General features: G+C 39.5%; 1 protein-coding gene across 2 annotated transcripts; it reads left to right on the forward strand.

Moving 5' to 3' along the window:
• The first annotated feature begins 58098 nt into the window (after nt 1–58098).
• Nucleotides 58099–243391, forward strand: Coq9 (ubiquinone biosynthesis protein COQ9, mitochondrial). Of its 2 annotated transcripts, XM_067139489.2 has the most exons (7): nt 58099–58421; nt 114453–114626; nt 171696–171846; nt 186309–186498; nt 205142–205351; nt 205436–205516; nt 243291–243391. In XM_067139489.2, the coding sequence occupies exons 1-6, from the start codon at nt 58379–58381 to the stop codon at nt 205472–205474; spliced, it is 807 nt and encodes a 268-aa protein (XP_066995590.2). In that variant the 5' UTR covers nt 58099–58378; the 3' UTR covers nt 205475–205516; nt 243291–243391. The 2 variants fall into 2 exon arrangements, with proteins under 2 accessions (XP_066995590.2, XP_066995589.2); XM_067139488.2 differs by lacking the exon at nt 243291–243391 and having other exon boundaries at nt 58101–58421; nt 205436–205623.
• Nucleotides 243392–249494: the final 6103 nt, after the last annotated feature.

A 249494-nucleotide genomic window follows, 5' to 3' on the forward strand; every position in this document is an offset into this window, starting at 1 on the left:
CATTCATATAATTCTCTTTTGCTTCCTTCTTCACTCTATTCAGTTCCCGCATTAGCTGTTTTCTAGTCTCTCCATTCTCCCTACCCTCTTTGATTTTCCTGTTTACTATTGTACTTTTTTTAAGTTTCTTATTTTCCTTGTGTCCCAGGTGGGACACGATTTTAGCCTTTCTCCCTGAACATTTTCGGCTTAGGAGATTCTCTTTTCGAAATTTGTATCACCTGGGAATTTTTTCCAAACTCTGTTTAATTTTATTTCTTGTGCGACTTATGTCGCTATGTTTAATTGCGTCTTCTCCGCCCGCAGGGTTGTGCTCCATCGTCCATATACGATGTATTCTGCTCTTATCCTTGTTATTTACGGTGTTGGACCGGTTCTGAAGCGAGTCTGTCGCCCGCGGCTCGTCCGCTGTCCGGCCGAGTTCGGCTTCGCGTAGCTTATTGGTGTGCGGCCAGTTCATTGTCGTCCATCACGGATGTTGGATGTGTTTTGCGTTGGCTCATTGCTAGAGCATTGAGATACCACAACATGCCTGGGTAACTCACAAGGTATGAGGGCTGTATGCGCTCAAGGTTGTATATGATTCTTCTGGGAGTGGACGTCCGCAACTTTCGTAATCATTTCATTCATTTGGAATGTTGTGAGTAGAAGATCCCGGCTGACGCCATGCGTTAGCTTACGTGCAAGGATCGAAAGTAAGTTATGTTTTTCAAGATTATTTTAAGTTCTTTTCTCCTGTACTTGGATTGCCTCGCCTCAAAACCTGACTAAATTTTGTGGATATTATTCCGTCCTACGAATAACTATTCTGACTGATCTCCTTCGGAATGAACTTGGAAATGTTATTAAGTGAAAAGTACTCGGCTTACTGATAGCACCTATTCAAACTCCGTACCGCAGGAAGAACTCTATCAAAACCTGTTTATCTCTCTGCATTTTTCTAAGAGAAATAACTTCATTGAAAATCTCAATTTTTTTTGATCATGTAAAAGATACGTTGTTAATAAGAAATGACATTGTTTGACTAACGCGTAGTCGTCTGCTGTAATAATTGAGACCACGCGATTTTCTCGGGAAACCCCAATCTTCTTATTCTTTTAATTTCCATTCTTTAGTTCTCCTTTTGTATGCTATATATATTTAATATAATTATGGTTTCGCTCTTGTCTGTTTCTATGGCAACCATTGCCCTTGGTGATGAGTTGTTGGATGATGTTGATGATTATTACTTAAAAAAGAGAGAGTGATGTGATAATTTGGCAGTGACCTGAAGTTTGTGGTGTTGCTCTTTCCCTTTCGTTTATTATTTTCTCTGGAGTGCTCCCGCTCTGTATTAATGATTTATGTAATTGTCTTGATTTGCCCGTGGTTTTTGCGTTGATGTGTTTAAGCCCTATATCTTTGGGGTTTGATGATTAATTTGCGCTAGTTGCCCCCAAATTGGTGGTACCTGATATCTTTGGTGAAGCGCGGTGAAATTTGGGTCATGTTGGTGACTTGTATAATCTAACCATTGTGTTTCTTTTGAGTTTGAACTAGTACTTGTTCAACTTTCTTTTACTTTTCCTGGTGCCCCTCGAGTTCTGTTTTCTTCGAGAGAATCCGTGACATCTCCTTTCTTTAAGTCTGATAAAAAAATTGAAGGGCAAGAATCCTGTAATATTTTGAAATTATGTGCTGGAAAAACTGTTCATTTTAGGGGCTTCTGCCAGGAGGATAATTTTTCTCATTAATTGTTTTATTCTTTAATGTTAATGTTAGTTTTTAACTTAGAGAGCGTCTCTATTCTCAGTGGAGAATGTTTTGACAGAATCCATTATTATATTGAATTAATTTCTACCTTTAAATTTTAACTTGTCATAAAAGGTTATAAGTTATAAGGAAGAAGAAAAAGGTATACTCTCAAATAATTGTAAAGTTCTTGCAAATGAATTATTAATTAAATTTTAATTGCTTGGGGAAAGAAATGTTGGTGTTTTTCTTTCAAAATTTTATTCATTTCATATCGTGCCTATGCTTAATTTCGGATCCTACTATTCTCTGTGTTATGGGCCGTCGGATAACTTGCTGGTGAGTATTTACTGTCAATTGTGATGGTTAATTATTTTTGTGTTTCTGGTCACATTTGTACTTTGCTTACTCGTACCAGTGATCGCCGGTACGGCTGGTATACCTTGTATAATAAACAGGGTCTGAGGTCATTTTACCCTTATTGACAGGTATAAATCTCTTCCATCTTTCCCAAATGATTCCTTTAAATTTAGCCCCAAGTGAATCCACATTACTCCCTTCACTTATACAACAACTGAATTGTGATTTAAAGTAAGTCCCAAATTCATCAACCTTAGTTTTTCTATATAATTTCTTGTCTTGTGTGACCCTCTTATTAAGCATTTTGGTATGAGTCCTACATCAATTATTACAGCCTTGTGGTCACCCAATCCTTCAGTTACCTCAGTTTTATCAAAAATTTCCCATGGTTTAACATAGAATACATCTAGCAAGTTATTGAGACGAGTCTGTTCTTGTACTACTTGTGTAAATCTTCCCCCCAAAATTAACTCATTTGCCAGTTTCTGTTCATGGGCTTCACATGCAACTCCATTCCATTTAACTTCAGGCAAGTTTAGATCTCGCCCAATTATTACCGTATCATTATTATTGTTTTTACGAGTAGAATATATTATTTTCTCAAATATTTCCATGTCTCTTTCCTCTCTTCCAGGCCTATATGTTCCTATAATTCCCACCCCCTTCATATTATCACAAACTAATTTTATCCCTAATATTTCATCCCTTTCATCAGTAAACAATTCATGTGAACATTAAGTTTCCTTCACCAGAATAAACACCCCCCTCCCATTTTATCTCCTTGGTCTCTACGATTGTATACTCTTCTGGAAATACTTCTCTATTACCCACCCCTTCTCTCAACCACGATTCCACTCCTATCACCACATCAGTCTCATAAGATTCCATCAATGTACCGAATTTTAGTTGTTTATTTACTACACTGACAGTTTACCAAGAGCAAACTCAGACCCCTTACACCCTAAAACTTGACTGTTGCAGTTAGGTAACATTAGACTCATGAGTTGAGAACTTCCCTGGAACCCAGATCCTTGTACATAGATCTTGATATAAGAATCTCGGTTTCTGGTAAGTTTCTCTGTATGTGCCAGTTTTGTGGTATGAGTTTTCTTAAGTGCAGATTAGTTTACAAATCTCTGTTGATAATTGTAGCAATTTGTCTACAGAGAGTTGCTTTTCCATTACCATTCAGATGTAACCCATGTCTAGTGAACATTTGCCTGCCAAGACCTAAAGTATCTACTACATAGACATTTCTAAAACTCTTACATAATCTCTTGATTTTTATATTTACATCATGTACAGCTTTGTTCACACACGAGTCCTCTAAAAGGTCATAGCTGGGTGGCACATTAACTACAAATACTTTTGAGTCAGGTACTTTCGAAATCTTACCTCTGAGGGTCGTAATTAGTTCCTCACCTTCATTTGCAGCAATGTCATTTGTACCACTCACAATCACCACATAATTGTCCTTATCTAACACAGGATCAACCCTTGAAAGGATGTCTTCAGTTTTGGCACCTGGTTTTATTAGTCCTAAAACTTCAGTTTCGGTATTCTGCAGCTCATCCTTGATGCATTCTGCCGTACCCCACCCTTGACTGTCTGCGTGGAGATGAATTTTTGCGATCTAGACTTTCGGTTGGTTTTCTTCATCTGTAGGTTGCCTCCACTGGATTTAAAATTATTTGGAAAACTTGATGTGTCTTCTTCTGGAACTTGTTGCAGTGACTGAAATCTATTTTGGCACTGCAAAGAGATTTTCCCAGTTTCAAGTTGTACGTAGGTTTTCCCATATGTTTAACATTAGGCCTAAAATGGCTACGCGTCATTTCCGTCCACGGCGATCTTTCTTCTCCACTGTCTTTATCTTCCAGTTTCTTTATTCTGTCCTTTAAACTTTCATTTTCAAGTTTCAGAGCACATAAGTCTTCTTGTAGCACTCCTAAAATCTTAATTATAATTTCGTAAGTATCTCTTTCTCGTTGTTCTGCCTCACTATCAGTTGTTTACACTCGGGACACAGCCACAAACTTTCTTCGATATCAGTCCTATTTACAAAATTTGCACAACGAAAATGGTACCATTCATCACACTTACGACACAGAATCCCACTTTTAACTACCCTTCTGCATTTGCCACATTTTTCACTGCATCTTAAACCATTATCCACTACGGATATCACAGACTCTACACAGTATTCGCCATCTTGGGAACACTTCCTGGACTCGTATGTTTTCTGGGTGGGAACCACCTTTCCGAGATTGGCAAAATGGTACATAACAGTTGAATATTTCCGGGAAAGGATCGGAAGATTCAGTTCTACAAAAAATATACCTTGTACAAACGGAAAGAAAAAAGTACACCTTAAAATCACTTTTCAAATAGCTATAAACATAAAATGATTAATTAATTTCACAGTCCTATACAAAATATATCTTGTACGAACGGGAGTTACCAGATACGTTTACTCATTGTACGAAATGACTCAGCTTTTCTCACACATTCGTGCAAAAATAACACAGTGCTACACCTACACTGACAGCGAAGATTGTGCGTCTACTACTGCCCTCTTATGGCGACTTGAAGAAATATTGGTTTTCGCACGTTCCTGTGTTAAACTAGTGGCATAGAGCAGGCAGTATAAGAGGATCGAGACGGCGGTGGTTTAAAGGCACGTCCCACACCGTCATTATACATAGCTGAAACACAGTTGTGTGCTAGTGTTCGAGCAGAGCTGTGAGCTCGGTCGCCCAATTAGTGTGCTGTGTGTTACTCGTGTTTGCTTTTGGTAGAACTCTTCACATCCCTTGTGGGCATGGAACATTTACGATGGCTGCCTCCAGTGGGGGAGGTAGTCTAGTGTTGGGAGAGAGTTTAGTTGTTGGTCAAGAAGAAGGTCCCATGCATGTCGAATCTTCTGGACGCCAGACCTCCCAAACGGTCTTGACTGATCCAGCCTTGTCTCAAAGACCTAGCAATCCTAGTGACTATTTACTCGCCCGAGAGGAACGGGAATATTATTCCCATTCACACCGAGGCCCCTATATAGAGTATATTGAATAATTCGATAAAAATTTAGTTCAACTTTATCCCATGGCCCTGGGACGATATTTTTATGACAAGGATATTTTTGTGAAATCTATTTCCCGCAAAGGACGCAATCGGTTACAAATAGTGTTTAACAATGTTGAAAAAGCAAACACATTTTTAGGTCATCCACTGCTAGGCTCCTTACAACTCAAGACTTATATACCTTCTTCCAATGTCTTGCACGTCGGCATTATACGTGATATTGACAAAAATCTACCTGAGGATGACATTCGGCAGTATCTCACGTCACGAGTCCCGGTTAAAGCGGTTCAACGCCTCAAACGGAATCTAGTTATCAATGATGTTATTGAATATGTTCCCACAGGGTCTATCAAAGTTAGATTTCGCGCACAACAGTTGCCTCCACATGTGTCCCTTTTTCAGGTTTATCTCAATGTTGATCCTTTTATTTCTTCGCCCGTAATATGCAGCAAATGCCTTCGCTATGGCCATACCCAGAAGCAATGTCGCGCAAAGACTGCTCGTTGCGGAAAGTATGCAATGAACCATACAACCGACCAGTGTACATAACAGCATTCCAAATGTGTTTATTTTAAAGGTAGTCATCCAACCGGTGCATTAGTCTGCCCTGAACATAAATATCAGCAGAAAATCAGAAAGGTTACGATCGAGCGAGTTGGCCATGCGGTTAGGGGCGCGCGGCTGTGAGCTTGCATCCGGGAGATAGTGGGTTCAATTCCCACTGTCGTCACCCCTGAAGATGGTTTTCCGTTTTTTCCCAATTTTCACACCAGGCAAGTGCTGTGGCTGAACCTTAATTAAGGCCACGGCCGCTTCCTTCCAACTCCTAGACCTTTGCTATCCCATCGTCACCATAAGACCTATCTGTGTCGATGCGAAGTAAAGCCACTGGCAAAATAAGATGATGAGTGTTGAATATATTTGTTTCCAAGAGGCCAAGGCGAAAATCTCCGTACCTCAACATCCCCAGGATTTCCCACCCCTTACAGAAGATCACATCTCTTCCGCTCGTACTCAAGTATATCCCTGAAAACGAACATTTACGCTGGTGGTGCAGAAACCAGTGGAAACCATTCAGGGACCGGGTTTTGACCGCGCCGGCTATATGGCCTTGGTGCGTCCAGACAGTGTTCCTTCGGGACGAGCCGTTGTGTCGTCTCCGACTCCAGATTTGCAAACACCTTCCACTTCTACAGCTCCTCCCCTAAATAATCCGGGTCCTAGTAACCCGACCCTCCAACATTAGCAGCACCTTCAGATGCAACGGAATCACTTACACCATGAAATACAACTAATTTTCTTTTTGCTATTACAGAATGTGGAAGGAGAATCGCCCATCTTCCCGGTGATCCATCCATTGCAGGACAGAATCACACATACACTTACTCTTTAAGATTCGCGCTTGCAATGGAACGCTAGGAATATCCTATATAAAAACATGAATTGCAATTACTCATACAAGAAACTCGTGCTAATATCCTTGCCATCCAAGAAACATGGCTTTCTGCTGATACGTCTTTTCACTTACCCGGTTTTAACGTGGAACGCCTTGATACTAATGGTAGTGAGGGAATTGCGATCTTTACTCATATGCATATTCCATATCACATTTTTCCTTTGCAGTATCATATTTCTAACACCTTAGCTCTCGGCATTGTTTTTCGCAATCTTCACTTAATTAACCTTTATTGTCCGCCCGATCACAGCCTTCCGATGGTCTCAATTTTTTTCACAGTTTGCTTCGTTGGACTATGCTCTTCTCTCGATGACATTAATTGCCACCATACAGCATGGGGTAGCGATAAAGATACTGCTAAATGCACAAACTTATTATACGCGTCCCAATCACATCACTTTATCATTTTAAATGACGGGCCCCCAACGCGCCTTTCTCCTCCTTGTACCCCACCTAGTGTAGTAGACTTATCCCTCTGTCGATATCATATTACTCCCAATATTGTCTGGCAAACTCTTTATGATACTCATTCCAGTGATCACTTTCTCATTCTCGTTCCTATGGCTTCAGTAAATCCTATTTGTTATCTCATTCACCTTCCCAGCTCAGCAATATTATGTCATTCCGCAACTTTGACAAGCAAACATATTGTATGTTCTTTCATGCCCAGCTCCCTAAGTACCCATCACCCACACTAGATTATTCCAATCTCCTTCGCATACTCTCTGAGTATGTCCATAACTTCCACCACTACAAATTAATCTCTCCCCTATGCCCACGGCCTTACCAGCAAATAAATGGTGGGATGCTGAAGTCACGGACTGAAAATGCGGCGTAAATTTGTATTTAAACAGTTTCGCAAGAATATGACGCTGGCGAATTATTTAACACTGAAACGTCAAAATGTTTGTATCAAACGAGTATTTCATACCAAAAGACGGGATTATTGGAAATCTTTTTTCTCCTCCCTATCTCATGGCATATCTTCGTCCACCCTCTGGAATGCTATTCGTGCCCTCGCGCGTGCTAACGCCTCTCATCCTTCCCGTTCAGTTATTATGCCTGATGTACTTTCATTTCTACACTCCATAACACCAGGTTTTACGGTTCCTCGTCCCTCTTATTCCTTTCGTCCTTTATCCTCTCAATATTCTTCTTTATTACAGCCAATCCAACTTCCGGAGCTACAGTCCTTCTTAGAATCCGTCAACAGTTCTTCTCCTAGGCCAGATAGTATTACCTATACGATGATCCGTCTCTTAACCACTTCAGTCCATCTTGTGTTACTTTCCTTTTTCAATACCATATTACTCACTGCGAATATCCCGGCGCAGTGGAACATCTTTCATTTAGATAATATTCCTTTGAGAGAGGAATACATTAAATGCAGAAATTCAGTAACATTCCTAAAAAGAAAACCTAAGACAAATTATTATTCGGAAGAATTAAACGTGTATGATAAAAATCCTAAGAAAACGTGGGACATTTTGAATTAAATTATATATTTAAAGAAGCACAGCTCAGAACTTGCAAAACTCTGTCAATTGGGAATGTGGTAATTAATGATAAACAAGAAATTGCTAACGAATTCAATAAGTATTTTACATGCATAGCCGATAATCTTGCATCTCAGATAACCACACATGATATCATAGATCTGAACAGTAACCGCCAGCTTGAATCCCTTTTTTATATCCAACAGATAACACGGAAGTCAAATGTATAATTAAGAAATTAAAAACTAAAAAGAAGTTGTGGAGTAGATGGGATTACAGCTACTATGATCAAAGGTTTTGATGAACAGTAGTAACGCAGGGGACTATAGACCTATATATATACTACCTATCATTTCCAAATATTAGAAAACGTAATAAAGGTAAGACTAATGGCTTTTCTTAACAAACACAGATTTTTTATCGATCCCAGTACGGCTTCAGAGAGAATTCCAGCAAAGAACTCGCAGATACTGATCTTGTGTCGATGCTTCAGGAAAGCGTTGACGGTAACCAGATTGCGGCCGGATTGTTTATTGATCTCGCTAAAACTGTCGACACGGTAAATCACGAAATTCTGTTATCTAAATTAGAAGATGCTGGAATTCGTGGTGTTGCATTAGAGTGGTTCCGCAGCTACGTTAGCGGAAGAAAGCAATTTGTTTCCGTCAATGGTTATCAGAGCACGGACAAGGAGGTGAATTGTGGGGTTCCACAAGGATATATCTTGGGCCTTACTTTTTTCTGATATACATAAATGATATAAATATTCTGAATTTAAAGTGTAAAGTTATGCTTTACGCATATGACATAAATGTAATCTCCACTGGTGACAAAGTGGACTCGGTGATCAATAATATGCAAGAAGACATCATCGCAATGAACAAGTGGCTCAGTATCAATAAATTAACTATGAATGTCAATAAAACTAAATATATGATTATAACTAAGCCGAGAATAAAATTACTAATCATTCAAAGATATATATTAACAACACGGAAATAGGTGAGTTCGATCACTTTAAATATCTGGTTCTAATAATAGATAAACATTTAAGCTGGGTAGACCATGTTGATTGCATTGCAAAAAAGATAGCTCCAGTATCTGGGCGTTTGAGAAGATTAAGATATATTGTCCGTAGGAAAGTTCTACTAACAGTATATTGTTCACTCATCCACAGTCACATACAATACCTTCATGAACTTATGATAATACAAAACAGAGCAATCTAAAATATCTATAATCTTCCTTTTGACACACCCACTGGAGTTCTATACGCTAATAGTAAAATTATGCCCTTATCTGTGTGCACTGCTTTTAGATCATCAATATTAATTCACAAAATTAAACTAAACAGTGTCCTGCACGATAGTAACTACACCCTGAATTCAGACATTCATAATTATTACATTCGACAAACAGGTGACATAGCTCTCTTTCAAATACACTCATATAAGTATGGCAACTGTAGCTTTAAGTTCTCAGCCATTCAATCATATAATCATCCTCCAAGAGACCAATCTGTCATCTTTCAAAATTAAATTAAAGAAAGTGCTATGGAATCAGTACCTAAGTAAGTAGATACCTTTCTTGATAAGACTTTGTGTAATGGTAACGTAAAGGAAATATTTAGAGTAACGTTCATTATAACTAATGTATATATTTATTTGCAGCCAATGTATATGTATCCCATTAATTTTAGACGCTAAACAAATGTATTGTACAATTCCTGTATATTGGCCTTTGGCTCGTTGGAATTAATTAATAAAGTAATATATATATATATATATATATATATATATATATATATATATATATATATATATACTTAAACCCGGAATAGATCTCACTTCTTCAGCGAACTAGCGTGGCATTGTTTTAAGTTCTTCTCAAAATACTCTTAAAAAGATTGGTGTAGGTTCTGCAGAAAAATAATCTTATTCCCGAAAACCAATATGCAATTTTAAAGGGCGCAGCACACAAAATCCTCTTAATATTTTGTTGCTTGATCTACTACTAGCAAGACACAGAATGCATAGCACTATTACGTTTTTCCTCGACATTATAGCTGTCTACGATACCGTCGCCTTAAGCTTATAATGGATATGTATCCTTCGGTTTTTATATTCTTACTAGAAAAATAATATATCTGCCGTATTCTTATTATAACATCCACCTATTCATCGATTCCTGGTCGACAATGTTCATACGGTGTTCCTCAGTGGAATATAGTAAGCGGAGTTTCTATTTGCCCTTTTTATGGGTGACTGCGGGCGTGTTATTATTATGAGAGCGACAGTATTAGCTTATGCTTATGATTATGCTTTCTATGTTTCCCAAGAAAATGTTGATGAATGTAGGAGGATAATGGTACTCGTAGTACGTTACGTAGTTACATGGTTACACGAGCATGGTTTCACGCTTTCTACCTCTAAATGTGCCGCGATGTTATTTACACATACCCGTACACATATTAGATCTCATTTAATCATTGACGGATTTTCAGTGCCCTTTGTTGCTCAACATACTTACTTTGGTGTTATCTTAGATAATAAAATTAACGTGGCCTCCACATGTTTTGATGCTTAAACGTAAAACTGACAACTTTATTGAAATCTTACGAACGATCACACGTCGAAGCTGGGGAGCTGATCCCGCTGCAGCTCTGCTTTTATGTCGTGCCACTATGCGATCAATATTGTAATTCTGTGCATTCTTTACCGACATCGCTTCTCCTTCTACCCTGGCCAACTTAAATGTAATTCAATATCATGCATTGCGAGTGTGTATACGTGCGATTCAAGCTACCCCTACTAATGCCTTATACATAGAAGCAGGTGAATATCCGTTATGGATTCGTCGGCAGTCCCTTGCCTCTAAGTACTTACTTAAACATTTTGCCGTTACACAGTCGCCTCTCATTCCTAAGTACGTCTTTTACATACGTATTATTCTACCTGTCTTCCTCGTGGGAATCGCGTCCCTGCTTTGTACACTGTTTATAAGTCCTTTTTCCTGCGGGAAGTTGAATTATTCCGTCTGCTATGCTTCCTATGTATTTGATCTCTTCTGAAAGTCTGTGTTTTCGACCTTCCATCATTATTTATTCTTCTGCTTTCTTTCATGACTAACTAAAAAAACATTCTCCTAATATTCTGAAATTTAAACTTATTCGTCTCTTACCCTCGAATAGTGAAGTCAGTATCTATACTGATGGATCAAAATCTGTTCAAGGCAATGGAGCCGCTATATTTATTCCTCACCATTATACACTTCTTGAGTTTCCTCTTCCCCCTGCTTGTTCGGCCTTCACTGCCGAATTATTTGCTATTCGGCAGGCTCTCTTTCTTATTAAGTCTAATTCCTATATCAAGGCAACTATTTACACTGACGCTCAACATGTGCTTCACGCATTATGCTCTCCTTTAACTTCTAATAATTGGTATTTATATAACGGAAACGATTTAATATATACCCTAGACCAATCCAGTGTTTATATTTCATCAGTGTGGATTCCTGGCCACGCTGAAATTACTGGCAATGAGACAGCTGATTCTGCCACTAAAAGTGCATTCCAGTATCAGTCATGGCAATCCGACTGGAACATTTTGTCACGTAGCAAGGGTCATTTCTATTTTCAGCTTCAACCAATTATTCCTCCTAAACTTTGGTTCTTTTATGGCACGTACTCCTGACGACACATCACAACTATCATCCGCTTACGTTTCAATCATGCTCTAACCCCTCAATACAAAACTCGTTTTCATCTCACTCTCCCCACTCACTGCGTCTGTGGTTTGCTTGACGGTGCTAGTAATCACCTCTTCTTTCAATGTCCGGCTTATGACGTACCCTGACGGCATTTTTATCTTGTTTAGTTCAGATGGCTATACCTTTGCCTACAGTACACCTTTGTTATTATTGTTACCGTGGTTTGGTGGATTAGCAGAGGTGAAAGAAGGTGCGGGGGTGAACAGGTCTCAAAATATGAAATTAAAGTTAAGGTAAAATTTAACAAGGTTATATTTTCTTTTCAAGATTAAGAAATCACAAGTAGAACAGGTACTCAGTAGCCGAAACACAATTCGAAAATGTACAATTACAGTGATTACAGGATTTGGGCTCCGAGAGCCAGACACATAATTCTTGAGCAATGAGCCCAACTTCACTTATATTCAAGGTTCAACAAAGGGGCAGAAAACCCCAATCAGGCCTAGGAGCACTTGCTCCTCTTTACACGGAAAAGCCTCCTCGAGGCATACAGCAACTCAATTTTCAAGAAAGAGCAACTCGCTCTCAAAATTTAAGCCTATCAAAGGCCACACCAAACTCCACTTTCAAGTTGTCCTCCAAGGACGTGAAAACAGGGGTAAAAATACCCAACCTACTGAGGCCTATTAAGTAAAGAAACAGGTCAATTACATGGCCTCTAAAATACCAACTTGAGAGGAGGCGTTCTTGCACTCCTAATACACTTTATATAAAACCTACTTGGCACTAGGCCGTTGCTGCAAGGGCTAATCCCATACTAGAGAGGTGACTTATAGAAGAAGACAATTTACATTACATTAAGGAAGAAACGGTTGAGAAAATAAGTTCACCTCACGCAATATGAGTGGGAGCTCGAGAGGGTTAAGCACTCTCTATCCCAATATGTAGATTAAAAGATAGAATTGATACTAAGTGTCTTTACATTTTAGGGGAAAAGTTACATGGTAGAAAGGCTTCGGACCTGCCCCGAGAGTTAAACTGCTGAGCTAGCAAGAAAAGAAGTTATTAAACGGCCATTACCTGGTGGCTGAACTGCTGCCCGAAGAAAGAGGCGCTTCCCGCCCCCTGCTACGTACTTTACACACTGATAGATGTTACTGAAGTGGCGCAGAGACCCTAAAATCAGCAGTTTATAAACGCTCGGGGAAAGTTCGAGACGTTTCATGAATGAGAAGCCACACCCCCACCTCACTTTATTGGCTAGGGTTAAGCAACATATCCAAGTTGAAGAAGATACACCTGATTGGTCATAAATTAATTAAAGAAATTCGGGATTGGCTAAATTCAAACCTGGCGGAACGAAAGGATTAACATTGCCAACACAAACAATGACTGAAGGAAATTTAACAAAGAGCAAACTTATACATACTAAATTTCTTCAAAAAAAAAGGTCCTTCACTTCGCACTAGGGTGCACAATAGTAGTTCTTAAGTAGTGCCATCTAGAAGAGAATGTTCACACTTCTTGCTACAGAGAAAACAAAAATGAATCGAAACTGACACAGTTCAGAACTTCAAAATTTTACAAGTAGTGACATCTTCTGAGAAACTTGAAAATTAACACAGTAGATAAAGTTCAGACTTCCTCCAGTAGAGGAGTTTCAACTGGCGCAAGGTTTGAATTAACGGCGTGGAGGTGTACCGCCCGGTACAATTATCGTCACTAACTCCTGTCCTCATCGAGCGATTAAACAAGTTTATTGATGATGCTCACATTGTATTATTATCACCCATATAGTTTTTGTGTAATATTTTCCATTGCAGAACGTCTTGAATAATTTTTGGTGGGATACAGTTTCTCTTACCATCGTTATACGCGAGTCTCCTATGTTTCGAGTGCTAATGCGACTGAGTGTTTTTGTTTTTGGTGTATTACGACTGATTCCCCCTCAGTGTTTCTAGCGACTGTTAGATGTAAAAGTGTCGGTCTCAATAAGTTGTTTAGTGACTGGACGATAATTCCCTGAGTCTAACCATATGTTCAGAAAGAGGAAGAAGTTATAAAGTTAACCGGAAGATGTTGCCGCAATCGCATCTATTTTGTCCCCACCGCTTCGTGTCTTGCACAGTCTAACAATCGCCGTCTCGATCTTCGTATACTGCCTGCTCTATGTGAGGCTTTTTGCGACTAGGCTGCGACAAAATTTCTCCGCTAGATGGCAGGCATAGACGCAAAATATTCCAAACTTATTCTAATGACGACAGCCTACAAAACACTATGCAGTATCGTCATATGTTCACTGAAACTCGTAAATTACATCAGTAATATTAAATATCGGGAATATTACCTGTATGAAGTCTCAGTTGGCCTCTTCATGCACAATTTAAAAATGTTCCTGGACGAAGGCTTGGAGTGGTACCGTACTTTTTGTGTTCTTGCCAACGCAATTCAGTTAATAGAGGTCTTACGAATTTGGTCAGGAAAATATCACTAAAAGTTTGCTGATGTTCTTTGACCTCACACTGTAACAAATCACATTCTGAAAGGGAAAACGTCGCAAGTCCTCGTATTACGCTCGTACCTTTGAAGGACTTCGACAATAGGGCACAGCAGCTTAAACGAACTCCTGCTGATATCGTACTTCATCAGACCAACAAAACAAGGTTTTGGGTATCGAACCCTCCTCTGGCCTGATGCATATTCAGTTCCATTTAGCGGTGTCGAAGCTCTAGGCAGTGAGATGTTGCTGACACAAATGTCACACTCCATCCTATCTTCAACAACACGAAACAATAAACCGCAAATTATGACTTGATTTCCTGTTTCTAGATCGATTGGGACATTGTCGTCTGGATATTTGAGGTTGTTCAAAATGTCTAAACATGAAGACGTTTGTTTTGTGATTGTACTTCACAATTCTTATCATAAGGGAATCCACTACCCTCCATTGCTTTAATCACATACTGAAAAAAGTCGCAGCCTGCTTCCAATCTTTTGACTGGTTCCGGAATGGAATGAATGAAGCCCCCATCCAGCGGCGAGGTTAGGAATTATGCCGGCTGCCTAAGGCTGTCGCACTCCTCTGGGGCGATGATTAATGAATGACAGATGAAATGATATTCAAGAATGTTGCTGGAATATAACATGACAGGGAAAACAGGAGTACCCGGAAAAAACCTGTCCCGCCTCCGCTTTGCCCAGCACAAATCTCACATGAATTGGCCGGTATTTGAACCACGGAACCCAGTGGTGAGAGGCCGGCGCGCTGCCACTTGAGCCACGGAGGCTCCACCACCTTCTGAAGTAAGGTGTAAAGGCACAGATGACCGGCGAATTGGCTGTGCGTTTAGGGGGCGCAGTTGTGAGATTTTATCCGGGGAGATAGTAGGTTCCAATCCCACTGTCGGCAGCCCTGAAGATGGTTTACCGTGGTTTCTCATTTTCACACAAGGCAAATGCTGGGGCGGTACATTATTTAAGGCCACGGTCGCTTCCTTCCTACTCCTAGCACCTTCCTATCCAATTGTCGCCACAAGACCTGTCTGTGCCGGTGCGACGTAAAGCCTCTAGCAAAAAAAGGCACAGATGCGAGAGTAATCTGAGGATATCCAATTACTTCCTTTATTAGGTCCTTGTCTAGATAAAGCCGACAGCCTCTTTCCTCTTAATCCCCTTCTAGGCGGTATTTCATGGAGTCGTATCTATTCTGGCTGCGAATCACCTTTCCGAGATTGGCAAAATGGTACGCAACAGTTGAATATTTCCAGATAAGTTTCGGAAGATTCATATATACAAAAATATACATTGCACAAACGGAAAGAAACAAGTACACCTTAAAATCACTTTAGAAATTTCTGTAAGCGTAACATGATTAATTAATTTCACAGTTCTATACAAAATATCTCTTGTACAAACGGAAGTGAGCAGACACGTTTACCCATTTTACGAAATAACTCAGCTTTTCACACACATTTGTGCACCAATAACACAGTGCTACACCTACACTGACAGCGAAGATTGTGCGTCTACTACTGCACTCTTACGGCGACTTGAAGAAATATTGGTATTCGCGCCTTCCTGTGTTAAACGAGAGGCATAGAGCAGGCAGTATAAGAGGATCGAGATGGCGGTGGGTCTATCATAGCACATAGACTCTGGTGGTCATTCGGTGTTCGGCTGATGTGCAGTGCACGCATCTCTACCCCGTCACTGGTGCAGCGGCTTTTGGCTTCTCACGTCTGTAGATAAGTAGAGTGTTTTGTGTTTGTGTTTGTACCTTACTAATTCTTCCCTTATAGTTGTTTCGGCGATTGCATAGTGTAATCACCTTTCAGTGAACTATGTCTATAGACAGTGGAGGCGGTCCTTTAGGGAGACCTCCCGATTTTTGGCAATGATTGCATGAGTGAGGACTTACGAATGGACGGTCATAACACTGATTCTCAAAGAGAGCCTTCTCAAGATACAGTACGTGACACGGATCAAAGTCAACAAGTTCCTGTATCTGAATACTCTATAACTCATCTTGGCCCCTACATAGTATACGTAGAATCGATCGAATCTCACAATAAAATAGGACATATCCACCCTATGATCTGGGTCGGATGTTCAATGAGCGGCAAATTGGTGAAGTAAAGGTCATCCATACAAAGGGTAGAAACAGGATCCAGATTACTTTCCTGTCTAGTAAGGCTGCAAACGTTTTTTTTTTCTCATCCTATTCTTAAAGAAAAAATTATAAGCGTTTGTTCCGTCCTCGAATATTCATCGAGAAGCGGTAGTACGGGCATAGATATTTCTCCTTCCCAATCGGAGATTCTAACATATTATAATCTGCGTATCCTGTTGTGAAAGTACAACGTTTCAATAGACGATCCTCGAAAGATGGCAAAAATTGAATGTATTCCTACAGGTACTGTGAAGGTCATATTTGAAAATCAAAATCTTCCGAAAAGTGTTTCCATTTTAGGGTCATTTTAGAGGTTCAGGCATTTATATTTTCTCCCTTATTATGTAAACGCTGTCAGCGGTATGGCCATACCGCTACAAATTTTCGTTCAAGGGTAGTTAGGTGTGGTAAATGTTCACTCAATCACACTGCCGAAGACTGCACTCAACAACGATTCAATGCGCTAATTGTGCAGAAAATTATCCTGCGGGGGCAGACCGATGTGAAATTCACAAACAACAAAGATAAATCAAAAAATTATGAGTGTTGAAAAAATCATATTTAGAAGTAACAAATTATTTTGCCCCATTAGAGTCCAAATCCAATCAATTGATGACGCCTCAACACTTCCCTTCTTTACCAACTAGAAATTCACAACAATCTGAAGAAACCTTCCCTCGAAAGCGGAAATATACTATGTTGGTTAGTAATCCTCCCCGCCCACCCATTAAACCAGGTTAATACAGGACAGCGTACCTTAATTTGTTAAGTAATTCGAAGGTAGTTACAGAAAATTCTCCATTAGTGAGATTGATAATTCCTAATACTAACGAGGCTGCATCTACCTCATGGAGGTCCAGTCAACAGTGTCAACTTTCTGATCAGGGTGCACATATTTCAGCATCCACGTCCTCTGCGGCGGCCATAATTTGTAATCCAAGTGTTAATTCTTATGACAAATGTCGAATAGTTTCTAAGAATTTGAAGTCTTAATGGACTACATGGGACAAAACGTCCAATGGAAACATCTTTTAAAGTCTTTACATGAAGAGGATTTTCTTCTATTGGGACATTCCACTAGTTCCAAGTAAAACATACGATTATTGCAATGGAACTCTCGGAGTATTCTAAATAAGAAACATGAAATAGTGAGTCTGTTAATTTCTTTTGATCCTGAGTTAATTTTATTGAGCGAAACTTGGTTGAAATATCATTTTCATTTTCATATGAAAGGTTTTTCGGCGATACGGCATGATGCACCCATCTCTGGAGGAACATGCATTTTAATCAAACAAGAAATATATTTTCAGGAAATTCCAATAAATTATATTATAAAGGGAACTCAAGCCATCGCAATTCATATTAAAGATTGGTATGTAGCTTCAATATACTGCCCGCTGTGGATGAAATGCACTTATACTCAATGGGACATAATTTTTCACAATTTTCACAAAAAACACGCTCATAGCTGGCGAATTTAATGCCACATCTTCTATGGTGGAGCATATCTAGTTGCCCAAAAGGAAGGAATATCGACAAAATCGCCATAAAACAGAAACTGGTTATCCTCAACGACTACTCTCCTACTCGACTAACAGCCAACATTAATAAAAGTGCTGTAGACCTAACTATACGTACAGATGATTTAGCACATAAAACATTTATGATACAAATCAAAGTGACCAATTCCCAATAATAATTTACATAGGCCCACAAATTTACAGGACTGTCTCTCACTATACTATATCCCGTAATCTCCGTTCTTTTGATCCTGAATTATTCACAACCTTTATCGCAGATAAAATACGCTCTACACTTCCAAATACACATATTCTTGACTATGATCTACTATTACAATTTATTCATTCCTATTTAGATACTTTTGCCTGCTGCCATTTCTTGATGGATACTGTACTTTTGTATCCATCTCTTGGCACAAGCCAGAGTAAAGTGTAGCTTCCACCGAAATCCCAGTCTCATCCATGGTTGTGAAAATATGGAAGCTGCTGGGGTATGGGTGGTGCTGAGTAGTGACATTCAGAGCACGACTAGTACATCTGAGTGTTATGAAAGTTGTTCCTCATAGGGTCAGTCGTGCTGTAATAGCACTTTCTGACCCAGTGAGAAAAGCAATGGCAAACTCCCTCACTCCTCGTCTTGCCTAGTATGCCTCATTTTGGTGCTGCCATTGGTTTTTGCGGTTTCCTTATAACCGCATAATCTTTGGTGGTGCTATTTGAGGATGCAATCAGCCTCGGGGCTGATGACCTATCAGACAGATTTAGATACCTATCATCCCATCGAACACAAGCAGATTTTGAAAAAGCAGCACAATTCCATTCGCTGGTGGGATTCCGAATGCGCTTCCTCAGTCCGTCGAAGACAAGCTCCCTTAAAAGCATATCGAAAATATGGCACATACGATCATTATATTCAGTATAAGTCGCTTCTATACAGTATATTTTTAATGAAAAAAGACGATCAGCGTGGAAGGCTTTTTTCACATCTCTCAATACACAAACTCCTATCAACGATATATGGGCGGCCATCAAACATCTAAGCAATGCTCACACAAATCTTGTCTATCTATCGGACCCTAACAGAATTGACCAATTTTATCACCAACCGACACCGGATTACGTGAAACGTTCCTACGAATATAGTTTCATACATTCCTCCGTAAAATTCCTTAGTCTACTACAAAATGTCCCCCTAAATTAACTCGATATGGCACTCGATCATCGAAAATATTCTTTCCCGGGCTTCGATTCTATAACATATAAAATGTTGAAGTATCTACTGTCCCACGCTAGTAAATAAATTTAACGACATACTCGATAGCCAAACAATTCATATCGATTGGAATGATTTTAAAATCATACCAACATTAAAAAAGGTAAACATCCTCAAGACGAACACGGGTGGAGAGGGATCGCGTTGAGATCCTGCCTACGTAAAACTTTCCAACGAATTCTCTTGCACCGTCTCCTATGGTGTTTAGAATATCATAAAATTCTTGAAGTCTATCAATTTGGTTTTTAAAAAGACAGAAGTACGACAGACGCCCTTAACATATTCTCTACTGGCTTATTACTCGCTCGAAGTCGAGGTGACGTTTTGACAGCGCAGTTTCTCGATATAAAAGGAGCATAAGGTAATTTGGACATCGGAGTACTTCTCGCCAAATTAGATAAGTGGCAATTTCCTATCCCATTTATTAATATCATTAGACAATTATTAACTAATCGTCACATTATTGTAAAGAACGGACAGATTCTCAATTCTGGGTACACTTCCAAAATCCTTCCACTAGGTGATATTTTGAGCCCGATCTTTTATCTCTTACATACCTTTGAATTAGACCAGGTGATCACTCAACACGCTAGAATCATACAATACGCTGACGATATCGTTATTTATTCCATTAAAAAATCGGTAATATAATCCCATACTACCATTGAAAATACATTAACGATCCTCCATAGATGGCTTCTACATCATAGTTTAGAAATAGAATATCAAAAATCCTCTGCAATAATTTTACGAGGAAACGAAATCATGATCATACGCCAATAAACTCTGGCCCCCCATGAGATCAGTATAAAAAATTCGACCAAATATCTAGGAAAACTGATAAAAATACTCTGGAAAGAACATATCGAATATATTCCTTCCAAATTACAAAACTAAATATAATATTATTAAATCTCTCACTAAACCACAAGGAGATCTGATCCATATGTCCTTCTTACGGTATATATACAGAAATATAATCCGGTCAGTATTCGAATATGGTTGCCACTTTCTGATATAGCATCCACTAGCCACCTAGGCAAACGTGATACTTTTCAGTATAAAATACACCGATTAATCATGGGGACTATGCCTTCCTCTCCAACGAATGCACTTTTATCTGAAGCATCGGAACCGCCATTAAAGTATCGACGACGACTACTCGCAAGCAAATATATTCTAAACAAATAAATGACGCCACCCAATTCTCCCGAAATTACAGCCGTTAGAAGAATATTATCAAAACCGGCATGTTAATGAAGAACATCAACAGGCTCTATTATGGGCATTTTACCAATACGGTCATTCTCGCACTAGTATCGTACAAACATTCACACACCCGAAATACTCCATAACTTTTCGAGCTAGTACATTTAAACCCGAAATTCTTCACACTATCTTCGAGATTGTCCTTCAATACTAAGAACAAATAGTCACATCACGAACAGTGTATTTCACTTCGCTTTAAGGAATCACGAGCAGCATATTACTTTCTACACGAATTGTTCAAATCATCTATCTGAAACTGGTGTATGCGATGCATTTTACTCGCCACAACTGGCTGTGGAAAAAAATATTATTGACAGTAATATATGCCCATGTGCACAGGCACTTGGCAGTATAAATCACATATTCTTCCAACGTCAGACATATGAACATCAAAGACGCGAGTTCCTATCTAACCTTATCAACGCGGGCTACGAACTGCCATTAAATGTGTCGTGTTTGGTGTACCATCCGACAGTTTGCATTGCAGAATTAATCACCAATGTTTTAATTGCATGTAATATTCACTTGTAACGCTATCTTGTCAGTTCAGGTTGTACATTAACATCCCAATCTTTATTTGTGGTCTGGTCTAGTTCGTTTGTAGTAAACCGTCGGGACGGATCACACCAACGTGAAGATTTAAAACCTTATGTCCATATGTGTTTGTGTTCTGTCCTGATCAGATACATTAAATAAATTTTCATCATTACCCGCTGTGAAAGAGCTCTACTAAACAGACACCCATTCCCTTCTGTTGTGCACCTATTTTTTTAAGTTGGCACCTCTCATAGACTATACTTAACCCGTTTTATTACGAAGTCCAATAACGTTGAAGGCAGTGAAAGTAACGACAACAGTCTCGTTCGCTCCGTCGTGTTGAGTGGTTGTTTTGTGTGCGAGGCTCCGTATACTGTGTTTTCTAGAACTTGCTTTTCTTCTCGTCTACTCACTGTGTGCGTAGTGTCGTGCCGTAATGAATAATGACAGTGGTGGTGATGAGGAGGCTGATCCTGCCACAAATAGCAATGTTGGTCACGAAAAAATAGTGAACATGGACTTAAATTCGACCAATAGCTCCACTCACAATTCTTCCTTGTCCAATCCACCCTTAAGTGACTCTAATTCTGCAATTCCTTCTAACTCTACTAACAAGGTTGACTGTTATACACACTCCTTCAATCATCCAGGCCCGTATATTGTCTTCGTTTCCTCCAAAGGAAGTAATAATATTGGAAACTTACATCCAAAGTCCGTTGGTCGCCTGCTTTACGAAAGTGAATTGATGCAACCTAAAGGTCGCAACAGGATCAGGTAACATTTCACTCTGCTTCTCACGCCAGTGCCTTTTTACAGATCACATTTCTCGTCACTCATAAACTGCAGGCCTTTATACCGCACTCGAACATATTTAGAGTCGGTATTATACGGGCTGTTGATAAAGAATTATCAAAAGTTAATATACTTACTCTCCTCAAGAGCGATATTAAAGCACAATCTGTTCACAGATAAAGTAGAAAGACCATTCGGGATGGCCAAGTAGTTTACGTGCCTACCGGCTCGGTAAAAATAGTCTTCTATTCTAAGAACCTACCCAAATATGTCTCCATATATCAGGTTTTATTAGAAGTTACTCCTTTTATTTACTACCCTATAATTTGTTCAAAATGTCAATGATATGATCATACGCTTCGGAATTGTCTATCTTCTACATTTCGTTGTCGTAACTGTGCCCTCAATCATGCCACATCAGACTGCTTTGCAAATGTAAGACAGTGTTTACATTGCAATAAGGATCATTCAACGGGTTCCGCAGATTGTCCTGTTCATAAGAGACAGGTGGAAATTAGGAAGCTCATGTGTATTGATAACGTATCTTTCTATGAAGCCTCTTCCAGATTATATCCAACAAACTCTTCTCAATATAACAACATACAACGCTTTCCTCCTCTTCCCCCTCAAACTTCTCCACCGATTCCAGAAACTCCCCGCAAACGAAAATTCACAGAAGTCATATTGAAAAACTTGCCTCCAAAACAATCTCCCGACTATGATAGAGCCGGCTATCTTCAGATTATACAACCTACTTCTTTACCCCGTATAATGAAGACTCCGTCTTCTCAATACTCAATACCTCCTTCTCAGCCTGTTCCCTCCACATCGAGGCAGGAAATACCTCTGCAACCTGCACAACAACCCACTCAAACAGTCAACCCAAGATTACAAAGAGATCACGTACATCATTCTATTAATAATTTACTAATGCAACTCACTCAACTTGTTGGACACCAACCCACTATATTACCTGTGCTTGGTCAATTACGAGAAAGTCTGCATTTTAGGTTTTATAATGGTAGTGCGAATACTATAATGGAATGCTAGAAGTGTTCTCAACAAACAACATGAACTTAAAATGTTGTTGTATGAAACATCTCCCAAAATAGCAGCCCTTCAAGAAACTTGGTTCTCTCCAAATACTAAATTCTCTTTTCCGGTTTTTTGTATATTGAACGGCACGATGGAAATGGGTATGATGGAGTAGCTATTATGATACATAACTCGATATCTAACATCTGTTACAACTTCAGTATCACATACCCAACACCTATGTCCTAGGAATTTTTTTCTCATAACACATATGTTATCAATTTATATTGTTCACGGGATACCTACATCTCCTATGCTCATTGGATTAAATTCCTTCACCAATTCCCATCTGATAGTCAGGTCCTTATTCTAGGTGATCTGAATATACATCATACCCTGCGGGGATCCATTGTGGACTCATCAAGTAGGGCTCAGTTATTAAATGCTACTCATCAATATGATCTTGTAATTCTTATTGGTGGTTCCCCCACTCGGCTCATTCCACCAGGTTCTTCGCCTAGTGCGGCAGATATATCCCTATGTAGCTATAATCTAGCCTCAATAACCATATGGACAATACAAGGAGATACACACCAAAATGGACATTTTCCTATGTCTGACTCGTTGGCTGAACGGTCAGCGTACTGGCCTTCGGTTCAGAGGGTCCCGGGTTCGATTCACGAACAGGTCGGGGATTTTAACCTTAATTGGTTAATTCCAATGGCACGGGGGCTGGGTGTATGTGTTGTCCTCATCATCATTTCATCCTCATCACGATGCGCAGGTCACCTACGGGTGTCAAATAGAAAGATCTGCCCCTGGCGAGCCGAACCCGTCCTGGGATATCCTGGCCCGAAAAGCCATACGACATTTCATTTTTTCATTGTCCTATCATAATTACAATGGGAATTGGACAAATTACATATAAAACTCCTACCCAACCCTTCTCTAGTCCTATTCGATCTTTACAACATATTGATGCTTCATGTTTTAAGTCATATATGCTACAGCATCTGGAGAACTGGCCAGATAATGAACTAACTTATTATTTTATTTTACAAATGATATTCCAGTATCTTGATTATCACCACCCTTTAAAAACACCATCAAATACACCGTCTTTTCAGCCCAATAGATTACGATGGTGGGATTCTGAATGCCACAAGCTAGTACTAAAACGAAAGAGACTATTTCGAATATATCCAAAAACATTAACTCCCGCTAACTATTTTCACCTTAAGCGTCACATTACTTATGTAAGACAAATATTCCATCATAAAAGGCGTCAAGCTTGGAAACAATTTATATCCTCATTTAATAAACATCTTACAGCATCACGCCTATGGAATGCGGTACGAGCTCTTACCAGAGTTTCTAATCATATCCCACGCCCTACTATAGCGCCTAATATTCTCAATGACCTTCTCACTGACTTAACTCCGGATTATGTGGCCCCAAATTTCACCCCGGCCTGCTATTCCTCTTCCCAAAAAACTTCAGTCCTTATACGTCCCATAACTCTCCACGAGCGAACATCAACTCTTCAATGCTGTAAAACATCCACTCCAGGTCCCGACTACATCTCTTACAATATGTTAAAAGAATTACCTTTCAAGGCCCTACGAGCAGTCTTACAATTCTTTAATACTATATTAAGCACCTCATCTCCACACAAAGAATGGAATAAATTTTTTTAAGTGCCTGTGCCCAAACTTCGTCTTCCTCTGACAAATGCGAACAACATCAGGCGTATTGTCCTAGCATCTTGTACCCGTAAGACCTTCCTCAAAATAATGATATAACGGTTAGTCTGGTTGTTAGAGTACTATTCACTCATGCCAAAATACCAATACGCATATTGTAAAGGCAGGAGCTCGAAAGATGCAATTAATATGCTTATCATAGATATCTTATTAGCAAAAAATCGTACACAACATACCGTCGCTGTATTCCTTGACTTTCGAGGAGCCTTTGAATCTGTACTCCTTCATCTGTTATGGGACATATTATCTAGGAGAGGTATCCCAACTCCGTTTATCACTCTTCTACGTCATCTGCTTACCTATCCTCAAACCGCCATTAAGTGCACAATTTAACCGTCAATCTGCATTTGGACTACCACAGGGGGATATTTTTAGTGGCCCCCTCTTTGCCTTATATTTATCAGTCCTAGAACCTCCAGTCACACAATCTGCGAGAATATTAATGTACTCAGAAGATATAGACATCTATACCTCCGATAAATATGTTGACATTGCTCGGAAATGCATCACAGAAATCACGATCAAAGTACAAGCTAGAGCAGGGTGCGGATCGAGTAATACCGATGAGTAATCCGGTTGTAGCGGTAGAGCGCACCACCAGTCCCATCCGCTTACAACTTCATGTGCTCGCGGAGGACCAGAGCACAATGTAGCGCACGACACGTGCTTGACAAGCGGAGACCACGACGTTCGGAACACGGATTATCTTCAAACTTTGTACACTTTTAGTAGTCCATTAGGAAAAGGTAATGTTCAAATAGTAAGACGCACTACTCAGGCATTTTCGAGAAAATAGCAAGAGAATTTTCGCGTCGAATATGTACCGGTTCGGTGCGGTCACGAGCACGAGACGGGAACGGTCGAGGGATTAGCGTTCAAGCTCCGTAATCACTGGATCGAGTCCCGCTCATCGCTTTTTTTGTTTTTCAACACTGGTCATGACCGCCTCTGTGGTGTAGTGCTTAGCGCGATTAGCTGCCACCCCCGGAGGCCCGGGTTCGATTACGGTCTCTGCCACGAAATTTGAAAATGGTACGAGGGCTGAAACAGGGTCCACTCAGCTTCTGTAGGTCAATTGAGTAGAGGTGGATTCAATTCCCACCTCAGCCATCCTGGACGTGGTTTTCCATGGTTTCCCACTTCTCCTCCAGGCATATGCCGGGATGGTACGTAACTTAAGGCCACGGCCGCTTCCTTCCCTCTTCCTTGTCTATTCCTTCCAGTCTTCCCATCCCCACCAAGGCCACTGTTCAGCATAGCAAGGGCCGTCTGGGCACCGACCCAATGTCTCACGCTCCAGGACACTGCCCTTGATGCGGTAGAAATGGGATCCCTCGCTGAGTCCGAGGGAAAAAACCAACCCTGGAGGGAAAGCAGATTAAGAAAGAAAGGAATAGGGAACACTGGTCATATTCTTTCATATATATTTCAGGACAGAGCGTCCAGGTGCAAAGCAGTTCCGGGTACCTTACCCGATTTCACTGTCCGGTATGAGGGATTTCGCAAATCACGACAGTTATACATTTTCAGAAAAACTTTATGCATTTGGTCGTTTACATGCTGATTATTATAAATAATATATATTTGTCTGTAGTCCGCCTCTGTGGTGAAGTAGTTAGTGTTATTAGCTGCCACTCCCGGAGGCCCGGGTTCGATTCTCGGCTTTACCACGAAATTTGAAAAGTGGTACGAGGGCTGGAACGGGCTCAACTCAGCTTCCGGAGGTCAACTGAGTAGAGGGGTGTTCGATTCCCCCCTCAGCCATTCTCGAAGTGGTTTTCCGTGGCTTCCCAGTCCTCCTCCGGGCAAATGCCAGGGTGTAAGCCTCTACCCACGTAAGGACACGGCCGCTTTCTTCTCTCTTCCTTGTCTGTTCCTTCCAATCTTACCATCCCTCCACAAAGCTCCGGTTCTGCATGGCAGGTGAGGCCGCCTGGGCAAGGTACTGGTCATTCTTCTCAGTTGTATCCCCAACCCAATGCCTCGCGCTCCAGGACACTGCCCTTGAGGCGGTAGAGGTGGATCCCTCGCTGAGTCCGAGGGATAAACCGACACTGGGGGGTAAACAGATTAAGAAAGAAGAACTAAACTTATTTTGTAATGATAGTAATCATTAGTAAAGAGCCAAATAACATTGAATATCCAATAAAAGTTCATGCAAATACACCTTATTCATTATATTACAGTTGAGTTGTAATATATATGAAAGAATACGACCAGTGTTGAAAAACAAAAGGACAAGCAAGACTCGATCCAGCGAACCTGCGATCACACAGCTTGAACGCTAACCACTCGACCACCGCCGTTTCGTGCTTATGATCGCAATGCACCGGTACATATTCGACGCGAAAACTTCTCTGCGAATTTTTCGAGAACACCTTAGTAATACACCTTACTACTTGCACATTATCTTGTCCTAATGGACTACTAATTGTGTACAAAGTTTGAAGATACTCCGTGATCCGAACGTCGTGGCCTCCCCTTGTAGGGGTATTGCACCTGTATTCAGACTGTGCTACTTAATTTGCGTCTATATTTCCCCCGCTTGTTGTCTTTTGTAGATAATGCAATGTATATTAGATAATAATAGTGGTATTAGTTTGATATTTAATCCCATTTTTACATGGTATTCATGTTCTAGAATATTTAAGGAATTGAATAAATGTTTACAGAAATTCGTACCACAAATGCCACGAAAACCGGCTGATGCATGGCAGTTCTTTGAAATGACTGATGATAAAAATCAGCAAAATGCAAATTTTGTGGCCGTATTTACGCGACGTGTGGTGGCGTATCAAATTTGTGGGATCATTTCAAGAGGCATCACAAGGATGAAATGAGCAGGTAGGCTTCTGCAGGAGAAAACAACATTGCGGTATTCAGCAAAACTGTTACATTGTGAGAAAAGGGCATTGAATTTACGTTGCCACACCAATATCGTATTTAAACGTGCCACCAGATTACATTCGCTCGGTAGTTCACTCGGTACAACCAGGTGATGACGTCACAACACCTGCTCCGCTCCGCACCGCTCCATCCCCACCACCAAGTACAGCACTGGCTATCTACTCACGGCTTACCCATATCTCCTTCTAAATGTTCCGCTCTAATTTTTACTAACAAACGCATCTTTAATACAGAACCCCTAACATTAGATACTTATGAAATACCTATTCGCGCTCAGCATATATATTACGTATTATCATTGATAACAAATTAAAGTTTTCTCAACATTTGACACGCCTACGTCATAGTACTGCAGCGCATATAAAACTACTAAAAATATCACACGGCGTTCGTGGGGATCTGATCCCTCCACAGCTAAAATTTTATATTGCGCTACAATGCGAGCTCGTTTTTATTATTGTGCAATATAATCGACCTCGCACCCCCCATCTGCACTTAAATTCCTCAATACAATACATCATGAGCTCCGCATTTGTTTTGGCGCCTTGCCAACCACAACCACTAATGCTCTCTTAGTAGAAAGGGGAGAACCTCCCCTGAAGATCCGCCGGCAATTCCTTGCCTCTAAGTATATTCTAAAAAGACGTATAGTTGTCTCAAATAACCTATTACCCAAACTCCAACTACTTGCTGCTTTGCTAACCTCACCTCCGACGTGAAATAGCAGAGCCCCCTCACTACTCTGGGCTTATGAGTACGTCTCCCTATTTAAATCTGATATACTCCCTAGTCCAGAGCTTCCACATTACTCCGTATCTTATGACGTACTTCAATACACTCCTACAATTATCATATATCGAGCTTCCACATTTGCCATGCTCCTTTATCGACTTACAAATTTTCCATCACTATCCAAACAATTCCGTATCTCATACTCCAATGCCGGTAATAACTTTTTATATACGCTTCCAAGAATGCTTGTGGCGTTGGTGCTGCCTTCTATCACGAACAAACCCAACAAGCGGATTTGTATCATTTAGCTACACGCTTTTCTATTTTTTCGGCTGAATTGCGTGCCATAAGACAAACATTACTGTGTATAAAACATTCCTCTATACATTCTGCCAACATATTTTCAGATTCACTACCCGTATTACAATCCTTAAGATCCAACAAATTTACCATCAACTGGTACGTCGATAATGTCATAAACATCTTATATGACTTAAACCAATTAGGTGTGCATATTACGATTTCATCTAATAGAGCATCACCTCTGTGCTTGTGGTTCATCAGATGCTGACAACAATCATCTCATCTTCCAATGCCCTTTTTACAACTACTCCTGCCGCCGCCTTTATTCGAGCTTACTCAATTTAAATCTCCCTCTACCAACGTGAGTAGGGGAGCAAAAAGAGTTCTACACCCACCACCACCACACGCTCTTGGGAGGCCTCCGCCACATTGACTGCGCTTCGGCCGCCACCGCAACCACACGCTCTCGGGAGAGGCCTCCACCACATTGACTGCACTGGCTAAGACTGCATGCTTAACCTCACATACGCCATCTTGGAGGGGCACAACCTAACATGTTACGCGTAAGAGAGCAAGCCTAACATCATGGAGGGCCTAATCTTAGTTTTACGGGTAGGTGCCCTTCTTGACGCATAAGAAAGAGCGAGCTTAACCTCACATCCGCTATCTTGAAGGGGCTTAACCTTACTTTTCCTGCGCAAGACAGCAAGCTTAACCCCTTGGAGGGGCCTAATCTCAGTTTTACGGCCAGGTGACCTTTTCGAAACCTATTGCACAAGATGGCGGCTGCTCTTAGGAGACGGGGACGGCTTAAGGGCGCTTGCGCAAGATCTGTGCTATACATAGACCTTTGGCACGCGGTGGCGGGAAATTTGAAAAATTCCATGTGCTTTTTTCACATCTGTCATCCGCCATCTTGCATCGCTAACTCAGTGCTGCCATCTTAACGGCACTAAGCCTCAAAGACAACGAATCGCTAACCTCAATGCTGCCATCTCAACGGCACTAAACCTCAAGAACAACAACAACAACAACAACAACAACAACAACAACGCATCGCTAACCTCAGTGTTGCCATCTTGACCGAGCTAAACCTCATACCTTTAGCATGTGGTGGCGGGCAATTTGAGAAATTCCACGTGAACAATGCCACGTGCTTCTTTTGACAGCTGTCAACGGCCATCTTTAAACCAACCCACGTGCTTTTCTGACAGCGGCCATCCTGCATCGCTAACCTCAGTGCTGCTATCTTGACGGCACTAAACCTCACCCGCCACCACGTACCTAAGGTAGTAGCTAAAGATGGCTGCACAATGCTCTGTTGAATAAAGATGGCCGCAGACAGCTGTCAAAATGCACATGGCTTTGTTTACAAACAAGAGCACGTGGAATTTCAAATTGCCCTCCACTGCATGCATAAGGATCTTCATAAGAGAAGGCGCTATCTTGTGCAGTAGAATCTTGCTAACTTTCTTCATAAGAGCCCATGAATTGCCGCCATCTTGCCCAAGCGTCCCTAGGGCGTCTCATAAGAGCCTATGTATAGCAGCCATCTTGCAAAATCGCCCTCAAGCCTTGTCTTAAGAAGCCATGTATAGCAGTCATCTTGTACAATTAGATAGCCGCCATCTTGTGCAAGCGCCCCTAGGGCGTCTCATAAGGGCCTATGTAGTGGAGCCATCTTGCGCAAGCCCCCTTAAACCGTCTCATAAGGAGCTGTGTATAGCCCCATCTTGCGGCCGCCATCTTATGCAATCGTCCGTAGGGCGTCTCATAAGGGCATAAGCCATCTTGCGGAAGCGCCCCTATGACGTCTCATAAGGAGCTGTGTATAGCCGCATCTTGTGCAATTGGCTTCGGGAAGGGCACCTTGCAGTAAAAACTAAGAATAACCCCCTTCAAAATTGCGGATGTGAATATAAGCTTGCTCTCTTAGGCGTCGCGAAGGGCAACTAGCTGTTAAAGTGTGGTTACGCACCTCAAGATGTATATGTATTTATTTATGAACAAACAAGCTTCCAGCCCAAATACATGTTCACAAAGCAATAAGACTATTGAAAATAATATTAATAATTATATTAATAATGTAATAATAGTAATAATAATAATAATAAAGATGCTAATAAAATAATAATGATAATATTAATAATATTAATAATAATGATGATATTTAAAAATGTATAATAATAATAATAATAATAATAATAATAATAATAATAATAATAATAAAAATAATAAATAACAAAAATGATAATAATTAGCTGTAGCAGTCACCGACTCAAGGTTCCAGCAAACTCATCACGTGTCGTTATGCTCTCAGCAAGTTTCGTCACCTTCATTGTTCCCTGACCTACTCCCGATCAATACCAAAAATTCGACAGTCAGCAATTACAATCCAACCAGCCATAACACAAACAAAAAGTCCCTACCTTTATGAAATCACATATCATTTACCCAACTCCACCCACTTAACTATGTCCTCAACACCAATACTCTCCTTCCCAATAAATTGTATCATACTAACTCCATCCATTGCATAACATCCGATTATTAAACACGCTTCCCATAGACATACATCACTATTCCAAACACATACCATCTTGTCCACCATCTAACTCACCCTCTTTCATTCTGCTCTCACAGGACTTTTTTACCGCACATAAATACCTGTTCAACTAGCCCCCGCTATCCCACTGCTTAATAATCCATCTTAAAACAGATTGCTCATCCCCTCTTCCCAATAGTTTCCGATGTTCGGCACTCAGTAATCTATGTCTTATCTTACTCATTCCTACACAGTCCCTTAATAAGTGAAAATCGTCATTCACTGCCCCGCAAATATACACACAGTCTTGTCCCTCCCTTCCAGCCATCTGTTATTCCTATGAAATCCCATAAACCACCACATCATCCCATACCTTTTTGACCTGTCAACGTACGGTATCTAATATTTATCCCTGCTACCGCCTCTATTTTAATAAAAACATTAAACGAATTTCTCAGTCTGCTTTCCCCCAATAATTTCTGCCTATGAATGTCTCTAATCCTCCTCACAAGCATCCTCGTCCCTCTAACTTCTGTCTTCGTCCAAATCTCCCCCCATAGATGCCCTAATCCTATCATCTCCAAATAATCCTTAATTTTCTCTAGCCATCCGCCCTTATACATGCTCTTACGTTGCTGTTCATACGCTGCCTGTAAAACCCTCTCCCCTTCCTGTCTTTTTAAAATCATCCAGTATCTTACTATTCTTTTCACACCCTCGGATTCCAAATCCTCCCAACATATTAACTCCGCCCCTGCATTTGCTGTGCACCCCGGCAGACCCATCACTATCTTACCAAAACTACTAATGATACGTCTTAATTCCCCTTTTTTCTCATCCAACTCCCAAACCTGCGCCATACAATACCCTCCCGAAAATCACCGATCTTAACAAAAGCCTCGAGGCTTTATAACTAATACTCGGGTATTTAGCTATCAAGTTTCTGACTGAGGCAAGGGCAGCTAATCCTCTGTTTTTCACCCTACTAATCTGATCGTTCCAAGTTCCTTTACTGTTAATAATAACTCATAAATATTCCAAATTCCTTACTTGTTCCAACCTTTCTCCCTGCAGAACCCACTTCCATTCTATCTTTCTTCCTATGTTTACCTGGGCTACTAATATTTTAGATTTATTCCCATTAATCCTCAATCCCCATTTCCTCGCAAAGAGCGACACTGCATTTAACGCTCTCTGCATCCCTCCAGAAGTTAGAGTCATCAATATCACGTCATCAGCAAATATCAATCCCGGTACCTCCAGGCCATTAGGTACCGGCACTGCCCAATTGCTTGCCCCGTGCCCCTCTAAAATATCGTTAATAAATAAAATAAACAATATTGGCGATAACTTGCACACTTGCTTTAAATCCATCTTGGACTCAAATCAAATCAAATCAAAATCTCTTTATTTGCAAATGAGGTGTCTACCTCGGTGGCAAATGGTACACTAAAATACATTATTGTCAATCACTAAAGTTTAAATTAACAAGAGAAGAATTTTCTTTCTAGAATACAATAATATAAAATTTATGCTAATAAATTTTTTCTATTAAACAAACAGATCATCCTTAATAAATTTATATTGTTTACAAAATTCTACTTATAATATCTCCTATACTTACACACATAGTCAACTCATATACAGTATATGGAAGTACTTCAAAAAATACCATGCAACTGGTATAAGATTAAAATTTTCATTGCATGTATTTACTTTTTTACCCGTTTTGGGACCTAAGTAGCATAACGACTTGCTGCGTCTTAACCAGAGCCCCCTTTTGCCACCACTTTTCAGAGTTCCTGAAGGGCCTTCACAGCTACCGTAGCGGTCCCAGGGCCCTCGAAGTCCCCACTGTACTTCACCCCTACAGGCAGTCCCCTACTTTGGCTGTCCAAACTCCATGGACCAGGGGATGGAATTAATTTAATCACACACATTTTTTATTTACAATAGCCTGCACTGGTCGAATGCCCTCTAACATTTCATTTATTCTCCCTGTTGCTGTTAATTCTCTTCTTGAATACCTGTACAGATTTTGGAAAAGGATCAAACACTACCCCTGGTAAACTGTTCCACTCCTTCACGCCCTTTCCAATGAATGAAAATTTACCCCCAGTCGCTTCTGCTAAAATTCCTTCTAATTTTATACTTGTGGTCAGTTCTGCCAATATAATTATTTTCCAACTGAAGCCTCTCACGGATTTCTCCCCATGCTTCTTCTCCTGTATAGGCTCTATATAATCCTATAAGTCTAGTTTTCTCCCTTCTCTTACTTAAAGTTTCCCACCCAAGTTCCTCTAACATTTCTGATACACTACTGTTTCTCCTGAAATCCCCTGTTAAAAATCTTGCTGCTTTCAGCTGCACACTATCTATTTCTTTTATTAGGTACTCTTGGTGAGGATCCCAAACACAGTTTGCATATTCCAGTAATGGACGAACCATACTTAAGTAACTCTTTTTCTTTTAATTCTTTGCTGCATCCTTTAAGTAGCCTCATTATGACATGTAACGATCTGTATGTTTTCCCAACAATGTCATCAACATGACCCTTCCAGTGCAAATTACTTTCAAATCTCACACCTAAGTATTTGCACTTGCCATCTTTTGGGATAACTACCTCATCCAAAGTATATTCAAATTCAGTTTTAAAGCTCCTGTTTGTAAATGTTCTAACAGTTGATTTGCCTCCATTAACCTTCCAATTATTTTCTTCAACCCACTGTTGGATACTTTCAAGTTCCCTTTGTAATTCAGAACATCCTCAATGTTATTTATTACCCTATAAACAATTATATCATCTGCATACAATCTTATTTTTGATGTTATATCATTCCCTAAATCATTTGTGTATATTAAGAAAAGTAACGGACCGATTATACTACCCTGTGCGATTCCCATCCAAACTTTCTCTTCCTGTGATATATTATTTCCTACTTTGACTTCCTGAACCCTTGCATTTAGAAATGTTCTTATCCAACGTATAACCCTTTCGTCCAATCCTATTCCCTCCAATTTCTTTAATAATATTCTATGTTCCACTCTATCAAAGGCTTTGGAAAGATCTATGGCTATGCAATCTAACTGACTTCCTGAATCCAACTGATCTGATATATCCTGCTGATACCACACCAGTTGTGCCTCGCAAGAAAATTTCTTTCTAAATCCATACTGGCTCCTCATGAACCAATTTTTATCATCACATATCCCTCTGATGTACTTTGCTATTAAACTCTCCAGTATTTTACAAACTATACTGGTCAGGCTGATTGGTCTGTAGTTCTCTGGTTTCCTTTTATCACCCTTTCCTTTATAAATTGGTATTATTATAGATTCCTTCCATTCCTTTGGTATTACACTATTATTTATTACATAGTCAAACATAACTTTTAAATGAGGCACTACGTACCACCCCATTGTCTTTAATACCTCCCTAGTAATTTGATCACTTCCTGCTGCTTTTCCTTGCTGAAGCAGTTGGATTTCTCTGAAAAAATCTTCATTTGTGAATGAGAAGCTTCTTGTTTCCCTATGTGTCTCTCCCTCTCTATCTTCGGTTATGGTTTCCAACTCCTGACAATTTTCTACTGACTCTCTTAATTCCCTACTAAATATATTTGCTTTCTCAGTATCTGTTGAATAGTGTTCACCCCCTTTAGATCTCCCCCAATTATTACCATATTATTATTATTGTTTTTATGAGTATAATCTATTATTTTCTCAAATATTTCCTTGTCTCTTTCCTCTCTTCCAGGCCTATATATTGCTATAATTCCCACCTCCCTCATATTATCACAAACTAATTTTATCCCTAACATTTCATCCCTTTCATCGGTAAACCATTCATGTGAACAATAAGTTTCCTTCACCAGAATAAACACCCCCCACCCTTTTTATCTCCTCGGTCTCTACGATAGTATACTCTTCTGGAAATATTTCTCTATTACCCACCCCTTCTCTCAACCATGATTCTACTCCTATCACCACACCAGTCTCATAAGATTCCATCAATGTACTGAATTTTAGTTGTTTATTTACTACACTGACAGTTTACCAAGAGCAAACTCAGACCCCTTACACCCTAAAACTTGACTGTTGCAGTTAGGTAACATTAGACTAATGAGTTGAGAATCTCCCTGGAACCCAGATCCTTGTACATAGATCTTGATTTAAGAATCTCGGTTTCTGGTAAATTTCTCTGTATGTGCCAGTTTTGTGGTATGAGTTTTCTTAAGTGCAGATTAGTTTACAAATCTCTGTTGATAATTGTAGCAATTTGTCTACAGAGAGTTCCTTTTCCATTACCATTCAGTTGTAACCCATGTCTAGTGAACATTTGCCTGCCAAGTCCTAAAGTATCTACTACATAGACATTTCTAAAACTCTTACATAATCTCTTGATTTTATATTTACATCATGTACAGCTTTGTTCACACACGAGTCCTCTAAAAGGTCATAGCTGGGTGGCACATTAACTACAATTACTTTTGAGTCAGGTACTTTCGAAATCTTACCTCTGAGGGTCGTAATTAGTTCCTCACCTTCATTTGCAGCAATGTCATTTGTACCACTCGCAATCACCACGTAGTTGTCCTTTTCTAACACAGGATCACAACTTGAAAGGACATCTTCAGTTTTGGCACCTGGTTTTATTAGTCCTAAAACCTCAGTTTCTGGATTATGCAGCTCATCCTTGATGCCTTCTGCCATCCCCCGCCCTTGACTGTCAGCGTAGATATGAATTTTTGGCGATCTTGACTTTCGGCTGGTTTTCTTCTTCTGTAGGTTACCTCCACTGGATTTAAAATTATTCGGAAAACTTGATGCGTCTTCTTCTGGAACTTGTTGCAATGACTGAAATCTATTTTGGCACTGCAAAGAGTTTTTTCCCGGTTTTAAGTTGTACGTAGTTTCTCCCATATGTTTAACATTAGGCCTAAAATGGCTACGCGTCACTTCCGTCCACGGCGATCTTTCTTCTCCACTGTCTTTATCTTCCAGTTTCTTTATTCTGTCCTTTAAGCTTTCATTTTCAAGTTTCAGAGCACATGAGTCTTATTGTAGCACTCCTAAAATCTTAAGCATAGATTCGTAAGTCTCTCTTTCTCGTTGTTCTGCCTCACTATAAGTTTGTTTACACTCGGGACACAGCCAGACACTTTCTTCAATATCAGACCTATTTACAATATTTGCACAACGAAAATGGTACCATTCATCACACTTACGACACAGAATCCCATTTTTAACTACTCTTCTGCATTTGCCACATTTTTCACTGCATCTTACACCATTATCCACCACGGATATCACAGACTCACACACAGTAGTCGCCATCTTGAAATGACCCTAGGGGTCTACTCAGTCTCTCGTCTCCCAATTTTACACAAAACCGGACATCCCTATGTATTCCCTCCACTGCCCTCAACATCTTTTCCGAAACCCCCAGCCTGCCTAATTTCTCTAATAGAGCCTCTCTATTCACCTTAACAAACGCTTTTTCAAAATCTATTGCTGCCACATAAACTGTACTTCTAGCGAGGCTCTTATCCTTTTCTAAAACAGTCTTTACTATCATTATATTATCCACTGTTCTTTTCTTTTTTCTAAATCTCCCTTGGAAATCTGTCAATATTTCATTTTCTTCAGCCCACTCGCTTAATCTTTTCGCCAACACCCCAGTGTATAATTTACTTAAGGAGTCTAACAGAGATATTCCTCTATAATTGTTCAAACTGTTCCTACTACACTTACCCTTGTATATTGGACTTTTATTTATTCATTTATTTATTTATTTATTTATTTATTTGATTGATAAATAGGGTTCCAGAGAGCAAGAGCTCTGTCAAAAGGAACAATACATAGATAATCACAACAATGGCGGATTAACGCATAAGGTCTAAAAGTGAAAGAGTAATAATAGTGGTTTTACATATACTTTAAGTATCACAATTTACCTAATGGATAGGATTATATTAAGTGGATTATCATCAGAGTAACAATACAGGAGAAACAACTTTTTGACTTTTAAGATTTGGAAATGAAAATTGCTATTTCCCATTCCTTCGCGTACTTACCTCCCTCATAGATCTTATTGAATAGTTTAACTATGCCCTCTATCATTGTCTCATTTTTGCTAATTTCTTTCCAAAATTTATTATTTATCCCAATACATCCCCCGGCCGACTTTCCCCTAACTCTGCTTATCACACTCAAGATTTCTTCCCTTGTAATTTCCTTGTCCAGTTCATAAATTGCCACTCTCCCATTCCTCCAAGTTACTTCTTCCCCCGTCCCTCTCCATCTTTCTTCCCCCTTCTCCACTAGTAAATCACCAAAGTACCTCACCCATTGAACTTCCTCAATGCTCGTTCTCTCTATATTCCTTCCACCCTTAATTATTCTATTAATCTTTTCCCATTTTGTTAGTCTTACAATCCTTATTTATAGCTTCAATTTGTTCCTCTAACCACGCCTTTTTTACCTCACAATTTTTCTTTTTATACTCCTTCCTCAATTTGCAGAAGATCTCCCTTTCTGTGCTTCCACCTTTCTTTCTGTACTCTCCTAACGCACCCAGCACCCTCCTCCGCACTCCTTCACACTCTCTATTAAACCATTCTTCACCCTCTTACTTCTCTTTCTACATTCTGCCTTCTACGCTATCATCTTTATTGGATGTAGCAGCAATTCCAAGGCTTTATCAATATTATTCTCCTCTATCGCATCTTCTCACCCATGTTTCAGAAGTTGTACTTCTTCTTTTGCTACCCTATTCCAATCCCGCCCCACTTTATCTGACCATTTATACTTATTATATCCATTCCCTTGTTTATCCTTCGTCTCAGCTTCCTTCCTTATACACTTCTCTTCCCCCCTTTTCAACATAACCCACACTGGGAAATGGTGTGATTCAATCCAGTCTCCTATTTCTATTCTTACAATATCCTCCATCACTCCTTCCGAGCTTAAAACCATATCTATAACACTGCATCCCTTCTCAGTAACCTATGTCAATTTCCCCGTACTGTCACCCTCCATCCATCCATCCGTCCATCCATCCATCCATCCATCCATCCATCCATCCATCCATCCATCCATCCATCCATCCATCCATCCATCCATCCATCCATCCATCCATCCATCCATTCAGAATATACAAATTCCCCGCAGCGCACATCTCTAAGAGCTTCTCCCCTTGACTGTTTATAATTTTATCCTCACTCCTTCTACTTTTCAACATACACATTCCATCCTCCCTAATATATACTGGGCTCTGTTCCCCTATTCTCGCGTTCCAATCTCCGAATAACAGCATATCTTCTTTTTCTACAAACTTTCCTCTTATCCTACTAATATCCACCAATAACTCTTCAAAAAATACTTATTTGCATATGCTGAACTACTAGGATGGCAATAAACGAACGCTAGATTTATTTTCTTCCTCCTTCCTTCCACCCTTCCCATATTCAATCTCAACCATATAGTTTCTTTGATATCTGTCTCTATATCCTCTACCATTTCACTAATTTCTTCCCTAATTAATACTGTCATCCCTCCTGGTGCGCGTCCCTTAATCCTCTCCTTTCTTCTATATTTATATTTTATCACAAACCCCTTCCATGAGATCTCTCTCCCTGTTTCCAGCCACGTCTCCAAGAGTGCCACAACATCGAAACTTTCTAATACTTCCCGGACTTTCTTATTTCCTAATTTGTTCATTAGTCCCTCAATATTCACACATCCTATTTTCCAATATAGTTTTAACTTTCCCTCCCTCTCTTCTAAGTCTCCCCCTCTATTCTTGCTCCTTGTAGTTATCGTCCTCTCATCCCTTGTCTCCATTCCTCCTTTTTTAGCCAACCTATACCGATCTATGCCCTCCGTATCCTCCATCCCTTTACGTACTTTTCCCCAGAGGTCTTTTAAACTCCTACTTCTTCCTTTACTCATAATTGCTCTACCTTCCTGTCGATCAGTCTTCTCGTGTCCTTTCTTGCTCACTGAACCACTACACTCTGCTCTCACCGTGTCTTGCTGCTCACCCTCACTCACCCCTCCACTATTTTGATCTTCTGTATCCACACTACACTGCCCGTTCTCTTCTGAGATGTTCTCCTCTCCTTCCACGTCTCCCCTCTTCTTTGTTACTTCTTTCTTCCTTCCACCTTACCTTGTCATCTCTTCTCCCTCGGAAATAACGCATTCGTCCATCTCCTTTAGCTTCGTCACTGAGTGCTCCCATCGTCCGTTTGTCACCATCAACTTCTGACCTCTTATTCGTGCTTTTATCCCCTGATTTCTCGCTCTCCATAGGTGTCTGTTCAAGATCTTCATATTTTCTCTTCCTTCCTTTCCCATGTCTCTTTTCACCCTTACTTTCTGTCCCTGTAAATTATTACTATTACTTAACACAATTTCTGCAATTAGGGTAGAGAAACATTTTACCCTAATTGGCCTCCGTCCTTTAGTTTTTCCAACTCTCTCTATATCGTCTATGTCTACTTCACTGAAGTTTACCTTCATTCTATCCCGTATGACTTCTACCACCTTGGGTATCAGGTCAATCTTGCCCTCCCTCTCACCTTCCTCCACACCATATATAAATATGGCTTTCTTCAATCTCTCCTGCCTGTACCCCTCCGCTTCTCTCTTCATCTTCATCACCTCCTCTTCCAGGTGTTTCACTTTCCCTCTTAATAACTCGATTTCCTTCTCATTATTGTCCACTCTCCTGCTCGATTCCTCCGTCTTCGTTTCTAGCCATTTCTTCATGTTCCCTAACTCCTTTCTCTGCTCCTCCATCACGTCATTTATTTCCTGCACCTTATCCCATTGACACTTTTCCTGTATTACCTCACTCACTACCACCTTGAGTGCTGCCAAGTCCTCCATGCTAAATTTTCCACTGGTATTTGGGCCTGGGTTTAATCCACCCCCCAATAACCAGTAGCACCGCTATCACTGACACTACCAGCACCGCTTCACTCATTTTTTACTCCTTCTTTTCTTAACACCCGTCCATTCTTGGTCTCTTTCTTCTGCTTCGCCTGCCATTTCCCAATCGCGGCCCGGTACTGCTAAATACCGACCATGTTCGCAGCACGCACTTCACCAAGCGACCTTGCTCCTCGGCTGCTCAAGCTAGACTGGCCCCACAAGATGGCGACTGTAAGGTTAGGCTTGCGCACTCATGCAAAATCCGCAAATCGACATTGCTCTCCTACTATACTAGGATTCAATTATCTTTCATAGGATCCTGCATTGCTACACTACCAGACCTCCGGTGCTGACTCAGCAAAAAATGTTGACTCATTTCCCACTGCTACCCTCAGTAGATAGCAGGTAATGAGCGCGCACAAGATGATCTAAGCATTCTCTAGGTATAAATGCGAGTGTAAGACAATGCATCCTTCCTTGCCTCGTAAGACGCACGCGTGCCCTGCCCCCCATGGCAATCTTTTTTGTAGAAGAGATATCGCTACGGCGGTAGACCTCTAGGGAGACAGTACTCCCCCGAAGTCATTACAGCATAACCATTTACTTAGGTTAGCCTAAGATAAGAGCCGTGGAATTTCAAATTTCGCGCGCCCACGTGCCTAAGGTAGCATCCATGAGTATTTTGCCCCGTCAAGATAGCAGCACTGAGGTTAGCGATGCAAGATGGCTGATGACAGCTGTAAAAAAGCACGTGAAATTTTTCAAATTGCCCGCACCACCTGCGTAAGGATGAGGTTTAGTACCGTAAAGATGGCAGGTCTGAGATTAGCGATGCAAGATGGCCGCTGTCAGGAAAGCACGTGGCTTTGTTTACAAACAAGAGCATGTGACTTGGTTTAAAGATGGCCGTTGACAACTGTCAAAAGATGCACATGGCATTGTTCACATGGAATTTTTCAAATTGCCCGCCACCTCATGCTAAAGGTATGAGGTTTAGCCCCGTCAAGATGGCAGCACTGAGGTTAGCGATGCGTTGTTGCTGTTGTTGTGCATCCGGCCGTAAAACTGCGATTATGCCCCTCCATGAGATTAGGCTTGCTGTCTTGCGCGTAAAAGTATGGTTAAGCCCCTTCAAGATATCGGATGTGAGGTTAAGCTCACTCTCTTATGCGTCAGGAAGGGCATCTTCCCGTAAAACTGAGGTCACGCCCCTCCATGAGGTTAGGCTTGCTCTCTTACGCGTAAAAAGTTAGGTTAAGCCCCTCCAAGATGGCGGATGTGAGGTCAAGCATGCAGTCTTAGCCAGCGCAGTCAATGCGGCGGAGGCCTCTACCGAGAGCGTGTGGTGGCCGAAGCGCAGTCAATGTGGCGCAGGCCTCCCAAGAGCGTGTGGTTGCGGGGGTGTAGAACTCACTTTGCTCCCCTACTAACGTGTGTTGCGTGTCTTGTAAACAACCCTTCTCCTACGACAATCAGCATAATAAATCTCTTTTTAGAAGACTCTAATATAAACTTATAATCTCTTATTTGATACCTTCTGTAGCATCATATCATTGCTTCAAAATATACTTAACTACACGTTATGTATACGAACTATTTATTATATATATTATGACTTGCTTCTATAATACTGCGGCTCTTCCCCACTAGTGCATAGAAGTAGTATAATAGGACAGTTCGGCGGCCCCCTCCTCCCAGAGGCCTCCTCCTCCCTCATCCTCCTCCTCCCGCGGGAAATTTGAATTTTGGCGGGAAATTTAATTTTGGCGCGAGATTTGAATTTGTAAACAAAGCCACGTGCTTTTTGACAGCGTTCATCGGCAACAACGCATCGCTAACCTCACTGCTGCCATCTTGACGGGCCTAAACCTCAGTGGTACCAACTTAACATAACTAGCGCGAGATTTGAATTTGTAAACAAATCCACGTGCTTTTTGACAGACAACAACGCATCGCTAACCTCACTGCTGCCATCTTGACGGGCCAAAACCTCAGTAGTACCAACTTGACCTAACTAGTGCGAGATTTGGATTTGTAAACAAATCCACGTGTTTTTTGACATCTACGTGCTTTTTGATAGACAACAACGCATCGCTAACCTCAGTGCAGCCATCTTGACGGGCCAAAATCTCACTAGTACCAACTTAACCTAACTAGCGCGAGATTTGAATTTGTAAACAAAGCCACGTGCTTTTTGACAACCACGTGCTTTTGACAGCTATCATCGACAACAACGCATCACTAACTTCAGCGTTACCATCTTGACGGGCCTAAACCTTAGTGGTACCAACTTAACCTACTTAGCGCGAGATTTGAATCGGTAAACAAATCCACGTGCTTTCTGACAGCTGACATCCGCCATCTTTTATCAGCAGAGCACAGTGCTGCCCTCTTTACACAATTACCTTTAAAATGTGGTGGTGGATAATTTGAAAAATGCTTTTTGATAGCAGCCATCTTTAATCGACAGAGCACCGTGCTGCACTCTGGTGACAGGCAATTCCACGTGACAGCAGCCATCTTTAATCAAGAGAGCACAGGGCTGCGCTCTATGTGGTGGCGGCATTTGAAAAATTTCACATGCTCTTGTTTGGAAACAAAGCCACGTGCTTTTTTGACAGCTACCATCCGCCATCTTTAATCAAGGGAGCATCGTGCATCACGCTATAGTTGAAATGTGGTGCCGGCAATTTGAAAAATTCCACGTGCACTTATTTGGAAACAATGCTACATACTTATTTGACAGCTACCATCCGCCATGTTAAATCAAGAGAGCACCGTGCTGCACCCTCTAGTTGAAATGTGGTGGCGGCAATTCAAAAAATTCTACGTGCTCTTGTTTGGAAACATTGCTACATGCTCATTTGACAGCTGTCATCCGCCATCTTTAATCCATAGAGCACAGTGCTGTCCTCTTTAGCTGAAATGTGGTGGCGGATAATTTGAAAAATGCTTTTTGACAGCAGCCGCCTTTGAGCACCGAGCTGCCCTCTTTAGCCAGATACCTTTCAAATGTGGTGACAGGCAATTTCACGTGACAGCAGCCATCTTTAATCAAGAGAGCACTGTGCTGCCCTCTTTGTGGTGGCGGCAAATTCCACGTGCTCTTGTTTGGAAACAAACTCACGTGCTTTTTCTGACAGCTGTCATCCGCCATCTTGCATCACAAACCTCAGTGCTGCACTTTTTAGGTAGATACCTTTGAAATGTGGTGGCGGCAATTTGAAAAATTCTATGTGCTCTTGTTTGGAAACAAAGCTACGTGCTTTTTTGACAGCTGTCATCCGCCATCTTTAATCAATAGAGCACTGTGCTGCTATCATGCGCGCAATTTCGTCAGCTGTCATCCGCCATCTTTAATCTACAGAACACCGTGCTGCCCTCTTTATGACATGTAGTAGCGGGCAATTTGAAAAGTTCTTTTAGCTGTCATCCACCGTCTTTAATCAAGAGAGCACCGTGCTGCTATCTTTAGCTAGATACCTTTGAAATGTGGTGGCGGCAAATTGAAAAATTCCACGTGCTCTTGTTTAGTAAACAAACTCACGCGCTTTTTGTCAGCTGTCATCTGCCATCTTACATCGCAAACCTCAGTGCTACACTCTTTAGGTACATACCTTTGAAATATGGTGGCGGATAATTTAAAAAGAAAAATTCTACAGCAGCCATCTCTCGACGCTAATTGCACAAGATGGTAGCTATACATGACTCCTTAAATGTGCTTATGCAAGATGGCCGCTATACATAGGTTCTTATGAGACGCCCTTGGGATGCTTGCGCAAGATGGCGGTTACACAAGGCTCCTTATGAGACGTCCTAGGGATGCTTGAGCAAGATGGCGGTTGCTCTTATGAGGCGGCTTAAGGGTCCTTGCACAAGATGGCTAGAGACGTCCTAAGGATGCTTGCGCAAGATGGCGGCTATACACGACTCCTTATGAAACGCCTTAAGGGTGCTTGCGCAAGATGGCTGCTGCTATTATGAAGAAAGCTAGCTTAGAGGCTAACGTGTCATGCTAGTTCGATTCATTAAATTTGGGGCTTAAATATAAAATGTTAAATATCTCGAAAACGGTGCATCGTAGAGCAAAACGGACAAACTTTTTCTGCCCGATACCTCGGTTCGCAGTGTGAGGAACATGATAGCATAAGAAAAACATAGTCTAATTATGAGATCGACGGTTCGATTTTTACTTAGGTCCTTCGGCATTGGCAGCTATCTAATTCTACAAGATGGCGGCTATACATAGCTTCTTATGAGACAGCTTAAGAGCGCTTGCACAAGATGGCTGCTGCTGTTATGAGACGCCCTAGGGGTGCATGCGCAAGGTAGCAGCGACAAGACGGTGACTATACACAGCTCCTTATGGTACGGCCTAGAGGTGCTCCCACAAGATGGTGGCTGCTCTGATGAAGAAAGCTAGCTTTACATCGTGCAGGTATCTTTACAGCACTAAACCTCATACCTTTGAAATGTGGTGGCGGGTAATTTGAAAAATTCTACGTGCTTTTTCTTAACAGCAGCTATCTTTAAACAATAGCGGCTATACATAAGCTGTTAAGGCCTCCTCTTATGTCAAGACATAGCTCTATCGAACAAGTTTAAACCTGCAATGGGATAGCTAGAGTAAGCACGTGCTGCAGTAATGACGTCATTATGCATGTTTAGACTTGCAAAACACAAAAGAAACATAACAAGACTAGAATCGAGCACTGCACTCTATGCCGTTAACTTTATCATGTGATCGGAACATTGATTGAAGTGTTTAGAACACTAAATAAGTGATCAAGACTAAAATAGAACACTGTACTCGATACAGCATGTGTTTAGAACATGTCAGGGGATACCTTTGTTCTAAGAAGATTAAATTACCGCACTTTCCTTGTAGGGCTAATAGGCTGAAGGGCTAATGGGCAAAAGGGCAAAAGGGCTAAAGGGCTAAAGGTCTAAAGGGCTAATGGGCAAAGGGCTAAAGGGCTAATGGGCTAATGAGCTAGGGTGCCTCTCCTCTCTTTATCCGGGCTTGAGACCGGCTCTACAACTAGAGGCGGAGTTAACACCCTATGGAAGGGAGAATGTTGGGAAATAATCTATACGAATATAGCTACTCGATCGACTATATACTACAGATGGATGACTTAGGTGAGGGTAAGCGCTTACTTAATAATACCTACACGTCGTAATTCATGCTCTATTTCAAAAATATCCTCTTTGTACTGTGTGTAACCAGCATCATGATAGGCTCTTTGCTGTTGTAAACGTTTTACGAGTACGTTGAGGTCTTTACAGTATCTTATACCTACATAGGGAAACAGAGGCTCGTTGTGAACTTTGAGTCTATATGCAGATAGTTGATGTGTGGGGACTTGTTTTGATGTAATACGTGCTTCAGCAGTAGCGTTTCTAGGTACAAACTTAACTTGTTTCGATAGCGATGAAGCGTTGAAATTTCCTTCTTCTTTACCTTGTATCTCTTCTTGAGATGTTTGCACTGCGACAGAACGTGTAGTAGGCTTAGGAAATGAAGTAAAATCATCAAGCTGTAATGGCAATGAAACATTAAGATTTTCTTCTTCTTCTACTTTCCCTTTACTACTGTTTTGATCAACATCATTATCCTTATTATCATAATCATGATCTTGCATCTCTTTACCTTGGAGTTTGTGATTAGTAACAGAACTTGTAACAGGCCTAGACAACAAGGAAGTATTAAAAATATTCCGCAGAGGTGTACTTTTTAAACATAAATCAGTTTTCGCTTGAATATGCTTGAGCTCTTTGTATTTTGTTCCCGATGAAACTACATTACACGCGGCTACATGACGTTGAGCGTTGTATGCGTTCTTGAACTCTCTTCTACAATGTTTGCATTGAAAAATTGTCCTACATGATATCTCATGACGTCTCTTGTGATAGCTTCGAGAAAATGCTTTTCCACACTCTTCACAAATATACCTAGAAATAAGTTTTTCAATGACGGACTTTTATCTTCTGCTAACAGATTCTTCTTTAAATCTACTTGACACTTGTTACTCTGTACTTCGATGATGCGAACAGCTTAGCGATTAACAGTAAACTAACACAAAAGCGTATAACCAAGGTAGCAACAGTAAGGTTTAAGCCCATCAAGATGGCAAGAGTGAGGTTAGCAATGTTCTGTTGTTGGATTTTAAATTCCGCACTATAACATGCGTAAGGTGGCAGCCTTAAGGTTTACCGCCGTCAAGATGGCAGCAGTGAGGTTAGCGACGCTGTAATGTCCTTTAAAGTGAGGTTATGGTCCGTCAAGACGACAGCTGTCAAAAAAGCACGTGGCTTTGTTTACTAAACAAGAGCACGGGGCTGTGACGTCACTGTCACGCAATCAATCCTTAGCTCTACGTCGTTAAGAGCAGCATTAGGATTAGCTATGTTTAGAAATCTTGGGAACAGAGCAGCAGTATGAATTGCCATGTTTCAAAGCGTGTACATATCACCTATCGATTTTACATGCATCGACCATCGTACTAAACTTCTTCAGCTAGATCGTGCTGATATCTTAGCATAACCTAGACGTATGAAGTTACAGTACAAAGAATAGCCATGTTTCAAAGCGTGTACATATTACCTATCGATTTCGCATGCATCGACTCTCGTACAAAACTTCTTCCGCTGGATTGTGCTGCTTCTTAGCATAACCTATACGCATGACCTTAAAGTACAAAGAATAGCCATGTTTCAAAGCGTGTACACATTACCTATCGATTTTGCATGCAACAAATATCGTACTAAACTTCTTCCGCTAGATTGTGCTGGTATCTTAGTATAACATATACACATGAACTTAAAGTACAAAGAATAGCCATGTTTCAAAGCGTGTACACATTACTTATTGATTTTGCCTGCATCGAATCTCGTACCAAATTTCTTCCGCTAGATTGTGCTTCTATCGTAGCATAACCTATACCCATAAAATTAAAGTACAATGAATAGGCATGTTTCAAAGCGTGTACACATTACCTATCGATTTTGCATGCATCGACTCTCGTACTAAACTTCCTCCGCTAGATTGTGCTCCTACCTTAGCATAACCTATACGCATGACCTTAAAGTACAAAGAATAGCCATGTTTCAAAGCGTGTACACATTACCTATCGATTTTGCATGCACAAAATATCGTACTAAACTTCTTCCGCTAGATTGTGCTGCTATCTTAGCATAACCTATGCGCATGAACTTAAAGTACAAAGAATATCCATGTTTCAAAGCGTGTACACATCACCTATCAATGATGCATGCATCGACTCTCGTACTAAACCTCTTACCGAGCTCGAATGCTGCAGTCGCTTAATTGCGGCCACTATCCAGTATTCGGGAGATAGTAGGTTCGAACCCCACTATCGGCAGCCCTGAAAACGGTTTTCCGTGGTTTCCCCTTTTCACACCAGGCAAATGCTGGGGGTGCGGCTTAATTAAGGCCACGGCCGATTCCTTCCCACTCCTAGACCTATCCTGTCCCATCGTCGCCATAAGACCTATCTGAGTCGGTGCGAAGTAAAGCAACTAGCAAAAAAAACTAAACTTCTTCAGCTTGATTGTGCTGCTATCTCAGCATAACTAATACGCATGAACTTAAAGTACAAAGAATAGCCATGTTTCAAAGCGTGTACACATTACCTAATGATTTTGCATGAAACGACTATCATACTAAACTATTTCCACTAGATTGTGCTAAAACCGTGTAAGTGTGCTGCTAACTTAGCATAACCTATCGATTTTACATGCATCGACTATCGTACTAGGCTTCTTCCGCTAGAGCATGCAGCAATCGCTTTTGTGTATCCCTAACCCATGTGTACGAACTTAAAGCACAAAGAAGAGCTATGTTCCAAAGCGTGTACACATCACCTATCGATAATGTATGCATCGACTATCGTACTAAACTTCTTCTGCTAGAGCGTGCGACTATCGCTTGTGTGTGCACGAACTTGATGCATAAAGAATAGCAATGTATAAAAATCTTGTAAAGATAGCAGCAGCATTAAGTATAGCTATGTTTAAATGCGTGTACACATCATGTATCTATGATGCACGCAGTACTAAACTTATTCCACTAGAGTGTACAAAGTTCGCATGTGTTTGTGCTGCTATCTTAGCATAGCCTATGTGCATGAACTTAAAGTACAAAGAATAGCGATGTTTAAAAATCTTGTGAACATAGCAGCGGTAAGAATAGCAAGGTTTGATAATGCATGCATCTTCTACTAGAGCTTGTGAACATCGCTTATACCTACTGCTATCTTAACATAACCTATGTACACGAACTTAAAGTATAAAGAATGGTTATCTGTAAAAAATCTTGTGAACAAAGCAGAGTGTCAATTACGTAGGTGTAGACATTGAAATTTGCATGCTGACGCTGCATACCACGTGACCGTGACGTCACAGCCCCGTGCTCTTGTTTAGTAAACAGAGCCACGTGCTTTTTTGACAGCTGTCGTCTTGACGGACCATAACCTCACTTTAAAGGACATTACAGCGTCGCTAACCTCACTGCTGCCATCTTGACGGCGGTAAACATGAAGGCTGCCACCTTATGCATGTTATAGTGCGGAATTTAAAATCCAACAACAGAACATTGCTAACCTCACTCTTGCCATCTTGATGGGCTTAAACCTTACTGTTGCTACCTTGGTTATACGCTTTTGTGTTAGTTTACTGTTAATCGCTAAGCTGTTCGCATCATCGAAGTACAGAGTAACAAGTGTCAAGTAGATTTAAAGAAGAATCTGTTTGCAGAAGATAAAAGTCCGTCATGGAAAAACATATTTCTAGGTATATTTGTGAAGAGTGTGGAAAAGCATTTTCTCGAAGCTATCACAAGAGACGTCATGAGATATCATGTAGGACAATTTTTCAATGCAAACATTGTAGAAGAGAATTCAAGAACGCATACAATGCTCAACGTCATGAAGCCGCGTGTAATGTAGTTTCATTGGGAACAAAATACAAAGAGCTCAACCATATTCAAGCGAACACTGATTTATGTTTAAAAAGTACACCTCTGCGAGAGATTTTTAATTCTTCCTTGTTGTCTAAGTCTGTTACAAGTTCTGTTACTAATCGCAAACTTCAAGGTAAAGAGATGGAGGATCATGATTATGATAATAAGGATAATGATGTTGATCAAAACAGTAGTAAAGGGAAAGTAGAAGAAGAAGAAAATCTTAATGTTTCATTGCCATTACAGCTTGATGATTTTACTTCATTTCCTAAGCCTACTACACGTTCTGTCGCAGTGCAAACATCTCAAGAAGAGATGCAAGGTAAAGAAGAAGGAAATTTCAACGCTTCATCGCTATCGAAACAAGTTTGTACCTAGAAACGCTACTGCTGAAGCACGTATTACATCAAAACAAGTCCCTACACATCAACTATCTGCATATAGACTCAAAGTTCACAACAAGCCTCTGTTACCCTATGTAGGTATAAGATACTGTAAAGACCTCAACGTACTCGTAAAACGTTTACAACAGCTAAGAGCCTATCATGATGCTGGTTACACACAGTACAAAGAGGATATTTTTGAAATAGAGCATGAATTACGACGTGTAGGTATTATTAAGTAAGCGCTTACCCTCACCTAAGTCATCCATCTGTAGTATATTGTCGATCGAGTAGCTATATTCGTATAGATTATTTCCCAACATTCTCCCTTCCATAGGGTGTTAACTCCGCCTCTAGTTGTAGAGCCGGTCTCAAGCCCGGATAAAGAGAGGAGAGGCACCCTAGCTCTTTAGCCCATTAGCCCTTTAGCCCTTTGCCCATTAGCCCTTTTGTCCATTAGCCCTTCAGCCTATTAGCCCTACAAGGAAAGTGCGGTAATCTAATCTTCTTAGAACAAAGGTATCCCCTGACATGTTCTAAACACATGCTGTATCGAGTACAGTGTTCTATTTTAGTCTTGATCACTTGTTTAGTGTTCTAAACACTTCAATCAATGTTCCGATCACATGATAAAGTTAACGGCATAGAGTGCAGTGTTCGATTCTAGTCTTGTTATGTTTCTTTTGTGTTTTGCAAGTCTAAACATGCATAATGACGTCATTACTGCAGCACGTGCTTACTCTAGCTATCCCATTGCAGGTTTAAACTTGTTCGATAGAGCTATGTCTTGACATAAGAGGAGGCCTTAACAGCTTATGTATAGCCGCTATTGTTTAAAGATAGCTGCTGTTAAGAAAAAGCACGTAGAATTTTTCAAATTACCCGCCACCACATTTCAAAGGTATGAGGTTTAGTGCTGTAAAGATACCTGCACGATGCAAAGCTAGCTTTCTTCATCAGAGCAGCCACCATCTAGTGTGAGCACCTCTAGGCCGTATCATAAGGAGCTGTGTATAGTCACCGTCTTGTCACTGCTACCTTGCGCAGGCACCCCTATGGCGTCTCATAACAGCAGCAGCCATCTTGCGCAAGCGCTCTTAAGCTGTCTCATAAGAAGCTATGTATAGCCGCCATCTTGTAGAATTAGATAGCTGCCAATGCCGAAGGGCCTAAGTAGGAATCGAACCGTCGATTTCACCATTAGACAATGTTTTTCTTATGCTATCATGTTCCTCACACTGCGAACCGAGGTATTGGGCAGAAAAAGTTCGTCCGTTTTGCTCTACGATGCGCCGTTTTCGAGATATTTAACATTTTATATTTAAGCCCCAAATTTAATGAATCGAACTAGCATGACACGTTAGCCTCTAAGCTAGCTTTCTTCATAAGAGCAGCAGCCATCTTGCGCAAGCACCCTTAAGGCGTCTCATAAGGAGTCGTGTATAGCCGCCATCTTGCGCAAGCATCCTTAGGACGTCTCTAGCCATCTTGTGCAAGGACCCTTAAGCCGCCTCATAAGAGCAACCGCCATCTTGCTCAAGCATCCCTAGGACGTCTCATAAGGAGCCTTGTGTAACCGCCATCTTGCGCAAGCATCCCAAGGGCGTCTCATAAGAACCTATGTATAGCGGCCATCTTGCATAAGCACCTTTAAGGAGTCATGTATAGCTACCATCTTGTGCAATTAGCGTCGAGAGATGGCTGCTGTAGAATTTTTCTTTTTAAATTATCCGCCACCATATTTCAAAGGTATGTACCTAAAGAGTATAGCACTGAGGTTTGCGATGTAAGATGGCGGATGACAGCTGTCAAAAAGCGCGTGAGTTTGTTTACTAAACAAGAGCACGTGGAATTTTTCAATTTGCCGCCACCACATTTCAAAGGTATCTAGCTAAAGATAGCAGCACGGTGCTCTCCTGATTAAAGATGGCGGATGACAGCTAAAAGAACTTTTCAAATTGCCCGCTACTACATGTCATAAAGAGGGCAGCACGGTGCTCTGTAGATTAAAGATGGCGGATGACAGCTGACGAAATTGCGCGCATGATAGCAGCACAGTGCTCTATTGATTAAAGATGGCGGATGACAGCTGTCAAAAAAGCACGTAGCTTTGTTTCCAAACAAGAACACATAGAATTTTTCAAATTGCCGCCACCACATTTCAAAGGTATCTACCTAAAAAGTGCAGCACTGAGGTTTGTGATGCAAGATGGCGGATGACAGCTGTCAGAAAAAGCACGTGAGTTTGTTTCCAAACAAGAGCACGTGGAATTTGCCGCCACCACAAAGAGGGCAGCACGGTGCTCTCTTGATTAAAGATGGCTGCTGTCACGTGGAATTGCCTGTCACCACATTTGAAAGGTATCTGGCTAAAGAGGGCAGCTCGGTGCTCAAAGATGGCTGCTGTCAAAAAGCATTTTTCAAATTATCCGCCACCACATTTCAGCTAAAGACAGCACTGTGCTCTATGGATTAAAGATGGCGGATGACAGCTGTCAAATAAGCATGTAGCAATGATTCCAAACAAGAGCACGTGGAATTTTTTGAATTGCCGCCACCACATTTCAACTAGAGCGTGCAGCACGATGCTCCCTTGATTAAAGATGGCGGATGGTAGCATTCAAAAAAGCACGTGGCTTTGTTTCCAAACTAGAGCGTGTGAAATTTTTCAAATTCCGCCACCACATAGAGCGCAGCCCTGTGCTCTCTTGATTAAAGATGGCTGCTGTCACGTGGAATTGCCTGTCACCAGAGTGCAGCACGGTGCTCTGTCGATTAAAGATGGCTGCTACCAAAAAGCATTTTTCAAATTATCCGCCACCACATTTCAATGGTAATTGGGTAAAGAGGGCAGCACTGTGCTCTGTTGATAAAAGGTGGCGGATGTCAGCTGTCAGAAAGCACGTGGATTTGTTTACCGATTCAAATCTCGCGCTAAGTACGTTAAGTTGGTACCACTAAGGTTTAGGCCCGTCAAGATGGTAACGCTGAAGTTAGTGATGCGTTGTTGTCGATGATAGCTGTCAAAAAGCACGTGGTTGTCAAAAAGCACGTGGTCGTCAAAAAGCACGTGGCTTTGTTTACAAATTCAAATCTCGCTCTAGTTAGGTTAAGTTGGTACTAGTGAGATTTAGGCCCGTCAAGATGGCTGCACTGAGGTTAGCGATGCGTTGTTGTCTGTCAAAAAGCACGTAGCTGTCAAAAAAACACGTGGATTTGTTTACAAATTCAAATCTCGCGCTAGTTAGGTTAAGTTGGTACTACTGAGGTTTTGGCCCGTCAAGATGGCAGCAGTGAGGTTAGCGATGCGTTGTTGTCTGTCAAAAAGCACGTGGATTTGTTTACAAATTCAAATCTCGCGCTAGTTATGTTAAGTTGGTACCACTGAGGTTTAGGCCCGTCAAGATGGCAGCTGTGAGGTTAGCGATGCGTTGTTGTCGATGACAGCTGTCAAAAAGCACGTGGCTTTGTTTACAAATTCAAATCTCGCGCCAAAATTAAATTTCCCGCCAAAATTCAAATTTCCCGCGGTAGGAGGAGGGAGTAGGAGGCCGTCGAATCCGCCTATTATACTACTCATAGCTACTGTCAATTGTCACCTTTTTATGAGGTTATGTCCATTGCTTCGGTTATCCACAAACTCTTCAAGTCTCTATGTCTCATACATCGGTCGATACTCCTGTGTCTTCCCTCGGTGTAGTATTCCCCCTTCCCATAAAGTTTTACTCTTCACTAGTTCCACCTCACTTAATATTCTACATCTTAAAGCCGGTCTCCTCTGATTAACATTTAACAACAACATGTTAAATGTTAAAAGTTTTAAATGTTAACTGGTGACGCCACCAACAAGTTAAATGTTAAATGTTGAATACTGTTTCATTGAACATTTTATCCACAGTTAATATATATGTTAAACTTGACTTTCTTTTTCTGTATACAGGTAGTGCATGATATCAATTTGTGGTAATACACTTAGGCGGTGTCTAGTATTTTCAAACAAGGACAATGGACTCAGATGAAGAGGATTACCGGGCGAGTTGGCTGTGGTTTTAGGGGCACGCGGCTGTTAGCTTGCATCCGGGAGATAGTGGGTTCGGATCCCACTGTCGGCAGCCCTGAAGATGGTTTTCCGTGATTTACCATTTTCACACCACGCAAATGCTGGGTCTGTACCTTAATTAAGCCCACGGACGCTTCCATCCTAATCCTAGGCCTTTCATATCCCATCGTCAGCATAAGACCTATCTGTGTCGGTGCGACGTAAAGCCACTAGCAAAAAGAAAAAAATGAAGAGGATTTGACCGTTCTTATTGCCACTGTTGCTTCTTGTTATGATTTAGAAATGCACTTTTATTAGGAGCATTTCCTCCCCTCATCCTGCCCATTGCCTCAAAAGCAAACCACTTTGAAATATAAACTTCGTCCGGTCCCGCCCCCGACTCTTCTGAAATTTTTACAATTCTCGACTGTACTGAGAGCTATTTTTTCGATGCACTCGCGGGAACAATTATAGATAATTTCGAATTCTTGGAAACTGTCGGCTTTCTTCGCTTTGTCTCTGTATTCCTTTGATGAGACATCCCACAAACAAGGCACATCTATTATATCATTAATTAAGTCCGGAGAAAACTCCCTGCTCCACTCCATTTCTGACTATAAATTTTAGTACCGGTATAGTGCAGAAATAACTGCATAGGTGCACGTACTGTATTTGTAGCTTATAACAAAGAGAATGAGCATTGCGGAGTGTGTAACTATAATCCTACTTCACGATAAGTACGTCGTTTGCGTTGTTTAGGCTATCTGTTGGACTGGAAACAGCACGGCAGTTGCCGAATCTTTGCCAACATCTCACGAACAACGAATTGTCTTGACATGCTTTCCACTTGGAGCGGAAAACACGCCAACATGTTAAATGTGTTAACAGTTTAACATGAGTTAACATGCAAAGTCAATTGGAAGACACAATCAAATTATACATGTCAATTGTAACATGTTAAATTTAACATGTTGGTGTTAAATGTTAATCAGTGGAGATCGGCCTTTAAAATGTTGATCAAGTCTTGTTGTCTCTTAACAAGTCGCTGAGGACGATCATTCTGGCGTGAAGGTTAGCACGTTGTGTCCTCGTGCGTTTCCTATGTATATAGCGAATAAGATAAGTAGTTTCTCACACTAAATTTTTTTATATGTTATGCTCTAACAGTGACCTATTCCCTTGTGTTTGAAAAAGTAGTTGAACACTTCTACTCTCTGCTTCCTTCCTACAGCAAGTGTTGTGAATAAAGCAATGTCGAAAACATAATCTGCGTATCGCTGTGTATCTGGGTTGTGCGAGTGTTACATTGTTCAATTTTTACAAGTATTTTATTGTTGGAAGTGCGCACAAATGTGCAGAGTACAACAAAAGAAATACCGGTATATAAATATTATTTCTGTTAATTCTAGTACTAACGAGACTGTATGTTCTTGGCTTCCATCATCATTTCTGCAAAAACAAGGTATACCGCAATCCGATGAAGACTTGCATACGCCAACTGTGTTAAAAAAGGTGGATCGTTACCACGTCGAACTGTGTACAAAGCAAACAAAGACCATTAGTGAATTTTTACAAGTATTGGAACTGGGTGACATAACAAGCCCATTAACTCTTGGAAGATAAGAAGTCCAACAACTAACCACGGACGTTGCTTACGAGATATACAAGGCCGGGATATAGCTACTAATTTGTCGCTGTAAAGGCGGCCCGACCGTGTTCACGGTTTGGCCGCTAGATGTCAGGTTTCCGTTCTGTTCTTGCCATACTTTAACGTTGTGATATGAGGAGTAATTGTGATGCTGTGTTGATTTTGTGCAATTTATTGTGAATATTGTTTCTGTCGGTGAATGTCTGTGAGGTTCAGGAGAAGGTGCATTGTTGTGTACCTCTGTGTATTTCGGATGACACTAAAAAATGAAAAATGACGTTCCATAGTTTCCCCTCCGAGTGCGGTTTAAGCAGCGGGGTGACACTTCATAGGGAGCGTCCGAAGCAGTTCTGAGATGGGCCAATCGATCTCCGCCAACTAATGAAAACTAAAATTCTCTTTTAGAGGGTTAATTTAGAAGGCAGAGGTTGGCATTACACATTCAGTTGCGTGGTACAGCAAATTCAAAACACAACACCGTTATCGTTGCGCGCGAAGGGACCTTGGTCGTACGGTATGTAATAGTGCTTGTTAGACGAAAATTTGTTGAGATTCTTTCGCATTGGACGAGATTTTTGATCCAGTTTTTTGAGAGTATGGTGTGAAATTATAATTATGCGCGTTCTTAGTGTGAAGAAATAGTATTATGATCACGAACGTACTTCACATTGAACTACCTAGCTGTTGCGAGTAAACGTCTGTGTGTTTGTGCTTCTTACCTGCTGTTTGGAATAAATAAATTCAAAATATAAACTATGTGCATTATGCTGTGTTTTACTTTCATCCTTTCCTTCTCGTGTTTTCCATTCCCATAAATAAAAGTCGTGGGAAGGGTTCAACGAACGAACGAAAGAATGAGGTTATGTTAGATCGTGATTTAGGCAAGTATGGGCGTTTTGGAGTTTTATATGAATTGCATTAACATCTTCAGTAATCAATGTTGCATTTGTCACTTAATAGATGTAAATTTACATTAAAATGCGAACGGTGAAACAACGATACAAGCTAGCGTTATAACAGTATTGCCAACATACAAATAGGGTAATTGCAATTTACTTTTCAAGTAAAAGACACGAGAGAAGCTTTAGATACAACTTTCCTACCGAAATACAATCATTATCTCTATCACAATTAAAATTTTAACAAAGTAACAACTATCATCATCGTGTTTACTACGAGGTACTATCGTGGAATTTATTTCCTTATGTTGGCAGCGAGAAAGTGGCCACTGTAGCTTCCATGACCTGTTTTCTCAGTCAACTTCATTATACAGGAGTGACGGATCTATTTCTCTTATATGATCCTTGGGTTTAAGGGAGAAATGGAGGTGAACTATTTCTAGGGAAGGTGATATATTAGGATCTCTTTAGGTACATAGCAATTCTTCTCATAAAACTGATTTCAGTGTAAGCACATCAATCAAACTTCCGTTTTCATTGTGTATCCTGTTCACCAACAGAAACATGTCAAACGCAGGATGCGTCCGGCTCTCAAAAATGATGTATTGCCATCAAAATTTAGTAAAAGTTCCTATTCAGATAACGATGAACATACCATATCTTCATACGTCAGCCAGAAACGAAAAAGGAGTACAAGTCTCGTTTCTACTCGTGTATCAAGGAAAGTCTACGAGTATCTCTGTTAAATCTAACAAATATATGGATGAAAAAATCAAATACCGTACCAGATTGCAGAAAACAATCTGTAAATTGAGAAGTAGGATAAGAGTAATAAAATCAGAAAGAAAATTTTACGATATCTGAACTTGACCAAAAAGCAAACCAAATTGAAAAGAATGCTAAAATTGGTCATTTAGGAGCTTTATTCCTGTTAGAACGAATTTAATTTTCTTCTTCTTTCTTCATCCGTTTACCCTCCAGGGTCGGTTTTTCCCTCGTACTCAGCGACGGATCCCACCTCTACCGCCTCAAGGGCAGTGCCCTGGAGCGCCAGACTTTGGTTCAGGGGATACAACTGGAGAGGATGACCAGTACCTCGCCCAGGCAGCCTCACCTGCTATCCTGAACAGGGGCCTTGTGGAGGGATGAGAAGTTTGGAAAGGGCAGGCAGGGAAGAGGGTAGAAAGCGGCCGTGGCCTTAAGTTAGGTACTATCTCGGCATTTGGCTGGAGGAGAAGTGGGAAACCACGGAAAACCGCTTCGAGGATGGCTGAGGTGGGATTCGAACCCACCTCTCTCAGTTGACCTCCCGAGGCTGAGTGGACCCCGTTCCAGTCCTCGTACCACTTTTCAAATTTCCGGCGGTGACAGCTAATCACACTAACCACTACACCACAGAGGCGGACACAAATTTAATTTTAAGGGAAGAAAAAGAGAGAAATACGGTGAAACGACGCTAAATATTTGCGTCCTCTGTCATAGGAAAGCACTTACTAGTTACAGATTTCTGTGATCCTTGCACAGCCTAACTCTAACGTATCAGAAGACGCTAACAAATTACATAGGATTTTTTAATGGCGAAACGGGCATAATATCGCTCACCAAACAGCGGCTTCAATACGAATGTCAAAGCATCAGATGTGCGGAGGATACTCTGAGGCACAATTAAAGGAATCAGTAATAAGTGACAAACTCGCTGTCAGATTTCTCTGCTTCTCTCGTGAATTACTTTTTTCGTTGAAACTTATTGTAAGAAATACGTTGTAGAAAATAAGTCAAGCAATTGCTCTTGGTCTATCTTTTATCACATATCTGTTTGCTGCCTTCTGAAATTACTAGTTTTAAGAATGTTTATAGTTTTTCATATTCAAACGTGTTGCAATGTGCGGGCGAGACAGATCAGTAAAGAGAACTCTAGTGGCGGTAGTCGGAAGTATTTTGCGGACAAGTCTAGTTTGCTGTATTTCCCGGTCTTATGTATCTCGTAGGCAATGCCAAGGAGCAGAAGGAGAAGAAGACTCTGGTTGTGTTACCATAGTAACCGTAGTTAGTTTACTATATTGCTACGTGATTTTTGTTTCCGTTTCGCCAGTTGAGCTCGATTGGGTATATATAAACCTGAAGTCCCGCCTATTGAAATATAATTGCCACTTTCTTGGATTTTTTTGGAGTATTTGTGTAATAATATAGTTCGGTGCGTTTCCAAATTAACTGTTTAAAATAAGCAGCTGATTGCATTCAGATTCTGTTGAAAAATTCATGGTTATATTGGTTAGGAGTATTAGTGTGTGGAAGTTTTCAAATTGACTACTATGAGGGGCCTAGCTCGTGCATCTTACTGTACTGTTATACAAGGTAAGAAATTAACACGAGAAAATAGTAATCGAGTTAGATTTAAAGTTTGGTTGTTTTGAATGAAACATACATACTGCTTTCGATTTGGAGTAACAAATTGCCGTCTGGCCCCAACTTGGCAGGTTCGATCCTGGCTCAGTCCGGTGGTATTTGAAGGTGCTCAAATACGTCAGCCTCGTGTCGGTAGATTTACTGACACGTAAAAGAACTCCTGCGGGACAAAATTCACCTCGGCGTCTCCGAAAACCGTAAAAGGGTAGTTAGTGGGACGTAAAGCAAATAGCATTATTATCATTAACAAATTGCCGTATAATGATACAGGCATACGAGGTACAGTAACCTTAACTTAATTAGGCCCAGACTTTGGACACACTGCCTTCTTAGTCTGTATCAGTTATCAATCAATCAATCAATCAATACTGATCTGCATTTAGGGCAGTCGCCCAGGTGGCAGATACCCTATCTGTTGCTTTCCTAGCCTTTTCCGAAATGATTTCAAAGAAATTGGAAATTTATTGAACATCTCCCTCGGTAAGTTATTCCAACCCTAACTCCCCTTCCTATAAATGAATATTTGCCCCAGTTTGTCCTCTTGAATTCCAACTTTATCTTCATATTGTGATCTTTCCTACTTTTATAGGCGCCATTCAAACCTATTCGTCTACTAATGTCATTCCACGCCATCTCTCCGCTGACAGCTCGGAACATACCACTTAGTCGAGCAGCTCTTCTTCTTTCTCTCAATTCTTCCCAACCCAAACATTGCAACATCTCCCTTGGTAAGTTATTCCAATCCCTAACTCCCCTTCCTATAAATGAATATTTGCCCCAGTTTGTCCTCTTGAATTCCAACTTTATCTTCATATTGTGATCTTTCCTACTTTTATAGACGCCATTCAAACCTATTCGTCTACTAATGTCATTCCACGCCATCTCTCCGCTGACAGCTCGGAACATACCACTTAGTCGAGCAGCTCTTCTTCTTTCTCTCAATTCTTCCCAACCCAAACATTGCAAAATTTTTGTAACGCTACTCTTTTGTCGGAAATCACCCAGAACAAATCAAACTGCTTTTCTTTGGATTTTTTCCAGTTCTTGAATCAGGTAATCCTGGTGAGGGTCCCATGCACTGGAACCATACTCTAGTTGGGGTCTTACCAGAGACTTATATGCACTCTCCTTTACATCCTTACTACAACCCCTAAACACCCTCATAACCATGTGCAGAGATCGGTACCCTTTATTTACAATCCCATTTATGTGATTACCCCAGTGAAGATCTTTCCTTATATTAACACCTAGATACTTACAATGATCCCCAAAAGGAACTTTCACCCCATCAACGCAGTAATTAAAACTGAGAGGACTTTTCCTATTTGTGAAACTCACAACCTGACTTTTAGCCCCGTTTATCAACATACCATTGCCTGCTGTCCATCTCACAATATTTTCGAGGTCACGTTGCAGTTGCTCACAATCTTGTAACTTATTTATCACTCTATAGAGAATAACATCATCCCTAAAAAGCCTTACCTCCGATTCCACTCCTTTACTCATATCATATCATATATCATATCTTCCTGTGAGTTTATGAAACCGGCAGAGGTCTCTGTTTTTTAAAGAGGATTTCAGTTTGGACAGTTTCCTTCTGCCCTTATTTCCGTGGTGGGTTAAATTGAGTCAAAATAATTGAGTGTCTGTATCATTCTGCTTTTTCATTGTTTCAGACATAAAGAGTTTGAGGTTTCATAAATTACTGCCACATGATGCTTCCTTGGGTAGGGTGTTATTATCCCGTGCCTATCGAAAAATATCAAATCAAATCAAAATTTCTTTATTTGCAAATGAGGTGTCTACCTCGGTGGCAAATGGTACACTAAAATATATTATTGTCAAACACTAAATTTTAAATTAACAAGACACGAAGAAAATTTTCCTAGAATGCAATATTATACAATTTACGCTAATAATTTGTTCTATTAAACACACACATCATCCTTAATAAAATTTATATTGTTTACAAAATTCTACTTATAATATCTTACAAACATAGTCAACTCATATACAGTACGGTATGTGAAATTACTTCTAATAATAGTATACAACTGGTATAAGATTAAAATTAACATTGAATTTATTTACATATTTATATTTTACCCATTTTGGAACCAAAGTAGCATAACGACCTGCTGCGTCTTAACCAAAGCCCCTTTTGCCACCACTTTTCAGAGTTCGTGAAGGGCCTTCACAGCTACCGTAGCGGTCCCAGGGCCCTCGAGGTCCCCACTGTACTTCACCGCTACAGGCAGTCCCCTACTTGGGCTGTCCAAACTCCATAGACCAGGGGATGGAATTAATTTAATCACACACATTTTTTTATTTACAATATCCTGCATTGGTCGAATGCCCTCTAACATTTCATTTATTTTTTCTGTTGTTGTTTATTCTCTTCTTGAATATCTGTACAGATTTTGGAAAAGGATCAAACACTACCCCTGGTAAACTGTTCCACTCCTTCACGCCCTTCCCAATGAATGAAAATTTACCCCAATCGCTTCTGCTAAAATTCCTTCTAATTTTGTACTTGTGGTCAGTTCTACCAATATAATTATTTTCCAACTGAAGCCTCTCACGGATATCTCTCCATGCTTCTTCTCCTGTATAGGCTCTATATAATCCTATAAGTCTAGTTTTCTCCCTTCTCTTACTTAAAGTTTCCCAACCAAGTTCCTTTAACATTTCTGATACACTACTCTTTCTCCTGAAATCCCCTGTTACAAACCTTGCTGCTTTCCTCTGCACACCATCTAGTTCTTTTATTAGGTATTCTTGGTGAGGATCCCAAACACTGTTTGCATATTCCAATAATGCACGAACCATACTCAAGTAACTTTTTTCTTTTAATTCTTTGTTGCATCCTTTAAGTAGCCTCATTATGACATGTAACGATCTGTATGCTTTCCCAACAATGTCATCAACATGACCCTTCCAGTGCAAATTACTTTCAAATCTCACACCTAAGTACTTGCACTTGCCATCTTTTGGGATAACTACCTCATCCAAAGTATATTCAAATTCAGTTTTGAAGCTCCTGTTTGTAAATGTTGTAACAGTTGATTTGCCTCCATTAATCTTCATATTATTTTCTTCAACCCATTCTTGGATACTCTCAAGGTCCCTTTGTAATTCTGAGCAATCCTCAATGTTATTTATTTCCCTATAAACAATTATGTCATCTGCATACAATCTTATTTTCGATGTTATATTGTTCCCTAAATCATTTGCGTATATTAAGAAAAGTAACGGACCGATTATACTACCCTGTGCAATTCCCTTCCAAACTTTCTCTTCCTGTGATATATTATTTCCTACTTTGACTTTCTGAACCTTTGAATTTAGAAATGTTCTTATCCAACGTATAACCCTTACGTCCAATCCTATTCCCTCCAATTTCTTTAATAATATTCCATGTTCCACTCTATCAAAGGCTTTGGAAAGATCTATGGCTATGCAATCTAACTGGCCTCCTGAATCCAACTGATCTGATATGTCCTGCTGAAATCCCACCAGTTGTGCCTCGCAAGAAAATTTCTTTCTAAATCCATACTGGCTCCTCATGAACCAATTTTTATCATCACATATCCCTCTGATGTACTTTGCTATTAAACTCTCCAGTATTTTACAAACTATACTGGTCAGGCTGATTGGTCTGTAGTTCTCTGGTTTCCTTTTATCACCCTTTCCTTTATAAATTGGTATTATTATAGATTCCTTCCATTCCTTTGGTATTACACTATTATTTATGACATAGTCAATGAGAAATTTTAAATAAGGCACTATATATATACGGTACGGCGGGGATGGCGGAAGGGGCATACCCGTAGCGTCTGTACTCCAGAGGAGCGGCTACGAAAGGCGTCTGTCTCCATGTTAGGGGCGGCCTAATTTTGAACCTGGCAGTAGGTATAAAATGCCTTTGGGTGTGGCGAGCCCATCATAACAATAGCCTATATGGACAAAGCAAATATGGTGCCTCGGAAAAGGTTAGGGCGTCCCCTGCTAAAAGCGACGCGCAGCTCTTCAGGTGCTGGGGGAACTGTGAAAAATGGGCAACCAGCACCAAACTACATCAAAATTGCAACAGTTAATGTACTGACACTGACGGGAAAGACAGAAGAACTGGTTGACTTCATGATAGAAAAAGATATAGCCATACTTGGACTGTGCGAGACCAAGAAGAGGGGTACAGGGGAGATCCCTCTGAGAGAAGGATACAGGCTGTATTACAGCGGAGGACCTGAAGCAAAAAATGGAGTGGCCATCATACTTAGAAGAGAAATCCAAGAATATCTGGAATATACAAAGTACGTCAGCGATAGGATGATGATAATGAGACTCCAGTTTGAAAATAGCGTGAAAGATCTATTTCAGTTGTATGCCCCACAAACTGGTTGCATAGATGAACATCTAGAGGACTTCTTAGAGGAAGTGGAGAGACAGATAGAAGATAAGGAAGTGCTATTGATGGGAGATCTAAATGCACAAGTTGGAATGGAAAGACAAGGAAAGGAAGATGTTGTAGGGCCCTTTGGATATGGAAATTTAAATCCAGAAGGTGAGTTGTTGGTGGATTTTTGCATGAGGAATCAAATGATTGTTGGAAACACCTGGTTTAGGAAGAAGAACAGTCAGAAGATTACAAGGTATGGCTGGGGAGACAGACGGACAAAGACCATGATTGATTATGTAATCATAGAGAAAGAACACCGGAAGAACCTTGTAGATGTAACAGCCATGCCTGAAGAAGCCTTTGGTGGAGATCATAGAGTTGTGATAGGAAAATTGAAAGTTGGAAAGATTGAAAAACCCCAATTAAGAAGAGAGAAAAGAATTAAAGTATGGAAGTTGAAGGAGAAAAGCATACAAGAAGAATTTCAAAGGGAAATAATACCCTTGGTACCCAGGACAGAGGTGGGGAATGTTGAAGATGAATGGAAAAGATTTAAGGAAGCACTGGTTGGATGTGCAGTAAAGGTGTGTGGTAGAACATCAGGAAATGTGAAAGACAAAGAAACACACTGGTGGAATGATAGGGTAAAGATTAAAGTGAAGGAAAAGAAAATGGCATGGAAAGCATGGAAAACATCTAAGACTGAAGAAAGTAGAAGAAAATATGTGGAGGCAAAGAATTTGGCCAAGAAAGTAGTGGAGGAAGAAAAGAGGAAAAGCTGGGCCTTATTCACACAGACATTGAGAGATGATACGCAGGGCAGCAAGAAATTACTGTATGGTATCTTAAGAAACAAAAAGAGAGATCAAGTAAACACCAGATTTGTGAAGGATGAAGGTGGCATAATTTTAACAAAGCCAGAAGAAATAAGAAATAGATGGAGAGAGTATTTTCAGAAGCTGCTGAACATAAGAACGGATGATAGTCATTCAATGGACGACCAGGAAAGGCAATTATCCTTCAATTACCTCAGTTTTATCAACAATTTCCCATGGTTTAACCAAGAATACATCTAGTAAGTTATTGAGACGAGTCGGTTCTTGTACTACTTGTGTAAATCCTCCCTCCCAAATTAACTTATTTGCCAGCTTCTGTTCATGGGCTTCACTTGCAGCTCCATTCCATTCAACTTCAGGCAAGTTTAGATCTCCCCCAATTATTACCATATCATTATTATTGTTTTTATGAGTATAATCTATTATTTTCTCAAATATTTCCATGTCTCTTTCCTCTCTTCCAGGCCTGTATGTTCCTATAATTCCCACCTCCTTCATATTATGACAAACTAATTTTATCCCTAATATTTCATCCCTTTCATCGGTAAACCATTCATGTGAACAATAAGTTTCCTTCACCAGAATAAACACCCCCCTCCCTTTTTATCTCCTTGGTCTCTACGATAGACTTTGTACCCTTCTGGAAATACTTCTCTATTACCCACCCCTTCTCTCAACCACGATTCCACTCCTATCACCACATCAGTCTCATAAGATTCCATCAATGTACCAAATTTTAATTGTTTATTTACTACACTCTGACAGTTTACCAAGAGCAATCTCAGACCTCCTTGGCCTGCTGAGTTCAAGATGGATCTCAGCTCAATCCGGTGGTATTTGAAGGTGATCAAATCAAATCAAATCAAATCAAAATCAAAATCTCTTTATTTGCAAATGAGGTGTCTACCTCGGTGGCAAATACATGAGCCTCGTATCAGTAGATTTACTGGCAGGTAAAAGAACTCACACTGGACCAAATTTTGGCACCTTGGTCTCTCCTAAAACCATACCTACAAGTAGTTAGTGAGATGTATACCAATAACATTATGATTATTATTACAGAAATTAAGAAGTAGAGTCTTTTAAATTTGGCCCCATATTGCATGTAGAAGCGATAGAACCACTACTGGGTACCCACCACTGTCCTAAATAGGGTCTAGTATCTTTACATTCATAGTAAAACATCACAAAACCGAGTGTGTTTCCAAAGTAGCTAGGAGAAGGAACGCTGCTATTTGCTGAAATTATTCAATAAGGTATCACTCCCATAATTCATTACAAATACACTGAGCGGCACAAAAAATGCAACTCCTGATAAATGATGTGTAATTATCTATTTAATCAAAGTGAAGCAATTCAACCAATTTTTTAAGACGGGGTATGTTATTGGCGTTGCTTTGCGAGCAACCAATGTTGATTGTTTATTGTACTAACCTTAATTGTTTTTTCCCCGTGCAACCTCTAAACCACATTGTTGGTAGTGACCCAATAATGTTTTCCTGTTTTTTGTAGCGCTTGTTGTTGTACCTTTAATTGTTCCCCTTTCAATCGCACCTACTTGCAGGATCTTTCTGTGATTATTTTAATCAGCTTTCCGGAGTAAACATACCATTAAGCACAGAACAAGCTGTGAAAGCTGTTGCTTTGTTAGAGGATGGTTGCAGCATGCATTACATTACAGAAGTGTTTACACCTTCCGCAATTTCCAGAATCATACAAAGGTACAGGGAAACTGGAGGCTTTGCAAGGAAACCAGAATCAGGCCCAAGAAGAGCAGTATTGGAGAGAGATGACTGCTTCTTACAACTTCAATTTTTCCGCAGCTGTCACACCGCTCTTGAAGCAGGAAATCGACTCCACGAAGTTCGAGGTGTCAGTGTTAAGGAGAGAACCATTTGAAGAAGACTGGAAGAAGCCAATGTTAAGTCCAAAAGACCTGCTACCGATCCAGAACTCACCAGAGATCATCGCACAGCTTAACTACGTTTCACAAGGGAACATCTTTGCCGGACAGTACAACAATGGATTCAAGTGTTGTTCACCGATGAGTCGTGATTTGACCTCCGATCACCTGACAGAAGAGAGAGTCTGGAGAAGTCCAGGGGAAAGGTATTCCCCTTACACATTCTCATTCAGGACGCCTTTTCAGGGTAGTTCTGTGATGGTGTGGGCAGGAATCAATACAGCTGCAAGGACGGATTTGGCCTTCATGGAGAATGGGAGCCTTACTGCACGTCGGTATGTGCAGGAAATCCTTCTGGAGTATGTTGTGCCCTTCGCTCCATTTATTGGTGATGATTTTAAACTAATGCACGACAATGCATGCCCACATGTTGCGAGAATTGTGCACGAGTTCTTGGATGAACAATATTTAAAAATTAAGAGGGTTCCTCGTATTCAATACAAAGATATTTATTAATGTGAAAGAATCACATATCGTTCAAATGAGGTACTAGTTTCGGCACCAGATATGTGCCATCATCAGCCACAAAATCAAATCGGGCAAACACAATAAAACCCTAAAACAACTTTATACACACTATAACATCTGCATGGATGAATATGAAATATGACTTTAAAACAACTTTAAAAACACACTATAACATTTGCACAGATGAATATAAAATAAAATATGGTAGATGAAGTTGCATTCCATTTTAAAATTAATAAATATCTTTGTATTGAATAGGAGGAACCCTCTTAATTTTTAAATATTGTAATCCCACTTCAATACGGATCATGAAATTTCTAAATATTAATAATTAATTCTTGGATGAAACAGGGATTCGTGCTATGGCTTGGTCTGCTCGAAGCCCTGATTTGAATTCTGTTGAGCACGATTGGGACCAGAGCCCATCAGTACTATCCAGAGACCCTACAGGACCTACGGAATGCCATCCTGGATGAATGTGAGATGATTCGCCAACAGGACATTACCGCATTAATCAGGAGCATGCCTGAAAGGTTGAATGCCGTCATTGGTGCAAGAGGTGGCAATACACGCTTATGAAGATGTGAACAGAGATCTCCAAGGTGTGTGAAGGGTATAACATCAAAAGAGAAGTGCATTACTTTTATGTTCTTGTTCTTCATCTGTTTACACTCCAGGGTCGGTTTTTCCATCGGACTCAGCGAGGGATCCCACCCTTACATCAAGAGCAGTGTCTTGGAGCTTCAGACTCTGGGATACAACTGGGGAGGATGACCAGTACCTAGCCCAGGCGGCCTCACCTGCTATGTTGAACAGGGGCCTTGCGGGGGGGATGGGAAGTTTGGAAGGGATAGACAAGGAAGAGGGAAGGAAGCGGCCGGGGCCTTAAGTTAGGTACCATCCCGGCATTTGCCTGGAGGAGAAGTGGGAAACCACGGAAAACCACTTCCAGGATGGCTGAGGTGGGAATCGAACCCCCCTCTACTCATTTGACCTCCCGAGGCTGAGTGGACCCTGTTCCAGCCCTCGTACCACTTTTCAGATTTCGTGGCAGAGTCTGGAATTGAAACTGGGCCTCCGGGGGTGGCAGCTAATCACACTAACCACTACATCACAGAGGCGGGCGTACTTTTATGAGCTTACTCAATATTTCCTTAAAATTTGCATCTCTGGCTTAATTTGTTTATAATTGTCTTTTATTTTCGTTGTTAGATACTTAAATGGGACCGTACCACAATATTCTATCATAAGATAGTGGATTAGTGTCATAAAAGTGTCATAAATTTAAAATAAATTTCAGTTTTGAAAGAAATTGAAGTGTTGCATTTTTCGTGCCACTTAGTGTACTTACCTAGACAGATGTCATAGATTTTCATCTCGCAACCTATGTTTACATTAACAGTTCATAACATTGTCTAGTGAAGTCGGTAAGCCACTATGAAAAACTGTTCCCATTGCAGTGCTCCCTTGCAGAGCTCGTTTTCTACCATTCTGAAATTCTACCTTACCTGTTGGTTTGGTGTTGATTAATGCTTCATAAACCTATACCTTCTTTTGGAAATGCTCTGTAGAATACTGCAAAACTCGGCAAGATCTAATCCAGTACTTCTAGATATGACAGATGCCAATCAAGGACATTATTTTACATTATGTTTAAGATATTCTGACCATTGAGTATGCAGGATCAGCAACAAGCACCATGTCAGAAGTTTGACTCATTTGAGTAAGGGTTTATGGTGAGCCAGCACAAGTGCAGTTGGTCAGATTGCCAGATAGCTCGTCATATGGACTATGAACTCAGCACTGAATCACGATGTATTCCCAGAGGCACCACTGAAGGCTGTGCAGTAGGTAGGCACGGTTAGAGCACCACACCATTAGGTTATTTGTGCCAACAGACCTCAGCACAACATTGTCGCTGATCAGGCAATCTGCGGGAGCATTGTCACAGAGGACCATCAGTAGGAGTTTGAATTAAAGTGAAATAAAATTGCAGCAGACTCTGCACTCTTTGCCATAGATACCTGTCCATTGTCAAGTAAATCTATGGTGGAGAGAATATAGGTAACCAAGAAAGTCAGGAATGTCATTGCTTTACCTGGCCTTCTCAGATGAGTCATATTTCACTCTAGACTGCAACAATGTACCCAAAGAGACATGATATTCCAGAGGTCACATAACCTTCCGACATATAATATAGAACAATCTAGAGGAGGGTGGTCATTGGTTCTAAATCTAAAACTTGCTGGTTGTGCACGATTCACTGACAGCCCATCAATATGCAACACAATATCATTCAGCACCTTCTTCTGCCATTTCTCTAGCATATATTCCAATCAATCACTACTGATCTGCTTTTGGGGCAGTCGCCCAGGTGGCAGATTCCCTGTCTGTTGTTTTCCTAGCCTTTTCTTAAATGACTGGAAAGAAATTGGAAATTTATTGAATATCTCCCTTGCAATCCCTAATTCCCCTTCCTATAAATGAATATTTGCCCCTATTTGTCCTCCTGAATTCCAACTTTATCTTCATATTGTGATCTTTCCTGCTTTTAAAGACACCACTCAAACTTATTCATCTACTGATATCATTTCATGCCATCTCTCCACTGACAGCTCGAAACATACCATACCATACATTTCAGGTTCCCTATGGGAATCAACATCTTTATCACATACCACTTAGTTGAGCAGCTCGTCTCCTTTCTCCCAAGTCTTCCCAGCCCAAACTTTACAACATTTTTGTAACGCTACTCTTTTGTGGGATTCACCCAGAACAAATCGAGCTGCTTTTCTTTGGATTTTTTCCAGTTCTTGAATCAAGTAATCCTGGTGAGGGTCCCATACACTAGTTGGGGTCTTACCAGAGACTTATATGCCCTCTCCTTTACATTCTTACTACAACTCCTAAATACCCTCATAACCATGTGCAGAGATTGGTACCCTTTAATTTACAATCATATTTATGCGATTACTCCAATGAAGATCTTTCCATATATTAACACCTAGGTACTTATACAATGATCCCCAAAAGGAACTTTCACGCTATAAATGCAATGATTAAAACTAAGAGGACTTTTCCTATTTGTGAAACTCACAACCTGACTTTTAACCCCGTTTGTCATACCGTTGCCTGCTGTCCATCTCACATTGAATGACAGTGCTTGACTGCGTACCATAGCCATGTTTCAACAGGTTCTACAAGATACTGATGCCGTTCCTTGTCCTACAAAATCGCTAGACATTTCATCAGTAGTGCATGCATGGGACTAGCTGCGTTGTCACCCATGACAACCCTTACTGATCTTTGTACACATTTAAAGTAGGAATGTGCCTCTGGATGTCATATGGCATCTGCACAACATTTTGCATCATGTAGGCAAGGTTATAGCTCCTGTCACCACATCATTAGGCATTGTGTGCCAACAGACCTTAGCGCAACAATGTCACTGATCAGGCAGTCTGCGAGAACAATGTTGCAGAGGACCATCGGTAGGAGGTTGAATGAAAGTGAAATACAGTTGCAGATTGCTATCGACACCTATCCATGTGCATCATGGCATTACCTCCGCCTGGATCCTAGAGTGGGTCACACCATGGATGAACACTGCGAACTGAAATAATCCAGTTATGTTATCCCCCTTATGCTTTTTATTGGCAGTATTCGGGAGATAGTGGGTTTGAACCCCACTGTCGGCAGCCCTGAAGATAGTTTTCCATGGTTTCCCATTTTCACACCAGGCAAAGGCCGGGGCTGTACCTTAATTAAGGCCACAGCCACTTCCTTCCCAGTCCTAGCCCTTTCCTGCCCCATCGTCGCCATAAGACGTATCTGTGTCGGTGCGACGTAAAGCCAATAGCAAAAGTAGCGTTACATTGGGGTATAAGTTAATTTGCTGATCACTACTTGTTTACAGTGTATTTTTCCTGCAAATATGAATTTCATAACTTTCCATGTCTCGAATACGATGTTTCATCTCTTATTTCTAGTAGAGGGACAGTGCTAGCAAGCATTAATAAATATACCTATTACTCTTTTGTTGAAAATTTATATAAGACTGGAGTTAATACCCTCCAAGAAAAAGATGAGGTAGTTTTACCTGCTTAATAAGTCAGATAAACTTACTGCATCCTTAATATGTGCTGACAAGAGAGAAAGGATAATTTAAATCTCTGCTCATTGTACTGGTAAAACGTTCTGGCATTGAGCCATAATTCAGTGAGATAAGAGAAAGAATGGACACACAGTCATCACAGTGGATATGGACGGATTGATAAATTAACTCCACAGTCATTAAGCAGCAGGTATATATGAAATTAAGTCTAAAATGGCACACTACAAGATATTAAGTATATGCCAGTGTGGATTTAGACCTCCATGGTGCTTGTGAAGCAGTGTCGTATGACCTCCGTCTCCAAGTAGGCGAAAGGAGAAGTTGTAAGAAGATTGGTTACAAGTGTGGTTTGTAAATTTTCAACTGTTTTATTCTTGATTTACTTGCAATTAGAACATCATGCCTAAATAGCAAGGTTTGCTGTTTATTCATATTATTTTTAACTGGCAAATAAATGAACATCTCTTTCTTTCGGGGTAAACGATACTGCAGTTTTTGACCGTATATTAGTTGCCAGGATCAAAATTTCAGTATATGCCAATTAATTCAGGAATGCTACTGGAGGATTTGATGTCATCTTCTATAAGTCAATTCTTCATGTAAGAATCTTGAGATATTTTGGTCAACAATTTTGGTTTTAGCTCTAAAGAAGATATATGGGGAACCAAAGCAAAGCATGTTGACAGTTCTGAGGGATTGTGGAATCTTAGCAAGTTTTTTTCAATTTGCTTTACGTCGCACCGACATTCATAGGTCATAAGGTGACAATGGTATAGGAAAGTGCTAGGAGTTGGAAGGAAGCAGCCATGGCCTTAATTATGGTGCAGCCCCTGCATTTGCCTGGTGTGGAAATAGGAAACGACAGAAAATCATCTTCAGAGGTGCCGACAGTGGGATTACATTTTTTTGCTTTACGTCGCACCTACACAGATAGGTCTTACGGCGACAGTGGGATAGGAAAAAGCTAGGAGAAGGGAGGAAGTGGCTGTGGTCCCAATTAAGGTACAACTCCAGCATTTGCATGATGTCAAAATGGGAAACCACGAAAACAATCTTCAGCGCTGCCAACAGTAGGGTTCAAATCCACTAACTCCTGAATGCAACTTACAACTGCACGACCCTAACCACATGGCCAACTTGTTCGGTTAAAGTGGAATTTGGACCCACTATCTCCCAAAATGCAAGCTGATAGCTACGTGACCCAAACTGCACAGCCACTTGCTCGGTAAAAAATTATTTTTGACAATCTGGGGTATTAATGTTGATTAGACTGTAGTCAGAGATGATGGTGGTCTAGTGGGGCACCATCATGGCCTGGTTGAATTAGAGTCTTGGCAGTTCTTCACAGGGTGAATTCCTTGTCAGCAGTTGGATATATACCAGGTGAAACAGCTACACCTTTTTTAATTTTTAGCAACCTTGTATGATAGTTATATCTTACGCAATATCATACAGTAATTTTATTTTTACATAGCCTGATATAGATGTAGGCTTCCTCGTACAATGCAAAACTTGTACAAGAAGCAGTAAAAGAGACCTATCTTAAAAAAAAAAAAATCCTTTTAATTTGGTGTGCAATCCACTTCTGTTATCATTTTTATGATATGATACTCTACTGTACAAACTATATCCCTATAGCTGTTGCCAGAGAACTGTGTATCTGATTGGTTCAAGAGGCCATTGCCTTTTGAGAGAAAGGGGTAGACATGTTATTTTTGAAGAAGATAATAATAATAATAATGTTATGTGTTTTACGTCCCACTAACTAATTTTGACGGTGTTCGGAGATGCTGAGGTGCTGGAAGTTTGTCCTGCAGGAGTTCTTTACGTGCCATTAAATCTACCGGCACGAGGCTGATGTATTTGATCAACTTCAGATACCACCGGACTGAGCCAGAATCAAATCTGCCAAGTTGGGGTCAGAAGGCCAGCGCCACTCAGCTAGCTGCAATTTTACAGAAGCTGATCTGTCTATTACTGCACCATTCACATTGAAACCCTGATCAAGTAGATTATTTTATACTAGCTTCAGTAAATGCAGCACATCTGAAAAAAAATATATATGTATGTATATATATATATATATATATTTTTTTTTTTCTTCACTCTCAGTGACTTGTCACTAGGATGATGTATAAAACACTGCTTATTACATCCAGTGTTCAGTCCTGAATAAATTTTCATATTCCCACCTCCCATGTCACAAGTTATGGCAATGATAGTGAAACCAATACTGTAAAATTCTATCAGAATTTCACGCAAAATTTCTTCTGTCATCATCCGATCAAATTTGTAATAGATGGGTTGTTTCCACACTTTAACTAAGCCTCTAGCTATGACGGTTTGACAAGTCTTGTGTGGGCTTGCCCTTTTGTTGCAGTTTCTTATCAATGCAAATTTAATTCGATATATACATTTCATCAAATACGAGAACAGTTAAACGCTCCTGATGGCATAATTCACAGGCTTGGTTTTCATTAAAACAAGCACATTACGTAGCATACCCTGTTTTACACTGAAAAATGCTGTCCAGTGTTGAAGGAGCCTGAAGTGGGTAATGATTGGTTATTAGGAAATGGTATGCCTTAGGACTAACACTTCGCAATGATATCACAGTTCCACGAACCTGCTACGCTGGCGTAGCAGGGGGAGAGGTGATACTCCCAGGTGGCGGATAGGGGGGTCCTAACCGGCTTGCCGGTGGACTTGAGGGAAATAAAATACCTCTCGCGGACCAAACACACTACCCCCTGCGGGTGGGGGACGCACATATAGAATACAGCCGCGGTACCCCTGCCTGTCCTAAGAGGCGACTAAAAGGGGCGACCTAGGCACAGACATGGAATGCGGTTTGGTAAAATGTGTTGGACCTCCTGTGGGTGGGAGAGGTTGAATACATCCACCGGTAATGCCTGCCTGTCGCAGAAGGCAAATTAAAGGGTCGTGTGGCAATGGTCCCCTCTTTTTTATTATTTTTCCGAGGGTCAGATGTAGACCATTTCCAAATTTTGATGTGCGTGCTGCCCGGAGATGGGCCTCTTACGTGTGCGATTACGCCCAAAAGCCCGCAATTGCCCACCCAGGAACATTGCGGGTGGGAGCGCCATGTACCTTGGCAGTAGTATTCTCCTGACAACACAGGTCCCCTCACAGCCGAATGCCAGAAGGACATATTATTAATTATTTTTAATTTTTTCTATATTTAGTGCTCTGTACACGCTATGGGATACATGCTATTGCAGGTGACTGGAGGAAGGGAGTCCTAGTGCTCATTGCCTCAGTCATCCCGTATTAGGCATCGTCCAACATCGGACCCCAGGCAGTACCTGCTATGACCAGGTGGGTATTGCCTTGCCTGCTTGGTTCGGCTACAGAGACCCCTGATCAGAGCGGGTGGCATTTGGGGAGGAAGTTTTCGGGCATGGCTTCCAAACGAAGTCGCCCCTCTCAAGGTGGTCCCCCACCTAAGTCTTTAACTTTTGCTTCCCTGAGAGGTTCAACTCCCTGGGAACATGCGCAGCGTGAAGGAATGGGATCCAGCTTCCCTAGGTTTCTGGCCGCTACCAGAACCAATGGGCATGATTTTAAGCTGGTAAAGTCGATCCTGTTTAGCAGGCACATTGAAGGCGTCTACGGCAAACTTGAGGACCTCAAGAAAATGCGCAACGCTAGTTTGCTTATGAAGACTCGTACAGCACTGCAAGCTGATCAGTTGCTTAAGTGCGACTACTTTGGCGAAATCCCTGTCAAAGTGGAGGAGCATAAGTCCTTGAATCTGGTTCGCGGAGTCATCTTTCACCGCGACCTTATTTTGAGCACTGACGACGAGTTGATGGAAGACATGAAGAACCGTCGCGTGACACACATCTGGCGCATTACGGGCAAGGTCAACGGTGAAGATGTTGCCACAGGTGTCTTCATTGTCTCTTTCAAGTTGTCAGTGTTACCAGAGAAAGTCAAGGTAATAACTTATCGTTGCGATGTGAGGCCGTACATCCTGCCTCCTATGCGATGCTATCAATGCCAGCGATTCGGACATATGGTATCTCGTTGTTCGAATCAGTCTGTATGTGGTACATGTGGACGAGTAGCTCACGGCGCGGAGTCCACAACTCCGTAAAAGTGCACTAACTGCTCCGGTTTTCATTCTCCTGAGTGAGAAGAAGATCCAGGAGATCAAGACCCTGGATGGTCTTTCCTACCAGGAAGCGCGCCATAAGTTTAATTCTACGAATACACCTGCCCATACACTTGACTATAGCATGATAGCTCAGAGTCTTCCAGGTTCGTCATTTACAACATCGTCACCTGTGCTGATCGCTGTGCCCAAGGCGACTGTTGCTGCTCCCAGCAACGTCGCAAAGATAAAAGCTCAAAGGGGGGGACCACCCCACCTTCGACCAACCAGAAGTCTGTGCCGGCTGGGAATTGCAAGAGAAAGCAAGAGCACAGCAAGAGGGGAAGGCTAAGTCTCCCCTCCCTAAGAGGTCGGCGAATGCCGTGCCCAAGCCGGCGGAGGCGGCATCGTCGACCAGGGCCGGGAAACCACCTCCCAGCCCGTCTAAACCAGAAAAAAATAAGGCGGCGAAGAAGAGCGCCCTTGCTGAGTGCTCTCGCACTTTCCCTGCGAAGGAGAAGTCATGCCCCCCATCTGGGGGGTATGAGTCTGCGCCAGGACGTACTCCTGCTCCCAAACCTGCGCGCTCTCCTCGTAGGGGACCTGCTCGCCCCCGAAAAATGTCGAAGTTCTGGGCGGCATCCCCCCCGTCTGTTGATGACGGGATGGATGTCGCGCTGTCCCCTACATCTACAGATGTAGATGTTGATAGTCTTTAGGCTTGCGAGCATTTTGTCGCTCATAACCTAACACTCCTTTTATAGTCCACACTATGGCACTGTTACAGTGGAATTGTTACGGTTATGACAGGCATCTTGCTGAGTTACGTCAGCTCATTAGTGAGTATGCAGCAAGTATAGTCTGCATTCAGAAGACCAACTTCAGACCTGATCATCATACGGTGTTGAGAACTTTCAGACTATACTCGACAGAACGATACTATACTCACCGGGCTTCCGGTGGTGTTGGCATTTTTGTACGTTCTGATACCTACAGCGAAGAGGTTCCATTAAGAACCCCGCTTGAGGCTGTAGCTGTTCGCGTTCCACTACCTGTCATAGCAACAGTGTGTAATGTTTATTTTCCACCAGGCCAGCATCTTAACATAAATGACGTCGCTGATCTTATAGATCAGCTTCCACCTCCCTTCCTCTTATTGGGAGATTTTAACGCCCATCACCCCATATGGGGCTCTGAGACGCTTTGCCCCTAGGGAAGAGAGCTGGAAACATTAGTAACAGAGCTGGATTTATGTATTTTGAACACAGGGGAACCAACTCACTTTAGTGTACGTTACGAGACATATTCTTGCATAGACATAAGTCAATGCAGCCGAACGTTGGTTCCACTGTTTCGGTGGAATACACACGATGATCTCTGTGACAGTGACCATTTCCCCATCATCCGTACTTTGTTGAAACATAAATCCGTTGAGGCTCCCCTTCGATGGATTCTTAAACATGCTGATTGGCCAAAGTACACATCACTAGCTGTCTTTAATGACGATATCAGGCGGACCGTCGGCGTGGAAATAACTTACGTCACCCAAGTTATTCTTGCTGCTGCTGAGGAGTCCATTCCGTTCTTCTCGGGGACTCCTCACCGAAAACTCGTTCCTTGGTGGAACGATGAAATAGCAGCAGCCATCAAAGACCGCCGTCGAGCTCATAAGTGTTATCGTAGACAGCCTACTCGGGCCAACTTGGTAACATTTAAGAAACTCCACGCTAAGGCGCGAGTTCTTATTTGACAAAGTAAGAAGGCTTCATGGGAGAGATATATGTCATCTATGACATCACATACTCCATCATCTCAAGTGTGGACGAAGCTTTGACGGATTTTGGGTATCCAAGGATCATCTGCTGTACCGGGAATTTCCATTGCAGGCAGTGTCGCCACTGACCCTCTCGCGATTGCTAACCATCTCGCTAGTCATTTCGCGGATGTCTCTGGCTCCGGGAATTACCATCCTGATTTCCTCCCTCTGAAGCGGGAGGCAGAAAGTCAACACCTTAGTTTTGCCACCCAAGCTTCAGAGGACTACAACGTGCCCTTTACGGAGTGGGAACTCCGCAGTGCCTTAGCGCTTTGCAAGGACATGTCTCCTGGACCGTACAACATCCATAATCAGGTGTTGAAACACCTTAGTGATGATAGTCTACTATATCTCCTTCGTGTGTTCAACCGAATCCGGATAGAGGGCGATTTTCCGTCTCAGTGGCGAGAGGGCATAGTCATTCCTGTCCTCAAGCCTGACAAAGATCCTAAGTATGCAGGAAGTTACCGACCGATTTGTCTTACAAACTGCCTGTGTAAGCTATTTGAGAGGATGGTAAATCGCCGACTCGTGTGGTGTCTGGAGAAACAAGGACTTTTGTCCGAGTACCAATGTGGTTTTCGAGCCGCTTGCTCGACTACTGACCACTTGGTACGCCTGGAGAGCTCTATCCAGGATGCGTTTCTCCACAAACAGTACTTGGTAGCTGTTTTCTTTGACTTGGAGAAGGGCTACGACACCACATGGCGATATGGCATCCTTTCAGTCCTGCATCAGTGGAGATTCCGAGGTAACTTGCTGGCATTTATTGCGAATTTTTTGACCCTCCATCTATTCCGTGTCCGATTAGGGAGGACCTATTCGCAATACCACGTTCAAGAAAATGAAGTCCCACAGGGATCGGTCCTTAGTGTCACTCTGTTCACGATTGCCATAAACGGTATTGTCGCTGCTGATGGCCCAGTAGTAATACCGTCCCTATATGTGGACGATTTTGCTCTGCACTATAGCTCGTGCAGTATGGCAGTCGCAGAGCGACAGTTACAGCAAGCTATTAGGAGGGTGGAGCAGTGGACCTTAGAACATGTCTTTCGGTTTTCTGCCGCAAAGACCTCTGTTGTCCACTTTTGTCATCAACATACTCTTCACCCCCATCCTGAGCTTTATTCAGGAAATGTAGTTCTTCCAGTTGTTGACACTTACCGATTACTTGGGCTCCTTTTTGACAGTAAATTATCGTGGGAGCCACACGTGCGGCAGTTAAAAGTGCAATGCACTAAGAAGCTTAATATCATGTAGTTTCTTAGCAGCACTTCTTGGGGGGCTGACCGCACGGTGCTCCTCCGATTCTATAGGGCACATATATTATCTCGACTAGACTACGGTAGTGCAGCATATGGCTCAGCAAGACCAAGCGTTCTTGCGAAGCTAAAGAAGCATCCACCACGGTGGGGTTAGGTTGGCGACGGGAGCTTTTCGCACAAGCCCCGTTGCCAGCCTCCTCGCCGAGTCTTGTGTGCCGCATTTACACCTGAGGCGCCAGCAACTCTTATTTACGTATGCTGCAAATTTGCGACAGATGCCACTTCATCCAAGCTATCCTTGCATGTTCAACAATGGCAACCGTTTGCTGTACGCTGCTTGCCCTCGAGCGACGCGGCCAGTTGGGATACGCTTGGATAGCAGTTACGAATTGTTTGACGTACCTTCGGTTCGTTGCCTTGACAGACAACCAAGTGGGGTACCTCCGTGGGTAGTACGACAACCTGAAATAATCCTGGATTTGCACACTGGCCCGAAAGGAAACACGGACCCCTCGATTTATCGGAGGTTCTTCCTGTCCGTTGTTGGCCGCTATCCAGGTTCAGTCGTCGTCTACACGGATGGTTCAAGAACAGATACGAAGGTGGGTTGTGCGTTCGTTGTCGACAATGAGAGGTTTCTTTTTGCTCTCCCGGAAACCTGTAGTGTGTACACAGCAGAGCTCTATGCTATATGTGAAGCTCTGCGGTATGCACTGTCCAATGGACGCCAACACTTTCTTCTGTGTACTGACTCCTTGAGCTCGCTACGGTCTATTGATACTTGTTTCACTCGACACCCTCTGGTGCAGCGGGTCCAGGACCTGCTGGCCGGGTGTTCGGATTCCGGCACCAGAATCACTTTTATGTGGCTCCCAAGCCACATGGGCATAGAGGGCAATGAATTAGCAGATAAGGCTGCCAAGGAGGCAGTTACACTGCCCCCGTTGCCTTTCAAGGTTCCAGCAAGTGATATTCGCTCTCAGCTGAGACATCTGTTTATGTCCCATTGGGAGATGTAGTGGCAGGCCACTCCTCATGCAAATAAGCTGAGAACGATAAAAGGTACAACAAAGGTATGGCAGACTTCCCTTCGGGCTTCACGGAGGGAAGCTGTGGTAATATGTCGTCTTCGGATCGGCCACGGTATCCTGACTCACTCCCATCTATTGAAAGGAGAACCCCCTCCAGTGTGTACTTGCGGCGATCATCTTATCGTGGTACACATCCTTACAGAGTGTTTGGACCTGGTCAATCTTCGCCGTAGTCTTAACCTCCCGAGTACCATCTCCCTTATCCTGCATGATAACAAGCAGTCAGCAGACCTCGTCATCCGCTTTATGAGGGATAGTGGTCTGTTTTATCGTGTGTAATGTTGTGTTTTGTGCTAGTGTATTTGTGTCAATTGCGCTTTCATCCTATTGACTTCATTTTAGTTTGTGTTGCGCATTTTAATGTGTTATTTTAACGTCTAACGTAAATTATGTATATACATTTGTACTACCAGGAAATGCCTTATTCCTTTGTCTCCTATATTTTCTCTTATTTTATTAGAAAAGAAGGCATTGCGAATTAGATCCACTCCTATTTTAATCCATACTCATTTTCTCATCACCTTTTTTTTTTTTTTACTCTTGTCAGTGGATACATTTTAAAATTTTATATATCATTTATCATGTCGTCCATCTTGTTCCATTAGGGGCCGATGACCTTCGATGTTAGGCCCCATAAAACAACAAGCATCATCATCATCGATATCACAGTTACTATATGGTTTTTCTATTTACAATCACTACTGATCTGCATTTAGGGCAGTCGCCCACATGGCAGATTACCTTTCTGTTGTTTTCCTAGCCTTTCCTTAAATGATTGCAAATAAAATGGAAATTTATTGAACATCTCTCTTGGTAAGTTATTCCAATCCCTAACTCCCCTTCCTACAAATGAATATTTGTCCCAATTTGTCCTCTTGAATTACAATTTCATCTTCATATTGTGATCTATCCTACTTTTAAAGACACTATTAAAACTTATTCATCTACTAATGTCATATATGTCAAAAACATATCAGATGTAAGGCTTCTCAGGTGTTTGCTCTATTAACCAGCGTTTCGGCTTAGCACCGACACCAGACCCACCAGAACGGGATGTGTCAGACCCTACCCACTGACGCTGGGGTGTATGCAGGTGAACTTATCAGAAGCCCTTACAAGAGGCACAGTCTGACAACTGCATATGGGAGATAAATCTCCACAATGGAATTATTGTCCGCCTAGCAATTCCGAATGGAAAATTTCCCATGGAGGGAATTAGATATTTTTCATCAATAGAGCATGTCAAATATGTCAAATATTGGTGAAAATATCTAATTCCCTCCATGGGAATTTAGAATTTTCCATACTAATGTCATTCCACGCCATCCCTCCACTGACAGCTCAGAACATACCATTTAGTCGGGCAGCTCGTCTTCTTTCTCCCAAGTCTTCCTAGCCCAGCCCAAACTTTGCAACATTTTTGTAACGCTACTCTTTTGTTGGAAATCATCCAGAACAAATCGAGCTGCTTTTCTTTGGGTTTTTTCCAGTTCTTGAATCAAGTAATCCTGGTGAGGGTCCCATATACTAGAACCATACTCTAATTGTGGTCTTACTAGAGACTTATATGCCCTCTCCTTTACATCCTTACTACAACCCCTAAATACCCCCATAACCATGTGCAGAGATCTATACCATTTATTTACAATCCCATTTATGTGATTACCCCAATGAAGATCTTTCCTTATATCAAAACCTAGGTACTTACAACGATCCCCAAAAGGAACTTTCACCCCATCAATGCAGTAATTAAAACTCAGTTTCCAATTTGTGAAACTCACAACCTTACTTTTAACCCCGTTTATCATCATACCATTGCCTATTGTCCATCTCACAACATTATTGAGGTCATTTTGCAGTTTCTCACAATCTTGTAACTTATTTATTACTCTATACAGAATGATATCATCTGCAAAAAGCCTTATTTCTGATTTCACTTCTTTACTCATATCATTTACATATATAAGAAAACATAAATGTCCAATAATACTGCCTTAATTATTACAGGGACAGATAAAGCTTTGTCTACTCTAATTCTCTGAGATCTCTTTTCTAGAAATATGCCACCCATTCGGTCACTGTTTTGACTAGTCCAATTGCACTCTTTGTTGCCAGTAGTCTCCCATGATCTACCCTATCAAATGCCTTAGATAGGTCATTCACAGTAGAGTCCATTTAACCTCCTGAATTGAAAATATCTGTTATATCTTGCTGGAATCCTACAAGTTGAGCTTCAGTAGACTAACATTTCCTAAACCCGAACTGCCTCCTATCGAACCAGTTATTAATTTCGCAAACAGAAACGTATCATTACCGGATCTCTAAATACAGCCTGGAGTATATATTAACATATCACCTGAATCAGGACGTTGAAAATTTATTTTCATATATAAGAGGAATGGGAGGTCCTCATCATCATCCACGTTCCTTGTACTTCAAACATAGATTTATTTTTTAATATTTTTTTTGCTAATGGCTTTACGTCGCACCGACACAGATAGGTCTCATGGCGATGATGGGATAGGAAAGGCCTAGGAGTTGGAAGGAAGCGGCCGTGGCCTTAGTTAAGGTACAGCCCCATCATTTGCCTGGTGTGAAAATGGGAAACCACAGAAAACCATCTTCAGGGCTGCCGACAGTGGGATTTGAACCCACTATCTCCCGGATGCAAGCTCACAGCCGCGTGCCTCTAACCACACGGCCAACTCGCCTGGTCAAACATAGATTAGGGTGGTATATTCTGGGTAAACATTCTGTTGCTGTGTTTACTCAGAATAAGAGCGCAGTGGACAACAACAAATCGTGCTTGATTAAGCCACTACACGATTGTGATCATTTACGTAATGATGATAACGACAATTATTGCTTTACTTAAACTGTGCTGGCTCAGCTAAGCAAACGCTTGGATGATGATAACAGGCAGACACCTCAAAGGAAACTCGACATATTTTACTAATAAAACAACTCTATTCTGATATGGAGTTAGTTTGGATGCTTGTTGCCCACTGCAGATTAAACTCTGTCAAACTCATTAGGGCTTATTGTAAGAGAAAAGTGACAAAAAGAAAATATCGCCATTGCCACCGAAAGAGGGAGAAGCATGGAAATAATGAAACATCTATGCACTGAAGCTTTACTCTAGGTAGCTGCTGAATTATGGATAAATTCATCATACTGAGCTGGGAGAGAATTCAAATAGTGAAGAAGCATAGAGCATACCTCATCAGAGCCTTTGCTTGGCCTTCATGATAGATATATATGACTGCTTTATTTGTTTTTATATTGTGTATACAAAAAATGTTAATGGTCAGTTTATATGCACTAGGGTTTGTTCTTCTTTTTCCAGTAGAAACCTCATCTTTAGCTTCAGAATCGCTCATTTTGGATAGAAACTGTTTACTCTTACATGTTTTATGTGAACAAGTCAACAATGAACAGTATTGCATTATTGTGAACCATTTACTCACTTTGAATTCAACAGGTTAACCAACTCTGAATATAATCAGAAATAATATTTTTTGTTCGGATGATGATGCATTTTGATGTTACACAGTTTTGAAATCTAGGTTTATCTGTAGGATGCCAAGAATCACATTCTTTTTTGTTCCTATTACAACAGCTGAAGAAACAAACACAGCAAGAAAAGTTGTACACCACTATTAAATGCAGAAAGAATGGAGATATAATTTGGTGCAATTATTTATGAAGTTGGTACACACATTCCCTTTTTATAGAAATTTAAACTTTAAACTTTTGAATTCGACAGTAGTCAGGGTCCAGGCTGCTGAAACATAGGTCAGTATACGTCTAAATTAGGATGATTATAAAACCTCATGCACTTCATTGTCATGTCCTTGTTCCATATACTGAATGAAAACACAAACTATTATTGTTAAGGTAATATGTAAATTTTTTGTTAAAAGGCCAGAAGTCGAGGATGTCCGGCCTTCTAGCATAAAGTATTAAATTTTGGAGACGAGTTTAACCATTTGTGTACTGGAATTCTTAAACCCATTTCAACATAAAACGATGTGTCTAAGGTAGGAGAACATATCTGTATATATAAATATAAAATAACATGTCCTGACCAACCGACCGTCCGCCCGCCCGCCCGCCCGCCAAGCCAAAACTACTGGACATAAAGAAATGAAATTTTGGGGATACATTCATGTTACAATGTAGGTGCTCACTAAGGGAAGATTTTTGGATATTCCATTGCTAAGGGGGTGAAAATAGAGTGAATTTCTAAAATGAGTGTATCTATACCTCAACAGCTTAAAAGTTTACAAATGTGATGATGATGATGAGGCTTGTTGTTTAAAGGGGCCTAACATTTAAGGCCAACGGCCCTGTTTACAGATATAAAACTAAAGATGTTAGAGACGTGAAAATTGTTATTTGGAATCCCCTGTAAAAATAAAGGAACATGTCTTCTTTTGTTTTCAAAAAATCCACTTAAGGGGTGAAAAAATTGAGAAATTAATTGAATTATTTGTATGAGGATACTTATATCTATAAAAGCTAAAGATGTTACAGGTGTGAAAATTGGTATTTGGAATCTCCTTTAAAAATAAACACGTATTTATTTGTTTTCGGAAAATCGACTTACGGGGCGGGTGTGTGAAAATAAGTAAAGAAGGAGTTGAATTATGTTTAAGAGGATACTTATACCTCAAAAACGGAAGATGTACAGGCGAGAGAATTTGTATTTTGAATCTCCCTTAAAAAAAAAAAATGTATTTTGTTCTTTTTGGAAAATCCACTTAAGGGGTTGAAAAGAACTGAAAAGCAGGTGAATTTTTTTAATGAGTACCGGTATATCTACAATATATGTAAAAAAACTTAACATTTTACAGACATGAAACTTGGTATTTGAAAAGTCCTTTAAAATTACAGGAACACATATCTTTTTGTTTTCGGAAAAGGCACTTAATGGGGGGGAGGGTGAAAATAAGTGAAAAAAGAGTTGAATAATTTTTTGTGTGGATGCTTGTATCTAAAAAACCGAAGATGTTACAAACGTGAAAATTAGTATTTGGAATCTCCTTTAAAAATAAAGAAACATGTATTTTTTTGTTTTTGGAAAATCCACTTAGGTGAAGTTAGGGGGTGGGGGAAGGACTGATAAAAGGGTTGAATTCCTTTTATGGGGATACTGTGACCATATTGTCACAATGAATATTTATTTCGATTTATATAACTGGGATAGAAGTAGGCTTGTAGCTTTCTTTGTGTGGATGCTGGCAGTTGCATCATATTGCGTAATACTTCGGGACATAGAGGCGCCTGGAGCACCCAGTGGGTGGCTCAGAAAACCCCCGAACTGGGCGCACATCATGGAAGATGGAGAAGAAGAACACAATTTTGCTGACTCCATCTTGAAAAACAAATTCCAACGCACAGCGATGCCAAAGCGATGGGGTGATTTCAGAAGTGTTTTCGGCTCAATAAAGGCTAGTTTAACCAGAAAACATACGTCAGAGTAATAAGAAGAATATTGGATGAATGGCAAAATTGGAAACTAAGGTGGAAGAATGTCACCCATGAAAATGCGTCTAAATAAACTTACGTAACTGGCTTGGCGTTGTCACGCTTACGGTGAAGCCAGATGCTAATGGGGACTCCCACCCCCACTCCGATTTTATAGGAATTAATTACTACGAAACTGCTGATCGTCCCGCGCTCCGCATAGCATTGCGTACTTGCGATTATTGGGTCACACAATCTGGCACATAGCTGAATTTCAGATACCTGCTGGTTCAGGAGATGTCAAAATTAGAGAGGGGACAATGTCCTTGAGCCACCCCCACTCCTGGTTAGCCTATAAGTTTTTGCACTTCCCAGGGTGGCGAGGTAGTCGTGAAGGAGCTTCAGAGGTGGCATGACGGCCGGTTCGTTAGCGGTATTGCCATTCCTTTGTATGGTAAAAGTGATCGAAAACGGGAGTGAATTTCAGATATTTTCTCTTGTACATTGGTGATAGAGAAAGTAATCACATGACAAGGATACATGCGTGACATATCGGCCGCGAAGCAGACTGTAAGTACGTGAAAATACGATGTAGGTTATGACTGTATAGTGGTTACACCATGGAATATCAAACTCCGGATGGAGAACGCTCATTTTGAGACTAATTTCTGTAGCAGTGAGAGAGATCAAGTTCGAGGAATATAATTATAGTATTTGAAAACTTTGTTTGAAAAAGGAAAAGTAGACATGTGATAAAGTACTGTAAAAATTCACGTTATATTATGAACAGAATTCAGGATGAGATTATAGCACTAAATAACGGGTGGTGATAAATTTTCAGCAACAAACGAACTAGACAGAATATCGGGATAAATACAGTTGATTAACGTCACACCAATCCGAGGCGATAGTCTTAACAGTGAAAATACCGTGAATGTCCATCTTATCTTATTCAAAATGAAGTAGACTAGCTGAGTTATCCATTAAAATTATCGACACGTAACCGTCAGTGGTCAGAGAATGGAGAAGTGGAAGTTTGATGGCGTCGTGTGTACAAGAAGTGTGTTAAGCTGTGTAAAATATATTTACAGTGATCCTTATACCAATCAGATGGATTATTCAAGAAACCACATGGAACGTCTAGAACCCAGGACTCCACGAGCCAGCGTCATGGAGTAATCGCCATCGGCAGGCCCCTGAAATTTCCGGACGGGCCAGGATGCACCAAACTGTTGTGTACTGAGCTATGTTTTTCTTCTAATGCTAGTAGTTCCCCTTGTAAATAGAAGTAATGTAAGGATAGGGTTATTGATAATGTAAATTGATAGGCTAGTTTCGCTTAGAATGGTCGGAGGGTTCCTTGGTCAGTTTGATTAATTTGTGTGTATTTGGGAAGGAATGGAACTAGGAGGGATGTATAGAATTTGGGACCCCTTTTAGTGACTGCATGTGCATGTTACTGTATTTGGGTTTTATGAGTGCTGTGAAGGAGAACAGGGGGAAAATAAGTAGGAATTTTGGCAGATTAATGTCGCGGACCTCATCTGTATGACTGGATAAGATGAGTAGGGAATATTGGGTGACAGGATCCTCAACAATTGCTTGAACAGAGATAAGAGTGGGATAGCTACAGCACTCTATTTTAAATGTAGCAAACAGTAGACTGCCTTGCATGCTAGTGTAAGATTTTGGCTGTGACTGAAGAGCTGCGAAGAGTTCTGTGCAGAGGTTCGAATATCCGCCTACCTACATACTAGTCAGGCTACATCTGGAAAGGTTTATTATTTGAGTCGGTAAATTCTGACATTTTATTTTTAAATTTTTGTTGTTATTTTTTTTTCTTTTCATTTTAATTTGATCGGTGATTTTATGCAGATATGTTTGAGCGCCATATGAGTGTATGACAGGTACACAATCTCGCCTCAGGGGGCAGAGATCAGGGAACATTGTTCTTTGGGTTGTAGGTTGACTGAAGTGTGGTAAATGTTACGGGAAGAAAACGTTTGGTTGAACCCCAGACCTCTGGAGAGTTGAGGGAATTTGAGGTGATTTAGCGGATTAATTTGAGAGATAATCCTTGGACATAAAGAAAATATGAGCTGATTTGAGCATATATACAATGCGTCAGTTCAATTGTATGAATTTATTGACCCATTGACTTCCGAGATTGAGTGTGTCGAATGGGCTATTGCCCCAGTGTGAAGGGGAGCGTTCATGGGCCGTGATTTATAACTCCAGAGTGGGAAGAGTCCTTGTGAGAAAAGCAGCTGAGGGAGCCACCTGGTCGAGGAATTGGTTTCTTTCTAACATTGCGTTCTTCTGTGAGAATAAAGACAGAATATTTACGTAACGACCACACACCACAAAACCATGACCCAAACAATGTAGATAGTTATGACAGTACTTTACATGGTTAGAGGAGCCAGGGCTTGATTTCAGCATCATTGGTCGAGACGAGCTGTGTCTCGAGTTCGAACCTCAGTAGCACAGATGAAAACGGCAGCTCGCACAAGCAGCGGATTATACGAGATGAAATACAGCCATTGTTTTCTTTGTATGTGTATAAGATATGTTTCTTTTTCAGAGTATGATCATGTTTGTCGTTAATTAGTGTTCTGTTTGAATTCAGATTTTGTGAAAGTCCATTGATAGTTGTTGTAAGTGACTAGTTTCGTTGTTGAGTTGGTGTTCAGTTTAATTTGATTATGGGAAACTCGTAACCATTTTATTCATTTTCGTGTTTTAATTGATGGGTTTGGATTATTTTTCTCCAATTTTAATTTAATTTATTTTATAGATATTTGGTGGCGGTAAATTTAAGTTAGCCGGCCATTCTAAGATGAAGTTTTTCCAGTGTAAATAAATTTTAAATATGTAATCTGGGAATTAGTCCCATGGAATACTTGCATTGGGAGGGGCATAGCTTATAACTGTAAATATTCAAGGGTTATTATGATTATGTTGTAATACTCAACGGTTTAAGTTCAGCGGGTTGATAGGACACACAAAAACCAAAGTGGTAGAAATGTGATGTGTTAACAAGAAGTGTCATCCTCTCTTACATTCTTCTGTTTTATAGAGAGGAAGGTAACATGTGCCGAAAGTTAGCATCCAAAACCTCTTCCGTTCACTGTAAGCCTTTAAGGTAGTTGTAAGTAGTATGTTTCATTGCCACGGACAGTCTGCGACCTTGAGTGGCCGGGGTTCAGATCTTAGGAACGGGAGCGTAGCAGCGACCTTGCTGTGCTGTATGGACATTTGTCGTCTCATGTGAGTGGATTAATTATATAAAATCCCAATGAGAAGGCATTGTCACAGGCCGAAAAGGTCCCTTGACTATCGCCTTCCGTGGAGCATGGTCCCATGTGTTCGTGACCCGACAGGGTTAGTTTTGTTGCCACATGGTCCCATGAGCCATGGGGGATGGTGGGAAAGGTCCCAATACTTATATCTCAAAAACTGAAGATATTACAGACGTGGAAATAGGTATTTGGAATCTCCTTTAAAAATAAAGAAATGTATGTTTGTTGGGTTTTTTTTCGACTTGAGAGAAGACTTTTTCTCACATGTACAATTCTATGTCGCTTGGTCATCTCAGCCCCAAAAGGCAATACCACAAATGGTGTTTATAAAGAGTTTCTGGGGTAAGTGAAAGTCAATTTTTCGGTGAGTTTTTATACTTCAGGGATTTTCAGTTAATGTGTTAGTACAGTACCGAGGAACTTTTATCAGATTACGAAATCCATGGGAGCGAAGCCGCAGGTAACTGCTAGTATCAAATGGATTTTGAAAGAAACGTGACTTCCGCCCCTTTAAGAAATAGCTATTCATTTACATTTTGTAACAGAGTACATCCCTCATTCCATCCATTAAAATATCATCAAAATTAGACAATTTATTTTCATTAATTTCCGTATGTTAATAGTTTGACTAATGATATGTACCAATTCGTTTAAAACAGTTTTTATGTTGCATGTATTTTGTATTACTGTTCATAAGAATAATTTTATATTTATTACTTGCTCATGTATCCACGCTTCGCTATGGAATTCTACATTGTATATGGAATTCTAGGTAAAATACTATACACGTAAGATTTTCTTACATTGCAATGCTCTTAGCTTTGCCCGAGAAACACCACAGAGAGGTCACCATACGTCGTTTCTCATGTAAAGTCCGTGTTGGGGAGTTTTCACTATAATGACAGGCCATATTTCCTACTGCCAGTCACAGTAGAGTTTGGGATTTTAGATTATAATGCCAGGCTTTCTTTTCTACTGTTAGTCACAATCGATTTGGGAAGTTTTCGTTACAAGGCAGGCCCCCCTTGTCTACTGCCAGTCATAATCGATTTGGGAAGTGTTCATTACAATGGCAGACCCCATCCTTATTTCCAGTCACATTCGAATGAGGGAGTTTTCATAATAATGGCAGGCCCCTGTTTCCTACTGCCAGTCACAATCTGAGTTGGGGAGTTTTCATTATTATGGCAGGCTGCCTTGCCCCAGTCACATTCAAGTTGAGGTATTTTCATTATAGGCTAATGGTAGACCCCTTGCCTACTGCCAGTCACACTCAACTTGGAGAGTTCTCATTATAATGGCAGGCTCCCTTGCCTACAGCCAGTGACAATTGAATTCTACTGCTGCTCAAATTATGTTGCCCTTGCCTACTGCCAGTCATACTCAACTTGGAACATTCTCATTATAATGGCAGGCTCCCTTGCCTACAGCCAGTGACAATTTAATTCTACTGCTGCTCAAATTATGTTGTCCAAAGTTGTTGTTGAAGTCAGGTTGTTTTGTAAGACTTCCTTGTTAACTGCATGAACTGAGCATTGTTTGTTGTCATTGCAAAGTATGCTTTAATGGGAAATTGCAGTTGTTTGAATAGGAAGTTGTAGTTGGGGGGAATCAAAGGAATGCAGGGGAAGAAAACTGTTTCTCCAACTGTACATCTTGTGAAGATGGTTGCTTTGATCATGCTGCTAGGTAAAAACTTCACTTGCATCCTGGTGCCATTACAAAGCTTAGGGAATATCAGATTCCGTAGCAGCATTATAGGTGCTCTGAATAGCTCTTTCCTTCAGTCACTTCGGCCAGCAATTCAGTACCTTACATTAAAATAGGGAATAGGAAAAACAGGACCTGTCTCCTTTCGAAGGTACAGTACAGTGAGGTACCATTATGCCGCCTATAGCAGTGAGCTCCATGTCTAGTGGATCCTATTGTGGAAAAGAAAAGGAAAATAAGAGTGAGCTATGAGAAACAGGAACTACAGTATACAGAAGCTGTAGGTAAACAGAAAGGAAAACCTGGGTAGAACAACTATAGCATTGTGACCAAAATGGGTCTGAAAAGGTTGAAAGTATTAAGAATAAAAGTAAAGAATAATAATAATAATGTTGTTTGCTTTACGTCTCATTAACTACTTTTACGGTTTTCGGAGATGCCGAGGTGTCAGAATTTAGTCCCGCAAGAGTTCTTCCTTGTGCCAGTAAATCTACTGACACGAGGCTGATGTATTTGAGAACCTTCAAATACCACCGGACTGAGCCAGGATCGAACCTGCGAAGTTGGTGTCAGAAAGCCAGCCTCAACCGTCTGAACCACTCAGCCCGGCAAAAAGTAAAGAAGAAGAGAATGTAAGAAGATGCACACGATGAATAAAAGTTACTTCATTGAGCTGTATGATAGGACACAGAAACACATCTGATCGTCCTGCTGTAAATGAGACAGCTGCATGCAGAAGCTCGTCTGTGCTATTCTAGGTATGAAAGACAGAAATCGAAAAGGAAGAAAAAGTAGAGTGAGCTGTGAGTGGTGTTATGATATTACTCGTTTTTACCGGGGACCACCGTTTTAGAGACCCTTCCCTCATTCCCCGTTTAGTTTTGCTAGATACCCCAGCTTCTTTGCCTGCCATGAAATTATTTAATAAATTTATTATTTAAATTTATTTTGATCCCTGGCAGTCAGTACCTGGGAATATAACTACCTACAGTCAGTTACCTTTCTCGTGAGTTATTCACACTATGTATTTTATTACATTTTATTTGTATGGATTTCAGTATATCGTCGTTGCCGGGACAAAACCTCCTATGTGATAATATTTTTGGAGATATGCTGATCCGCAGCACATACGTTATGAAGAGTGAGAACGCCTTGACAATATTCACACAATATTGCACCTTAGATGACAGAACCTTACCGGCGAAAGTTCTAAGCTAAAATATTTCACATAGGAGGTTTTGTCCCGGCAACGACGATATTTGCTATCATGTCTGCCCTGTGGGCAGTCTCTGCTGAAATCAATTTAAAGTTGACAACACTGAAGGTGCCACTCAGTCTTGTTTATATATAAGTTGAAGCTTTTGGTATAAATGTGTTTTACGGCTGGGGGTCATCTGAAAATGTGCGACACCATGTTACCTAGCAGCCGTGCAGGCTGTGATGTGAAGTATTGATGCGTGGCCATGACTGAGACATATTCTCAAAGAGGGATGTTAGAGTGCAGATGGTTGGTGTGATTTTGCAGGCTGTGATGTGAAGTGATGTTACCCAGCAACTGTGCAGGCCATAATGTAGAGTACTGATGGATGGCCATGTCTGAGAGATGTATTATCAAAAAGGGGCGTTAGAGTGCAAATAGTCAATGTGATCTTGCAGGATGTGATGTGAAGTATTTGTTCATTACCGGTATGTTGAATTGTTAGGAGTGGTACAGTACTACTATGCCATACCTGCTTATACCACAGCTGTAGAGAGAATATTTTCTCTTCTAAATTTTCAGTGGATGGATGAGCAAAATAAACTCACAGTTGAAAATGTAAAATAGTTCTTAATTGTACTGTACAACATGTCAGCATTGTCTCTAAAACTGATTTTCTAAATAAAAAAAGTCCAAGCCAGTGAAAAGTATGTGAAATAAACCACTGGTTATGAATTCCCCCCAGTTTTTAAACTTTACAGTATGGTAACCCCCAATTTTTTTTTTCATTTTCAAATATGGTAACCCTAGCAATGAGTAACAGGAAGTGCAGTATACAGGAGCTCTAGGAAAGACTGGTAGAACAACTATAGTGTTATGTCCGAGGAAGTGTCTGCATGGTTTATGACTGAGGAAATGTCTTCATGGTATGGGCCACATAGCTATCAGCTTGCATTTGGGAGATGGTGGGTTTTGAACCCCACTGTTGGCAGCCCTGAAGATGGTTTTTCTGTGGTTTCCCATTTTCACATCAGGCAAATGCTGGAGCTGTACCTTATTTAAGGCCACAGTTGCTTCCTTCCCACTCCTAGCCCTTTTGTATCCCATCATTGCCTTAAGACCTAAACGTGTTGGTACGATGTAAAGCAAATTGGGAAAAAAAAAAAAAAAAAAAAAATTAGCGTTGTGACCAAAATGAGTTTGAAAAGATGGTATTACAAATAAAAGATAGAAAGTAGATATCAAAGAAAAGAAGGTGTGTATGACAGATAAAAGTTTGCATCTGGGAGATAGTGGGTGCGACGTAAAGCAGATTGTAAAACAGAAAAAAAGTAAAAGCTAATACAGTGAACTGTAAGCTGTCTGGTGGAACGCAGAAGCATTCTGCTTGTATAGCTGTAAGCAAAACAGCAGTTCACACGTCTGATTGCTTTAAATGAGACAACTGTCAGTAACCACCATAAAATTCTCTCACAGAATAATATCTTGTACCTCCAATCTTTCTGTATATCTTATGCAATCTGCCCAAGCAGAAGCTGTAATGCTTCGGATCACCTCATTCATGAGTCTATCAACATCTGCTCTAGCACTTTGACCTAGAGTGTTGGCAGTGTGGTGCCAATATCTCAAAAACAGTTTGTTTTAGGGCCTTTAGACATAGTACCAGGATTTATTCCTTGCATCATAAGACTTAAAATGATCTTTGTCTCGTCCTTGTACAACAAATTTGATTTTCGCCTATATTAGCTTATGCTATTTTAGCAAAGAACCTAAATCTAAGCCAGAAGCTAAATTTTGAAAAATCCTTTCTTACAAGGGAACATCGGCAATGGACACATTGAGGTACACGTAAAAAAGATGTCGGCATCAATTTTTGGTGCCGACATTCATTAGGGCGTTAACTAAGGGGCCTAAAATTTGCGACATTTCAAGTTCCGCACGAACAGTGATGAATACCTTTTGGCAGATGCTTAGCCGGCACACTGACTGCCTTGTGACACACATCTGCACCTCCTTCCCTCCACCCCTCCTTCTGGTTCGCCACCGCACGTTTCCCTTCTCCCCATGCTTGCCAGCTGCTTAGCTTTTAAACGGGACCGGCGCTATACTTTGCTTCTTTCCGTGCTATAATTATTGAAATCCTTTAAATAATGTTCCATTTCACACATAATGATAATAAATAACCTAAACTAATATACCCATATTTTATTCAAATTTTATATTTTAATTCCTGCTAATTCCGGTGAGTTGTCACGTTCGTGGTTACAACCATATTGCGTACTCTGGTAAAAGGAATATAGGTAGAATGTTTTTATTTATGCTTGTACTGAACGATTTATGTATGTTTTGCAGTGACATACACAACACATTTCAATTGCAGCAATGGTTATCGAATATAAATCAATTTAATGCATAGACAACTTTAATATGAGTATGACATGGAATGTAGTAAAGTTTGACGTAATAATAAAAGCCTTGAAAAATAAAAAAGATGTGCATATTAAGCAGTAGATATACAGTAATCACAGGCAGACCTGTAGTCTTACTTTACCGGTACTTTTGCGTTATAGCTGACGAAGGTCTATGTATTCAACAAGTACTGATATTAAAGTATCACACGACAGTCTTGTGGGTACAATGGCAGTTTCATATGCAAAAATTTAAATGGCTATTGTAGGAACTGGTACAACAACAAACAATTACAAGGCAACACAATAAATGACTCCGTATATATTACATCGGAAAAACTCCCCGTCAGTAACTGATAGTAAACAAAAACAATCTTTGGTCTATTCGAAACATTAAAAAATAGTGAAAAGAAAACTGAAACAAAACACAATTAACAACAGGCACCATACTTTTATCACGGGATGTATGCTTTACAATAGTGGTGTTCCTCGGGTCTTCAAATTGTCCAGGATGATCATCAAGGTATCCACTGTGGTACCAGGAGTACTTCCACATGTTTTTGAATGGGGTTCGATTCCTGGTCAGGTCAGGGATTTTTACCTGGACTTGAGGGCTGGTTTGAGGTCTACTCAGCCTAGGTTATTACAATTGAGGAGCTATCTGACGGTGAGATAGTGGCCCCGGTCTAGAAAGCCAAGAATAACGGCCGAGAGGATTCGTCGTGCTGACCACATGACACCTCGTAATCTGCAAGCCTTCGGTCTGAGCAGTGGCCGCTTGCTAGGCCAAGGCCCTTCAAGGGCTGTAGTGACATGGGGGGGGGGGGGGGTGTCAGCTTGAAATGTAACAGTGATTACAACATTAAGATGCTGTTACGGTGGTGCAGCACGATACCGGTATTCATAAGTCGCAGCCCGGAATACATTCGTCTTGTATACGTTTTCCAAATCCGAAACCCATACACATCAAATGGCTGACAAACTGCTGTAGTGCCGACTGGAATGGTCATAACTTCTACTTCCATGCCATGAACAAGCGCAATGTGGCCAGAGAAAGAATCTAACAATAAAATGTTTTGTCTATCGGGTAAACTTGGTTTCAAGATGTCATTATACCAGCTGTGAACTTCTGCTTTGCCCATCTTTCAAGACGTGGTGCACACGACATTAATATTTTCATGCGAAAATATTTTTTCTTAATGAGGGAACCAAAACAACCATTTCTTTCCTTTAAAACTACTAGCAACGGGGAGAGTAGCTCACCTTCTGCTGACACGGTAGGCATAATCGTGTAACTGTGCATAGTAGAGGGAATTGATTGGACCACCATGCTAATCGACTTTTCTCCTCGGCGCGCTAATGTTCTGCTGGTGTACATTTCCAAATTAAAGCCGCTTTGGTCACTGTTAAAAACATGTGATAGGCTGTGTAACTATATTTTTTCTCTTACGTTTTCCACAAACATTTCGGCTTCCACCATAACGTCAGTTTCCCTATCAAGTTTTTTGTTGTTGTCACAATAGTCATTTTTCGGGATGTGATTCCAAATTTGTTTTGAAGTCGTACAACCAACCTGAGGAAGCTTTAAATTCATGAATCCCTCGAGAGCGGGCACTTTGCATTGCCCAATGTTTGATTGTGACGTCATGGATGGTGGACGTACGGTACTCCGCGTCAAATTTTTCCTTGCAATCCATCTCAATAAGATCAAATTTGTCTTGGAGAGAGCCTCCTTCATCCACTACTTTTTTCCAAGCAGAGAGCTGTGCCTCACTATGCAAACGATGGAATTTCTTTTGCACAGTTGTGAATTTCAGATTTGTCCATCTTTCACTCCTCCAGTAGACTGCTCTTGTTTTATACTGTAAATGTGCGGTGTCTGTGGAATTGGCACTGTCTTGGCTTTGTCCCGGTTCTGGCTCGCTATATTCAATATCCTTTTCGTGTTCCTCCGACTGAACAGACTTGTACATCAAACTTGTAACGTCCTGCAAATAGAGAGTGTCACCTTCAAGACAGTAACTTATAAGCTCTGAAAAACAAAATAAATTAAAATACATGTTGTTATATGTATATTTATTGACAGAAACAACGGAGAACACAAATGTTTGTTTAAAAAAAACCAAGAGTGTTATCGGTATCAACAAATCAGACGGTCCAGTGCTGAAAACTAAAACCTAAAATTTCACGTGTAGCGCAAAAAGACCACGCTTCAATCTACGTTATTACGGCCTATGTCACACATTGTGACATCACCTCATGAGCATCATAACCTATTTGAAAACAGTTGACTGCTTAACATTCACCCTCAATCGCGTCATAAAGTTGCAGCTCCCAAAAGTTCAGTGGACCTTCTTTACCATGACTTCTGTGATTTGCTTGAAGATGAAAAATAATTTTTGACATGCTCAACAACATTGCGCTTAAGGAATTGTCACAAACGTTTTCATAAACATTTCAGAAAATGTAAAGTGACTAATACAATGTGGAAATTACAAAGGAGAGATATGAGGAAGGCTGATAGGGTACTCAAAGTGTAGCACCGGTTCTCTTCGCCAGCTAAGCAGATGGTCAGGCTCGGAGAGAAGGGAAACGTGCGGTGGCGAACCAGAAGGAGGGGAGGAGGTGCAGAGGTGTGTCACAAGGCAGACAGTGTGCCAGCTAAGCATTGGCCTGCAGGTATTCATTTTTATTGGCGCGGAACTTGAAATGTCGCAACTTTAGGCCCCTTAGTTAACGCCCTAATGAATGTCGGCACCAAAAATTGATGCTGGCATCTTTTTTACGTGTTCCTCAATGTGTTTTCCAAGTTTCATCGCAATCAGCGACTTAACAATTGCCGATGTTCCCTTGTTAGTGCACCTCTAGGGCAAAAGATGAGCCTATTTTCCCATTTCAGCTTTCTAGGTCGTTTGGATCTGGAGATTTTGTGATCAGTGAGTAGTATTTGGTTTATATATATATATATATATATATATATATATATATATATATATATTTCATAATTTTTACTGTACTGTAATGTGGTTAAGAGTAAGAGAGGACCATGGAGTCCTAACTTCACCACTACTACACATACATACATACATTATCATTATAGACTGTTATGCCTTTCAGCGTTCAGTCTGCAAGCCTCTGAGAATTTACTAAACGTCGCCACAATCCTCGATTTGCAACTAGTGTTGTGGCCTCATTTAGTTCTATACCTCTTATCTTTAAATCGTTAGAAACAAAGTCTAACCATCGTCGTCTTGGTCTCCCTCTACTTCTCTTACCCTCCATAACAGAGTCCATTATTCTCCTAGGTAACCTATCCTCCTCCATTCTCCTCACATGACCCCACCACCGAAGCCGGTTTATGCGTACAGCTTCGTCCATCAAGTTCATTCCTAAATTAGCCTTTATCTCCTCATTCCGAGTTCCCTCCTGCCATTGTTCCCACCTGTTTGTACCAGCAATCATTCTTGCTACTTTCATGTCTGTTACTTCTAACTTATGAATAAGATATCCTGAGTCCACCCAGTTTTCGCTCCCATAAAGCAAAGTTGGTCTGAAAACAGACCGATGTAAAGATAGTTTTGTCTGGGAGCTGACTTCCTTCTTACAGAATACTGCTGATCGCAACTGCAAGCTCACTGCATTAGCTTTACTACACCTTGATTCAATCTCACTTACTATATTACCATCCTGGGAAAACACACAACCTAAATACTTGAAATTATCGACCTGTTCTAGCTTTGTATCACCAATCTGACATTCAATTCTGTTGGATTTCTTACCTACTGACATCAATTTAGTCTTCGAGAGGCTAATTTTCATACCATACTCATTGCACCTATTTTCAAGTTCCAAGATGTTAGACTGCAGGCTTTCGGCACAGTCTGCCATATTATACCTTTCAGCATATGATCCATGTAAACTACAAACAGCAAAAGTGAAAGATTACAGCCTTGTCTAACTTCTGTAAGTACCCTGAACCAAGAACTCATTCTACCATCAATTCTCACTGAAGCCCAATTGTCAACATAAATGCCTTTGATTGATTTTAATAATCTACCTTTAATTCCATAGTCCCCCAGTATAGCGAACATCTTTTCCCTCGGTACCCTCTCATATGCTTTCTCTAGATCTATGAAACATAAACACAACTGCCTATTCCTCTCATAGCATTTTTCAATTACCTGGCGCATACTGAAAATCTGATCCTGACAGCCTCTCTGTGGTCTGAAACCACACTGGTTTTCATCCAACTTCCTCTCAACGACTGATCGCACCCTCCCTTCCAAGATGCCTGTGAATACTTTGCCTGGTATACTAATCAATGAGATACCTCGATAGTTGTTGCAATCCTTCCTGTTCCCTTGCTTATAGACAGGTGCATTTACTGCCTTTGTCCAGTCTGAAGGTACCTTACCAACACTCCATGCTAATTTGACTACTCTATGAAGCCATTTCATCCCTGCCTTCCCACTATACTTCACCATTTCAGGTCTAATTTCATCTATTCCTGCTGCCTTATGACAATGGAGTTTATTTACTATCCTTTCCACTTCCTCAAGCATAATTTCACCATCATCATTTTCCTCCTCCCCATGAGCTTGACTGTTTGCAACACCACCAGGATGATTTCCTTTTACATTGAGAAGATGTTCAAAATATTCCCTCCACCTCTCCAGTGATTCCCTGGGATCTGTTATGAGTTCACCTGAATTACTCAAAACACTGTTCATTTCCTTTTTCCCTCCCTTCCTAAGATTCTTTATTACTGTCCAGAAAGGTTTCCCTGCTGCTTGACCTAGCCTTTCCAGGTTATTACCAAAATCTTCCCATGACTTCTTTTTGGATTCAACAACTATTTGTTTCGCTCTGTTTCTTTCATCTACGTACAAATTCCTGTCTGCCTCGGTCCTTGTTTGGAGCCATTTCTGATAAGCCTTCTTTTTACGTTTACAGGCTGCTCTCACTTCATCATTCCACCAAGATGTTCGCCTTTTCCCATCTTTACACACAGTTTTTCCTACGCACTCCGTTGCTGTTTCTACTACAGCATCCCTGTATGCCACCCATTCACTTTCTATATCCTGAACCTGCTTACTGTCTACTGTTCGAAACTTCTCACTAATCATATCCATGTACTTCTGTCTAATTTCCTCATCCTGGAGATTTTCTACCCTTATTCATTTGCAGACAGATTTCACTTTCTCTACCCTAGGCCTAGAGATACTTAGTTCACTACAGATCAGATAATGGTCTGTATCATCGAAAAATCCCCGAAAAACTCGTACATTCCTAAAAGATTTCCTGAATTCAAAGTCTGTTAAGATATAGTCTATTATGGATCTGGTACCCCTAGCCTCCCATGTGTAGCGGTGAATAGCCTTATGCTTGAAGAATGTATTTGTAACAGCTAAACCCATACTAGCACAGAAGTCCAGCAAACGCTTCCCATTCCCATTAGCTTCCATATCTTCCCCACATTTACCAATCACCCTTTCGTATCCTTCAGTTCTATTCCCAACTCTCGCATTGAAATCGCCCATTAGCACTATTCTATCCTTGCTGTTGACCCTGACCACGATGTCACTCAATGCTTCATAAAACTTGTCAACTTCATCCTCATCTGCACCCTCACATGGTGAATACACGGACACAATTCTTGTCCTAATTCCTCCCACTGACAAATCTACCCACATCATTCGCTCACTTACGTGCCTAACAGAAACTATGTTGCGTGCAATGGTATTCCTGGTAAAGAGCCCTACCCCAGACTCTGCCCTTCCCTTTCTAACACCCGTCAAGTACACTTTATAATCTCCTATCTCTTCCTCCTTATCTCCCCTTACCCGAATATCACTTACTCCTAGCACATCCAGATGCATCCTCTTTGCTGACTCAGCAAGTTCTACCTTCTTTCTTCCATAAGCCCCATTAATATTGATAACTCTTCATCGAATTCCATTTCGTTCACCAAATTGTTTCCAAGGAGTCCCTCACCTGTCAAATGGGAGTGGGACTCCATTACTCCCATAGGTCCGAGGCTTGCTTAAAGTGTTCTGAGCTCGGTAAATTCATGAAGCAGGATGCTGCCCTACTTGCACATAGTCCAAGTGAGGAGCTCTCCTCTAACGGGTTATGGACCACCGGTGAATTGTGTAGTCCTGGCCGCCTGAGCACAAGGAGGGCCACGACTCAGAATATGTCTGAGATGCCCACTCCCATTCCATAGCAACTGGTATCCCGACTCTCAGGACCACTTACTAGGCCACTCAGCCGTTGCCCATGGTTCACGAACTAGGACGTGACTACAGTAACCCACAAACATGAACCACTACTAAAGACAAGTAAATATATAAAGTAGATAAAGGTGTACAAACACTTTCAAATCAAGAAATTAGCTAGATATAAATGAGAACGTAGGTTTGTGAAATGTATAATATTGTGATTTGTTTACCATCACTTCAGTAGATATTAAGGGATGCTGGGCTGTCAGATATTTGTCCCACCGGAATTCTTTAATCTGCCAGGTGTGAAGAACATGGAGTTGTTACATTTAAACATCCTCAAATGCCTCCATTATGAGCCAGCATTGAAATTGCTGTCTTGGGAATAGGAGGACAGTGATTAACTAACTGCATCATTGAGGCCAGCATCTGTGAAGTCAAATTTTTTGCTTTGCTGCATAATGTTTGACAAGTACTCAGATCTAGTTTTGATGTGTTAAATTGAAATTTGGTTACCACTTCTTGTGTTGAGTAAGGATTTAAAACGCTGTGGAAACATATTTTTTTAATGATTGAATGATCTTTAATTTAGAACTCCAGTATAAAATTCTTGAAACACTACTAAAACAGGATAATACCTCAAAACATTCTGTGTAATTTTGAAAATATTTGTCATACAACAGCCAAACTGTTTTCTCTGCTTCATTGCAAATGAACACTATGTTGGTATGCCTTTGTCATCAGCAGAAATGCTCTCTCATATAAAACTACAGTCAACTCTCACCTCACCAACCTTGGTACCTTGTTTTGCATCCCTTTGATCTGCTGGTAGAATAAATATTTATTTATTTATTTATTTATTTATTTATTTATTTATTTATTTATTTATTTATTTATTTATTTATTTATTTATTTATTTATTTATTTATTTATTTATTTATTTATTTATTTATTTATTTATTTATTTATTTATTTATTTATTTATTTATTTATTTATTTATTTATTTATTTATTTATTTATTTATTTATTTATTTATTTATTTATTTATTTATTTATTTATTTATTTATTTATTTATTTATTTATTTATTTATTTATTTATTTATTTATTTATTTATTTATTTATTTATTTATTTATTTATTTATTTATTTATTTATTTATTTATTTATTTATTTATTTATTTATTTATTTATTTATTTATTTATTTATTTATTTATTTATTTATTTATTTATTTATTTATTTATTTATTTATTTATTTATTTATTTATTTATTTATTTATTTATTTATTTATTTATTTATTTATTTATTTATTTATTTATTTATTTATTTATTTATTTATTTATTTATTTATTTATTTATTTATTTATTTATTTATTTATTTATTTATTTATTTATTTATTTATTTATTTATTTATTTATTTATTTATTTATTTATTTATTTATTTATTTATTTATTTATTTATTTATTTATTTATTTATTTATTTATTTATTTATTTATTTATTTATTTATTTATTTATTTATTTATTTATTTATTTATTTATTTATTTATTTATTTATTTATTTATTTATTTATTTATTTATTTATTTATTTATTTATTTATTTATTTATTTATTATTTATTTATTTATTTATTTATTTATTTATTTATTTATTTATTTATTTATTTATTTATTTATTTATTTATTTATTTATTTATTTATTTATTTATTTATTTATTTATTTATTTATTTATTTATTTATTTATTTATTTATTTATTTATTTATTTATTTATTTATTTATTTATTTATTTATTTATTTATTTATTTATTTATTTATTTATTTATTTATTTATTTATTTATTTATTTATTTATTTATTTATTTATTTATTTATTTATTTATTTATTTATTTATTTATTTATTTATTTATTTATTTATTTATTTATTTATTTATTTATTTATTTATTTATTTATTTATTTATTTATTTATTTATTTATTTATTTATTTATTTATTTATTTATTTATTTATTTATTTATTTATTTATTTATTTATTTATTTATTTATTTATTTATTTATTTATTTATTTATTTATTTATTTATTTATTTATTTATTTATTTATTTATTTATTTATTTATTTATTTATTTATTTATTTATTTATTTATTTATTTATTTATTTATTTATTTATTTATTTATTTATTTATTTATTTATTTATTTATTTATTTATTTATTTATTTATTTATTTATTTATTTATTTATTTATTTATTATTTATTTATTTATTTATTTATTTATTTATTTATTTATTTATTTATTTATTTATTTACAAGATACAGCACACTGATTTCACTTGCACTGTCAACAGACTATTTAACAAACGTAAACTTTCATAATAAAACATAAGAAACATAACAAAATATAACAAGATCAGGTACACAGCCTACTAATAACAGCTGTCCAAATCGAAAACCATGAGAATGTCCATGTTCATAGCCAAGTCGTCGTGGGTCAAGATGGCGGCATAATCCCCGTCACATCAACTTATCTTTAAGATACTATTTACACACGTCTCGAATTCACTTTTATTTGATGCTAGATCAAGCTCTTGTCTCCTATTAATATTGTTAAAGAGTGTTGGGAGGCGGATTAGGAAAGATTGTTGAAGTATTGAGTGTGGGGGAATGTGGAGAAGGTCTTTGGTTCTGGTGGAGCGGGAAGGAACACGGAGAGAGAAGAGTGAGACAAGATGTTCCGAGCGGTAATGTCCATTGAAGATCCCGTGAAGGAATCTCAGGTCAGCTACCTGTGGCCTGATGTGCAGCGGTGACATATTCATTGCCACTAATACCTGCTGCGTAGACAGATTTCTGAGCTTGGGGTTTCTGTTCCTTACAATTGCAGCAAAGAAGGACACTGCTCTGTCTAACTGCTTAGTATTGGAGGGGGAGGCTGTTGTCAAAATCAGAGAGCAGTAGTTTAAGAGAGGTTGAATGATCATGAGGAAGAAGTGACGAAGAGCAATGGGGTCAGAAATTTCTGTGAAGCGATAGAGAATGCCAAGTAATTTCATAGCCTTGATTGTATATGTTTCTATATGGGTCTTAAATTGTAATTTTGTATCGAATATTACACCTAGGTCACGCTGTTGCGTAACCACGGTGATGGGCTTGTCGAGTAGGTAATATGATGTCGGTAGAGGAGATTTACGTAGTGTTTTGGTCATGTGGCTGCATTTTTGTGGATTGGGGATAAGTTTCCAAGTACGGCACCAGTTCGAGAGGGCATTAAGTGAGGACTGTAGCAGAGCTGCATCTGCTGGATTCCTGATCTCCCTAAATATCTTGCAGTCGTCAGCAAAGAGTAGTGTATTCGCTGTTTCGTTGAGTTCGGACGGCAGATCGTCCATAAACAAAGAAAACAGCAAGGGGCCAAGAGTACTGCCTTGTGGGACACTGGAGGTGACTGGTAACCATGAGGATGAAGTGCCTGATATTACCACTCTCTGCCAACAGTTATGTAGGAAGCCAGCAAGAAGGGTCAGAAGACTGCCATGTATATTAAATCGTTCGAAGATTTTATGGAGCAACAGAGTATGGTCTACAGAATCGAAAGCTTTCGAAATGTCTACGTAGCAGATATCCAGCTGTGATTTAGCTGCAATGGCGTGTGAAGCAAAGCTATGCAGAGTGGCCAGGTTTGTTAGACAAGAGCCACCTGGTAGAAAACCATGCTGCTTGGTTGAGATATACGGCAAAGTGAATGCGAGGAGACACTGGTGTATAATTTTTTCAAAGATAAAGGATAGTGTGGGGAGAATAGAAATTGGTTGGTAAGATGAAACATTAAATTTGTTGCCTGATTTGAGAAGTGGAACAATATTTGCCTGTTTCCAGGTAATAGGAAAATAGCCCGCGGCAAAACATCTGTTAAATAATTTAGAGAGAGGGACGCAAAGAGTGCTGGCAGTATTTTTTAGGAAAAGGGACCTATAGTGTCGGCACCGGTAGCTTTGTTGGTATGAAGAGTTTGAAGAAGGTTATGAACTTCACTTGCTGTGGTAGTTATGCTTGATAGGGTTCTGTTTGAAGCTGTGCCAACGGGAGGGAGCGGTTGGTTTTGTAAGGGAGGGGAGAAGTTGGAGAAGAAATACCTGTTGAACAGTTCATTGCGATCGGCGCCGTCTGCTGTTGTATCGTTGTGGTTCACGCTGACAGGAATCCGCTCCGTCCTTCTCCGTGTGTTGATGAGACTCCAGTAGCGCTTGGGATTGCTGCGGACGTTTTCAGTGACAGTGTCTACGTGTGTTTTGTAGTCTCTTCTGACCATAAACCTCGCATGGTGGCGGATTTTAATGAATGTATTGTGAGTGTGTGGGTTAGGGAAGTCTTTCCACAGGCGCCAAGCTCTCTTCTTATTAAATAGTATCAGTCTGGTCTCTTGTGATATCCAGTGTTGATATTTGCTGGTAGTAGCTCGTTGTGCAGGTACGAAGTCTTTAATTGCAGCTTGCAGCCAGTCGTACAGCAGGTCAAGAGCCGATTCGATATCAGCTATTTCGAGCAGACTCCAGGAAAGGCATTCCAGGGCACGACACATTGCAGGCCAGTCGGCACGGTGCCAGATGTAGGTAGGGCAGTAGGATGTCCTGCTGTGAGGCTTTGAGGAGGGGTGGGGAAGGAGAAATGTAGCATCGAGAGACTGGTGGTCGCACAGGAAAAGGTTTCTGCCTGGGGTTATTGTTTTAAGTTCTAATGAGTAGAGAATGAAGTCCAGGGTGTTGGGTCCACGGGTTGGGTACATATTAAACTGTTTCAGTCTGAGGCCATTAATAAAACTGTCTATTAAGTATGTGTCACAGTTGTTAGCTGACTGTCCGGTAGTTGGAGAAGACCACTTTATAGACAGGTTAAAGTCGCCCATTAAAATTACTTCACCATGAGGGAGAGCTGCAATGACCGAGTCCAGGCACTGTTCAAGGTCACAGAATGGGCTGTTTGGTGGTCTGTAGTAACATCCCACAAGTACAGGGCGTCGAGGAAAGAGTAGCTCCGCCCACACTAACTCACAGTTCCATTTGAGATCTGTCCTACGTTTACACGGTAAAGCACTGTTCACTGCTAGCAACACTCCACCACCTAGAGTAGCGCGATCACGACGGAATATGCTGTAATTAGCATTGAGTGGTAGTTCACTGTCACTAGCCCACGAGAGCCATGTTTCAGTGAGTCCAATCACGTCAACTTCTCTTAAGTCTGGCAGGGATAGTTCACAGTCAGACAACTTATTGTTTAGGCTTTGCACATTCTGACTATCCTTCACCCATGTCTATTCTAATATTTATGGAAAATAGTGCAGATGATAGTACAGAAAATACAATGTTAAGCACATATATTAAAATGCTTTGAACTTTTCCATGTATAGTATTTACAGTTTTTTATTGTTCATTGCAAATATTACCCAGAAACCGAAACTTGTTGACACATTTTTGAACAAGTAATCTTCTTGAAGTTCAAATTCATTAATGGTGTTTCTAAATGTAGTATCTTAAAAGGCCAGCAAATCTGTGAGTCGTCATAAATACTTTCATTCTTTTTACCTTGGATTTCCCTCTTCCTTCGCTTTTTTCCACACCTGTGGATTCGCGGGTGCAAAGTGTGGCTCACATGTAGGTTTGGCCCTCTTTTACAGCTGAATGGCATTTCTGACGCCAACCCTATGTGGAGGGATGGAATGACTGTTGCGTGTTAATGTGGTGATTGGTAGTTAGGTGTGTTGTCTGAATATAAGGAGGAGAGTGTTGGAACCAAACGCAAATACCCAGCCACTGATCCAGAAGAATTAATCAGAAATGATTAAAATACCCGGCCTGGCCAGAAATCGAACCCGGGACACTCTGAACTGAAGCCGTCAACACTGACCATACAGCCAAGGCGTTTGACTCCTTCTTACCTTGGACAACAATGGATATTACATAGCAGTGTGTTAGTAGCAAGGATCACATCTATCCAAAGCACACTGAATGAGTTGGCCGTGCAGTTAGGGTCGCACAGCTGTGAACTTGCATTTGGGAGATGGTGGATTCGAACCCTACTGTCGGCAGCCCTGAAAATACTTTTCTGTGGTTTCCGATTTTCACACCAGGCAAATGCTGGGGCTGTACCTTAAGGCCATGGCTGCTTCCTTCCTACTCCTAGTCAATTCCTATCCCATCGTCGCCATAAGACCTAAATGTGTCAGTGCGATGTAAAGCAAATTGTAAAAAGATTATTCGAAGCACTGGCAATCTGTCTCAATTTCTAAAACTTTTTGAGACCCAGTTAATCCAGATTATTTTTAGTAATACTAAATCCAATATTTTAGGTCATTTTGTTACAGACCATTGTCATTCCCTAGCTCTACTATCCTATTTACTTAAGAAGCATTGAAATTCAGTGTACCCTCCTTTCTGTTCCAATAAGATATCAAACACCTTCCAGAAACATACACTGACTGACAGAGCAAATGCAACACCAAGAAGGAGTGGTCAGAACTTTATGCCAATTGCAGGGTAGACTGACGTCACTGAGGTATGCTCATGATGTGAAATGCGCCACTGTGCTGCGCATGTAGCGAACGATAAATGGGACACGGCGTTGGCGAATGGCCCACTTCGTACCGTGATTTCTCAGCTGACAGTCATTGTAGAACGTGTTGTCGTGTGCCACAGGACACGTGTATAGCTAAGAATGCCAGGCCGCCGTCAACGGAGGCATTTCCAGCAGACAGACGACTTTACGAGGGGTATGGTGATCGGGCTGAGAAGGGCAGGTTGGTCGCTTCGTCAAATCACAGCCGATACCCATAGGGATGTGTCCATGGTGCAGCGCCTGTGGCGAAGATGGTTGGCGCAGGGACATGCGGCACGTGCGAGGGGTCCAGGCGCAGCCCAAGTGACGTCAGCACGCGAGGATCGGCGCATCCGCCGCCAAGCGGTGGCAGCCCCGCACGCCACGTCAACCGCCATTCTTCAGCATGTGCAAGACACCCTGGCTGTTCCAATATCGACCAGAACAATTTCCCGTCGATTGGTTGAAGGAGGCCTGCACTCCCGGCGTCCGCTCAGAAGACTACCATTGACTCCACAGCATAGACGTGCACGCCTGGCATGGTGCCAGGCTAGAGCGACTTGGATGAGGGAATGGCGGAACGTCGTGTTCTCCGATGAGTCACGCTTCTGTTCTGTCAGTGATAGTCACCGCAGACGAGTGTGGCGTCGGCGTGGAGAAAGGTCAAATCCGGCAGTAACTGTGGAGCGCCCTACCGCTAGACAACGTGGCATCATGGTTTGGGGCGCTATTGCGTATGATTCCATGTCACCTCTAGTGCGTATTCAAGGCACGTTAAATGCCCACCGCTACGTGCAGCAGGTGCTGCGGCCGGTGGCACTCCCGTACCTTCAGGGGCTGCCCAATGCTCTGTTTCAGCAGGATAATGCCCGCCCACACACTGCTCGCATCTCCCAACAGGTTCTACGAGGTGTACAGATGCTTCCGTGGCCAGCGTACTCTCCGGATCTCTCACCAATCGAACACGTGTGGGATCTCATTGGACGCCATTTGCAAACTCTGCCCTAGCCTCGTACGGACGACCAACTGTGGCAAATGGTTGACAGAGAATGGAGAACCATCCCTCAGGACACCATCCGCACTCTTATTGACTCTGTACCTCGACGTGTTTCTGCGTGCATCGCCGCTCGCGGTGGTCCTACATCCTACTGAGTTGATGCCGTGCGCATTGTGTAACCTGCATATCGGTTTGAAGTAAACATCAATTATTCGTCCGTGCCGTCTCTGTTTTTTCCCCAACTTTCATCCCTTTCGAACCACTCCTTCTTGGTGTTGCATTTGCTCTGTCAGTCAGTGTATATAAAAATTTTAGAGATATTGGATGAATAAATGGTACTGAAACAAGTTCATTGCCCTTGTTCATCTTCCTCTGCTGGGCTGAGTGGCTCAGAGGGTTGAGGCGCTGGCCAGCTCATCCCAACCTGGCAGGTTTGATCCTGGCTCAGTCCGGTGGTATTTGAAAGTGCTTAAATGTAACAGCCTCATGTCGGTAGATTTACTGGCATGTAAAAGAACTCCTGCGGGACAAAATTCCGGCACCTCGGCGTAAAATTTGTTAGTGGGATATAAATCCAATAACATTATTATTATGATCATCATCTTCCTCTTCATCAGTATTTGTCTTGTCTAGGAGCAGACTTCATTATCCTGTTAAGAAAAATGACTTTATGAGCAGAAGCAGCTGAAGTTTTTTCCTCTTCTTTAAGAATATAAGAATTCAGAATCATTTAAACTATGTTGTCTTCAGTTATGCCTGTATGATTTTTTGCTGAGATGCTGTATAGTCCATTAAGAATAATCATGGCTACATTATATGCATAAATTCCTGTTTACCCTCATTGTTCTGCCTGCAATATTTAGAATGAAATATGCACATCTATTCATAACTGGCATTGTGGGTTAATATGTTTCCATGTTACTTACCTTGAAATTTTTAGATCCTAACACCAAGTATACATTATTTCATCCCACTCTGGTCTTAATCCTTATTGCCAAGCCAGTTTTTCTCCTAAGTACCCTAATCTTTTCCATTCACCTCATATCATCACTCTACCTACACTGATATCTCACTAGTATGGATGCCTTCCTGCTATTTTTCCTACCTGCTTGTACGTGTAATCATTCTCACTGCCACCTATGTGCTTCAAGCTTAGAATAATACGAGAGTTGAGATATAAGTCATAGCAAGTATTTCTTTTTCAAAAATGCTGTGTACCAGGTTTAGGATATAAAGTGAGGAAACTGTCAGCCATAATGTTTATTCTCAGAGAGTACAGTTACTTTTATGGTAAACCCACAAAATAGTCTCCTAGATTGTCCTACACATTGCCAACGATGTGGGAGACATTGGATACCATTTGCCTCACCATGTGTGAATTTTTCAATCTCATGTTTCACAGTGTTGGCAGTGTCTTCTCGTGTCCCAAACTGTCTTGCACACAATGGTTCTTTCACTGTGGGGATGAGTTCAAAATTGCATGGAAACAGGTCCATTGAGGATGGTGGTTGTTCCAGTACTTCCCTCCCCCTGCATTGAAGTTGCCTTTGTACAGCCTGTGCTGCATGCAGCCTGGTATTGTTGTCATTGGAGAAGGGTGACAACGTTGAGAAGATCCAGGAGATTTGTCTCTAATGGCACGACGTAGCTGCCTCTGCAGGAAGGTTTTGTTGTATGTTGCTGTCACCATTCTGCCACTTGGAACGAAGTGACTTGTAGTCACACCTCTGACGTCATGAGCTTCTCGGGGTAAGGGTTTTGCTGGATCTTCTGTCTTCGTGGTGATCCTGAATGTCGCCATTCTGCAGACTGGTGTTTGAGCCCTGATTTTCTCCAGCATTGTTAGCCTTCCTGCAGGTAGCGTACAAAGTTGTCAGAGGATGTGGCATACCATGTCCAAGTTTGGCCGGGCTGAGTGGCTCAGACGGTTGAGGCGCTGGCCTTCTGACGCCAACTTGGCAGGTTCGATCCTGGCTCAGTCCGGTGGTATTTGAAGGTGCTCAGATACGTCAGCCTCGTGTCAGTAGATTTACTGGCACGTAAAAGAACTCCTGTGGAACTAAATTCCGGCACCTCGGCGTCTCTGAAAACCGTAAAAGAAGTTAGTGGGATGTAAAGTAAATAACATTATTATTATTATTATTATTATTATTATTATTATTATTATTATTATTATTATTATTATTATTATTATTATTATTATCCAAGTTTGGATGTCATTGAGTGCACGCAACACCCACCATGGTGCAGTTCTACACAGATGAAAATCTTCCCATAAAATTCTGTGGATGATTCATTTTTCAATGTCTGTTTAAGCTTATAGCTCAAGTAGTGTCCATCTTCTGTTTATGTCCATGCATTTGGTAATTACTGCACATGAGATATCAGTCCGGACACTAACAGGTCTTCTGGACCTTGTTTCATGTCCATGCTGAAATGTTGCTGCCCATCTCACAACAGTTCGGTACAGAAGGGCATCATTCCCCACAGCTTCCACAAGCTCTCTGCAACATACTGTGGCATCGCGACCCCGGTGAACAGTTTGATGTACACACAATGCTCTTACCTTGTCACATCCATACTGCACGGAATCAGACTCACTACTGCAGCCCCATCACCCTGTGCATGGTGCCTGTCCAGCTCACTGCCATCTAGTGTGCTGTGTCCATGTATTATGAGTGTCATGATTTCCAGGACATATGAACTTTTTATGGTAGTACCACGCAAATGTGGGGCAAAAAATAGTTGCATGACTTATGCCCGAACCCTCAGATATCCAGAGTGCTGAAAACTTTTGCTCCCTTACAGCAAAATCTAAGAGAATATAAATTTATGTAAATTACGTTCTTTGTCCAGGTTGGACTGTGTTGCTGTTCTATGTACTTTCCAGTATTCTTTACCAATTAGATTGATATGCCAGTACTCAAGGTAATCATTCTCCCCAGACAGCTTGAACAGTGTATTCAAATATACATTGGACAACCACATGGTTTAACCTGGTCAAAGAGTGTACTTCAACAGATTGTGGAACTTCAACTTTAAGATGAACTGATGTAAAGATAATTTTGTTCATAAACTCTTCCTTTTTGAAAAGAAACATCATTTGGAACTACAACCTTGCTGTATTTTGCTTTCTTATCCCTTGATTTAATTTCTCATACAGTACTAGGTGAGTTCACATCCTAAGTACTGAGAGTATTGTACTTGTTCCAATTTATTTTTCCTTCCTAGTGTTTAAGCTCATCCTCAATGACATCACTTTCATTTTGGAAATGTTGATTTTCCTACAATACTTGAATTTTACTTAAATTCCAAGGTAGGCTGTTGTACAAGTTTTCAGCATAGTCTACCATTACAGTCAGGCCTTTGGCATAACTCAAACTGTTTATAATCATGACTGTATTTCTGTTTTCATTCCAATCACATTGAATCCTGTTGATCCAATGCATTCCCAGAAAGGTTTCCATACTGGCAGATTTTCATTATGTTCCTTCCATTTGTTTGACTCTCATTTCCCTTTCTCCTCCATTTCTGAGATTATTTATTGCACTCACTAAAGGTTTCTCTATGCCCTGACAAATGATTTCACATGTTGGTTGTTGTTTTAAGAAACCAAAAGTTGTGCAGAGTTGTTCATGGCTTGCCTGTACTGTGTTTAATATTGCATGGCTGCATGCCACTCATGTTATTTCATTATCCCTTTTTTGTTTTGTATTTTTGCAGTGTTCTTGTCTGTTTCATTATAATTAATCCTTAAGCTTTTCCAGCTGTATACACCTGTAGGTAAATATCACTATCTGCTTGTTTAAATCTAATAGTACTAGATTACTGCAGGTAGACAATACACTAACGAAAGTGGAATGTATTGTGCTGTGAAGCACTTCTTGTACAAATACCAAATTTTGTGGGGATAATTTGCAAATGACATATATTAAATGATTGAAAGTTCATCCCTGTTGGAAACGATCCATCCAAGATAACAGCCAATTTTCGTAAGAAGTGTGACCACCTCAAGAACGGATACACTCTCGTACTTGTCATGACATTGAATCTTTTTCTTTTTTTGCTAGTGGCCATACGTCGCACCGACACAGATAGGTCTTATGGCGACAATGGGATAGGAAAGGCCTAGGAGTTGGAAGGAAGCGGCCATGGCCTTAAATAAGGTACAGCCCCAGCATTTGCCTGGTGTGAAAATGGGAAACCACGGAAAACTATCTTCAGGGCTGCCGACAGTGGGATTCGAGCTCACTATCTCCCGGGTGCAAGCTCACAGCCGCGCTCCCCTAACTGCACGGCCAACTCGCCCGGTGGCATTGAATCAAAAAGTCTTTGAATGTCATCATAGGAACTTTTCTCCATGCCTGAAGCATGTGTTATGTCAGTTCTTGAAGATTTGTAGTTGGAGGTTGGTATGAAAAAATGCCTTCCCATGACATCCCAGACATGCTCTGTGAAAGACAAATCAGGGAACAGGTGGGCCAGTCTGGGATATGTATATTCCTTAACGCATCTCTGGTCTGCTTTGCAGAGTGTGCTCTTGCATTATCATGCTGGAACATGGCTTTTGGTATGGTGGCTATAAAGGGGTGAGAAGAGGGTCTACCATTCTCTCCACATGCTAGCAGACAGTCATTGTTCCCTGAACAACAACCAAATCAGTCCTGGTGCCATATTCAAACTTTAATTACGTCTCTTCATATCATAATCACGATATACAATCTGGCTCTTCTCTAACTATATCTCTCAGTCACTCCAGGGCTTATAATCACTCCTTCGTAGTTGCTGCCACTAGGCTTTGGAATACCCTCCCTACCAACATTAGAGATTTGTCCTCTTGTAAGGAAATTTAAAATGGATTGCCAGAATCACTTGATGAATGCTTCCAACTCACTTTTATGATGAGTGAAATGTGAATGAGTGCATGAATGAGTATATTTTACTTAAAATTAAATATTCATTTGTTAGTTGTAGGTTTATGTTGCAGTTTATTCTTATATTATTACTATTTTTGTAATGTTTGTTATCTTCATTTATATTGTCATGGTGTACATTCTATAATTATTTCTATTGTTACTATCTTGATGTTTGCCGTTAGTATTTTTTTTTTTTGTGAGTTTCAATATTTCTATTACATAATTGTATAATTTTAATGTTATATCTGTGGATGGTCAGGACAAACTTATGAAGGCTCGTACACAACTGCATCTGGCTTGCTGGAGCAAAGAAATGATGATGAAGACAATGATGATGGTGGTTAAGTATAAGAAAGGGTTTCGAGCCCTAACTTCACTATGAATAAAGACAAATTAATTACTGACATACTTACTCCCTGCACGATTATCCCAGGGGTTGGAGAAATGTGCCTCTCAATAATGTCTTTCTACGGACATGCTGTCTTCAGTCTGACAGCCCAAGACAGAAGTGAGACTCATCACTAAGCACCACAGAATGCTAATCATCAGCCCAGTTTTCTTTGACTCTCCACCATGCAAGTCTCCGCTGTTTGTGGAATGGCATCAAAGATACACACTGCATGGGAAGTAGTGATCTCAGCCCAACTTCGAGCAACATGTTTCTGGTGGTTCATGGCGATATTCTGCCTGTAATTGTTGCTCGGATTTGACCTGTTATCGTTTGCTTGTTCACCAGAGCCATTCACACAGTCCAATGGTCTTCTCTTGCTGTAGTCCATGTGGAAGGACCTGTGCCTGGTCTTCTTAGTAGAGTATTCTCGTGAGTCCTTCCCCTCACTGCTCATTCTGAAGGCATTGCATTACAGCCACCTATGGGCTACCAGTCTGTATGATGCTCCCATGCCCGTTATGCCAGTTATATGATCCTAAATTTGGTGGCTAAAATTTGGTTGTGCATGTTGTCTGGGTATGTTGTAATCTTCAGTCTACCTGAGACATCACAGCAATGTTATTACAGTCATCATCATCATCATCATCATCATCATAATCAGCAGCAGCACCATCACTTATTCACACCATTACACATAATGAACTTCATAATTAGATCCATATTGACATATAATTTGAGAATACACTTCTACCGAGCAAGCGGGTGCTTGGTTTGGGTCACATAGCTATCAGCTTTAATTCAGGAGAACCGAGCTCGATAGCTGCAGTCGCTTAAGTGCGGCCAGTATCCAGTATTCGGGAGATAGTAGGTTCAAATCCCACTGTCGGCAGCCCTGAAAATGGTTTTCCGTGGTTTCCCATTTTCACGCCAGGCAAATGCTGGGGCTGTACCTTAATTAAGGCCACGGCCACTTCCTTCCCACTCGTAGCCCTTCCTTGTTCCATCGTCGCCATAAGACCTATCTGTGTCGGTGCGACGTAAAGCAACTAGGAAAAAAAAATTCAGGAGATAGTGAGTTCCAACTCCACTGTCGGCAGCCCTAAAGATGGTTTTCCATGTTTTCCCTTTTTCACACCAGGCAAATGCTGTACATTAATTAAGGCAATGGTTGCTTCCTTCTTACTCGTAGCACTTTCCTATCTCATTGTCGCCATGAAACCTATCTGTGTCGGTGCAATATAAAGCAGATTGTCATACTACATTTCCATTTCTGCCAGTGTAGTTGATATCATTAAAATGCTCCCTGATAAAATTGCGCTCTCTTTACAGATTTCCTAAAATTTTCGTTATTTACTTTTTAATCAGTCTCATACTTATGCCCTCCCAAATGCAGTGAAGAATAAATCGTGTATAAAGACAACCATTATCCAGACCAGAATGAATTATTGTCCATTGCTCTTAGATTTTATATCTTCCTTACACTTGTCCTTTTACCTTCCTGAGCCTTGTGACCTATTTCCAATCCTTGCATTGTAATCACTCATTAGCACAACACTAGCTATGCGTTTAATGCTTAATACATCATTCCTCTGAATTTATCTGTTTACTAGGCAAGTTGGCCATGCGGTTAGAGGCACGTAGTGGGATAGTGGGTTCGAACCCCGCTGTCGGCATCAATGAAGATGGTTTTCCATGGTTTCTCATTTTCACACCATGCAAATGCTGGGTCTGTACCTTAATTACGGCCATGGCTGCTTCCTTCTCACTCCTAGCCCTTTCTTGTCTGATCATTGCCATAAGACGGTGTGACGTAAAACAAATTGTAAAAAAAGAAAAAATCTATTACTTCATATGCTGATTAATCCATCCTAGTCCTAATTTTCACAATCACCATATTTTTCATTATCGCTCATTCATCTACATGGCTGCATAGTTTTCCAGATGAATAGACCTGTTCCACGTACCATTAAGAACACTTAATCTTCAGTGTCATCTTTTTCTGCTGCTCTTATGCGATTGTCTCTAATTTTTGGTACTCTGTTTACATACCTTTTTACTACCTGTAGCATAATTGGCTGGGTGCCTGCCTCCTACATTCAAGGTTTTAGGACTGAGAACTAAGCAGTAAGTTAGCATTTAAGACTGCTGTATCAATAGACTTACTGGCATCTTAAAGAACTTATTTAAGGGGAAAATTTTGGTACTGTACTGGCTTTTAAGACCAGCAGTAGTTGAAGGGACTTTGAACTTATCATCATCATCATTGTTTTACATACTGCCTCAGTCATATCTCCTTCCTCTGTCCTTTCTTTCCTTAAGCTCTGTTTACATCGATAGCGTCCCATTGAATGCTGGGTGCTTTCTGACTGGTCCCTGGTTTGTCAAATGGTACTTACACTCTCTAACAGATTGAGACTTGCTGAAAACAAGGTTAGTTTACTTCTATGAATATTTGTATATTAGGATGCTTCACTTACCTGTGGTATATTGGTTAGTTTTAAGTACCTAAGCACAAGGAGGGTCAAGGTTCAGATGCCCATTAGTATTCTGCAGTGTCTGGCAATTTTGAACATCAGGACTGCTGTACTTAATAGGCCATCCAACCATTGCCTTTGGTGCATGAACCAGGTCATGACTGCAGGTACCCCACACCAGAAGCCAGATTGTATGAGAGTCCTCAATGAAGTGTATTGTGGTTTATACATTTTAGGACTCCGAGGGTTGCAATCAGCATTCCAGTGCAGATTCTCTTCAAGTCAAGAGTCTTCTGGTTCTAAGGAGAAGATAGTTGAAGATAATGGCTTCGAAATACGGAAAATAATTCTTGATGCGGCATTGCCCTTTGTTTCCCAGCATGGTTGGAGTAAGCAGGCATTAATTGCAGGTATGTTGAATTTATATTTTCTGAAATAATGAAGACCTTGACATTAACCAGCAAAGTAATAATATAAGGTTATTTCAGATAGTAGTAGAACTCGCAGTTTTAGTTCAAATGCAAGCCAAAGGATTTTGACTCATTTTTTCCATACTTTGGTAAGGATTTTAACTAAAACCACCTCTTTTAACTTCCGCTACACATCCAGTCCTTGAACAAATGCCCATTTTTATGGAGTGAATTTGACTGTTCCAAATATGGATGATCCTAATATTGAAAGTACTATTGTTCTCTCCTGATAGTTTTATAGATCCATAGATCAGCTGCCAGAAACCAATACATCAATTTTCCCCCTACAATGTTTAAATTGTGTATACATGGGATGTAAAAAGAATTGGCATTAAAAGAGTGAACATTTAAGTAATATCTTGCATCTTAAAACCACCGTTGTTGAATTCAATGTAGATATGCAAGGCCAGTGGGAAGAGTGTTCTGTATTTGATACTACATACTGTCATATATTTCAGAGAACTTAATACTGAGCAGAATATGGTTATGGAGCCAGCCTCTGCATTCAGGAGACGAGTGAGTTAGAACCCCACTGTTCACTGTGCTGAGAATGATTTTTTGTGGTTTCCTCTTTTTATGTACATGCAAATGCCACGACAGTTCCTATTCATAGGCCACAGCGGACTTCTTCCACCTCCTTACCCAGTTTCATTGACCATCATTTCACCTTCATTAGCTCATGTATTGAAGATTGGCATCAGGAAGGACTTCTGGCCATTTAAAAAAAAGCCATACAATTTCATCTCGCCTTATCTCTGACCCGTATCAGAAAACAAGACTAAGGGATAGATGTACAATACATTTCAGAGAACTGAATGTTACTAAACTACTTCTTTCCTATGCTGTAAGTGTAGCTAACCCTAGCTACTACTCTCAGTGTGGCAGGTATGAAGGGAGTACTAATTTCTTTGGTACACGAAATCCAAAGGTATATTTTTGTTTTGCAGACATGTTTTGTAGAATCTCCTCCATGGGTCGTTTGGTCTTCCACTTCTTGCAGGAGGTTTTTTGATACTTATGACTCTCTGAACAAGGTGATTTTATTCTCTGTGTTGGACGTGTCCAAATCAATTCAACTGTTCTTTGTCCATTTTATCATTTATCGCAGAGGCTCCCATCGAGCCACGAATCTTATCTTCCCATGTCACACCCACTGACCCATGTAGCATTCTTGTTTTGGCAATGTACAGTTTCTGATTATGCTTGGCCTGCCTGGCCCATAATTTTCACTGTAGGCCTATGTCATTGCTGGTCTGATCACAGTGCTATAAACTTTGCCTTTGATTTTTATGGGCGTTCTTGTAACACAAATCACACCAGTCACTCATCACCACTTTAGACAACCGACATTGATTTGGTGCTAAATATCAGCATTCGCCATTGCTTTGCTATTCATGATGGATCCAAGGTACCTGAATTCATCTACCAACTGTAAGGGCTCTTCATCCGGAAAGCTGTATGTTGTGGGCCAGTGTGTTGTGAATTGGAAAAGTTGATGTACAGTACTCACTCTCAGTCTTTGGCCCTCAGGTGCTAGTCTCCATCTGTCAAGAACCTCTTCAGTCCGTTCTGTTGTTTCACCAATCAAGACTAGGTCATCTGCATACAAAAATGCTCCATGGTAGCTCATGCTTTTGTTTGGTCAGATAGCTTATGACCAAATTAAATGACAGTGGGCTAAGCACTAAAACCTAGTGAATGCCAACCTTCACAGGGAAACTCGGACTCCCCAGGTCTACTGTTGACCTTGGTCAGTGGCATTTTGTACGTCATTTTCACAGTGACTCCGGCATATTTTGGCTTCATAAGGTGTTCCCAACCATTCTCTGGGAACTCGTTTGCATGCTTTTTTCTAGATCAACAAACTCTAAATGAAAATCTTTAAGTTTCTGTTATGATTTGGACTGGCTGGATCACATCAGAAATAGACCTTTCTCGAACAAGTCCACAGTGATAACTGCAAATTTCTTATAGTTTTGTATCCAGTTTTCAAAACTGCATTCCCAGATCTTAAGCATGTGAGACTTTAATGAAATTCCTCAATAGTTCCCACACTCACTAGGATCACCCTTATTTTTTAAACTCAGTACCAGGGAACTTTCATGGAGCTGCATTGGAAGGGAGTCACCAGCTATCAGCTTGCTTAACAATCATTGCAGCCACTGTTACAAGTGAACTATGTATTTTTTTTAAGACTTTGTTTGTAAAATATGATATGATGTTTTATTTTTATTGACCTAACCTGTACGGTATAATGTTGTAACATAGGCATTTGTAAATAGTAGAATTCTGTCTATAGTTCCTGGAAAGATCCAGAAAGTTACATAACTTTTGTACAGGGTGTGTTACTTTGTTGGTATGTGTTCTAGAAAGTGTGTTCTGTCTATTCTGGAAAAATACGACTTTCGTGATCATGCGTATTCTAGAATGTTAGTCAAAGTTCGCGATCGAAAGTAAGGTTGTGATTGGTGAGTCTAGGTGGCGATAGGGAACACGTGCACGCTGATTGGCTGCCTCCAAGGCCAGTAATTCCTATATATAGTGAGCGAGGCAGTGTTCGAATTAATTCTGTATCCTGAATTCTATCGGTCTCGGTTTATCTGTCTGCGAGCAGCCTATCTGGTTGACGTCCCCCGGCTTCCGGGATGGCCCTCTCCTCGGGTAAGCATTCTTGAATTCCGTTCCTGCTAAAATTTCCGTAATGTTCCGATTTGCTTTTCATACAGGAGTCTGCCCTAACCTCGCCTAGATTCACCAAATTAGTTACTTATTACGCCTTAGTTTTTCAGCTGGACTTACCTGTTCGTTTCCGAGGCATTCACATTTCTTGTTTCACTAAAATATGTATATTGTAGTTTAATATTATTTCCCTTGGGGTTTGCCTCTGGTAGTTCTGTATCACTTGAGGTATGCTAGACTTTGGACAACCTGTAAATTGCATTGTACTACTGCATTGGTAACTAGATGTATAGTTGTTTTGAAATTTGAAATTACACTGATACGAAATGAGCTATGGATACCACTGAACTTATAGCTCGTAACTTAGAATGTATTTGTAAGATTATTTTGTAAATAATATTTTTCAAATTGAAGGATCACGGGCATTTATTTCGGAATCCGCTATCTAAGCCATGTCCATGCCTTTGGTAGGTTCCCAGCCCTTCCGTTCTCTCGTTTTGTCGTTCACTAGTTGGCCCTACTGATAGTTACGTACTTGTTTTGTTGGAGATCCGCGTAATGCTAGCTACTGTTTTTCCGAGTGTGTAGTGTTTTCCTATATTGTGTATTGTACTCTTACCTTCCCCTTTTAACTGTGTTTATGCCTTGTTTGGTGTTACCACTGTAGTAGAGGTAACACCACAAATATTCATCTTCACCACACTTTTCCCAGCATGGTTGTCGTGAGAGCCAACTGCATGTCCTTGTCTTTTTATCGACACTACTTCTTCCACCATTGATATAGTTACCGGATAAACTGGTCCTTCTGTGAAGTCAAATTCCTTGGCTTCTTGATGGGGAAATTCCTCATTCAAAAGCACTTCAATGTATTCTCTCCATAGGTATTTCATGTCGGCTTCTTTTGTCAATAACATGCCTTGTTCACAGTTAATGTACTTCAGGCAGACCCTATCTTGCGACTGTTTACACCGCTGGGACGCCAGCTTGTACACTTTGCTTGCACAATCCAGTTCTTCCAACTCCTTATACAGTCTGCCTTTTGCCTCATATTACACTACCATGCCTTAAATGCTGCTTTCTTCTCCTTCAGCTTTGACTGAATAGTTTCTTCCCTGTACAAGTTTTCTTTTTCTATCTCTAATTTTCGAATTGATACCCATAGATACTCCTTTCTCTTACCAGTGCGAACCTTTGAAGTGGCATCCACATTTCTTGTGCACTCAACTCAGCACTAGCTAAATCTTGTCCGAAAAAGGCTTTCATATCTTCAGTAAATTGGCAGGCTCTCTCTTCTTCTTTTAGCATAAACCATTTGTGCTTTTCCATTGGTACAACTTGCTCCTCATGAATGGGTTTCTGCAGCCTCATTAAAAGGCGATGTGTGAGACTAGCCCAGGGTCGCGCAGCTGTGAAGTTGCATTCGGGAGATAGTGGCTTCAAACCCCACTGTCAGCAGCTCTGAAGATAGTTTTTCGTTGTTTCCCATTTTCACACCAGGCGAATGCTGGAGCTGTACCTTAATTAAGGCCACAGCTGCTTCTTTCCCACTCGTAGCCCTTTCCTATCCCATTGTTGCCCTAGACCCATCTGTGTCGGTGCAATGTAAAGCAAATCGTATAATATTAATGCCATAATGATCTGTATTGACAGTTGTTTTATGTGAAATAAGATAAAATGGGTCCACTTATTCAATACATAAATGTTAATGTCAAATATATATCATAAAAATGTGTTGCAGTATTGTTTTTTCCTTCTTTTTGCTCATCAGTGTAGTTTGAAAAACTATACGGCTTCAAAGTTTGAAGGATAATGTTTTTGACTGTTGCAAGAGATGGAAGGCATTATATAAATTGTCCACGAGTGCCCTGCCTAGTTCAACAGATGGGCTACATGGAGGAGTGCTGTAGTTTTGAGATTTTAACTTCAAAGCAAGAACATTAAAACACAAGAAAGCCAGACTGAGTGGCTCAGACAGTTGAGGTGCTGGCCTTCTGACCCCAACTTGGCAGGTTCGATCCTGGCTCAGTCTGGTGGTATTTGAGGGTGCTCTAATACATCAGCCTCGTGTCGGTAGATTTTCTGGCACGTAAAAGAACTCCTGTGGGACTAAATTCCGGCACCTCAGCGTCTCTGTAAACCGAATAAGTAGTTAGTGGGACATAAAGCCAATAACATTATTTATTATTAAAACACAGGAAATGAACAGAAAAAGCTGGGATGAGCTGCATGAATACGTATTGTAGATAATTTACACATTCCTATGAAGGTCAAACTTATTACATTTTATACTGATGATTAGATCTTACTTTTCAATACTTGCTGACATTCGGGAGGTTGGGATCGAACCCCGCTGTTGGCAGCCCTGAAGATGGTTTTGTGTTGTTACCCATTATCACACCAGGCAAATGCGGGACCTGTACCTTAAATAAGGCCACAGCCACTTCCTCCCATTCGCCTTCAGGTGGTAAAGGAAATCAAAGAGGAATTTGGAAAGGGAATTTAAATCCAAGATGGGGAAGTCAAAACTCTGAAATTTGCCAATGATATTGTTATTTTATCTGAGTCTGCAGAAGATCTGGAGAAGTTTCTGAATGGTATGGACAGAGGCTTGGAGATGGTGTACATTATGAAAATAAGTAAGTCCAAAACAAAAGTAATGGAGTGCAGTCTAACAAAGTCAGGTAATGCATGAAATATTAGATTAGGAAATTAAGTCATAAAGGAATATTGTTACTTGGTGGTAAAATGTATAACAATGGCAGAATTAAGGACGACATAAAATGCAGACTAGCACAAGCAAGGAAGGCCTTTCTTAAGAAAAGAAATTTGCTCACTTTGAACATACATACATACATACATTATTTATAAGTGGCAAAGTTAAGGCCCTTCGTCCTCTCTTTCACTTAGCCACATTTTATGTCATAGGTTAAATTGTCTTTTCTTAATAATTACGTCCTGTGTAGGAGGGAAAATAATAGTAATCCACCAACTATAAAAATAATATAACCTCATTTCAGTTGAGAATTTTAGTGTAAATACGGTATATTTAGATAGTATCTTGCCTGCTATATTCGTGTGTATCTTTGTATGTGTGTCTTTCGTGTGTATCTGTTAGAGCATAGTAGGATAAAATAGTACTAATAATAATCTGTCTGTTCATTTAGCTTTCTTAGTAATCTTTGAGTAGTTCTTGCGAATTACAAACTTGTAATTAGAAAATGTCTGAACGTAGTTTAAAATTATTATAGTGTATTGTAGAATCTTATTAGAAATTAGCGTGCTTATTCTGTTGTAAAATATTTCTGTAGTATAGTAGAAGTATCTATAGCCGGGCTGGCCACAACGAGGCTCGCGAGCCGCATGCGGCTCTTGAGTCAGTCTCTTGACACCAAGCTTAGAGTAAAATTCATTTATATAGTTAATGGAAACTAACAACATCTCGTGGCCGGCGGCAGTCAGTAGCAGCGATGTGTGGCTTAACGTTATTTAATGATTTGAGATGACTTAAACCTTCATTTTCATTCCTGGAAAATCCTTTTGCTGTTGATGTTGTGGGCAATGGCTGTCCTGTTTCATCACCAATAACAAAGGATACAGCAGCTGTAGAGTTGGAGCTACTAGAAATGCAACAGGATGAAGGGGTAAAAGGATTACAACTTTTATTATAATTTGGATCCACCTTATTCAGTACATAAAAACTGTTGTTTAGATGAAATTACAACATATATTTCAATCAGAACTAGTTTCGACGCCCATTTGCGTCATCATCAGCTGATATAGTTTCTTGGAAAAATTTGCAATCACATAAGTTTATCTACGTCAAATTGAACACAATTAAAAACCATATTAACCACCTAAAACTGTGTTACGATTATACTGTCTCAAAGTCCATATTTTTTACAAGTCCGAGACTTGCGAGTCATAAATCTTAAATAAAAACATATGCAAACCGGTTTGCTCACTAATAAAATAACGTGGATTTAAAAGAACAACAACTTAAAAATAAAATAGTCTTGAAGAAACATTAGCTTAATTTATCAAACTTCGTAAAACGTGACGTAGAATCGTATTAAAATACTTCAATAAAATCTTCAGAGTCGCTTTAATGGAGCTATCCTAGTGAGGTGGAAACGAGCAATCGGTTCATTAAGATGTTAACAAGTACAACGTTCCCAGTTCAGTGCGGACCTGAAATAATAGGAATGTAATAAACTATCACTCAACTGAAGAGGCAATATATAAAATTACGTCTTATAACGTAAACGTTTTTACATGACTCACCTCAAAAGATCGCTGTCCATGCGAAGCACAATGAAGCCTAGCGAGCAGTGTTGTGATAGTAATCAAGTGGTTGGGACCGAAGGGGAAAAATAGGGGAAAGTGGGAGGAGCAACTGAGGAGCGGCAACCTGTTGGAGTTCCGGAGAGCGTGGTCGTAAAAAGCAACTAGTAAAGCTATTACGCGTAATATGAAACACCGTCCTATTGACCGGGATATGTATATTTTTTAAAAACTCAATAAGGAAATTGAAAAGAATATTTGATTTTTCAGAAATTTCATTTAAATTAAGGTTTGGATTAAAATACTGATCCAGGTGTATATAGCAACCCTCCGTAACATCCAGCAAACTTACTTTTCCTAAGCTCTCTAAGATCTCAATGTCCTGTTCTATAGATGTGAATTTATGCTTTAGATCATGTACATGCTGGCCTACCACGGAAAATCTGTTGTATTTTATGGCATTAGTATGTTCCGTGTATCTAGTTTTAAAACTTCGTCCTGTTTGACCTAGATATGTGCACCCACAGTCGTTACATTTAAATCTATACACACCCGATTTGGAATATGGGTTCGACCTATTAACTGAGGCTGAATTGTGCAATACAACTGTATTATTATTATCAGTACGAAACGAAACCTTAACATTATGTTTCTTGAAAATATTAGTAAACTTATATATATCCTTATTATAAGTAAATATTGCGAACGCCTTTTGATTAGGTTTGTCTTTGGGCAAAGTGGTTTGTAAACAGTACCTGAACTTGTTGATGATACGTTCAATAAAGCATTCACTAAAACCATTAACCTTAGCCATTGAACGGATTGTATTGAGTTCTTTATTCAAATTAGCTTTTGTCATGAGAATCCTAAAAGCCCGTTCTACTAAACTATTGTATGTAGAGTTTTTTTGGCTGTGGGTGTTCTGAGTCTTGTCTAATCTTGACTGCCATTTGTGTAGGCTTTCTAAAAATACTATAAGCAAAAGATGAATCCGATCTGTTGATTTTTAAGTCAAGAAAATTAATTGATTCATTACTTTCTGTCTTCAAAGTAAATTTAATCTGTGGGTCAATGTTATTAAGTATATCTAGAGTAGCCGTTGCGTCCCTAACACATTCGTCTAAAATTACTAATGTATCATCCACAAATCTAGACCAAAACAGAATGCTGTCAAATTCTCTGTCGTTCTCCATCATGTATGTTTCCAAAGAATCCAGATAAATCTCCGCCAAGATTCCCGAGGCCGGAGATCCCATTGCCAACCCATCCTGTTTATAAATCACATTGTCAAAGACAAGTAGTTGTTATTTACAAGTAACTTAACCAATTTCATGAAATCTTGTATTTCAAGTTCACTTAGCTGACTGTAGGATCTTAGATTCTTGAGAACAATAGGAAGCAACTTATTGGTTCTAATACACGGAAACATGTTGACGATATCAAATGAATGTAAGGTATGGTGAGCTTGTAATTTAAATTGCTTAATTTACTAACCAGTTCTATGGAGTTCTTTATGGATTTGTTTGCCGTAAATCTATAGTGTTGTTTAAGGAATTTCTGAATGAATTTAGCCAATTTGTATAGAGGACTGAGTCTGTAATTTATTATGGGACGAATGGGAACCCCAGCCTTTGAATCTTGGGGAATGCTCTCGCTGTTGGAAGGTCCGGGTTCATATTTACTAATTTTTGCTTCTCCTGTTCGGTAAAGAGGAAGGAAGTATTCTTTAATGTTTGTTTTAATTGGCATTGTAGAGTTTGCGTTGGGTCTTTCTTAATCAATAAAATGTTTTCATTATCGAAAAATTGTTTAGTCTTATGAATGTAATCATTCTTATGCATGATTACCATCACATTACCCTTATCTGCTTTAGTGATAATGAGCTCCTCATCTTTAACCTTCTTTTTAAGTTGTATAATACACTTTTTATCAATACTGATGTCCTTGGAACTGTAAACGGCTTTATCTTTATTATTAGTAACTAAACTATTGTGTAACTTTCTTTTTAAATCTAATCTTACTTCCTCCTGCACGTCATGTGGTAATTTACTAATCGCAACCTCCGATTCCACCACAAGTTTTGTGGTCTTTTTGGCCAGGTTGAAATTAGGCCAGTTATGTTTTGGACCTTTAGAAAGAATTTGCATTTCTTTCTCATTCAAAACGGTCTTGGAAAGGTTGATTACTGGTGTATGAAAACTCCTGATTAAATCTTTATTAGGAGAATGTTTGGCTCTTAAGACTGGTTTGCTTGAAAACGATTCTTTCTTTAGCATTTCTAGTTTTTTATCCAATACTTTCTGTTTAGCAGGAAGAAAGTTATCCAATTTATTCTGAACCGAGTCTTGAAAAATGTTCCATTGCGCTTTAGTAAGCAAGGCAGCGGCCCTGAGGTGAGTCTCATATCACTGCTGATTCAAAAAAGTATTTTTTAAACTCATTTCTAAGACAAAATCTTTTACATTATCGAAAAATTGTTTAGTCTTATGAATGTAATCATCCTTATGCATGATTACCGTCACATTACCAAATGCAAACTCTATAACGCCAATTAAAACAAACATTAAAGAGTACTTCCTTCCTCTTTACCGAACAGGAGAAGCAAAAATTAGTAAATATGAACCCGGGCCTTCCAACAGCGAGAGCACTCCCCAAATTCACAAGGCCGAGGTTCCCATTCGTCCCATAATAAATTACAGACCCAGTCCTCTATACAAATTGGCTAAATTCATTCAGAAATTCCTTAAACAACACTATAGATTTACGGCAAACAAATCCATAAAGGACCCATAGAACTGGTTAATAAATTAAGCAATTTTAAATTACAAGCTCACCATACCTTACATTCATTTGATATCGTTAACATGTTTCCGAGTATTAGAACCAATAAGTTGCTTCCTATTGTTCTCAAGAATCTAAGATCCTACAGTCAGCTAAGTGAACTTGAAAAACAAGATTTCATGAAATTGGTTATGTTACTTGTAAATAATAACTACTTCATCTTTGACAAGGTCATTTATAAACAAGATGGGTTGGCAATGGGTTCTCCGGCCTCGGGAATCTTGGCGGAGATTTATCTGGATTCTTTGGAAACATACATGATGGAGAACGACAGAGAATTTGACAACATTCTGTTTTGGTCTAGATTTGTGGACGATACATTAGTAATTTTAGACGAACGTGTTAGGGACGCAACGGCTACTCTAGATGTACGTAATAACATTGACCCATAGATTAAATTTACTTTGGAGTCAGAAAGTAATGAATCAATTAATTTTCTTGACTTAAAAATCAACAGATCGGATTCATCTTTTGCTTATAGTATTTTTAGAAAGCCTACACAAATGGCAGTCACAATTAGATAAGACTCAGAACACCCACAGAGTCAAAAAAACTCTACATACAATAGTTTAGTAGAACGGGCTTTTAGGATCCCCATGACAAAAGCTAATTTAAATAAAGAACTCGATACAATCCGTTCAATGGCTAAGGTTAATGGTTTTAGTGAATGCTTTATTGAACGTATCATCAACAAGTTCAGGTACTGTTTACAAACCACTTTGCCCAAAGACAAACCTAATCAAAAGACGTTCGCAATATTTACTTTTAATAAGGATATATATAAGTTTACTAATATTTTCAAGAAACATAATGTTAAGGTTTCATTTCGTACTGATAATAATAATACAGTTGTATTGCATAATTCAGCCTCAGTTAATAGATAGAACCCATATTCCAAATCGGGTGTGTATAGATTTAAATGTAACGACTGTGGGTGCACATATCTAGGTCAAACAGGACGAAGTTTTAAAATTAGATACACGGAACATACTAATGCCATAAAATAGAACAGATTTTCCGCGGTAAGCCAGCATGTACATGATCTAAAGCATAAATTCACATCTATAGAACAGTACATTGAGATCTTGGAGAGCTTAGAAAAAGGAAGTTTGCTGGATGTTACGGAGGGTTGCTATATACACCTGGATCAGTATTTTAATCCAAACCTTAATTTAAATGAAATTTCTGAAAAATTAAATATTCTTTTTGATTTCCTTATTGAGTTTTTTAAAAATATACATATCCCGGTCAATAGGAAGGTGTTTCATATTACGCGTAATAGCTTTACTATACTGAGAGTCAACTCAAGACCTTAGCGGTCCCTTTGATGTTAGTCAGACTTCTGGTCGGTGAAAAGGCTTCCGCAGCGCCAAATAGTTCCCTAGGTTTGTTACTTGTTCCTGAAGTCAGGAGCTTCCTTCAGTTTGGTTAGATATTCTGGTGAACTGACTTGATGAATTAAAAAATTTGCCCTGTATAAATATGGAAAATATATCACAGGTTGTATGTTATTCGGGTTCGTTACCAACTCTTATATTTCATACGTAGATGGCTATGAATAGTTATTGTTCTCAGTGGTGTATGTAGCAAAATAATAATAATTTAATATGATACTGATATCTTATTGCACTGTGTACTTAGTAAGTTTGTTCGAGTTCATTCGACTGTTGATAAGTTCGCATAATATGTGGGACGTTGAAGATGGATCCAAGAAAACTGTTGGCAATACTGGCTGCAACAGAGTGTTCACTGTTCAGTATTCATAATGGCTGCCAGCTGTGAGCAAGACGTGTGTGATGCTCTGACGCTTGAGGCCCCTGTGAAATACTTTAAAGCTAACAAAAGTGGAGAAAAATAAGGTAGAAAATTTAAACCAAATTGTTTTAAACGTTTACAGTAGCCTACGAGATTACAATCCACTGTGGACTGTGGAAGACGTGAAAAAGCCGCGCAGCTGATCGGCGTTTCTGTGTACAGTGTTTACGCCGCTCGCTTGGAATGGAAAATCCAAGTCTCCAGGGAAAGAACGATGTGTCAGCTCAGCACTCGCCGTAAATAAAACAGGAAGGGCCTTAACATGGTATGGGAATAGGATCCTTGGCGTATTCGATGATAATAATAATAATAATAATAATAATAATAATAATAATAATGTGTACTTTACTTTATATTCGCAACCGCCCTCTACCTACAGAAATGTTGTCATGAGAGGATCATGAGTTCGTTTTTACCTTCCGAATGACGAGACTACAATATTTACAACATTCCTGGAAGCATTGTATTTTGCAATCCCATTCACGGGTGGGTTTTTCAGCTTTTTTAACTGTGAGAAACTGCCACTGACAGTCGTTGCACGAGATCGGAATCGTATACGTATGTCTTCATGTCTTCATGTGCCTCACACAAATCGCATTATGAAACAAAAATAAATCTTGCTTCTCTTGCCTCGGAATTCGTCAGTAATCTGTAGGTTTTACATGGTCAATGAAGGAATAAATAGGTATGGTACGTAATCAAAGTACAGCTATGTGAAAGGCTGTGATTTCGTTTGATGCTTCACTATTTCAGAATGAAGTACTGTACTTGTCAGATGGACGCACGGCGTTAATGATAAGCTGGTTGTGGCGGAGATGGAGAACCTCGACGAGACGGGAAGGGGGAACAGGGAACGTGCTCACATGCGGAAGGATACTTTTCCTGAGCTCTTAACTTGAATTTCAGTATAGTTGCTTTTTACGACCACGCCCTCCGGAACTCCAACAGGTTGCCGCTCCTCAGTTGCTCCTCCCACTTTCCCCTATTTTTCCCCTTCGGTCCCGACCCCTTGATTACTATCACAACACTGCTCGCTAGGCTTCATTGCGCTTCACATGGACAGCGATCGTTTGAGGTGAGTCACGTAAAAATGTTTACGTTATAAGACGTAATTTTATATATTGCCTCTTCAGTTAAGTAATAGTTTATTATGTTCCTATTATTTCAGGTCCGCATTGAACTGGGAACGTTGTACTTGTTAACATCTTAAAGAACCGATTGCTCGTTTCCACCTCACTAGGATAGCTCCATTAAAGCGACTCTGAAGATTTTATTGAAGTATTTTAATACGATTCTACGTCACGTTTTACGAAGTTTGATAAATTAAGCTAATGTTTCTTCAAGACTATTTTATTTTTAAGTTGTTGTTCTTTTAAATCCACGTTATTTTATTAGTGAGCAAACCGGTTTGCATATGTTTTTATTTAAGATTTATGACTCGCAAGTCTTGGACTCGTAGAAAATATGGACTTTGAGACAGTATAATCGTAACACAGTTTTAGGTTGTTAATATGGTTTTTAATTGTGTTCAATTTGATGTAGATAAACTTATGTGATTGCCAATTTTTCCAAGAACCTATATCAGCTGATGATGACGCAAATGGGCGTCGAAACTAGTTCTGATTGAAATATATGTTGTAATTTCATCTAAACAACAGTTTTTATGTCTGAATAAGGTGGATCCAAATTATAATAAAAGTTGTAATCTTGGTTCAATAAGGACAAACAATGAAATTTATTAATTTAACTGGGGTAAAAGGACTCAAACGAAGTGGTGTTTCTACCATAGACATTTGGAAGAACACTCCAGAAGAAAAATACCCACTACCAAAAGAGTGTGCTAAGAGACTTATCTCAATCTTTGGGACTACATATGTGTGTGAATCACTGTACTCAACGCTTAAATTCATTAAATCTAAATATCAATCGTAACTAACTGATGAACATTTAAGTGAACTTGTGCGAACTGGGCTTACCAATTATCAGCCAGGTTTCAAAAAACTAACTGCAAAAATGAACACTCGAAAAAGCACTTCTCAAAAGTAAAATCTCATTCTTTGATGTGTACCTGAACAGTAATGTTCTTTGTCGTGTAGAAAATAAAGGTTCCTTCATTTGTTATAAAACAAAAAAAGTGTCTTCATTTTATAAACCATTTTATAAACATGCTCCCAGTTTTGTCTCCTAAATTTGTGGCTCCCAAAATTAAGGTTAGTGGCAACCCCTGATCTATAGAAACTGTCTCACTAGAATTCTGTTGTAATTAGGATAGGTTTAACTACAGTTTAGAATTGTGTTATTCCTGGGTATTCCTTTTGGTATTCAGTAATTACCAGCAGTTTTTATCCTGTTAGGGTGTTATAGGATAATAATATAGTACGACTAAGTAGTATTGTAGTGTAGTAGTATATTAATTATCTTATTGTCGTATGATCTTTGTGTACTATCCTAGACAGTATTTCTTTCCTTTCAGTTTTTTCCACATAATAAATTAGTTAGTTTTCCTTTTCTTTTCATTTTTACATAAAGAATGGCTAAGGAGTGCAAGTGTAGGAACTGTGGGTGTGGTCAGGTATAAAGGAGTATGAGGGAGGAGTTCAAGAGTTTGAGGGAGATAATTAGGATTCTCTCAGAAGAGAGGAAGGAAGGTAGGCCTCCCTCAAACAATGTACAGAATACAGTAGGTATAAAAGAGGGATGGGAAAGAAAGGGAGGAATTGTAGAAGGCAGGTAGCCGAGTGTTCTACGGGGAAGGAAATTGAAGGCCAAGGGCTCTATTCGGGATCAGAATTCAGGACAGGTGTCTGTGAGAAATTGGTATGAGTCACTGCAGGTAGAACAACAGAAGGAAGATGAGTAACAGGGAACTGTTGCTGAGAATTGTGGAAGTAGGAGAAAGGGAAATGCTAGGAAAGGGAAATGTAGAGTAGAGGATAGGAAAATACAGGTGGAACAGGTTCAGAGGGAGGGGGGGGGGGGGGGGGGAGAGGAGGAAGTAGCTTCTGCAGCTGTCAGAAAAGATAGGGCTGACCAGGAAGGGAGGGGATCAAATGACATCGGTAGGTTTGAGGCTCTGGTCATGGGGGATTCCATTGTTAGACATGTGGGGAAAGTGTGTGGAGGAACGTGAACCAGGGTAGGGTGTTATCTGGGAATTAGGTTAAGGTAGATGTTGAAGAAAGTAGAAGAGGAAGAGGAAAGAAAGGAGAATATGGTAGTGTTTCATGTTGGTATCAACAAAATAAGGCAAGCAGTTATAAATACCAACGTAGTTGGGAATGTGGGGGGATCTGGTAACTGCAGCACGGGTGAAGTTTAAGGTAGCAGAGATTGTTATCAGTGGAATAGTCTGTAGGAGTGATATTGACTGGAAGGTGATTTGGGATTTCAATGAGACTATGGAGTGGGTATGTGGGGAAACTGGGAGTGAGTTTTCTAGATCCTAATGGGTGGGTAGGAGATAGGGATCCGCACTCAGATGGCCTTTACTTAAACCTCAGTGGTACATATAAATTAGGAAATTTGTTTAGAGGGTTATAGGGAGGTACATTCAGGGAAACGGGGTGGTCAAGGGAGTGGTGATAAGGGTAGAGGGATCTGGACGTCAATTAGGGATGACATAAAAATGTTAGTGTTGAACTGTAGAAGTATTATAAAGAAAGTATTAGAATTAAGTACTTTAATAGATATATACTTACCACATATTGTAATAGGAGTTGAATCTTAGCTGAGAAATGATATAATGAATGCAGAAATTTTCTCACAGAACTGACATTTGTTAAATTCAGATCTCCTGGTACAATCACGTTTCTTTCCATGTTGTTTCCCACATAGCTGATTATCGTATCAAATAATTAGGAATCAGCGTCAGCGCTACCTTTTCCCGCTCTGTACACTCCAAAGACATCAACTTGCCTATTATCTTTTGAAATGAACTTTACACTTAAAATTTCATGTTTGTCATCTTTAACTTTTTTGTAGATGATAAATTATTTTTTCACCAGAATGAATATTCCCCCTCCTACCATTCCTATCCTATCTCTACGATACACACTCCAGTCAGAACGACCGGAAGCATGAGGAACAAATGGCAAATAAGTTAATATGGGAAGGACAGCTGATTCAGAAAGTGATGGAAGCAACTAGAGGGAAGAATATTCTGGATGTGGTGTTGGTAAAACCAGAGGAGCTCTATAGAGAAATCGAAGTAATAGATGGTATTAGTGAGCATGAAGCTGTTGTTGTGGTAGTTAAAAATAAATGTGATAGATAGGAAGGTCTAAAATGTAGGACTGTTAGGCAGTACCACATGGCTGATAAAACAGACATGAGGGGAGTTTTAGAAAAGTGACTGTGATCAGTGGAAAATGGTAAATAAAAATGTAAACAGACTCTGGGATGTGTTTAAAGCCATAGTTGAGGAATGTGAAAAGAGATTTGTACCTTTAAAGATGGTAAGGTAATGTAAAGACCCACTATATTATAACAGAGAAGTAAAGAGACTTAGGAGGAGGTGCAGATTGGAAAGAAATTGAGTTAGAAATGGCTGTGAAAGTAAGGAGAATTTGAAGAAACTTACTAGGAAATTGAATCTGGCAAAGAAGTCAGCTAAGGATAACATGAATGCAAGCATAATTGGCAGTCATACAAATTTTAGTGAAAAAGGGAAGGGTATGTTTAGGTACTCTAAGGCAGAAACAGATTCCAAGAAGGACATTCCAGGAATCATTAATGAACAAGAGGAGTGTGTATGTTATGATCTTCAAAAGGCAGAATTCTTCAGTCACCAGTACGTAAAGATTGTTGGTTACAAGGATAAGGTCTAGAACTATTAAAATTTACATATGATGATAATGACATTTACAATAAGATACATAAGTTGAAAACTAGAAAAGCAGCTGGAATTGATAAGATTTCTGGAGATTTACTAAAGACAATGAGTTAGGAGATAGTACCATACCTGAAGTACTTATTTGATTATTGTTTGCATGAAGGAGCTATACCAAATGAATGTAGAATTGCTATAGTAGCCCCTGTGTATAAAGGAAAGGGTGATAAACATAACTGAAAATTACAGACCAGTCAGTTTAACACGCATTGCATCTAAGCTTTGAGAAAGCATCTTTCTGATTATATTAGACATGTTTGTGAAATTAATAACTGGTTCGATAGAAGGCAGTTCGGGTTTAGGAAAGGTTATTCCACTGAAGCTCAACTTGCAGGATTCCAGCAAGATATAGCAGATATCCTGGATTCAGGAGGTCAAATGGACTGTAATATGACTGACCTGTCTAAGGCATTTGATAGGGTGGATCATGAAAAACTACTGGCAAATATGAGTGCAGTTGGACTAGACAAAAGAGTGACTGAATGGGTTGCTGTATTTCTAGAAAACAGATCACCGGGGGAGTTGGCCGTGTGGTTAGGGGCGCGCAGCTGTAAGCTCACATTTGGGAGGTACTAGTGGGTTCAAATCCCACTGTCGGCAGCCCTGAAGATGGTTTTCCATGGTTTCCCATTTTTGCACCAGGCAAATGCTGGGGCTGTACCTTTATTAAAGCCACGGCCGTTTCCTTCCCATTCCTAGGCCTTTCCTGTCCCATCATCGTCATAAGGCCTATCTGTGTTGGAGCGATGTAAGGCAAATAACAAAAAAAAAAAAAAAAAAAAAATCTCAGAGAATGAGTAGGCGAAGCTTTATCTGACCATGTAATAATTTAGAGAGCATTCCTCAAGGCAGTATTATTGGACCTTTATGTTTTCTTATATATATAAATGATATAAGTAAAGAAGTGGAATCTGAGATAAGGCTTTTTGCATATGATGTTATGATGTTTTGAGTTTCATAAATAGGAAAAGTTGTCCTAGTTTTAATAATTGCGTTGATGGGGTGGAAGTTCCTTTTTTTTTTTTTTTTTTTTTTTTTTTTTGGCTAGTTGTTTTACGTCGCACCGACACAGATAGGTCTTACGGCGACGATGGGACAGGAAAGGGCTAGGAGTGGGAAGGAAGCGGCCGTGGCCTTAATTAAGGTACAGCCCCAGCATTTGCCTGGTGTGAAAATGGGAAACCACGGAAAACCATTTTCAGGGCTGCCGACAGTGGAGTTCGAACCTACTATCTCCCGAATACTGGATACTGGCCACACTTAAGCGACTGCAGCTATCGAGCTCGGTGAAGTTCCTTATGGGTATCACTGTAAGTACCTAGGTATTAATATAAGGAAAGATCTTCATTGGGGTAATCACATTAATGGGATTGTAAATAAAGGGTGCAGATCTCTGCAGATGGTTATGAGGGTGTTTAGGGGTTGTAGTAAGGATGTAAAGGAGAGGGCATACAAGTCTCTGGAAAGACCCCAAATAGAGTATTGTTCCAGTGTATGGGACCCTCACCAAGATTACTTGATTCAAGAACTGGAAAAAATCCAAAGAAAAGCAGCTCGATTTGTTCTGGGTGATTTCCCACAAAAGAGTAGCGTTACGAAAATGTTGCAAAGTTTGGCCTGGGAAGACTTGGGAGAAAGGAGACGAGCTGCTCGACTAAATGGTATGTTCTGAGCTGTCAGTGGAGAGATGGCATGGAATGACATTAGTTACAAGTAACAACTCTCATTATTGTTCCGTATTGAAGAAGACGTTAGGCATAGATATCAAGGATAATTTAATAAAAAACCACCTATTCAATACTTTCCACGTTTAATGTGGTTATTATCTACATGATTTTATGTGGACTTATTTGGTCAGGTACATGTTTCACCCATTATTTTGGGCATCTTCAGCCTGTAAACAACCTTTAGGTCAAGGTTTGGGACCTTTTTAACCGATATAAACATACCAATATATACACTATATACAACATATACATTATATACAATATATACAAACATAAGTCAATACAGTAAAGTTCTTTGGTCCTAATCTATCTAATATGGAAAATGTCCAAAAACTAAAATGGATCTTCTTTTCGGTGAAGAGGATTGCATATCGGGGTTTATGTGACCCCTATATCATATTAAGTTCTTGACGTATCGTGTCTGGTGACAGGATGTGTCGTCAACAATAAGTGGAGATTTGAACTGATTGTAGGTTGGTCAAGATTGAAAATATAAATTTAAATTAATTGTGTTTTAACTTGGCAGTTCTATTCTGGTTAACTTAAAATGTTCAAAACTAAAAATAAAATGAAACGGATCTTCTTTTTTCTTGAGAAGGGGTGATATTAAAACTGGAGCTTGTTTGACCCACGATTTTTATTTTCATGTTCTTGACGTAACTAATATTTAAATGTGTTGTCGTGCACAAGTGGAGATTCAAAAGCCGATTGTTGTAGGTAGACTGGTCAAAAACGTTGTGAATGAGACTGTTAGCGTCTTGACTTTGGGTCTCATGTAACGTCAAGGAATTGACAAGAGTATAAGAGTATATATGAAACAGCTAAATATTATACTCTTGTCAATTCCTTGACGTTACATGAGACCCAAAGTCAAGACGCTAACAGTCTCATTCACAACGTTTTTGACCAGTCTACCTACAACAATCGGCTTTTGAATCTCCACTTGTGCACGACAACACATTTAAATATTAGTTACGTCAAGAACATGAAAATAAAAATCGTGGGTCAAACAAGCTCCAGTTTTAATATCACCCCTTCTCAAGAAAAAAGAAGATCAGTTTCATTTTATTTTTAGTTTTGAACATTTTAAGTTAACCAGAATAGAACTGCCAAGTTAAAACACAATTAATTTAAATTTATATTTTCAATCTTGACCAACCTACAATCAGTTCAAATCTCCACTTATTGTTGACGACACATCCTGTCACCAGACACGATACGTCAAGAACTTAATATGATATAGGGGTCACATAAACCCCGATATGCAATCCTCTTCACCGAAAAGAAGATCCATTTTAGTTTTTGGACATTTTCCATATTAGATAGATTAGGACCAAAGAACTTTACTGTATTGACTTATGTTTGTATATATTGTATATAATGTATATGTTGTATATAGTGTATATATTGGTATGTTTATATCGGTTAAAAAGGTCCCAAACCTTGACCTAAAGGTTGTTTACAGGCTGAAGATGCCCAAAATAATTAGTGAAACATGTACCTGACCAAATAAGTCCACATAAAATCATGTAGATAATAACCACATTAAACGTGGAAAGTATTGAATAGGTGGTTTTTTATTAAATTATCCTTGATATCTATGCCTAATGACATTAGTTGGCGAATAAGTTTGAGTGGTGTCTTTAAAAGTAGGAAAGATCACAGTATGATGAAGTTGTAATTCAAGAGGACAAATTGGGGCTAATATTTGTTTATAGGAAGGAGAGTTAGGGATTGGAATAACTACCCATTTTCTTGAAATCATTCAGAAAAAGGCTAGGAAAGCAACAGATAGGGAATCTGCCACCTGGGCAACTGCCCTAAATGCAGATCATTATTTATCGGTCAGTCGGTCATTTGATAGGAGGGAGCAGCTTTTAGCAAACAGTCTGCTCTGAATAAAGGGGGTATATGGTGACATATTGACAACATTTTGTGAGTTACTAGATGACAGTGAGTAATAATGATGATTCTAACAGTATCTAAAAACAAACAAGCAATTTATAACATTGTATACACAGTCAGTTCTAGAGTGAGGAAATTAATGCTCTACTTGAAGTATATGAAGAGTACACGGTAAAAAGGGGGAATGTCATTGTAAAACAAAAAATGAATTAACACTACCCATATATACTGTATGGTCAGGAGAATAGTTTAAGACAATGTCCAATCAAGTAAAGGGAACAGTCACAGAAATATAACACGTTTCAGAATACATGTACAATTGATGAAAGGGCAATGTCACCACAGAACAAGAAACAAAAAGGGAATGTCAGCTTGGTATGCATCAGCACTGTTTTACACGATGCTGAGCTGTGTTATGGAGAAGAATTCCAAGAGTCCTGTGTCATATAAAACCTACCAGAAAATATTCTGTAACAAATTTAATATAAGTTTTGGATATCCTTGCATGGATACGTGCAGTACATGTGACACTTATGCAGCTAAGGTTAAAATTAGAATGTCAAAAATAGAATCACTTTAGAAAGATTTTGCAGAGCGTAAGGAAATTGAAGCTCAATTATATTACTTAGGCATTCAAAACAAATTGCATCTTAAGGAAGCTGAGCAGTTTTATACACATAAATGACTTGCAAATCTCACTTCCAGGAAAGATTTTGATAGGGAAGCAATAGCAATGGATTTCCAAAAGAATTTATGCATACCTAATTTATCCATTAATAACGCGTATTGCCTTAGACAGCTCTCACTGTTCTCCTTCAATATACATGTTTTGTCTAGTGGACACTTGGTATTCTATACATACCCAGAGACATTTGTACATAAAGCATCAGATGAAGTGTATTCTATGTTACACCATTTTATATTTTGTGAATTTGGTGATGAGATAAAACACTTCACAATCTTCTGTGATTCTACATGTGGACAGAACAAGAACTGGACTGTTTTCAGATTTCTCTACTTTGTAGTACATCATGCCAAACGCCTCAATTCTGTGAAAATATTATTTCCAATTCATGGGCACTTTGTAATTAGAGTGCGTTAGAAACATTAATCAGAAATTTGCAACTGAAACGCCAGAAGACTGGGTGGATAATTTTAGGAGTGTCAGAAACAAGCCCTTCCCTTTCCATGTAATCAAAGTTGATCAAACAATGATTCATCAATGGACCATGTTTTTGACTCCCTTGTACAGAAAAGTTTGCCCTTTTAAAACTAGACCTATAAGGGAACTTGTCATCTCCATTGAGCATCCACAATTCATGGAATACAGAGACAGTTACAATGGCCATTCGGAAAGACCTGTTATAAATGCTCCAAGATCAGTTCCACACTTCCCAGAAACACCAGTTAGTGAGTTTGTTTCCAGAGTCATCTTATAAATGTAAGTACAAGCGTTAGTGTACATGAAGTTGCTCTACATTTGTAAACATGCTGGGAATATTGAGATTTTAAATGTGTAATTTATTTCTATTTCAGGTTTATATTCCATCTCTGCAGCAATATTTTCTGATCTGCACATCCTTAGATCAGTTTATGGACCAGAAGGAAGATCGTTCTTTGATACACTTCCTCACTATTAATTGACAGGGTAATAATGTTATTTGTTGGGTTTTGTTAAAAGTGACATTCCTCTTTATTTCCGTGATAATGTGTTCATAAGACTGACATTCCCCTTTATTTTTGTGACAAATGTGTATTTACTTCATTTTCCATTTTTTTTTCAATTATAAAACTTAATTCTAGATATTGATTATTACCTATGTACAGAACCAATACATTAGGCTAACCTTACATAATATTATACTTTATGTACATGTATTATTGTAGACAGTATTAAAGGTTGAAACTTTCAAACTGAATTATCTCAGTTTGTAGAAAATATGACATTCCCCCTTTTTCCCGTGTACCCTTCATATAGGATTAAGGATATAAGGAATTAGACAGATGTTTTTGAAGAATTTTGTCTGGAGCGTGGGATTGTATGGAAGTGAAATATGAATGACAACTAGCTCAGAAAGAAAGAGAATAGAAGTTCTTGAAATGTGGTGTTACAGAATAATGCTGAAGGTGAGATGGGTAGAACGAATCTTGAATGAATAGATCATCATTATCATCATCTGCAGTTTCCAGCTGTTGGCCCGGTCTTCTTGGAACATAAGCCTCTCCATTTCCTCTTGTCTTCCCACCACTTCTCCCTAGTCACTCTTGCCCAGTCCTCTCGTCTTCTCTGTACACACTCTTCCACTCCTTTTATCCACCTGTCTCTTGGTCTTCCTCTTGGTCGTTTACCTGTTATTTCCATTCCGTGCATCCTCCTCGGTATCCTTTCCTCTGTCATTCTCTTCATGTGTCCATACCATCTAAGTCTAGATGTCTCTATTCTATTCTGTAGTGGCTTTTCTTTTACTATATCTCGAACCTTCTCATTTCTCATCTTATCCAATCTTGTCACTCCTACCCTGCTTCTCAGAAATTTCATTTCACTTGCCTGTACGCTATTCACACCTCTCTGCCTCTTTACCCAAGTCTCAGCTGCATACGTCAGAATAGGTATATAGTACATCCTGTATATCATCCTTTTGCTTCTCTGAGGGACATCCTTGCTCCAAACCAGGCTTCTGACAATTTTCAGGTATGCTCCTGCTTGTCTTCCATGCTCGATTATTTCCTTCTCATTTCTTCCACTTTCCTCCATGATACTTCCCAAAAGTACTTGAAGCTCTCTACCTTCCTAAGCTGTTCCTCTCCAAGCATTATCCCTCTCGTAGGTCTCTCCTTTCTAGTTGTGATCCCTATAGCGCTCTTTTGGGCATTAAATTTCATTCAATATTGTTCCACCACCTCTACCTAAGCATCTAACTGTTCCTGGATATCCTCTTCCTTTTCTCCCCAGACTAACAGGTCATCTGCAAACATCATTACTTTCATTTTTCCTTCTCTCCAATTTTCCTTGCCACTTTTGTCATTATCTCGTCCATTGTTACTACGAAGAGCAAAGGTGACAGAGCACTTCCTTGTTTTAATCCACCTTTTTGCTCAAACCAACTCTTTTTTCTCCTCCTATTTTCACACAACTGACACTCCCATTGTACATCTCTTTCACTCTTTTTACAGTCTGTTCCATGACACCTTTTTTCTGTAAGGCTTCCCATACCTTGTTTCTACACACACGGTCATAAGCTTTCTCAAAGTCCATGAAGGCCATCACAAGATACTTACCCCATTCATAATGACGCTCTTGTAGCTGTCTTACTGCGAACACCTTTGCACAGTGGCATATCAATGTGACTCCCCTATAGTTCTTAAACTCTTTTCTATTCCCCTTCTTGAAAATGGGCGTGATTACCCTCTTCTTCCAATCTTCAGGGGTCTTCCTTTCCTTTCATACTACTTCCAACACATGATAAAGCCACTGTTTCCCTACCTCTCCTGCTGCCTTCACCATCTCAATACTCACTTCATCTAACCCTAGGGCTTTCCCTCCTTTCATCTTGTCCAGTGCTAGCTCCACTTCTGCCCATGTTAATTCTTTTTCTTTTTCCATATTTCTTACTTCCTCCCTGCTTCTACTTTCCTCCCCAGTGCCTCCTTCTGGGTTTAGTAAATCTTTAAAATACTCCTTCCACACTCCTTTGAGTTTCTCAATTTCCTGCTTTTCATTTCCATTTTTATCTATCATTGTAACATCTTCCCTCATGTCTTTCCTCTTATTCTTGACCATTCCATACAGTACCTTTTTATTTCCTTTGCTATCCTCTTCCATCATGCTTGTCCACTTTTCCATTCATTTTTTCTTCTCCTCTGCTACAACCTTTTCAGCTTCTTCCTTTTTGGTCTTATATTCTTGTCTTGTCTCCATTGTCCTCTGTTGAAACCACACCCTGAAAGCCTTATTCTTCTCCCTAACTGCCGCTTTGACTCTGTCGTTCCACCATGGGGTCTCCTTGCATCTTTTCCTGGCACTAGTTCTCCCACAAACTTCCTCTGCCGTTTTTACTAGTGTCCTCTTGAAACTTTCCCATTCCTCCTCTCCTGTTTTTGTATCATCTGTTGGTAAGTTCAATCTTATTTTTTCCTGGTATTCTTCCTTGGTTTCCTTTTCCTTCAGTTTCCTTATTTTGATACGTCTTTCTTGCTTCTCTGTTCTCTTTCTTTACGTCATTGTTTTCAGTTTCATTACCAGTAGTCTGCGGTCACTATCAGAGCCTCTGATGGTATTACACTTATAGTATGTCTATAACATTCCTCTTCATTTCCCAGTCGTAGGTCATGTAATCTACAGTGGATTTCCTAGACCAGTCACTGCTATACTATGTTATCTTATAGCTTTCTCTCTTTTTGAACCGTGAGTTCCCGACCACCATCCCATTTCTTTTGCACAAATCCAGTAGTCTTTCTCCTTCCTTATTCCTATTTCCCCATCCTTCCGCTCCAAGCACATTCTCATAACCCTTCCTTTCCATGCCTACATGGGCATTCGAGTCCCCCATTACCACGTTATTTTGTCCATTCAATTGTCTCTCCAATTCTTCCTCAAAGTCATCTTTATCCTATTGCGTGCATCCTGCTTGTGGAGCATACACTTGTACGATTTCCCAGGTTTTTCCTTTGACTGTTGTTTTGAATTTTATCAACCTGTCACTTATCCCTTTTACTTCCTCCTTCAATCCATTTCTTACTACCACTCCTACTCCATTTCGTTTTCCTTCATCATTTCCTATCCAGTACACCCAGTTTTCTTCTTTCCATCATGTGTACAACCTCTTCTACTTTTCCAGTCAATGTTTGTATATTCAGTGAGCCAATTTGTAATCATGTTCCTTGCCAGGGTCGTCTTCTGTGACATCCATCCAGCTTACCGCTCCTCATTTCCTTGAAAGCGAGTTAATATCCATCACCGGCTTGTTAGGCCTGTCGTGACTTCACCAGAGCCCCGTTAGCCACCATCTTTTTTCAGGATTCCTGTAGGTCCTTCACAGCTACCGTAGCAGTCTCGGGGCACACACAGTCCCCACTGTACTTCACCCCCACCGGCTATTCCCTGCTTGATGACGTTGCCCATCTCCCACGGCGTGGACGAGGGTTGGACTTGTGGGAGATGAACAGAAACAGAATCAAATTGGTGAGAGGAGATCGATTTGGTTAAATTTGACCAGAAATGGAATGCTGTATGTCTTTTAGCGCCGGGAGTGTCGAAGGACATGTTTGGCTTGCCAGGTTCAGGTCTTTAGATTTGTCGCCCATATGCGACCTGCGCGTTGTGATGAGGATGAAATGATAATGAAGACGACACATACACCCAGCCCCCGTGCCAGCGAAATTAACCAATGATGGTTAAAATTCCCGACCCTGCCGGGAATCGAACCTGGGATCCCTGTGACCAAAGGCCAGCACGCTAACCATTTAGCCATGTAGCCGGACATTTGACCAGAAGGAGAGATAGAATGATAGGACACATCTTAAGACACCTAGGACTTGTTCAGTTGGTTTTTTGTCATAATCATACCTATATTGATTGTGGTACTTGTGAAGTATTAACATTAGCCGCCTTCTTCTCTAAAATATTCCACAAGTGCAGTCTGTGTTGTTATAAGTTGATACGTGTTTTGATACATGGCAGTTAGATGTTCTTCACTGGTAGAATAAATTTGTGACTACTAAAGGGAAGACACATACTCAATTGTTCCTTTGTGGAGCTAGTAATGTTTGTAAGAGAGTCCCTAGTAGTTTTGGTAGAAGTACTTGTATTTAACTTATGTATTTCACACTGGCCCTGATATGGAGAAAACTCTTGATTTGCCATGTAGTTGGAAGAAGCTGCATTCAAGGAGACATTAGCGTGCATAAGCCTTTAGACACACTTTTTGGTTTTTAAAGTTGTGTTCTATCTTTTCAGGTTTATAAAAAGTTTGCTAGAAAATAGCTGGAAATATTGATATCAGCTACAAATTTTAATGCTAAATGTTTCATGTTGTGATGATGTGAGGAGATCTCTGTTTCTCTACTTGACTTAAATATTGCCTTCTGAAACATACATTTGATACCTTTTGATACCTCTCTCTCATAGAGTGTCTGCCAGAAATGGAGTGTGAAATGCCATAATTTACAACACTCACACAGCAACATATTAAAAATATATTTTATTGTTATACCTATACGTAGATATACCATAAGTTCTTCTATTCCCCATATGAAGGTGGGTACTTTAATAGAGAAATCACAGTCACAACAAGTGCATTTATATTATTCATTGCTGACTACACACAGTGTACCATACACAAATTACTAAAAATACCCACCCTTTGCTGCAACACTCTTCTTCAAGCAATCCAGCCACTTGTATATCGCTGTACCCAGCGATTTAGAGCCGGTCTAAAATATTTCACAAGTGATAGTCCAGTAGAATAAGGTGGGAGCTTTGACAAGTGGTATTTAAATCTGACACATTGTGCTCCAGCGAGCATTGTATTGATGCAGCCTTGGGGGCAGCCACCGAGTCTTGCTGAAATATCCAGTGTTTTCTGCAAACAAGGTAGTACTTAAGTGCTTCACAACCCTTTCTGGAATGTTGCTTTAGTATACGGTGGCAAGTGTTTTCTCCCTTCTTTTGCAGAAATGCTGTGATGTGATGCCCTCACATGACCATCAAACCATCACTGATACTGGGTGATGAACTCATTTCACTTTTGGGAAGTTGGCAGTGGCTTCCCAAGAGCTGTGAGCATACAGTTGATCATTCCGGTTGTTTAGTTTTTTTCCACAGTGAAAATTTTTTGTCCATGGAGAGAATTTGGCAGTGACTCCCTTTTAAGTGTTTCTCAAACAGTTTCCTGGTTTTTTGGCTCATATCCAACTTCAAGCTACTGTCAGTCACTATGTTGTGGTTCTTTCGTACACTCCAAGTCCAAGATCTTCTTTAATGATGTTTGCAGTGGGTTTTTCTTTTCCTGTGAATGGTTCTTTCCTTGCGGAGCAGGTTTCTTCAAATTCTCTGAGTGACTGCTTTAATGGCTGGTGATGTCCGTTTTTTGTGTGTTGAACCACTTCCATCCCTATCATTGACAGAGGAAATGTCCTGGTAGTATTTAAAATTTCTATACACAAATTTGCTTGTTATTTATGGTAGTCATAACAAATCATAAATCTCCGCTGGAGTCTTGTAATACTTGCATTGTGCGATCACAGTGATATGCTTTCCTTTTACCCCTGTACTGATGAGGTGGGTATTCAGTTTGGGTCACGTAGCTGTGAGCTTATATTCAGGAGATTATGTGTTTGATTTCCACAATCGCATCAGCAACTCTGAGGATGGTTTTCCGGGGATTCTCATTTTCACACCAGGTAAATGCTGGGAAGGTACCTTAATTAAGGGCATAGCTGCAATCTTCTACATCTTTGCCCTTTCCCATTCGATATGTTAATGCAACATTGAACCACTAGCAAAACAAATCTTCCCCTTTCCATGTTGACTATGCGGTGACTGATCTTCAAACCCTTCTTTTCCAGCAACTTGCATTATAGTGTCACTTTTCAAGAGTGATCGGCAGCAAGGTAATGCCATTATTAGCAGAGGAAGAAGTGTAAGAGCCTAAAAGACTTGTGGGGTAAAGTGTGCAAGGGTACAGAGGGTAGTGAACAGCAAAGAATGCTAGAAAAAGGAGAAATTGAAACAGAGTGTGAGGGGGCTAGAGCTACAAGGAGTAAGAAGATGGAAGGAAATTTGGAAGGGAGGGAGAATAAATTATAACTATATTGGAAAATAGGATGTGTGAATATTGAAGGGCTATTAAGCAAATTAGGAAATAATAAGATTAAGGAAGTAGTAGAAAGTTTCTATGTTGTGGCACTTTTGGAGATGTGGTTGGAAGCAGGGAAAGAGATATCATGGAATGGGTTTGTGGTTAAATATAAATACAGAAGAAAAGAGAGGAATAAGGGTTGCATCTTAGGAGGACTGGTAGTTTTAATCGAGGAAGAAATCAGTGAACTAGTAGAGAATATTGAGACAGACATGCAAGAAGCTAATGGAAACAAGTGAGGTCCACCTATTCAATACCATATAATGTTATAAGAAAAATTATAACATTTTATTATACTCGGTACCAGTTTCGATGCTGGTGTGCATCATCATTGAATGCAAGAAGCTATCTGGATGAGATTTAATATGGGGGTGGGTAGAGGGAAGGATGAAGAAAATAAGTCTAGCTTTCATATATTGCCATCCTAGGAGTTTCATATATACAAATAAACAGCTTTTCGAAGATCTATTGGTGGATATTAGTATGATAAGAGAGAAGTTTGCTGAAGAGGAAGACATGTTGCTATTTGGAGATTGGAATGCGAGAACAGGGGAACAGAGCCTAGTATATAGTAGGGAGGAAGGGAGGCGTATGGTGAAAAGTAGGAGAAGTGAGGATAAAATCATAAACAGCTATGGAGAGAAGCTCTTAGAGATGTGTGCAGCAGGAAACTTATATATTCTGAATGGATGGAAGGAGGGTGACAGTACAGGGAAATTGACCTATGTGTCAGAGCAGGGAGGTAGTGTGATTGACATAGTACTAAGCTCGGAAGGAGTGTTAGAGGATATTGAAAGGATGGAAGTAGGGGACTGGATTGAATCACACCATTTCCCAGTGTGGGTGCTGTTAAAAAGCGGAGAGGAGAAGTATACCAAGAAAGAGGTTAAGATGAGGGATGAACTAGGGAGTGGGTATACAAATGGACAGAGAAAGTGGAACGAGATTGGGATATAGTAGTAAAAGAAAAATTACACTTACTAAAATATGGATGGGAGGGGGCGTTAGAGGAAAATAATATTGATAAAGCCTTGGAATTCCTGCTACATCCAATCAAGAGGATAGCACAGATTGAAAAAGGTAGAAGGAGAAAAAAGAAAGAGGGAGAAGAATGGTTTAATAAAGAGTGTGAAGGAATGCGAAGGAGGATTTTGGGAGCGTTAGGAGAGTATAGGAAAAAAGGTGGGAGTGCAGAAAGAGAGGCTTTCTGTAAGTTAAGGGAAGATTACAAAAAGAAAATTTGTGAGATAAAAAAGGCTTGGATAGAGGAACAAACGGAAGCGATAAATAATGTAGGTTGAATAGCATGGAAAAAGTTTGGGAAAGGTTAAACAGAATAAATAAGGGTGGAAGGAGACTAGAGAAAACGAATATTGAGGATTTACAGTGGTTGAGCTATTTTAGCGAATTACTCGGGGGGAGGGTGAGGAATGGGTGAGTGAGATGGGGGTAGAAGCAATTTGGAGGAATAGAAGAGTTGCAATATATGAACTAGACAAAGAAATTACAAGAGATGAAACGCTAGAAGTGATAAGAGGAATCAGGGACAGGTCGGCGGGGGGTTGCAATGGTATCAATAATAAGTTTTGGAAAGAAATTAGCAAAAATGGGACAATGATAGAGGGCATAGTAAAATTATTCAACAAGATTTTTGATGAGGGGAAGTACCCTAAGGAGTGGGAAGCAGGGATTGTATGTCCAATATATAAGAAAAAGGGTAGCAAGAACAGTATGGATAATTATAGGGGTATATCTCTGTTAGATTCCTTAAGTAAAATTTATACAGGGTTGTTAGCGAACAGGTTAAGTGAAATGGGCCGAAAGAAACGAAGTATTGTCAGATTTCTAAGGGGGATTTAGAAAAAAGAAAAGAACAGTGGACAGTATAATGATAGTGAAGACAGTCTTAGAGAAATATATGAGCGTGCCAAAAGGTAAAGTGTATGTAGCGGCAATTGACTTTGAAAAGGCATTTGATAAGGTGATTAGAGGGGCTCTGTTTGAGAAATTGGGTAGGTTAGGGGTCTCGGAAAAGATTATACGACCGGGCGAGTTGGCCGTGCAGTTAGGAGCGTGCAGCTGTGAGCTTGCATCCGGGAGATAGTGGGTTCGAACCCCACTGTTGGCAGCCCTGAAAATGGTTTTCCGTGGTTTCCCATTTTCAACACCAGGCAAATGCTGGGGCTGTATCTTAATTAAGGCCACGGCCGCTTCCTTTCTGTTCCTAGGCCTTTCCTGCCCCATCGTCGCCATAAGACCTATCTGTGTCGGTGCGATGTAAAGCAACTAGCAAAAAAAAAAAGAAGATGATACGAGCAGTGGAGGCGATATATATATAAGGAGGTTAGGTCCTGTGTAAAATTGGGAGACAACAGGTTGAGTAGACCCATGGAGTCTAAGGTAGGTTGAAAGCAAGGGTGTAAATTATCACCTTCATTGTTTATTTTATTTATTAACAATATCTTGGATGGTCACGGGGGGAACAACTGGGCCATGCCAGTGATTAATGGGATGGAGGTACCGGGATTGATCTTTGCAGATGATGTGATATTGATGACTCTAATGGCAGGAGGGATGCAGAAAAGCTTATATGCAGTGTCGGAGTTCGCAAAGAAATGGGCATTGAAAATTAATGGGAACAAATCCAAAGTGCTAGTCGTGCAGGCCCACAAAGGAAGGAAGAAAGATGAGAACTGGATGGTGCAGGGAGATAGGTTAGAACACATAAGCAATTTGGAATATTTAGGAGTGATTATTAACAGTAAAGGGACTTGGGATGATCAAGTTAGGAGACGAGAAGTAAAGGGATGGCTGCCCTAGCCTCAGTCAAAAAACCTGTTGGCTAAATTTCCAAGTATTAGCTATAAAACCTTGAGGTTAGTTTTAAGATCGGTTGTATTCGGTAGGGTAATGTATGGAGCAGAATTTGGGGGTTGGATGAAAAAAATAGTGGAATTAAAAACGAATTATTAGTAAATTTGGTACGTCGGTGATGCAGCTCCCTCAGTGCACAGCCGATGCAGGGGTTGAATTAATATGTGGGGAAGATACAGAAGTTGAGTGTGTGAAAAGAGGATGGGTTAGGACGGGCCTACCCCAAAGAATGATGGAGATATATGTGGGATGAGGAGTGAGAGAGGCGGGGAACTGGATGTGAGCGGTTTCAGTCCTACGTGGCCGGCCGCAAATGGAATGGTGAGAAAACTGCACTGTCATCTGGTAGGGGTAGCTGGGGTCCTCTTTTGGGCCCCACGGGTAGGGCCAGTCATGCCATCACTGGGAGGGTGGACTTTTTCTCACCAGGGGTGATGGCGCTGCCGGACCGTAGTAGTAGGTAGCTAGCTTGTCCTTTCTCATATTATTATTATCTTTTTATTTTTAATTTTTTTGTCTCTTAATATTATATGGAGCAGACGGACATGGCATGTAGGGACTGAGGATGACTGCCCCTGGTGACCCTCCCTTGGGAGTGTCACATTTCCGGAGTATCTGATGGACCTCATGACATGCCCAAGGAGTCTCGTGTTTCTTTTCTTTTGTTGTTAGCTGTTTGTTCATGGAAAGGGGCATTGTGAACATGTATCTGGGCTAATCGCCTGTTGAAAATGAAAAATGAAAACCCACAACCTATTTTCCAGTCATTGACCGGGTCAGGGATGTAATGAATGAAACATATAGAGGCTGTTATTACAATGGGGTCGTCACTCCCAAGGTGATGTATTAATAAGTGATAAATGCTATGAAATGATAATGGAGATTGTTGCTGGAATGAAAGATGACAGGGAAAACCGGAGTACCCGGAGAAAAACCTGTCCCACCTCCGCTTTGTCCAGCACAAATCTCACATGGAGTGACCGGGATTTGAACCACGGTATTCAGCGGTGAGAGGCCGACGTGCTGCCGTGTGAGCCACGGAGGCTCTAATCGCCTGTTATGTTCAATAAATACTATACTACTGTACTACTCAACAGTGTCTTTTTAAAAATGATTTACAAGTACTGGCTGCCTTGGAGAAGCAGTCACTGTGAAAGCTATTCCATTTAGTATGCAAAACATACAAGACAGGAAAAGTGCCATGCGACTTTAAAAATTTTGCTGGCATGTACAAATGTAAAAACCACCTCATCGTGTACAGTATCTTACACATGTAATATTTTAATGCAAATTATTTACCGAAGGATGGAAAGAAACGTTGAAGGCAAATTGAAAGAAGATCAGTTTGTCTTCCAACAAATAGGAGCACATGAAGCAATACAGGCTCTAAGACTAAGATGACTGAGTAAATAAAAATAATATTAAAGATTTAACGTCCCACTAACTGTTATTATGCTTTTCGGAGATTCACAGGGGCTTGAATTTTGTCCCACAGGAGTTCCTTTATGTGCCAGCAAATCTTCCAACATGAGGCTGTAGTATTTGAGCACTTTGAAATATGTCTGCCTCCATGGCTTAAATGGTAGCACTTTTAGCTGCCATCCTTGGAGGCCTGGGTTTAATTCCCAGGACTGCCAGAGATTTAAGAAAGGCAGGAGGGATTGGTTTGTGGTTACAATGGCACATGCAGCTCTCCTTCATTGGGGAAGAACTGCACCACCTCCGGATGAGGACACAAGTTAACTTTACCTTCAAATATCACCATAGTAAGCCAGGAGCAAATCTGCCAACTTGAACTGTGCCATTTGAGCTACTCAGCCTGGCAGGACTGAATAAAGAAGAGTGAGCCCATGTTCATGGCACTTTTAGATCTGCAAAATGTATTTCATAATGTTGATTAGACCAAACTCTTTGGGTTGCTGAAATTGTTTGGAATAAAGTAGTGAAGGGTTACCTACAGTCTGTACAAAAATGAAATTGCAGTGAAAGGAATATTAAAGGGAAGCAACTATCCATAAAGGAGTAGAAAGTTTTTTTTTTTTCCCTTTAAATCATATACAACAGACAGTAAAGGAAATCAAAGAAAAATTTGGATAAGAAGGGAAGAAGAAATCAAATCACTGAGATTTTCAGATGATACGATTATTGTATCTGGGTCTGCAGAGACTAGAGAAATTGCTGAATAGTATGAACTCCTCCCCCTCATTTTTCACTGAAGATTGCTCAAACAAGTCGAAACATGTATAAATTTGTTTATTCCGTCTAATGATGGAATATATGTTGTATTGAATTAGGAGGATACACTCATTTTTTCACCTTTGTAAAGTAAAGGTAGTGATACACAAGTGCTTGGGTATCTGGTTACCCAAGTAATAAGAAGCTGGCCAGGTTCACTGTACAGCCAGCATCTCAATGCCAATGGCTATGGGTGGAGAAGCCCTTTAGGTAGGTGTTGGACCCATCAGTAGAGGAAATGCCACTGAAATCCAGCATGTAGCATCCATGCTACAACAGGCGTCTGTTCTGCAGGTTAGTGGGAGCCTAAAATAAACTCTGGAGCTTACAACCCCAGTTTTAGCTTTGAGGAGTGGGCTATGCCCACCTTCCCAATTATCGAAGTAAGTTGGATGAAAACCAGTGTGGTTTAAGATCACAGAGGGGCTGTCAGGATCAGATTTTCAGTATTCACCAGGTAATAGAAAAATGCTATGAGAGGAATAGACAGTTATGATTATGTTTTGTAGATCTAGAGAAGACATATGACTGAGTACCAAGGGAAAAGATGTTTACCGTACTGGACGATTGTGGGATTAAGGGTAGATTATAAAAATAAATCAAAGGCATTTATGTGAATAATTGGGCTGCAGTGAGAGTTGATGGTAGAATGAGTTCTTGGTTCAAGTTACTTACAGGAGTTAGACAAGGCTGTAATCATTCACCTTTATTGTTCATAGCTTACATGGATCATATGCTGAAAGGTATTAAGTGGTAGGGAGGGATTCAGTTAGGGGAAAATGTAATAAGCAGTTTGGCCTGTGCTGATGACTTGCTCTTAATGGCAGATTTGTGCTGAAAACCTGCAGTCTAATATCTTAGAACTTTTAATAGGTGTAATGAGTATGGTATGAATATTAGCCTTTCCAAGACTAAATTGATGTCAGTAGGTAAGAAATCCAAGAGAATTGAATGTCAGATTGGGGATACAAAGCTGGAACATGTAGATAATTTATAATGTGTGTTTTCCCCAGAATAGTAGTGTAGTGAGATTGAATCAAGGTGCAGGAAAGCTAATGCAGTGAGCTCGCAGTTGTGATCAACAGTATTCTGTAAGAAGGAAATCAGCTCTTGGAAGAAAATATCTTTATATCGGTGTATTTTCAAACAAACTTTGTTTTACGGGATTGAAAGTTGGGTGGGCTCTGGATATCTTATTCATAAGTTAGAAGCAACAGATGTGAAAGTAGCAAGAATGATTGTGTAACTCGTTCCGTGATAATAATTAACGGCATAAGGGAGAATAATAATGAATCAGACCAGATCAGATAACCTCGAACACGTGTTGTTGTTGTTGTTGTTGTTCGAGTCATCAGTCCATAGACTGGTTTGATGCAGCTGTCCATGCCATCCTATCCTGTGCTGACCTTTTCATTTCTACGTAACTACTGCATCCTACATCTGCTCTAATCTGCTTGTCATATTCATACCTTGGTCTACCCCTACCGTTCTTACCACCTACACTTCCTTCAAAAACCAACTACACAAGTCCTGGGTGTCCTAATATGTGTCGTATCATTCTAGCTCTTCTTGTCAAATTTAGCCAAATCGATCTCCTCTCACCTATTTGATTCAGTATCTCTTCATTCGTGATTCAATCTATCCATCTCACCTTCAGCATTCTTCTGTAACACCATATTTCAAAAGCTTCTATTCTCTCTCTTTCTGAGCTAGTTATCGTCCATGTTTCACTTCCATACAATGCCACGCTCCACACGAAAGTCTTCAAAAACATCTTTCTAATTCCTATATCAATGTTTGAAGTGAGCAAATTTCTTTTCTTAAGAAAGTTCTTCCTTGCTTATGCTAGTCTGCATTTTATGTCCTCCTTACTTCTGCCATCGTTAGTTATTTTACTACCCAAGTAACAATATTCATCTACTTCCTTTAAGACTTCATTTCCTAATCTAATATTTCCTGCATCACTGCCTTTGTTCGACTGCACTCCATTACTTTTGTTTTGGACTTATTTATTTTCATCTTGTACTCCTTACCCAAGACTTCGTCCATACCATTCAGCAGTTTCTCAAGATCTTCTGCAGTCTCAGATAAAATAACAATATCATCGCCAAATCTCAAGGTTTTGATTTCCTCTCCTTGGATTGTGATTCCTTTTCAAATTCCTCTTTGATTTCCTTTACTGCCTGTTCTATGTAAACATTGAAGAGGAGGGGGGACAAACTGCAGCCTTGCCTCACTCCTTTCTGGATTGCTGCTTCTTTTTCAAAGCCCTCGATTCTTATAACTGCAGACTGATTTTTATACAGATTGTAGATAATTCTTCGTTCTCGGTATCTGATCCCAATCACCTTCAGAATCGTAAATAGCTTGGTCCAATCAACATTATCGAATGCCTTTTCTAGATCTACGAATGCCATGTACGTGGGCTTGTCCTCCTTGATTCGATCCTCTAAGATCAGACGTAAAGTCAGGATTGCTTCACGTGTTCCTACATTTCTTCTGAAGCCAAATTGATCTTCTCCCAACTCAGCTTCAACTTGTTTTTCCATTCTTCTGTCAATAATACGTGTTAAAATTTTGCAGGCATAAGATACTAAATTAATGGTGCGGTAGTTTTCACACCTGTCAGCACCGGCTTTCTTGGGAATAGGTATAACAACATTCTGCCGAAAATCGGATGGGACTTCTCCTGTCTCATACATCTTACACACTAAATGGAATAACCTTGCCATGCTGCTTTCTCCTAAGGCAGTCAGTAATTCAGAGGGAATATCATCAATTCCAGGTGCCTTGTTCTTATTTAGGTCTCTCAGAGCTCTGTCAAACTTTGACCTCAAAATTGGGTCTCCCATTTCATCAGCATCAACAGCCTCTTCTTGTTCCAGAACCAAATTATCTACATCTTTACCTTGATAAAACTGTTGGATATGTTCTTGCCATCTTTCTGCTTTTTCTTCTTTCCCTAGAAGGGGCTTTCCATCTGAGGTCTTAATATTCATACACCTAGATTTCCTTCCTCCAAAGGTTTCCTTGATTTTCCTGTATGCAGCATCTACCTTTCCCAGGACCATACAACCTTCGACATCCTTGCACTTCTCCTTCAGCCATTCTTCCTTAGCTACCTTACACTTTCTATCCACTTGATTCTTTAATCGCCTGTATTCTTTTCTGCCCTCTTCATTTCTAGCATTCTTGTATTTTCGTCGTTCATCAATCAGGTCTAGTATCTCCTGAGTTATCCACTGATTCTTAGTTGATCTTTTCTTCCTTCTTAACATCTCTTCAGCAGCCCTACTGACTTCATTTTTCATGACTCTCCACTCTTCCTCTATTGTGTTTCCTTCAGCCTTTTCATTTAGCCCTTGTGCAACATGTTCCTTGAAACAATCCATCACACTCTTTTTTTTCAACTTGTCTAGATCCCATCTTTTTGCATTCTTTCCTTTCTTCAATTTCTTCAACTTCAGATGGCATTTCACGACCAACAAGTTGTGGTCAGAGTCCACGCCTGCTTCTGGGAAAGTTTTGCAGTCCAACACCTGGTTTCTGAATCTCTGCCTAATCATAATGAAGTCTATTTGATACCTTCCAGTGTCTCCAGGTCTCATCCACGTATAGAGCCATCGTTTGTGGTGTTTGAACCAAGTATTGGCGAGGACTAAATTATGATCAGTGCAGAATTCAACCAGCCGAGTTCCTCTTTCGTGCCCTTGTCCCAATCCAAATTCTCCTACTGTATTACCTTCTCTTCCTTGGCCTACCACTGCATTCCAGTCTCCCATCACAATTAGATTCTCGTCACCTTTTACATATTGTATTAAATCTTCTATCTCTTCATATATTCTTTCGATTTCCTCATCATCCACTGAACTAGTAGGCATATAGACCTGCACTATTGTGGTGGGCATTGGTTTGGTGTCAATCTTGACGAAAATAGTTCTTTCACTATGCTGGTTGTAGTAGCTTACCCGCTGCCCTATTTTCTTATTCATTATTAAACCAACTCCTGCATTTCCCCTGTTTGATATCGTGTTGATAATTCGGTAGTACTTATAGTTATGAATTTCATTGGTTCCGTATTGAAGTGGGATTACAACAAAATTAAATTCTTTTCAAGGTCCACCTATTCAATACAATGACGTTTTATTGTGATTCAATCACATGTCAAATAGTCAAATGGTACCAGTTTCGGCATCTATGTGCCATCATCAGCCTTGGGTACAAATTAAAACAAGATATACATTCCTAAAACATCTAAAACACATTTTAACACATTATAAAATAACATACAATTAATGTGGTGATACATGAAATACGATAAAATTATGATACAATTGGTATGATATAAAATTCTTAAAATTCCGGCTGTTCGTTACATAATTCAGTCTGTGTGCATCCGGGTGAATTTTTACAGTCGTATGCTGTCTATGTGAATGACATTTGTTCCTTTTTGATATTAGGTGGTTCCAGGGAAGTTTACTTTGATCATGTAAGATCGCGATGTATTTAGAGATGACTTCCCACTTCAATTTGAACCTTGAGCAACATGTGAACGTGTTGTTACACAGACGGAGCCGGACGAACGGAGCCGGACGAAGTGTCCGGCTCCGTCTGTGTAACAACACGTTCACATGTTGCTCAAGGTTCAAATTGAAGTGGGAAGTCATCTCTAAATACATCGCGATCTTACATGATCAAAGTAAACTTCCCTGGAACCACCTAATATCAAAAGGAACAAATGTCATTCACATAGACAGCATACAACTGTAAAAATTCACCCGGATGCACACAGACTGAATTATGTAACGAACAGCCGGAATTTTAAGAATTTTATATCATACCAATTGTATCATAATTTTATCGTATTTCATGTATCACCACATTAATTGTATGTTATTTTATAATGTGTTAAAATGTGTTTTAGATGTTTTAGGAATGTATATCTTGTTTTAATTTGTACCCAAGGCTGATGATGGCACATAGATGCCGAAACTGGTACCATTTGACTATTTGACATGTGATTGAATCACAATAAAACGTCATTGTATTGAATAGGTGGACCTTGAAAAGAATTTAATTTTGTTGTAATTCGGTAGTAGCCTGACCAAAAATCCTGTTCTTCCTGCCAACGTAGTTCACTTATACCAACTACATCTAACTTTAGTCTATCCATCTCTCTTTTCAGATTTTCTAACCTACCACAACGATTCAAACTTCTAACACTCCACGCTCCGACTCGCAGAATGTCAGTATCCACCTTCCTGATGATCGCCCCCTCTCGTGTATTCCCCACCCGGAGATCCGAACGGGTACTAGTTTACCTCTGGAATATTTTACTCGGGAGGAAGCCATCATCAGTACATCATTCATACAGAGGGAGCTGCATGTCCTTGGGAGTTAGTTACGGCTGTAGTTTCCCATTGCTTTCAGCCGTGTAGCAGTATCAACACAACTAAGCCATGTTGAACAAGGCCATATCAGTCAATCATCCAGACTGCTGCCCTTGCAACTTCCGAAAGGCTGCTACCCCCCTTTCAATGAACCATTCCTTAGTCTGGTCTCTCAACAGATACCCATCCGATATGGTTGCACCTGCGGTTCGGCTATCTGCTTCATTGGGATACGCAAGCCTCCCCACCGCAGCAGGGTTACACGGTTCGCAGGGGAGGCTCGAACACATACGCACGATTAATGCAGAAAAACAGCAGAATGGAATTACCAGTGTAGGCAACATGACAACTAAAGGAACGGAGGTGGGAAGCGGTGGGACCCTACCCGGGCGGTGAGAGGGTATTGGCATTGCTGGTGAAACATAATTAGCGGCGATTTAATTTACGAATTACAATTTACTGAAATAATCATAGTAATAATAATAAATAACATTACAATCGGAACCATCAATGACGCAAGTTTAACACAGCAAATTTAGAGAGATGCATACACGCGTCACAGCAGAGAGTTTTAAAAAAAGTACCAAAATTAGGAATAGTTTAATACAATTAAGAAAGGTAACACATGTTCACAAATAACGCCTACATGTTAAGATATGACGAAAGAAGGAAAAGGTGAAAATAATTAACATCTTAACACAGAGCCCATTCAGGAAGCAACCTTGCCTAAAACACTTCAGAACGAGGAGCTCGTCCCGAACGAGAATATGTTGAGAGGAAACTGAACTACGAGAGGCAGACCCAGGGGAAAATTAAAATTTACGCATGTATATAATTACAACCAAAGAAAAGGGAAATTAAATTTTACATATAAAGCAATTTACAATACCAAAAGAAAAGGGAAGTGCCTCTAAAACAAAATGAACATGACTTAAATTTGGTGAATGGGAGAAATTTCGGGCAAACTCCAGAGGTAAAGAAAATTAAATTAAAGACTACATTTGAAACTTAAAAATCGGAAATAAGAAGGAGATAGTGCTTACCTTGGAGGGCCGGGGACCCATCAGGTGGGGAAGACAACTTCTCCTGTCACCGGTCAAAACTACAAGACAAAGGGAACGAGCTTGGTTATGGCCAAGTGGCCAGAGCCGGAAGTGGTGAAATCGCGAAACAACCAATGAGCGCACCCGCATTTCTAGCATTCGCCAATAGTAAAGAGTTTTATTATGGCCAATGAGGGTCCAGATAAAACTACTGACAAAATACCGAGCGTAGCTTCGAGAAATTTCCATTCTGATGCAACCGGAAATTCCTCGAAGCATCCTACCAAACCTGGCATGGGCAACTACACCATACCTTGCAAGTTAATACCTTTACGGAAAACATGATTTATACATAAAATCGCCGAAAACTAATACCCTAAAATAATTAAAATTTTTCCCTTAAAGCATACATACAAAAAACAAAACAAAACATTTTTCATTTAAAACACACATGAAAAAAACAAACAATTTCTTTTTAAAATATTATACACAGTCAATCTTGAGGTTAAAACAATTCACCCATTTTATCACATTACAGATTGCTTGTACAAGCAGGTAGGAACAATGGCAGGAGGGTACTCAGAAAGAAGATTAATTAGGTATGAACATGATGGATGAAGCTGTATGCATAAACCAGCTTTGGTGCTGGGGTCATGTGAGGCAAGTGGATGAGGATAGGTTACCTAGGAGAATGTCCGGCTCCATGGCTAAATGGTTAGCGTGCTGGCCTTTCGTCACAGGGGTCCCAGGTTCGATTCCCGGCAGGGTCAGGAATTTTAACCATCATTGGTTAATTTTGCTGGCACGGGGGCTGGGTGTATGTGTCGTCTTCATCATAATTTCATCCCCATCACAACGCGCAGGTCGCCTACGCGTGTCAGATCAAAAGACCTACACCTGGCAAGCCGAACTTGTCCTCGGACACTCCCGGCACTGAAAGCCATATTTCATTTCATTTACGTAGGAGAATAATGGACTCTGTTATAGAGGGTAACAGAAGTAGAGGGAGACCAAGACGATGATGGTTAGACTCAGTTTCTTATGATTTAAGGATAAGAGGTATAGAACTAAATGAGGCCACTGAACTATCTATAAATAGAGGATTATTATGGTGATTACCAAAAATTCACAGAGGCTTGCAGACTTAACGCTGAAAGGCATGACAGTCTATAATGAAGGTGTACTTGTGTATCTATGTATGTATATTCATGATGGAAACACTTTTAGTAAAGACTACTCCAGGAGCTAGCCAGAAACAGAAATACTCGAACCAGGCCATCGAATTTTGGAGAGACTGGAACATCATGTATTGAAGAGTTGGAGCATCCCAGAACCTCAACACAGATACAAATCAAGTGAAAACCCCGCCTTGGAACGCTTAAAATCAATACACATCCGAAGTCTGGAAAATTAAAACAACTGATCAACATTTTGGAAGACCGAAACATCTGCATACTAGCACTACAAGAGACCAGATACCCAGATGAAATCACAATAGATTCAGAAGGGTTCAGAAACTACAAGGGGAAACCCGTGATAAAGAATAGCTCTAACGTAACGATACTGGGGACAGCATTTGTAGTTAAGAGGCACATAATAGAGTTCATCATCGATTTCACTTCACCATCAGAGAGGATCTTGCTCCTCTCCTTTAGGTCTAGTAGTAAATCTTATAAAATTATCAATGCACATGTCCCTATAAATGAAGATTTTTCCCATAAGTCATCAACTTTTCTGGGTTTCTCTTATTATCTCCTTCTAAAGTTCTTGCAGCTCCCCCTTTTTTTCCTTTAAAATAAGACATTCTGATGCGTACAACCTTCTGGTTTTATTACCGAATTATGTCTGATTTTGGTCTTATAAGATATTGCCCATTTGTTGTACATGTTCTGTGTCATTACAAGATATTATAATCTTCTGTATTGATGGTTTTCACTTTACAAAGGAAAAATGAAATGTATCCTAATTCATTACAAAACATAATTCCATCATTAGATGGAGCAATAAAATTCAAACATGTTTTGACTCATTTGAGCCATCTTCAGTGAAATAAGGGGGTTAAAGTATTCTATATAATACAAGCTAAAAATGTGCTAAAAACATAATGAAGGAACAAAAGAAAAAACAAGAGAGACATGATGGAAATAAAAACAATAACAATATACAATATTTACATCAATAGATGGAGCAATAAATAATTCACTGAGGCAAATTCAGTGAAAAAAAGGTTAATATGAAACATAATTGAATCTTAAAAGTGTGCTAAAAATAATAAGAAAAGAAAATAAATGATACAGACAGAAACAAAACAATAAGTGCTAATGGTGGGGTTGCGGACCTCTTAGTCTAAAAATTTTAGTTTGATAACAATTCAAAAACAACACGAAATCACTGTGTTGAAAATTCAGGCTGAGAGTTTGTCTTTATAGAAACACCATCACCACGAATGGCTAAGAGGGGAGCAAAAAAAGCTTGAGAAACCAAGTTTGAGAGGAGACAACTTGCCAGGTGAAATGTATGTGATAAGTGATGGAAAAACGCCAATGAATTTAAAATTTAAGAACAGCAGCATTCTCAATTTCTTCTCAGTTTAGCGGTCCCGTTCTCGAAGATTGTTTCCAATTTTGGCTAGGTGTATTTGCCTTATTTTAAATGGTCGGGTGGGCAGCGACAAAAATGAGAAGCTGTGTTAGAGAAGTAACAGGTGCATGGTAAACTGTAATTGACTGTAGTGGAAATTGTTAATGAAGTTCCAATCTGTAATGGAAAAACACGGTTGTGTGAGAAACTTGGGCTGATAAGTAAAAAATGTGAATGGGTGTGAAGGAATCTTTAAACTTACGGTACTTGTCCTCTCGAACCGGCCTGGCCTTCTCATAGTTAATGGTCCCGTTTGTACGATCGAGTCTATTGTTGACTCAGCTATGTTTGTGAGGATGGGAGGAGCAGAGGGGGAAGAGGGGTGCAGGGCTGGTGGGGAAAGGGTTGGGAGTGGGGAGGGGGGAGTGGTAGTGAGTTGGAGAGATGTAGGCAGTGTTTGTTTTTATTATAATTTTTTTATTCACCTGGCACCTTCACTTCTCTGATGGAATTATGTTTTGTATTGAATTAGGAGGATACATTTAATTTTTCCTTTGTAAAGTGTTCTGTGTTAGCTTATAGGCAAGATCTAATTTTCTGGAGCTTGCCTTGTTTGCCTCTTTTTTCCAGTCCATTGGGCTGAATCCCTTCACCCAGGTATTCCTCAACTTCTCTGTCCTTTTAATCTTACCATGTTTTACCTCCATATACCCCTCACTTTGGTGCTTGTACTCCATATATTCCATCTTTTCATTAGAGACTTTTAAGACCTGCTTTTTCAGCAATTTCATGCAGGCTCTCCAGCATTTTTCAGCATCTTCTAGGTTTTTGGCTATGGCAAGTTCATCTGCATAAGCTAAACACTTGATTTCTAGGTTCTGTCCTCTCCTCCCCAGGTGTATTCCACTTATTCCTTCCAATTTCAGAACTACTTCCCAGGAGCTCTACAAGTACACTGAAAATATCACAGACACAATGTGGAAATGAAGACTGAAATTCTACGGACTCCTAGTAAGAAAGGATGACAAATGACTGACGAAAAAGATCTTCAGATACATCATAGGATTAAAGGCCATTTCCAAGTGGCTAGAAGAGGTCAAGAGGGATGTGGAAGAAGTTGGAATTACACGAGAGATGACCCACAGTAGAAGACGGTTCAGAAGAAAAGTCGATGTTCTAAAATCATTTGAAGAGATACCACCAAAATGGAGACCCAAACAAATCGTTTCCATAGAGGAGAGAAAGATGAGAAGCGAAAGAATGAAGAGGTTCTGGGAAGAGAAGAGAAGAAAGGCCAAGAAAATTGTATGCAGTCCATAGTTGGCCAAATTCAGAAACGGGCGAAAAGCTGGTACCTATAGTACTCGGGTACTTGTTCACTCGAAAGCTGATTCTTGTATTACCTGGGTTTTTATTCATTACAATTTTGCAATTTTTATGATAGTGGTGGGATGAATAAAGACCAGTTATTTTAAAATGTGCATACTAACTCAAAAAGTGACAGAGTAAAATTTGTGTTCTAGAATCAATTGCACCTTATGTAATGGCTGTGATTTATAAATTATAAGTGAAGATTGATGTTAAATAGTTCATTTATATTTTTCTCCTGCATATCCACCAGTTTGAAAGGAAGGATTTCCTTATGGGAAATATGTGAAATGTAAATAAGTTGGAAACCATAATGGACCAGGAAAAAAACATTCCCGTCAGTGGATGAATCTGTGGAAATGTTCAGTTGTCTACTTGTAAACAGAATGTAAATAAATCAAATTTATTTTTCAAAAATCTACACATATTAAAAAAAATAAAAAATGAAAAACTGTGACCTCTATTTAAGACTTATAGAGAAGCTCAGTTTCTGTTTAAAGAACTTCAAAATTAATGTTCTGTCGACCAGGCGAGTTGGCCGTGCAGTTAGGGACAAGCAGCTATGGGCTTGCATCCGGGAGATAGTGGGTTCGAACGCCGCTGTCGGCAGCCGTGAAGATGGTTTTCCTCGATGTCCCATTTTCAATCAGGCAAATGCTGGGGCTGTACCTTAATTAAGGCCACGGCCACTTCCTTCTCACTCCTAGCCCTTTCTTATCCCATTGTCGCCATAAGACCTATCTGTGTCAGTGCGACGTAAAGCAAATTGTAAAAATGTTCTATGGGCACAGCGAGCTACTTTTAGTGGTAACTATATTGTCTGCTGTTTAAAAACTGAGCTAGCGGAAGACACTGGACATCCCAGATATATTTTAGCTGGTAGAACTAACATGAAGTAGGACTTTTTGTGCACCTTGCAGTATTTAAGAGGGCCTAAATGGTGCTCAATATCAGGCTCGTGGAGTTAGTGCAAATATAAGGTCCAGTCCAAATCCATATCATATGACTCGTCACAAAGCTGGTCTTCCATTGTACTTGTGAAAACTGTTCAAACATTAGCCACCTTCTGGTGAACATACTGTCGGACCATGACTGCTTCAGTATTCTTTTCCATGCGCAAGAATTAATCAGGAATTAAAAAATGCAGCAACTTGCTGTGGGAATTTGAAACTGAAACGTAAGGGATGTTGATATACAGATTTTGAAAGTTGCTGCCGATTCATTATGCGATAAGTTAGTATGGAAGTGATTGTCTAGGAGACATCCGGTCACTGGGCAGACAGCTGGAGAAACTTTGGTTGTAGCTTTCAATGGCTACAAAACAATAACGAATTCTTCTAGCAGGGACTAAGAATGTTTGCAACCTCAAGCTTGGCTGCAGTGGCAGGACTGCACTAATTGGACTATGATTGCACATCATTAAGGTTGAATCCCACCCTTTAGGGCAACTTTGTGTAAGCTGTTCTTGGTTCACAGCGAGCTGAGTTCACTCTTTCCACAATGCATTATCATACACAACAGTGTGATTTTTACCAACTGTGCACTAGTCTTCGAGAATTATTTGTAAGGATGATGTCGAATTCTGTGCAGCAGAATATTCTTCAGTAGGCTGCAATGTAAATTGAAACTATGCTGCAGGTTCTAATTATCATCAGAGCAGTGGACAGTCACACACAAATATGACTCTTGCACTCTTGAAGTCCATTTAACTGTTGGCTAAGACAAAGCAGATGAGTTTGGAAGTATGGTTTCCACCTTACCCCTCAATGGGCTGTAAGCTAATTCAAGGCAAGCTCAAATTGCCTGCAGATTTGGTACCTTATACCCAGACTCTATGACCTCTACAACATGGAAAAAATCCTCACTGTTTAAATTGGATAATGGAAGTTGACACATCGCAATCACACTTGTTAGAGCTTGCCAAACCAACCATAAATTTGTGTGCCTGATTGTAAATGTAACTTCATTTATTTGACTGTTACCTTATGTCTGCTGGGCTGGTGGAACACAGTTTATAAATGAATTACAAATTCTTATTAATTGTACATGCACTGATCATCTATGTGACAAATTTTATCACCACACACTACATATGCTGATGAGCAATTGAATTAGAGATAGCTGCCATTTTGGTGAAATGGCACCATGATCAGCCAGGCGATTGTAGTAGTACAGTGTGGCACATGGTTAGGATGTTGTCAGACATCTTACTGGCCAGTGAGTAACGATTGAGCACAGGATGGGTAGAATGAGTTCTCAGCACATTTGATCACAATGAGATTGTTGGTGCTAGAATGTTTGAGCAACTTCATCTCCAGTCTTGCAAGAGCTGAGCTCTCCACAGGCCACCGTGTCGAGAGTGTACGTTGGGTATGTGGAATCGGGCAAACTACCGCCATTAGGGTCAACTGCCATGGTGTACTTGTTGACGACAGGGGTCGGCTAGCTCGGGTGTAAGAGTGGATAGACAGCGCACATTGCAAGAGATTACTCACAGATTCAGTGCTGGACAAAACCAAAGTGTGAGCAGTCATACAATCCAGAACCAACTCCTCATGATACAGTACAGAAGTCGTCGTCCTACCAAGGTACCGCTGCTCATTGTACATCAATACCACAAAGATAGACATAAGCAAAGAAACACAGTCATTTGTCTTTTGGGGCATGTTATAACATGTTATGAGGTTGCCTGGACAGATGAATCGAGGTACCACTTGAAACACGCTGATGGCAGAGTACAAGTGCATCACCAAGCATGTGAAGCAATTGATCCCTGTTGTCAGCAGGGTACAATTCAAGCTGTTGGTGGTGGTATTCTCAGTATGGGTTCTGGTCTCAGGAGATAAAATGGGTCCCTGGTATATCTGCCTAAGTCCCTCTTGAGCAAACAATACAGAAACCTGATGTTGGATCATGTCCACCCTTTGTAATCCATGCATATGTGCCTGTCAGGCCTCCAAGGTCACTTGACCTGAAACCTATTTAGCATATCTCGGATGTTGTTGAGAGGGATGTGCGCATCATGGATACTGCTCCCAACCAATTTATGTGCATTGTGGGAGGCTGTGCAGTGGTCACGGATCAGTAAGGCTCCCCATTGCTTTCAGTATCTTGTGAAGTCCAAGCATTGCCACATCACCACTGTCATCAGGGCAAAAGGGGTGCTACACCCTACTAGCCAGCTATCTCTAATTGAATTGCTCTTCAGTGTGTTTGACTGTGTTATAATCAGTTTTCTCTCCAAATTTCTATACCCAACTTGCTTTAGGCATTTTATGTTTTCTCTCCATTAGATATGAAGCTAATAAAAAAAGTTAAATCATGTCGAAGTTTAGTTACGAGACAGACACTACCCCTACTGGAGTTCCTTGCACTTTTACAGTAAATTTTATCTTGCATCAGACAGGTGAGGGAAACAGCAGAAAAGAGCAATAGCGTAAGTGGCACTTCTTTATACTGTTAAGAACAAGAGTAAGGTGGAGGACCGAGCAAGTGGCTGCGTGGTTTGGGTTACGTAGCTATCGGCTTGCATTCGAGAGATAATGGGTTTGTTGCACCCCACTGTCAGCAGCCCTGAATGAGGTTTTCCGTGGTTTCCCATTTTCACACCAAGCAAAGCCTGGTGCTGTATCTTAATTAAGGCCATGGTCGTTTCCTTCCCAATCCTAGCGCCATAAGACCTATCTGTATCAGTGCAACGTAAAGCATGTTGTATATTTTTTAAAAGTGAAGGAACAGAGAAGCAATTTCTCAGGGGAAAGGGAATCAAACACATCGCCAGAAATACATGCAAGCAACTTCTCATCAGGTACAACTGGTACTAGCTGTAGCGAGTACCTGGATTTTTGAATATCTGTCTCAAGGTAATGGGTACCCAGGTATTTTCACTTTGGTTAACCATAATGGGTGCCTAGACACCTGGGTACTCTGTTACCTGAGTCTGTCATCGGCCCTAGTGTGGATATAGTATTGGAGGAATACAAGCTGAAAATCAATCAGTCAGTTGTACATAAAAGTAACAATGCAGTCGAATGATGTCGGGTGATGCAGAAATACCAGATTAGGAAATGGTGTTAAATGAAGAAGAGGAAGAATGATGTTACTCGAGTAGCAGAATAACCAATGATGGCAGGATTAAGGAAGTCATAAAATGTAGACTACCCAAGTAAGGAAGACTTTTCTTTAGAAAAGAAGTTTGCCAATCTCAAACATAGTGATGTGTATAAGGTAGATGTGTCTGAAGACATTTACGTAGAGCATGGTGTTGTATGTAAGGGATAACTGGACAATAAATAGTCCTGAAAAGAGAATGGCTTTGAAGTGTGGTGTTACAGAAGAATGTTGAAGGTGAGATGGGTACATTAGACCACAAATGAAGAGATACTTAATCGAAATGGTGAGAGAAGAATGATTTTGCAAAATTTGACCAGGTGAAGACATCGATTAATAGGACGCATCTTGAGATACCCCGGACTTGTTAAGTTAGATTTGGAAGGAAATGTTCTTGGGTAAGAATGGTAGGGAGAGGTCAATGCATGAATGAAAGAAACAAAATAGGGTAGACATAGGATGCAATAGTTAGCCCAGGTCAGAGCATTGTGGAGAGCTGCATCCTAACAGTCCAAAGACTGATGACCCAAGCAGCAGCAACAACAACAAAACAACAACATGTGCTAATTCAGCTGGCTCATCATATTCAAAGACAATTTAAAGCTTAATTCATAGGTATAAAATTAACAATTCCTCTGTGGCTCTGTTCTTTCTTTGGTTTTGACTCCATTTAATTACATTCTACTCTCTGCAAGTAATACTACTTTGTCCTGCTAGATGGCAATAAGATCACAACTTTGACCTTCAACATTCTTCACCAAGAATCTTTGACTTTGATAAGAGTTGTCTTCCTGCTCTGTGGAGCATCATATTCTGACCTGCCTTGTATTTGGATTGAAATCCACTCTGAAAATAAAATTTTCACTTTAGTATTTTCCTGTTACTGCTATGCTGCTTTCTGCCATAAATCGAAAGCCATAAGTGAAACATTCGTCATTGGTTAATATCTGCTTTAATTTAATGTTTTCTTAATGACCTTTCATAAGGAGCCAAATATGAAGTTTATAAGTTTCCTTATTTTGGGTGTCTGCCGAGCATTTTTTTGGTCTTGTTTGAGTGAGTAATGATTCTACTTTTATTATTATTATTATTATTATAACTTTAATCTTTCTTTCTGTGTGTGGCCAGCAACTTCAAGCAGCATTTTTGTTTTCATGTTGCGCTCTCATTTAAATTTTCCCTTGTTTGTTTCCAATATTGCAAACTAAGATGGTCAGATTACTTCCTTGTTCATTTTCCACCTTTGCATTTTTTAAGTCTCCCATGATAGTAACTTCCACATTTCTCTCCTTTTCTAGTTTCTGCAGGAATTCATCAATATCCACCTCTTGGTCCCTGTCTGTGGTGCATATACTTCTATGAAGTCCTTCACTTCATTCTCAGTCTAATTTTCACTATCCTATCACTGATGTACTCTACCAAATCCATATACTCTTTCAGCTGTTTTAAAATTATCAGACCTGCTCCATTTATTGCCTCTTGGCCACCACTCCATTATAGTGTATATCCTTTCCTCATTCTCTTCTTGCCTTTCCCCTTCCATTTAAATTCACTCAACCTCATCATTTCTATCATTTCTATACTCTCTTTCTCCACAAAATCCACCACTTCTTCTGCCTTTACTGTCAGGGTCGTAAAGTTGATTATGCCCACCTTCATGATGTTGGCTACTTGTCACCCATTTTCCACAGTTCCCCCAGTGCCCAGAAAACTGTCTGTTGCTTGCAACTGAGTGCACCCTAACCTTTTCCGAGGCACGTTCAGAAGTACCATATCATATATAGGCTATTATTACGGTGGGGTCGCAACTCCCACATGCATTTTATACCTACTGCCAGGTGTAAATTTAAGCAGCTCTTTAGGAGTACAGATACCTTTTGCAACCATTTCACTGAAGTACAGATGTTGGTGACTGGAAAAAGTTCTTCCATTTTATCTACCATTGGGACTGAGATTCCTTTCCGCCATCTAAACCATTGCCCATGTTCTCCTTTCCAGTGAATTTATAATTCATTTCCTGCACTAATGTGGGGTGGGGGCTTCTCTATCCTTAGCTGTTGGTCCCCCCTTTGGGTGTCAAGTTTGGTAATGGCAACTTGACCCTCAGCGAGACATTGACAGGTAGTACCGTCTACTGTCACATATGGTAGCAGAATGATCAAGACCTGATCTTCATATACCTTCATATTTGTAAGATTTACAAATTTTTCTTCTGCTAATAATCTCCTCAGGTCCCACGTAACGTATACGTTACATAGGTTCCCAATCTTTTCTATCGGTTGTCAAGCGATGTAGCCTGCTATTAATCACTCCGATGCCATCTCAGAGAGTACAGCACCGGCTACGATGATTTTCAGAAATTTGTCTTACCACAGTTGGTAACAATGAATGTTTACAAAATCGAGTCCACTGGTTATTGGCAAAAGTCGCGTCACAATGAATGTAAGTACACTTTTCCAATAATAATAGTTCTAGTATTCTAAAAAGAATAGTAATGATTCTAGTTCACTAATACATAATTCATTAACAGTTTTGTAGGAATCAGCAAAATGTTAATATCATAATTTTTTATATAGGTTGTTGTACTCGTCCAAATGGTACCTTATAGGAATAAAGGAAGATTTGCTTAAATTTGCATTAATATTCATGCATATGCACGGATCTAGTATCAGATAGACAAGCGAGCCGAGAGCCGGAACTGGGTCGAGCGGTCAAGGACACTTGAGCTATGTCACAGCGGTGCGCTCATAATGCAGCAGAAAGTTGGAGAAGGGGTGAGAGAATTCTGGAATAATCTGTTCACTCGCAAGAGAGGACGAATCACATTTAAGCATTGATTTCGACCAATAGAAATCATAATCTGTAGATTACGTCACTTTTTGCTTGTTCGTTGGTCGAGGGATGAACATTTTACAGCGTGAAGGAGTGAACAGTTAAGTTAGTGCAGTGTGAGAGAGCGAGCACAGTATTCTTCTTGTTAGGTCAAGAACAGTTACATATTCTAGTACTTTCTGGAGAAGATGATGTTAAGGGACAAACCTTGTCTTTGAAGGAGTATAAATGATACAACTTTGTCCAAAAGAATACTTCTGAAACTTGGAGTACATAATATCTAATCTTGTGGACTTGGCATGAAAATATCCTAATAATTTCATATTTTGACTTTGAATTTGAGAATTATTCCACAATTTCATGTGGACTATTTCATTGCGAAGTACATTTGAACAATTTAAGCCGTCGAGAAGAGAACATTATTTACCAAGTGAACTAGTGAAAACTCACTACAGGGTGTGAGTTGAGTGACAACTTGAGTAGTTAATGACGTGTCGAGCAACTGAAGGACATCTAATCCAAGGATTAACAAGAAGAAGATGTATGGTACATTATTCTATGGTGCCAGAGAAATAGGACATCAAATGTTGTACATCGCTGCATCGAGTGTTAGACAAGTTAAGTATGATAGTGCATAACTTAGTGAGATGATACAAGTGGAGCAAACCTCGGATTTAAATTTTAGTTTCAGCCTGACGGCGAGAGCCAGATCTTCAGTTATGGATCAACAAGGGAGGATTTCCACAAGAACCTCAAGGAATTATCGCCGCAACTTCAAATTGCCTGGCTGTGCCGACATTGTGGACTTCTAAGCTGAAATTGTGTGAGCCAGCATAATGATCATGTACGATCTGCCGCAATCGAGAGGGAAGACATGTCCTCATGTCTACACATCACAGATGAATTTGTCTACATCGAAACCATGAGTACCCATTAAACCATATTCTTTCTTTCTGTAGATTTTTCATAAGATCGTATTCTTGATTGATTAATTTCTCTGCTGTTAGTTAGATTTGAATATCTTTCACTATGGTGTTGGTTGAGTAGAGCATGTGTGTTATTAGTCATTGATGGTATATGTGTGTTGCTTAAGATCTTCAAAGATTGTTACTGATATATTGAGGCAATAATAATGATGATAATAATAATAATAATAATAATAATAATAATAATAATAATGAAGTATTTTATTAATACTCAGGATGATGATAATAATAATGTGTTCAGTAGAACCTTAAAGGGATGATCTAAACTAAGATATTTATAGAAATTGAGATGTATTCTGATTATTTAAATCTGATCATAAAATGTATTTCATTCATTTGGCAGCCACGAGATTTATTTCTTCGGAATAATTCATGATCGAGAATAATAATAATGGAAATAAAAGTAAAGATTAGGACGGAAGAATTAAAAATGTTGTTGAGATATAAAATTTTGTTGGAAGTGATAGTTGTACTGCCGAAGATGCCCAATTAAATTGTGATGGTGATAGAATTGAATCCATCCGGTGAATATGGTGTATGATGGCTTATTGAAATGAGGAGCGCATTAACCACGTGGTGACTACTAGGGTACACGTTGGTCATGGTCATTGTTATTAGAGATAATAATAATAATTTGATGAAATAACTAAATAACAAATTAAAGAAGTCTTTGCCATAATTTAGGATTCGATTTCATGAGATTAAGCCTATGTTATCCAAATTATCCTTGATTGTATGTGGTTGAGATTGTTAAACTTCGTCTGATCGTGATCATTTGTCATCTCATTCTATTTCTATTCATTGCTATGAGTCGTGTGTGTCATTATTGTTAGGTCATCTACAGAATCTGAGGGCTCGTAATAATAATAATAATAATAATAATAATAATAATAATAATAATAATAATAATAATAATTTTAAAAACCCATACGGCAACAAATTTATTACATGTTATAATTCTCATGTTAGGTCCGTATTGAAATGTACGTAAATACAAAGTATGTTACAAGTGTTTATTTATATATCCACCTATTCAATTACAAAGAGATCTTTTTAGAAATTAAATATTATTATAAAATGTTAAGGGACATGTTTTGCCCATATTAAAGGCATCATCAGCCTCAAATTTAAACCTGTATGGTGAAAAATCAGGATCCTGATTGCTCTTACAAGCCATAAAAAGAGGATATCATTATAGGTGTCAGTCTAAACATACAAAATATTAGAATGTCCTTGGCTAAAATTGCAGTATCAAGCTGCATGTCATAAGTTCACATGAATATACTTTCCGGAGCGTTGAAAAACTTGTTGGGGTAGGGCAGTAAACAGCTCAGTCTTTATAATGAAACAGAAATGTGCCTCCTTGAAGATGATAAGAAAAAGCAAAGCTGATACACTGTTACAGATGTCAGTATCGTGAAAGTCGAATGTCCTTCAGCCAGTTAAATAGACTATAGGCAGCTGAACAGCCATTTAAGAGATCTGTTGTCTTATCACAACATACGATATTGACATCTGTAACAGTGTATCAGCTTTGCTTTTTCTTATCATCTTCAAGGAGGCACATTTCTGTTTCATTATAAAGACTGAGCTGTTTACTGCCCTACCCCAACAAGTTTTTCAACGCTCCGGAAAGTATATTCATGTGAACTTATGACATGCAGCATGATACTGCAATTTTAGCCAAGGACATTCTAATATTTTGTATGTTTAGACTGACACCTATAATTATATCCTCTTTTTATGGCTTGTAAGAGCAATCAGGATCCTGATTTTTCACCATACAGGTTTGAATTTGAGGCTGATGATGCCCTTAATATGGGCAAAACATGTCCCTTAACATTTTATAATAATATTTAATTTCTAAAAAGATCTCTTTGAATTGAATAGGAGGATATATAAATAAACACTTGTAACATACTTTGTATTTAATAAATTTATTTCCGTAAAATTTGAGGTGATTGTATGATTGTGATATTTTTTCATCTGTGTACTTTATTTTCTTGTGATTTTCAGAACTCGATGCATATTCCTGTAGCAAGAGATTCTGTTTATTATCAGACTCAGGACCTTCGTTTTGTGATAGTTATGCTCTATACTTCCAATAAAAGGTCTTATTCTGTAAATGTAAAGTTTATTGGCGATTAACTAATTGAATACAATCAAGCGAGATCTGAGGAAAGAGAGAATAAGCCAAAGAATCTGAAATTATAAAGAATATGGGAAACCTGATATATAAAATCTGAAACTTAGAAATGTAAGAGAAACATAAGAATCTGAAATGTAAGAATTGAAGTGAGCTATTAGATAATCTGATAAATAATTGGTAATTGATTTGTGAGTGAATTGTGGTGTAGAAATTAGCTGTAGGGATAATAATCATAATCCCAATTGATTCATTAATTTGAATAGGATAAAGTCACATAATAAACTTTAAATAATCCAAAGAGTAGGATTAAATTGTGACATAAAGTAAGAATAGGGGTAAACGTTGCCCATAATTAGCTAGAAACTAGTGAGGCTAACCTATGACTTAAAAATCAACATAATTAAGAAGCTTATATAAAGCTTAAGCATTTAAATTATTGATTTTAACTCAATCTTTGTAAAAGTGTATAATAGTATAGGCATGGTTTAGAATAGGAATTAAATAATATTCTAAGTTCTAAAGGAATAAATAAAATAAAATAATAACATTGAGATTGAAATGGGACTCTACTTGGTAAAACGAACTACTCTAAAAGTAGGGTGCTCAATTTTAGGAGTAATGTGTCATTGGCAACAAATGGAATTGATTTGAATACAATATTGATAATTGAGTTAAATCACTTTGGGAGTGGTGACCCCATCGTACTAACAGCCTATATCTGCTTCATTCATTACATCCCTGACCCGATCAATGACTGGAAAACAGGTTGTAGGTTTTCATTTCATTTTCATTGATAATTGAGTATTACGCACTTTTCACTAATACCAAATTTTTTATTTTACGGACATTTCGATTCAACATCGATATCAGAAGCGAGGTATTTGAGGATAATTAATACAAAAAAATTTGTTCAAAAACATGTAATTCAAGGAAGTTCAAGAAGCACATACTTGTAAATAAGATTTTTTTTTCTTATATTCAGTGGATTGAATTCTGCGGTTCATTTTTTTAAAATCGATGTCCAGATTTTATGTTGCTAATAAATGTTCATTGTTGTTTTGTTGTGCATTTCATTGTGCCATCTGTCACCTATCCTGTCACCAGTGCCCTGCGAATATAAATTATTAAAAGAGAATTTCCCGATTCAGCAATTTCGGCTCTGCGAACGTTCCACCCGTGGAGCTCTTGTGCAGCCGAATGAGTGATTCTGGAAAAAGGGCACATTATATATGAAAAGAAGAACAAATACTTTAATTTTTTCATACATCCTTTTAGGCATTTTATTGGAGGAGCCTGGTCAAGACGAGAAGCTGCTTCTGATGATCAGTGATGTTGTACCAAACATGGTTAATACCGCAAAAGATCTAAGTGTGTTTTATCCAGACATGCTATATGTGTTGCATATGCTATTCATCAGGTTGCAGAAAAGATTAGAGAGCAATTTTCTTCTGTTGATTCACTGATCAGCCAAACCAAGAAAGTTGTCTTAAAGGCACCTTCAGGCGTTCAAGTGTACTAGGAGCTTGCAGGAGTTCTTGTCTTTTATACATAAATTCTTATACATTCTTTTACAAATAACAGCTTTATCTACTTGTTAAACTGTAAAGTTCATGAGTATATAATGAAGAAAAGCACATTAATCTAATAAACGCAGATCATTGATGATGGACTGATCCTAACCCGTCCTCACAAGATGGGGAACTTTGATTAATGCAGCCTTATTTTATGCTACCAACTTTGACACTGTTAAATCTGTAAGTACCGGGCAAGTTGGCCGTACGGTCAGGGGCTCGCGGCTGTGAGCTTGCATCCGGGAGATACTGTGTTTGAATCCCACTGTCGGCAGTCCTGAAGATGGTTTTCCGTGGTTTCCCATTTTCACACCATGGCCATGGCCGCTTCCTTCCAACTCCTAGGTCTTTCCTATCCCATCGTCGCCATAAGACCGATCTGTGTCGATGCAATGTAAAGCCACTAGCAAAAAAAAATAAAAATAAAATCTGTAAGTCAATTAAAATTATCTTCATTGACACTTTTTCTACCTTGATAGGGAATTAAATGATGGAACCCTGGGATATTTTGATGTATTTGGTGTGATATTTTATTATTTTTTTGAGCAGGTTATTGGTAGTTTTGGTTCTTAGTCAAGTAATTTTGTACAACTTACCAAACCAAACCCCGTGGCGCATCAGCCCCAAAGGACCTTGGCCTACCAAGTGACCGCTGCTCAGCCCGAAGGCCTTCAGATTATATGGTTCAGATTATGAGGTGTCGTGAGGTCAGCACGACGAATCCTCTCAGCTGTTATTCTTGGCTTTCTTGACCGGGGCCGCCATCTCTCCGTCAGATAGCTCCTCAATTGTAATCATGTAGGTGGAGTGGATCTCGAACCAGCCCTCAGATCCAGGTAAAAATCCCTGATCTGGCAGGGAATCAAACCCGGGGCCTCCGGGTAAGAGGCAGGCACGCTACCCTCTACACTGCGGGGCCGGCTTGTACAACTTACACAGGAGGCATTTCACAGTAAAAACATGAAAGGAGACCTAGCATATATACAGGCACATTTTGCCAGAGTACTTACTGTGCTGGAGAAGTTGGAAGCAAAGAAGTTTCCACTGCTGACATCAGTCTAGTACATAGGTTTTAAAAAGAATTATTGGCTCAAGTTCCAGGGGCACCTGGAAAAGCAATTTCTACAAAATTTTCTCTACTGCTGGAAAATAATCCTTCAAATGAGTTAGATGCTTGAAGGTAAGAGCAGTGAAATACCAGCAAATATTAAGCTACCAAATATAGCACGATGCAAGTATCCTCCCATAACATCATGTGTTGTGGAGTGATCTTTTTCATCGTACAGAGCAATACTTACTGACAGATGATGCAATCTTTTGCCAGAAGATATTAAAAAGCTGCTTGTATCATACTGTAATTCTCATTAAAAGTATTGTCAGCTAATAGCTGGATACACTAGGAAGATACTGTAGAATAAAATATTGCAGTGAGTATTTAATTATCTACTAACTAGTGTTTCATTATGTTCTTTCACTGTAAATAGAATATTCATCTCTTTATGTGTTGATTTCAATCCAATAGAAAATTTAAAATGATCAACTTATTGCGATTTAATGCACTTAACAATATTATTAAATTTATTTTCATATTTAACTTTAATAAATTTCATATTTTGACAGAATTTTCTTTATATTGTGGCTGTCTTTAGTAATAACCTTTTATTCTTCCTCTCTCTCTGTATGAAGAATCCATTCCTTAAGTTTTACTCTGGGGTTTTGTTTCACCCTGTATAGACCATCAGGTTAACAACTAAATTAAATTATTATAATATTATCTTTAGGCATATTGTGACTTGTTCTTTCTTTCTTTTTTTTTCTTCTTTTTTTTTTTCTTTTTCTTTTTTGCTGATTGAGAAATTAACATTGTATTGTGTAGGGGCTGAGGCAGTTGGTCATCCTGGTGTTGCTCATGGATTGTTCTGTAGAGGAGAAATTGAGTTGGTGCAGCACTTTTACGAATCATGCAACCAGCAATTTGCACAAGACCTTAAGCAAGCTGTAGAAGAGTCATCCACCGATCCTTCTAAGTATGGACGTTTTATATTATGTTTATAATATATATGATCAGAAATACTTAGAAGTCATTCCATTTCGCCTCTTCACAGGAGCTTTCAACACAGATTTCACTGTCTACTATGCTCTCCTCCTTCCCACTAACCTGCTACCCCGTGTTGTTCAGCGAACACTCCCTAAGTGACTCTCTCCACAAGGATCACTAATAGGTTGACCCTTGCTGCAGCTCGTCCTTGTCAGTCGTCATTGACTACTCGTGATGTTACAGATGTTTTGTCATTTTACAATATGTAGTGGTGGTTCTGGAAGTTGTTTTGGTACAAATTAGAAACTTAATTGGAATGTTCGGTAAATTATTTGTTTGAATTTGTGATTTTAAATTGTACCAGTAGCAGCTCATGTTAACTGAGTGTTTCTTTAACTTGTATTATTCTGCATGCCTTTTCAGTGTTTATCAATTAACCATAATTTTTAATTGTCATAAATGATCAACAACCAAATTAGTATATGGTATGTAGCCCCAAACTGCAAAAATAAGAACAGGAAAACCAAAGGAATATTATTCCACAAATTCCCATGTGATCCAGACCTCAGGCAGAAATGGCTTAATGTAATTTCTAGAGATAATTTCATGCCTAATTTAGAATCAAGAACTTCTCATGAATGCAGAAAGCATTTTCTTAAATCCAACTTTCATCCCAGACTGAAAATTAAGAAGTTGAAGAACGATGCTTTTCCCAGAATATTTGAAAATTATCCTGCCCATTAAGTTCCTGAGCAAAGGAAAATAACCAAAACAGCACTCACTGTCAGACTGAAATGACTGTACTCCCCTCCAGACTTGTCTGGCCCACTTTAAATAGAGAAGCCAGTGGTTTTGGAACAGTTCAGAAGCTGGATACTCTCGGAAACCTCTCAGCCCCCAATTGTGTCAAGGTTTCTGGTCATCACTAACAGCTCCCAGAGAGACACTAGAAGGAGACCAGCACATCCCATTACAAGCTCCTAGTTCTTGGAGTGGACAAGCAGGCAATGGCCAATAGCCCAACTGTGACATCACTCGCTTGTGGACGGGGCCAGACAAGCTCGTTCAATTTTGCTGGGAAACAGCATGGTGGACACCCATCACAGTATATACAAAACCATTTATTGTACAATTACCATACCTCTACAGGCCTTCAATGTAATCCCCTGCAACATGTTGCACCCATTGCCAGATATGTGGAAGGCACAGGGTATCAGCAGCAGAGCTGAGTTTGTTGATGTCCACAACAGAACGCCCTACTACTTGATGTATATCATCTACAGTGGGGTATGGAAATGCTGTTTGTGAATATCACTTTTACCTCAGCCCAAATTTGCATTTTAAGTTGTAAATATGAGGGCCATTCAAAAGAAAATGAGCCCAGAGGCTATAAAATGAAAACTTGTACAGTTATTTCAAAAGTATTGCCCAGCACTGTTGAGGCACTTGTCCCACTGCGATACAAGGAGGTGAATGACCTTCTCGTTAAATTCCTCGGGCTGCATTGTGAACCAGTTCCAAATGTACTGCTTGACGTCATTGCCCGAGGTAAATCATTTGCCTTCCAGAGCCTTCTTTAGCTCATCAAAAATGGCATAATCACTGGAAAATAGGTCCAGACTGTATGGAGGGTGGCTGAGGAGCTCTCTTTGAATGTCTGCAAGAGCTCCTTGACTGCGTTTGCTGTATGGATCCTTGCATTGTCGTGGAGCAGAATGATCCTGCGGGTGAGCTATCCTGGTCGTTTCAGTTTGGTCGCTTTGTGAAGGGTGGTTAAGATTTGTATCACTGCGCATTCACCGTTGTCCCATGCTGCAGGAAGTCCATAGGAAGGGGCCCCTTTTGGTCAAAGAAGAAGCTGAGCATAATCTCTCCGGCACTTGTGCAGACGGCCTTGGATTGTTTGGGTGGTGGCGACCCTGCATGCTTCCACTGGAGACTGTGTCGTTTCGAAGTGATGACACCATGTCTCGTCTCCAGCAGCCACTCGTGACAGGAACTCGTTCCCTTCCTTGCCATAGCACAGCAGATGTTCAAGAGAGAGTCCCATTCAACATGCTTCCTTTGCTGGTTGAAGACTCTGAGGCACCCATTGGGCGCACTTTATGCAAAATTTCAGTATGTCCTTAATGATGGCATGAACACTTCCGACGCTCACTCCAACCTCTATGGCAATGGCAGGTACCGTAACTCGCCGGTCTTGCAGTGTAGGGGCATCCACCTGCTGGACAATGACATCTGTGCTGTGGTGTGGTGTTCCAGACCGTGCATCATTGCTCAATGATATCCGTCCTTCCTTGAATCGCTTGTACCACGCCCTGACCCTTGCAACGGACTTGCAGTGCTCTCCGTACACTTATGCTTTTATTAAATGAATTTATATTCCCCGCACTACTTACACTGTTAGCAAATGCACCACCCCTTTGCTGTTCTTTTGAAACATCCATTTCACTGTTTTCAGCACCTCTGAGTGCAGTGGACGGTCGACACATTTGTGTGCTTGCTCTGTCGTCACGTGAGTGTGCACCCATGTTCCACGAACGGCGAGTTTGGGACCTCAGTGCTCTTATGGAAACCGCACCTTCTTGCGCAGCCAATGTCATTACGATCCTTTCAGCGGTTTTCATTTTATAGCCTCCTGCTCGTTTCTTTTTTGAACCAACCAACCAGTGTTAGGTAATGTATAGGTTATAAAATCTTTGATGAGTTTACTGGTTCAGATTCCTTATTTCTAGCATATTTAAGGAGAAAAGAGTATATTCTGGTCAGTGAAACAATTAGATTTGAGTTGGTGCATTAACTGTTAGATCATCAAAATCCTAGCTGTATTCATCAGCAAATAGCGTTGTGTTCATTCATGTACTTCCACATGCTATTTTGATGCCTTATGATATGTCACACATAAACTATAATAATTTAATATAATTAGTTTTACATCATCCTAACTAATTTTATGGTTTTTGGGGAGAACAAGATGCCAGAAATTTCTCCTGGAGGAGTTCTTTTACATGCTTGTAAATCTGCTGGCATGAGGCTAGCGTGTTGAGTATCTTTAAATACCACTGGACTGAGTCAAGATCAGAGCCACTAACTGGGTTCAAAAGAGCCACTCGGCCTGGCTATAAATTGTAAATTTGATATTGCATTTCCCTTTCTTAGTCTGGATTCAGTTTCAGTCTATCTTTTCTTGTCCACCTGTTTCTTCCTGCAATTGCAGCATTTAAAATACATTATTTCTATCATCATTACATATTTCCATATATCATAATGAAAATGGGCTCCAATTTTGATTTCTGCTTCTGAAACCAAATTACTCTTATAGTTGTATTTCCATTCTCTTAATTCATCTTTCTAGTATTCTTACCATGATTTTGGTAAGATGGTATATAATTTTGATTCCTCTATGCCATCTATTTCCTTCCATGAAAATATGAGGGCTGGAAGGAAAGTAGTGACAAGTCACTTTGCGCAGGAACAATTGAGGATGCTGCTGTTGGCAGCACATGTAGAGGGGAGGTGGAGCTATGCAACGCACCTAGTTCCACTAGTGCAGTTTCTGCAGACAAACGAGTGATGCTTTGGAGGTGGAACAATGAACATGGATGAAGATCAAGGTGGTGTGTGAAAGGTTTCTGGAACATCATCTTTGTCCTGTACTACACTGAAAATGGCCCCATTTTGAAATGCATCTGCCCATTGTCCTCCAGGATTAGGCCTGCTGTCACAATGCTGTTCCTTTAGAGGAATTGTTGGCATGGTGGAGGTGGGAGGTCTGAAGCATCTACTCTATTCACCAGACGTGAATCCCTGTGACTTCAATCTGTACCCCAGACTAAAGGAACTACTCCAAGGGAAGCATTTCCATACACTACTATAAATGCCATATTTCAAGTGGTAGGGCGTTCCATTGTGGACATCAACAAACACGGCTCAGCTACTGGTATCCTGCAGCTTCCACACATCTGACAATGGGTGCAACATGTTCCAGGGGATTACGTTGAAAGCCTGTAGAGGTATGGTAGTTGTACAATAAATGGTTCTGTATATATTGTGATGGTGTCCACCATGCTGTTTCCCAGAGAAGTTGAGCGAGCTTGTCTGGCCCTGTCCACAAGTGAGTAATGTCATAGACTGCTTGTCTACTCCAAGAAGGAGGAGCTTGTAGTGGGATTGGCTGGTCTCCTTTTGTCGTCTCTCTGGGAGCCACTAGCGATGACTAGAAACCTCGAGACAATTGGGGGCTGACAGGTTTCTGAGCGTATGTGTCTGGTGCAGCATGGGAGAGTTCGATGTGGAATCGGTAAGGGACAGTGAGCGAGGACTGTTGGGAGTGAACGGGCAGTGTATGTCATATGACTGTGAGACTGTCATGCGTGGCCTATGATAGCGACAATGATAACAGTGTAATTGTCTTACCTTATAAGTGTCAGCTGAGATAGAGTGAGTGCGATTTGTGTTAGTTTATAAGCGATAGTGTGAGCAATTAGTGTGAATGCAGCGAGAACAGATACAGAGGATGAACTGTGCAAGTGTGTGTACTTTGCAGTGTAAGTTGTGGTCCTGGTCTGCCCAGCACTACCAGTTATTGTTAATTTATCTACTCCACCGACACGTTACAATATGCATATATTGCTACTTCCTTCCAGCCCTCGTAGGTACTATGATTCCCCTTTGACAATCTGCTTGGACCTGTTTCTCTTTCCATGGATTCTTGAATAGTGTATATGTGTATAGCTATTCCAAATACCATATTTATGCAAATAATACCTGCATATTTTTTTTAAAAAATTTGAGGCACAAAATTGGGGTGCCGGTTTTATTTGTGTCAATGTTGGCTTTTTTTTTTTTTTCTTTTCCAAAATCAGCCTTCTTAAAGTTAGGGTGTGGAGATTATTTGGTGGCGGGGATTATTCGTGTAAATACGGTAAATACATAGGTAGATAGATGCAGTAAAACCGTGTTAAATGGGATTGAGGCCGGAGTTGATCCAGGATAACAAAAACCAGGGTAAACCAGAGAATGTGCAAAAAATCATTTAAAGGCAGCATGAATTCTTACAGAAAACTTCCTTTATATTGATCAAAACACGTTTGAAACATGCAGGGTGGTCGGAAACAATGCGAGCCGGGTATATCAGCGTTAAATAGTTGGTCATGCTAATAAATAATTTGAAAGAAATAATTCAATATCTTGCACCATTGTCATTAGCATGAGAGCACCAGTTGAAGAATAAAACTTTGCCAGGGGAGGGGTTTGAATACAGACCGCTGAGCTGACAGGATCGTGCCAAAGCAAGTACACTACAGTGACACTGGCTGAGACCAACAGTGTTTGTGTGTTTGAATCTGATTTCTCGTCATGGCTCTCAAGCCATTCTTAAGCCTCGTGCAGATTTAGCGACAGTGCCGCACTAAGCCCATTTGAATTTGCCCGCAACACGATCTAATTGTCTAAGTTCAGCAGCTGATAAAATTACAACGGTGCCAGATATCGAATTACTTCTTTCAAGTTATTTTTCAACATGTCCAAACCTCTAACACTCATATACCCGGTTCATGTTGTTTCCAACCACACTGTATTTACAGATTACCGAGCTCGATAGCTGCAGTCGCTTAAGTGCGGCCAGTATCCAGTAATCGGGAGATAGTGGGTTCGAACCCCACTGTCAGCAGCCCTGAGGATGGCTTTCCGTGGTTTCCCATTTTCACACCAGGCAAATGCTGGGGCTGTACCTTAATTAAGGCCACGGCTGTTTCCTTCCCATTCCTAGGCCTTTCCCATCCCATCGTCACCTTAAGACATATCTGTGTCGGTGCGACGTAAAGCAAATAGCAAAAAAAAGGTAGTATTTACAGATTACATACATCTTACATACATCTTATCACACATAACTTACCATATTCATGTACAGTGAAGTCTACTTCTTGGGAAAGTAACTCGTAAGCTTCTTGCTATACACTACAGTACAATTTAGTGCACCATTTTAAGCAATAATTTTTATTTTCTAAAATGTTTAGTTGTAAGTTTTAGCTCTCACTCTCTGATTATTGTGCAAGGCTTCTTAACCTCCATTTTTAAAATTTGTCCCTCTAAATCGCTCCAGGTTTTTCAGAGATCCAAGTTAAAGGCAGCTGACTTAATGAGGTCCTATTGCAGATAGATAGATGATGATTTATTTTACCTAGCAAGGTTCGGGATATTTGCCCCTCTCTTACACTTAACCAGTAAATACAGAATACAAAATATGAAACGAACTCCTACCCTACTCCCTACTGCACAATGTATGAGGGGGGATCAAATATAAACGGAATTTTATTTTTTATATAAATTAATTTATTGAAACTACAAGGCAATTACAATTTATTTTTCCACATAGTTTCCTGCTTTGGAAATGCATTTGTCCCAGCGTATGGGCAGCTTTTTGATGCCCTCATCGTGAAAAGAACAGGATCGTGTCACCAGCCAGTTGCGCACGAAGTCTTCCACACCCTCGTCATCTTCAAGTCGTTGCCTTCTTAGAGATCCTTTAAGCGGTCCGAACCAATGGAAATCGCAGGGCGATAAGTCCAGGCTGTAAGGAGGATGATCAAGTGTTGTCTAGTGCATTTCCTGTAGCTTGGAGACAGAGCTGCAGTATGGGGCCGCACGTTGTCGTGTAGGAGGATGACCTGTTGAATCGGTTGGTCTCGTCTTTTGCAGCGATATGCAACCCTCGCCTTGTTCAACAGCTCACAGTAGTAAGCAGCATTGATTGTGCATCGCTCATGCAAAAAAATCAATCAGGAAAATGCCTCGCTGCTGTCTGCTGACAGTAGAGTCTTGGCTTTCACTGGTGCTGCCTCCCCTTTCCTCCGCCACTCCTTACTGGCTTGTTTGGATTTGGGAGTATAGTGGTGGACCCATGTTTCGTTGCAGGTGACGATCCGACCCAGAAATGCATCACATTCTTCCGCAAACATTGCTATAAGCCTCTGACAGACCTCCAAACGTCTTAACTTCAGATTTTCGGTCAAAAGGCGAGGGACCCATCTGGAACACACTTTACAGATCTGTTGGTCATTTGTGATGATTGCTTGACAGCTCCCATAACTGATTCCGACTTGTTCTGAAATTTCTGATACTCTTGCCCGTCGATCGTCGTCAATAATGTCTTTAACTGCACGAATGTTTCCGTCTGTAATGCTGGTCCGAGGACGGCGATCGTGTTGCTGATTTTCCACACGTTCTCGCCCTTCCTTGAACTTTTTATGCCAGGCAAACACACGCGTCCTTGACAATGTTTGATCACTGAACTGTGCAGTCAATCTCTGGCAAATTTCCGCTGCTGTAACGCCCTCAAGAGCAAGAAATTTTATAATTATGCGTTGTGCAGTGGAGGGGTCCACCTGTTACTCTAACATCGTGAGCGTTACTGACGAAACGGCAGAAAATATCTAACAGCATGCTCTCTCTATTCCTAACGGTCCCGCCTAAGCATAGCAGAAGCGCGGGGCCAGTCCTACCAACTGTTGATGTTCAGGAACAAAAATCCTGTTTATATTTGATCGACCTTCGTAATATACTATATACTATACAAAATAAATGGGCATTTTGCTTCCTGAATACTGAAGTGAATTAATATATATGTAAATTAATACAGTAGAGTCCCGCAAACTTGACCTAATGTGGACTGAGAAGGTGTCAAGTTTCTGAAATGTTGAGTTTTATGTCATAACGGGCGATAATATTTTACTGTATATTACTCTAATGAAAGTTCTAGCACAATACGGGACACAGAAAAAGTACAACATACCCTAAAATAATTGTTAAAATAACATATGTACAAAACTGAATAAATGTTCTTTGTAGAAAAAAATATTGTGATGCTCGACTGTTTCTCACACTCATGTCGTCCTCGTGCAGCTCGTCACATAGGCGACGGAGAAACAAAATGTCCATAGTAGATGGACTTTGCATTCCTTCACTGAGCTTTTTAACTTTTCCTTAGTCTTCCATCTCTTTGTCTTGTGACTCATCTTTATGTTTAGTTTTGTCTTCTTTCACTAGTGCAACTATTTCACTATCTAAAAGATCACAGTTTTCTTCCTGCCCCATTCATTCTTCAATATCACCACAGTTTCATATTCTGAAATTTTCTTCAATAAGTCCACTATTTCACTATTTTCCGTCTCTTCCCTGCTTTCTTGAAACTTGTTTCCTGAATGGTCCAGCAACTTTCTTCAGGAATGAACAAGACATATATGCTCAGTTTCATTCCAAGATATTTTTCGAGTATTTTTCGATTCCTTGTAGGTAGCGGATAGGGACCCTTCTCGGAGGCAGCCCTATCCAGTGAGTGGCACCCCTGCCTATGTGACTCCCAGAGCACACTGACCCGATGTGTAATATTTGGTAAGGGTCCCAGCTCAGGGTTACGAGCAAAGACTTCAACGGCATCTACGGCAGAGAAAGTGGACTTCAGTACGGTGGAGATGGCGGAAGAGGCAGCCCTGGACTCGGGGACAAATAAGACTACAATCTAAAGATTCCAATTATCTTTGGGCAGATGAGGCTCTGTAGGACAGCTGATGGTCCCTCAGTAGAGGAAATGCTACTGAAATACCATTACTCGGTGGAGAAGATGGGTTTCGGTACAGCGAGTGATGCGGAAGAGAAAATGCCAGATGGGCTGGCTATGAAGGCACCGCTCAGATTTTCTCGAGTCAGCGGCAGTCCGTTGGAGTTTCGGTGTATGCACCACATGTCCCGTGCATATGTGCCGTGGTGAATGATTCCAAAATCATAGTATGTGGATCACTTGCTGGGAAGCTGTGATCCACCTTAAACAAACCACACACCATTGGCACTTTCTTCAGCTGTCACTTTTTACTCCAAGTCCAACAGTGGAGGCAGGTTCTTGGGTGAAACTGGAAGCCTTCAGTTTGCACCTGCGCGTTGGCGACACCGTTTGTGATGGTGCCAAGTGCATCACGTCTGGACCGACGAAGAGTGGGGTCACGTGCTCTTCTCAGATGAGAGCAGATTCAGTCTGAGTAGTGATTCTAGTCGTACCCTCATCTGCGAGAGGTGAGAACACGTAATGCACCCAGGAACATTGTCGAACATGATAATTTTGGTGGTCCAGTTGTTATGTTGTGGGGAGGCATAATCTTGCCTGGGCGTACTGGCCTCCAAATCTTTGAAAGGAGTACACTTTCAAGTAATGAAAATCATTGTGAATCCGTATTGAAAGTAATCTTATGATAAAAGTATTTTGAATTATTTCTCTTCCACCTATTCAATACGAGGAGCAGAACGTTGGTGACTGCCAGTATTTCAAAAACCTCTCACACAACAAGACAACAATCCAACAATATTAAAGAGCTTGTATACATTGGACAGTTTAACATTAATAACTTATACCACAGTTTGACAGCCCCTTTCAACTAGTAAACCAACATCTGAGCACTCTTACAACAGAAGCACACCATCAACATAGAATATTGTTCAACAGAAGAAGATAATCAATGACACTCCAGCAGTCCTCATCAAGTTGTTAATTAACTATCCAACACAGGTTCTCGAGTAGAATTACAACATGAAAGCAACGTCTTTCTGTGCTAGGCACACTATCAACACAGAATATTGTTCAACGGAGGAAGATGGTCTAATAACATTCAAACATCCTCATTAATTTGTTCTCTAATAAATTGTTCAACATAGGTGCTCAAGTAGAACTACAACATAAATATAGAGTCTTTCTAGGCTACTTACAAACTTTAAAAAAAAAAGAACTAATTTGCTACTTTTGAATAAGACTATATCAAGTACACATTCCAAGGTCCAATATTACGAAAAATGGCACAGTGTTGGAATGCATTTCCTTTCCATTTTGTATATAATCATTTGCATTGTTCCATACTCACTTTCATCATTTTGTACAATATTTTTAAACTTCCATCCATATTCAACATTGACCATGGCTCAAGGCCATCAATATGGTTAATTTTTCACTTGTACCTAAATCAAGTTACTCATATAATGACAGCTTTTTAAGTGAAGTTTTTTAATGTATTCAACTTTGCAGTAGATTTAACATCATTTTTAACCAGGTACCTAACATGGTATGGAAGTTTTTTAATGTATTCAATTTTGTAGTAGATTTTAGATCAATTTTAACCAGGTACCTGATATGGTTTGAGATAATGATAGGGCTGATGATGCCCCATAGGAAAGGGCGAAACATGTCCCAATTCTTATTTTAATGAGGATTTAACTCTAACTTTAACATACTGAGTTGTAATGAATAGGTGGAAGAGAAATACATTTCTTACTTTTATCATAGGGATACACTTGCCAGTCAACGTTATTGTGACTGTACTCCTTCCCCATGTGCATCTTTTCAGGGGTGCATTCGGCCCTGACTTTATTTTTATGGATGACAATGCAAGACCGCATCGAAGAGCGCAGATGGAGGAGCTCTTGGAACGAGAGGATATTCAGCATATGGACTGACCTGCCTGTTCCCCTGACTTAAATCTCATCAAGTACATGCGGGACACGTTGGGCAAACGTATTGCAGCACGTCCACATGCACCAACGACCATCCAGCAGTTGTCAACCACGCTGGTGGAGGAATGGAATGCTCTACCACAAGAACTCCTTCCCAGTTTTTTGTGGCCAGCGTGGGAACATGTTACAGAGCATGCATTGCTGTCTGTGGTGATCACACACCTTTTAAGAACCATGTCTCTTCTTTTGTGATGTCCAGGGGACCATCATGAGTCGCAGTGACTTACTGTACGTGTAATTTATTGTCTGTGCATAAAAGTGTCATTTCTGTTCGTCTCATTGCATATTCCTTTCAGTTGCCTACCGTACCATACTTTAGCAGTTCTTCCTATGTATGGTTCAAGTTTAATCAAACTATGTTACTTGGCAGTGACACAACATGCAAAAGTTACTTTCGTCCTTCACAGCAGTGTATGTTGTGTATTATAATCTTCTTCATGATCACCCGTACTCCATACTATGGCTTATCCCTTTCAACACCTATTATGAATATGTAATAATCTCATTCTGATCTCTTCCTGTTTATCTTCTCTCTGTGCTGACTCAGCGAGTACTACTTTCTATCTCATAAGCTGCATTCATATTAATAGCATCCCATTAAATTCCATTTCATTTGCTTAGTTGTTTCCTGTCAAATAGTCCATGGTTTGCTGAAAACATTATGAACATGCTCAGTAAATTTCTGTGAAGCAAGGAGCTGACCTTACTTAGAGATAATCCCACTGTGAGAATTTTTCACTAATACTATTCAAGACCACCGGTGGAATTTAAATAAAATTTTCAATGGGCCCTATTGTTTAAAAAATTAAGGATACCTGAATTACATTCTATTTCCTGCTGTTTTTCTTATGTGTAACTCAGTATGTCATGGACATACCTTCATGGTATTGGGTTAGATTCAAATTCCAATAATGCCAATTGATATGCATGTGACCATTATCAACAGATTACTAGGCACATTGAAGAACCCCTTTTAAGAGCAAAATTCTGGCATTCCAAGGTCTCTTTATTGAAGGGCTTTTACTGGGCTGAATAATAGCCTTCTGAGCCCACGTTGGTGGGTTTGATCCGTGCTCTGTCCAGTGGTATTTGAAGGTGTTCATAAATGCTAGCCTCATGTCAGTAGATATACCAGCATGTGCTGTAAAAACTCCTGTGGGATAAAATTCTGGCACCTCTGACTTGGGGACTGGTTGATGGTGTTTGTCCCAAAGCACTCCTCTTTATATACACACAACAACCACACTGCCAAATTTCTCAGGATCTTACAGATGAGTAAACAGAACAGAATGAAAATAACCTTTTGCTAATTCCGCAAAGATGTTCTGGAAGTACTTGTAAACAACATTAGTGGTTGGAATCCTTGAGAAAAAATTGTTAATGATAAAAAAGAATAAGATAGGAGATAAATTTAACATAGAGATTAAGTATCTGATAATCTTATGAGAGGTAGAGAGTATAAATCCAAATATGGTAGGTCCATTGTCATTGCTAAGAATGGAAATGAAATTTTAGTTTATATAGGCATAATTATTGACACTAAATGCTTTTTCTTCACTGTAAACATTTAATGAAAAAATTAAATATATATTATTTTAATGGTATTCCCTTCCTATGTTTGTGCACCTTTGCCATTTTTATGGCAGTTTCCGTATTAGTGCAGCAAACCATTCTTTGTGGTATAGTGGACAGTTGCCTGAAACTTGTCGTTGGATGTGAACTTCTTACTCTGTATGACCTCTTTCAGTGCTTCGAATAGAATGGAGAAGATAGGGGCAAGATCTGGCAAGTATAGCAGATGAGGCAGCGTAGTATACCCTAGATCACTCAGGGTGGAAATAGTTTACCAATTCCCATGTGACCGTGCGTTGTCACATTGGAAAAGAACACCGCGCCCCTATTTTCCATGGCGGCATAACTGAATGAGTCAGCGGCGTTGGCACAGTGAATTTCATAACCGATCACTGTCCATGGTCATGCTGCGGGGCAACCAATCCAACAGAAGGATCCCCTCTTGATCCCAGATCCTCTTCAGGTCCTGGTGTGCAGTGTTCCATATGACAAAACTATTGCTTACTCTAGTTCATTAAATATGATTCCCCTATTTCAATATCATGTCGGACACTTGCTTGGTATGTCTGGTTTGCGTGCATTTGCTGGTTGCCCACTACATTTTTGCCTATTTCAGCACCTTACTTACAGTCTTTTAAACTCTGCTATCCTGTGAAACACGGTTCTACGACTTTGTGCTGCTCCCCCATATATGACTGCTAACCTTGTATGGATATTAGAAGCAACCACTCCTTACTTCTAGAGAAACCACACTGTCCACCATTGCCCAGGATTGTCTGCTTCCATGTTGTGCACAATGTACCTGCACACTGGCCTGAACGATGCATCACTGTTCTTCCTGTGTGCAGTAGCAACATTACTTGTTGGCCATGGGCAACACTGAAGTATGTCTTCCTTCATACACCAGGCATGCATTTCAGACCGCTACTTTTCTCAAGTTATGAACGTAGTGGCAATCATTTTTTAACGCCCTAAATAATCAAACGTTTTAGGGAACCAGAAATAAAACACATTTTATATTATTTTGGCAGTCTTTGTATATCCCAGTTCACTGAGATGGTAAACATGGAGATTGAACATATATTTATACATTACATGTGAAAAGATATCAAGAACAGAAAGCAGGGATGGAGAATAAGAATATACAAGTCATAAACTGATAGATTAGTATGAATGAAAAGAGCAACAGAAAGAAGATAAAAAGACAAACGTAAATTTACAAGAGGACAAGAACAAACTTCACATCTTCACACATGGATGTTGTCATAGGTTCTCTCCTCATCCATCACAGTTCGAAGCAGAGATATTTTAACATAGAGAGTGGTCTACCCTAGGTAGTGACCAGTATTGTAGAAGGCCAGGGGTGTAAATGGGAGTAGGTTTCTGCAGGTCCATGTATTTCTTCTCAGTCCCAATGAGCTTCTTATTTATTCCCAAGAGGAGAGGAAGCATCTACATTCTTTGCGTGGGCTATTCTTGGGATCTCTTCCATTGTGATATAGAAAGTGTAGTATCATTTGTACAATTTGCTTTATGTCGCACCGACACAGATAGGTCTTATGGCGATGATGGGATAGGAAAAGCCTAGGTGTGCGAAGGAAGCGGCCGTGGCCTTCATTAAGGTACAGCCCCAGCATTTGCCTGGTGTGAAAATCAGAAACCACAGAAAACCATCTTCAGGGCTGCCAACAGAGGTGTTCGAACTCACTATCTTCTGGATGCAAGCTCACAGCTGCACGCCCCTAACCACATGGCCAACTCGTCCGGTAAATGTAGTATAAGGAGAAAGCTTAGTAAGCACAGAAGAGAAAGATATCAAGAGAGAATAGTTTCTTTTTATTGGTGCTGATTGATGAGCAACAGATAACAAGTACAGAAAGATAAAGAGAATCAAATGGGTTTAATATTTATATGGAATGGAAAGGGAATAAAGTTTCATTTTTATGTACTTATGTTTATCCCTGCCTCTTCATTTTCTAGCTCCTTCTACACATACTATACTAACCTGTCATTGTGTTTATCCTTTATATATGTTTCTATCTTCTTTCCTAGCTTCCTAACCTCTTAAGTTTATTTATGCACTGTTTTGTTCCCTTACCATTACATATACATCCATTATAATAATTTTCAAATGATGTTTCCATTTGTGATGAGGTACTCCGTTGATTCCAACCATACTGAGAGTAGGTTTGGAACAGTGTACAGGGACTGCCATGTTAGATCCCTTAAAACAACAATGTATCTATCTACATCTTGTAAAAATAGGGTAGTTTATTGTACTCCTGTTTCAGTGCTATGTTCTTTTTACAAATGTGTGTGTAATTGCAGGCAGAAGGAACCATTATCATTTATCAAGGATGCATTCAAAGCCCGGTTATTAATGATAGCACCATATCACAAGGAATGGCCTCAAGCTCTGGGCATTATGGCTCTTCCACCTAATATACCTACAGCAGTAAATTGTCTTTTCACTCTTGTGGATGATGTCTCCTATTATGCTGGTGATCGATCTGTAAATGTGAGCATATGAATATAATTTAATATTATTTTAATACTTTCATTTGTGAGAAACTGGAATTTATTTTGGCATTTATCATTGAATGTTGCTTATTGACCATGAAATTTTTACTGAACTTTGTGACTTTGCGAGGAAGATCTTTATAACTCCTTCTCATTCATTATATGGTATGTGAAAAAAAAAACCTGTTGGTTTTCTTTATTGAATGAATTGATAATAATAGTCTACACTTCAGAGACTGCTGGAATTGATTTCATTGTCTTGGAATTATGCAGATTTGCATTTCACACTTATATGTCAGTGTTTCAGGAAAACACATGCAGAGATAAATTTGGTAAGGTACTCATTGTATGGATATGAAACTAGTTCAAATTGGGGTGGGCAGAGGGTGGGAAACCTTTCCCTGCGGTACATGAATTTCCAGTACTTACAACTAATTTATGCTTTCAGCATTCTTGTTATCTGCAGATATGAATATACCATACTCCAGTTTTCCTAGACTATGAGAAACTCTTCACATTGAATATTTTCTCCCACCCACCCTTTAGAGCAACAATAACCACGATCTTCATAGTGAAACATCTCACTTCAGTCATTACTGTGCTCAGTGCATGGCACCAAACAATTTTTAACAGTAACTGTCTTTAAAAATGGCATTGTAAGTAAATTTTTAGAGTAGGCTGAGGCAAACTAAGTGATACTCTAGTATCACTGCAGGAGAAGAGATATTTTGCTTGAAAATGGTCCTTATCTACTTACTATTTCATTGCTTGTACAAAACTTGTAAAGATTGAATGCTCTAAAATGAAAATAGTTGTTTGTTGAAACTCTTAAAAATTTCAGTCAAGTTTAGCATGTACGTAAAGAGTTTTTAATTCACCTTTATATATTATGGGATCTGATGGGACTGACATTTTATTTGATCAGAGAAAAAGAAACACCCACCCATGCATGCATACCTCCTTTATTGCCTGTTATGCTTTTCAGCATTAAGTGTATATGCCTCCATAACTCAACCATACAATTTTACAACCCTCTGTTTGCAACTAGCATTGTACTTCTGCTTCTACACCTCTTATCTTGGAATCATTCAAAAATTAAGTCAAACCATCATCTCTTATGTCATTTTCTGCTTCTCTTACTCTTTATGGTTAAATCCATTATTCTTCTAGGTAAACTTTCGTCCTCCATTTTCGTCACATGACCCCACCACCAAAATTGACAGCCTATATATTTGCAGCTATCCACAATGTGTTCATTCCTAATTTAGATTCTTTCTCTTTCTTGTGAATGTCATTCTCTTAGCGTTCTGACTTGCTTGTTGCAATTATTCTCGCTACTCTTATAGCTGTTTCCTCCTTTATGAATAAGACATCTTTAGTCCATCCACCCTTCACTCCCATGCAGCAAAGTCAGCCTGAAAATAAAGTGAACACAATATTCTTAGAAGTAAAGCTTCCACGGTGTGAAGAATTACTATTTAATTTAATTTCCGGGTTGAACCGTGTTGTACTTGTACGCATATCACGTACAGTTTGCCGACGTTTCGAATACATTGCAGTATTCTTTGTCAAGGCGACTGAAATACCCCTACTCGATCTGAGGTAATCAGTCTCCCAGGCAGAAATTACACTACTAGAGTGGCCTTGATCTTGGCCTTTTATATCCTAGCCTTTCTGGCTGACGTAAGCCCTGGCTGTCTCGCGAGACTTCTGGAAAGTATATGTCACAGCCAGGTAGTGGGGGCTTGCCCGCACTGTTATGTAATGCGGTTGCGGCCCGTGTGTTTATGTTGTGGTCTGTATGTCTTAAACTATGAATGATAGGCATCCAAGAATTACTGATTTTGTATCCTTCTAAATTTATATTGTTCGGATGTTTCTTGATTTCGATAGCCTCGCGGATTTTCCTTTCCAGATTCCAAGGGATAGCTGCTAGGATCTTGGTCTTGTCAAATGATATTCCGTGCCTAGGATCCTCAAGTAGTTGAAATGATCTACCTGTCCCAGTAATGTATTCTATACCTGACAGTGTCCTCTTAGGATCCTACGAAACTAGGCACGGAATATCATTTGACAAGACCAAGATCCTAGCAGCTATCCCTTGGAATCTGGAAAGGAAAATCCGCGAGGCTATCGAAATCAAGAAACATCCGAACAACATAAATTTAGAAGAAGGATACAAAATCAGTAATTCTTGGATGCCTATCATTCATAGTTTAAGACATACAGACCACAACATAAACACACGGGCCGCAACCCCATTACATAACAGCGCGGGCAAGCCCCCACTACCTGGCTGTGACATATACTTTCCAGAAGTCTCGCGAGACAGCCAGGGCTTACGTCAGCCAGAAAGGCTAGGATATAAAAGGCCAAGACCAAGGCCACTCTAGTAGTGTAATTTCTGCCTGGGAGACTGATTACCTTGGATCGAGTAGGGGTATTTCAGTCGCCTTGACAAAGAATACTGCAATGTATTCGAAACGTCGGCAAACTGTACGTGATATGCGTACAAGTACAACACGGTTCAACCCGGAAATGAAATTAAATGAACACAATATTGTTAATATTGTTGCATTAGCTTTGGTAGACCTTTACTCACTATCACTTATTATACTACCATCGTGGTAGAATACACATCTCAAGTAGTTGAAATGATCTACCTGTCCCAGTAATGTATTCTATACCTGACAGTGTCCTCTTAGGTTTCTTCAAAACATCGTTTTTTGGAAATGCTAATTTTCATATCATATTCACTCCACTCCACAGCTCAATGTTTCCATGTATTTTTCACAAAAATTCTCATTATTGGGAGGGGTAGGGGTGCAAAGTACTTTAGTTCTAAAATAATTTGTGGATAATAGCTTGAGAAATTATGATTTTAAGCAATTGTTACATACTGTGTAATTAACTTGCACAAACAGTTATAACCTTGAGACAAAGCGAGTTGGCCATGCGGTTATGGTCGCTCAGCTGTGAGCTTGCTTTCAGGAGATAGTGGGTATGAACCCCACTGTCGGCAGCCCTAAAGATGGGGTTTTTTTTGTTTCCCCTTTTTACACCAGCAAATTCTGGGGCTGTACATTAATTAAGGCCACGGCCATTTTCTTCCCACTGATAGCCCTCTCTTATCCCATTGTCACCATAAGACCTGTCCGTGACGTAAAGGAAATTGAAAAAAAAAAAAGATTACCTTGAGATTTACAGTAGGTGATCACATAGAACAAATAATTTGAAGGTATATGAAAAGCATTGACTAAAAATTAGCATGGAATTCTTCCACATGTCCCAGGGGAGAACAACATTATGGGATATTTTGGTTATGTCAGACAGCTCTTGCCAGAAACCTCAGGATTTTGAAATATTTTTCCATGTGAGTTTAGAATAGTACTTGATGTAGTTGTTTGCTTTTCAACAACTTTACGTAACCAAACATTAGGAAGTATTTTTTTCTGAAACACTGACTACTCTATAAATGTCTTACAGAAGTGATATTTATGGTTTTCTTAGAAGCCATAACTTTCAATGGAGCCCAGTTAGAGTTAATATAATAACTTTGGCTTTTCAGTCAGCTAGCACATAATAAATTTCCAAATTAATTTTGAAAGGGAGATCAGTTTAAAACAAGATAAAATAAATCTATGGCACAAGAGCCCATTGAGGGTCTTGGCCTTCTGAGGTGGCTGCTGCCCAGCCAGATGGCCAGCAGATATTGGAGGGTCTCACAGTCAGCATGATGTCATCTTCAGCCCAATTGTTTGGCTTTTGTGATCAAGTACTCTGCCTCTTGTATCAGACAGCTCCTCAGTTGGCCTCAAAAGGCTGAGCGAAAGCTGTTCCAGCCCTGTCCAGAATTATAAAGCTTGGTGTGACCAGGAAGCAAACCTGGCACCTTCAGGTGAAAGGCAGGAACATTACGTTTACACCATCGTGATGGCCCGAATCAATTTAAACAATTTAAAAAACCCATGTTAGATAGAAACAAAACATAAAATTAATAATATTGATTGTTTAAATAACTGACAAGAAACTGAAATATAAGACAGATTATGTGAGAGATGAAATAAATGACACAAAAATGGCAAGCTCCTTGAAGAGGAGGATTCCGTATATATTAGGCCTGAGGTCATTAAACCATCGATCGTGATCGTGATCGTGATCTACCAGGTAGATCATGAACCTTCAAAGTCGGTTGTGACATGAAGCATAAATAATATGAAAAAATTGTGTTATATAATTTCTCCAGTGATTAGTGGCTGAAGCTTCGAGTAGAGTTAGTTGTAGTTATCGTTGAGAAAGGTCTGTGTGTAAAGGACAAGTCCATCTACTAAAATACGGTATTTCTCATTGGTAGAGACCTGAAAAATTAGCATCTATTTGTTTCAAAATTAGCATCTATTTTTTCCAAAATTAGCATCTATTTTCCCAAAATTAGCATCTATTTACAAAGTTAAAATAATCGCATAGTATTATTAATTTTAATGATTTCAAGTTTATGTAGTGCAATTATTGTCCTTGGTTCACACACAGTACAAATTCATTGTTCAAACAAAAGCATTGTCAGTACTTCGGCATTGCTTCTTTTCAAATTGCACCGTCTATCTGTAACCACTGTGTTGTAATGAGACAACACGCGCTCGCTATCTACATTGTACATTAGGGTCCACAACAACTCAAGACAGTATTTAGCAAATATGCTGAACTCTGTCTGAACTGCAATTAATGCAAGCATGACATCACATTTTTCACTTTCTTTCATCTGGGTTTGAATTGCATGTTTCAGAGAACAGTAACCAGACCAGATATTGTTTCGTGAGAGATATGTTACTCCAAACAACTTCTCAAGCTCATCTAATTTATCATTGTTATTCAAAATTATATTTTTTGGATACAAAGCTTGAGAAATCGACACAAAATGCTTATGGTTGGGGTCTTTAGCTTTCAATGTGGCTAGCTTGCACTGTGAAGAATGAGCAGCTTTGACAAATGTGTCTCTACATGCAGCCTGCTGTAGAGGAGTGAGCTTAATCAAAGCATCATTAGTTGCCGCAAAAAAATTCCCCTCACAAATTAAGGTAAAACTGGCATCAGGGTTATGCAGTTTGGGGTAAAGGAGATAAGAGGTAGGATACAGAGACCCTTCAAGTTCAGAGAGGAGGTCAACCAACCCAGCTGCATGATCTGTGATAAAAACCATGTGTGAGTGAAGCCTATTCACTTCTCGGTCACTCAGATCATTCAGGTACTTAATACCACAGTTGTTGATGTCTTTCATGTCAGATATCTTGAAAAATGTAACATCAGTAAAGTAAGCACTCAAATAGAAGACAGCCTAAAACCAGCTATTCCATCGGGTTATGACAGGTGCAGGAAAAAGCTTTGCTTCCTTTGTAGTGATGGGACATTCGATTCATTTTACTGAATCGATTCATTTGATTCCGTTCACGTTACTGAATCGATACAGTGATCCGATTCACGGCTCATTGGTCACCGCTCCTACTGCATCTGTGTAGTATTTGCTGGTAAGACAGCAGCAACAGCATTCAGTGCTCACAGCTGCCATCTGGTCTTCATACTATGAACTCCTTTCTTAGAAAAAATGCTAGTTACTCTAATACATTGAAGGTTTCCGGCAACGCAGGGTGGGAAAATTGAGGAAGGTAGCAGCCATGGCCTGAATTAAGGTACAGTCCCAGCATTTCCTGGTGTGAAAATGGGGAAACTACGGAAAAACCATCTTATCGGCTGCCGACGGTGGGATTCGAACCCACCATCCCCCGAATGCAAGTGCATAGCCACGCGATGTTAACCGCACGACAACTCACTCAGTCTTTTTAAAAAAAGTATTTTTCTATCAGCTGAGGATTTTTTTAAATCGTCATATTTTGTATAGGCTACCCGAGATGTACAGTAGCCCGCTGGTTTTCTGATTCAACATACTGTTGGTTAAGTTATTGCGTCTGTCCACATATGATTGAAGTCTTGTGCAACGATGTGACATATAAACTGAGAGAATACTGAGCCGTTCTTTCCAATATAAAACAGGTACTTTTGAGTGGTCATGACTCGTGAGCATGACTCATAGTCATAGGGCAGGCTAGAGTCGAGTTTAACTGTCAAATGTCAACTAAGTTATTATACTAAGATTCATTAAACTAATAAATAGTATAACCTAATAGCCTACCTACTTACTAGCTACTTCAGAATTATGTTGTGACTACCTTTTTAACACTGCAAATAAATCCATCTATTATTTAAACCTCCCTGTAAGAAGAGGACAGTGAATGAAACTGGGTATTATTTTCAAATGAGCTGAGCTCGAGAGTCCATTATAGCATACGATTCTTTCAGTCTAGCATGGCTCACTGTATGTCTCGCTGCAGCGGAAGCTCGGCTCTCCGCGTGTCCAGTGAGCCGATAAGGAGCCGTGTGTATCATGTGTCTCACTGAGCCGCGCTCGTTCACGATTCTTTCGATGTGCCATGATTCACTGTATGCCTCGCTGCAGCGGAAGCTCGGCTCTCCGCGTGTCCAGTGAGCCGATAAGGAGCCGTGTGTATCATGTGTCTCACTGAGCCGCGCTCGTTTACGATTCTTTCGATGTGCCGTGATACACTGTCTCGCTGCAGCGGAAGCTCGGCTCCCCGTCAACGTCCAGTGAGTGCGCCACTCAGCACTGTCCACTGGGAGTAAGCTGAATCGTGTGCCGTGAGCTCGCCTTTCCTGTGAATCGATTCACTCGGACACTTGAATGAATCGATACACTGCTTCGAATCATGCATTCAGTAGCCAACACTATTCCTTTGAAGTACCATACTTTGATGTTAAGAATTGTAAATAATTATATTTTCGCTTTCTTGTGTTCAAAAATGCAGACTTAACCATCGTAAGCACATGATTTAAATCTGTCATCACTGCAACCCAACTATTGCCAACCAAGCTGATTTTATGTGCCCAGCACTGTACATGCATTAAATGATCCCCTATGACCACACTTGATGTTTCATAACACCAGGCCATGCACGGGGCACTGTCACTAACAAACACTTTAACTGGATCATATGGTACACTGTAACTGCGCAGAGCTTCTAAAACAGCACAAGAGCAGTTTGTAGCATTTCCTTCATCAAGATAGTTCACAGAAACAACGTGCAGCTCTCTTTTCAATCTGGCTGGGACTTGGAATATGGTGATAAAAACACAACGGCCCATTCTATCTGTAGTTTCATCACGGAGTATGTTGATGTTCTTCCCCTCTAGAGCTTCTGCTGTTCTTTTCTTGTGGTCAGATGCAACTTCTAGAAAGGAAGAAAGACCTCAAATTATAACAAATGAATTTAAAATTACTCGATCAATTGGGTACGGGTAAGATAGTTCGATATGGAAATCGCGCTCAAATTCGGTATCCTTCAGTTTTGCACGTAGTTTCGATGTCATAATACCTAAACCGTACCCGATCAATGAAATCAAAACTTACCCGCTAAATATACTTGACGTAGAGTTCTCACACATGGCAGCTCTTCATTTGAAAACTTAGTAATCCAGGCTCTTAGCTCTTTGCTTTCCAGCTTTTTCAGAGGTATATTTGCTTTGGCAAATACTTCAACTGTGCATTTCGAGAAGTTATCTCTGGAAATTTTTTGTCGTTTACAACTATCTAACTGTGTAAGCACAAAAGATTGCTTTCTTTGAGACGTACTAGCAGCAGGGGTTGAACTTTCATTATCGTGTCGCTTACCCACGTGTTTTTTCAGATTTAACATGTTTCACAATGCTATTTTTTTCCCCACCCAATTCAGCAATTACAATAGTTGCAAAACACTGTCGCTGAATCTGTGGCATATAAACCATCCTTTGCATATTGCTGAGCCCTTTCGTGCACAGTTTTTGTCGTGTGCCCCATAACCTAAACAATCGCTCAACTTTCTACTCTTCACTAGTTTCAGTTTTAAACAATGGGAAAACAACGCTGCGTCTATCTCATTATTTCTGTGACACTCGATTTACATTTCGATAATAATCGATACAGCTCTTATTCCCCTTGCTATTCCCATTGTAAATGTCAATTAAAGTCAGCAAGCAGCAATCGATCGGCTACTTTTCTTCATCATTCGGAACGGTCGAAAGATTTATGCATCATATTTTGAGTATTTCTGACGATTTTGCCGAAATATGTTGTTTTCGCCAGTAAAATAGCACATTTTTGCAGAATTTGCAGCTGAATTGCATAGTCATAATAATTTCGCATTTTGGGTTACAATTCGCATTTTGTCGCACTTCTATTTATGTGTAATAATGATTTTATACCACATTAGAATTACCGTAGGCTTGGATTTAGTACAATATTAAAAAATTTGCATATATTGCAAATGCGATTTTTGCAGGTCCCTACACATTGGTAACACCACATTTCTTCAGCTGGTATGACCGCTGCTGTACCACAACCAACTGCATTATGGCAATTAAGGCAGATCCAAGTAGTGGTGCTCAAGAGCTATTGACTTGATGAATCAAGGTGGTCATGGTTGTACTTGTGTTTACCATGAAGTTGTTAAGCTATTTTTCCTTTTTGTAAAGTTGTTAATGTTTTAATAAGGGAAGATCAGTCTGAGCAAAAACAAAATACTTATCCTTTCATTTGGAGTGGAAAGAGCAGTACAATTTTATTGGAGTAAAAGGGAAAAGTATTGTCTGTTTTGGCATGCAAATTGTGTTCTAAATAAGAGAGGAAATTTGTAACGCCATTAGAGAACAGTCCATGCAGCAGTCGAAGAGGAGTTGCCTTTAAGATTAGCTCTAAGAAAAGAAAAGGTAAGGCAGTTAAAGAATGAATTACTTGAACAGCAGGCCATGCATTTTAAAATTACAACAAAAACAAAGCTGTCACACTTGCTTCGTACCGTGAAGCAGAGATAATACGAGGGCTGTAAATAAAGTAGTGGTAACGTAGACCAAACACTTAACCAGTGATTGGGCATGTGCAAATAGGATATGGGAGCAGTCAGGTGGTACTGTTGTCAAAGTGTAGTGAGCATATGTCGGGCATCCAGTTGGGAGTGTTGCTGCTGTGTGGCATTGAAGTGAAGAGTGTTGATTTCACCATTCTAAAGCATGTTTTCAAAAGGTGATCAGCGTTCGTGGGTTAAAATCGTGGTTGCCCATGGTAAAAATGCATCAGAATGTTATCGAGGATTACGTGATGCCTGTGGCGAGAATGCATTACCGTTTAGGACAGTTGCACGATGGATCAAGGCGTTTCACGTGGCAGAATGAGACTGCGGATTTGCACCATACAGGTCGGCCATCCATTCCTCAAGATCAGATTGACATCGTGAATGGTCTCGTTCCCGTAGACCATCGATGGACTGTTCAGGAATTATCTATAGAGGATGGTCTCAGTAATCAAATGGTGTAGCACATACTGACGTAATGTCTTAACATGAGGAAAATTGCATCCTGTTGGGTTCCACATCAACCTGCCGATGTACAGAAATGGCACCAATATGTACTGGAGGTCATCCACCTGGAGAGATCCTGCAACAAAGGAGACGCATTTCTGGTATATTGTCGCCATTGATGAGAAATGGGCACAATCCTACGAGTCTGAATTAAAGCTAGTCTGCATTTTATGTCCTCCTTACTTCTGCCATCGTTAGTTATTTTACTACCCAAGTAACAATATTTATCTACTTCCTTTAAGACAGCATTTCCTAATCTAATACTTCCTGCATCACCTGACTTAATTCAACTGCACTCCATTCCTTTTGTTTTGGACTTATTTATTTTTATCTTGTACGCCTTCCCCAAGACTCTGTCTATACCGTTCAGCAGGTTCTCCAGATTTTCTGCGGTGTCAGATAAAATAACATTATCATCGGCAAATCTCAGGGTTTTGATTTCCTCCCCTTGGATTGTGATTCCTTTTTCAAATTCCTATTTGATTTCCTTTACCTGCTGTTCTGTATAAACATTCAAAAGAAGGGGGGATCAAACTCCAGCCTTGCTTCACTCCTTTCTGGATTGCTGCTTCTTTTTCAACACCCTGAATTCTTATTACTGCAGACTGATTTTTATACAAATTGTAAATAATTCTTCATTTTCAGTATCTGATCCTGATCAGAATAAAAAAATAGCTTTGCCCAATAAACATAATCAAATGCCATTTTTAGATCTACGAATGCCATGTACATGGGTTTGTCCTTAATTCGATCGTCTAAGATCAGACCTAAAGTCGGGAGTGCTTCACGTTTTCTCACATTTCTTCTGAAGCCAAAGTCATCTGCTCCCAGTTCAGTTTCAACTTGTCTCACCATTCTTCTTGTAAATAATGCATGTTAATATTTTGCAGGCGGAGACACTAAACTAATGGTGCAGTAGTTTTCACACTTGTCCGCACCGGCTTCCTTGGGAATAGGTATAACAACTTTCTGCCAAAAATTGGATGGCACTTCTGTATTAGTGTTGGCTACTGAGTGTATGATTCGAAGCAGTGTATCGATTCATTCAAGTGTCTGATTGAATCGATTCACAGGAACGACGAGCTCACGGCACACGATTCAGCTGACTCGCAGCCAGACAGTGCTGAATGGCACAATCACGGATCAGTAAGATACAACACGCACACGGTTCATTGTCGATACATTGGACGTTGGTGGGGAGCCGAACTTACGCTGCGGCGAGACACACAGAGCCATGGCTCACTGAAAGAATCGTACACAATCACGGATCAGTGAGAGAGAATACATACACGACTCACTAGCGGGACACTGGACATTGGCGGGGAGCCGAACATCCGCTGCAGCGAGACATACAGAGCCACGGCACACCGCTCTCAGCTCATTTGAAAATAATACCCACTTGCATTAACTGTCCTCTTCTTACAGGGAGGTTTAAATAATGGATGGATTTATTTGCAGTGTTAAAAAAGTAGTCAAAATATAATTCCAAAGTACCTAGCTAGTACATAGATAGGCTATTAGGTTATTCTATTTATTAGTTTAATGAATCAGTATTATAACTTGGTTGACATTCGACAGTTAAATAATCTCAACCCTCTAGCCTACTCTGTGACTATGAGTCATGCTCATGACCACTCAAAATTGTCTGTTTTATATTAGGAAGAACCGCTCAGTATTCTCTCAGTTCATACATCGCATCATTATACAAAACTTCAATAATTGAACCACGAGATCACCGGTGTACGTGGACAGTAAGTGAGCCGACTGATGCAATAGCCTAAATAAAAAAGTTGTTGAATCAGAAAACCAGAGGGCTACTGTACATCTTGGGTAGCCTATACAAAATATGATGATTTTAAAAAATCCTCTGCTGATATAAAAATACATATTTTCAAAGATGACCGAGTGAGTTGGCCATGTGGTTAGGGTCGTATAGTTATGAGCTTGCATTCGGGGGATGGTGGATTTGCAGTCTACCATCGGCAGCAGTTAAGATGGTTTTCCGTGGTTTCCCATTTTCACACCAGGCAAATGCTGGTGCTTAATTAAGGCCACGGCCGCTTCCCTACCTCCCCTAACCCTATCCTATCTCATCATCGCCATAAGACCTACCTGTGTCGGTGCGACGTAAAGCAACTTCTTTATATTTTAAATTTTGGCTACTTATTGAGCAGGTATTTTTTACATCTAATGTAATTCTGTATATATAATAGAGTTGTGACTTTCAGAGAAGTTTTTTTTTTTTTTAATTTGCTTTACGTCGCATCGACATAGCCTAGGAATGCAAATGAGGTGGCTGTGGCCCTAATTAAGGTACAGCCCCAGCATTTTCCTGGTGTGAAAATAGTAAACTACGGAAAACCATCTTCAAGGCTGCCGACAGTGAGGTTCGAACCCACTATCTCCTGGATGCAAGCTCACAGCTGCGCGCCCCTAACCGCACGCCCAACTCGCCTGGTGTTCAGTGAACTGTAGAAGACCATCTTCTTCTTCTTTTCTATCGCTTTTCCCACACCTGTAGGGTCGCGGGTGCGAACTGCATCGCACATGTAGATTTGGCAGTATGCTGACCATTCATCCAACGAGTCAGACCGAACTGTAAAAGACCATAAGATAGTGTATAAAATTTGAGTTATGTCAGTTGTTTATTATTATTATTAAGTACATAAGTTTTGTACTGTAATATAATAAGCATGTATAGTTCTGCACAGGTACCTATTTTTTCCTGCATTTCATTTTTTAACTTATTTGTTTTGTATTGTGTACTTGCCGTAAATACAGTGATATTTCCATTAGGCTATTAGGTTATTCTATTTATTAGTTTAATGAATCAGTATTATATTTTGCTTGACATTCGGCAATTAATTAAACTCGACTCTCTAGCCTATTCTGTGACTGTGAGTCATGCTTGTGACCACTCAAAATTGTCTGTTTCATATTAGGAAGAACTGCTCAGTACTCTCTCAATTCGTACGTCGCATCATTATACAAGACTTCAATAATCGAACCACAAGATCACCGGTGTACGTGGATAGTAAGTGAGCCGACTGATGCAATAGCTTAAATAAAAAAGATGCTGAATCAGAAAACCAGAGGGCTACTGAACATCTTGGGTAGTCTATACAAAATATGACGATTTGAAAAAAATCCTCTGCTGATAGAAAAAAAAAAAGATATTTTCAAAGATGACCGAGTGAGTTGGAAATGTGTTTAGGGTCGCATAGCTATGAGCTTGCATTCATTTAAGAAAAGACTAGGCAAGCAATTGATAGGGGATCCCCCACCTGGGCAACAGCTCTAAATGCAGATCATTGATGATTGCGTGTACAAATATTTTTTCATATAAGTCTATATACTTATTTAATAGAGTTGTCACTGTGGGGGAAAAGCTTTGTAACATCAAAACTTGATGTGAAGAGGTTGCTGCATGAGAAGCCTGAATCTGAAGGATAGATGACGCATAGGAAAGCTGTTCATAGAATTAAGACCAGATGGCAGCAGCGAGCATTGAATGATGTTGCTGATGTCTTTATCAGTACACACTACACAGATGCAATAGAAATGGTGCCTCTAATGTGCCGTGAATCGGATCACTGTATCGATTCAGTAACGTGAATGGAATCAAATTAATCGATTCAGTAAAATGAATTGAATATCCCATCACTATTCCATATCATGTATCTTTCACACTAAATGGAATAACTTCACCATGCTGGTTTCTCCTAAGGCAGTCAGTAATTCTGAGGGAATGTCATCAATTACAGGTGCTTTGTTTCTGTTTAGGTCTCTCAAAGCTCTGTCGAATTCTAACCTCATAATTGGGTCTCCCATGTCATCAGCATCAACAGCGTCTTCTTGTTCCAGAACACTATCATCTACTTCTTTACCTTGATACAGCTGTTGGATATTTTCCTGCCATCTTTCTGACTTGTCTTCTCTCCCTAGAAGTGGTTTTCCATCTGAGCTCTTAATATTCATACACCTAGTTTTCCTTTCTCCAATGGTTTCCTTGATTTTCTGGTGTGCAACATCTACCTTTCATAGGACCATACAACCACCTTGCACTTCTCTTTCAGCCATTCTTGCTTCTTTCTTAGCTGTCTATCCACTTCATTCTTTAATCGCCTGTATTCTTTCTGCCCTCCTCATTTCTTGCATTCTTGTATTTTCATCCTTCCTCAATCAGATGTATTATCTCCTGAGTTATCCATTAATTCTTAGTTGATCTTTCCCTTTTCCTAACCTTTCTTCAGCAGCTCTACTGACCTCATTCTTCATGATTGTCCATTATTGGTCTGTTGTTTCTTTGAGCTTTTTCATTTAGTCCTTGTGCAACATGTTCTTTGAAACAATCTCTTGCACTGTTCTCTTACATCCTATCCCATCCTACATCCCATCTCCTTGCATTCCTTTCTTTTTCCAATTTCTTCAGCTTCAGATTGTATTTCTTGACCAACAAGTTGTGGTCAGAGTCTACATCCGCTCCAGGGAAAGTCTTGCTATCCAACACCTGGTTTCTGAATCTCTGCCTAGTCATAATGAAGTCTACTTGATACCTTCTAGTGTCTCCAGATTGTTTGAACCAAGTATTAGCAAGGGCTAAATAATGATGGGTGCAGAATTCAACTAGCCGACTTCCTTATTCCTTTGTCCCAAACCAAATTCTCCTTCTGTATTACCTTCTCTTCCTTGGCCTACCACTGCATTCCAGTCTCCCATTACAGTTAGATTCTCATCACCTTTTACATATTGTAATAAATCTTCTCTCTCTTCATATTATATTCTTTCAATTTCTCATCATCTGCTGAACTAATAGGCACCGAGCTTGATAGCTGCAGTCGCTTAAGTGTGGCCAGTATCCAGTATTCGGGAGATAGTGGGTTCAAGCCCCACTCTCGGCAGCCCTGACAATGGTTTTCCGTGGTTTCCCATTTTCACACCAGGCAAATGCTGGAGCTGTACCTTAATTAAGGCCACGGACGCTTTCTTCCTACTCCTAGCCCTTTCCCATCCCATCGTCGCCAGAAGACCTATCTGTGTCAGTGCGACGTAAAGCAACTAGCAAAAATTTTTTGTTGATAATTCTGTAGTCGCCTGACCAGAACTCCTGCTCATCCTACCAAAGTACTTTACTTATACCAACTACATTTAACTTTAGTCTATCCATTTTCCTTTTCAGATTCTCTAACCAACCAAAAATATTCAAACTTCTAACATTCCATGCTCTGACTTGCAGAACGTTAGTGTCTATCTTCCTGATGATTGCCCCCTCTCGTGTAGTCCCCGCCCAGAGATCCGAATGGGGGACCCTTTTACGCTGGAGGTTGCCATCATCAGTACATCTTTCATACAGAGATAGCTTCATGTCCTCGAGAGTTAGTTACGGCTGTAGTTTCTTGTTGCTTTCAGCAGTGCAGCAATATCAACACAGCTAAGCCATGTTACGTATTATTACAAGCCATATCAGTCACTCATCTAGACTGCTATCCTTGCAGCTTCCGAAAGGCTGCTACCCCCATTTCGCTGAACCATTTGCTAGTCTGCTCTATTGACAGATACCCATCCGATATGGTTGCACCTGCAGCTCGGCTATCTGCTTCACTGGGATGCACTAGCCTCCCCTCTGTGGCAAGGCCACATGGTTCACAGGGGAGGAACTAGAATTGTCTAGCTACAACAGAGGCACAAACGGATGGTGATACGGTACTTGAAGTGAGTTATAAGGGCCACTGTGACCATGAAGAAGAGGAAAAAGGGAAGTGTGAAGTGATGTTCTCAACATCGAGCGATGTTTTAGCAACCATCAGAGTTGTGAACATTTTCTACAGAGCTAGAGGAATGTGTAGTGTAATTGTGAACAAAGAACATAATTTAGAAAGCACATATAAAACTAGCTGGAAAACACAGACAAAAATGACTCATTATTCCTAAAAATAGAAGCTTTGTGAGTACTGCACATACTGTATTGCATTTGCAAGTTTCACTATATGAGTCAAAACTCTTTCGTGAACTTTAATACTATATTTTATGTTACACGTACTTCAGATTCACACTTTAATGTCTGGCTTAAAAGTAAATATGTACAGTCTAAAAAAAAGTAAGTTTTGTTCTATTGGCTATCGGTTTCAACCTCATTCAGCTGATAGCATAAATCACGGTTATATTGACACTCCTTTATAATGACATAATTTATCAGGTCTCTTGGTAGGTGTCATAACCAAGTTCTATTGTATTAGAAAATGCCTGGAAAGAAATCATATTAACAGTAGAATGACATGATTCGTTCCTAAAGGAACATCATCACATTCTGTCAGTCACTTTTATCATGCATGTATGATTTCAGTATTGTTTACATTGTGTACATATGTTAGTGATTAAGAATTGTTGAGTATTATGAACCAAGTGCAAAACGATTTTATGACAGGAAATAGAGTGCAATAAGATAAGAAAAAATGTTCACATTTATTAAGGGATAACAGAGTATTTTAACATAAAATGGTTTTTCACTTATTCATAATATTGTGCAGTCCACGCTGAACCCATTTACATACATTTATGTCATCTGATGATATTAGCATTTGCTGAGAAATATTTCAAGCTTCAAAGTTCAACTTGCATTCAGTGTCTTAGATTTACAAGTAATTCTTAACTGGAGCTAATAACTTAATGCTCGTATGTGTGCTGGGGCTGTACCATAATGGAATATATAAACAATTTTTAGTGAATACTGTTCTAAGCTTTTAACATTCGAAGATCGATCATTACTGTCTACTGGCCATGGCTAGGACCCACGGAAAAATAAATGGTGGTTGGTATGCATGGATATTGACGAGGTGTAAGGAATAGCGCATGTAGCGCTGTTTTGTTGTCTGTTATGTATTCAAAAAAATAAGTCATCACTGGTATAGCATTTGACTGACTGTGCGATGAAGTGATGAAAATGATGTACAAAATAAAATAAGATGCTTTTATCCATTTTTTATTTCATGAAAATGAACTCGCTACAGGTGGGTCAGTAGCAAGTAAAAACTCACTGCTCTATGGGTTTAGAGTTGACAGAAGCGGACATACAGCACACGGAGTGCAATAAGTACAGAAATCATTTTCACATTAGTATGCACATAATTTTAACATAAACTGGTTGTGCAGTTTTTAATAATACACACCAATTCTTAACCAGTAACGACATATACACAACATAAACAATATTGAAATTATACATTCATGATAAGATGTAGTTGGTAGAATCTGATGATGTTCTTTTAGGAACAAATCATGTCATTCTGTTGTTTAAAAAGTATTTTCATTTCCAGGCATTTTCTGATATATTTTGTTTTAATAAAAATCGTTTCACTGGGCAAGTTGGCCGTGCAGTTTGGGACACGCAGCTGTGAGCTTGCATCTGGGAGATATTGGGTTCGAACCCCACTGTCGGCAGCCCTGAAGATGGTTTTCCTTTGGTTTCCCATTTTCACACCAGGCAAATGCTGGGGCTGTACCTTAATTAAGGCCACAGCTTCTTCCTTCCCAGTCCTAGCCCTTTCCTATCCCATCGTCACCATAAGAACTATCTGTGTTGGTGCGATGTAAAGCAAAAATAAAAAATAAAAAAAAAATAATAATAAAAGGTTTCTTTTCTAGATATTCTTTAGTGTCCTTTATCTTGTATTAGTTTCAACAAACTGGGAATCTTACGGGTTATATATCAGAAACCTGTACAGTAGACTCTCTATGATATTGTATTTGATGTGCATTTGAAAAATGCTATTTCAAAATCATATATTCTGTAACACATAATTTGCATTTTTTTCTAAGTGCCTTCAGTTATGGCATAGTGTTGTTTGTTAACAGTTAACATTTCATCACTGTTTTAAAAATACATTCAAACCATTATTTTACATGAAGAGTAGGTTTATTAATAGGCTGACTTATTGGAGCACAGTGCATTATAAGAATAATTTACCCACATGTAGACTGCACAGAAATCTCATATCATCTTAGGACTTCCACCTTTTAATGAAATAAGATGTGAATTTTGAAATCTGCTGTTAAGAGCTTTTAGGAAGGGCCTTTGCAAATAGTTGTTGATCACTGCATGGTATTCTATTAATTAGTGCTTACAAGCCGACTGTCTTGACCTCAGGTAATTGTATTATAATCTTTCAACCACGTATCATCATATAAATCATGGTTTCGTGAACAAGTTATTTCATATGCAGCTCTTAAGTCAATGATTATCGTTATTCTAGTGACATTTTATTAGTTTTATTTTGTTTGTTATTGATTTATTTTATTTTGTGAACAAAAGCAGTTATATGTACTGTAACTGTTTAATGCTGAACAAATGACTCCTTCCTCCCTTCCTTCCTGATAGGGGCATGCTAGCAGAGTGATAATGTCTGTGGCTTCTCACCAAGGTGGCCATGGTTTGAATCCCAGCCAATCACATGGGACCTTTGACATGGAAACCTGTAGTTTGTATTCCATGTGAAACTAGAAGTTTGCTAACTTGTTCAGTATCTTGGAACTATATTTGCCTCTGGACAAACCTCACAGTCTTTGGCTCAGGTCTAGCAATTATCAATTAACTTGGTTAGTATTACTGAAAAATTGCCATTATATTTGCAGTTCTTACAGATTTCCTAAATTCAGAGCTGATTTTGTTGAAGCCTTCTATGGTAATCTTACCTTCAAGACAAAGATTTGAGTGGTTATTCCTAATGAATTAACTTTCAATACCTAACCCTATACTAATACAAAAGTCCAGTTAGCATTCCCCCTTCCTCTTAGCTTCACAGAATCAAGGAACATGTTATTTTGAGTAGAAGAGTTTATGAAGTATTCAATGGAGAGGGCTACATTCTTTTAGGACCAAATGGAAATCAATATTATAAAAGAAAAGGCAAGCTCTGAATGGAGGCCACTGCAAAGGAAGTAGTATTGTAAAAGCATTCTGAACTGGTTGGAGAATAGCTCAGATGTTGTTTACTATGTTATTAAATCAACATGCTGGAAGGTTTCAGAGTGGATATAAAATCATTAGGCGCAAAATGTTGAGATTATAGGCTCTGTTCTGCATATATGAGTGAATAATGTAAAGAAATAAAGTGCTGAAACAAAACTATAAATCAGTGTCATTGAAATGTTAAAATGGTGATGTCTGTTTTCCTTTTTCATTTACAGTTCAATTGGTATGTTCATCGAATGACATTGGCAGGAATTTACCAGACAACTGAAATCTACTTCATGCAGGATAAGTCAAAAAATTATCAAGCTACTTGGAATTTTCTTGCAAGACGTGTAAATGATGCTGCTACCTTGAGGGACTCTCTGCAGTACTCTTCCGATGCCTCACGTTTATTTGGAGAGGTTACCGTAGCTGCATTTGTCACTGTAAGTTTTTTTTTTGTTTTTCTTCTGGATAGAGTTTGTTAGTAAATAGAACAATCATAATGTTACAATATCTGTTTGTTGCAGATTCAAAATATGTTTGGGCTTCATCTTTCCCGAAGGTGATGGGGAATAAAAATCTGATGTGAAAATGGTGGTTGTTCCATGGTATTGTAATAAACATATGCAGTTCTTCATTTATGCTTGATTAATAAAAATAGCTGCTTCCTGTGTGTAATACATGGGTTTGACCTAAGTGGTGGTGAAACGCCATATTTTCATGTCTGCTTAATTTTGTGATTCTTTCCTTCTTTTGAATATTTTGGGCTGTTTATAATGAGTTCCTCAGGGTTTTTTTTTTTTTTGGGGGGTAGTAATCACAGAAAGTATAATCACAGAAAGTACAGAAACTTACCATGAGAACAGACAGGACAATTTCTCCCTTGAATCAAGAAAAGTACTTACAGCCATCAATCCTAAAAATATTTTCCTACCAAGCTCGATAGCTCCAGTTGCTTAAGTGCGGCCAGTATCCAGTAATCGGGAGATAGTGGGTTCGAACCCCACTGTCGGCAGCCCTGAAGATGGTTTTCCGTTGTTTCCCATTTTCACACCAGGCAAATGCTGGGGCTGTACCTTAATTAAGGCCACGGCTGCTTCCTTCCCATTCCTAGGCCTTTCCTATCCCACCGTCACCATAAGACATATCTGTGTCAGTGCGATGTAAAGCAAATAGCAAAAAAAAAAATTTTCCTAACAGTTTCACAGTTATTTTGTTTTTCATTACTGTTCTAAACATTATTTCTTATATACGAATGTTCAGTGGCTTCTTAAGAGAATGTGATATATAGCTGGTAGTAAAATAAAATATTTTTTACGTATGTATATATGATACCTACAATGATTTTCATTACCTGTAATAAGAATGTGATATCTCGGTGAGATCATTGCTGGCTTCCCATCAAGTCAAGCACAATCAAATCCGGGTCAATGAAAGTGAAAATTTTGAAATGGAAAGTCATAATTCTTTGATTCTTATTCCATATAAAACTATTGGTCCTCTGATTTATGATCACACCATTTATTGTAGTACATGAGATTTGTGATGAAAATGAAAACCTACAACCTGTTTCCAGTCATTGACTGGGTCAGGGATGGAATGAATGAAGCAGATATAGGCTATTAGTATGATGGGGTCGCCACTCCCAAAGTGATTAATTAATGACTGGTAGATGCTATGAAATGAGAATGGAGAGTGTTGCTGGAATGAAAGATGACAGGGAAAACCGGAGTACCCGGAGAAAAACCTGTCCCGCCTCCGCTTTGTCCAGCACAAATCTCACATGGAACGACCAGGATTTGAACCACGGTATCCAGCGGTGAGAGGCCGACGCGCTGCCGTCTGAGCCACGGAGGCTTCCGAGATTTGTGATATTTATTAAAATTTTTAGATTGCGTAGTTCCGTAGGTGTTCGCTAGATTATGTATTGTAGGTTAGGTTTTACTCTCTTTCGTCTTTGGATTGCGAGAAAGAAGAAATTATATCAACTTTATTATTATTTAAATATTGGTAGGTTTGTTGATAGAATACTTACAGACAGAATATTATAAGGAATTGTAACTTCTGCAGCGGTTATATTCATACAGATAATAGACACAGTATTTCAAATAGCAGTTCAATGGTTCCACCTATCGCGAAGTTAATAATTTTTAAAGTAATTATTTAAGTAACGTTATACCCGTGGAAAGTTTGTTTGAAGAAAGAATTTCAATGGAATACACAGTATTTCACTGGAAAAATAGTTACCACTCATCATACTGTCATCAATTATTACCGCTCTTCATATTCAAATACCGCATTGTTGGCTACATTCATGAACAAAGGGTATACTGTACTCAAGAAAACAAGAAATAAAAATCAGCTGATTCCTGTATTTTGATTACTTATTTGTAGTTTTGAGTAGGTGGTTCAAGTCTCAGGCATAATATATACTTTGCACCCTCGTTTTAAGAGCAGTTTTAATTTCAGCCAAATTGTAGGAATAAAAGAAACATACTAATAAGGATTAAGTTTTAACTACCTTTCTGTTGTTTCATTTAACCAATTTGTTATTAGGATAAGTCTAAATGCTGTTTAGAATTAGTATCACATACCAACTATTTTGGTTTAACCCCAGTTCTATTGTTTCAGCAAAACTGTTATAATTATGATACGTGCTTATCGGGCTTACTGTATTGTTGCATAATATTTGATGAGTAGGATAATAATCTCCCTTCTGTTAGCGCATAGGTAGGAAAAAAACCTGACTAAGTATCAACTATTTAGTTCTAACTCCAGCTCTGTTGTTTCACTTAACCTGTTATAATTAGGACAAGCCTAAAATCAGTTGAGAATCGTAGTTTACTAGTAGTGGCGGTGGTTTAACTTTACTTTATTATCACACTACTGTAAGTGATCATTGCCACTGAGATATTTCCCAGTTAATAATAATAGTATAAGTTCGAGTGTTTTTGTTTAGAAGAGTTATATGGAGGTACATTCAGGGAAATGGGATGGACCAGAGAGTGGTGATGACAGTATAGGAAGCACGAAGTCAAGTATGGATGACATATTTTAGTATTAAACTGTAGAAGTATTGTAAGGAAAGGAAAATAATTAAGTTATTTGGTAGATATAAATTACCAGATATTGTAATAGGAATTGAATCATGGCTGAGAAGTGATATTAAGGGTGCAAAAATTTTCTCACGGAACTGAAGTGTTTACATGTAATTAATCTCATAATAGAACCGTATTGAGGATGATATATTAAAATTATAAAATCTTTTTATTTACAACCACCTACTCAATACAATACAAAACACTCATTGAATTATAAAATAATCATGAGGTGTCTTAAATAATGGGACATGTTTCATTCGGCATAGCGAACATCATCAGCCGTTAATGTACAAAGACTAGGTCAGGGCCCTGAGCTTAAATTATTAAAGTTGTTAAAAGAATAACAATGTCATAATAAAAAGTAATATGATAACATTAGACTTAAATTGTAACAATATGTACAGATTAACAGCGAGAATTTGTGGTGGAATACATTGAACGATGGCAGTCTGTGAAGTTAAAAACAATCATGGGGTTGTTAAAGTAAAAATAGATATTGTGGACATTAAAATATACGTCAATGCGTGAAGCGTGGAGTGTTTATCGTAGAGATAGGTTAGGAATGATAGAAGTGGGGGTATTTATACTGGTGAAAGAAAAATTTGTAAGCTACAAAAAGTTAAGGATGAGGAACATGAAATTGGTGTAAGACTCATCTCTAAAGACAATAGGCTGATGCTGATGCTAACGCTGATGCAGAATTATTTAAAAAGATAATCAGCTATGTGGGGAACAACACAGAAAGGAATGTTATTGTGGCAGGTGATCTGAACCTGCCAAATGCTAACTGGGAGGGAATGCAAACAACACAAAGCATGACCAACAAGTGGTGAATAACGTATTATAGGAAGAACAGCTGAATCAGAAAGTGAGGAACCAACTAGAGGGAAAAATATTCTAGATGTGGTGTGATAAAACCAGATGTGCTCTGTAGGGAAACTGAAGTGATAGATGGTAGAAGTGATCATTGAGCTGTATTTGTCAGAGTTAAAAATAAATGTGTTAAAAAGGAATCTCGTAAAGGTAGGACTATTAGGCAATACCATATGGCTGATAAGAGATGAATGGGGAAATTTTAAAGAAAGCAATTGGACTACTAAAGGCTTTTCATAGGATAGATCATGGGAGATTACTGACAAAATTGAAGGCTATTGGACTAGACATAAGAGTGGTTGAATGGGTGGCTACATTTCTAGAAAATGGAACTGAGAGAATTGGAGTAGGTGAAGTGCTATCTAATCCCGTTATGATGAAGAGGGAGGGGGGTTCCCACAGGGCAGTATTATTGGATCTTTAATTTTCCATATATATTTAAATGATATGTGTAAAGAACTGGAATCACAGATAAGGCTATTTGCGGATGATATTAATTTGTATAGAGTAATAACTGAGTTTCAGGATTGTGAGTGACTGCAGGGGAACTTAAACAATGTTGTGAGATGGACAGCAGACAATAGCACGAATGTAAATGGGATGAAAAGTCAAGTTGTAAGTATCACCAAGAGGAGAGGTCCTCTCGGTTTTGATTATTGTATTGATGGGGATGATAGAACCTCATAGGGAACACTATAAGTACTTAGGTGTTAATATAAGGAATGATCTTTATTGGGGAAATCATATTAATGAGGTTGTTAAGACAGGTTACAGATATCTTCACATGGTTATGAGATTATTTAGGGGTTGTAGCAGGGATGGAAGGGGAGGGCGTATAAGTCTCCGGTAAGACCGCAGTTAGAGTATGGCTCCAGTGTATGGGACCTCACCAGGACCACTTTATACGAGAACTGGAAAAATTTTCAAAGGAAAGCAGCACGGTTTGTTCTGGGTGATGTCCGACAAAGGAGTAGTGTTGCAATTTACAAACTTCATCATATAGATCCATATTGATACAGCTTAATTAAGAATTAGTGTTAGGGTTAATGGTCCACCCAATCAATACACTTCACTTTCCATAAAACTGTCCATCACTTTCTTGTAAAAATTCTTCAAATTTTAACATGTGAAGAATTTTTATAAGAAAGTGATGGACTGTTTTATGGAAAAATTGTGTATATTGTTTTTAGTGTATTTTCAAACCTTTTTTATATGACATGGATCCTTCCATTTTAAATTATTAGACAGTAATAATTATGTATCTTAATTAGTTATAAGACGCTATGGCTGAAGAAGTCATAAATTAGACAAAATATGTATAACATATTTTAACATTGAATGTGTTCTCGCTTGTAAAGTGAAGTGTATTGATTGGGTGGACCATTAAACCCAATACTAATAATCTATATATATATATAAAATAACTTGTCCTGACTGACCGACCGACCGAGCCGAAACTACTGGACATAGAGAAATGAAATTTTGGGGATACATTCATATTAACACGTAGGTGCTCGCTAAGGGAGGATTTCTGGATATTCCATCGCTAAGGGGGTGGAAAGGGGGTTAATTTTTAAAATGAGGATATCTATATCTCAAAAACTTAAAGGTTTAGAGTAATAAAAATTGGGATTTGGAATCTCCTCTAAAAATAAAGAAACACGTATTTTTTTGTTTTTGGAAAATCCCATCAAGGGGGGTGAAAAGGTGGGGGGGTGGGGGAAGGTTATGAACACCTTTTATGAGGAGACTTATATCTCAAAAACTGAAGATGTTACAGTCATGAAAATTGAAATTTGGCACCTCCTTTAAAAATAAAGAAGCACGTGAAAAGGGGGGTGAATTATTAAAATGATTGTATCTATATCTCGAAACTTTAAAAGTTTACAGACATGAAATTGGTATTTAGAATCTCCTTTAAAAATAAAGAAACACGTATTTTTTGTTTTCGGAAAATCCCAAAAGGAGGGGTGAAAAGGAGTGAAAAATCGGTTGAATGCCTTTAATGAGGATACTTATATCTCAGAAACTGAATATATTACAGACCTGAAAAAAGGTATTTGGGATCTCCTTTAAACATAAAGAAACATAAGAAACATGTACTTTCTGTTTTTGGAAAATCCAAATAGTTGAGGGTTGAAAAGGGGGTGAATTTTTAAAATGAGTTTATCTATATCTCAAAACATTAAAAGTTTACAGATGTAAAAATTGGTACTTAGAATCGCCTTTAAAAATAAAGAAACACGTATTTTTCCCCCAGAAAATCCCAACAGGAGGGTTGAAAAGGGGTGAAAAAAGGTTGAATGCCTTTAATAAGGATCCTTATATCTCAGAAACTGAAGATATTACAGACCTGATAATCGGTATTTGGGATCTTCTTTAAAAATAAAGAAACATGTATTTTTTGTATTTGGCAAATCCAAATAGTGGGGGGTGAAAGGTGGGGGTTCATTTTAAAAAATAGTGTATCTATATCTCAAAACTTTAAAAGTTGATATTTAGAATCTCCTTTAAAAATAAAAGAACACATATTTTTTTGTTTTCTGTAAATCCCAATCTGAGGGGTGAAAAGTGTGAATAAGGGGTTGAATGTCTTTAATGAGGATACTTATATCTCAGAAACTGAAGATATTATAGACCTAACAATTAGTGTATGGGATCTCCTTTAAAAATACATAAACATTACTTTTTTTGTTTTTGGAAAATCTAATTAATGGGGGTTAAACAGGAGTGACAAACTGGGGTGAATTTTTAGAAAGACTATCTACAGTATATCTCCGAAACGTAAAATGTTACAGACGTAGAAACTGGTATTTGGAATCTCCTGTTAAAGTAAAGAAACAGGTATTCTCGGAAAATCCAATGAAGGTGAAAAGATTGAAAAATTAATTTAATTAATTGTATGCGGATACTTACATCTAATAAAAACTAAATTTATTACAGACGTGAAAATTGGTATTTAGATCTTCTTTAACACTAGAACGGCCGAACTTTCCTCATACCTATAAAGGCCGCAGGCGGTCATTTTGACCGCTGCCACTTACTGACATATATCTAGCATCCAGGATCTGTGAAACATGCAAATGTTCAATTATTCATTTTAAAACAACATAGTTAACAATTGGGATGTATTGTATACAGAACAAATCCATTGTTAAGTATTAATAATTGTTCATATTCTCTCACTTCTAATAGGTAACAATGAAATATTTTGACGGACTTGCTATTGAATTCCTTTATGAAAATTTATGATAAAAATAACAGTCTCAATTTGTTTACAAGCCTATTTAGGCACTTGACAAGCAATTTATGCAAGTTAATAACTCACATGAACATTTTCCGCAGACTACTTTGTTGCACGAAGAACATGTGTCAGAGGTTTAGTTCTGTTTATAATTGGAGTTCACTTGAAGTTGTCGTCGCTTACGACTGGCACATTGGACCTGCATCTAAGGCTCAGGCTGAAGTGTAAGGATTTTTTTGTTTGCTAGTGGTTTTACGTCGCACCGAACAGATAGGTCTTATGGCGACTAAATGTAGGCAGTTCAATCAACCGGGATCTTGTCTTCACAAAATCAGATCTTAGTTCTTGTATTACTTCAAGAATATAATCATGTTGAGAGATTCTCTGTCCCGTAACCTCCATGTAAACTATCCATGAATTTATTGCTGCTAGATCAAGGGCATCCAGCCCTGTTGGTGTATACACGCGCCATTTGATCAGCTGCATCCGCACCATACTTAGTTCCGTTATAAAATTCAGTAGTACTAGGGAGGTTCTTGTTATCTTCACTGACTTGAACGCTTGGGTGTAGTATACTTAGAAGCACATTCTTGTTCACTTTTCCTTGATATACTGTGAGAGCAGTGTGATCTTCCTTCTGGAGTACGACAGTCTCGTACAGATTCATACGTAGTGCTTTGATTGACTCCGGGATTTCCTTCCTCACTCGATTGATTGTTCCAACAATACTAGTTTTCTTCTCTTTCAGTCTCTCAGCCAACTTTGCTAATATAAAGAAGTTATCAGTGGTCACGTTATGTCCTTTCATGAGGTATGGGTCCATAAGTTTCAAGACAACATTTCCAGGCAGTGACTCATGGGCAGGTCGCATTTTGTCTTTCCCAAGATAAGGAAACCCATTGCACACATACTTAGAATCAACGTCACCAGTAGCCAAAATTTTATGCCAAATTTATTTAGCTTGTTGGCCATATACTGCGCGAACCTGCACCTGCTGGGGAAGTGTTATTCATCAGCTGTGACATTCGCTCCTGGTTTATAGCAAGCATAACAATTCTCAATAAATATATTCCAAATAGCAGACACCAAAGCAAATTTATCCGTCAGCGAACGAGTGGATCTAGTTTTACGGAGATCAAAGCGCAAAATACCTCAGAATTTATTTGAAAATGTTCCTTGCCATAGTGTTGGTGAAAACAGGGGGACCCCATAAAGAAGACCACATCTGATCTACGGCTAGACTAGTAAGTTTATAACATCCACGGGCGTATAATATACCAATATCGTCACCATAAGACCTATCTGTGTCGGTGTGACGTAAAGCCCCTAGCAAAAAATAACCAATAAAATCGTCTAATTCTTCCAAAAAAATAGACCACTTGTCCATTGTCTGCCTGAGCTTCGGTCTCTGTGCACATCTTTATATGCTTCAACATGGATGTGTCAATGAATAAACGTCAGACACTAATCTTGCTATTAGTCTCTACGTTATGCTTAGCATGAGAAGTAGGCCCTGCTCCCTCTTTCAGTAAATTCTGAGCAGCCATCCTTCCAGGGAGGGGGTTCCCACTACTGTCGATAAAAGTCCAAATAATTGTTCCATTCTTACCACATAACTGATCCCTGGTGCAAATGAAGAAGACTATACCAGTTCATGACCTCTCCCACCTCGTCCCCTTCCTCTTCAAACAGGTGGCCTGCTGCTAACAGACCATTCTCTGCTGCAAGATTGATCACGGCTGGTTGAAGGAGTAACTGCTTCTATCGTAGGTGCGAAGTCCACTGTGTGAATATTTTCATTAGCCAAATCGCTATCACCATCCGAAACATTGCCACACTGTTGAGGTATAGAATCCTCATTGTCACCCATTTCGTCTATATCTGATAATGTATCTTCGTCTCCTGATTCATCTTCTTCTAGCTTTTCAAGTTCTGCTAATAACTGAACAGGAGTAAGTTTTTGCCGCCTAGTCATTATTACGCACTATAATACACAAGGGACAGGCACTAACTCGTCCACTCGCGACCACTGCTAGAGGCATACTGTTTAGTTACATTATACGCCCCTATAGCGCCAGTTGTAAATATATCACAGGAAGCAAGCAGTGAGCAATAGAGCTCACCGTACCAAGGAAGTGAAGCGGTCAAAATGACCGCTTACGGCCTTCCTAGGTATAAGGGACAATATCTGTGTTCCCCTATCAACTACGGATGTAATTTTTGGCGTGAATGTACATAACCCTAAAAGATTAAAAGTCACAAAAGCACAACCTTGTGCATTAAAAAGTACGAGCGTGCAAATACCTTGAAATTCGCTAACGGTCAAAATGACCGCTCTGGCCGTTCTAGTGTTAAAAATAAAATGATGCGTTTTGGGGAGGGGAAATCATCTTTGGGGGCGGGTGTGAAAAGGAGTTGGATTTGTTTCATGAGGACACATATCTCAAAAACTGAAGATAATCGGTATTTAGAAGATCCTTTACTATTAAAGAAACAAATATTTTTTGCCAGAAAATTCACTTAAAGTGGGGGGGAGGGGGTGAAAGTAAGTGAAAAAAGTGAATTATTTTTATGAGAATACTTATATCTCAAAACTGAAGGTAACACATGTGAACATTTTTATTTGGAATCTCCTTTAAACATAAAGAAACGCCCTCTTTTTTGGGGGGGGGGGTAAATCAACTTAACCGTGGTGGAGTGAAAAAGGAGGTGAGACCAATTGATTTTTTTTTATTTTTTTATTTTTTTTGCTAGTTGCTTTACGTCGCACCGACACAGATAGGTCTTAATGGCGACGATGGGACAGGGAAGGGCTAGGGGTGGGAAGGAAGCGGCCGTAGCCTTAATTAAGGTATAGCCCCAGCATTTGCCTGGTGTGAAAATGGGAAACCACGGAAAACCATTTTCAGGGCTGCCGACAGTGGGGTTCGAACCTACTATCTCCCTAATACTGGATACTAGCCGCACTTAAGCGACTGCAGCTATCGAGCTCGGTACCAATTGATTTTACTGTTCATAATGTACTTATAAGGAGCCTCTGTGGCTCAGGCGGCAGCGCGCCGGCCTCTCACCGCTGGGTTCCGTGGTTCAAATCCCGGTACTCCATGTGATATTTATGCAGGACAAAGTGGATGTGGGACAGGTCTTTCTCCGGGTACTCCGGTTTCCCCCATCATCATTCATTCCAGCAACACTCTCCAATATCATTTCATTTCATTTGTCATTCATTAATCATTGCCCCAGAGGAGTGCGACAGGCTTCGGCAGCTGGCACAATTCCTATCCTCACTCCATTCCTGACCCATTTGAATGACTGGAAACTGGCTGTGGATTTTCAATGTACTTATTCTGATCATAAACCGATCATTTTTAATCTTTCCTGGGTTGGTTTTCTATAGCCATCTTTTCCTTTGGAGAACCTTCTTAGATTACAGTAGATTCTCCTGGCATATAAATAAAAATTTTAACACATTTGAAATAAACGATAGGAATGAGATTGACCGTGCAATTGTTCACCTCTATAATAAGGTCAATAATGCACGGAAGTATGTCATTCGTATCGCCAGAAATCCTGCGTACTTGCCTACGAGCGACAATGATGCTGGTCATACTGCCATCAATGACAAAGGCAGCAGATGCAATTTACCGCCAAGTAGCGGTCCAGAACATCAATAATAATAATAATAATAATAATAATAATAATAATAATAATAATAATAATAATAATAATAATGTTCTGAACCATTGTCAAAATGTGTGAACTGCGCTGGAAACGGGTCCTGGACGGGCAATGACTACGAATGCAGTCGAGCCGTGGGTTCAGTACCGCCAAGGCACCCAAGACCCAGATGTCCTCAAGGATTTGATCCACAAAAAAAATGGTTATAGGAAAAGATGGCAAAGATTTGGGGACCCAACTGACCGGATGAAATAAGTGGACCTAGGCCGGGAAGTACGAAATAGATTGCTGGAGAAAAGATTGAAAAATGGGAACAATTTTGGCGGAATCTCTCAGAAAACGAGTCAGATCGCGAATATCGGCGGGTTATATATAAAACGATAAGCATTCAATTATAAATTTCAGTTTAATACCATAGCAAAGCACGGGTATCTTGCTAGTCTATATATATAAAATAACTTGTCCCGACCGACCGACCGACCGACAAGCCAAAACTACTGGACATAAAGAATTTGGGGATACATTCATGTTATGAGGTAGGTGCTCGCTAAGAGAGGATTTTTGGATATTCCGTCGCTAAGGGGGTGAAAAGGGGGGTGAAATTTTAAAATGAGTGTATCGATATCTCAAAAATTGAAAAGTTTACAGATGTAAAAATTGGTGTATAGAATCTTCTTTAAAAATAAGGAAATGCGTATTTTTTTTGTTTTCAGAAAATCCCAATAGGAGGGGTGAAAAAGGGTGAAAAAGGGTGAAAAATATGTTGAATGCCTTTAATCAGGATACCGGTACTTGTATCTCAGAAACTGAAGATATTACAGACCTGAAAATTGGTATTTTTGATCTCTTTTAAAAATAAAGAAACGGGTATTTTTTTGTTTTTGGAAAATCTAAGTAATGGGAGGGTTAAAAGGGGGGTGAATTTTTAAAATGAGTGCATCTACAGTATATCTCAAAACTTTGAAAGTTTACAGATGTAAAAATTGGTATTTAGAATCTTCATTAAAAGTAAAGAAACACATATTTTTTTTGTTTTCAGAAAATCCCAATAGGAGGGGTGAAAAGGAGTGAAAAAGTGGTTGAATGCCGTTAATGAGGATACTTATATATCAGGAACTGAAGATATTACAGACCTGAAAATTGGTGTTTGGGGTCTCCCTTAAAAATAAAGAAACACGTATTTTTATGTTTTTGGAAAATCCAGTTAATGGGCTGTGAAAAGGGGGCGAATATTTAAAATGAGCGTATCTTTATCTCAAATCCTTTAAACTTTATAGATACCAAAATTGGTATTTAGAATTTCCTTTAAAAATAAAGAAACACAAATTTTTTTGTTTTGGAAAATCCCAATAGGAAGGGTGGAAAAGGGTGAAAATGGGTTGAATGCCTTTAATTAGGCTACTTATATTTCAGAACCTGAAGATATTACAGACCTGAAAATTGGTATTTGGAGTCTTTAAAAATAAAGAAACAGGTATTTTTTCATTTTTGGAAAATCCAAATAATGGGGGGTGAAAAGGGGGTGGATTTTAAAAATGAGTGTATCTATATCTCTAAACTTTAAAAGTTTGCACATGTAAAAATTGATACTTAGAATCTCCTTTAAAAATAAAGAACACGTATTTTTTTATTTTCCGTAAATCCCAATAGGAGGGGTGTAAAAGGGTGATTCATAGGTTGAATGCCTTTAATGAGGATACATATATCTCAGAAACTGAAGATATTACAGAACTGAAAATTTGTATATGGGATCTCCTTTAAAGATAGAGAAACACATATTTTTTTGTTTTTGGAAAATCCAATTAATGGCGGTTAAACAGGAGTGACAATTTGGAGTTAATTTTTTGAAAGACTATATCTACAGAATATCTGAGAAACGTAGAATGTTACAGACGTAAAAAGTGGTGTTTGGAATCTCCTGTAAGTGTAAAGAAACATAAGTGATTTGTTTTTGGAAACTCCTCTTAAGGGGAACTAAAAAGGGGGTGAAATTTTAAAATGAGAATTTCTAGAGTATATCTCAAAAAACTTAACGTTACAGAAGTGAAAAATTGTATTTTTTATCTCTATTAAAAATAAAGAAACGTGTATTTTTAGTTTTCGGAAATACCACTTGGGTGGAGGGGAGGTAAAAGTGACTGAAAATGGTGTTGAATTTTTTAAATTAGGCTACTGTTTAATCAGGATACCGGTACTTATATCTCAGAAACTGAAGATATTACAGACCTGAAAATTGGTACTTTTGATCTCTTTTAAAAATAAAGAAACATATATTTTTTTGTTTTTGGAAAATCCAATTAATGGGAGGGTGGAAAGAGGGGTGAATTTTTAAAATGAGTGTATCTATATCTTGAAACTTTGAAAGTTTACAGATGTAAAAATTGGTATTTAGAATCTTGATTAAAAATAAAGAAACACATATTTATTTGTTTTCAGAAAATCCCAATAGGAGGGGTGAAAAGGAGTGAAAAAAGGGGTTGAATGCCTTTAATGAGGATACTTATATCTCAGAAACTGAAGATATTACAGACCTGAAAATTGGTGTTTGGGATCTCCTTTAAAAATAAAGAGGCACGTATTTTTTTTTGTTTTTGGAAAACCCAATTAATGGGGAGTGAAAAGGGGGTGAATTTTTAAAATGAGTATATCTATATCTCAAAACTTTTAAAGTTTATAGGTGTAAAAGTTGGTATTTAGAATCACCTTTAAAAAATAAACATGTATTTTTTCTTTTTGGAAAATCCCAATAGGGTGGAAAAGGGTGAAAATGTGTTGAATGCCTTTAATGAGGCTACTTATATTTCAGAACCTGAAGATATTACAGACCTGAATGTGGTATTTGGGATCTACTTTAAGAACAAAGAAACGGGTATTTTTTTGTTTTGGAAAATCCAAATAATGGGGGTGAATTTTTAAAATGAGTGTATCTATATTTTAAAACTTTAAAAGTTTACAGATGTAAAAATTGGTATTTATAATCTCCTTTAAAAATAAACATATATGTATTTTTTGTTTTCGGAAAATCCCAATAGGAGGGGTGAAAAAGGGGTTGAATGCCTTTAATGAGGATACTTAATTCTCAGAAACGGAAGATATTACAGATATGAAAATTGGTATTTGGGATCTCCTTTAAAAATAAAGGAACATTTTTTTTGCTTTTGGAAAATCCAAATAGTGGGGGGGGGGGTGAAAAGGGGTGGATTTTTAAAATGAGTGTATCTATATCTCGAAACTTTAAAAGTTTGCACATGTAAAAATTGATATTTAGATTCTCCCTTAAAAATAAACAAGCATGTTTTTGCTTTTGGAAAATCCAATTAATGGCGGTTAAACAGAAGTGACAAATTGGGGTGAATTTTTTGAAAAATTATATCTACAGAATGTCTGAGAAACGTATGTTACAGATGTAAAATGTGGTATTTGGAATCTCCTGTAAAAGTAAAGAAACATAGATGATTTATTTTTGGAAACTCCACTTAAGGGGAATTAAAAAGGGGGTGAAATTTTAAAATCAGCATTTCTACAGTACAGTATATCCTAAAAACTTAACATGTTACAGAAGTGAAAAATGGTATTTTTTATCTCTATTAAAAATAGAGAAACGTGTATTTTTAGTTTTCGGAAATACCACTGGGTGGAGGGGGTTAAAAGTGACTGAAAATGGTGTTGAATTCTTTTAATTAGGCTGCTGTTATCTCAAAAATGAAGATGTTACAGACATGAAAAACAAAGAAGAACCCGTTTTGGGGGGGGGGAGGGGGGTGAAAAGGAGTTGAATTCCTTTCATGAGGACACATAAATCTTAAACTGAAGTTAGAGTCGTGATAATTGGTACTGTATTTAGAAGATCCTTTACTATTAAAGAAACAAGTAGTTTTTTGCTGGCAAATTCACTTGGGGGGGGAGTGTGAAAGTGGGGGAAAAAAGTGAATTATTTTTATCTCAAAACTGAAGGTAATAGACGTGAACATTGCTGTTTGGAATCTCCTTTAAACATAAAGAAACACGCCTTATTTTAGTTTTTTTGGGGGGGGGGGTAAATAAACTTAACGGCGTTGGGGTGTAAAATGAGGTGAGACCAATTGATTTTACTGTTAATAATGTATTTATACGGAGCCTCCGTTGCTCATGCGGCAGCGCGCCGGCCTCTCACAGCTGGGTTCCGTGGTTCAAATCCCGGTCTCTCCATGTGACATTCGTGCTGGACAAAACTCAGGCGGGACAGGTTTTTCTCTGGATACTCCGGTATTCCCTGTCATCATTCATTCCAGCAACACTGTCCAATATAATTTCATTTCATTTGTCATTCATGAATCATTGCCCCAGAGGAGTGCGATAGGTTTCGGCAGCCGGCACAAATCCTATTTTCGCTGCTAGATGGGGCTTTATTCGTTCCATTCCTGACCCTGTCAAATGACTGGAAACAGGCTGTAGATTTTCGATGTACTTATTCTGGTCATAAACCGATCATTTTTAATCTTTCCTGGGTTCGTTTTCAAGAGTCATCCTTTCCTTCGGAGAACGTTCTTAGAATACAGTAGATTCTCCTGGCATATAAAGAAAAATTTGAACACATTTGAAATAAACGATAGGAATGAGATTGACCGTCCAATTGTTCACCCCTATAATAAGGTCAATAATGCACGGAAGTATGTCATTCGTATCGCCAGAAATCCCGCACACTTGCCTACGCGCGACAATGGTGCTGGTCACATTCTCAACAATGACAATGGCAGCAGATGTAATTTACCACCAAGTAGTGGTTTTGCATCTTGCTGTGGGGTCCAGAACATCTATAATAATAATAATAATAATAATAATAATGTTCTGGACCGTTGTCAAATGTTCGAACCGCGCTGGTAACGGATCCTGGACGGGTAATGACTACGATTGCAGTCTAGCCGCTGGTTCAGTACCGCCAAGGCACCGAAGACGACACCACGCCGGATCTCTTCAAGGATTTGATCCATATTAAAAATGTTCATAGAAAAAGTTGGCAAAGATTTAGGGACCCAACTGACCGGGTGGAATACCTGTACCTAGCCCAGGAAGTACGAAATCGATTGCCGGAAAGAAAGATTAAAAAATGGGAGGAACTTTGCCGTAATCTCTCAGAAAATGAGTCGGATCACAAATTTTGGTGGATTCTCTCAGAGAACGAGTCAGATCGCGAATTTTAGCAGATTATATACAAAATGTTAAACATTCAATTATGAATGTCATTATAATACTGTAGCGAAGCACGGGTATCTTGCTAGTTCTTAATAAAGGAGTGGTGTTACGGAAATATTGCAAACTTTGGGCTGGAAGGACTTGAGAGTAAGGGCAGGAGATGATAGACTATGTGATATGTTACATGTTATGAATCTCAATTTTTGGTCCATGGTGAAAGTTTAATATATTGCAGTAAGATTATGCTAAACATCCACCTTTACACCGCAACAAATAATCCTTTGAATATTTGTAGAATCTCATCATTTTTGCAGTACATGTTTCGTTCTTTTGTGGACATCATCAGCCACATTCACTTTGTACAGATGAAAATTAACATAAAGAATTGGTCTTAAAACACTGCACTATCAACAAACACTTGCATTAAAAACATATTTCGATGAAATGTGAAGTCTTAGGCCCGGTTTCTTCAACTCTATGTTAAATTTTACTTAACAAATGTTAACTAACAATTGTTATTAATTTAACACTTCATTTAAAAGTGCCCTGTTTCACGAACACATTTCCAACATTTGTTACGAAACAATTGTTAAAGAGAAATGAACACATTTCCGTGAGATTTATGAACGCGTTTGGCAGTGAGCGTGTTTTGTTTCTTTACATAAAGCGCTCCTAGTGGTGTGCTGAAATAGTATTTTGTTATACAGACACATGGTTGACATTATTATGAGTTATGGTTAGCGGAGAGCGATAAGACGTAAACATGTCAAGTAAGAGGTAACAAAAGCGTTATTATGATGAATGTGAGACAAATGTTGTTATAGTTTTAATTTAAAATTATGCAAGTGTGCTTAAAAAATGAAAGAACGGACTGTTATATCACAACATTCGATACAGCCTATTCTTATAGGCTATTCTTATATTCTTATCACCAGGAAAATGTGATAATTGATATGTTTTGAATGATTTTCGGGCATTCTTTTATTGCGAGGAAAATAACGTAATGCCTTGTTAATGCTGCAATGACAGCAGGAATTCTTTGCAGGATTCTACACACTCTTTTCTTACACTCGTGAACATAGTCGCCTACAATTACATGAAAAGTGTCTCAAGCATAATATCTAACAATTAGAGGCCAGACCCTGTGGTCAACCGATTTCACCGAGCTTCAATGTACCTGTGGGGAGATACTCAACACGAATTTGTATATAAGGGTTTAAGTCAATACGCTTTCATTTTCGAAAAAAATGAGGTCCGATTTCATTACACAGAATTCGCTTTGGACAAAGTGGAGGTGATAGAACACTAAAAGGCGAACAAATTTTACTTAAACATGTCAGGTCCGCAACCTAATAACTTCTGAAAAATTGATGAATCCCCTATTCCAATGCAAGGCATATATACTTGGGAGTTACATCACAGCGAAATAGAGTGGTGACCTAGTGGTCACCGTACTTGTCTGCGAACCTCATAGACGTGAGTTCGAGTCTCGTCACAGCTATAATTGTTGTGCAAAATAAATTAATATTTGAGGGAACTTTAAGATAAAAATTGGAACAAAAGTATGACGCAAATTGCAGTACACTTTATTTTCTATCCGAAATTAATATAGGCCTAAACATTCTCACAGTTACTGCCGGATCTCTTTATATATATATATATATATATATATATATATATATTAATTTCTTCTTCTGTCTGCCTCTGTGGTGTAGTGGTTAGTGTGATTAGCTGCCACCCCCGGAGGCCCGGGAATCGAAACCACCTCTACTCAGTTGACCTGCCGAGGCTGAGTGGACTCCGTTCCAGCCCTCGTACCACTTTTCAAATTTCGTGGCAGAGCCGGGAATTGAACCCGGCCTACACCACTACACCACAGAGGTGGTCACATATATTAATTTGAGGTAGAAAATAAAGTTACACTGCAATTTGATTATTAATTTTATTGGCATTTTTACCTTCACATTCCCTGAAATAATAATTTAATTTGTATAAAAAAGTATGGCAATAGCGGGACTCGAACTCATGGCGTCGCGGTTCGGAGACAAGTACGATGACCACTCGGCCACTGCTCCACTTGTCCAGGTTGCAACTCTTCAAGTATACATGCTTAGCATTAGAATCGGGGGATTCATAAATTTTTCGGAAATTATTAGTTTGCGGACTTGACAAGTTTAAGTAAAATGTGTTCGCATTTTAGTGTTCTATCACCTCCATGTGATCTGAAGCAAATCCTGCCTCATGACATTTGTCCTCATTTTTTTTTCAAAAACAAAAGCATATTGACCTAAACCCTTATACACAAGTTACTGTTGAGTGTCCCCCAACAGGTACATTAAGCTTGTTGAAATCGATTGGACGCAGGGTCTGACCCCTCCTAGTAAAATCTATAAGCAACTGCTGCACTGGAGACACAGTTAAGTTAAAATCTGTTAGAAACCTCAAACCTATATTCAATATCATCTAGTACCTTGTTCATTATGGCTTTGGTAATCACAAATATTTCTTCTGACAACTCTAAAAAGTCGTTATTTCTTAGTACGGGTTGTCCTTTGCCTTCTTCAGTTTATAAATAGTCTTCGTACTGCAGTAAAGCTTCAAACTTACGTCTTCTATATGCCTCCGTTTTGAAATTTTAGCAGATGTTAAGAGGTTTAACACAGGACTGCTGCCAGGTTAATTTAACACCACCATTAACAACTTGTTAGAGTTAACAATTCTTGATGAGATGACCATTTTGATGATGATGATGCTTGTTGTTTCAAGGGGCCTAACATCGAAGGTCATTGGCCCCAACGACGACCATTTTGTTAAATTATGTGTTAAGTCTCCTTAACAGCAGAGTTAACACTTAACATTTGTTGAAGAAACCGGCCCTTATGAATTGATTTTTTTCTTTTCTTCAGGAGTATTGCACTTCTTGTTTATAATGTAACGTATTGCTAATAAAATTACATTTGTACACGCTGCTGTGTATTCTTCATACTAGTCTTGAACGTTAGAATGTCCTCTTTCAAACAACTTATTTTTACATCTTCTGTAAAAACCATTATAGAAATGTGAGATTTATCAACAGTCTTGTTTGCTGTGAGTGAAAGGGATTTCTTGTGTTGTCATTTGACAGATTTTGACCATGTATTTCTTGTAAAAAGTTAAGAAATACTGTGCATGACTATACTGTCTGAAATCTGCAAGAAGGAGAAAAAGAAGTGTGAAAAACATGATGTGGTAGCGGTCAGATTGTTATGTTGTGGTTGGATGTTAAGTGTTCTCACCCCTTGCTTCCTTCTCACAGCTGACTAACTCACGGCTGTCTGTTGTATTGATGACTGCTCTACGCCTGGTATTGTATCTGTGTGTGGTCACAGGACCTGTAGATGGGTAATAGGGGGACAGAAGGGGGAGGTGGAGGAGCGCTCTGTCTTTTAAGGAGGGGAAGTTACATTTTTCTTAGAAAAGTTTCTTTATCAATGCCTAACAATGCTAAAAGGAAAGGTATTTTTTCATAGAGAGGGTTCTTAGTGTCTAAAATATCATTATTATTATTATTATTATTATTATTATTATTATTATTATTATTATTATTATTATTATTATTATTATTATTATTTATTAAATTGATCTAGAAAAATAAACAAATTTTCTGTTGTGTTCATGAAACTCGGTCTAGAAAGCCAAGAATAACGGCCAAGAGGATCCGTAGTGCTGACCACATGCTTAAAATCCAACCACAAGACAACAATTTAACCACTATCACGTTACGTGTTTTCACCCTTCTTTTTCTCCTGCTTCCAGATTTCAGACAATATCATCGAACACAGTATTTCTTAACTTCTGTCTTGAAATAAATGGTCCATATCTGTCAAATGACAACTCAAGAAATCCCCTTTGCTTTACAGCAAACCAGGCGAGTTGGCCGTACGGTCAGAGGCGCGCGGCTGTGAGCTTGCATCCGGGAGAGAGTGGGTTCGAATCTCACTGTCGGCAGCCCTGAAGATGGTTTTCCGTGGTTTCCCATTTTCGCACCAGGCAAATGCTGGGGCTGTACCTTAATTAAAGCCATGGCCGCTTCCTTCCAACTCCTAGGCCTTTCCTATCCCATCGTTCCCATAAGACCTATCTGTGTCGGCGCGACGTAAATCCACTAGCCAAAAAAAAAAAAGCTTCACAGCAAGTGAAGACTACATCATAAGTTTTCTGCAATGAGTCTGTTAAGAATGGAAAGACCAATTTGGTGATAGATTTTTTGGTTGAATGTAAAGTAGTTGTTACTTAGTACAAATTCCAAGATTTTTGCAAAGTTATTTATTTCTAATCTGCTGAGACAACCTTGAGCCACCAAATTATTACTGATGATACTGACGTATATGATATAACTCACTGCATCCAGATATTCATTAAAAAGCAGCTGATTATAGAATAATATACCGAGCTTTCAGTTTGCCCCTTTCTCAAATCATTCGGATTAAGGAGACACAATATTTATATATATATATATTGTGCCCGTTCGCATCTCGTAGACCATTTACAAAATGGCGGCGTAGGAAGGTATGGCCCATGCGATCTATTGAAGGCAATGAACTTCTCATTAATACGGTATATAGAAGACCACGCACGTCACGGAACAGACCAAGTTGGAAGACACTACAGGACAGTAGAGGCTCAATTGGATTGTTTAAAAAAAAAAAAACAGCAGCGGAGTAATTGTTATAAAAAAAACTACTCACTCTAAAAAATTCAACGGCAGAGGAAGGACACAAGAACAAGCAAAGCTTACATCTAAAGATTATCCTAAACCTTTGAAGAAGATATTGAATATTTTATAATTGACATTCAAATCAGACAAAATAATTCACCGGCGTACATTATAAAAGAGACGAGATATTACAAAAATAAATAAATTACGGTGAGATATATCTAACTTGGATCCGGTGAGCAACCATTCTGCGATCGGCGGAGAAGGACTCACTACATTAGAGGACCGATAATTTCGTACGGCAAGAAAATTACCCCTGTTGTTATAAATTAATACACATATAAGGAGAATTTATTTCCAATTGAAGAAAATTTCATCGTTAAGAAGAAGCAATAAAACAATGCAATATATTATGACTGATGTCTCCGCAGAAGGAATTTTCTATGTTGTCTGCAGATTTGGAATGATGACTGCTTGCTAAATCTACAAGATGGACTGAACTGGAGATAGGCACCGGCAAACCAGATGACCAGCTGTGGAGGAATGGACCGGCAAACCAGATGACCAGCTGTGGAGGAATGGACCGGCAGACCAGATGACCAGCCGATGAGGATAGGCAGCGGCCAATCTGATGACCAGCTGATAACCGGGAAGATGATGTCCAACATGAGATCCAGATCCTAACAGAGAGTCGAACCACAACCAAGGAATGGAGCGACAACCAGACCAAACATAACATCCAACGAGCTAAGTCTTTACATTTTCTAGTAGAGTAGTTTCTTACAATCTACACCCTTACTCTAACTTCGGCATGTGCTGATTAATTGGTGATATTTATGAATTAATTAAGAACGTGTGTGAACCATAAAGTGAAGTGTGAGATATTTAAGGCTATAAGATAAGATGGCAGTGTAGAATTAGAGTTGTAATATATCATATACATGCTACCGCACTTGCATACATACAGTAGAAACTAGCATGTGTAAATGAAAGAAGTGTTACTTGTGAAGATCTAATAGCAATGAGTCTATACAACTAGTGAAACTTCGATTAATCTCGTATTAATTGTACAATGATTACGTCACGATTTTACCTGCGCGACAGAGATGAATATAGTTAAGTTACGTATTCTTTTCTTTATAGAAAGAGGGCATTGAACTCCTTTAGTTTTAAGAGTAATCGGCGATATGCGTACGGTAATAAGTGTGCCAGTGGTGTGACAATATATATTGGAATGGTATTAAAATATGGTTATTTCTCGGCGTATATTATAGAATATTTGAAATGCAGATGTTTGTTTATGTGCTGCGGTATGAGAAAGAATTGCTATTTGCCGAGGAAACGTTGCGTTAGATTTACATGAGGTGAGTTCTGTGTCACATGGAAGAGTAAGTCAAATGAGTGCACATCGCGCAGATGACACATTTTAAGGTAAGATCGACATGTATTATGGTAGAATTGTGAATCGTGACAGTTTTATCTGACTTTGGTAAATGATATGTAGCGAATACGAGAGAATTCTTTAACATACGGTTTAACTATGCTCATGACTAAGTACACATGTGATATGTTTGGTGCGGTGACATTTCAATATAATATATGAATAGTAACACAGTAAGGTTTCCACCTATTCAGTACTAATATGTATTTACAATGTTATAAATTACATGGAACTAGTTTCGACCCGCCTAGGGGTCATCATCAGCCATATTAAAGCATACATAAGTATTTTGTCGACTCCTAAAAACATGTTATTTTTAACTGTAATAATCGTATGGATTTTATAATTTATAAAGTAAAGTTTGGTAATGAGATGAGAAATGTTAGTATGGTACAGGTGAGTAGTAAATAATAATATATATACAAACAAGTTTGGAACAAAGTACTAGTGGGGTGCTTAGAGTTGTAAAATATAACCTCGTGGATGTCAGTAGTCCTCGTACTAAAGAAATAATGTAAAATAACACATATAAACATATATACAAGTATGTACAAAGTCTGGAGAGTAAAGAGTGGTACTCTTTTAATGTCGAGTTGGCTTGACACTGATCACTTAAGCGGAGAAATTAGGTATTTGGTGTATTAAAGCTGTGTTGGTCAGTTGCGTTGTTGATTGTTGGACGTGATGTTGTTTTTGAATTTCTGGTTGAGAAGAAGGTGGAAACTGCGCGTGGATATATTGATTCTCAGTTCTTAGCGGAAACCAAATTGGACCTGTTTAAATGGAGAAAGTCAGTAAAAACAAAAAATGGAGATAGGAAAAGGTTAACATAAAGTGAAAGGACGCTTACCTCGCGCTGCGGTGTGTGTAGTGTAGCTGATGGTGTGCGATTGGTGGCGGGGAGAGAAGTGTGGGCAGAGAGGAGGGCAGGCGCGTGCGGGTTAGGAGGGGGTTAGGAAGAGTGGGGGTGGCTTGGGGTGAGGTGGGGGTGGAGAGCTTTTAAGGCGGGGCTGAAGGATGCGGGAAAAAGGGTAATTGTCTCGGAAAAGTACCTTTGATTAGATTTAGGATTGAGTTTTGGTTGGCTGCATTATTGTTTCTGAGGAAAGTGATGAATAGATCGAAGAGTATGTTGGGTTTCTCTGAGATTTCATTGAGATTGTGACTGGCGTTGAAGTATTGGTCTAGGTGTATGTGGTAATTTTCCATTATGTTGAGTAAAGGGCCCTTGTTTGCTAATTCGAGGATGTCCATGTCCTGTTCGATATTGGTGAAATTATGGTTATAATCATGCATGTGTTGGCCGATGGCTGAAAACCTGTTGTATTTAATTGCATTAGTGTGTTCGTGGTATCTGGTATTGAAGTTTCTACCGGTTTGTCCGATGTAGGATTTTTGACAGGAGTTGCATTTGATCCTGTAAACTCCTGATTTTACAAAACTGCTGGTCTTGTTGATGTGTGAAGTATTGTGTAAGACGTTCGTGTTCTTATTGTTGGTTTTGAAGGCTATTTTAACGCCTTGTTTCTTGAAGATATTGGTTAACTTGTAGATATCATTGTTGAACGTGAAGGTGGAAAATGTTAGAGGTTTAGTCACTTCTTTTTTGAGGGTAGTTTTAGGGCGATGTTTGTGTTTATTGATTATCCTTTCTATAAAATGATTGCTGAAGCCGTTGTATTTTGCAATTCCGCGAATTGTGTTAAGTTCGTTCTTTAGATCTTTCTTGGACATAGGTATGCTGAAGGCTCGGTGAACTAGGTTGTTGTATGTGGCTCGTTTGTGGGACTGGGGGTGCACTGAATCTTGGCGAATGGTGGAGGCTGTTTGAGTAGGTTTTCTGAATATTTTATAACTGAAAGAATCTGAGTTTCTAGTGATAGTTAAATCTAGGAAGTTGATTTTTTGATTTGATTCGGATTCTAGTGTGAATTTGATATGAGAATCAATAGTGTTGAGTTTTAAGAGGGTGGTGGAGGCATTAATTGATTGCTCATTCATGATTACGAAGACATCGTCAACATATCTAGCCCAAAAGAGAATGTTTCCAAATTCATTGTCAATTTTGGTGTGTTCGAGGAAGTCCAGGTATATTTCTGCCAAGATGCCTGAGGCCGGTGACCCCATTGCCAAACCATCTTGTTGATATATAACATTGTCGAAAGTGAAGAAGTTGTTGTTGATGATTAGTTTTAATACTGTGATAAAGTCTTGTGTCTCTAGTTTGCTTAAGTGGCTGTTTTTGTTTAAATTGCTTTTAATTATTGGGATTAATTTTGATACTTGTATGTTTGGGTACATGTTTACAATATCGAAAGAGTGGATGGAGTAATCCGGTTGCAAATTGAAATTGTTAAGTTTTTCTACTAGCTCTGATGTGTTTTTAATGGACTTTTTGGATAAAAATTGATAATTTTTTCTTAGGAAGCGTTGGATGAATTGTGATAATTTGTATAAGGGGCTTGGTCTATAGTTGATAATTGGGCGGATGGGAACTCCAGCTTTATGTATCTTGGGGAGAGCTTTAGCAGTGGGGAGTCCTGGGTTCATATGTATGAGTTTGGATTTTTCCTGTTCAGTGAATAAAAATGAAGTGTTTTTAAGAGTTTGTTTAAGTAGTCTTTGAATTTTTTGGGTGGGGTCCTTTTTGATTATAGAAAATGAGCTGTCTGTGAAAAAGTTTTTTGTTTTTTCAATATATGCTTTTTTATCCATGATAACTGTTGCATTGCCTTTGTCAGCTTTGGTTACGATGAGTTCGTTGTCTTTGATTTTCTTTTTGAGGGCGTATATGCGTTTTTGTTCAGCTATTTTGTCTCTATTATTGAGCTTATTTGCGGGGTTGGTTAGGTTGGAGAGGATATTGTTCAGTTTCCTTTTAACCTCGGTTCTAACCTCATTTTGCGTATCTTCCGGCATTTTGCTAATGGCTAACTCCGATTCTGTGATCATAGTAGCGGCTATGTTGAGGCTGTTCAAATTGGGCCAGTTGTGTTTCGGTCCTTTGGATAAAGTTGAGTGTTCAATATCACTTAAGGGCGTGTTTGATAGATTTACGACCGCTGGATGAAGCTGCAAACAATCGAACGTGTTTCTGTTGGAGTTTCTAGTTTGAAGGTTATGTAGTTGGGAGTTTTTTAACCTGTTGAGTTTATTCTCCAAGTTTGACTGTTTTCTGGCTAGTTCGTGGAATAATTTGTTCTCTACTTGTTGGTAGAAAAGTGTCCATTGTGCGTTTGAAAGTAGTTTAGTCGCTGCGAGGTGAGCGTCATATAATTTCTGATTCAAAAAAGATTTCTTTCTGTGCAAGAATTTCTGATTCAAAAAATTAAATTCTAAGAAAAAATAAACTTCCCCTCTCCACCACCCCTTCTATCCCCCACCCCCTAATACCCTCTACCTCCTACTACTCAAACAGGTCCCGCAACCACGCACAGATACACCAGATGTAGAGCAGATGTCAATACAACTGATAGCCGTGAGTAAGTCGGCTGTGGGAAGGAAGCAAGGGCTGAGTATGCTTAAAATCCAACCACAAGACATTTTAACCAGTATCACATTACGTTTTTCACACTTCTTTTTCTCCTTCTTCCAGATTTCAGAAAATATAGTTGAACACAGTATTTCTTAACTTGTTTCAAGAAATACATGGTCCAAATCTGTCAAATGACAACACAAGAAATCCCCTTTGCTTCAAAGCAAGTAACACTGTTGATAAATCCCACATTTTATAACAGTTTTTGTACCAGGAGGTACACCTCTACACCGCACGTTTAAATCTTGCGCCAAGTGGAACTCCTCTACTGGAGAAACACTGAACTTGAACGGGACCTACTTTCCTCTGAAGATGTCACTCTGTGAATTTTGACTTGTTTTTGTTTACTATTTATCAAGAAGTTTGGACATTCTCTTATAGATGTCACTGCCAAAAAACTATGATCATGCACCCTGGTGCGAAGTGAAGGAACTTTATTTGAAGAAATTGTGTATTCATTAGTTTGTTCCTTACTAAATTTCGTTCATTCATTTGTGGGTTGGCAATATTTATCTTTCTTTCCGCCAGTTTTGAATTTAGCCAATCCAGAACTTCTGTAATTAATTTTCAGCCAATCACCGGCTTCTTCTTCGATTTGGTGAGTATCTGTAAGGTATCCAATAAAATTGAGAGGGTGTGGCTTAATTATTCATGAAAGGTCTCGAACCTTCCCCGAGGGTTTATAAACTGCTGATTTTCACATCTCTTGGCCACTCGATTAACATCTAACTAAGTGTGTGGACGTAAAGCAGGAGGCGGGAAGCGCCTCTTTCATCAGGCAGCAGGTCTTCTGTAAGGTAATGGCCTTTTAACATCTTTATTTCTTGCTAGCTCAGCTGTTTAACCCGCGGGAAAGGTCTGAAAACTTTACAATGTAACCCAATTTCCTAAATATGTAATTTTCTGCCGGCTTATGTAAAAACTTAATTAAACTTGTAAATGTAATTCGGGGATAGAGAGTGATTTACCCTCTCGAGCTCCCCTTCATTTTGGTTTGAGGTGACTTCGTTTTGGTGACTGAATTTTTCTCTTCTGTAATGGTTAAATTTCCTTCTTATACGGGTCACCTCCATAGGTTGGGAATAGCCCCTGTGTCATTGGTCTAGTGCCTTTTAGGTTTTAAGAATGCATGTGTAGGAGTGCAAATACTCGCCTCCATTCCTTTTGGTTTTTTCTGGCCATTTACTTAACCTGTTCTTTTTCTACTAAGACCCAGTAGGTTGGGTACGAGGTACCCCCGTTTCATTTTTGTAAGTTGTGCCTTGATGGCAAGCAATTGTAAAGTCTACTATTGCCTTGAACAGACTTGAAAAATTGATAGCGTGTCAGCTCTTTTCTTGTGTGGTAAAAGTGCCTCTGGGAGGCCTGATATGGTAATCAGGAGCAAGTGCTCCATGTATTAGGGGGTTTTCTGCCCTTTTGAACAAATTGTTGCTTGGTTAAAACCGGACTAGGAGCTCTGAATTGTAAAATTAGGGCTCGCAGCCCCAAGAGTGTTTAAAGGTTGTAATCTTTGATCCTTATAAGTATTGGTTCTAAATTGCCATACCGTTGTATCACCTAGTAATATGTTGTTAAAGTTTTGTTATTCTTGCTGGTTAAAATTCAGAAAAATATAACCTTGTTAAAGTTTTATATTAACTTTGATTTGGTAGTTAGACCCATTCACCCCGGCACCTTTCACCTCTGCTGTTCAACCAAACCACAGTAACAAGTGGTAGCAGAACGTGCTTGAATGGGTCTCAATTAAACCCCTTTTGACGGCTAAACATAGCATTCGGATCGAACTCGAACAATTTTCTCAGTCGCTGGAATTTTCTGTTCCTATTTTCTAAATTCATAAAGTTTCTGTCATCATGTCCGGCCCTCGCGAAGTCCTTCACCCCGGCTACTTGCGCAAGGCGGAATTGATTTATGAATTAGCTATTAGAAATGTTCAGTCTGGAGGCACGGTTGCGGCCGATACCACCAAACTTAAGGATTCCCTGGATTTGCCGATTAGTATCCCAACCTTGGGAGAGAAAGATGTTGATGAGGCTCTCTCCACGATCACAGACAACACTACTGAGCTAGCATCTGTAGTTAGATTTTTTGAAGTAAGTGATCCATCGCCCGATCAACTTAAACGAGTGCAGGCTAGGTTGTTCAATTTTTACAATAGAGTTAGCGATCTATTGTCTCTAAAGTTAAATGAACTTCAGGGTAAGGAGGCTAGTACTCTTGTTGAACACCTTTCTAAAATGTCCAGTAAGGTTAGTCAGTTGTTATCTGGGATAGTTCCTCCCAAGACCGATCAAGCCACAGATGTAAGCATAGCTAATGCTGAGGATTCTGCCAAAGGGGAAGAAAGTAGAATATCCGTGGCTACTCAACAGACGTCTGCCCCATTAGGAAATGAGTCTGATCGCCGTACCTCAATCCCACCATTCTTTTTGAATAACGCTGTCTCTGAAACCTCTTCACCCCTTAGGCCATTTACCTGTTATGTCGCCTGGCTTTAGTAGTTTGCCTCATCCTTTAGCTATGTTACTTAGGGGAATTTCTAAATTTTCGGTCAATTCTACTAGCGATGTCATTTCATTTTTACGATTTTTATTTGAGTTTCAGGATCACGCTCTTGTGTTTTCTCTTTCCCCCTATCAAATTCTTCAGATTATTTACCCTTACTCCATAGGTGTTCTCTCGGACAAGATCGTTAGAGCCATCGCTGAGCAATCTTCCATTGAAAACTTCCATGCACACCTTCTGGCAAACTTCATTCCCGCTCGGGCTAGGTCATCTTTAATTCAAAAATATTATTACCAAGTACAGCGAATGGATGAAAATCTTGCAGACTTCATCCAAGACATTAAGTTCTACACTAGAGTATTTGCTCTTCATTTCCCTGAAGATCAAATTGTGCAGACCATTGTGGAAGGCATTTCCCACCCTATAGGTCATACTTTTGTTTTGCGTCGCGCCCGCAAACTTTTACTGAGTTAGAGGCTATGGCTGTCTCACCCGAAGGAGTTAGGTATGCTGACACATTACGTGTCGCGAAGGAACCCCTCCGTCTTCGAGTAATTTTCGGCCTCCACCTCGCCGAACTTCCACAACCCGCAAATGTTATGCTTGTCGGTCGGCAGATCATCTCCGGAACAAGTGCCCTTTGATCAAATCCAATGGGACAAAGAGCGGAGCAGGGTCATCCCAAGGCTGTTTTAAATGCGGCTCGTTTTCTCACATTGCCAAGAACTGCCCGAACGCTAATAGCACCCCCTACTGTTCGACTTCTGGTGCAACCTCCACAAACGTAATGCACCATTCCCGCGTCCAGGTGAGGATACATGAGTTCCAGACTAGCTCTTGATAACGATTCCATTTGTTTAATATTGCTGGGTTGTGGGTTCCGCGTGAGAAAGTACGCCGATGGCCTATGGTAAATCTCAACCTACGCAGAAGGACGTCTCCAACACGCTATCAGTCGGATACCATACTCGCATGTCGCCGAAATTTATCGCAAAATCCAGGTTATTACGGCATTTCAAGAAATTCGTGCATGTTGCTACCGAAATCGCAAACAGAAATTGAGTCATTATAGCCTTATATCTAGCTCTTATTCTAAGTAGGCATTAAAAGAATTTTATGGTTTCACTACTCAACTTTTATTGGCAAATCAGTCTAAGTATCATTTAAAAGTTGCGTAAAATATCGTTGGAAATTGTCTCATATAACGTAGATAGTTTCATAACGCAATCAGCATCTCTATGCGCTGTAATTATGTTGCAATGAAAGAAAAACAGGTTTTGAAAAACCTTTAACAAGTAATAGGAAACCAGGCTTCAATCATCAATACGCTAATTCTGGCCTGTCGAAATATTAGGTTGTAATTAAGTATTGTCCGTAAAAATCAAATGAAAAAGAAAAATTAAAATATATATATATTCAAGTGAAACATATTAAATATAGTTGAAATAATTAGATGCATCCAATTGGTTCAAATGAAAACAAAATTATACTCCCTACTATATACAACATTTCAAATTATGGTTTCAATTAAGAATGTAAAAACGCAGTGAAAATAACCAATAATTAATTAAGATCTGGAATCTTTTCTTAGTGAGCTGGATTGCTCCTCAAAGTTACCAAAAATTCTATCATTTGATCTTTAATTCACATGTGACTAATTAAATGAATATCACTTTGCTGAAAACTTAACATCCGTGTCCATGCACAGTAGGAAAATCGCGTGAGAAAGCAATGTTTGTTTTCTAAGGACTTTCACTAATTTATAAGTTTGAAAATTTCCATAATCGTTTCATATTTCATGCTGTCTGATCTCCATATAAGCAAATTCAAGTCCAGTCGTAATTAATCTCAAATTAATTCTATCATAAGGCTTATGTGGCTAACTCACTCAATTATCATCTTAATTCATGGTTGAAATTCAATTAAAGTGCGTATCTTTCTGAATGTAGCATTGTCTAGTGTATTTAACTAACTTTCCAACAAATTATACCATAAGTGGAAAAAAATTGGCATGTTAGAAGACTCTACCTTCATCTAAAAGTCCAAATATGAATGACTAAGTTACCAGTGATGTGTCAAACTGTTCTCATAAAATCATAAATTAAGTTGCCGTATGTGAGAATATTTGAAAATGATCGTAGATAAGTCAGTGAAGGCCTAAATATTAACGTTATTGGCCTCTCGGCTCCTCTGATGATCCTACATACTCAAATAACTCTATATTGATGGCATTGAGATCGTATCCTAACCTATTTTGTATATCAGGGAACAAAAACAGCAATTGAAAACAGTACGTTTCAATATATACCTTAGCATGCGCAATTTACACATACTATCATCTCTCGGAAGAATACTATGACCAACTTTCCAAATAACAATAACTATCACCATCATAACTTACTATCAACTCATATTATTATTTCATTCACTATTTATCACTTCAAATATCACGTAGCATTCATATTAGTGCGTCTCAGGCACTCATTTCATCAAATACACTGCATATGTGCCATAACCTACACATATAAAACATTATCCTTACCGTCATAGTATCAAAGAAAAGTGCATCACAATATCGAACTGTGCTACTATACTTCGTCGTAAACATTCCCTAAATACGATCTCCACGCCTGTTATTCTGTTAAAGCCATCACGCATGTATATTAACCTTCATATAATACTCTAACACTTCACTGACAACGATTTAAAAATATCAATCACTTTCTCTCGCATCACATTGATAAATTTGCGAACGGCTTTCACTGGTATTTTACGCCTATGTATAGGATTAACGGTAACTTCAGATGAATACCTACTTCCTTGTAACTACACTTGAATATAATCTACGCACGCACAATGTCACAAATTATGTTACACTTAGCCAAAAAATAAAGGTTTCTACTTACGAAACGACTCATAGGGGACTTAACTTTGCTTACTGGGTAGTGTCTCCCATCTCGCTGTTGTTCATCGGGAATGGTAGGCCTCGCTCCATGGTTCGGCTTAGGTAATCGGGTCCATCTCGTCCTCTCAGCTGATTACCAAACCTCCTGGGTCATCAATCTCGTGAAGCGCCACCATAGTCGGAGTAGTCTCTGCCTCAGTTTCTTAGAACATCATAGTGGTCTCTAGTACGTCAGGGACAGAATAACACAATGCATTAGTTGATATTGACATGCTGTAATTCGTTTCGTACTGCCAATGATAAAGGAATATCTGTGCTCTGGGCTGTCTAATTTAACTATAACAGCTCTAAATGTGCTATTATTTGTCAATTCTCTTGCTTGCTGAACGGATGTAATCTTCCGTGTTCTTTAGAATTGCACTTTACAGCTGATTGAATTCTGTTCTTTACGATGTGCAGTATCGGATAAAATATAATACTTCCGAGCCCAACCGTGACGTAGTAACTGAACAAAGCTTGACGTTTCCTTATCGCTGGTCTTAAATTTCGCGTATATATGTCAATCTACAGTTGACGTTGAGCGGGCTGTCGCGGATTTACTTTTTTCTTCAATAATTGATTATAAAATCAGATATCTAACTCGTTTCTTTACACGGTTCCGTCCTTTTTGCTGCAGTGCTGGATTGAGTTTGTGTTCTAATGGAAGTAACTTTTTTTAATAATCAATTTAAATAATCCGCTTCTGTCATTCTTTTCTCACCGCCTTCTAAGAATGGTTCTTTCGGTGACTGCCGGTTGAAAGTATTATCTTTTCGGCTCGTACCGCTGTTAATTGCTTTTATATTGATCTTTTAATGGCTAGAACGCCATTTTTGTTCCTAATACTGCAACTATAGAACGGTGAAATGGCACAGTAAATAATCAAAAGTGACTAGTGGCATCGGCTGAGTCTGTGTGCTCACCTTCGTCAGGCTCAGCCCCTGTTAATCCCGATGAAAGCTCAGCAAAAAGTCAGGGCTCTTCTAATTTATCATTGGAAGGTCCCAAAGAATGTCTTAGGATTGCGGTGGAGACCCCCGTACTAGTTCCTTTTCTCAAAATTGAGTTGAATAATGAACTCGTTACCACTCTATTGGACTCTGGGAGTGTGTGTTCTATTATTTCGGCTGAATGGTACTCTAAATTAATGTCTGTCTGTAAATTTTCTGATTATTGTTCGTCTTCTGTTCAGTGCGTTTCGGCTAACTCTTCTCCATTAGAAATTTTAGGTTTCATCTTTGCCAAAATTAGGAATGCTAAATTCACTTGGAAAGTTAAACTGTTTGTGTCCAAACACTTGTCTTGTCCCATTATATTGGGAGCGGATTTCATGTCTCCTACTGGTCTTCTGCTCGACATTCAGAGCAAGTCGTGCACTTTCAAATTTGCTTGTAATTTCAAAATCCCCTTACTAAAATGTAATTCTGTGTCATGTTCATCTGTTTCGCCTACCCAGGATGAGATGTTGTTAGACCTTAGCAATCTACCTGAGGAGCAGGCTGAGAGTATTCATATGTTGTGTCAGTCTTTTCCAGATGTGTTCTCTAATACTCTTGATGTTACTGACCTTATCGAATACAAGATTGAGGTTACGGATTCGATCCCCGTTAGGTTTCCACATTATAGGCTATCTCCTCCTAAAATGAAGGCTCTCAAGGAGATCATCGATCAATTGCTGAAAGATGGTATAATTCGGCTCTCTAAGTCGGCATATTCTTCGCCTATTTTCTTGGTTCTGAAACCCCAGGGTGGCTTTAGGCCTGTGATTGACTATAGGGCATTAAATCGGAAGGTGGTGTTACAATCTGTGCCCCTTCCCGACCTTCACTCTTGTTTTTCATGGTTTTGAAAAGCTAAGTTCTTTACTATCTTAGACCTCAATCAGGCGTATAACTAGATCCCTCTTGCCGAAGAATCCAAACACCTGACAGCTTTTGCCACGGAATGGAACTTGCATGAGTACAACCGCGTGCCTTTCGGGTTCCCCACGGGAGCAGATGTGCTTACGACACTGCTAGATAGGGTCTTCTCCGACATCAAATTTGAGTACTTATACCATTATCTTGTTGATGTCGTCGTATTTTCTGAGAACTTTGAAGAACATGTAGATCATCTGAAAGAGGTCCTCAATCGCCTTCGTAAGGCAGGGATAAATGTGAAGTTGTCTAAGGTTTCTTTTGCTAAGCCTTCCATGTCATTCCTAGGGCATATTGTGTCGCTCGATGGTGCTGCTGTTGATCATTCTAGAACACAGGCCATCCGTGATTTCAAACCTCCTAAGGACATCAAAGGTATTGCCAGATTCATAGGCATGGTGAATTTCTTCAGGAAATTTATCCCTAACTTTGCTAACAGAGCGGCACCCTTGAACTTACTTCGTAGGAAAGGCGTCAAGTTCGAGTGGGGGCCTTCTCAACAAGCCGCTTTTGAAGACCTGAAACTAGCTCTTTATAATGCCCCTGTCCTTGCTATGCCTGATTTCTCGAAGAAATTCATCGTCCAAACCGACGTGTCGTCGGCGGCGGTGGCTGCAGTCCTTCTTCAAGAGACTGAACTCGGGAGGCGACCCATCCCCTGTGCATCTAGGACACTATCGGCTCAAGAAGCCAAATATTCCATCTATGAACTTGAGGGTTTGGCAGTCTTAGTTGCGCTAGAGAAGTTCCGCCTCTATCTGGAACACGTCAAATTCGACTTGGAAACTGATAACCAAGCCTTAAGCTGAGTCTTTGCGAGGCCGCGTCGTACGGGGCGCATAGCCCGCTGGGCCATCAGGATTTCTGCCTTCCAGTTTGACGTTAGGCATATAAGAGGATCTGAGAATGTTGTGGCGGACGGACTAAGCCGTATGTTTTCTAATGATGTGGACACCTCTGAATTGGAAGATTGTTCTTCTCTTCCCGACGCCATTCCTCCTGGGGTAAATGCCATTCTAACAGATGCCCCCATGTTGTTTAGGGATATTGAAAAGTATCACCGTGAAGATCCAGTGCTGGCTCCTATTATGGAAACCTCTTCTTCTGGGGAACATGTCGTCCCTTATGTATTGAGGAATGGGGTTTTATGTTGCCCGTCGAAGCATGATTAGAAGATGAAAGTTGTGGTTCCTGCCGTTCTTGTACCCATGATCTTCAAGTACTACCATGAGACCCCATTAGGGGGGCATTTAGGCATCTTCAAAACCAGAAAAAAGATCCGTGAGGTGTTCATTTGGAAAGGGATGGACGGCAAAATTCGTGAATTAGTAAAAGCTTGTAAATCATGTTTGATCAGTAAACCCACATTGTCCACTAAGTTAGGTCTTATATCTTCTCATCAAGCGTCGCGCCCCATGGAACGCCTCAACATCAACTACGTAGGACCCTTCCCCCAATCAAAGGGGAATGCCAACAAATTCATTCTCGTGTGTGTAGATGGTTTCACAAATTTTCCTGGTTATTTCCGACTAAGCTGGCTACCGCTCAGTCCACCATTGCTTGTTTAAATACCATCTTTGCTTCTTTTGGTCCGTGCCAATACTTGGTTTCTGATAATGCTAAAGTCTTTACCTCAAATCTCTTCCGTAAATTCTGTTTTGATCTGTCTATCTCTCATGTAACTACTTCGGCGTATTATCCTCAACCATCTCTGGCTGAGCGGGTCAATCGTAATCTGAGATCGTCTCTTATTGCCTGTCATCATGATGATCATTCCAGGTGTGATACATCCCTGCATTGGTTGGCCTTCGCTTTGAATTTGGCGGTTCATGAATATCATAAGTTCACTCCAGCTTCTTTAATGTTTAAGTTTGTGCCTAACACGCCGCTCTCTAACCTTTGGTCTCTTAGTGATATTCTACCTGAGACAATAGATCCCAATAATATCAGAGATCTGTGGAAGAAGGCTAAGGCCAATCTTAAAGTTTCTCATGAAAAGGTTAGGGAAAGATATGATAGTGGACGGAGGCCCACCAATCTAAAAGTAGGAGATCAAGTCATGGTTAAAAACTTTGTTCCCGCGGGCAAGCTTGCCCCCAGATTTCATGGGCCGTGCATCATTTTAGATTAAATGTAGCAAAGGCTTTTCAGTCTGTCAAACACATAGCAAATATAATGTAAATTAAAACACTAAAAGCATATCATAAAACACACACTAACATACAAAGAATGACATGTTTCGTTCTACAAGAACATCCTCAGATTCTATCAAATCACTTAAAATAAGCTTATATATGTACAGTATTGTTTACGTAGCGTAAACTTGTCAAAGATAGAGAGAAAAGTGATAACATGAAACAGTAATGACAAAAAATAAATTATATACAATTATAATATAGTGAAAAACTTACGTATTTATCTAGACTGCCGATGTTAAGTCTGTTGTCACCAAACACTATTTCAGGACTGTGGTGGAAAGTTTGTGGTGAGCCAGACTGTGCGTGGAGAGGGGAGGGCAGGACGGGGAGGGGCCTAGTAGAACGATGCGGATCTCTCCTATTGGATGATAAAATCGGGTAGACTATAGAGTGGAGAGGGGGGGGCGGTGGGAGAGATGTAGGGCGCAGTGGCTGGAGCGCTGTGGAACTTTCCATCAACATTGGAGGGGGGGAGAGATGTTATTGACCTATTTCATGTTAATTGTACCTGTATGTAATATGGATGAATGTAATTATTATAATTTTTTATTATTTATAATAGGTGAATGAAGTACGGAACGGTATTATTATTATTATTATTATTATTATTATTATTATTATTATTATTATTATTATTATTATTATGAAAAAAGCAATTCACCTTCCGTCAACATTGGAGAGGGGAGAGAAGTTATTGACCTTTTCCTTGCGAATGTACCTTTATGTAATATGGATGAATGCAAATTAATAATTTTTAGTTGAATAAAGTAAGGGACGTTATTATTATTATTATTATTATTATTTACGATAGAAGCGATTTAATGAGTAGGTGTTGTCAGATATTATGCGAGTAGAGCAAATAGGGGGGAATTATTTAATGTGTATTATTATTATTACTATTATTATTATTATTTACGATAGAAGCAATTTAAGGAGTAGGTGTTGTTAGATATTATGTAAGTAGAGCGAATAGGGGGGAATTACTTAAATGTGTATGCTCATTCAGGTTATTGGCATTAGTATTTTTTGCGACGTAAATTTCTATTGCTTCTTTTATATTCAAAGATTTACTTTTATTTTCGAAGTGTAAAATTTTTAGATCAGTGTTGATGTCTGTGAAATGGTGTGAACAGTCGTAGATGTGCTCCCCGAAGGCTGAATGCCGATTATATCTGATCGCGTTTTTGTGTTCTTTGTATCTTGTATGGAAATTACGTTTTGTTTGACCTATGTATGTGGCGTTGCAGTTAGGTTCTTGGCACTTGAGTTCATACACTCCTGACTTTGAGAAAGGGTCCTTTTTGTTTAAGTTGCACCTGCTGAAGTGTCTCTGTAGTGTGTTATTCGTTCGAAAAGCTACTTTTAAACCTTGTTTCTTGAAAATGTTAGCTACTTTGTATGTGTTATTGTTAACATAGTTGAGAACCACGTAGTTTTCTTTGTCGTGTGTGGTGCTTTCCCGGCGAATTTTCTTATGTTTATTTAAAAGTTTATCCACTGTGCCTGGAGGATGGTTGTTTTCTTTCGCGATTTGTTTAATTATTTGCATTTCTTCATTGAAATCTGTTGTGCTCATTGGTATGGAAATAGCTCTATGTATCATTGTATTCAGTCCTGCTATTTTGTGTGTGTATGGGTGGTTCGAGTTGTTGTCAATAGTGTGTGACGTCTGAGTGGGCTTTCTGTATACCTTGTAAGATAGGTTGTCATTATTCCTGTTGATTGTGATGTCTAAATAGTTTATTTTCTTGTTATTTTCTGGTTCCATTGTGAAGCTGATGGATTTGTGTAAAGAATTTAGAGTGTTTAATAACTGGTCTGCATTAGTGACGTCATTATCATATATGCATATGACGTCATCCACAAATCTGCTCCAATGTAAGATTCCTTTTGAAAGCTGGCCCATTAAGAACATGTTTTCGAAGTTATTGAGAAAAATGTTTGCTATTATACCTGATAACGGTGAGCCCATGGCTAGCCCTTCTGTTTGGCAATAGATTTTGTCGTTAAATGCAAAGCAATTTTGGTGTAGTGTTGTTCTAAGAAGGTTAATAATTTCTTTAGTTTCTTGTAGAGAGGTGTTTTCCTTAAGAAGGTTTTCGATAATTTTAATGGATTCATCTATTGGTATGTTGGTGTACATGTTAGTGATGTCAAAGGATATCATACGTGTACTCTCTGTTATTTTAAGTTTATTTAATTCTTTAATTAGTTCTAGGCTGTTTTTAATTGATCTGTCTCCTTTAAGTGAAATTTTCTCTTTTAGAATGATGTTCAGTTGTTTGCTTACATTGTAACTTGGCGCATCTTTAAAATTTACTATTGGTCTAATGGGACAGAGCTCTTTGTGTATTTTGGGCAGGGCTCTTAGTGTGGGTAGTTTAGGATTTTTGATTATGAGGCTTTCTTTTTCTTGTTTTGTGAAAATTAAGTCTGTTTCCTTGATAGCTTGCTTTATTTGGTTTTGAAATTTATTTGTAGGGTCGCGTTGCAATTCTTGAATACCGTTGTTGTTGATGAATTCTATTGTTTTTTCTATGTATTCGTCTTTCTTCATTATGACTGTTGTGTTACCTTTATCCGCTTTTGTGATGATAAGGTTGTCGTTTTTAATTTTGTTCTTAATTGTTTTCATTGCCGAGTATTGAGTGGCGTAATTCGGTTGCTTAGTGGAATTTTAGATTTCCTGACTCCTGTTAAATTATTAGTGAGCAAACCAGCCACCGAGAGGATCTTTAGGGTTCACCTGTCTCAGGTGAAACCTGTGTAATGTCATTGTTAACTTAGCCATCTCCATTTTGCAACAGTGTGAAGGTTATATTTTTTAAGAGGCCTTCTGCCCCAATTTATTTTAATTGTTATAGAAATAGGTATTTAATGTACGATCTTTCCCTCTGGTTTTCCTGCTGTCAGTTCCTGTGTGGTCATCACCAAGCCTCCGCCTCCTGCAGATCCACACCGTGGCATGTAAAGCCTCCCACGTCGCTCAGTCCTCAGCATCACCAAGAAAGATTGTACCCTAAATGACCAGTCACCAACAACACACTTTTATGTCGCCGAGGTCTTACTGTTTCAGTGTCCCCGCAGCCGTTCGTCGCCATACCTCCACTGAGGTGGGGTACGGGCCCACTCCACTCCCGTGATGTCTACCTGTGTACGGCGTGCCGGAGTCCATCTGCCGGCAAAGGCTGAAGTGCGGCGCAACAACCGCCAACTCATCTGGGGACTGTACATATACTTTTGATCTGCGGCGTCCTTCACCGCGACTACCCCTCTCATAATAGCGGGAGAGGTGTATCTGAGGGTACTTGAGGGGTCCGGGCGACCTCGACTGGACATCGGCAGCGGCGGCTGGTTTGCCGTCAAAATTATCAACATGTATTTTACATTCTACAGCAATAAAGACACTCTAAAGCTGGAGTCTAACTAATTTCTACCTATCTACTTAAAAAAAGGCTTTGAAATTTTTTATTAACGTTTTTCAAAATTCTTCTACAAATCTACGTTAAAATTGGAAATTCTTCTTCAACTATTAATGTCTCTTCCATGTTCTTCCACTAATCTACATGCAAGGAATTAGAAATTTTCTTCAACTAATGATAATTCTTCTGTGTCACCCCTTGGAAGGACATTTGGGGGGGAGGTCTGTACCAGGAGGTACACCTCTACGCCGCACGTTTAAATTTTGCGCCAAGTGGAACTCCTCTACTGGAGAAACACTGAACTTGAACGGGACCTACTTTCCTCTGAAGATGTCACTCTGTGAATTTTGACTTGTTTTTGTTTACTATTTATCAAGAAGTTTGGACATTCTCTTATAGATGTCACTGCCGAAAAACTATGATCATGCACCCTGGTGCGAAGTGAAGGAACTTTATTTGAAGAAATTTTGTATTCATTAGTTTGTTCCTTACTAAATTTCGTTCGTTCATTTGTGGGTTGGCAATATTTATCTTTCTTTCCGCCAGTTTTGAATTTAGCCAATCCAGAACTTCTGTAATTAATTTTCAGCCAATCACCGGCTTCTTCTTCGATTTGGTGTGTATCTGTAAGGTATCCAATAAAATTGAGAGGGTGTGGCTTAATTATTCATGAAAGGTCTCGAACCTTCCCCGAGGTTTTATAGACTGCTGATTTTCACATCTCTTGGCCACTCGATTAACATCTAAGTGTGTGGACGTAAAGCAGGAGGCGGGAAGCGCCTCTTTCATCAGGCAGCAGGTCTTCTGTAAGGTAATGGCCTTTTAACATCCTTATTTCTTGCTAGCTCAGCTGTTTAACCCGCGGGAAAGGTCTGAAAACTTTACAATGTAACCCAATTTCCTAAATATGTAATTTTCTGCCGGCTTATGTAAAAACTTAATTAAACTTGTAAATGTAATTCGGGGATAGAGAGTGATTTACCCTCTCGAGCTCCCCTTCATTTTGGTTTGAGGTGACTACGTTTTGGTAACTGAATTTTTCTCTTCTGTAATGTTTAAATTTCCTTCTTATACGGGTCACCTCCATAGGTTGGGAATAGCCCCTGTGTCATCGGCCTAGTGCCTTTTAGGTTTTAAGAATGCATATGTAGGAGTGCAAATACTCGCCTCCATTCCTTTTGGTTTTTTCTGGCCATTTACTTAACCTGTTCTTTGTCTACTAAGGCCCAGTATGTTGGGTACGAGGTACCCCCGTTTCATTTTTGTAAGCTGTGCCTTGATGGCAAGCAATTGTAAGGTCTGCTATTGCCTTGAAGAGGCTTAAAAAATTGATAGCGTGTCAGCTCTTTTCTTGTGTGGTAAAAGTGCCTCTGGGAGGCCTGATATGGAAATCAGGAGCAAGTGCTCAATGTATTAGGTGTTTTCTGCCCTTTTGAACAAATTGTTGCTTGGTTAAAATCGAACTAGGAGCTCTGAATTGTAAAATTAGGCCTCGCAGCCCCAAGAGTGTTTAAAGGTTGTAATCTTTGATCCTTATAAGTATTGGTTCTAAATTGCCATACCGTTGTTGTATCACCTAGTAATATGTTGTTAAAGTTTTGTTATTCTTGCTGGTTAAAATTCAGAAAAATATAACCTTGTTAAAGTATTATATTAACTTTGATTTGGTAGTTAGACCCGTTTACCCCGGCACCTTCTTTCATCTCTGCATTCCACAGATAACCCCGGAACAGATTTTACAGAAGATCTAAAAATAAATTGTTTGTAAGAAGACATTCTAACGTTCAAGACTAGTATGAAGAATACATAGCAGAGTGTACTAGTGTAATTTTATTTACTACTAGTTACTTTATAAACAACAAATTCAATACTCCTGAAAAAGAAAAAAGTTCAATCCATAAGACTCTTCATATTTCATCCAAATACTTGTAAGTATTTGTTAATTGTGTAGTGTTTTAAGACCTATTCTTCATGTCAATTTTAATCTGTGCAGAGGGAATACGGGTGATGTCGTCCATATAAGGACGAAAGATGACCCGCAAAAGTTACGAGATAATAGAAATAAAATAACCAAAGGATTATTTGTTGTGGTGTAAAAGTGCATCTTTAGCATAATTTTCTTATTATAATATACACGACTTTCACTGTGGACCAAAAAGTGAGATTCATAACATGTAATATTACAGCCAACAAGGCAAACATTCCGAACATCTATTTAAACCTTAGGATTAACATTGCTAAAATAAATAAAAAAGATATATATGTTACTTGAAGGAATGCAGAATTAAGAACCCTGTTCCAAAATTTCTAAAATCCTCACATTGGAAACATTTATCATCCATGTATATCAGATTAACTCAAAATAATGTCAATCAAATCTGGATTAAGAATGAAATTATATTATTGTACAGATAGAAAGCTTTATTAAATGAGAAATTATATAATGCTCATCCCCAGGCTTCCCAGCAGCTGACTCCCGTGGAATGGAATTCATTCCAGACACATGTATTAAATAAGATGGATAATGTCCTGTCTAAGAAACAATACTATTAGCAATAAATTAATGAACCTAAAAAACTCCCAATTAGCAGAGAGAGGAATGCAATCTAAAAATACAGAAACAGACATAAAAAAGGCTACCCCTAATAAAAAAAAATATATCCGAATTTCATTTTACTGAATCCAAAGTCAATATCCGTAGTAAGGGACCTAAGTTCAATTGGTCTAATCCATACAAGGAGAATAATATGTTGACATCTATCACAGAGATAGAGGCCAACATTCAAAATCTCCCTTTAGAACAACAACAAGATATAAGATATGAATTTTAAATGAACTTCCCACTTTAGCTAATGCTAATTTTTCTAAAAATATCAATAAACAGAATAGCAATTTAAAAACAAAAAATACAGAAAAAGAAAATCATTGTTATTAAAGCAGATAAGGGCGAAACACAAGTTATCATGGATAAAAATTTATACATATCTAAGGCAGAAATCATTATTTTGAATAATTAGTATATGTTAGTAAACAAGGACCCCACTACAAATATTCAAAATCAGCTTAAGATACACTGAATGACAGAGCAAATGCAACACCAAGAAGGAGTGGTCAGAACTTTATGCCAATTGCAAGGTAGACTGACGTCACTGAGGTATGCTCATTATGTGAAATGCGCCGCTGTGCTGCGCACGTAGCGAACGATAAATGGGACACGGCGTTGGCGAATGGCCCACTTCGTACCGTGATTTCTCATCCGACAGTCATTGTAGAACGTGTTGTCGTGTGCCACAGGACACGTGTATAGCTAAGAATGCCAGGCCGTCGCCAACGGAGGCATTTCCAGCAGACAGACGACTTTACGAGGGGTATGGTGATCGGGCTGAGAAGCGCAGGTTGGTCGCTTCGTCAAATCGCAGCCGATACCCATAGGGATGTGTCCACGGTGCAGCGCCTGTGGCGAAGATGGTTGGCGCAGGGACATGTGGCACGTGCGAGGGGTCCAGGCGCAGCCCGAGTGACGTCAGCACGCGAGGATCGGCGCATCCGCCGCCAAGCGGTGGAAGCCCCGCACGCCACGTCAACCGCCATTCTTCAGCATGTGCAAGACACCCTGGCTGTTCCAATATCGACCAGAACAATTTCCCGTCGATTGGTTGAAGGAGGCCTGCACTCCCGGCGTCCGCTCAGAAGACTACCATTGACTCCACAGCATAGACGTGCACGCCTGGCATGGTGCCGGGATAGAGCGACTTGGATGAGGGAATGGCGGAACGTCGTGTTCTCCGATGAGTCACGCTTCTGTTCTGTCAGTGATAGTCACCGCAGACGAGTGTGGCGTTGGCGTGGAGAAAGGTCAAATACGGCAGTAACTGTGGAGCGCCCTACCGCTAGACAACGCGGCATCATGGTTTGGGGCGCTATTGCGTATGATTCCACGTCACCTCTAGTGCGTATTCAAGGCACGTTAAATGCCCACCGCTACGTGCAGCATGTGCTGCGGCCGGTGGCACTCCCGTACCTTCAGGGGCTGCCCAATGCTCTGTTTCAGCAGGATAATGCCCGCCCACACACTGCTCGCATCTCCCAACAGGCTCTACGAGGTGTACAGATGCTTCCGTGGCCAGTGTACTCTCCGGATCTCTCACCAATCGAACACATGTGGGATCTCATTGGACGCCGTTTGCAAACTCTGCCCCAGCCTCGTACGGACGACCAACTGTGGCAAATGGTTGACAGAGAATGGAGAACCATCCCACAGGACACCATCCGCGCTCTTATTGACTCTGTACCTCGACGTGTTTCTGCGTGCATCGCCGCTCGCGGTGGTCCTACATCCTGGGTCGATGCCGTGCGCATTGTGTAACCTGCAAATCGGTTTGAAATAAACATAAATTATTCTTCCGTGCCAACTCTGTTTTTTCCCCAACTTTCATCCCTTTCGAACCACTCCTCCTTGGTGTTGCATTTGCTCTGTCAGTCAGTGTATTTTCACAAAAAATTCATCCTTTATTCTAAACAAGCAAGAAATACAAAAGCTTATCACTAAGAACCCAGGACTACCTATGGCCCGAGCCCTTCCAATGTTTCATGAAGCCAGAGTTTCCATTAGACAGGTAATCAATTTTAAGAATAGTCCTACCTATAAAGTCTCACAATTCATACATGTTTAAAGCAATATTAATGTTGTTATAATAGGTCACCTATAAAAAACTCGATAGATTTTTGTGAAAGATTAAATAATTTTAAAGTGACACCACATATTATTAGGTGTTCTTACGACATAAAGGACATGTACTGGAATATTCCTATAAAAGAAACGGTCAGTATTGTCAGTAATAATTTGTTCGCTCAAGGTCGTCTCAGCAGATTAGAAATAGATAACTTTATACAAAATTATTGGAGTTTGTACTAAGTAACAACTACTTTACATTCAACCAAAAAATCGATCACCAAATTGTTCTTCCCATGGGGGCTCTGACCTTCAGAATTTTAGCCGATATATATTTAGACCTTTTAGAACACACAAACATCATCATGTAGGTACAAAGCTTAGACATATGTGGACAACTCATTTATTATTGTAGACCGAAGATAATGATAGCTCCGACATTCTCCAATATCTTAATTCCTTGGATAAGAATATTAAGTTCACAGTTGAAGACAAAGTAGAAAATCTCTCAATTTCTTGAACATTACAATTACAAGGGAGCCAAATAAATGTAATTACAAAATATACAGATCAACTTATTCACTGTAACAATAAGAAGCAACTCGCTGCATCCAGGTAGTTATAAAAAAGCAGCCTATAATAGTTTAACATACCAAGCCTTCAGTTTGCCCCTTTCTCGAGCCGAACAGATAAAGAAGATACAATGTATACGTAATATAGCCGAGTTTAATAGGTCCGGTACAGATTTTATCAATAAAATTATAAACAAAGTTAAAAGGAAGCAATTTTGCAAGTTATCTCCCAAAATACACATAAATCAAAGTTTCCAATCTTTACTAATAATAATCCAGCCATCACAGAACAAATTTATTTTTAAAAGAGATATATTCAAGTAGTATTTCAACTCGTAATACTAACTGTAATTTATTTTTAATTACAATAGCATTAATTCCAAGAATAGCAATCACAAGGGTTCAGGCATCTACAGGCTTAAAAGTGCTCATTGCGAAGCTTCGTACATCGGACAGCCGGGATGAAGCTTCGCAACCAGTTTTATGGAACATGTAAATGCCACTAGACATCGTAAGTTTTCTGTAATGAGTGCCCATATGGCTGAAGTAAGGCACTCATATACATCCATAGGGCAGGATTTAATATATTTAAAGGAATTAACAAAGGTAGTCTC

The sequence above is a fragment of the Anabrus simplex genome, chromosome 2 (assembly GCF_040414725.1).
Source record: "Anabrus simplex isolate iqAnaSimp1 chromosome 2, ASM4041472v1, whole genome shotgun sequence".
Taxonomy (NCBI): Eukaryota; Metazoa; Arthropoda; class Insecta; order Orthoptera; family Tettigoniidae; genus Anabrus; species Anabrus simplex.

What these genes read in the sequence shown, in the direction of transcription:
- Coq9 (XM_067139489.2), top strand. Translation starts at nt 58,379, where the DNA reads ATGAGGGGCCTAGCTCGTGCATCTTACTGTACTGTTATACAAG. An exon ending in TCATCCACCGATCCTTCTAA is followed by an intron (nt 171,847 to 186,308) that starts GTATGGACGTTT and finishes GTGTAATTGCAG; the next exon opens with GCAGAAGGAACCATTATCAT. An exon ending in CCGTAGCTGCATTTGTCACT is followed by an intron (nt 205,352 to 205,435) that starts GTAAGTTTTTTT and finishes TGTTTGTTGCAG; the next exon opens with ATTCAAAATATGTTTGGGCT.